At 44.6% G+C, this 246339-nt stretch overlaps 6 protein-coding genes across 8 annotated transcripts; 4 read left to right on the top strand and 2 right to left on the bottom strand.

The window, feature by feature from the left end:
- The first annotated feature begins 12397 nt into the window (after window positions 1-12397).
- Window positions 12398-173369, top strand: gse1b (Gse1 coiled-coil protein b). Of its 2 annotated transcripts, none has more exons than XM_053866779.1 (17): window positions 12398-14909; window positions 59774-59891; window positions 151856-152053; window positions 159284-159492; window positions 163470-163636; window positions 163912-164115; window positions 164756-164923; window positions 165000-165358; window positions 165431-165761; window positions 167574-168196; window positions 168259-168371; window positions 168451-168715; window positions 169079-169192; window positions 169339-169713; window positions 170002-170328; window positions 170420-170523; window positions 171715-173369. In XM_053866779.1, exons 1-17 carry the CDS (start codon window positions 12624-12626, stop codon window positions 171856-171858), a joined length of 6105 nt encoding a protein of 2034 aa, XP_053722754.1. In that variant the 5' UTR covers window positions 12398-12623; the 3' UTR covers window positions 171859-173369. The 2 variants fall into 2 exon arrangements, with proteins under 2 accessions (XP_053722754.1, XP_053722752.1); XM_053866777.1 differs by having other exon boundaries at window positions 59774-59909.
- Window positions 173370-174251: 882 nt separating this feature from the next.
- On the bottom strand, window positions 174252-177160 carry gins2 (GINS complex subunit 2). Its single transcript, XM_053865934.1, has 5 exons — window positions 176994-177160; window positions 176774-176888; window positions 175605-175704; window positions 175269-175395; window positions 174252-175190 (listed from the first exon to the last, which is right to left on the bottom strand). Exons 1-5 carry the CDS (start codon window positions 177081-177083, stop codon window positions 175062-175064), a joined length of 561 nt encoding a protein of 186 aa, XP_053721909.1. The 5' UTR covers window positions 177084-177160; the 3' UTR covers window positions 174252-175061.
- A 712-nt stretch (window positions 177161-177872) lies between these two features.
- Window positions 177873-183280, bottom strand: emc8 (ER membrane protein complex subunit 8). Its single transcript, XM_053866361.1, has 5 exons — window positions 181402-183280; window positions 181162-181238; window positions 181012-181081; window positions 179669-179763; window positions 177873-178778 (listed from the first exon to the last, which is right to left on the bottom strand). Exons 1-5 carry the CDS (start codon window positions 181615-181617, stop codon window positions 178619-178621), a joined length of 618 nt encoding a protein of 205 aa, XP_053722336.1. The 5' UTR covers window positions 181618-183280; the 3' UTR covers window positions 177873-178618.
- On the top strand, window positions 182122-184382 carry LOC128759429 (cytochrome c oxidase subunit 4 isoform 1, mitochondrial). Its single transcript, XM_053866362.1, has 5 exons — window positions 182122-182194; window positions 182804-182877; window positions 183672-183836; window positions 183902-184033; window positions 184107-184382. The coding sequence occupies exons 2-5, from the start codon at window positions 182805-182807 to the stop codon at window positions 184241-184243; spliced, it is 507 nt and encodes a 168-aa protein (XP_053722337.1). The 5' UTR covers window positions 182122-182194; window position 182804; the 3' UTR covers window positions 184244-184382.
- Window positions 184383-185128: 746 nt separating this feature from the next.
- Window positions 185129-201156, top strand: dusp22a (dual specificity phosphatase 22a). Of its 2 annotated transcripts, XM_053865165.1 has the most exons (7): window positions 185129-185363; window positions 186714-186747; window positions 187482-187564; window positions 188133-188182; window positions 196849-196923; window positions 197031-197202; window positions 200321-201154. In XM_053865165.1, the coding sequence occupies exons 1-7, from the start codon at window positions 185343-185345 to the stop codon at window positions 200450-200452; spliced, it is 567 nt and encodes a 188-aa protein (XP_053721140.1). In that variant the 5' UTR covers window positions 185129-185342; the 3' UTR covers window positions 200453-201154. The 2 variants fall into 2 exon arrangements, with proteins under 2 accessions (XP_053721140.1, XP_053721139.1); XM_053865164.1 differs by lacking the exon at window positions 185129-185363 and having other exon boundaries at window positions 186564-186747; window positions 200321-201156.
- A 1301-nt stretch (window positions 201157-202457) lies between these two features.
- On the top strand, window positions 202458-207584 carry irf8 (interferon regulatory factor 8). The gene is made up of 8 exons (XM_053865007.1): window positions 202458-202691; window positions 203506-203689; window positions 204164-204261; window positions 204427-204484; window positions 205436-205483; window positions 205725-206114; window positions 206185-206300; window positions 207065-207584. The coding sequence occupies exons 1-8, from the start codon at window positions 202521-202523 to the stop codon at window positions 207248-207250; spliced, it is 1251 nt and encodes a 416-aa protein (XP_053720982.1). The 5' UTR covers window positions 202458-202520; the 3' UTR covers window positions 207251-207584.
- Window positions 207585-246339: the final 38755 nt, after the last annotated feature.

Raw genomic sequence — 246339 nt, 5'->3', positions numbered from 1 at the left:
CTGCTGAAAACAGCAACAGATCGGTTCATGTGTAGGTCATTTTTGGTGGTGCCAACGCAGCTTTGTGCTGCCTGCTCTCTCAGTGAGCCTCTTTTGCCCAGATGCTACGCAGGTTTCACACATCAAAGCGAAGAAAAAAAAAGGAGGCCGGGAACATGTCTGCTGGCAGGAGAGGAGCTCAGACAACTGCTCCTGTCTCGGAGGCCCAGTCCTCAGAACCTGCTTCACTGCCTCCATCTGCCTTCAGGAGAGCTCTCTGCATCCCCTCACACTCTCTAGATGCCATCTGGTCTCTTTTGTGGGTGAGTGTGTGTATGTGGAACCAAGTTTTTTTGTTTAATCCAAGTGTGCTGTGTCTGAAAACATCACATTTTCATTGAATTAGGGGGCATAAAGTCAGCCTGGGTCACCTGAAGTCACACAAGCTTGACCTCTGTCCTGAGGAGCAACAACACTGGTTACATATAATACCGGTAACAACAAGCACGTTTAGATGTTGTTGCTCTCCTTAACTTCTATATTGAATAAAAACAATATCGTATAATAAGTGTGTCAAGCGAAGGTTCCGATCTAGGGACGTCCCTGAGTGCGCGCGTGAGTATTGGGAAGGGTTCAGAGAAGAGACTGGAAAATAAACGGCTTAACACGGAAAGACCTGACCATTCATTTATCAAGAACAACTTTTGCAAAGTGATATTTTACGAAGAAATATGTGTTGTATTGAAGAAATTGAATGTGATCGAGAAACAACGTAAATAAACAGTGTAAAACACACTAAAAAGTGACTGCAATTGCAAAATAAAATGAGAAACATTCAAATTATTAATACAATGAATTGCCCTTTAGTCAGAAAAAGCATTAAATATTAGTGATGGGACTTTAACAGGTTTATTACAATTAGTTAATTACAACATATACAAATATACAAAATATTTTAATCGTTTTAATTTAATTGAATGTCACAGTTTTCTCTCCAGACAACAGGGAAACTTTGTCAGTGCATGAGTTCCTGCTCCACTGATCACACTGATGCACAAGACACGTGGCAGCTAGGATGATAACAACAACAACAAACATGGAGGAATCCCTGAACAAAAGCAAACAAAAGCATCTGTTTGCTTTGGTTCAGGGAGGTTTTTCACTACACAATGTCCAGGGTTTCCACTCCTCTGAATGGACTTGAAATTCTTATACAATTGAAAGTCTTATATTTTTATAGATATTTTTTTTTAGATATTTTTATATTTTCAAGACATTAAAAGAGCTATAGTTTAAATAAGGTGATATAAAAACTTGAATATAGCCACCATCGTGATTTATTGCGCTATTGTCAAACTGATGCAAAGTAAACAATATTTGGTTGTTTAAATGTATGTATGGTTCCATCATCTGATTCAGTCATATACCCAATACATTCAAATTGAAAAATGTTGTATATTGTCAAATATTCTAATACCATTAAATTGCGATTATTTGAGATGAATTAATCACAAATTCTCTAATTATTATTATTATTTTTTAATCGAATCCCACCCCTATTAAATATATCTCACCATGAAAACTCAAATCTCGTCACCGTCTTCTCCACCTCACGATGGCAGCAAAGCTCCGCGCATGACTTTCTTCAGCTTTTTCCTGGGGAATAAAAGTCACCTCATCCTCCGAGCCTTGGAGGAGTCGAGTAAAAAAAGCTGTTTAAAAACTTCCCCCACGCCCGTCTGCCCCTCTCTCTCCCCCCTGCTGCCTATTAAAGCGAGCCTGTGAGAGGGACGTGTTGACACGCAGCCAGCTCCGCTCAGCTCTCAATCTGAAGAATGTGTTGGCATATACAAGGGGCGCCACTCAAATGGGACTTTAATTCATTTACACAAAACCCTGCGCAATAAAAAGGAGCCCTCACCTCGGAAATAACTGCGGCGGTGTTCACTCCAACACCCCTGATATGAGTGAAGACAGCTGACGTGGTGGAGTGTGGAAACGTCTTTGAGACATGCCAAGTTCGGCCTGTGGACCACAGGTCTAGTGGCCACACACCCCCTCAGGAAGGTCCCTTCGGAGTTCGTCTTTCTGCTCCCTAGACAGGGTTCAGTGGGCGGGAACTGGAAACAATGGAGCATCTACATGGCTGCCAGCCGAACACTAAGTCAGAGAGCAGGAGAAAGAGTGAGTGTTTGGCCAAAACACAGCCCAGACTGTTGCATATAAGAGGCTTCAAATGGAGATTGATGAGAGTGTGGACCACATTACCAGTGTAAGGGACGCACAAAAGAGTCATTTGAGTCAATCCGTTCCACTTACTGTTGGCAAGGATTGACCGCAACATCTCGACCACCTAACCATGGCACAGACTTGTGGCTTGTGTTCGCGATGTGTCGCGGGACAAAGGTGGTCCAGGTACTTCAACCATCGAGCCAAAGTCTTGGACAAACCAAACCTGTGAGTGACATTCAGGTTTGAAGGACGGCTTTACTTTGCATTCACCATGACTCGTGGTCCACTCTTAGAGCTCCGACTCTTAAGAACTGAACTCCCAAACAAAGAACTTCACCACACAAGGTCAAGTTCTGGGAGTCCATACAGTTAGTTTGAAGTTGGAGGAACCAAAAAATCGAAGGTGCTGATTCAAGTCCCCGATGCATTCGTTCATCCACTGTTTCGCCTTGAGGTTCTTCTTCTCATTTGTCTTCCTGCATTTCCTGTCAGCAGTTGCCCCGCTACTCCCCTCCTCCCGTCCTCACCCTGCCTTCATCTGCTCATTTATCATACCCATGAACCACAATCCCCCTCTTCTTCGCTCTCCTCATTCCCTCTCCAAACCATCTCAGTTTTCCTCGGCAACTTCACCAAGCGCTTGCTTTACAGTTGGGGTGGAAGCGACACATTCAGCTGGTCCACACTGCTTCTTGAAGAAGTACGCAGTGATGATTCAACGCGCTTACTCACACACTCCCCCGTCCGAATGCGTCGCCGATCCACGCGATCTTATCAAGTGACGTCAATTTTTTGTGTGTGTTTCCGTGATGTTTGACTCTTCATGGTAATGCCCACATTGTTGAGTGCTGAAGGACACACACACACACACACACACTCATGTGGTCAAGGCAGACCCAAACCGCAGGCTCCCATGTGGAACGAGTCAGTGAACAGACCTTTATTCCTGCTCTGAGAAGAGACGCTTTATGAGTCAACTGACTCTCTCAGACTTTCTTTTCTTTCCTACCTCACGTGGAGTCTAAAGTTCTCCCTCCATGTTTGTCCATTTATCTGAACAACTTCACCGTGTTTCCATTCAGCTGGAGTCCAAACCTTCAGCAGGACGATTGGATTTAAGTCAGTGTCAAAGTGATGTGGTGTTTCCAGCATCGGCCCTGTATGACAAAAGTGCCCCTTATGAAGCCCAATATCTTTGGGGATTTTGATTGGTTGTTGTCCTTATTAAGTGGTTTGATATTTGTAAGTGGCTCACAGTTATAATACATTACATCTAAAAGACTTACAGCAGAACCGAACCAGGCAGCCTTATGCTCCCCCCCACTACTTCTTTCTCGTGGTATGAACTCTGCGGCTTATACAACCACGCGGCTAATATATGGATTTTTACAGGCTAAAGAGCTTCATGCGGCCAAAATACTGAGCCGTGTCACATCAAACCGATGAAATCAGACACGTTTTATTGACCTTAAAGCGTTCAAAATGCGCTGTTTTGGCCCACGCAGCAGATGAGACCGGCTGTGGTGTCGGACCTTCGGACACGTGGGCGAAAAAAAGCACATTTTGAGAGCTTTAATGTCAATAAAAGATGTGCGGAGTTCATGATTCAAGTTCAGATCATTGCTGAGTCTGTTTCTTGAGTCAGTATCCTCAGTCAAAACTAGTTTAGAAGTGATCCTCATGCATTTTTAAGCACCACTGCACCCGTGGTTTATAGACCGCTGCGGCTTATGTATGAACAAGATCTAGTTTCCTTCTTAAATTTAGTGGGTGTGGCTTATATTCCGCTGCGCTCTATAGTCTGGATAGTATGGTAGGGAGGAGAAGAGGAAAGTGCAGGTGGGGTGGAAAGGCCTCAGAAAACAGTAGAAGCTAAGGAGAGGCTAAGGAGGTGTTTGGGACACATGGAGGTCAATGGATACAGTACAGGAAGACATGAAGAGAATAAGAGTGGACCGGGATCATGGATAATGTGTGGGTGGAAGATTGACTGTGGCAACCTCTATTCAGAAATGCAAAAAAGACTAAAAAGATGCAATTCCTGCTGGTATTATATGTATATATTAAGACTCTCGGATCCAGTTACCAACTTTCCAAGTAGTCAAACAACACTACTTTCAATTAAACTAAACATGTGCATGAATGCCACATGAAAATGCACATGGTTTCTAATTCTACAGTCCACTGAAAAGGGATATTTGTGTTGCCGAAACCTCTTTCTCGATGGTTAGCAACTGCTGGAAGGGAAGCACGTGAGACCTGAAAAAAATGACATGTTTCCTTGAAGTCTATTCTCAGTGTGGAACAGGTGCTTTTCTTGCCAGGACAAACATCAACTCATGACAAATATCTGAGAGATATTCCAGCGCTTCGTCCTTCAATACGGAGAACATGAAATCCAGTACCTCACAGTCCGCCTTCCTCTCTCAGCAAGCTTCAATAAGGAAGTAGATCCATCATGAGGCGGTTCCGTTGATAGCTCCGTAGAGATGAAGAGGAAAGCTGGGATGGATGTGTGTCAAAAATCAGAGGAAAGAAGGGGAGGGGAGTGGAGGTCTGATCATGATGATGGATGAGGTAGAGGATGTTGGTTTATGCCTTTGGATACCACATCGAAGTGAACTCAAGCAGGAAAAACGTCTGCAGGGGAACACTGGCCGTTTGAGACGGCGGAGTCAGGTTGAGGTCATGTTGGGGTGAGCCCTGCAGGGCAACGTGACCTTTGCATTTATCTCAAATTTGTTTTTCTTTGGACGATAAATAAGTGCTGAGGCTCCTGAGAACGAGCGGGCAGCTATAACTCAGCCATCGGCTTCTGGCAGCGAGGACCTTCGAAAACTCGCTGACGGATTCAAGCTGGTCTGAAATCAGTGGAAGGAGCCGCAGTGTCGTCATGAGCTGAAGAACCTGAGGATGATTAGCTCCATAAATCTGATACATTGGTTTGATAGTAAATTATTTCTGACACGTTGAACCACAACTGAACCACTGCTGTGTATCACCCGAGGAGTTCAAAGCAACTCCAAAGCCGCACGACGTGGTTTTATATTCTTTTGTATCACTCATTGTTTTGTTATTTTCCAGTGATTCCATATTCTGTATTGCAAAAATACTGAGTGATGTTCTTATTTGTGACGCTATGAAGTGACTGCGATCAAGAAGTCAAACTCGAGGCCCAGGGGCCAAATCCAGCCCACTAAAGTTGCGGTCTCTGTGGTGATAGTGTGACCCTCAAAAAACACAGTACTTAATCTTTGCCCAAAGAAAGGCTGTTTCTAGCATGCAGAGATCCTGAATGTCCACAAGTAATCCAGAAACAAAACAAAACCAAAAGATATATGAAGGGAGTTTAACAAAAGAGAAGGTTTATGAAGGTGAAAGTCTCTTGTGCCAGGACTAGGGCTGTGTTCCAGTTACATCACCTGAGGTAGGTTTTCCAAGTCACAATCTGTAGCAACCGCACCAGCTCAGATGGCTTCCGCGAACGTAAATAGGAAGTTTTGAATCAGGAAATAAGCCAAAACAAACACATTCAACAAATTCCCTGGTTTTGCAGTTGTCACATAGCTTTGAAGAAACTGTTTTCCGACATAGTTCCAAGCTCCGACCTCCCACGACCGCATTAAAACACAGGTTGCTTTCTGAGGAAATTCACCTTCAATTATTGAAAGAGAGACAATGTTTTGAGTGAAAAGCCTCGCGTAATTTCCCCTTGTTTAGTGGACATCACCCCTATCCGCCCCTTCTCCTGGTGGTCTCTTTCTGGAAAAGCTAAACATATCTATTTGTGGCCTGAACTTTGAGCCTACAGGGAGAATTATCGATAGACAGTCGTAACATTGTATGTTCTACTTGAGCGCCGTATGTTTGTCCAGCTAGCGCCGTCTCACACTAATGTTCAGCTGATGTACTAATGAATAAAAGTCAACTCAACTCTACACATTCTGTACAGAATTAAGAGACAACCTTGTCTTAGCATTGTCTTGGGTCGGACCTGAGGTGGCTGAATGAAGTTTCGCACTGAATCACAACCCAAAACATTTGAATCACCTCTGATCATGAAAGAATCTTTAAGTGTTGAATTATCTCATCTAAGGCCGTGTCCCATTTCTCCCCCTAACACTAGCACTTAACACGAGCACTTTGGTTCTGAGTGCCCTCCACTATGAAGTGCCCTCCGATGACCAAGTGAAGTGACTGACGTCGTGAAGTGTTGGGACACGTAAAGACAGCGTGTCATTGGCTGCCGTGGTGTGTTTTGTTCCCAGCATATCCAGGGTTAGAGACGTTTTGGAAATGCCATCTTCAACGTTTTTGCAACCTCTTGCATCGGCACTGATCATCTCACTTGGTTTGGCGAACCAACGGAGAGTAAATGGGCGGAGCTAAAGTGGCGTTGTAACTGTTCATGTTGTCAGACGCAGTAGACCATTTGGGTCGGTAATGATATGAGAGAAAGTAAGCACACAGAAGCGTAGTCCACGTTACTAAAATGTTCCTGCTGTCCTATCCAACTTTGTTTTTAAATAAAGTACTTTGGTATCCTGGAAATCTATCCACACTTCATATTCCCACTTGGTTTCAAGTCAGCTCCGGAGCTTCCTTGGTTTGAAGGGATCATTTCAAGTGGTGAACGGCGCGTGGAGTATTTTAGGACTATTGGGACACAGTACACTGACACGTAAACGCATGGGACACAGCCTGAGCCTCATCATCTCAAGCCTCACAAACATCTGGGCAGCTTTTTAAAAACACAAATTCAGGTGATAAAAGTGTATGAGTCAAGCTCAGCTGAGAAAACCTCAGTATATTGACATTTTTGTGGGAGGTTGCTGTGACTAGCGAGAAACCCTGCGCTGGAAAAGCATGTCAGTCACCATGATCAGTCGCTGACTCGAACGTGACGAAGCCGCTGCACCTCGCCAGATAGCGAATAAAGGAAGAAAGCGAGGGGTGAAGAGAAGCGATCGAGGAGCCGAGCCAAGGAAGTTGAAAGCAGTGGAAAAAGGGAGAGAGGTTTCCCAGGCAGGCCTGTGTGGCTGGCTGTGTGCTCCTGTACAGCCGTGGCTGGCTAAATAAACAGCCCTAATTGGCTGTGGAGCCCCACTAGTCTGGGGTTTCACTCGCTTTCATCCTCAGGAAACTGCTGGGAAGCTGTGGGAGAGCTGAGGTGAGGCATCATGATCAACACACATGTGCTCAATCACTCTGAGGAGAAGCCTCCAAATACAAGTGTACGTTAGAAACCCGATCGGACGCTTCCCTTTCAACAGCGCGCCAGGTAAAAAGGTCACTCGCCAGGTCCGCCGCGTAAATCACCGGCCAGTCCCTTCTTTAAGTGCTGTTTAGTTTACAGGCGTCTTGTGGCTCTGCTGACTTTTAGGAGCAGCACCACACGCATTTGCTCGCACACAACTGGAGAGTCTTGTCGACGCGGTGCAAACACTGGAGTGACGGAGGAACACGAGCCAGCATTACATCACCGGTGTTGGAAGGAACGCGGAGCCGAAGATTTAGTCTGAGTCTCGGAGGTGTTGTTAAGCTAGGATTTATTTGAAACAAGCCGTTCTACCAAGCATTGTGTGAGCGCCACCTAGAGGGCCACTACAAGTTTTTTTGTTTTCCACCTCTGGGCTGTGAGACGCTCAGCTTGAATACATTTGACACATATGGTGCCAGCAGTGTGTCATTATATTTACTTGACTGCTGCAACTTTATGATAGTTAGATGGAGAAGTTTTGAAATGATAAAGTGATGCCACTTACACAAGTGTAAAAACTGTTCATGAAAGCAACTGTCAAAGCAGTTTTTGAAATTAATTCAAAACTTTTATGGCCATACTTTTATTTACACTTTACTAATATCTTCTGTCGAGTTTATTTTGGCATTATTTTATTACTTTAATTGTTTTCAGAATTGTATTCATAACGTACAATTTTCTCAACAGTTTGCGTCATTTTTTTTGTTGTCCTCCGATTGGCTAGAATGACTCTCCTCCGATTGGCTATTTCATTTGGCGACGAAAACTTCCTCTTCACGTTGACCACCTGATAGCAGAACCGTCATGTCCCAAGTAGATGGACACTGAATAACAGTGCGCAGCTCAGTTTCTGCGTGATTCTGTGACCCTATTGTAAGAAATGGATACAAACAAGTCTAAATGCTATGAGGTGAAATCAGATGAAGAATGAATTTGTAGCTTAAGATTGCAACAAGGGATTAAAATGATGCTGTGGTGGCTGTGTGTAGCATCAAGCTCGCCTCTACATGACGTGTCAATGAAGCCCGGTGAAAGGAGGAGTGTGGGTTTGCAGATTACCAATGACAGGGATGAGGATGAGGGGGGGTGTTTCACTCGTTCTCCAGTGACCTCTCTGGAGATGTCATGTCATCAGCGTTTCCCCTGGCAGCTCACATGCAGTGTGCGAGCGGGAAGGAAGCTCTGAAGAGAGGGAAAGAAGGGAGAGGCGCACTTCTTACGAAAGAGGCAAGCAGCCAACAACAACAGTCGACTCCAGTAGGTCGGCACAGGAAGGGGGGGGCGGGGAGGGGGTTGTGAAGGCCCTCCGGTGGGTGTGAGTGTGTGTGTGTGTGCGCGCACCCGGTGATCCTCAAACGTTCCAGTTTGTTGTAGCAGAGCCAGAGGGTCCTTTTTTTCCCGAGGAGTCCCAGAGGAGTCGTTACACTACATTCCTTTCCCATTATTCCCGGGGTCTCTGCATGAGCGGCAACATCCCCGGATTCCAGCGGCTTTTGAAGTTTTGGTCCCTGTACGATGCACCGCTACTGCAAAGGTGTTGAAGCATCAGAGGGAGGAGAGAAATTGGCTACATTTGTTCTTGAAAGTGAAAGTGTCTGCTCAAAAGGAGCCTCAACAATTGTCTCTAAATGTAAGCAGAAAGCCCAAATTGGTTGGTTCTGGCCAGTGATGTCAGTATTGTAAAATCTCTCCCACAAGCTTCGCATGATCTGCTATCGTAGTTTGGAGGGATAAAAAAAAAAAATCAGTAATATTAATTATGATTTGATTACGTTCATGTAGTTTTAAGATGGACAAAGTATTGAAAAAATAAATTTTTTCAATTTTTTTCCGACAAGCGATGACAATCGTGTCATCAGAAATGTAACACCAATCCCTCTACAAGCCGTAAAGAGGACTCAGGATTTCAAATCCCAGTGCTATAACCAGCGCAGCTGGTCAGTTTGCCAACATCTGCTTTGGACAACAGGTGTCTGAGGCCGGGAGAGGAATGTGGAGGCCGCACGTCAGCCGCTTTAACAGTCTCGTCAAATGCCCTGTCTTCTCTTTGCATGATCTCTTCATCCCCTTCGCTCCTCCATTTCTCCATGACCTGGAAAAAAAGAGGAATTTCAGTAGCGCTCCAGTGGTAAGCGTGTGTGTGCAGCCTCGGGCCTGGGCGGAGCTTCTTCATGACTGACAAGTACAGGTGAGAGTGGATTGGGTCGAACTTGTGACACTGATGACTCACGTTTATGCACTAACTGGCTCCAGTCAGACTGTGACTGTAAGGGGGGGGAGGAGGAGGTCAAGCACAGCTGTGCTGTGGTTCTCCACAAGGGAAAGTGAAGGCTCCTGACCCTGGCTTCGACCAAGCGTGGCAAAGGTCATCACAAATGGGGACAGGAGCGTCTCCTGGTAGCAGCAAGCTTCAGTTGAAGATCGAGGAGGCAGTCCTGCACGTGACACGCGTCCTTTAATCCAGTGCAGAATGAGCCGTCTGATTTGGCTGCGTCATGTTTCCTGGTTCTGAGGAAACGCATTCCTCCGTGTCCACTCTGACCTCAGAAAGAGATCCCACAGAAATACATGAATAAATAAACCATGAGACAGAGAGCCGGAGGACAGCGCTCTCCCTCCCCATCCACCCTTTCAGTCAGGTTTTCAGCACCTTATATCGCTTTATTCACCAAGAATGTTTCAGAAGTGTTCAAACTGTTGCCGGTCCAGCAGCTCTGCCCTCTGGAAACTGAATGACACCGTCTTGATTTACTTCTGTGTGTCACCGTCTTACGATCATACACCAATATAGCCTCATTTCCTGCCGACTGGACGCAGACTGAGACTCAGAACAAAGCAAACTGCTATTTCAGACCTACACAACAGGACAACCAGGCGAAGGTGCAACAATAGAGCCATTGTTAGAAACGTGCTTTCTCTTTTCTAATTTTGACATTTAACGGATTTTTCAATCACATGTGTGTGATGCGCAGATTTTTTTTTGTCAAATTACAATGTTTTAGTACCGTTATGAATATGTGACTTGATGTTTATTGCAATTTTTGCCACTGGAGGGCAGTAAAACTCATTTCGACGTACAGTGAGTGAGCTACACCTGAGTTGCCTGAACGCTGGTCACATTCCATATCATATTTACTTTTACTGATGTAACTTAGTAAATCTATCTATCTATCTGTCTGTCAGTCTGTCTGTCAATCTATCTACCTGTCTGTCTGTCTGTCTGTCTGTCTGTCATCTATCTGTCTCTCTGTCTGTCTGTCTGTCTGTCTATCTATCATCTATCAGTCTGTCTGTCAATCTATCTGTCTGTCAGTCTGTCTATCTATCTATCATCTATCTGTCTGTCTCTCTGTCTATCTATCTATCATCTATCTGTCTGTCGATCTATCTATCTATCAGCTATCTGTCTGTCTGTCAATCTATCTACCTGTCTGTCTGTCTGTCAATCTATCTATCTGTCTGTCTGTCAATCTATCTACCTGTCTGTCTGTCTGTCAATCTATCTATCTGTCTGTCTGTCTATCTATCTCCTATCATCTATCTGTCTGTCTGTCAATCTATCTATCTATCTATCTATCTATCTATCTATCCATCTATCTATCTATCTATCTATCTATCTATCTATCTATCTATCTATCTATCTATCTATCTATCTATCTATCTATCTATCTATCTATCTATCTATCTATCTATCTATCATCTATCTATCTGTCTGTCTGTCAATCTATCTGTCTTCTGTCTGTCTATCTATCTATCTATCTATCTGTCTGTCTGTCTGTCTGTCTATCTATCTATCTGTCTTCTGTCTGTCTGTCTATCTATCTATCTGTCTGTCTGTCTGTCTGTCTGTCAGTCTATCTATCTATCTATCGATCCATCTATCTGTCCATCCATTTAACTTTCTATCTGTCTGTCTGTCTGCCTGTCCAGGAGTACAACTTTAGTAGTCTTTGTAAATGCGTATCAACGAGTTGATGAAACACCTCCCACTTCAGCTTGCCAGAGGAGTTTTTTCCCCAGTTACCATGGTGATTAGGAATCACAATTACTAATGAACAGCTCATGTGTTTCAGCAGCAAGATATTTCATAAATGTGTGTACAGAACATACTGCAAGCACGATGTGAAACGTACAGTTCTTTTAGCAACAAAGCAGGCCATGCTTGTCCAAGTGTGGATTTATCGTAGACTTGAGCTCCTCTCAAAACAATGGACCCGACATCAATCAGCCTTTGTGTGAGTGGCACAAAGTTGGTACCAAGCGATTAACCCTCCAACGCTAGGCCTTTGAATGTGGGTCACAATGAGAGGTCAAAACTCTAATTTTATTTCTCTCCTTAAAGTGACAGAGAAGAGCCATAAACAGAGGTGGAGAAAAGATAAAGTGATGATTTGGCCTGTCATTTGTTGACTTTAATGCAGACAATGTTGAAAACTGACATATTGAAACTGTCAATTAATTGAGTTTTGTTATTATTATTATTTATTCTAGTCGGTGAACTGCCACTGTATGATGTCGAAGTCCTCATCTAACTGCCTGGCTGTTGGGGTCATTGCACCCTGGACAGGTTGATTCATCCCCAGAGAGAAATAGTCCTTAATGTCTAGACAATTAAGATTACATTTCTAACATCAACCAAAGACTCAAAAGACATGATTTGCTTCAGGTACTGGCCACTGCAGGACATGGTATCAATATTTTTGATGGCAAAACACCATATATATATATATATATATATATATATATATATATATAAAATAACGTGAAATAACGGCACCACACTGCAGTTAGCAGGGATTTCTCCTGAGATACATGGGCAGCTACTGGCCCCAGCACAGACCAGGGAAGGGGGGTCTCGGGGGGAGGGGGTTGCCTTGGGGGTGTCGGAAGCGTGGTCCACTCCGGGGATGGCGCTGCGTACAGTCGGAGAGTTCGCAGTCAAACTTTGTGAGGCAAGTTCCCGGGTTTCTGTGTCCCACCGTGGACTCCCACCGTGAACATGCGGACGGCTCGCAGCCTGGAAGTGGAGAACCGGAGCCGCTTTCTGCGCCTTTTCAGCGGACTTTTGCTGGGACTTGTGAATTAAACGCACCTGGGGATCCGTGACGACACCCGTCAAGGCATGTAGTCCGCGCTCGCGTGTTCTGCGACCATGAATTCCGCGTGTGACAAGGACCTTCTGTCGCGGAAGCACCGACTCATGGCAGCGGCTGTGGCCGGCGAGCAGAGCCCCCTGCCCGGCCAAACTTCCCGGAGCGACCGCAACGGACTGGCGGGGCTGGTTCACTGTTTCATCTGCGGGAGCGGGGTGACAGCGGGGAAGGAGCTGCGATTACAGGTCACTTATCAGAGAGAGAGGTTCCCCTTCTTCCCGTTTTTACAGAACCAAGAGGCAGCGCCGGGGGCGAGCGAGGTGAGCGCCGACGGCCACGCGCTGGTGTGCGCCGTGTGCCACTGCTTCCTCACCGAGCAGTGGAACTGCTTCGAGAGGAGCAGGACGCCCGTGGAGAAGCGCATGTACTGGCTCAAACGGCCGCACCAGTGCGACTCCCGCCGGGTCCCGCAGGAGTGGAACATCTCCTATGACCTGGAGAGAAGGATCCGAATCGACGGAGGCGCCGAGTCGGATTCCTCCTCCTACTCGGACAACATGTCAGAGCCCGAGATGGATGTGGTGGGGAAGTGTGTGAAAGCGCCTGGGAAGAGAGACAGTAGCCGGAAAAACAATGTCATCAGTGTTAAAAACAGCCCAGACTCCCAGGGGGCCATCCGCTACCCGGGGGGCGTCTATGGAACTCAGGGGTCGCCGAAGGCGGACAAACGTGGTGCTAAACTGATGAATAACGTCTGTCAAACATCGGAACCTCTGGCGAAGAACCAGGAGCGAGTCCTCCAGGGATGTGATGACAGTCCCCTCGCTGACGCACCTGCGCGGGACAATGGAGTTACGGTGCGCAACAGGCGGTGGGCGGAGGAGGGTCCAGTCAGCTGTGGCTCCTCCAGGCAGGCGCCACCTTTCCACAGAGAGGGCGAGCGCCACCCCAACCCTGCGTTGTCATCCTCAGCCAGCCGTCAGAGGGAAACCCACTCTGATGAAGAGGAGGTGAACAGCACTGGTGTAGATCCATCATCTGTCACTCAGCAGCGTCTCAACTCCAGCGCTGAGAGTTGCGTCTGCTTCATCTGCGGATCCAGCCTCAGACATGACGGAGGCTATAAAGTCAGTGTTCAGAAGCAAGAAAGAGCGCAGGGGGAGCCCTTCTTCCCCTTCCTGTGGCTTCACTCCCCTCCCCCCGGCGCCATGCCCATCAGCCCGGCAGGTACCACCCTGGTGTGTGGCAGCTGTCACACCTCTCTGCTGCAGCAGTGGCAGAGCTTCCAGCTCGCGGACGTGCCAGTTCTCCAGCGTCTGTATGTGGTCCCCCTGAACCAGTCTCCTGCGGCGTTACGTCCGTCACAGGAGGGGAAACCTCCGGAGCAGATGCAGCGCGTGCCTGTCAATGACCACGAAGCCTGTTTCCTCTGTGGCCAGGACTGTGCTGGAGACGTCAAGGTGGCATATGCCGAGGCTGGGGTCGGCAAGTCGCGCGGTGCCATGTACTTTCCCTTCATCAACATGCTACCTTGCCCACCTCAGGCCCAGGGCTTGAAGAACGGACGCGTACACTGCTGCAGCAAGTGCCATTCGATCCTTGAGGAGATCTGGAGTGCGTATCGCCTCTGCCTCAGCGAAGATCTGATCACTTCTATTAGCTCCTTTCTGATCAGGTACCACGCCGTGACCGCCCTGGAGGGGTCCCGGCAAGGCCACTCCCAGGCAGGTGTCTCCTCGCGGCCTGGTGGGTCCACGTCCGTGTGCTACTTGTGTGGAGCTGACCTTAGTGCTGGAGGAGAGTGTCAGCTTCATGTCAATCCACCAGGCCGCTGCGGGGAGAGGGAGCCCTTCTTCCCCTTTCTGACAATCCACCCACCTGCTCCCGGTGCTAAGCCAGTTGATGCGACTGGCTTGGTGTCGGCCTGCACGCTCTGTTATCACGACCTGCTCTCTCAGTGGGCGCAGCATCAAAGCAGAGGCGTCATCTCCTCAGCACCTTCTGCAGCGGGCTCGCTCAGCTCCAACCCCCAGCTGCCGAGTTCCCCATGGGCCAGGCAGTACAACTGCGAGGGGTTTGCGTGCTTCTTCTGCAGGCAGGAGCAGCGCAGGCTGGGTCGGCTGTGCTCAGTCACTGTGGCCCGGTTACCCGTCTTCCTCTACGCCCCTCGCAGCTCGCGCACGCTCATGGTGGATGATGGACGGAAGCTGGTCATCGGTTCATGTATGGAATGTAAAGCCATGGTGCAGGTGGGACAGAACATGCAGCAGGACAATCCCACACGATTTGTTTCATCGGACCTGGAGAGAAAAGAACATCACAAGGACTCATCTCAGCAGAGAAAGGTAAGAGCTGATCCAACAGTTCCATCACAGTCATCGGAGTGATGTGTCTGCTGAGGTTTGCGTCAGATCTTGTTTTCAAACTAGCGTTCATGAGTGAGTGAGGGAGGGAAACTGTTGTCTTCTCAAGGCCAGGCCAGCCTCCAGTTCGCCGCTGTTTATTTGAGTAAGCATGACTGAGTATGTCTCACCATGTGCAGCACAGTTTGTTTGGATTCCTCAAGAGTTTTGTCCAAGGAAAGTTGTGTTTAAGGACAGAGCATTTAGCCAACTGTATCATTATCTTTGCAAAGTAAATCATCTCCTGACTCGCGGGTGTTGGAGCGGTGTTGTCTGGTACAATAATTGTGGAGTGTTGCTGTTTGTTTATATGATAAACCCAAGATGACTGTTGTTAATGCTGAGTGTGCAAAAAGAATGAGTAAGTAAATCAAGCAGGCGCTTTGAAGTTCGATTCAAACTTGGGCTTCTGAGAACGAATGATCGGGAGCTGTTTAGACACGACCTTTTCTCTCTATAGCTATTTGAACCAAGAGAATAGCTTGGAATTAACGTTTTTTACGTCTTCATCTCCCTTTAATCCTGCTGGGATGACTGTTGCGTTGAATCTGTCTAAAGGTGAGTGTCATGTCTCCTCCCAAGTCATGTCTGGGATGCTTTATTTCCGCCCTCTGCTGAGGCCAGACTCCCACTTGTGAGTCTGCCACATCTCTTCACCTGTAGTCTTTGAGCTTTTGCTTTCCTTTTTGTGAGCACCTTTTTTGCTGACCCCCCCCGAAGGGAGCGTTCACACTACGGATTCTGCTGTTGATCAACATCCGTTCTGAGATGTGAGATTGAAGGACCCAGGTTTTGGCCCTGAACTTCATTCCGCTCATAGAGGTAAATTTTGGCCTGGATTTTTCCTGCGACTGCACAGAAGGAGCCGTGAAAATGCACCTGAGGGAGCTCAACTCACAGTGTAGGAAATGATGTGAGTGGCTGAAACAGTCTGCTGCGATTGAAAAAGTTGTCAAGTTGGTCTGTGGGACGAAAACAACTCAACAAAAGACGTTGGAACGAGCGCGGCTTCCACTGAACAACAGAGTCAGTCACTGGTGACGGCTGGGACGTCACATTGAAACAACAGTTCTGCCTCCCAACAGATTTTAGAGCCCTAACCCAAACCCCAAGCCTGGCCTGATAAGGTAGATGAACTTAGATCTGAAACAGAGGTTGTTCAGAGGTCAATGAAGACCAAGTGATGCTCTTCTATCTGGTTTTGTTTATCAGTTGTTTACAGACATTTAGGTCTCTGTCTCAGAACTGCCTATTGGTTATGTTTAGGGCTGCACCGATCGATCGACTGGCCGATATATCGGCGCCGTTATGGGCATTCATGATCAATGATCAGATGACAAATGTAAGCCATTTTTTAAAATAATGAATTATTAATTCATTTCGATAAGATGCTATAGACATTGCTCTGATGGAATTACATTTAAAAATAGGAGGGTTTCTCGGCTCTACCAGTCAAAAAGATTCCCAAACCCTGGCTTACAGTATAAAGCAACATCCCTGTGTTTAGCAAGTGAAGTCTACATTGAGGGACACATCGGTTCCTTATTCATTGAAAAGGGAATAAAGAATATGTATTTTAAATTAAGCACCTTTTTTGTTGTTTGTAATTTATCTGCTTTAAAAGTTGTGTTTTCGATTCGCTGTGCACTGTGTCCTGAAAGTGACTTTTGCATGTGATTTAAGAAAAAAACTATCGCTTTCGGCCAAAGAAATGGCACCTCTAGTTGTGTCATGACTCTTCATCTGCTATGACTCTTCTTCTCTTCTGCATGAGGTACTTTCAAGTAATGAATGAAGGTTGCAGTCTCTGACTACTTCAGAGCAAGGGTTCTTCACCTTTTTGATCTTGGGGGCCCACCTTTCTTAGAATAAATGGGCCCGGGGCCCATTCAATAGAACTGATTCATCACTCTTGATTTCATTTGTGATCAACAACCAAACACACCAAACACGCCAACACACCAAAACCTTGTGAAATGACATGAAACCATATGATCATTGCAAAGATATTTATTTGTCATCAAAAAGTCCAACCAGCATCAGAACCAGGTGCAAGTCATGTTCATCTAATTTACTGAGATACAAGATGACAACTGAAATTTGAAAAACTGAATGAAATTCTGAATAAAATAAATATCATAAAATGTCTAAATATCATAAAATAAAAATAATATATTTAATTTATACTCCAATAAGTTAACTGTAATTGAAAGTATTGCCATAAAATGTTCGAATTAATTTTTAAAACTGCTTCAACTGATGCTTTCATGAACAGTTTTTACTGTTGGAGTGACAACATCCCTTTCTTTATCATTTTTTTTTCCATGAACTTCTCCATAGTTGTTAAGTATCACAGATTTGCAGCTGTCAAGTCAATTCAGTGACACACTACTGCCACCATACGTGTCCCGCAGCGGTGTAAGAGTTTTTTTGTAAAACAAAAAACTCTTAGTGGCCCTCAAGCAGGCGCTCGCGGCCCAACCCTGGGCCTCAGACCGATGGTTAACAACCACTTTAGATTTATCAGCATTACAAGTGTGTAAACCTTTGATCGGGTGTCTGTTGGTGTATCACTGACATGAAATTGGTGTCCATCATGTCGAGTTGGTCAGATGCAGTTGAGCGCAGAGGAGAAGAACAAGTGAAGCGGATGATTTATATTCATAATGTGCTTGTCTCATGCTGGGAGATGAATTCAATACTTTGCAGGGAGAATGATAACCACATTGAGGTGTTCGCAGCCAAGACCAAGTAATCTGTTACAAACCATCAGTCTTCTGAGAGAGCAGAGATGGATGTCTTTTTTAACATGTGCGGATGAGATTCAGTTATCTTACCTACATTATAAACTGCTTTCTTAAAGATAGTGGTTATTTGGTATATATAAAAGTCATATAAAATATAAAAGTATACATATAAAAGTCATCCTCGAGATAAAAAAAAAACAGTTTACATGATGACACATGTTGGCTCCAGCCTCTGTTACCGAAGTGAACTGGGAACAAGTTGAAGAAAATAGAAGGACGAATGGTGAGGTTGATGTACGACTCACTGGAACTCCAACAATGTGTCTGAGAGCCATTTAGCGCAGCTCTTTTTCAGATCACTGAGGGTAAAAGAAGAGATTTGGGGAATAGGAGCGAGCAAGCCTTCAAGGCAGAGGTGTCACACAGGATTACAGAGAGAGCCTAAAGGATTAACATGCATTTGAATATTTTGAAACTGTCCGTGTTCAGTCAGGAATTTGGCTGGAAGACTTCCACTGTTGTCATGCGTTGTGCAATTTGTTGTTGTCACCAGTGGTACATGGGACCGCTCCCTGTCGAGCAGGTGTGGATGAGATTGTATTGATCGTCTCCGTCCCATCCCAGCGTTTACAGAGCTATGCTGATGCTCTGTCACAGAAGAAACGGTGCACCGTCTTCCCCGACACTGTCGGAGCGGAGAAAAAGCACCGCTACAAGTTGCTTACAAACCTGACGCAGCTCGAACTTTACCTCACGGCGTCATTGCTGAATGATGGGAGAGTTTCTTGTCTGACCTGAAGGAGAACTCTGTCTGCATCACAAAGCTAAACAGAGCCAACATCAAACCTTTGTTTGCACTAAATCTTAAAGGTTTTCCTTGTTGTTTCACAGTCGGCTACAAAATGAAAGTGACAGAGCCTGTTTGACTTCACAGAAATATTTGCGTTGTAGCATTAAACAGTAAGAACAGAAACTAGACAAGACACTTCCAGCCGGTGGAAAGTCGCCAACATGTGCGATCGACTTAAAGAAGCGATGAAGGACACTGTCCGTACTCATTTCACTCCTCTTTGAAACTATCCTGCATATTAATGTTGTTGGTCTGTTCTTGGTCAAGATGGGTGGTCTTGCTGTTTCGGCTTCAGCAACACTTCATCAGACATTTCTCTTGTGTTTTCGGCGTTTTATCGCCGACTCCCCAACACAGCTGAACTCTGAATGATCAGTTACAGTTTGAAAAGAGGCGGGGTCCTCAGAGGGCAGGAGAATAAAGCGCTGAGAGAGACAGGCCGTTTGACCGGTTATGTCATGCAACAGGCCACTGACCGTCACATGAAAAACATCTGCGGATGCCATCGACAACACAGCCCAGCTGTGCAGCGCCGTCCACTTCACTCCTTCAGGGATGGTGTTTTGACAGTCTAAATAGGGAGCAACATGCAACACATGTCGGAATCAAACAGCTGACACCCCCATTAAGCAGCAGCATCTTAACCGCCGTTTGCGCCGGCCAAATCTGCTGCTCTGAGTGGTCACATGAGCGGATGAGATCACATGTGAGGATACAGGGTGTAATTGTGGAAGGTGTCGGGGTGCAAGCGTGTGGGATGAAAGAAGTGTCGGCTGCAGGTGTCGTGTCCGGTTTTGGCCGGAGTGAGTTCGTGACCTCCGTGTTGTGAAAGTGTCTGTGTTTATATATGTGGCTCTGCTGGGGAAGGGGGGGCGGGCCGGGGCTGCAGGGAACAGGTGCTTTGTCCCCTGCTGGTTGCTGTTCTGCTTGAGAGGGTCTGTCATCACAGGGGTTTGTGCTGAACCATCTGGTTCACTTCAGCCCTGCGTGAGCCCCGAGGAGGCTCATAACACACTTTTGAGACTTTTTTTTTTTTATTTCCGGACTTGGCTTCCATGACCTTAAATATGACGGCAGGTCACAAATATGTACGGCGGCGTCGGCTTGAACTACACAAGTCGAGTCGCCTGTGAAAAACCAACGGCAAAAATTGACCACCATTATTGGATCTTTCTTGACCTCTTCAGATCACTGTACTATATTAAAATACTCTCAAAATCAACACTCATACTTCACAAAATTTTTCCTATTTTCTTGTCTCCTAACAGTTGTCTAATTATAGACAACCAGTCACCGTGTTCATCGCCGCCTCTTGACATGTTAACCCTTTGCACTTAGCGAAAACAGCTGTCATCTAACATATAATTATAAAATGACCAACTAAATCAGGCGTCTGCCTCGCTGGTGACTCTAAACCAGACGTGGACAGTGTTTATGTTAGAAAGATTTAACGCTCAGTTATGTTAAAGGCCTTTCAGAGGACAAACACCTGTATCGGTTTTATGTCTGGAACAGTTGCTGGAATTCTGTTCTTGGAATATTATCTAGTCTGCTTCAGTCTCTTCACTTTCAATCTGCTCCATTATTTAGTTGCTTTTCTCATGGAGACATTCTACTGTTTTCCCACCGTGTTTATTTTTGTTTGGAGGTTTGCTCTCTCCCTGTGAAAATTCAGTTTCATTTAGTGGAGACTGAAGTGTTCAAGCCATGGTTCTTCCCTGCTTTTTGGGCTGTTCCGAAAAAATCGAAATTGAAAAACAGTTCATTCAGAATGATGTCCTTTGCAGGGATCAGAGAGCAAGTCATTGAAGAAGGGTCAGATATTGTTTTTGGATGTGTGTTTAGACACGTTTGTTTTGGAATGTAATGATTTTGTTCGGTTGAATTTTGACTTTTTCTTTTACGTTAACAGTGAAAGCTCAGATCTTGATCTTGAAATAAAAGCAAGGAACTCTGACTGCGTAGCCAAGAAAGATTAATTGGGTATTGATAGACAAGGCCTGATACTCATGAAACAATGAAAACAAGGGGTAAAGACTGAAAGTTTTTACTTCAAATGTACTGTCAGTTGGACAAAGGCTGTAGGTTCCATGTAACATTATGAGAACATTTGTGACCTTTTCGATTGGTCGCTGGAATGGTTCACACAGGAAAAGCCTCTTTAAACTAGGTTGCTGCCCCCTCGACCCACCTTGAGTAAGCAGCGCACGATGAGCATAGTTCCATAACGGCCCAGATTTATTGCGTTACTCCGGCTAAGTTCGGACTTTTAAAATGCATCTGAACAACTTAGTCTGAGAGAGAATTTGAATTCCTCTTAGTCAGATTACACGACCTGAACAATGCAGGTAGTAGCTGGATGTAGCCGTTCAGCTCTGACTAAGATCAGACTGGCTGATGTGCAGCAACGCAGCGCTATTCAGACGTGAAGAAAAACAACCGAGAAGTGTGTGTAACGGCCTCGGTCTTTGTCGATGTCTGCAGTGAATTTAAAACTATATAGTCACTCGCAACAATGCTGAGCTCTACATGCGTAGAATTGTCTTCAACCTTCCCTCAGGTCAGTACTCGCGAGAAGTGCCACGTTAGCAACTGTTAGCATGGTTGCTAATTTTATTCTCTTCTTCTTGTGAGCGTCACGTCAGTAATGAATCTTATCATTCCAGGGAGATTCATCACCCGGAGATTGGGAGTGTCATCTTTCCTTCTGGTCCTGCTTCATGGACCTTCAGAGAAACTTGTCATCGTGTCATTCTCGGATGATATTTAAGATATCGCGACTCATTCAATTCCCAAGACAAGGAGAGACTCCGAACAGTTTGGTCGTGATAGATACTAAGTTTCTCCAGGTAAAAATAAGGGACTGTTTTCTAGGTTAGAACTTGGTCTTGGTGGGAACTGTTTAAAACTCTGTGTCTTAACTAAGTGAGCAGAAAAAAACCTTTTAAAATCCTTTTGAGAAAGATGGCTTCATAGATGTCCAATAAGACACTTAAAGGTTGGGTGTTTTTAAACAGCAAAAAGAAGGTGTCCAATTCGCTTAAAAAACGTCTCGAAGCCTTCCACAAGTTACGACGAGCTGCTGCAAACCCTGCTAGAGTCAAGTTAGCGTGATGTTCTTGCTGCTACATTTCACTCTCCTTGGCGCAGCCTGACAGAAAGCCTCGCGTTTCACGGGCAATCCTGGGGTTTTTGAGGGCTTAATATCAAAGCTGGCGAAAGGTGGGTTTCCATGCAGACACTGAACCTTAATCACTCCCTTCCTGCTCACGTCAATCCCCACATTCCTGGTGTTATCGGAATGAAGTGATCGCTTCCCGCGGGGATCGACATTTAACTCTGCGTTTGATGATCCGTGCTGGAAAGGACTGGACGTTTATAAAAGATCTGACTGGCAAATAATGTGTTTGCATCTCCCCAACACCGTTTTTTTTTCTGATTTAAAGATCACTAAATGATCACGCCGACATTTAACTAATCCTACATTTCCCTGTCTCTCACTCATCTGCCGACGCCGTTTTCAAAAGTTCTCTTAGTGAAGTCAGAGTCCAAGTACAGATGGTGGCGAGTTAAGTTTGGTCTGAACTGGCTGACAACCATTTATTAAAGCGGTAAAACTGTCCACTCGCCACAATTCAGTCGTGTTCAATTATTACTTCAAACAAGCAAAAGAATGTTTTCTTTTTTCTTCCTCTACGACTTTGACCCTTGTTATGAAGGTGAAATTGTTGTGGAGACTCATACACAACTTACAATATTTGGAGCTGCAGTTGTGGTAATTTGTTCTTTGAACTCACAACCTCTGCCAAGGAGGTTATGTTTTCAACAATTTGGTTTGTTTGTCTGTGTACAAAATGGACGTTACGGATTGGATGACATTGGACAAGGAACCAATGATTCAATTTTGGGAGTGATTTTAAAGGAAGGACACTTTGTCAATGGGAGATAGTGTTGGGCGTGAAGTGAAGCAGCTTGGCGGAGTTATGCAGTTTCTGAGCGCGTTTCTTATGAGACAAGGAAAACTTTCCAGCGTACACAGGGAACTCCTGTTGTACGGATGTCCCACATTTCATTCACGTCTCTGTCCACCAACAAACCCACGGGTTTTTACTGTTGAACTGTTGTGTGTGTGACTGGACTGTAAAACCGTGGACGTAGCAATTTCCTCAGTGGATTCTGGAGAGATTTCAACGATTACGGTTGAGAAAAATCCAAACGTCAGTTTGCCAAGTGGCTGTGAATGTGATATTCCCAGCAGGTTCGAATACTGCTGTGTGAAAATGTATTGTGGATAATGAGGGGGATCGGTTGATGATTTGTGCAGATATCACCAAGGTTCTCTGCATTGTTTCCCTCCAACTAGCTTCTAGCTTCCAAAGAAGCAGGTTTGTGCTTAAGTCAGGTTTACAATTTACGGCACAGAAGTACACTACGGAGATGGTACTGGGGGAGAAAAACTGACTAGCAAAGTACATTCATACTTCTTTTTCGGACAAACTTCATCACACCATATCTGACACCTTTTAAGTGATCTTTAATGGCAAACAGTTCTCACGATAATTTTTGTCATTGAAGTCTGGAGCACACAGTAATTTGAATATGAATACATTTCCATCCTCTGGTGAGTATGAAGAAGTAGAGCGACATGTGAAATGACCCTTTATTGCCGTGGCTCTGGGCTCCTGAGACTCTCTGCCGTGTGGACGTTACAGCAGGGAAGCAGCTTTGAGTACAACTGTAGTGAAACTATACGCTGAGTTTTCTCCGCCAGCTGCCGCAGACTCAAATGCTACATGCTTCGATCAACATCTCCATGCTTAGCAGCTGCGAGCGAGCGTGTGTTTTGTGCACGCGTGTCAGCCAGGTGGCGGAGAGCTTTGACAGGTGTTTGCTCTGGAGCTGGCAACTGCAGCTGGATCTTGCCACAGCTGTGAGTGTGTGAGTGTGTTCAGCTACTATATGGGGCAGCACGGTAGCTGTTGGGCCATTTTGCAGGTATTTACCTTGTAACTTATGATTTCCGCCTGCACATGGGCCCATTTATTAAGTGTGCGAGGTGATGGAGCCACTCACACACGGTGGGGATTTTCTTTCTGAATTTATTTTGCTGCTGACCCGTATTTAACAGGGTTTTGGCCTCATGATATGATACACATTGCGATACGTTAAGAACAAATATAACATTCATTTAAAAAAATCTATCATAATACTCAAAATTGAAAGTATAGTAAGTCTACACTATTGAAAGAAAACATATTTCCCTTTTTTGTTTATTATTATTTATTTGTTTTTATCAGTATTATTATTAACAATAATAATAATCATTTTTGTTTTTTATCTACTATATTATTGCGCTACTGGAGTTGAGTTTGAAGTGTAAATTTAGTGACTGACAAACTTAATTGCAAAAAAACTTGCTTTTCATTCAGTAGCACACTGAAAGCAACTGAACTTCGAAGCCTTCAGTGAGAATCTGCAATGTAAATAGTCATGAAAATAAAGAAGACGCATTGAATGAGAAGGTCCAATCTTTTGGCCTGTACTATATATTTAAAGTGAAAGTTATGTCAATGTATTGCAATGTACTTCTGTGCCAGTAGTTTTACATTAGTATGGCCCCTGTTTTTCCTGTATTGTAATTGTTTTTAGGTAGAGCTGCGCAGTGTCCGTCTGGTGATAATCTCATATCAATGGATGCTTCAGTTCCACCAGCATTTCGAGGCTGGTGCAGTCGGGTGCCGGCAGCTATAAGGACAAGTGAAGGTGTTGGGCTCCAAATAGCCCCACATAGTGGACTAAATATATTGGGTCACACTAGACTCGGCGCACTGGCTCCAGCCAACCAGCTGCTGGATCGCTTTGCGCTCCCTCGGTCGGCCAACCAGAAGAGAGATGATGATTAGCATTAGCAGTGATCAGCGCAGACCTTTTGGCTGAGGGAGACTTTCCCCTTCCCGTCTTGGATTACTTCCTTCACTCCATTAGTATCTCCTCTTGGCGCTGACCCCGCAGCCCCCTCATGAAGTCCAGCCACCTGGTCTCCGACAGCTTGACTTGCCAGCTCCAGGACAGCTGGTATGACAGAAAGAGCGTCTTGGAATGAGCCTCCCATGAAGCTGCCGACGGGAGGGGAATACAGATTTCACATGATACAGTTCGCTCACATGATCTTCTGATCTGCGCGGACACGGTCGCTAATATTCTGATGTCCAGCAGAAAAGGTTACGGGGCCGTGAGTGTGCCAGGTGGTTTATAAATCTATAGAGATCAAGTGGACATGCATGAGCTCAGGCAAACACATAAATATAGTCTAGAGTTACTAAGACTTTGTGAATAGTTTCCACTGGTCACCGTCTCCCCACACACTAGCATGTCGCTGCTATGAGTCAGAATTATACTGAGACAGATCCTGCATCTGCTAACTATAAATGCTTGTTGTCACACCCATCAATTAGAAGTCATGTCCTCGACGATAACAAACACTATGAAGGGTAAATGGGGTTCAAGACTTTCCGTTGCCACACTGGCGGAACGTGAGAACCACTCCAATCCGGAGTCCATATATTCTGCCTTCATCTTCTTCTGTACATTCCGGAATAGATGATTAAAAAAAAAAAAAAAAAAAAACCTTAACACCTCAGCTGATAAGCCCCTTTTGTCCAGAGTGAAGTATAGACTTTCCAACGGACAGGAAGCGGCGCATCAAGCTGGATAAACGCTGACTCCTGGACTCCCCTCAAGGTTATGTTCTCACTCCTCTGCTCTCCACTCTGACTCCTCTGGTTTAAACCTTGACTGAAGAAGTCACTGGAGACTTTGTGGAGTTCACCTGCCAGCTGGGAACCTGCTGGGTGCAGGACAGGCTTTTAGCTAGGAGGATGTCCTCTTGACGCCCTGAACTACAAAACATGAAAAAACGGACGCCCGTTTTTTTCTCAGCAGGAGGCCCTGAATGTCTGATAGTCGGTCGCCATATTTGTTAACTGGTGTGTCTCGCAGTTATCCACATCCACATGAACAAAACTGTAGACACTTTGCTTGTAATAAGGAAACGACTCATTCTAAAAAAATGGCTTTGAACGTCCTCTTTCAAAATCCCAACTAAAAGCCTGGTGTTGAAGGTCATAAAATAATCCCCCCATCACTGTCTGGTCACTTATCAGTGACAGGTTGGTGGCGAGGCATAAGACAGGGCCTTCTAAATCCCAATAAAGCGCATCACTACAATGACTTTCATAGCTCCCCATGTGAGAGACTGACTGCCAAGTCCCCATCTTTGTGGGTGGTGTCCAACCGAGATGCAAGAGGGAGTGTAACTGGTCAGGTGGCCCGGCAGCCACAGGCATATAGACAGTTTATAACCAACTCATACGCGACAGGAGAGTTGCAATTGTACCTGAATATCTGGCTCATCTGAAACCCAGCTACCTGGATCTTGACAACATGTATCTGTGCGAAATTTGTTACAAACCATGACTCAGTCTGACATGACACTACAGTTACTGTATCGTCACGGAGCGAATGATGTTTTGGGGCCTGTCAGACTCCCTGAGGGTCCGAGTCCTGGGGCACCCCTCAAAAGAAATGTACCATCAACATATCTGACTGCGAGTGACTCCAACAGTTCAAATTTAAAAATATCTTCTTTCACTTGGATTGTTTATTTTATTTTATTTTATTTTATTTTCTAAAGCACTTTCCTAGTTGGTGGGATCCCCACTGACCATGGCTATAAATTTGATTCTGATTCTGTGCTTAAGTTGCCCACCACAGCGGAAACTCTTTCACTAGCATCAGCGTATGGCACTAAATCATTTTCTGATTCCATTACACAGGAAAGTCCTGCAAATAATGGGACGAATGAAGAATGTTTGGATGCACCATAAGTCTCCAAACAGCGAGGCAAGCACAGCCCTGCTCTGACTGTGCATCCGCGGATTTGACTGACTCCGGCAGTGTGTAAAAGTGAGAGGGCTGCGGAGGGTTCAGGCTGGTTGCCAGATAGAAGAAGTGGTTCCCCATGAACTGACATTTAACCCCGCTGCAGCGTTAATGAGGCCACATGACAATAACGTGGCGCGGTAGCAAGATTCATTGGCAACATCACAGAGACGCTTTATGTCTTAACCAGAGCGGTGACATGGTGAAGAGAGAGTAAAAGGAAGGTTATAGAGAGTTGATGAGGAGATCAAAAACCTGGAGGAATGAAAGACTGTGATGGAGTTCAAGATGTTTAACTGTAAAAATAGATCTTGGCTCATGCTCGGTGTCAGAGGTCTTCATTCTTTCGGTCTCTGTCTTCAGTCCGATCCTCTTAAATCGACCGGCTGCTTCTCCTTTGCTTGTTCTCCCCCCCCTCCCCTCTTCCCCTCTTCATCTCTCCCTGTGGTATTAGCGGGGCCACATGTTGCCGGCCTCTCCTGGTGGTGTGAGCCCCATGGCAGGACTGGCTCCAGGCTGACGCGTAGCTCTGTGTGTGTGTGTGCCTGCATGCCGAAGAAAGACCATGCTCTGTGTGTGTGTGTGTGTGTGTGTGTGCGTGTGTGAGCCGCTAACACGGTAACCTGATCGTGGTGCGGCTGAGCCGTACAGAGCGAAGCGGCGCTGTGATTTATCCCGCGGGCCCAGCAGATGGCTGCAACAGGAGTTTGTTTAAGTTTGCTTCAGAGCCGGGCGAGCGGCCAGAAGCATAGAGAGGTCCTGCCAGAAAAATGTTCACTGACTCTGGATGCCTAACCACAGCACTCCCCCTCTCCTCTCCCTCGCTGCCTCCCCTAACCCCTCACAGCCCCTTTAGTCCAACACACTCTCTCGCAGACTTACTGTCGCTATTCTCCATTTACCACTTTCTTATTCCTCTCTTTCCGCTCATCTGCTTCTCACACACACACAGTCTCATGTATACACACTTGCTTGTTTGCGTGAGTGTGTTTGCTTCAGCGATAGCTCTGGTGCAGACATGACCTCACACCTCAGGAGGGGGTTTCGATACTGTGGTGGTTTCTGCTGGAGAGATACTAAACCCAACCACATGACACAGAGTGGTAAAACGCTCCGATTGTTCGTAAATCTTGTTGTTTTTAAAGTTGATGACTTTCAAATATTTTCCGTTTCTTTTTTTTTAACTCAACGTGGTTGAACTGTTGCAGAGGTGCTTTTTTATGAAGCAATAATACGTTTATTAAAGTACTTTACCATGTCCGGTCCCGGTCTCCAAAAGAGTATTTTTATGGCACCTGCTGGCACAGTAATACCTTTATTTATTTAGCCTTCATACCTTGCTCGCATGACTGAAGTAATCCACTTTGAGTGGAGAGGAAAAAAAGAACATTAGACAAGGTGCCCGACTAGTTTCTGAGGTTGGGTTCCGACGGATATTCGGAATAAACTCTTCAATGTACGTCAAGTATTCCAGTTTGACAAAGTACTGTCATGATGGGGCAATTTTACAATGATTTAAAAAAAACAACAAAGAGATAACAACCAAGAGTTGTGGTCCACATCAGTCATTTATACGGTATATAGGTGTTGGAAAGAGAAACAAAAAGTGAAAATAAAAAAGCAACAACCCCAGACAGAGAATAAACAAACTCCATTCATTGGCACATGTTCATATCGGTAAGTGCCATGTGTGCACACAGATAGTCAGCTCTAGTAAATAGTCTGGAACATCACTGGGTCAAATTTTTGTCTATGATGTGCTAGAAATGTTCAAAAAGGGACCCCATGTAAAAGTTATTTTTAATGACCAACGCTAGTAAAGAAGACGTACGTCATTTTGTATTATTTTTTATTTTACAAGAACAGAACATTCTTCATTTTATTTTGTTCACATTGCGTAATGTGTGTGGAGATTTAAAGTGAGTGGAACTGATCTCAGTGGCCTCAAGTTGCTCTCTGCTCTTACACTCTCACTTACAGAAGAGCGAGAGCGAATGAGAAGCTAGAACAGCTTCCACAGATCCCAGTGACATAGATGAAGATGCTCAGGTTTTCATTGGTACTGACTGAGAAAGACATGCTCATAAATGAGTATTTCAGAGGTAAGTCATAGATTGTTTGGATTAGTCAGCTGCCGACAAGAGTGAAAGCTCCTTTTAAATCATTTTAGATCTTATTGTGAGATGGGACTGAACTCCCTCTTCTCCAGTGTGGGAATCCAATACTCTAATCTTCATTGGTTTCATTCATGTCTTTCAGACAGGAACTCTAGAAGGGAAATAGTGGTCTTTTGATATCAAAAACCAAACCTATACACTCACATGGCGACTGGGAAAACATAATTCATCAGTCATATTCTCCCACCTGCATGACTGTCCCCCCCCCTCGCTGGCATCAACAAGAATTCTCTCTCACGCCTCTGGTTCACAGCTCAACAGTGAGGCTTGTGACTGGCTGTAACAGACAGCAGCGCATCACCACAGAGTGAGCTTCACTTGGTCCACCTGAGAATTGGCTTCAATATTTTATTGATAACTTATAAAGCCTCCGATTACACTGTAGAAATGCTGCTCCCCGTCGAGCCAGCCTGGACACTCAGATCTAAATCTGGGGCTCCTTGACTTTCCAGTACACATCATGCTCCTTCACCTTTAAATGACTTAAGAAAACAGAATTTATGTAGCTGCTTACTTCTGCTTTCCATTAGATGATTCTCATTCATGTCACATTCATTCATGTGCAGGTGTAGACACTTGTTTCTTAGAAAGTTCTGCTTTGTCTGGACATAAACTTTGTTCTCTGCTCTGAAAGGTTTGTTATTAATAAGTTATATTAGCCTTTCATTTGTGAATTGGAGAAGAATGATGGAGATAACAGGGGAAGGAAGTGGAGGAAGGCAACCAATGTGGTTCATGTGATAAAAGAGGACCTGAGAAGGGGTGACCTCAGGGTGAATTAGGTCCAGGTGGAGGAGAGTGACTGCTGACTGCTCATGGGAAAAAAAAGCAGATAGAATGTTGGGTATTAAATAATGATGATAAAATTCTGCGGATAAAAATGTATGAGCACCTGTGGGATGGGATTCAATTCAGTGAGGGAGGGGTTCAACGGCAGATGATGGAGAAACCATGGTGAGCTACAGTGTGTGACGCCTTGGAAGTCGCAGTGGAGGAAAGCGTCAGCAGCACAACACTTTAACTCAAGTTCAATTTAGTGTGGAATGTGATGAAGGTGAGGATCATATACTGACTCTTAAGAATGAGCGACCAATAATTCACACACCATTGAGGCTAATATTTGATTCTCTTTATTACAAGAGACATAAAAAGAGGATCCTAATTCGTCCTCAAGACACTGACATTGCTCTGTTTTTTTTTTTAATCTTTATATCATGTAAAAGTTTTCCAAGTCTGCACACATTCTTCCCCTGACAGTGACAACTTATTTGTTCGTGAACATGCTTATTGTTTCTCAGAGATCCACATGATGCTCAGCCAACTTGTCCGACGGTGACCAACAAATGGTTTGCGTCCATGAACACAATAGTCTTTCAGCTCAACACTGTTGTGAGAAAGGCACCTGCCGCTTTTCTCATGACTCTGATTTATGCATCTTTTATGATCAGAGAATGTCATTTTATCATGAATATCCCAGTTCTCTATCCTCGGTAGCCTCTGGGGAGTAACAACCCAAAGACACCGGAAGGGTCTTTATATACTGTACGTCATCTATGTACAGTAAATGGGGCCCACGGCATGTTAATGCTGAATTCCTGTGAACCATGTCATCAAAGCAAGTATTCAAATACATATTCAAGCACTGACGACAAGCTTTTGAGTTGTATTTGGCCAACACATTTTCTTGAAGCAAGTTCGTGAAAAGCTACTTCAAATCTGTTGTCCAGCTGGTTTGGGCTGCAGCTCATATGATGATGTTTTTTATTTTGCTGACTGTTTTTCTCCTGTGCATCCTAGTGTAAAACTCATTTAAATATGTCTATTGAAAACCAGGTGTCAGAAGACTCCACGAGCCATTTCTTCTATTAACACTGTTAAAGACAGGAAGTGTGAGTGGGAGGTCAGGCGGTTTAGCATCCCACTAATGAATATTATTTTTCTCCGACTCTCTCTCTCTCTGCTTACACAGATGTTCTTCCCTCGATGAATTACATGCTTCGGTGGTTCGGCTCAACGTTGAGATAAAAAAAGGGTCTTGAAGAAGGCAACGTTTGTAGTCATGCAAATATGATGACATTTTGACACAAAAGTGACGTCAGATGAAAGGTGCAGTCTTTGTCCTCTGATGAGGGCTGTTTGATGAAATGATCTCTGGTCGAGCTGCAGCCTGAGACTAAACAGCGAGAAGCTCATTTTCTCCATCCCCGGGCTTCAGACAGGCTGACGCTGACTTGCAAATGATTGGACGTTGTTTGACACTCACTCAATGCGGAACATGTGTCTCCAGCGCCGGGCTGATAGCAGGCTTTGGACCGGCTCCCACACCGCGCGGCCCCACAGGTGTCGGAGCCGCTCAGGATTGTGTACAGTTGTGCGACTGTCTGAGACGTGCCGACAGTGTGAGCTTTCATGCTTGTGCGTACACATATGAGAACGTTTGGAGCGGCGGCGCGTCCCGACCGTGGATATCGACCAGCGCAGATCAAAGCCTGTTGTTTCCTTGTACTTGGCTGAGTCATTGTGCGCTGAGCAAGCGGGTTTTATGGAGTGTTGCTGAGCCGGTTAGTGGTCTAAATCCTGCATGCGGGGCTGTGGTCCTGTTGGATCTCTGTGATCGGCCGTTAAAACTGACTGACAGCTTGCTTTACAAGCTGCTATACATCAAACCGGAGACCTGCTGCAACCGTGGGAACACAGACACATTTGGTGGTGTGTGTGAGTCAGCAAGTAGTGGAGGTCAGTCTGGAGTAGATCAGGGCTAACTGCGGAACGATAAGGCCTGACGACCCGGTGAACTCGCGCCGAGGAGGTCATCTCAAATTACGCTACGCCAAATGTTCGTGTCTGCTCATATTAAAGCAGGAAGTAGTTGCCTTTGGAAGCCGACTCTTTTCCTCTGACATGTACATCAAGAGAGCGGGTGTTTATGGGTCTTAAAATCCTCAAAATAAAAAAGGATTTTATCGTCGTACTTCATTATTATCAGGTTAGAAAGATAGATTGTTGTTTAAACCAGCACAAAATGAAACAAAATAAGGTCCATATGTGGCTTCAGACATGTATGCATGTCAGAAATGGGACGCAGTGAGGAAACAAACTAGTTCTCACTTCTGAAGCAAATGATGACTAAAAACGCTTTGTGAAATTTGACTGTTAAAATGGTTTTCTCAGTGGTTCATGTTCAAGTTCATGAGCATCAGAGACTATATTTAAGATCCACAGCGAGTCTGAGGAGAATCTTTGGATGTGATTCTCTCTTCATACCTCTTGATCATCTATGCGGCCTGTGTAAACCTCCCTCAAACCTGCCAAAGATCTCCTTTGATCCGGCCCTATTTGTCTTTTCCACCTTCTGTCTCGCAGCTTCTTAACTCCAAATCTCCCCATTCTCCTCATTCACTGCCTCATCTCGCCGATCTCACTGGCGCCGGCGCCGCTTCTTTATTTTCCTCTCTGGAGAACTTAGACTTAATATTCCAGGGTTTATTTTTTACAACCAAATTTCTTATTTTTTTTTCTCTCTCTCAACTTGTCTATTACAACATGAGCTGCTCAGGTAAGAACTACAGTGAGTTGCTGGACCATCACTGCAGGCGTTAGAAGCGTGCGTGAACAACCCCTGCACAGATGTTCTCTGAGGCTCCAGCTTTCATGCAGTAGTCCTCCCTCTCCCCGCGCTGAAAAAAGGGAAGTGTCTAATAAAAGGCGGGTGTATGAGACGAAGTGAGTCATACACACAAACACACACACTGAACAAGAGTCGGCCTCCCTGGATCTTGTGAGAGAGAGCGAGAGAGAGAGTGGAGCAGGAAGCAGGGAGGGAGGCCGTGCCAAGCTGGAGCTGAATTCCTGCCAAGAGTCTACTTGTTTGCTCGTCTGGCTGGAGCCAGAGGCTGACCTTATTAGCTCGGAGGGCAGCCGTCTTATTAAAACACATCTGGCGCTCAGGGAGCCCAAATAGTCCTCATATTGTCTTCCTGCTTGCTCCTGACCTTGCGTTACCTAGCAGGAATGCTGACAAGGGCTTCACGCATCTGTTGAGAGTTTCACCAGGGTCCCTCTCTCTCTCCCCCCCTCCCCTCCCCTCCCCTTCCCTTCCACCCTTGCTGTCTATGCTGGCGCCTGCACGGTAGCTCTGTGGGACCTGTTTTTTTTTTCCTCCTCCCCCATTTTTCCTCTTTCCTCCCACCTCTCCGACGCTGCCAACACCCTTCTGTGGAGCATCGCCCCGGCCCCCCACAGAGGAAGAGTTGTTTTCCTGCCAGCCTGTGTGGACACAATTATTCCTGGGAGCATTTGCTTTATGAGCCGCTGTAACCTGGTTGTGTTTACGCCCTTCTTTGATGGATTTTTTAGGGTGTGAATTGTGCCGCTTGCCACTCTTTATTGTCTTTTGGGAGTGAAGTGCGTTTTATAGTTGGTACTGTACACGACAGTTGCATGTATGAGACACATATAATGGGTCTCAAATCTAACCCGAGCTTTACTGGAATTCTAGAGTGTTACGTTTAGGTCAGCAGTTTTTATGTGGCGGCTATTGTCGAGTCAACCTGCGAACCGTTATGAAAGTTTTAATAAAACTGGTGCAAATCTGGACCAGCCAGCTTTATTTGCTGCAGACCTGTGGAATTGGCATCTTTAATCATTCATTTTCATGCCATGATAGTGAGCTTTCAAGTCTATAAATGTGCCCAGGCAATGAGAGTGGAAGCCAGCTGGATAGTAACATGCAGGCGACCATGATGGACGAAGGAGGGTCAAACTGAATCCCTGAAGGCTCGTGTGAGTGCAGGTTTGTGTTCCAACCAAACACGCTGCAACAGACTCCCACCCCTCAAAAAAACAAACAAACAAAAAACATTATCAATTGGTGACAATGAAACGCTAGTTTTTGAGAAGTAAATCTCTCTCCATTCTGCAGCCGTCCTCACACGGTCCGTCTCTTCATTTGTCATTCGCGACTTGAGTTCCGCAAGCAACAGATTATGACGTTTCTTTCTGGATTTTTTTCCATGAAAAACAAAAAAACCCATCATCTTCATCTCCGCCTCCATGATACGTTATGTCTCATCCGTTTGTTTTGATCTTATCCCTTTTAATACGTTTGATCATGTGAGAGTTCATCTTTAAAAGAGGTTATTTTTCTGAAAGCGCAGCAGCTCTCATTTAAGCCGTGGTGTTCCTGAATATAATGTTGTGCCATATGAGCCTAACAGTAGCCATATTTGTCATTCTGGCATTTCACATTAGAACTATTTTGATGCTCGATTAGTCACAGACTGTCTTCATGAGTAGTTGACAAGTCGGCCTTGTCATGTATGTGATGCGTTTGGTTGTATTGTTGTAAAATGAAGAAATGGAAATGTACATTGTCTATTGCAAGATTGCAAACCAGTAGCTCCGCCTACTTCTGGCTCTACTGCAGCGGCACTGACACTGCAGCTCTGATATAATATAATTACATAATCCACTGCAATTATTTTCTACTTCAGATGATCAGAGAAAACAAATAAACCTCTTCACATTGTCTTGGCTGTGTTTTCAAGGCTTGGAAACAAGGCCTTGCTCGGTGCGAGGGTGGGGCTAGAGGCTGGCAGAACCTGCACCCTGTGTGCTGGAAGGGTCACTTGTCGTCTCGCTTTCCTGCCCATTTTGAATCACAAGGAGGAACTTTGAGCCCATCATTCATCCCAGCTGTGGTTGCATGATGTGCCAAGGAAGAAAGAAATGTCAGCGAGCACATTCTGACAGTACAACACCATGTTTCTGTCACTCTCTTCATCACACTTATTATAAATCTGCCCAGAATTGGTAACTGTATCTCTCTGCTGGGGTTTGCCCTTTGACCCCGGGGCATCCTCCAATTTCACTGTGTATCCCGACTGCGTGATCCCATTGACCCTGGCCCCTTTTCCCCTCCACCAAGCCCAGTAAAGTCCGGCGCTGTGAGGGCCACACTTTCCTCTCTGGCTCAGTGGACATCAGGGGAATGGTGAGGACTGTGTGGCCTTCAACCGATAAACATGACCGATATCATATTAATGAGCTCACAACTTGTGTATATAATGACGGGGTCGGCCTCCACATATTGCGCTGAACATCTGTTTGCAGATGGAGCCTGGATTCACTCAGCTCACTCATAACATCACTCATCCTCTTCCCCTCCTCTCTTTCTGTGGCTGCGCTGGACATCTTGCTTTCTTTTCAATCCATCTGGTGTTTGTGTGTGAATGATAATGTGGCTCTGCTCAGTCTCCACACACTTTGTGTACGTCTCGATTTTTCTCACACTCAAGCCCTTTTTTTTCGGTTTCACCCGGGGCTGGCGACGCGTCTCCAGAGGACACGGATCCTCCGTCAGCACGGATTTGGCCGTATCCAGTCAATTATTTAAAACACACTGTGTTGAAACCTTTCCAGTGTCTTCAGCTCTGTGCGTGAATCATCCAGCGCCCCCTCGGGTGTTAGTGTGAGACAAAAGAGAGTGCGTGAGGGAGTGTTGACCAGATAGATTCGGAGGAGATTCCGGACATTCCTTCACTTCCCTGCCCACTTCAAAGACCCCGGTCCTCCAGGGGACATCACAGCTCAGCATTGTTACGCTGGACATCTGAGGATACACATGATGCAACCCTCTGCCATGGACGGAATCCATCAGTCAAGTGAAATAATGGTCGGGGGAGAGGGTGTTATGCTTCCTTCCTTCATTGATAGAATAAATGGCACCGCTTCCTCTCGACTCTCCGACTCTTCCTGTTGTTCCACTGGTGTGAAGGGACACTGTAGTGTTGCTGCATCTTCCCAGTAAAGGGATAAAACAATCGGAAAAGATTCGGTTTTCAGATTGATCCTGTACAACTCACATATTGTAAGGGGGTTTGTGTGAGTATGGATTTGTAATTATTGTAAAATGATCGTACCTGAAATGCACTGCGCGCGTGTGTGTGTGTGTGTGTGTGTGTGTGTGTGTGTGTGTGTGTGTGTGTGTGTGTGTGTGTGTGTGTGTGTGTGTGTGTGTGTGTGTGTGTGTGTGTGTGTGTGTGTGTGTGTGTTCCCCAGCATGGGAACAGCTGTTCAGAGCAGCGCTGGCCACACACACACACATGGTTCTGATTAGCACTTGGTGACTCCCTCCCTCCTGCCCTCCCTGCTCACCTCCCTCACATTGCAGCGGGGGCCGCGGCACGCTGGCGGCACCAATAATTTTAATGCCTAGTCTGAGACTGCCAGGAGCACGAGCACGCGCTCGCGCTGCCGCACACACACACACACACACTCGCAGACTCTTGCCCAGAGAGGGAGCACAGAGCTCTCATTCCTTGATCTGCTTCATCCCTTTTTTTCTCCTCCTTGTTCCGTCTTTCTCTGGCTCCCTCTTTCTCCCTGACCTTTTCCTCTCTCCCCTCCCTCTCTCTCTCTGTCTGTGGCGCTGGTTTTCTAACCCTCACAGGTTCAAAGGTGTCTTGGTGGGTTGTGCTAGCTACACTAATTCCCTGGTAAATGTTGCAGGTTCCCGTTACATTGCCCTCCCTATTTCATGGCTGAATCATTCGGTAATTGAGGCAGACAGATATATTTCAACAGTAATTGTTTGATAGTGCAAAACCAATCTTCAGTCATCTAACTGAGCGACGATGAGTGTTAATTCATTACGTTATTACACATGATTTTAGCTTGATCTAACAATCGTATTGTTCCATTTCAAAGTCTTCACAAGCTCCGGTGACACTTCAGTTACTATTAGCGCATAAACGTTGACTCTTCATTTCTGTTTTTGCGTGTTTTAGTATAGATTTTAATAAAAATCTAACATTAAGAACTGGTTCGAATGAGGTTTTTTGACGTCAGCCAGCTGACTGTTTTGTTAGTGAGATTTAGAAAGTTTATTTTCTAGCTTTAAAGAGATTAAAAACATAGGTTTATAGGGTTTTTAGGTCACATTTTCAGACCTGCTCTGGGTACCTTTGAAGTGTGATGATGTGAATGAATCAGAGCAGTAGCAAGTATTTTCTAGTAAAGTCAACATTGGAATCATTAGAAAAGTGGTTTGCGCCGATGTCTCACAGCAAGATGGTTGCAGGTACGGGTCAGTCTTGGGGAAACCACATTCCTTTTGTGTGTGCTGCCTGCCCAAGTTTGAGTACTGTAAATTGTCCTTAGGTGTGAGTGGCTGTTTGTCTCTGTGATTGGTTGCCAACCTGTTCAGAGTTCACCACCTCCCACTCAAGGGGTAGGCCCCAGCCCCCCACATCCTTCCTCCACCAGGGGATAAGCGGTACAAGATGAATGACTGAATACATGTAAAGCCCAACACTTTTAGAGTTGGGATTTAGCTACAAGTGCAGCCATGTTTGTGTGCATCGGCTCTTTGACTGTTGAGTAAAGACTCGTTCGACCACATTGGTCACCCTCGATACACCGATATTAAAAATCTTAACTATTAATGATAGACGAATGTTTATTTGTACATCTTCTTGACTAGTATTTATCTAATATTTATTTATTTTTGGACGTATAGTTTTGTTTTTGGAAACCGGAGGCCTCAGACTGAAATTTCATTGCCATAATATAGTGATATGTTTTTGTGCAATGACAATAAAGAAAGTCTAAGTCTAAGTTCTCATCAAAAACGTCATCTTTAATGTCGTGTTCTGTTCTGAACTGAGAATATTTTAGGTCATACCTGGGCAAGGTGCGGCCCGGGGGCCATATGCGGCCCGATGCCTGTGTTTTCATGGCCCGTTTGATGTCAACTACAGTATAGCTAATGTATCCTAATTTTTCTGCCTTTTTTTTTGTTCTTTCTCTTATAGTCACCATCACCTCTTCAGCAGTCAATATAGCTTGTTCTTGTTTTATTCATTGGCCATTTTGTGTTTTTCTTGGTCTTCAAAAGACATTGAAGGAATATTGAAAATATATTTGGAAATAAATAGCCTTTTTATCTTGATCGTCGAGTCCATAGTTGATTTATATTCAAATTAAGTGCATATAAAATGAAATATTTCAATAGGTCTCATAGCATATTTACACTTCTTAATATCCTTAGTTACATTTAATTTTTTTTAGGTTCATTTTGTCCTGGTTACTTAAGTATATATTTTGGACATTTTTCCATCACGTTTCGTAGTCATTGTTGTTTTTATTTTGATGGTGGCCCCTCACAACCGTTACAGTTGTGGCCCTTTCCCCCACCTCTATTTTAGATGGATCTTTTAGTGTAGCGAAGGCTGTATTAACAGCCGCCACTAGGGGGAGTCAGAACCCCACTCATGCTTGGGAAGACACACAGCCAGGGGACCATCAGTCAATAGACTCGACAGCATCTGAAGTGCAGGATGCGCGAGTCGACCTGTTGTGCTGCTGCAGGATTTCTCAGCGCCGATCAATGATAGCTGTCGGGGCTTTGCTTTGTGTTTGCTGCGTGCATTTGTGAAATGGATAATCTGACTTGTGCAGCAGCGGCTGGGTGGCTGCATGGTTGTGTGTCTGTGTGGTTTTGGAGAATGGGGATATGGACCAGCTGTTGAAGTGCTTTGTACAGTAATTGCTGCTGGTGTGTGTGTGCGCGCGCACATGTGTGTGCGGTGTATGGTGTCATCACTGGGGCTGTGTTGTGGTAGACTCTCGGCTCCACACACCAGCCGGGCCTGTAATTACTCAAGCCAGCGCTCACACACACACACACACACACACACTGGCTCTGTCTCTCCACCAAAGTCTTCCTATGGGATTGTCAGTGTGGTCCCGGCTCTGGTTTGGCCTTGACATCCGTCTCCTGTGTTTTGGAATGTGTCGGCAGCTCTTGCCAACCCACCCTCATGCAACACGCTTGACTGGCGGCGCACACACACACACCAGAACCTGTACATTCTCAGCAGATCATAATAAAGCGTGTGACCCAGCCAGCCAGCCGGGGCGACACTCATGACACCGGCAGCCGGTTTACACAGCCGGCCGACAGGTTTTGAAGTAGAGCCGTCAGCAGCGTTTCGCATCTTTGACACACCTGTTAGGCCCGGTTATCGCTGCACACCTCTTTGACCTGGACCTCTTTTTTACTCCACACAAACAGATGGCAAAGGTCAGACAAAGCAGTTTGCTGTAGTGATGCTGACATGTTTCTCTTTTCACAAGCAAGTCTTCCTTTCACCGCTTCCCTGCAGGTGAAGACCAAGTCCAGGTTTCCGCTGAACAAAAGAAATCCATCAGTTCCTTCCAGCCATATGATGCACGTTTTGTCCTCACAACCTGGGTCGAGTACGGAACTCCAGCAGACAAACACACACAGATTGACCCTCCCAGTGCGGCCAAACTAGATTAGGCAGTATAAAGGCTGATAATCCCTGCTGCCTCGCCGGCAGGCAGAGAGGAGCCGCTCCTCCGAGTGAGGCCGGCCTCTCTGTGCGATGAGTGGCTGCCAGCGTGTGTGACAGAGGTCCAGCTGTTTTAATTGTCCACTTGACCACCAACCAAATGTGGAGCGCAGGAGTGAAAGGCACAGGCTGCCCGCTGCATCACTCTGTTTCCACCAAGGAGTTTACTCTTGAGGTTGTGATCTGATGAAAATTGAACTTTTGATTTTTAAATACACTTTGCTCCTCATGTCCATCAAGTCACACATTTGATGCACTCGCCCTACTATAAGTATGTAACATGGATTTTTCCACCACATAGTTATGGCTTAATTTCTCTTTTTTGATTTCAAATAATATTGTGTTGCATGGTTTACTGTGTAGACTATGGCAATATCAAACCACTGTGTTTTTCAAAAACATTGTGATACTATCGTCTCATGACCCAGGTGTCGTGCATCGCATCGTAAGGTCCTTGTCAATAGTCACCCCGACTATATACCAGTCATTATATTGTTACATGTTTAAAAAACCCAGCTGATATCAACTAATTTGCTGTGACAGTATTTAAAGTATTATTACATTATTTTGGCTTTTTTTTAAATATTGTATTTACAGTATAATGTAGCCCATGTTTCTTTTCCCACAGATATTTTTTTCTGATTTCACATATAAAATCTTCTTTTTCTTTTGGCTTCTCCCTTCAGAGGTGGCCACAGCGGATCATCTTCCTCCATCTCACCCTGTCCTCTGCTTCCTCTTCTCTCAAACCTACAAACCTCATGTCCTCCTTCACCACCTCCATCAATCTCCTCTTTGTCCTTCCTCTCCACCTTCTGCCTGGCAGTTCCAGCCTCAACATCTTCATCTACCAATGTACTGGCTCTCTCTCTCCTCTGTACATGTCCAAACCATCTCCATCTAGCCTCTCTGACTTGGTCTCCTAAACACCTGAGCACATGTGCTGTCCCTCTGATCCTATCATCATCCTGCTCACTCCCAGAGAGAAGCTCAGCATCTTCATCTCTGCTACCTCCAGCTCTGCCTCCTGTCTTTTCCTCAGTGCCACTGTTTCCAAACCATCCAACATTGCTGGCCTCACCACCCTTTTGGACACTTTCCCTTTCATCCTTTTGTCACACATCACACCTGACACTGTTCTCCACTTCACATATAACAATAATAATTGTTTCACATATAAAATACACTTCCCACATTAAAGATGAACTTCCACAGTTGATGTTCTCTGTAGTTCCCTCTTCAAAGGACTAAACTGGTTATGTAATCATCTGCAATTAACAGTCAAATTAACAGAATAAATACATAAAAAGAAGAAGAAGCTAATTTCACATGTGATATTGAGACAAAGAACTCCATTTTATTGATGTTCCTAACTACCATCTGGATCCACAAATCCTTTCAATGTTCTGTCTCTGTGGTGCTGCGGAGTCCCTGCCACTCTTCTTCACTCATGTCATGCGAATGAGTTCTGTGACACTACTGCCACCTGCTGTCCAGTTAGGACTGGTGCTAAAAATTATATTTCAAATTCCAAAAAAATACTCACTTATATAGGAGAAATATGGTTTCTATTAACGAGTAAATACATGTTGGCTTCTAATATTGAGTACAAAACAAACACAATATGAATAGAAGTGAGGTTTGCCCGAGTATTTTGCATTTGATTTCTCACATGTTCACTTATATAGCTTGTGGTATAATGGATAAGAAACAGTTTCACAACAAAAAATAGACTACAGAATGTCTTCTAATACTCTGATTTACTTTTCAGATTTACCTTCTGTGATTGTGTTAAAAAGCAGTGGGTGTTTGGCGCGTTAACTCACCATTAATGTTCCTCTTCCATTATTATGAAGTGTAATTCGACACAGTTGCTGGTGCTGTCTTCCAAACACCACAGTTCATCGGGCTGCTATTCGCTGAGGGGCGACGCTCTTCGGGGTCTTCCAGAGAAAAGGTCTGCTGGGAGGCCGACTAATTGGTCTTTATTTATGTTGAGTGGAGGATATGATTAAGTAGTATCACCCCTCAGAGTATACACACGCACACACGACCACGCGTGTGAATCTCTTCGACATGCGGTGAGATTGAGCGGAGAATTGACTGAGTCCCATGTGACAGCCGCCGGGCGGAGACAGAAAAAGCCTGTTGGATTTGTCAGAGCAGCGACGCCGAATGAATTGATCCTTGATCATTCAAAGTAACAGGAGGATGTGAGGAGATGTGCTTCAGGAGGAGGAGCAGCGTTTGGGTCGCACGTATTCAATCAAGTTTTAATAAACCTGTTGTTGTGTTCCTCCACTTTTAATAAGCGGAGGGCAGGAAGGTGGTGCTTTATCTTGGTAATGAGGCAGACGGCGAGCGGGGAAAGTGGATGCAGTTGAGCTACGGCCTCCTAGACTTACCCTGTGATCCGTTCACGGCACTAGCATGCACCTGCACGTGTGTGTGTGTGTGTGTGTGTGGTCAAAGCCCCGCATCGGCGTTGTTCTCGTTTGTTTACTCCCAGCGTAGAAACTGAACACCGGACTGTAATCAGAGCTGCAGTGAGAGGATCACAACAACAGAGCTCCCCTCATTACGGGTGCAGGAGCTCACCTTTAGAGAGCGTGTGCTCCTCCTGTTGTGGGGTTTGCACTGTTTGGACAGTTTAGTCGAAGACTCTTGTGTGTTTACTGTCAAACCTGTTGCTGCTCTTTCCAAGATTTAAAGCATGAATATATTCACCAGCAGTGTCGGGCGAGTTACTTTAAGGTAGTAACTTAAAGTTACAGTTACTAGTTGTTGCGTTCAAAAGTAACTTTGTGACTTCAAGTTACTCATTACTTTCAAAGTAACTTGTTACAAGCGAATGCAACTTTTTAAAAACTGCACCGCGATTGTGTGGCCTGCTAAACTTCAGGTAATAAAGGCTGTCGATCTATAAGCCCTCACCCACTTCAAGTGCAATCCTACTGCAAGGTCGCCACTTAGTGACCTATAGGTGCGGTGTGACTGAATGAATGACAATAGTGAAACTTTTGCATATTTATTGGAATCATTTAGATTAGAAACTACTCGAAAGTGGAATCTATTCTGTTGCAGAACAAACAGCAGCAGGAACAACCAACAGAGCAGTGGTGCACTAGTGCAATGCTGAGGATAACTTCAACAGCAACACAACCAAACCACACTGGAAAATGAACCGCAGTGACAATGCTTCACCTTCTTTTTCATGGTTATGGATTAGGCCAGAAGATGTGTAAGCAATGGTGTTAATGACGCTCAATATTATGACCGAATGTGTCAGATTCGACTTCACCTTTGTGTGTCCATTACTTCCCCCCCAAAATGCTCATCTGAAATGGAGATTAGCTTCGAGACCTTTATGGGGGGGGGGTAAAATAACCTGACCCAGCTGTATCCAGCCCTTCCTCACTCTCTGGGTTTGTATGTTATTGTATTATCTCCCTGCCCCCCACCCCTCGCTGCTCTGTGAAGCCTCGCAATGAGACAGTGACAAATTACTGTAAAACTCAACCTGTTTTATCTCCAACCTTCACCTCGCTCTCCCGAAGTTATTGACTAAGTGGAGCGATTTATAAGCTCAGGTGACAGAGCTGTGATGCGCGTCATGTGATCCAGATTCTTTTTCTAATCCCATGTGAATCATTTAGTTCCAATTTGTACAGGAAGTGAAAGTTAGCATCAGTTTAGCATTAGCAAAACAAACTGCGTACATGACGTTTACTTCAGTCTTTTGTTAGTTGACTTTAACGTGAAAAAGTCCCGTATTTTATCAAGTTCAGGTCCTATTGGTGGATGGATAATCATGTGACCGAACTTGACTTTAGCCTCACTAGCATCACATTCTTTCATTTCAAAAAGCCCAAACCTTTTCCAGAGGAACACATCAGCTCCAACTCGTTCCATGTGTTGAGCAGGCTTTTGTAGCTTTCAATAATTCATGTACAAAATAAATAGTGAATGCTTGCGTCGGTCGATCAACGTTGTTACTAGATAACTCAATTGTACTTGAGTAAATATGAATGAGGGACGCAGAAACACGCGAGTGTTCAAATAGATCGACCTCAGCAGCTGTGTCTTCTGAAACGTCTTCTATAATTAAAACGCTTTTACACCCTGCTGGATTAGACCCGCACATGTGTCCGGTTTGATTTAACCAAAGATGTAGCTCCACACACCACCATTGGTTCACACTGCATCCTGGTGGGAAGCTTGGAAACTGATACAGGAGCCCAGTTTCTCACAGATTTCGTCAATAAATGGTTGAAATTACTCAGGAGGGGTTGGAGTGGAGGTGAGTTGTCGGAAATCTCAACCCGCTTTAGAAATATTTTTCTTCATGCGTGACTTAACTGTATTGACACTTTTACTAAGTATGTTGAAGGGCAGCTTGCTGGTGTTTCTGCTGCCTCACAGGAAGCACGGCATAGGTTCAAGTCTCGCTTGAGTCAGGTTCAAATGAAACCTGTGACTTGTTTGGTCTTGCTGTCCACTGAAGAACAGTGGTGAATTTCTGTGCACCGGTGTAGGCTGTACAGTACGTATCTGCCCTCACTGTCCCCCGTCTTACCCCTTTGTGAGCCCCGGCGTTTCACAGAAAACGTGACCAAATCTTCATGAATAAAAGGACTTGTTGGGTCACTACTGTGGAGAGTGTTTACATGTGCTAAGCCTCGTGTTTGCGTGCGACTGCGAGCATGTGTCAGACTGTACAGTGGAGGAGAGCGTCAGTAATCCCGCAGACAGCAACGCAGCTTTGCCTCAGCCTCGGTGGCAGCTGGCCAGTTTTGAGTGGGTGAGGTTCCGTTCCCTCGAGCGGCGGGAGGTTTGGGGTCACCGACGTGCCGCAGCGCCTCGTGTCCACCCGGGTCACTGTTTTTTTTGAAGACATATTCGTCATCTACATTATGTACTGCGTCAATATCAGTGCTGCACCTCAGTTTTCGTCCCACCGCCCTCCCAAACTGGTCTCACTGTGGTCCGCTCCGCCCTCGGCTCAGTGCTGTCTCAGAGCACACATTCATTATCTAATCTTCCTCTATGTTTAATTTACAGCCTCAGCGACTGCTGCCATATGTTCCTTTTGTCTCTCCACACCAGCACACACACACACACACACACTCATATGCATGCTGACACACACACGCTTACAAACATGCACACTTCATTGGCGTCAGGGGGGAAAAAATGGCAAAACAAAAACAAACATGCCAATGAGAGCTCCCACCCACCACCCTTTAGCAGCAGCCCTCCTCCTCCTCCTCCTCCCCACAAGCTTGTGTTGACACAGACAGAGGTGTGTGTGTGTCTGATTATGTTTGGGTGTGTGTTCATATTGTCTGCCGACAGGACTCTCAGGCAGAGGTGCTTTGAGGACTGACCAGTGTGAGGTGAGAGATCTTCATCTGGGCTGCAACTCTTTCGCTTGAGAAACCAAAGTAGTTTGAAATCTCTTTGACTGCTTGTCTTTTGTTTCTACAGCAGCACTGGCTGTATGCATCTATAGCTGCTTTGTGTTTTCCAATTTCCTTCCTGTCATCTTTATTCATACCGCCATTGTGCACCGTACTGGTTTGGTGCATCAAAGAGAGGGTGATACATCGCAGATCTTGCAGGCTGCGACCGTCCAGGGGCGACTAATGTGGTGTCGCCGTGAAATATAAATGGGCTAAGAGCGGGAGATGAACACCTGCAGGCCTTTTTTTTTTTAACACAAGAGCCCGCGTCCTTAGCCATTTTCACGGCTGTGCAGCTCCGCTATTGACTTAAAGTGCAGCCATGCAAACACCTACTCCAGTGCATTTGGGAAATATAATGAGCTGCAGTGACAGGAATTTAAATACGGCAAAGTGGCGAGGGCAGAGGATGAGAGGAGGTGGAACGTGAGAACGCTTCTTATTTGCCTTGCTCAGGATGAGTGAATTGCGCCGTTGTTCTGCGGCACTTTTCCTTCCTCTGCTCTCTCTCTCTCTTTTCCCATGCTGCTCCTCTTGGGCAGCAACACGTTCTGAAATGACGTATTCACACAGTGAGACACTTTGAATGAGGGTGTGCGTATGAGTGAGACACACACAGAGAGAGCAGTTTGTGGTTAGCAGGGCTTTCTCTCTGGCTCCAGAGGCCCTGGCCAAGTCAGCGGTGAGGTTTGGCTCCCTGCTCCCGACACGGCACACACAGCTTCACTGAGGCAAACACTCTCTCGCTATCGCTTACCCCTCGCTCCGCCTTGCTGCCCCCACTCTGGAGTTACCTACCTGTGCTCCCCCTGCCTCACATTTTAATTGTCAGCCTCAGCCTCAGGACTTCACAGCGAGACCGGCTCTCTGTATTAAACTGCTAAACTCTTCTGTTCCGTCTCCCTTTCTTTCATTACTCATGCACACAGCTTAAAGAGACAAAGAGCCATTGATTTAGTGGCGGGTACAAGGAGTTTGGAGCGATTGATCTTGTTAAGCCCGCAGACACGCTCGCGCAGGAGTTGGATGACAAGGAATTGAAAATGAATGCGGCGATAAAGTAAAGGGGAAACATAAGAATGGGTTGGGAGGTATGATTGTGAAATGGATTCTCCTAATGTGGTCTCAGTGCCACGCTGGGCCCCATTATTGCTGCTTTAAAACACAGTCGGGGACCAGAACCAGGTGGGGGCAGCACTGAAGACAGTGGGGAGGATGATGGATCTGGCTCTCAGCAGAACCAAAGAGTCTGAAGACACTAGGTCGATTCTTCCCCTTCGTCCCCTCACACCACCAACCCCTTGTTGTTCAGAGACAGGTGGCACCTCTGGGCTTTTATACACTGTTTCAATAATTGAAATATCTTGGCTGCATTTTTGAGTGAACTAGGTCATTAACTGAGACCATTTGCTCCGGGGCGCAAACAAGTCGCTGGTAGCTCCAACACTCTACTCTGAGCAAGAAGAGAAACGGCGGATGTTCCGACGCTCGCTCCAGACCGGTTGTTAGTCGTAATGGACCAATCTGTTGTTTGCCGACAGCAGCTGCTCATCTACCACTAAATTGATACACCAGGTAAATTTGGAATCACAGATGTTCCAACTTAAAACAACGGCGTTCCCACTCTTCCTTAACTGGAAGAGATGACAGTGGGTTGATTCTGACTGACAGGGTTCTCTGACTTTCACTCAGGTTAAATGCTATACTGTTAAGATATAGAGGAGCGCTATTGTGTTTCCCCCCTGCAATTCAATCTCACCTGCTTATAGAGTAGCTTGGCCTTAAAAATACATGAATGAAAATGAAACATTTGTATTTACTGGGGCTGGGGCGAAATCCATCTCACGTGATTCGATGTTTTCCCGATACTTAGGTGTGATACGATTTATTTGGTCAAAGTAGTGACCGAGGATGTATTTGTGTTTTTATAAAGAGTATTATTCTATTCTATTCTTCATAAATGAAACCACACCTTCTTGGTCATGTTTACATAACGTTATTTGTTAGTGAATGTTTCATTTCCCAGTGATGAATTAACGTTGTTCATTCACACTTCAACTTAGTAATGAAGTAGCTTCCTGACGGCAAGTTAGAGTTTCAGCTGAATTTCTATCAAGGTGATGATCTTGTACTGCTGATGGCCAAAGCCAGGCATGTGGCCCACAGTCACTATCGTAAAGTGGAAAAAAAGTATAAATGCTGCATTTCATACAGTCGGTGACTTTGTACTTATAGAAACATTATTTCAAATGTAGTGTTTGTCCAAACCTTCTTCTGAACTGTTTTCTGCCTGATGTTATTCAGCTTGCTTTTAAGTTATTCTCCTAAGAAATCAGGTTTTGCTGTGGGTTCTATTCATGCCTGCCTTTTCGATAGTGGAGAAAAGGTTTGGACTCGCCAATAGCAGTGGTAGGGTGATGCTAGGTCTGTGTGGTATCTGTGCAGTAGACCAACACCAGGAGCAGTATTAGCTCGGGTGGATGAGGTTGAGCAAATGTGTCACTTGTGTGCTTCCTCTGATACCGTCCACATCTTGAGGTACAAATGAAACATCTTTTCTTGATAAACTCTAAAAGTTGGAATGTTTTTCGGCCCGCTCTGCCTCTGAGTCTCAGCCAGAATTAATTGTGGATTCGGGATTCCCCGATGAGCTAACTGGGAATGTGCGCTAGATAAGAAGCTGAATAAATAGAGAGCATGTGTTGGTTTCTGGAAATGAAACAGTGTTGCTGTTTCATGTGTGGTAAACCGTTCAGTCGGTGCAACATCAAGACGTCACAGAAGATTTAAAAGATTTTTCCTGAAGCACGGTTAAGCTCAGGAGGGGGGTGAAAGTCACACAGAGTTGAGATATAAAAGAAAAAGGTAGGCGTCTAAACTAAGTGAAAATCTGTCAAAGTAAAAGAGGGGAACACAGAAGGCACTGCAATGTTCACCAGAACTGCAACCAAAGAGAAGAGATGGCTAAACAGATCCGTCCTTTCTCTGTGACACAAGGTGAGCACCTGACCTGCCATTGGTGGGTTGAATCCCTCAAAGAAAGCTAGGCACGTGGAGCTGTTTAAAAGCAGCTCAGACTCACTAAAGGTTTGAAGGATGAAGCTGGAGCACAGACACACAAAAACACCAACGCTGATCATCTTTTTCTGCGGTTTGTTCTGAAATGCTCGGCTTTCTAGCTACATATATGCTTCATTTTGTTTCTGAATAAGATCGAGCGAAAGTGGAGGAATTAAAAGAGCCGCTGAAGGTTGATGAACTGGAATGAATGAAATGGCTGTGAAAAGGAGAAGTGAAAAAAAGAGCAGCCGGAGTTTTATGTAATGGCAGTCTTGTAAAAATTTGAAAACGTGTTGCCACCAGAGTCTGAGGCTGCTGAGTCGGATCCGCGTTACACTGTTTTGGCGAGAGAATATGGACGGTTTCCCGGATTAAGTGGAACTAAAACCTACTTTTTATTCAGAAGTACATGGTTTTTACATGGCTTATTTGTTAAAGACACCTTTTTGTGGGCATTTTTTGTTCAACTTAAATACAAGAAAAGTCATTTCACCTTTGGGATGAATAAAGAAACGGTCTCTTCTGACATTCAGCTACTGGGTTTTGGATAAATAGATGGTGCACAGAAGGTTTTCTGAACCATACACTTCATTCATCATGCGTGAGTTGATATTTCAGAATTGTGAGTCGGATCCAAGGCGGCCTTTGGCCCCTGTGACTGGGTCAACAATTTCGGGTGCCACGGTGCTTAGACAAGCGACATGTCCTTTATGCTGAGATGGATCCATTTTAAACCTGTTGTCACTTGCTAACTCATCCCCGCATTCTAAAAAAACAAAATGTAATTTCATTTCGAACACTGACAAATGATAATGACTCTCCGAGGTCCGTTTCTTCCGTGGAAACTAATTATACATCCGTGATGGATGGCGATCACGTGACGCTGCATCCCCGGCTCTTGCTCGTCCGCTGTCGTCTGCCAGTTCGCTGGCTTGACAAAGTGATGAGTGTTTAAACATCAAACATGCATGGGTGCATATGATGTGCGCACATGCGCCCAAATCTCACACAGCTGTTCAGTGTATCACACACACACATGCACTGTAAAAAAAAAAAAAAAAAAAAATCCATCATGGCCTTGGTGTCCCATTCTGCCAGCTGCTCACTGCACAGCTACTACGCCTGTCTGGTTGCTAGGATACACACACACACACTCTCTCTCTCTCTCACACACACACACACACACACAGAGGGAGTAACTTGTCATCCACGTTCTGTTTGTGCATGTATGTTGCATCACAGTAGACGCATACCAGCACACAAATACTGACCAACTTTGGTGCACTATTTATATTTATATTTATTTGTTTTTTATTCAATGGTTCATGGACATGTTTCAGGAAGAAAGTAAATCAAGCCATTTGAATGTTTTTTCTGCTGGAAATGTCTGAAAAAAACCCAAACATATATACCAACATATAACATATATATATATATATATATATATATATATATATATATATATATATATATATATATATATATATATATATATATATATCAGAAACAGAGAGAGAGAGAGATTATTGTCATGAATCTCTGAAGAGGCGGCAGGCGGCAGGAGGGTGTGCTGTTAAGGGTGTATCTGCCGTTAGAGGGCGCTATTTATCTATTTACCCCTGTGTTGCGCTGCCTTCCCAGCAGTGGGGATACCTCAGTGGCAGCTCCCTCCCCTCCGTGCACAGCCTTCTCTGTTGTCTCTTTATCTCTCCAAGCCTGCTTGCACAATCCCTGCTCATCCCTCACCCCTCCACTTCCTGCCCGCTTCCTTCCCTCTTTCATCCCTACCTGCTTCCCAATGGTTCCCCTCGTCCTTCCGTCCTCTCCCGCCTCAGAGCCCTTCTCTTTCACCTTCCCACAGCAACAGTGGATGAGAATCCCTATTAGGGAGCCCCCCCCCTCCTCTCCTCTGTCTCTCCCCCCTCTCTCTATCACTCTGCACATTCATCCCTCGCTCCCCTCTGGGCTTTGTTATGCCTTAATCAGGAGCTTAAGTGTTGCATTTTCACCCAGACAATTCCTGCCATTCAGCCTGTGCCTGTGTAAATAGGTGTGTCCTGTTGGAGTGCCAGTGGGCAAGGCATGCCAGCCACACTGCAGCGGTGGGGATGAGCCACAGCCTCCAGTTACACTCACAAACACAAGCTGCAGGAGACGCAGAACACGCTCACTTTGATGTCGCTCCACACGCAGACACCCGTGCACACACACTGATAAGCACGGTCACGTGGCACAAACAACCCGTTTGAAATGACCTTTTCTTCCAATCCCTGCTTTTCTAAATTGTGGTCTTGAATTGAGTTCTTTGTCATGAAATCTAAGCACTGTTGCGATACAGTGTATACACTGGTCAGTGAGTCAAGGCCGCTGTCAACCTGGGAGGTTTTGCAGGTTTCATTTTACCAGTTATTTTTCAAATTCACCACAAGACTAAAGAATTAGATATGTGCAATATAACTCTTTCATCTTTGAGTTCATTCAAATATGGTTTGGAAACTGTTGGGGACCATAGTGAGTTTGTTAATTTTTGAAAACACATTTGAATTAAAAGGAGAGGTATGCTGACATTAAATGTGATGCTGCTGTCTTCAGCTAATGGCTACATAAAAAGCTTTTTTGCTGGTTTGCAAAGGCACTTGATTTTGCAGTGCATTGTGGGACTACAGCTCTTCTAAAGCCCTGCTACATCATTGTCTGAGGAGCTTCTCACGGATTGGGTCCCGGGTGGCCTGAGTCCGATTCGCCCCCTGCTGTGCAGCCTCAGGCGATGTCCTTTTATTTCTTCTCAGCTGGGGGCGCTACGTGCAAAATAGCTGCTTTGTGACTCACGAAGAAAGACGTTTCCAGGAAGTCATCACTAGGGTTGCGAGCCTGAACCTATTTACGACCATCAGCTCAACCGCCTTACTTAGCGTCTTCCGAGGTCCTCAGTATTGCGTCCATTTTGGAAATGAGGAAAATCTAAACCCATGCAGGAAGCTGGCAACGGTCTAAAGAAACGTTTCACTCAGTGACATTGCTTCGATGAATGATTTCACTTTCTGAAATACTTAGTAAACAGACCAAACCCCATCGGAAAGCATCCGTTTAGTATTCCAGAACGATGAGAATAATTTAGAATTTCTGCTACGGTAAGCCACATATCCTCTATATAAGGTTTGTGGCCCATGGTTTTAGCGGGGGTGAAGTTTGAGGAGAAGAGCATGTAAGCCACCCTGAGGTTCATGGCTAGAAAAGAGGGAGCGCTGACACTCGCCCGTGCGATGGAGTCCCCTCAGATGGCCATGCTAATCTATCGCCTGGTAACAGAGACAGCCTATCACCGACAGCCACACCCCTCCGCACATGCTCATGGACCCTTTTGGATCTTTGATGGGGGGGGAAAACGCGCGCACGCCACACAAACATACGTGCGCGCCCATAGAAACATAGCCCACAAATCCAGGCCTGTCATTGCTCTCCATTGTCTGGCTGCGGTTGCTTTCTCCTGGTGTGACTGCCAGCAGATGGCCGGCACCGAGCTGTCAGAGTCGGCCTGGGGCCCACACACAGACACACGCACACACACACGCTTCTACAAAGAGTGTCTTATTGCACACTGAACATATGTGCAGCGTCCAGCCAATCCAGTTAGGGTCTACTCCAGTTAGTGCATTACATTTTTCACTCTAGGTAATTCAGTTAGATTCCCTCTTTGTTTTCGGACGTGCGGATCTCTGGAGCAGCCACAGGTGCCCCTCGCGACCCCCTCCCTGTAATGACTGTGTAATCTCATAAAAGAGCCGACTGCACATTAGCATGTGTAAAGGCCATTGTGTTTGCGCTTGTGTGTGTGAGTCAGTAACAGGTCTCTCTTTCAGCATCGCCACTGCCGCCATCTTTTGCGTCTTTGTGAAAGTGCCGTTTCCACGGGCAGTGATTCGCAGAAACAGGTGACGTGCCTAATGGAGCGTGCCGACGCAGTGTAAAAGCAGCTGCGGGTCGGCCGGGGTCAGCCAGGGGTGGGAGGTCAGCGCCGGGGTGAGCAGTTGGCTGTAGCTACATGACATTCCGGCACTTGCTAATCATAGTGCTGATGAATGGAGGCGGGGAAGCAGCTGGTAAACAGGAGGCCTCTTGTGAGCGCGTGTGGCAGCTTGAAGAGGAAGATGCTTCACAATGGCTGGAAAGAAAGCAGCAACACACTTCATATCCCCCGGCTGAAGCCCTCCTCATGCACCTGAAGGGCGCTGACGCGCAGCTGGTGTGATGCTGTCGTGTCTGCAGAACACGGGGCTAATGACAGTGTTGCGTTTGCTCGCTCAGCTGCCTCCAGGACTCCACCAGCAAAAGCCCTGCCTTTGTGGTTCCCTTTCTCTCTCCACCCGCATCAATGGATCTCTGCGCCTTGTTCTTGCTGTCTCCCCACTTTCCACTGCCCCGGGAGGTTAGAGCTGTTCCGCTGTGTTCGCTCTATACATTACTCACTGTATTTATTTTCCCGGGGCCTGACAACAGATACACAAGCAGGTCAGTGTTTTTGGCTGACACTAGCCTTTCACATTGGCCCAGCAGTAAACCCTGGACGTGAACGTTTCAAAGCGCTGATTTTGAAGTTAATCGTAAATGAATATTTCTGTTTCTCCGAAGTCAGAAGTGGAACCCAAAATTATTTTAGATTGACCCACATTTGGTCGTGAATTTGTCTTTAATACAGACTCTTTTTTTTTTTTTTTTTTTTTTTTTTTTGTGAGGATGATGATTGACCTGCGAACAATGGACCTTTATATTTCAAGTGTTGTGAGTACGTGTATGCCTCTTTGTAAAGCAGCTGTTGCTCTGATGAGCTGGCAGTCAAACAGTCGTCTTGTTTTCACTCTGACAGCCAGACTAAGCAGGAAGAAGACAATCGATAACACTTAGCCTTTTCCTGTTCGCGGTCCTGCTGGACCCAGGAGGCTCACCGCATGTCCTTGTGTGTACTCTCGCTGTACAGAGGCGCGATTCTGTTGACGTTTGCATCGCACTCTGCTGGTCAAAGAATAGCACGTGAATTTGTTTGCAATTCAGAGAATTTCTCATGCTGATAGATCAGAACACTGTGGTGCGTATTGGCGATATGATACGCATCAAGATACTTGGGTCACAATGCAATGGTATCACAATATATCACTATATCACTTTTTAAAAATTCTAAACAGTTATTTAAAAAAAAGTATAAAGTAAAAAGTAAGTGCTTCGAAAGTCCCATACCATAGTATAATACCATAGTATAATAACATCCAACTTGTATTTCTATTGTCACAAAAAAATGAGATGAAGTAACATATCGGTGGTTAAAGTAGCCACCGATAATTTGGCGCCAAACTTGACACAACTTATTTTAGCTTCTCCACATTTAACTGTTCTCCATAAGCAGAAGATATTGTTATTGTCACCACTGGATGTGACATATTATCTTGACTTTCCTTGCAATGAGCAGGAGAAGGGCTGAATGAAATGCTACACCCGCAGCTGACGTCCTAAACTTGTTCCGTCTTCCCTCCCCTGACCTCTGGACTGTGATTCAAGAGCCTTTCAAGACGATCAATAAGGTTTCATCATTAAAGTGAGCGTATCTGAAAGACAAACTGTGCTCTTTAAAAACAGAGTTCTTCTTCCATGTCACGACGCAGATACAATATTAATGGTCAGTCAGATAGTTGGACTCACTGACCTCTTCATCTGCATATCTAGCTTATATCCGCGGATTCACTCTGGTTCATCAGCTGAATGTTGAAGTAATCCATTCAATAAAGTCAATGGAGCCATAACAAAATATGCTCAATGGTAATATGGGGTTACATGAGAAGATGAACTTGACTGATGAATATGTATAGCCACATCTACTGAGCAAAGACCGCAGTTTGAGTTGCTATTGGGTTGTTAAACACCAGCTTTTGCCCCAAGCTACATGGGCCAGAGGTGGGGGAAACACTGGCCATTATATGATATGATATGATATGATATGATATGATATTATTTGTCATGTATATTATGTTGTGTTGTGTTGTGTTGTGGAGTGTCTACACTGAAATTGACCTCACATTGTATACTGCAGTGCACCTGGAATGATAAATGTTCCCTTCATACGCATGTTATTTTGGATCAATTCATTAATATGTTCTGCAAGTGATGACAAATGAATGTATTACAGTCCAAGCTCTGGTTTGCCTACATTATTTTACATGATATCCCGTTGTCATTAATAGGATTTTCTTGTTGAATATAAACTAAAAGTAAATCAATCATGAAAGTCCTTTGCCCTCGGTTTCTGATTTAGAATCCATAAATGCTGTCTGTCTTTGCACCCCTAAAGTCAGAAAAACATCTTTCTGGGCGCTGTGCTATCATGTATATCGAGCTGACCTTGAGCCTCAGCGAGGGTGCCTCTGTTGGGCTTCCTGTCCTTTTGACCCCGCGCTGACCTGTGTTTAAGCTCCTGGCTATTATACAGCTACTATGGGATAATATGTGTGAGTGTGTGTGTGTGTGTGTGAATGTATGTCCATGTCCTGCTCGTGGAGTATGGTGGGGTGTAATCTTAGCCTTGGGCAGGAGTGGGACTGCTGCCCATCCAGGCAGAAAACACAAGACACTGGAGCCGCAGGAAAAGAGAGAGGGGAGAGGAGGAGTACGAAGGAAGGTTAGCGAAGGAGACGATATTGGACAACAAGTAGCCAGGCTCTTTTTTTTTAACTTGTTTTGTGGAAGAGAGTTGTCAGTCTGTGTCAGTTCGCTTCACTAACCGGCCTTTAGCTGAAGAAACATATCTCTCCTTCCTCCAGTCTCCACACGGAGAATGTGAAGGAGTTTATTAAAGACAAACCTCTGTAAACAAAGCGGCAGTAAACCAGAGAGGCATGAGTTCCAAGGCAAAGGTCTCCTCCGGATCTCACCGTGGGTGAGTGAGAACTTTGGAAGAAGGGCCTGGAGCCAGCTTCTCTGAGGTTAGGAAGAGGCAGCATGCAATGCTTGAACAAAAAAAAAAAAAAAACACCGACGGGATCAAATCTGTAAATCCCCAGGAAATGTCAAGCATATTGGAGGAAATGTCACCAGAGACGAGGACCGTACGCAAACATGCACCAACGTCGTGGCCAAAGTGATGTAGGGCAGCTGCTTCCCGTGGGCGAAACCAGCTTCATCTCATTTTCACGAATCTTACGACCTAACCTCCTTAAGCCTGAGGTTGCATTCACTTCCAAGACCAGCTAATCAGTGACATTTTCAGATCAATGAACACCTGGTTTAAAGATCAGCTGATGTAAGGATGTGATGTGGAGCTGTTTATGATCCAGTTTGGAGTCCAACTTCATTGGGATGTATCCACAGAGACGGGGAGAAAGTGATAGTAATGTCTTCTGCTCTCAGTGAATTTCTAATCCTACCTGAAAACTCCAGTGGCCCACTGTGGGAAACACATGAGGGAGCTCACTGAACTGTTTGCCCTCTGGAAAAATGCTAAAAAAAAAAAAAATTGAATGAAATTTTAGTTTCTGACTGATCAGTCCTTTATTCGAGTCAGAAAATGTATGTGTATTTGCGGCATATTAGCCTGTAATTAATGACCATAAAGTAAAAGGATTTAATAGTCACTTCACCTTCTTCTGCCGCTTATTCTGGGTTGGGTCGCGGAGGCAGCATTCGGAGCTGGGAAGCCCAAACTTCCCGATCCGCACAAACCTCCTCCAGCTCTTCCCGGGGGATCCTGAGGCGTTCCCAGGCCAGACCGGAGACATCATCTCTCCAGCGAGTCCTGGGTCTTCCCCGGGGTCTCCTCCCTGTAGGACATGCCCGGAACACCTCCCCAGGGAGGCGTCTGGATCAGATGCCCGAGCCACCTCAGCTGGTTCAACTTGATGTGGAGGAGCAGTGGCTCCACCCCGAGCTCCTCCCGGATGACCGAACTCCTCACCCTATCTCTAAGGGTGCGCCCAGCCACCCTGCGGAGGAAACTCATCTCAGCCGCTTGTATCCGCGATCTCATCCTTTCGGTCATTACTCAATGCTGGTGACCATAGGTGAGGATGGGAACGTAGATCGATCAGTAAATCCAGAGCTTTGTCTTATGATTTAGTTGTCAAATTGATTTATTGGCAAATGTATTGATTGATTTCCAAGGTACGTGAAACCTTGCCTCCAGTGTGTCAGAGGATTAGGACTGTATTACTATGTAGTGACTTGTCAGTATTTTGTGGCTGTGGAGATGGAGGTGTACATACCTTGCTGTGTAATGAACATTGTTTTTATTTTGTGGTAAATTCTCTCTATTTCCAACAGAAAACTATTATTATTATTATTTAATGAAATAATTTAATTCATTAATTTTGCCTCCTATGTTTACCCGATCAAATGATTTGTCAGTTAATGCTACTAACCTGTCTGACCAGAGTGGAGCCACATGCTAATGCCACTACTTCTGTGATGTTATTTCAGATTGTAACTCCTCCATTCAGTGTCTTCCATGTTAACTAGACATCTTTTGCTACCAAGATAAGTGTTGCATGAAGGACTTGTTTTCTTAAACTGACTATTTGCTGCTTGTTTTTCTTCCCTCCCCGCTGCTAAACTTTTCCTCAGCCTTGACAGACACCAGTCTGAATGAGTTTCAGTGGTACAACATTGCCTTCAAAGTGACTGCTTTGAAGCAGTTCCCTCCATGATTTCAGTTGAGTCTTGTTTTAAGGTGATCGTATTTCACCATATTTTATGTGGCAGACCTGATTTCATCCCCATTTTTCAAATGTGGCTCTGTGATCTCATGTGCTGCACTGACATCATCCTGTGCTGCCATTGATCTTTCCTCTCTCCTGCTGAGTAACTTATCGACATCCTCAAGTGTATTTCCTGTCTGGACCGTCAGCAGTGTTTATGGATGGCGCTGTCCCCCGCTGCCACACACACACACACACACACACACGCAGCCTCTGTACTTATCGATATATCCGTTTGCTTTATCGTCCGTCCTCCTCCTTAATGAATGTGGTAGGTGCTGAACTGCAAATGTTGTCCAGGGTTCAAGTATCGACCAGTGTGGCTGTGATGAAAGCACCTGTCCCGAGAGAGAGACAAAGGTCAGGTCCTCCTGAGAGTGTGCGAGACAAAGAGGCTGTGTGACCGATGTGGGAGTCTATCGGTGACATTAGGTCCGGCCTCACCGCGTGTTTCACTTAATCACCACGGAGACCCGCGGAGACCATCAGCTGATGGATGGTGAGTCCGACATGACTGACAGCCTCCGAGTCAGTCGTCCACACGTCGGCCCTCTCAGCTGTTTATCTGCAGCATGCGCTCTGGATCTGCCCGGGGAGCCTGTGAGATAGTCCTCAGTGATGCTGTGTGATCTCTAGCCGGGAGGCTTGCAGCGTCTCCCATTACAGACTCCTCTGTGATTAGAGGAGATAAAACTTAACTCCAGAATTAACCTCAATTAGCAAAGCCCCTGTTGATCGCGCTCGCGTTTCACCCCGACTGCACTAATGCGTCTTCCACTTCTTCCAACTGTGATACCACGGAAGCAAATACTAACACGTATCGCAGTGGAGTGAGGGTGTGTTTTACAGGACGGGATCTGGAGGGTTATTCATTTAAAATGCTGTGTGTTTGGACCGAGGTTTGTTCAGTTCAATGTATCGTCACAGTCTCTAATCTGTATCTGTTTCCCCACTAGAATAGCTGGTTTGCTTAGAGCAAGAGTCAATGAATAAAACAATTTCCGGTCTATGTCCATGAGATGCAGGGTATTACGCCCTAAACGGCAAAACATGAAAAAATGGAAGGAAAAAATGCCCTGTTTCCTCAGCAGGACGCCCTATATGTATTATTAGTGCCTGTATAATGCCCAACTCGTGGTGTCACCTCACTGGTTTACGTCAAATTGTGTTTCCGCCCGGTAATTTCGCTGAATATGATCCAAATCCGCAGATTCTCGAACCATACGCAACCGAATTTTGGACATCGCGGTCGCCGTATTTTTTTACCGCCATAATATCGCCGTAATCTCGCGGTAAGTCGCGGCACAAAGCGCGCTACTATTGATGGGATGATGGGATGACTGGAGGAAACCACAGATAAGTTCCAAACTTTAAACAATCGTTCACCAAACTAACTCATTGCTTTATAATCGGAGGAATATTTAGCGCATCCCAGCGGCAAGCGGACAAACACACAGCCCTTTCAAAATGAGAGCAAAATAGCTGAACAGGCATCAGAATCAAGCAACAAGCCTTTATATATGTATTGTTTGAATGAATGAAGGTTGTGGTTGTGAAAGTTTTGAAAACCATCACAGCTGATACAACTACATCCTTATCTTGCATAAATATAGGAAACAAGATGTAGACACAAGGCTGTACACACGATGGCTTGTAGTCAGGGAACAAATCATTATAAAAATGTTATTATTATTGTTATTATTTTTTTAAATGAATCAGCGTCAGCCAAGTTAAACAATTGCCCCTGCATCTCGAAGTGTTACTGTGGCAACAGTTACTGAGACCATGCCTGTTCACGTTTGTTATTTGACTCAGATGCTTGTTTATTTGTTTTTTTATCAAGTTATTTTGGTACAAACAGATGTTTACAGCTGTGGTTTTTTTTTACAAAGCAAAGAAAGTTGTTAGTTGTCAGTTGTTGACATGGTGTGTCGGGAGGGGATGGCGATGTTTTGGACGCCCTGTTTCAAAAACCTAGCGAAAAGGCTGATGCGATGAGACTGATCATAGCAGCAGCATATAGCGTGTGCCATTAAACTTTGGCATCTGCGCTTGGTCTTGAAGGCCCGTGTGTTTATGGTTACATGCCATCTTTCATGCTGAACTCAAAGAGTTCATTTAGAGTACAGTTCTTTAGACGTCTCCTGGATGTGCATCACAGATTTCTCATGAGATACACACAACCATATCCGATGAGATGAAGGCGGGATTATAGCATGACGACAAATCCCATAGCGCACTGCAACACTTGCAGAGAAAAAGAGTTATATTTCTCTCTCAGCTGGAAGCCTTCTGCGTTACCTTTGTTTCAGCTTGATGTAAACACAAACAAACAGAGGCGCACACCAAGTGAGAAAAAGCCCAGCCGCTTCCCCTCCGAGTCCCGATCGGAAGTCATTAGCGCAGTGTGTTGTATTTTTAGCTGTGTGTGCGCGCTTGTGTTTTGGAGGGCAAAAGTCCCGTCAGTCTTTGTGGGCCTCCTTTGCTGTGCAGCACTAGCTCCAACTGAGAGCCATGTATTTTTCATAAGCCCAGGGTGCCTTTTTGTCGAAGGATGCAGTGCACCTCCTCGACTTGTCTCTCTGCTACTCGTCAATGGAGGAAGCGATCACAGCCTCTTTTAAACTCCTCTCCCTCTCCTCTCTGACAGCCACCCTCTGCTTCTTTCTCTCGGCTTTTCATGGTCGGATTGTCGTCCTCCTGAAGGCTCATCCCTCTTTCCTCTCTTAGCTGAGGACGAGAGCCGACTAGAGCTGTCAAGAGAAGTCATTCTCTTTCGCTTTGATTCGCTCTGTCTGTCCTGTTCTGTGTCTCTGTAACTTCATGGCTGGGACACTTCTTCACCCACTGCTGGATTCTCTTCACTTGTTTTCAGAGATAAAATATCCATGCTGTGACGGCAGCCAAAATAGACCCATTGTCTGACTGCTATTTCATGGCAATATTGTGTTTGATACAGTCAGGTTTAGTATGAGTTACAGCCTGGAAATATGGATTAAGTTGACTTTAGAGGCTGGAACACAAAGCTAGATGAAGGGACCAAGTTCAGAACAATAGACGATGGTGAAGTACAGTCGATACGTCTACTGCAGCTGAGAGGGAGGACTCACAAGGAGGTGAGCTTCATGACATCAAGCTGTATATTTGCGTTTGAGCCTGTCCCACTGTACTTGCTCACGTGTGGATCATGATCTAATATATAATGTAAATATAAATTACACCTTTCTTTGTTGAAACTTAAGATGGGATCTTTCATATACATTTGAGGAGATGCATCAAGTTCACTGTGACTGAAGCGCTTGACAGAATAAAAGCAAAAATGCAACATTTTCAGACAGTCTTGACAGTCCGACAACCTACTTCACTTGAAACTAAACTGTATAAATAATGGAATATGGAGTTGTTTCTGTATTCTTTTACGAACTTGTGTATCTGACGTTCTCCGTGGTCTGTTTTCAGGCTGCTGTGGTTGAAGGTTCGTCTCCCGTCAGCCAAGAAGTGAAAGGTGCTCCAGCCGCTTTGCAACCTGCAGCGGAACCAATTCCATCTCAGCCTTTGACCTCAGACGCAGAGAAAGGTGATCACCCATGTGCCAGTGAGTAACACCAAAGTGGATCTTTTTTTTTGCCCACAAGGAAAAATCTTTCCACTGGACGGTTTTTGATTCTCCCGGTGATGACATCACATTTGAATGAGCCGAGCGGCTTTGATGCTTGATCATGGAATAGAAACACCACAGTTAAATATTAGTTGTTGCATCTATATTTGAGACCAAGGTGAACGCAGGGGAGGATGGTTTGATGATGACGCAGGAATGGCCCTATAAAAGGGGAAAGCGAAACTCCCTCCCAGAGTGTTTGCCCAGAGGGAGACTATCACCATGTTTTGTAGCTCAGTGCGTTTATGTGGAAAGTGCTGCTGTCTCCTCTCATCAGCGAACATGCGCTCTGGTGTCCGACCACCCCACTTTCCTGTTATTTTTTCATGCAACGCTTTGGCATTCAATCGAGTAAAACCTATTCTCCCACCACTTCCTCTCTCCAGATCTTTGGGAGCTTTTGATCGGTGCCTCATCCTCACCCGCTCCCCTCGTGCTCAGATCTCTCTTCTCTCCCAGGCTATTTCTGTTTCGCCGTGAGGGCCCCACTGTCGCGAACAGACGCTCATCTCAGGCTCGGAGGATGCTTGAACACTCGCGTGCACATAGGATCTCCACCACAACTTGCTTACCAACCGCGACTAAAGGGGGGGCACCGCGTTTACACACTCTGGTCTGTCCACGGTCCCTCCCTATCGTCTGCTGCGGGTTGAGATCCGGGTTTTCATGAGATATTTAGGTGCCCTCTGTCAGCACGCTTTACATGACACGACCCATTTTCTCTGCTCTGTCTAAGGCTGTCACACCGCAGACACAAACCATGTTCTCACAGAATAGGTTTGTACTTTCATGCAATATTCAAATGAACTCAGTTTGTGAGTTTCTGTGTGTATATTTTTGTTACAAGGCGGTGCTGTTGGTGGACAACTCTCATGGACCGAGATAAGCCTTTCAAGTCGCCTCCTAGAAACGACAACTCGCTCATTTTCATGATGTTTTCTTCCACATTTCTCGTTTGAGAGTTCGGGAAATGATGATGTGGTTTGAATGGGCAACGCTAACAGGGAAACCCACGTCAGTAGAGCGGTTGTGACATCGGATCTGATGACAGTTCGCTGGGAAAAAAAAACGTGTGAACACATTCGCCTCGCCATTCACACACACAAGCTGTCACTCAAGTGACCACGGAGATGATCAATCGCTTTCTGTGGTTTGGACGTAAAAGACCTTTCACTGCCGGAGAATCTTGGAGAGGATGAGGTGGAGTCACCAAAAATGGTTCTCACCTCTCTGTCTATATGGTCTTATTGCAGCCTGTGACGCTGGGCAAACGTGGAGGTGTGTGTTTTGGCACGTTTGGTCTCATAATACTGAAGATGTGATTGTCATGAAAGAGGCCGTGAGTGCGTTTTAATTGCGACGGCACAGCTGGACTTGGCAGACGTTGGTGTCTGGCTTCTGGCCAGACCGGCACAATTACGACCATGAGATCACACGGCGGCGGAGGACAGGTTGGGAGGGAGGAGGAGTAGGTTCAGAATGAGCATCGCTTCTTTTACCGTGAGAAAAGGCGGCCAGTCTGCCGTGCATTGTCCAAGCGTCCTGCTCCACATCAATAGTACGGAACACCTTGTCCTGCTCAAAGTGTAATTACAGGTGTATTCCACACTTTTTGTTCTGAGCGATGGGGATGTAAGAGGAGCTTCAACAGCCAGACCTCATCTTTGTTTGGTGAGAAAATGGTCAGAATATTGAGCAGAAATAGCAAATAACACGTTTCATTAGCTCATTTTCAGTTTGCTGAACGAGGCAGACAAACTGGGTGTCAGAATACTGGCTGTAGAAAGAAGGCTTCGCTCGAAGAGAGAGCACTGCCTGTATTTCTTTCCTCTGTTCTCGCTGTCCTCAGCTCAGTTGGCAGCAAGGTGGGCTAAGTGAAGGTGACAGTGACAAGTGCGCTGCAGTCCCACCGGGGAGGGCATGGTGTGTGTAAATGTGTGATTAAAATGCCACTGGAGGCCAAAGTAGTCTGAGTCTCCAGGCAGTGCAATGTTTGGCACAATCTTTGTGCGTGTGTGTGTGTGTGTGTGAGAGTGTGTGCCTGCTCAACGGTGCACTTCCTTTCACGGGGTTCTCAGGACTGAGCAGCCTGGATACAATTCCCAGCAACCCTGTTTGTGCTGTGTGCTGTATTTCACATTTACAGGCCTCAGATTGTCTAGGACGGGCCTGGGCAAAGTGTGGCCCGGGGGCCACATGTGGCCCTTTGCCTGTGTTCTTGTGGCCCTCCTGAGGTCAGACAAAAAATTATACAACTGAAACGTCGTCACTTTTCTCTGGCTTCCGTTTTAACCAGTACTGGTTCAAGAGTAAATACAACACATTCATGACTAAATTTTGTTTCTTCTTTTCACTTATCAATAAGTATTTTGTAGTTTTTTTTATGATTCATATTCAAATAAGATGCATGTAAAACCTTTTTTAATAGGTTTCATGTCATATTTACACTTCATAATATCCTTGCTTCCATTGAATATTTAGTGGTTCATTCCATCCACGTCACTTAAGATTTTTTTTTTCGTCACTTTTCGTAGCCATCGCTGCCTTTCTTTCGGCATGATGGCCCCGCACAACAGTCACAGTTCAAAATGTGGCCCTTTAGGAACTTTAGGATGAGGATCAGCAATTCTGAATTACCCTGTATCTTTAAAAGGTAAACTTGTTATTGCCATCTACAGGTCAGAAAACGGAGTTTCCCCCGGGAAACACCATTAAATATTATTATTTTTGATCCATTTAAATGTCATTTTTCACTGGACCTCCAAACTAACTTATTAAATAGAATGTTGACATGATGGAGTTTGCCCCTAAAGTCGAGCTGATAAAGAGTTCATAGTTGTAGTTTTTGGCATGTCAGTAAATAACAGGACACACAAAAATGGCAGGTATGGAAAAGGCAGGGGCAAAAAGCTATGGATCTGGGTGATCATGATGCAGCAGATCTTTGTATCCTGCAAGAGGATGGCTGTTTGCTGTGGTGGGGCACAGGTTTGGTGTCACTCTGTAGAATCCTCTACAGTCTATTGTCTGCAACACATAACTGTGGCAGAGAAATGTCACTGCTCCAGCAGAGGCTGGACTTCCTCCAGCACAGGTAGTGTGCCATCACTGGAGAGTTCCTCTCCCACCTGTCACATGAATCCCACAGCAGAGATGCTCCGTTTGATGGAGGTGGCTGGTGTCCAAAGTCCAAAATCATCTCCAGTCTTTTGCGTGCTGAGCTCCAGGTGGATCTATCCTTCTCTCACCAGACGCTGGCCTGATCTCTCCTGTGATAAGTCCAGTCATGGAGAACTTAAGAAGGATGGCTTTTAAAGCAGGAGTGCAGCGCTATGAGTTGGTCAAAGTGGCAAAGACCAGCTCATAGCGCTGCTTCCTGTCTGACAGGAAGTGTGTCCACACATGCGTGGCGTCAGGCATGTCTGCTTGTGCTGAGGAAAAGCTACCGTCCTGCCATCAGGCCTGGAGGGTGGGCGGTCTAACAGACAACATCAAGCTGTCAATGACCCTCACGGCACGACTTTTACAATGTGGAGTTTAAAATGAACCGATTCTATTTACATTTCCGCGTCTGCTGGCTTCAGTTTGACGCTTGCTTCTCAGCACATTCAGTGACGCTCACACACCCATTTCCATGAATCGGCGGCACCAACTTCTGCCTCGGAGGCTCAACATACCAATACGATTACAAAGTGTTCCTATTCTGCTCCATTGTCGCGTTTCATCCGAGGGCAAACGCTCTGAATGGGCTTTTTTTTTTTTTTTTTTTTTTTTTTCGAAACCCATCTACTTGTGTAATTCGGTAATGCCATGATCACAGGATCTTTGGAAACAGAGGTCTGTTCTGCAGTGCGGCGCCAGTCCTGGCGGGCACGGGGGGAAACAGTCAGGAGACAGTGGGTTTGGCGCATCGCCACGCTTATTAGCCACACGCAGGGTGGGCACCCGGGTATGGCCTGACCTCATCATACGTGTGTGCTAGTCTGTTTGTGTGCACGGGAGTTGGTGTGTGTTCAGACTCTCATCTGGTCACACTGACCTTATTGTGCAGTCACTGCTGGTTGATTTGTAGCCTTTTCCAACACATTCCTCTCTCCATATCCCTGAGAAACGGACCGTTAAACGCCTCACCCCCCACCCCCCCTCTCGCTCCCCCCTCTGCTCCTCGCCTTCCCTGCATGGGTTTGATTTAGTAAGTGTGTTTTTTCATGGGAAGGCAGGCAGCCAGGAAGGGGAGACTTGGGAAAAGACCTACACATTCACGGCCAGTAGAGCAAGTCATTACTCAGTTATAGCTCCTCAACAGATACATCAGCAGGCTGCGGCGCTAATAGACGTGAGATGTCGCTGTTTAGTAGATAATAAACCTTTTTCCATCCCCCCGCCCTTAATTATATCCCTCTCACAGATGGCAAGAGCTGATCACTGTCATAGACATGTGCGACGTGATGATGAGAGGAATGATAATGGTCTGGATCTAACGTTCAATATAAACCTAAAAGGCTTCACGTGTCGCTTCCCAAGGGTCTTCAGGTACAATATATCAAGGCAGGTAAGGTCGGATGAAGCCCTTGTTGTTTCTGGGTTACTTATTTATTAGTTACTTGTTTTTTTGATTGGTTTTTTATTTTATTTTTTGGTTTATTTATTATTGTTATTATGATGGTCATGAGCTCATGACCGAAAGAATGAGATCACAGATACTAGCGGCTGAATTGAGTTTTCTCCGACGAGTGGTGGGCGTCTCCCTTAGAGATAGGGGATAGGAGTTCTGTCACTTGGGAGAGACTCGGAGTAGAGCCGCCGCTTCCCCATGTTGAGAGGAGTCCCTGCCTCCCCACGTTGAGAGGAGTCAGTTGAGGTGAAACGCCTCCCTTTGGAGGTGTCTCAGGCAGGGCCAGCTGGGAGGAGACAGAAGGGTTGGCCGAGGACCAGGTGGAGGGATTATATCTCTCCACTGGCCTGGGAGCGTCTCGGAATCCCTCAGTCGGAGCTGGTGGATGTTTCCCGGGAGAAGGGCGTTTGGCGTGGCCTTCTGAAGCTGCTGCCCACGCGACCGGCAATGGATAAGCAGATGAGGATGGATGGATAATAATAATAACAATATAATAATAATAATAATGATAACAACAATATTATTATTATTATGTTTGTTGGTGGGATCCTCACTGGCGTGATTCTGATATCTCTGTGAACCCCTTGATACTTGCAATGTATTTGTGTCATTCAAATAACCGGATGGTGTGATGGCCAGCACGAAGAGCGCTGAGCAGGTGAACCCAGTCTTGTTTGAGCGAAGGCAATTGGTGGTGTGTGCACGTGGTGCGAGGTCAAGTATCAAGCAGAAAGGTCAGGTTACCGCAGCAGCTGCGGAGAAACGACCACCTATAGCGACTAGAGGGACTCCAAGTCTGCGCCCTTTGACCCCAGTCTGAAGAAGTGACTTCTGCTGCTCTGTCAAATGAGACTAAGAAAGGAGTTATATTTATGTAGCATTTACAAATGCTTCTTCGTATTTCCCATCCTGATCTCTTCAATGAGGCTTTTGTTTACTCAGCCCTCTTGTCAGAACAAAATGATATTCTGACTTCTCTTCCTCCGTTTCCTTCCTTGGCTTCTCCCCCTCCCACAACTTCAGTGGCTGAGGCTAAGTGCGTTTTGCTGTTTCGCTGCAGGTGGCAGTGTAATAAAGCGTGTCAGTGGGAGGTTTGGGTCGCTCTGTCACATGCGCTTGTTAACTCCCTCTATTTCCCTTCGAGGCACAGCTTCCATCTCTCATCATATCTCTCTTGTCTCTCCCTCCTGTCGGCCATGTCTTTTCACCTTTGGGTCGTCTCACTAGTGGAGCTCTTTAAGGCGAAGAGATGGCTTGAAACCACGACCGGCCTGATGGTCCTGTTGGTACATTTAGTTGTTTGCAAATGAAGATATTCGACAGCAGGAGTCGGATCGAGCCACTTTCTTCACTAAAAGGTTTTTGGCGTCTGTGTCACGACCGTGGGGAGGATCGAGGTTGTGATCAGTGGAGTCTTGAATTGTAAAAGTCTGAGTGGACGTGGGCTTTATGAAACAAGAACAACCGACTGATTCACTCGATACTGCTCACGACCCTTCGTGTTGATGTGGCCACTAAATATATTGAATATATATATATATATATAGATATATATATATATATATATAACATCTATTGTGTATTACATTAATATATTTAATATAATTTCATATGTTTTCATCTTGTTTCCACAAGATGGCAACACTGAGCCCCCTCTTTAAACCGTCCCTGCCTCCTCCTCCTCCTCCTCTCTCATGTGCCATTCATTCACATGCACGCTGGCACACATGGGCCTCTTTAGTCTGAGCACGCTGGGCCTGTGTAGGGTGACAGGTTGCCGTGAATAATTCAGTCCCGGCCATGTTAATGGCTGACAGCGAACACGGCCTTTCGACTGTTCTGTTGGGCCATTACTACTTTATTCTGTTTCACTCTCGCTTTTTCTTTCTCTCTGTTTTGTCTTTTGCACACTTGTTTACCTTTAGATCCTTTCGCTGCACCATGTTAGCAACCAACATTGAATCTGCACTTTTTATCTATATTTATAATGGGAGTTAAAGGGAATGTAATGAAAAATGATGACTAGAAAATCTATTAGAAATGTACTCCATCGCTGTTGCCTTGTAGACATTGCTTTGTTGTGGAGGCGTCGCCTTAGAATAGTGAATAAAAGAGTAGCTTTGCAAGGATTGCAAGGTGTCTCGGGACTGGGAAATGGCTGGAGCTGCAGCCCAACTGAAGTCTGACAGAAGAAATGTGTTGTGGTGGAAGTGCTGGAACGCCACACATGAATTGCAGGCATTTTTATTATGGTACTCAACTGCCATAAATGTAACAATATGGGACAAATGAATTCATCTAATGCACAGCCTCCAACTGCTGCTACTGCTGAAGTTTCCCCATGTGGTCTTTAAGCAGGTACCATCCCCATTATAGGTGTAATAAATAAGAACTGCTTTCATTATTGGTTTGTCTACGGGGGTGGGAGTACTCTGCCTGGTATAGATTTTTAATGTCAGCTCATGATCACATTAATACAAACATTTGCCTCCCATTGATTTTCCTGTTTGTGATTTTATATCCTCAAACTTACTTCATACTTTTCTCTTCCACTCTGATGATGGTCGCAGTCGTGTGGGATCTGTGTGCGCTTGAGTGTGGGCGTGTGAGTCTGTCTGTGTTTGTGTGTGTGATGACTCAGTCAAGCTCCATGAATGATATGAATGCCACGCCGGGGCCTTGGTTTTCTCTGTGTGGGCTGTCGATTAAGAATTCCATGACCCTAACGCTAATGTAATCACCACTAAACCAATAACAGGATGACGGATCTTTCTATTCAGCCGTCATGTTTCAAGCCCTGTTTTTGCAGCTGCCTGTGCGGCCTGCAGGGGGAGCTAGACCTGGCCAGGGTCAGAGCACTTTAAAAAGACAGTTAAAAAGGCATGAGTTTGTGATGACCTTTTGACCAACTCTTTATCGCCCCCGACTGCTTCATCATTACAGTGACAATTCTAGTCTTACTGCATTCAGTTGTTTCATATTATCATATTTTTTAAAACCAACGGTTGGTGTAATTGCTGTTAAAAATCCCTGCCAGCTTCCTCAGGTAGGCGAAATCCTTTCATGCGAAATCTGGGCGCTATTGATAATCGAAGCGTGTACTTGATGTCTGAGACACAGAGGAGTGAATATGACGCGTCAGTCGTCTTCGCTGAATAGCTGGGCTTCTTTCACAGTCTCTTTGGCTCCAGCTCGGCTGATAAAGGGCAGCGTGGTGAAGAGACGAGATGCTTCTTCTATCTCCTGGACTGCTCTTTTCCGTTCTCCTCTCTGTCGCATCAAAGCCCTCGCCTCATTCCCGCGTTCCTCTTTATTGCCTCCTCTTGTTGGTGGTCTGTACGTTTCAGTCTTTCCGTCCCACTTCCTCTTTATCCTCCAGTCTGTTTCTGTATTTTCATTCCCTCTCACTTTCCGACGCTGGAGCACAAACACATCGCGAGCCCTTGAAGTGAGGTCAGGATTGAGGCGCGCCGTTAATTAGCTGTTGCAGCCATGTGATGGTTGGGTGTAATTAATTAGGTGGCGTGCACAGTGGGAGAAAACAGAGGAGAGCTGGAGTGAGCGAGAGATATTCCGACTATCAGTCCCACTTTTATCCTCTGAACTCAGATGAGTTTCTCTAATGAGAAAAAATGAGATGTTCCCAACAAGGGAAGAAAGCGTTTTGTCTTTTACATGTTCTTCCTGCCTTCTCCTCGGCTTGTCGTTCTGTCACTGCCTTGTTCTCCTTTCATCTGCCTATCACACCCAGGCTATTGCTAGCAGGGTGCCAGCCAGTCGGAGTCACCGTTTATATATCTCACACGCAGCACAATGAGCATGCAGCCTCGGGGACGTGTCCTGACAAACCCAAACTGTGCTGACAGCTACACAGCACATGAGAAACGGTGCACTATACAGCTGTGCGGTGACAACTTGCAAAAAATAAAATAAAAAAAAAATGGCTGAGGGCAACGAGCATCACCGAGCCGTAATTGCTGCTGGTTTTCCGACTGCTGCCGGTGGATTTGTTTATGCCAAAAGCAAGGCTTGAAAAGAGAGAAGGATTCTCAAAGCAGCCATGTTGGATGTGGGTGGGAAAGGCAAGAGGTGCGCTCACACTCATCGCTCTATTGATCCTCTTCTCAGTTCAACACTGACTCCTTGACCTCACTCAAGCGTATGCGTGTCTGTGTCAACATCAGTGTGGGCCCAACTATCGCTGTATCTGTGTGTGTGTGTGTGTCAGAAGCCTGACCACAGTGATCTGATTACAATGACGGCAGGAAACCCTAATAGGTGTAAACCTGTCTGAGCTTGTTAACACTGTGTGGTTTTAAATAATTGACACCTCTACAGCACTGTAGTTTCATAACTGTCGTGTATGAAGGGAGTGGGGGAGTGGGAAGGATGGAGGAAGGTAAAGGAGAGCAGACACTGGCAGGCAAGAAAGCAATGAAGGTTTCTGACTTCAGATCATTCTTGCACTGAAAGTTATAGGGGAAGGTGGGTGTATGGTGGGTGGGGAGGAAGAGAGGATGGTGTTCAGGAGATAGGTAGGTGGGTTGACTGGCAGGATGGAAAGGAGGGGGAAGGAAGGGGGGGAGCAAGAAAGGAAGGAACACACAAGTTCGTAGTTGTTAGGCAGGCAGGCCTTAAGGAGGGAAGGATGGGAGTGAGGAAGGAAGGAAGGAGCAAATGCGCGACCAGAAGAAGGAATGTATGCTCTCAATAGGTAGGTGTGCAGGTTGGCAGGAAGGAAAGAATGAAAGAAGGAAGGAGCAAACTAAGATAGGTAAGTGAAGAGGGAAGGATGGGAGTGAGGAAGGAAGGAAGGAAGGAACAAATGCATGACCAGAAGAAGGAATGTATGCTCTCAATAGGTAGGTGTGCAGGTTGGCAGGAAGGAAAGAAAGAATGAAGGAAGGAAGGAGCAAACTCAGATAGGTAGGTAGTTGGTAGGCAGGGGGGCCATCAGGAGGGAAGGATGGGAACAGATGAAGGTTGGCAGGAAGGAAAAAAATGGAGGAAGGAGGGAGCAAACTAAAATAGGTAAGTCAAGAGGGAAGGATGGGATTGAGGAAGGAAGGAAGTAATGAACAAACAAATGTTGCTTGAATGGTAGGTAGGTAGGTAGGTATGCAGGTTGACAGGAAGGAAAGAACGAAAGAAGGAAGGAGCAAAGGGGGGGGAGAAGGGGAGGAACAAACAAGGATAGCTAGTTAGCTCTTAGGCAAGTAGGTAGGCAGGCAGGCCATAAGGAGGGAAGGAAGGACGCAAAGAGCAAATGACTAAAGGAAAGATGCAGGTTGGTAGGAAGGAAGGAAGTAAGGAAGGTAGATAGATAGAAAGTAAAGAAGTAGAAGGGAAGGAATGAAGGCTGTCAGGCAAGGAGTGAGTTCACTCATTATGTGTGTTTGGTAGTTTGATGATACTGTAGGTAGGCAGTCAGATACAGGGTGGATGGGTTCGGAGCTGAAGGGTTTTGAACAGTGGATTTTACTAGAAAATGCACATTGAAAGAGAGACAGACATTGTAACCAGGACAGCAGCATATGTGTGTGGCAGTGAGGTACGTTGGTTGACAGACCTTTGGAAGAGAGAACTTTAGGGGAGGGAATGAAGAAGCATGGGCATGTGTTGATATGTTGGTATGATGAGTGAGTGTAGGTAGGGCGAACAGAAGGTGTGAATGAGTTGAGGTTCCTTGGTCCGTAGTTGAAGAGGGTTGTGACCAGGTTAGGTTACAGGTTTGGTTGGTTACAAGTTAGCTAGGTTACAAGTTTGGTTGATTAGATTCTCTGTTTTCTCTGAAGAAGTATATTGGCACATGCACTTGCATTGAGTCGGCATCTTCCCTGCAGCTGTTTGAGTGTTAGTTGCTGGTAAACACGTGAGTGTTTTGCTTAAATGACAGTTATGCCGCTGTGATAGGGCAAATACGTTCTTGGCAGGTAACTGGACTGGCACTTTATGTGACAGACTCTCTGGCCCCGCATCACCTTGTATGTTTGCACAGGAACACGTCACTTCATTGTAATTGTCAACACTTAAACCGTCTCAGTCTTATTTACTGTTTGGTAGCGTCAGCACGGATGGACGCGCGTTCACAACAACGTGTCAGACCTTTCAAACAGCCGGCAGTTTTCATAAATCCATGACTAGCAGCCGTCAGTTTTTGGCCCCGCAGATGTAAATCATCAGATGCGAAAACAAACGCTGGAACTGAACAAACCGTGGTCTCTCAACAGTCAGCATTACCTCACAGGCAAACGTTCAAGCTGTAGATCTGTGTCTGGGTTATTTATGACCCTCTGCCATCACGTTAACTACCTGCTCTCACTTTTCCTCCCTCCGTCTCTGTTTCCCAGCCTTCCTTTACGCCTCTCTTTCCCTTCAACTATCATTTAGCTTTTACGAGGTGTCCTAAAAGAAGCTTGTGGGGGGGGGGTTGAGCACCCTGCTTTTCCTGCATGTCAGTGATATTGATATGCTCCCGCAGTCAAACACGCTGAGGTCCGTTACTGAGCAGGAATTGATGACAGAAGGATGAGACAGGAGGAGAGTGGAACTGGCGAGGACTGAGTTTGGCTGTGTTTGAGAGTTTGGGGTTCTATGGGACCGGGCTGTTAGTATGCATGAAAACAAACGCTTGAAGGGACGAAGGCAGCCGGAGGAAGGTTAGGGAAACAATGCATGAAACAAAGGAAGATGAGGTTTAGGTCTGTGAGAGAAACAACAAATAAAAATTGGGGAAAACATGTATAAAAAAACTGCTTAATATTGTTACAACATTCCTAACAAGTATTTTAATATGTCAGAAATGTGAATATTTACTGTGGATGCATTTATTTTCCGTTAGATTTAATATAAACTGGCAAGGGAGGGTTGTGGCGTTTGTGCTGTCACACCCCTCTAAAAACTCGACAATGTCATTTTGGTGAAACATGATGATTCAGCAATAATTTTATTGTTCCACGTAAGTATCAAAACTGTGCCTTTACCTGAATGTTCATGATCAAAATGATCAACGGCCATATTTGCAAGTTACTATTTAAGGACTTCTTGTTTATCAAACACTGACTGGAAATGAGAAAAAAACGATGTTAGTGAAGACATCGCAAAACCAAAGCCGATCCGAAGAACCTTGTACAGCAGACCGGAATCAGGTCGCGTGTGTCTCGTGAAGGAGACGGTCTGAGTGTTATGTTCGTAGTGACCGATATTGTTGCATTCGAACTGGCCAATAGGGGACGCATCATAGTAGTTGCATTAAGCAAAATGGTCCATTTATAATCGGAATAAGAAAACTTAATCCTGAAGGAAATTCTGTTCGTAACATGCTCTGTACACAACATATAACTATAACAGGAAATCAAATAAATATCTATAAAATAAATGCCTAAAATAAAATAACTATAAAATGAAAAAAAATATATATAAAGTGCTAAAAGCGATACAAAAGATAAACAATGTGCAAGAAAATGCAGATTCAAGAACAGAATGAACACAATATCGTGCCAAAGAATCCTTCACTGTATTTATTTATTCTAAAAGAACATTTTTTTAATCATTTTTAAATATTCATCATTAACCTTTTGTGTTTTCAGTCATGGAGTGTTGCGCTACAGCACGTCATCTATTTTTGACCGTTTGCTTGCTGTGTCGTGGAGGAAAAGGCGTCCTGTTCATTATATACTGCTTATGTGGCATTGGAGAAAAGGCCCCAAAAAAAAGAAAACATAGCAATAGCTTCACACTAAGAGCAAATAGATTTAGGTACAGAAAATATTTAAATCATTCATACATTGCTCTTTAGTTTCCCTCTCGTCTGAATTACACTCCATCTTCTCAACAACTCTCCATTTGTTCAAGTGAGTGGCATCAAGAACTAGTTCTATATCTTCAAAACAACAAGGCAACATTCTGTCCTTGTGAAGACAGGAAGTCTCGAATCAATGCAAAGTTCCCGGTCATTCGATGAGACAGAGGACTGTGGCTCAGTCACCTTCAGCGTGCGCGTGATCCAAGGTCGAGCCTTTGCAACCGTTTTGGAGGTTTTCAAACCGGTGCCATGAGCAAACATGTTTGCCGGTGTGATTTTACGCATACTTGTTTGCCTTTACTTCAGTGTGTGCGTGTGTGTCTACGTGTGTGTTCTTATCCCTGTGGGGACGTAGAAAAGGTTTGTTTGATTAATTAATGCTTTTAGACGTGAATGTAAATGATCAAAGGAGCACATTTGCATCTGCTGTTTAATTATTCATGAGCGGCAATGGCTCATGAATTAGGACACCTGTGAGGGCCACTGCCTCACTCGCTCACACACTCACGCACGGACCCCTGCTCTCATCCTGAGACGTGACCCGCTGTGTTTAACCAGGTCTGATCAGCGCCGCCCGAGCGCTGGGATGATGCAGGTCACTGCAGGTTCATGTGGGTGTTTTATTAGGTTACGCCGCCGCTCTGACGGAGGTTCAAACATTCTGATCAGGTTACGCCGCGGCACCGCAGCTTCCACTGTCACCCTGACTGTATGATTCATCTCCATAGAGACGCGAGAGGAGCAGTGATGATCTCATTAGCCTCGCTGCTGCCATCTTAGACTTGAGGCGGCTGGTTGGCGCTGGAGGAGCTTCAGGAGGAGGTGGCAGCAGAAGGATATGATCTGGTTCTTATTATAAGGAACACCTTCGACACTCCTGCAAGGAGGAGAGAAGGAGCCGCTGCACGGATGGGCCCCTGTTGCCATGGATATGAGCAACGGTTCTCCTGTTTTGCTGGATGGGGCTCGGTGATAAATCGTGAAGGAAGTTAATAATTTATCCCGGGGAGGGAGCGACTGTTCTGGGGCACGTTACCTCGCATAATGGGTTAAGTGCAGCGATTTCTGCGTGCCGAGCCGCAGACCGGTAAGAGGTGATATATAAAAAAATGAATAAAGAATGAGCAGATCCTGCTGGGAGGGAATTGTCAGGGGAGGGTGCCGGTGTGTTCGAGCGTGGGGGATGTGTTGGGAAGGAGGCTTTGTCATTTTTTTTCTCCCTCTCTTGAAGTTATCAGATTGTCAGGTAAAGAACAGGAGAGACTTAATTGAGCTCCCCCCAGGCTTTCAGTGAAGCTCTCTCCGCTCTGTTTTCACTTGAAAAGGAAAACAGCTCCATATGATTTCGTCTTTGAAGAGTGACGGCGGCGTGACAGGCGAAGCTGCCACAGAAGAAAGGTGGAGGGTCTTGATATGGATACGGCGCTGTCATAATCAATATCTCATGATTGTGAACAGGCTGGTGGAGGGATGTTTTCATTATTGATGGCTAATCCATAAGCAGGGAACTGATGTTGAGAACTGCCTCGTGTTTACAAAGACTTCTGAATCCTTCATTAGTATCGCAGAAGATCATCTGAATGAAAGAATGACTGATGGTGCTGCTGAAAGGAAGACTTTGTCTTTCCACGGCCACTGGAGGAGCTGCTGAGTCTTCTTCTTCGTCGTCTTCTTCTTCTTTTTCTTCCTCTTATTTCTCTTTCAGCTTCTCCCTTCAGAGGTGGCCACAGCGGATCATCTTCCTCCATCTCACCCTGTCCTCTGCTTCCTCTTCTCTCAAACCTACAAACCTCATGTCCTCCTTCACCACCTCCATCAATCTCCTCTTTGGACTTCCTCTCCACCTTCTGCCTGGCAGTTCCAAACTCCTTCTCCTTCTCACCCTTCTTCTTCTTGTTCTACTTTTTCTTCTTCTTCTTCTACTTCTTCTCTTTCTCCATCTCCTCCTTCTTGTTTTTCTTCTTCTCTTTCTCCTTCTCCTCCTTCTTCTTTTTCTTCTTCTTTCTCTTTCAGCTTCTCCCTTCAGAGGTGGCCACAGCGGATCATCTTCCTCCATCTCACCCTGTCCTCTGCTTCCTCTTCACCAACTCCATCAATCTCCTCTTTGGCCTTCCTCTCCACCTTCTGCCTGGCAGTTCCAACCTCAACATCTTCATCTACCAATGTACTGGCTCTCTCTCCTCTGTCCATGTCCAAACCATCTCCATCTAGCCTCTCTGACTTGGTCTCCTAAACACCTGAGCACACGTGCTGTCCCTCTGATCCTATCATCATCCTGCTCACTCCCAGAGAGAAGCTCAGCATCTTCATCTCTGCTACCTCCAGCTCTGCCTCCTGTTTTCTCCTCAGTGCCACTGTTTCCAAACCATACAACATTGCTGGCCTCACCACCCTTTTGGACACTTTCCCTTTCATCCTTGCCGACACCCTTTTGTCACACATCACACCTGACACTTTTCTCCAATGATTCCATCCTGCCTGCACCCGCTTCTTCACCTCTTTCTCACACTCTCCATTGCCCTGGACAGTTGAGCCTCAGTACTTCAAACCCCCCACCTTCTTTATCTCTGCATCCTGTAACTTCACCTGTCCACTTGGCTCCCTCTTATTCACACACATGTATTCCCTCTTACTGCGGCTAACCTTCATTCCTCTCCTTTCGAAGGCAAACCTCCACCTCTCTAGCTTATCTTCCACTTGCTCCCTGCTCTCACCACAGATCACAAAGTCGTACTTTCTTTTTTTTTTACGTGACACACTACCTACCGCATCAGCATATGCTGCAGAATGCAGAGCATCTGCTTCAATTGAAAGCCTAATGCGTCAACACGCAAAGCTGAAGGCTGCCTCCGGCGTCATCATAGGACACAAAAGTCCACTTTCCCTCACGTCAATACATTACGCCATGGACGTGACCACGGGTTTCACTAACAAGACGGAGGCACCTGAACTGTCACACTTGAGGAAGAATATCATTCCCAGCCCGGGCCGGACATTCCACCCCATTCCAACTGACAGTCTTGGTTTAAGGCTACATCCACATGGAAACAGGCCTTTTCCTGTCCGTTCAGCTTCAATAAAGCGTACTGTCAAGACTGAGCTGTTTCCTCTGATTATAAAATGGAGACCATATGTCAGACATGTAGCCGGCGCTGTTTTGCTGTGTGCATGGCGCATGCACACATGATGTTTTTGATAGTAGAGAAGTACCTATGTACTATCACTATGTACCAAGAAAAGAATAGTGTGGCAAAGGGAAAGGAAAGTTTGGTATGTTGGTTTGGTTTCTCGGCATAGGCAACACAGTGAGCTGGCATCCCTCAGCTGTCCTGACGTCCACATGTGCTTTGGCTTCTCAATGAACTGTCGTTGTCCTCATCAGACCTCAGTGAGGGAAGACAGATGTTGAAACGGCAGCGACGCATCACACAGTAAACCCAGATGAGCGTTTCACATGAGGCCGCGATGCCAAAGCCCCTGCGGCCGTGGAACTGTAGTGCGGTGCACTGACAGCTTCATCCAATCCCCCCGTCCCCCGTGCGTCCGTACACGTCCACGTGCGCGTACTCACGGCGCCCCCTAGGTTGCCTTTGTTCACAGCACGGATAAGGATGGAGAGGGAGTGATGTCAGCAGGGAGGGGCGTCAAGAGGAGGCTTCTTAGCTCTGACGTAGGAGATGGAGTGTGAAGAGAAAGAAGGGAGGGCTGGTAGTGAAAGCTCGGGCCACAGAGCGACACCACGGGGGACTGATTAAATATGGAAATTCTAATTGCTAATTGACCTTTATTAATCAGAGCAGCGAGGAGGGGAGTGTTTGTGTCACTCTTTCTCAGTCGGCTGCTTTATGTGTGTGTGCGTGTGTGGCACTTGACATTGTTTGTGAATCTGTGGTTGTTTGATCCCCTCTCGCAGCCCCCGCTTCTCTCACCAGCCTCTCATGTTTAAACACAGCGTAATTGACACACACTCTTGTTGTAACGGCGGAGTGAGGATACTGGAGGGAGAGCGGTCACCGCCGAGTCGCCAGATGTGCCATCGTGAACGCATGCATGCGCTTTCACACACGCCAGCGAAACCAACCGCTTCATCCTTTTTAAATGTCGTTTTCCGTCGAACCTCACCGTGTCATTCATCTCCATAGTCGCACACACCAACCGTACACAGTATGATGTCAGTCGCCAGATCACACAGATTGGATTACATGACTCTTAAATGAATTAAGCCTCTGCGTCATTAGCGGCACATGCTAACTGGACCGGTCAAGTGTATTCATTTTACTGTCAATTTGCCGGACAGAAGAGCTGAATTCAGAAATCCCTCAAGTTTAAAACGTTATAAATCTGGATGCTTTTTTATTATATTGATGCATAATATTCTGGATGGATTCACGCTGAGCTCAGTCCAGTGTTTCACTTTGTCCAACCATTTCTTTAATGTTATTAGGCGATACTATTGGGTTCTACGTTAATTTATGGCTTTTCACTTTGGTCAGTTCCCCTTTCCTGTGCGTGTTTTTTGAATTTTCTGGATAATCGGTGACATCAATATCGGTGCTTGGGAGAACACCTACTGAGTGATGAAGATTGAATTGTATTGGATTTAAAGTATTGGTATTTCAGGCTCTTGTTGGGTTGGGTTTAACACCTGTTGTGAGTTGCATTATAAATTTTTGGAACTTAAATATTTATTATATGTCTTCAAAGATTGGTTATTGATGTATTTGTTCTTCTTTTTTAAATGACTAGGGGCAATTGTAACATGCCCATTTAACCTAATGCCTAAATGTTTTTGGGCTGTGGGAGGAAACCGGAGTACCCGGAGAAAACCCACATGCACACAAGGAGAACTGGCAAACTCCACCCAGAGAGGTCCAGAGGTGGATTCTTGAGCCTTATGTAGAGAGGCAGCAGTGCTAACCGTTGCGCCACTGTGCCGCCAGAAAACGAAAACATCCCGCTGAAAACATGTTTTCCATTCCATTGATGGCCACGGTCTCATGTGCAGATCGAACCGACTTGCTGTTACCCAACAAGCCTCCTAATCACTCGGTTCTCTGCAGCTCTGTAAGGGAGCATCAGCATCTGCCGAAGCTGAATGTCAATTGTGATCCCCTAGAGACGGCGATGTGGGGGGAGTCCGCCCCTCTTTAGCGCTGGCTTCTCTAATCCTGTTAGCTCGGCTCAGGATCAGACTGCTGTGACTGCTGTGCCGCAGCCACACACAAGCACGCTGCCCTTTAAGGGTGCTGGGGGACCCTGGTCAATCAAAGGGACAATTGTTGCCGAGTCCAGAGGTGACGGTGGGGGTTAAAGGTCAACCATCAGAGGGACTGGAATGGGGCACCGCTCTCTGAGACATCGACAGTCTACAGTAGAGCGGTGGAGAACGGAAATGCTGTCCACTAAACCAACCTCGGCCTGAACCGCTCATTGACCTACTTTGCTCTTTAAGGTCAACCAAGCCAACCAGTTTAGACTGTTCAATTTCCTCAGTAATTGCTGAGGCTGCAGACCTCCCAGTGTGAAGCGGCGTGCAATTCCTCATGTAGCCAGCAGATGGTGCAAAGCATCGCCACCGGCTGTTGTCCAGAGTTCTGCGCTCCTTATTTCTGGGTCTATTAATTCAAAGTCTGTTAGGTTGACAACACATTACAACCGAGCCTCTCTGTTGAGGGAGAGTCAAACAAGATTCACACGCAGGCGAATGTGTTGGTGTGTGTTGAGGTTGTGTGTGTGTGTGTAAACACTTACCTTAGTGGGCCGTCGAGTCTGTATGAAAGAGCAATTGCTGCGTGAGGAGAGGCGTTTCGTTTGAGCTTTGCACTGTAAAGCTGTCTGTTCATCAGGCGGTTGGTCTCGGAGCCAAGACTTTGCAGTGACACATGATTGTGTGTCACAAGGCTGCGCCATTCTCGATTTGTCTGACTAGCAGCCGCCCAGACTGGCCCGAGCCGACCCCACACCTCACAAATGTAGAAGAGCTATCGCTTCTTGCACGTCCCCTTTGGGAAACGCAGCACCTTGCCGTGTCTTCTGTTGCCGTTTCATTTGCCGATTTTGATCCTGTGTGTTGTGTTTGAGTGCGTGTGTGGGCTGACTAATGCTATTCTGCCAAGACCGAGAGGGAAATGTCACCGACCTCTGACCTCAGGGCTCATTAATGAGAGGGGTGTGCGTGATGATGTAGCGCTAACATAATGGGTGTGTGAGTGTGTGTGTGTGTGTCAGGACAGACGTGATTTATCACGTATTAGTCGGCGGAGGGGAGGAGAGCAGACCCCTCAAAAGCCTGAGGTTACAAGGTCGGGTCAAGGGCCACAGGGGTCGGAGTTCTGAGTGCTAAAAAAGAGCAACCTGGCAGCAGGATGTCTGAGCGGGGCCAGATAGGTTTCCAGAGACGGACAATAGAATGTAAATACACAGACACAGTCGCATTCCTTCGCTCGTGTTGTTGCAGCGTGTAAGTCTGAGGTCACTCGAGTGGTTCGGAGGTCAAAGGAAACGGCCTCACGATCAGACTGGATTTGCTCGCTGACGTGTCTGAAGCGCTTCCTGTCCACTCCGCTCGCTCCTTGACTGAATCTTAAAAACGCATCGGAACTGAGCGCCGGCACAGCGAGCGCACGCACAGTCAGACAAAGCCCCACAAAAGCAGCTAATTTCACAGCAACTCTGCTGGGGCCCGGGTTTGGGCACGGCTGTGAAGCACAGACAGAGAGACAGATGGTGCAGGGCTGGCAGGAGGAGTTTTCAGCCGTGCACGGATGTGTGCGTCGACGTATGCGCCGGTGGACTGATTGTTTATGTGCATGCGAGCTCTCCTGTGTCTTTGTGCGTTTTCAAACATCATTTTATACTCCACACCCCAGCAGGGTTGACGCTTTAGGCTATTGTTGCTCCGCTTCCTGCGAGGGCGTCTTGTTGCCAAGCGAGGTGTCGGAAAGCTCTAGCCCCGACACAACCTCTCCGTCCTCATAGACGACGGTTTTCAATCCCATCTCAGTGTCTCCCAGTCACTTTTGGCTGAGCACAGGCTGTGCTTATTAATATGAAGAGCCTAAATCGAGCTGCTCGCAAATGAAACAGGCTTCTGCATCCATCTTTTTGGTTGCTGTATACATGTGTGCGTTCTGGGGATCTCAAGTGGTGATATGAATATTTCAATGCATCCAAAATATCCAGCCACTGTTGAGAAGACGTGTCATATCTGCATCTCTTCTGTTTTGCAAATTCAATGGCGAGGTGTTTGATAGCGGATGGATCACCTCCCATCCGACCTTTTCCCTCGCACCTTTTTAGCAGCAGCAGCCGTGATCCCTGTTGCCATGTCATCTCAGGTCACTGGAGTGTCTGCAAATGCTTGCGAGCATTCCTGCTTCTAAACCACGTGGAAATGAAAGAAAGCAGTGAGCCGGCCTTGTGGTCATGGGCAGATAAAGAGGCATCTATTAGCTGTGACGCGCGTGATCAGCAAGCTCAGTAGTTTGCTAAGCAGCCGCTGCCTGAAACGGCAGAAGCGGTGTGATCTTCCAGCGGCTCTCCTGCAGCAGTGTGGAGACTGAGAACCGCAGCCTCTGAAGGCGTCCACTTCCCTGGTGAGGATGAAAAAGTGAGGCGGGCAAAAGTCAGCATGCAGTCCATTGGAAGGAACATTTGTCCGGCCCTTTCCCGGGAACCGGTGATCCCGTCTGTGGACTCATCGGTCAGGGCTGCTCTGGAGGCTGGACCCCACCTGCGCTGGTGACCCATTACCACCGCTGAGACCCTCACAGGCAGGAGTTTAACAACGCAAATAGACCCCTTCAAAAATTAAAATCCCACCACTCTCACGGTATAATGAAAACATTTGGTGAAACAGGTATTAAAAACCACACTCACAGTCACAGGCTCACACACAAAGACACACTGCCACATGCTGCCAAGAGAATGTCCCACTTTAGAGCAGGAGTGTTCCATTTGGCGAACACCCACTCTGCTCTCTCCTTGTTTTTGATCCTAATGTTAGCGTCGTGTTCCCCCGATACGTCAGGGAGGACAATGGCACCGATATCCGAGCCTTTTCCCGCTCACTAGTCAAACTCATTTCTCATTAGAGTAAAGTAAAAACACAGAAATAATGTTGTTAACTGTTTCACAATGATTCACCAGTTGTAATAACCTGGTGACAGGCTGTCTCTCCAACCAAGTGTGGAATCACAAGAGTGCAAGAAAAGGAAGTGCAATTTTGAGTAAAATATTTGGGAATTTTAGAGGAGTGTAAGAAGCTGCATGTGGAAATAGAGTGCGGATGGCTGGAGGAAAGGTGAGTTCAGGTGTGAGGGAGGTGAAGAAGAGAGTGCAGGAGGGGTGAAGACGACTGGCGGGTGCAGGAGTGGATGCTCAAGGGATTGTTTTCTCAGCGGAGTTGTCAGTAACATGCAGAGAAAAGGCGAAGCGAAGGAACTTCAGAATAATCGTTTGAGGTTATGAAGAGTTTGTGTCTGTGATGGAGAATATTCTAGACATATTTGAAGCAGAGGAGACGGTGACAGAAGTGGTCTCTAAGAGCTGTGACTGTTTCCTAAAGTGATTTGAGGCCCGGCCCTCTCAGACCTGCGCAGCGCCGAGCTGCCACGGGGAGTTGTCCCGTAATCTTCTGTTCCAGGTAAAAAGCTTTCTTCTCACCAAAGCCCGTACCCGTCTCCTGCTCAGACCTTCTCCTGTTAAGAGCGTGCCTCATAAGCCCCTCCCTGCTTTAAGCTCGCGCTGGCTTATCTGAAGTGCAACTCAGTGAAGCACAAATGATTCTCTGTAATTGATGCGAATTAGCTCCGTGTTTGTTGATTCGTTGCTGATGGAGTGTTAAACAAGCATCAGCTTTCGCTGGCTCCAGTCCCGACGCACCATTTTGCTCCATATTCTGTGTCGATCCTGGTTTTAGTTTGTGGCCAAGAAAATGTTTCAGCAATATAAACACATTAATGGGGCAAAGTAATACCTCAGTTGTTGACAGTTTTACCACCGTTTTTACTGACGTGTGTGACAATGGTGCGAGTCACATGGGTGACGTGCGCGGGTGCCAACACAGAACTTGGTGTCCAATAATTCACTTTCAATAGACATTGATTTATCAGCCAGTCCTCACAGTCCCACTTACACACTTTCCAGGGTTAAATATCCTGAGATTAGGATGTTAAATCCTTGGTTATACATGAAGGTAATATCATTAGTCATGGTGGGACTTTTACAAGTTCATTACAATATCATTAATTAATTACAACAATAACAGTAATAAACAATAATAATTGTTTAATTTAATTTAATTTAATTTAATTTAATTTAATTTAATTTACACACTGAAGCACGAGACACGTGGCAGCTAGGATGATAACAACAACAACAAACATGGAGGAATCCCTGAACAAAAGCAAACAAAAGCATCTGTTTGCTTTGGTTCAGGGAGGTTTTTCACTATGGACTTGAAATTCTTATAACATTAAAAGTCTTATCCAAATATTTTCAAGACATGAAAAGAGCTTTAGTTTAAATCAGGTGATATAAAAACTTGAATATAGCCACCATCGTGACTTATTGTGCTATTGTCAAACTGATGCAAAATAAACAATATAACCGTATAAATGCACCTGTTGCCAATGATCCTAAATGGCCTATTCAACTTTATGAGAGAGATTTCATCGTAAAGATCTGGTATTTTAATGTATTAACCAATGTATATCATTGTTGTCTGTGTGCGCAAGATTGTTCTTTGTAAAAAGGAATGAAAAAATATATTTAAATCAATATCCATATTGCTCCAATCTAAACTCTGTATATCTCTTGTTCTCTTCACAAGCTACTTTTAGACTTGCTGGAGCGGGAATCATGGAATGTTTATATATATATATATATATATATATATATATATATATAAACAAGTAACATCCGACTTAGGACCGGGTTTGGTTCTAAGCGGTCGTAAGTCCGCTTGGATGTAAATCGAATGCCATTCAAAATAGCCGAGGCAAGGGTTATAGGTGCTACTATAGTGGTAGATGGCTGTGTGAGAGTGAGATGCTGGGATACTGTGCTGCCGTAACTGTCGTACTGGATGCCAGTCTGCTACGTGCAGCATTGGCTGGCTGTGGTTGTAAGTACGTGTGGAGGCAAGTCGAGCAGGTTGTAAGTCGAATGTTTGTGTATAAGATCAGTTATTCATTTCTCATGTTTAAAACACATGTGAAGTGGGTCACGCTGTGCGAATGAATGGATAGATCAGTGAAGTAGGACCAATTATAATGATGCTCTGGCCCAGATAATGAACCAAGTCTTGGCACGGTTCCTCATTTAAGACCCATTTGGACACAATCATCCAGCGAAACCTAAGCTCAAAAAGCCAGCTAATTCGCTGTTTTGCCATTGTGGTGAAGCACCTTCTGCATAGCCGGACAAGATTTGCATGGCCCCTCCCGTTCTGAGTTAAACAACGTCCTCACATGCAGAGAAACTCCCATTTACACTCCATCACAGGTCCTTAAACGCGCCACCGTTGCCATGGCCTTCTATCCTCTGTTTAATCTGGCGCTCCTCGCTTTTCTTTCCTCCCTCCACTCCATTAGTCATTAAGGTCTGCTCTCATCTGCATAAGCCGCAGTTGTAGAACTCCATCGGCGGAGCTCATGTTTATTAAATAAGCCTTCTTGTTGTGTCAGCTCGCCTTGCTTTATGCCTTGTCCTGCTATTTCCGTTCACTTCTCTCCTCTCGCCATCTCCCTTCATTGATGCGTGCGCCGGCTTCTCCTCCCTTCCCCCTTGCCTCTTACTCCTCTGTGGGGGTATTAAAGGCTGTTTCTGTTGGCTGTCACTCTTCATAAGTGGTGTCTTGCTCAATGTGTTCGCCCTGTTCCCAGTGTGAGTGCACCTCAATGCCCCGGTGTGCGCTCTCTCTACATGCCCCACTCAGAATGGAAATGAAGGGAGTCTGTAATGAGTTCCACTCAGTCAGGGTCCCCGACCCCATCGCCATCAGCCAGCTTAGAGGAGAGAATCAGAGAGACAGAGAGAGGCGAGTGGGACGGGGGTCAGGGATGGAGGGAAGAAGAGGCTCCAGGGAAAACACAGAGCTTTTTTATTTTTGCACAGCCCCCTCACGCCCCCCTCGTCGGTGCCTGGTTGCCAAGCTGCTACAATGTTAAGCTGGCCTTTCTTTCCATCTTTTGGGAATAGCGCAAGGCTGTCACATGAGTGGGGAGGGAATTTTTTTTTTTTTTTTTGAGGGATGGGCATTTGGCGGAGGGGGGCGGGAGGGGGGGCGGATGACTGTACAGCTGGAGACAGGAGCCAGATAACGGAGAGAGGAGTTTTAAGAACACCGGAGTGCTGCCAGCGCACCACGGAGTGAATCACTGGCTCTCATCAGGACGCCGCACTGTGCTTAATTGGTTTTAAGTCTCGTAGGCTTAATAGCCATCGTTTTTGGCCATAATCATTAACCCCGAAACCCAACAAGCCGTATCAGCCTAATTGTCTGGTCTGCAGCACAGAGTGTCGGGGACTGAGTGAAATTCAGCCATTTTGAGTCCAGAGTTTACTCTTCCAGTTCAGTCGTGAGGGCGAACGGCTGCGAAACAAAAACACGGCCGCATCAACGGCAGGCTGCAGCCCTGCTAGATAACACTCTCTGGGACGCTATAGTGCTCAAATATACTCTAAAGCAGGGCGCATTCAATAGAGCTGATTCACTACTCTTGATATGGAAAGTGATCAACAACCATATTTAATCTACTTACATATAAACAAACCGAAATTGAAAAGTCATTGAGAAGTCCAACCAGCAGCAGAACCAGGTGATATGCGTCAAATTTATGAAAGAAAAAAAGAAAAAAAATACACTTGATACAAACTGTTGAAAAACTGTTGTTTTGAAAAACTGAACAAAATTCTGAATAAAATAAATATAATAAAACCATGTCTAAATATCATAAAATAAAAATAATATATTTTATTTCAACTCCAAAGGAGATATAAGTAAAGTGTAAATTAATCTTCACAACTGCTTCAACAGGTGAACAGTTTTTACTGTTGACGGCACCATCACTTTCTGTATCATTTTTTCTTGTCAAGAACTTCTCTATAGTTGTTAACTCTCACAGATTTGCAGTTGTCAAGTCAATTCAGTGACTCACTACTGCCACCATACGTGGCTAATGTATGAGAACTGAGCGTCTCGCGGCCCAGAGGTGTAAAACAAAAAAGACTTTTAGTGGCCCTCAAGGGGGCGCTCGCAGTCCTGGCCCTATGGTGAAGAATCACTGCTCTAAGCCACATTCTCTGAAAATATTTAATAACTAAAATCAGTGGTGAATTACTTCAGTGTAAAACAGAATTTTCTGAAACAGGTGGATGTGATGATCAATTCAACGGCTGCAGTGCATTGTGGGTATTAATTGCACCGCCTGTGTTAGTAGTGTGTTTACTTTGATCTGCTGTAGCTGGAAAAGCTCTGCCAAGGAGCTCATGACTTCAAAGGAAGACGTTCCATGAGTCGACAGCAGTTTGCTTGCTGCAAAAGGAGAGTTGCCCAAAGCCTCGGGGTCAAGGTAACTACCAGGCCACAGTCGCGGTGTCCAGCCATCAGCACCGACACTGTCGTCCATATCTGGAGATGCAGTTGCTTCTGACCCACTGCGCCCGCCTGGCTCCCAGTGCATGCTGGGATAGAGTAGATAGAGACGCCTGACTGGCTCTGAAGTTCTTCAACAGCTTGTTTAAAAACAGTTATGTCCCCGCCACATGAACATTGTCCGACACACTCAATGGAATGCATTCTGTTTTCATAACATCCTCTATCAGCCACCGTTTCCAACTCTGATTTCAATTACTAGCTCTGTTTTTTTTTTTAATTTTTTATTGAAGTTCATTGGCGTCGATCCACAACTTGGAACATAAATCAGAGGAGACGCATTTGTGAGAATAAACTTATTATTAGTGACAGTTAAGGCAGTAAAGGCCTGGTTTCTATTAGACTAGTGTCTTTGTCATCAGTTTCAGTGTCAGAGTCTCGACGATCTCAGTGATTTGATCACTGTTTTTCACAAGGTTTTCAATTTCACTGAACACAGCTGGGTATGTATCTCCTAGTGCCACAATTTTTTAAATAAAATGGAATAATTTTTTAATTGAATCCCACCCCTAGTGATTATTATTATTTTGCTAAGAGATAGACAGATTAACTGGCTGGGTGAGACAGACCATGGGTCAGCTCCAGCACCAGACCGATCCACAAATCCAGAATCCCTTAGAATGGGGTTCACTGTTTGAGAAAAGGAAGCATTTTGTTGTGGAGCTGAAGTTGTTTATGGAGCAGAAAACCACTTGCTGCTTTGGATTCCTCTCAAGATGTGTGCACATATCCTCTGGATGATCTCTGTACAAGTGGGTGAGTCATAATAGGTGCTATTTGCTCAAGCTTCCTCCTCTGCTCGCTAAGACAACCATGTCAACGCCAGCAGACATGTTTTCTACGGGGACGGTGTGTGTGTGTGTGTGCGTGGGCTTGTTTATCCTACTTTGTGGGGAGCAATTCCTGACAAAACGCTATCCTTCTGAGGACTATATGACATTGTGGGGACATTTGGCTGGACCGCACGAGGTTGTGCCTCAATTTGAGGATGAAGACTTCAAAATGACTGGGTTATTAAAACCACCGGGTGTAAGTTTGCTGGTTAAGGTGAGCCATGGGTTTAGGGTGAGAGGCCGGGGAAAGGGTTATAGCAATGAGAAACCTCACCGTGTCCCCACATGGGTAGAAAAAAAAGTGTGCGAGTGTGCAGATGCGGTCAATAAAAGATGGCGGATAGGAGTTAGGAGTCATGTCTTATATTTTGTCTTCACAGATTCAGACTTGCTAGGGTTCTTCTGACTCACCCAGATTGGTTGGACTCAGCGAAGTGATGGATGCATTTCCTGAAACAGCGTATGGACTTGTGAGTTTGAAGCATAGCAACAGTGCTAGGTAGAGTGTGAAGACGCAGATGCGTCACTGGGCGTGAAGCCCTGGAATTGTGTGTATGTGTCTTGTTGTAAGAGGGTAATGGCTGACTCTACACGGCCCCTGACCCTGCTGGGCAGAACAAGTCCTCTTCTGTTTCTCCTCACCCAGATTAGAGGGTCAGAGCAGCATCAGAAGCAGGAGAATCACACACCCGTGGACCCGCTCCTTTGCCTCTGCTGTCAGCACAATGGAGAAGGAGAAAGAGGACATTCAGTGGTGCCGAGAGCGAGAGGTGATGTCAAACAGAGAAGAGGGGAAGGCCGAGATGTGAAGTCAGGCACATGAGAGAACTGCAGCACAACATGGATTTGCGGAGATAAGACGGACAAAAAATAGGAAAGACGGGATATCGGCCGGGAAGAGGAAGATATGCTCCTGCGTAGATAAAAGAGCGGCAGGCTGGGAGCGATATACCTGGTTATTAGACGCAGTAAGAGCAAAGGATAAAAAGCGAAGATGGGCGGAGTAAATGTAATAGAGAAACGGGTGCTGTGGGCAACGCTGGCTCTCCCACTGCGTTGTCCTTCCTCTGCTCACACTGCTGCCTTTATGGATGAATCATTGAGCAATTATTTACCATCCAGCCTGATTTGAAGCTGCTCACCCTCGTGATGAACACTGGTGTCTGAGGGAGCGGGGAAGGAAGCGCGAGGGGAACAGCACACGAAGGTGTCTGTGCGTTTCTGCCTGCGCGCCTCTGAGACAAGGCTCTAGCACTCGAAGCAGCTCGGGTGTCTGCAGGCGTCTTTGTGTTTGCATTTTTATGCGTGTGTGCATGTGTGTGCGCTCGTGGCACTGACCCATGTAAAGAGACGGTGTGTGGGGCATGCATAATGGAAGCAGCGCCTGCTGCACACAGGAGTGCACAGAATTCCCAGATTAACAAGCCTGCGTGTGTGTGTGTGTGTGTGTGTGTGTTTGATCGTGAGGGTGGGTGTGTATCGGGGGAAGAAGAGTAGCCATAAAGATATGGAGGAAGACAGCGCTGATTCCAGAGACACCAACATTCCTGTCACTTTTTGACAAACGTCTCGGCATCACCGCTTCACTCCCAGGTTGGCGTTAACCATTCCACTTGAGAGAAGCCAGTCATGTTGTAACCCAAGCCCATCTGGCCAAAGTCTCACGGCTCGTGAACAGGAAACAGAAAAGTATTATCTCTACTTTTCGTGAGCATTTTAAGGTCTTGACTTTTTAAAATTCACTCTTGAATTGTGTTGTCTAGTTCACCTTGACCCTTTGAGTGGCATTGGTTTTCGACCACCTCAGATCAGGTGTGTGACTCGTCCTCCTTGCACAGCATAGTGTGGTAGTTGAGACTAACTCAGCTGACACGCAGTCAAGACCCAGGCTGAGGAGGGGCTGAACCAAGTCCAAGACACTCACCCGAATACTGAACACAAAAGGGTTCAGCTGTCTGGGATATTCAGAAATGCATTGTTTACATCGATTGACGACCAAATTTTGAAACTACTACATGTGAAATGCGTTTTTGAGACACCGTGCTGCCATCAAGAACTGAAATGTTTTTATTCACAATGTGATGAAATATTTACAACGGATGCAGACAACAGAGAAATGAAACAAGTTATGGTTTACATTAATGGTGCATTTTGGATTTGGAATATTGGAATTTGATATTTTGTGATTTTGAAAGAGAGCGTGGCTCGACCCAGACAAGATCAAGTCTGAATGTATATCTCTGAAACCTTGTTGTGGTGGATTGGTTTCTGTTCACTCTCCTCACCACACGTCTCTGACAGTTTGTCAACTAGGCACCAGTCATCTTTGCTCCTGGTAAACCACACCAGGTCAGGTATTCAAGTGGACCTCAGCGTTCCAGACTTCACATATATCCCTGTGACATAAAGCCTGCTAAAGAATGAGTGGTCTGAGGTAAAAAGCATCCCATGATGTTCAACAACAGTGGAGGCCATTACAGAAGGTGTTTGGTAAAAGGGTATTTTCAACATCGCCCCCTATGATTTTGTGGATGGAGAGTAAAAAGCAAACAATTGTTTCAGTCTAAACTCTTTGTAGTCCTTGGTGTGACTTGCCAGCATTCTACTATCAGAGGGGTCTGAAGTGATCACAGTAAATCTCTGTGGCCATTTTCACTGCCACCAACGAGACCATAGGTTTATTGAGAGAACAAGCGCTTCCCTCAATGTAAATACTAAGTAGCCGATGTTGGCAACAGTGTTTACTGAAATGCTTTAGTCCTGTTTCTGAGGTGATGTGAGCGAAGATAAGGTCAGAGATCAGGGCTGAAGTCCTGGCCTCAGGTCCACATTGTCTTTTCCTCCTCCAAAATGTGTGGAGGACAAAGCAAGCCATTTTGAGGGTCTTGACAGAAGGGCAGGTGGTATTTTCATGGGTCAGAGGGATTCAAGAAAAAGGCGCTCACTAGTCATCCTCGGTGAACAAGCAATGTGGAGGAGTGAGTGGACATTTTTAAAGACAATTGACTGTATATACTGACTCATGAAAGCTCGCGTAACATGTTACTGTGACTGGTCGGAACTTCACATGACGTGTGTGAAGTCCTCTCTCTATGTTCAAAATATTTTTATTGGGTATATATAATAATATATAATAATATAAAATACAGAAAGTAATGACACAATTGTTTTGTGTATACATTATACAATGCAGTCAGAATGATGACTTGCATAGTGAAATGTGAAAGTCTTTTTTTTACAACTCAAAGTAAACTCGTCGGTACTTGAACCGTCACCATGGAGCTGTAATTAGCGAGCAGGGGTGAGAGGTCGACCACAAATCCGCCGGCCCGGGACAGGACCTCTCTCAAGTGTAGAGGGGGTCGGAGGTAGCCGAGGAGAAAAGGGGAAAGAGTGTTTTACAGAGCCTCGACTAAGCACCCGTTTAAAAGGAGGCTCCTGACTGAAGCAGGAGAGAAAAGAAAGCCATTAAGCAGTGTTGGTTTTGTAACGGCTATCTTGGTCGCTCTGCCTCCGCCGGCGTATGTCGACATGTTTACAGCTGGGTAAAGTGTGTGAGCGGGACGTGTAAGTCGGCCACTTAAAGCGTCGGCTATAAATGTAAATGTCGTTTTCAGTTTGTCAGCTCGAGACACTTAATCTTGAAGTGCCTTTTAATCTTTGGAAAGGGAAAGTGAGGGTAGAGCTGAGAAAGTATGCTGCGAGCTGTGACTGTGGAAGACAAAGGCGTGAAGAAAGACGCGAGAGAATGATGGCGAAATCTGAGGAGGGACCGAGGAGTGCCTTCATCTAAGCTGTTGTGATAGATAAAAAGGCAATTTAACACACAACGGTAATGTAAAACCTCCCTGTCTGCCTGCTTGAATGTGTGTGTACAGCTGTCTGCGGTCCGTTGGTGTGTGTCACGGCGAGTCTGAAAGAACAGTGCGTCTGGCGCCGCCTGCTTTCACTGAAAAACACCTGCACGGCAGATTCTGCTGCGACGTGGAAGTGCCGTATAAATTAGTAAAGAGACAAAACAAGTTCTCTCCATCGACTCCAACCTGCCACGGATGTCCTGTCACATCCGAGAAACGGTGTCATGGCACTGGTGAACGGCCATCTTTGTCAGGATAACTTGCCGCCGCTCTCTTCTAACCAATAGAATAAGAAGCTTCGTCAGGTGGAGGAACTTATACTACCACAGTGTGTGGGTGTGTACCACACAGACAGTCTGTTGTTGAATATGAGGTGAGTTGGCATATGGTGATGAGCACACATGCTGTAAAATCTGCCACCAACATGTGTGTGTGTGGGGACGCGTGTGCGTGTGAAAACTTCTGTGTGTTTCAGGAGTTTAACTAGCGGCAGTGCATTTCAGCGTGAGTGGTACGTGACATATATCAAATTGTGTTGGTCAGGAGAGGTGGTGTTTGACCTCTGAGGCCTCACTCATGGTCACTGCCCAAGATGCATGTGTCAAACTCGAGGCCTGAGGGCCAAATCTGACTTGTCCAGTTAGTTCATGTGGCCTGAAAGAGATTTGAATAGGTTGACTGGAACTTCAATCCATTGTTTTGAAGTGTGTCAATACCCAGAAAGGTAACAATAGTGAGCTTTGCCCCTGAATTGGATGTGCAGTTTGTCTGGAAGCTTTCAAAAACAGAAGGCAGATGATAAGAGTGGTGGGGAGGCTAAGTATCTGCTTGAAGAAGAAAGACCAGACTTTCTCTTATTGTGTGATGAGGCACAATCGGTGGAGAACCGACATGCTTTACTGCAAAGTTAGCCTCAAATAAGCAGAAGGGAGACTGATAGCACATTCTGTTTTGGCTCTTATTTCCCACCAACTGTAGAGAGTTCAGTCATTGGAGCGAATGCATCTACAGTAAGAGTCCAATACTGCATTAATGGCTTGTGGAAAAAATATATTCATGCGATTAGGAATGGATATTCACCAGATCTTTTTCGAACCATTGACTCCAACTTGGGCTGTCAATAGAGTCAAAATTTGATTTTTGTTATCACACTAAAGTAGAGTTAACTCATGACTAAATCAGATAAAAGCTTGTGTTAACACAATCTTCATTTAATTTACATGTAGAACGGATAAAGAAAATGTGATAAATTTGCTAGTTAACTCTGCTGTGCGATTAAATGAGATTTAAAATTGGAAACTATTGACAGCCCAACTCCCAACGGTGCACGTCCGAACAGGGTTGATACCCAGCCAGTCCCCGCCAGATGGTATCTGATTTATCTCTGCAACATATCAGACTGGTCAGATTCTGGACCTGTTTAGTTAAACTAGTTGACCTTTCAGCAAGACAGTGTCTTTTGAGTAGTTGTCTGAAAACATCTCCTCGTGAGGTGTCAGCTCTGTGTTGCTACTTTATTGACGGTTGAACCGGAACACAGTAGAGCTCACGGTGCCACCCCTCGGTTTATTCTCCACTCAACCAGGAGAACCCGCGGCACTCTGACTTGGTGGCTTAACTGAACTGTGCTACTCTGTGCATGTAACTGTGGTCACCGTTTATCAGACAAGGGAAGTCTTGGCCTCTGCCAGTATTTCACTCTTAACTTTGCCAAAGCACAATTCAGCTTCCGGTTTGTGTTGAACGTTTGGTTTATTATTTATTTAAGGAATTCTTTTACATTAATGTTCAACACTAAATGGTGATAGTCACTGATAAAGGAATGTTAATAAATTATCTAGGTTTATTTATATGATTATTTTTTTTCATGAGTCCAAAAGATGATTAAATTCATAGATGCAGTCCAGATTATGAATAATACTGTCAGACATGTGGGAGTGGAGGGTGAACTGCAGATATCTGTGGAGTTGAAGTCTTTTACTGGAGAGCTGAAGATGACCTCAGACTCCACTGACCAGTCTTGACTCCTGGAGTGTTTGCGGTCTCAAGTGAAGTCGAGATTGGGTGATAAAGGTACTTCAAGTGCTTCAAAACAAGTGTGTATGTGTGTGTGTGGAGGCTTGTTATCTCCTTGTGCACTCTGCGCTGTACAGCAAGGGAGACCGCCTGTTAAGTGTGTGCCAGCTGGCAGCGAGCCCTTGGCGGGGGGCTGGTATTCACGTGCCCGATCTTCTCCCACCACCTGTCGGGTCCCTGGAAGAGTCACAGAGCTCCTGCTGAGAGGGGCTCCTCAATGGATGGGGGGGTGTTTGGTTGGCGATTGTTTCAACGCCCAGGAGAGTATTGGGCAGGTTGAGACCTTGGGTCTACAGGTCCTCACAACTGGATGCACTTTCTACTCCCGGCACCAGTTGAAAACCTCAGTCAATCTGTCCATCTGAGTCCTGCTTCCCCTCCCTCCTTCTCCGAAAAATCTGTTTCTGCGATATGTAACACACAAGTTAGTTAACCCACGGCCTCCTAATTGTGTTTGTTGTGTTTGTGAATACATTACTCAAGGGAGCTGGAGGAGATGGAAAGACGCAAAAGAAAGAAGACAAATAAAGGCTCTGCTGCTGTGTGTGGGAGGACTGGGTTTTCAGAAAAGCCTTGTACTACCTTTCACCGAGGGATTGTGTGAACACAGACTTGATCAATAATGTAAAAGCTGCAAAGAGTGCTGGTGATTAAATAATGAAGAAGCTTGGCACTGATGATCAAGATCATGTGCCGCTCTGTGTGGGCTTGTTCCGAGGTGACTGTTTATCTGTAGTTTCACAAGGCCGGTGAACTTCCCGGTCATCGTTGCAAGTTCAGCCCTGACATCTGACCTTTGCATGGCAACACATTGGTAACTGTTGGTACGATGAGGGAAGTGGAGTCGTCAGTCGGTGTATTTGGACCTTGGCGTTCAACAGAGACTAATCGGTGTCACGCGTTGAGCAGGGAATATAGCTGCATAAGAAAATTAAGTAAAAAGATTGAATAAATAAAATGTAAATCGGTTTATATTCCGGGTCAGGAAAAGTTTTCCTTCCCTCCCGCTGCTATCTTTAATCTGTCTATCTCTCTGTCCAGTCAAACTAACATTATACTGCAAAAAAAAACAATGTAGTAGTTATATAGTAATAAGAGTCAATTTAATTTTAAATTTGAGCACAAAAATATAGGCGCTATAATATGAAGAACTAACTTTGTTCAACCCGTCTAGGCAGCAGTGATGCGGTCGCTGTATCGGACCGTTGTGGTGAAGAGGGAGCTGAGTCACAAGACAAAGCTCTGGATTTACCGATCGATCTACGTTCCCATCCTCACCTATGGTCACCAGCTTTGGGTCATGACCGAAAGGATGAGATCGCGGATACAAGCGGCTGAGATGAGTTTCCTCCGCAGGGTGGCTGGGCGCACCCTTAGAGATAGGGTGAGGAGTTCGGTCATCCGGGAGGAGCTCGGGGTGGAGCCACTGCTCCTCCACATGGAGAGGAACCAGCTGAGGTGGCTCGGGCATCTGATCCGGATGCCCCCTGGACGCCTCCCTGGGGAGGTGTTCCGGGCATGTCCTACCGGGAGGAGACCCCGCGAAAGACCCAGGACTCGCAGGAGAGATGATGTCTCCGGTCTGGCCTGGGAACGCCTCGGGATCCCCCGGGAAGAGCTGGAGGAGGTTTGTGCGGACCAGGAAGTTTGGGCTTCCCAGCTCCGAATGCTGCCTCCGTGACCCGACCCCGGATAAGCGGTAGAAGAAGGTGAAGGTGATGGTGAACTTTGTTCATCCATCCATCAGCTTACAAACGTAGACTATAAAATAAAATAAAATAAAATAAAATAAAATAAAGCAGCGACACATTACTATTTCATTTTACAAATTAATAAATATATAATAACTGGTAATGCAATAGTAGAAATGTTTGATGAATATAATAATACACAATAAATCATAACTGTCAGTTATTTATTGTAGTCCGTGCACTGGCCCCCCACTAAGTGTGACCTGCTCGTTCGCTTCATTCCTCCCTTCAAGATACAAGACTGCAAATTTCCTGCAGAAAATGGCTGACTTCTGTGTTTTTGGTGAGTTCTCGTTTCGCTCCCTGGCTTTCTTTCGTATCATCATTCAGGAGAAAGGAAGGATTTCCATGACAGCGGGGTGAAAGGTCATCGGCTATTAAACCTAGTGGCTGTCGTCATGCCCCACATTGTTACTGCTGACCCCAGACCACATGGTCAGAGGCTGCACGTTGACCTGTGACCGTTGCTGACCGGTCAGGTTCTGGTAGAAGGCCACAGGCAGCCCTCAGAGTCAGACCTTTGACCCCGTAGCAACACGGGTCAAAACAGCACGTCCTCGGTTGTACTGCCGTTGTGTTGAAATGCGCGAATCAAAACTGGCACAGAAAGCTTGTACATGCTCACACAACTCATTTAATTTACGTCTTAGTGTTTGACAGATTTTCTTTTGGCACGGAAGTGCAGTCTCCAGCTCCACAAATAGATGCAGATTATTGTATCCGCCGAGAAGCAGAGCCCTCTAACTTTGCGGTAATAAAAGGTTAATTCAGCTACCTGCTGTCTCGCTCAGCACTCGGAATCGTCCTCCATCGCCCGCTCTATTTCTCCATGCAGTTACCCGTGCGGCGGAGAGACAAAGCGGAGGACTTGTTTCAGCTGAGCAGTGCTCAACCCTCTGCCCTGTTAATTAGCTCCGTAAATGCTGTTGAGATTACAGCCGGGAAGTGAAGCATGTAAGTCACTAAGGGATGGAGAGGATGAGAGAGAAAGGAGGGCGGGAGGTGCAGGAGGAGTCTGAGAACACGCTGAAGGTTTGTCATGTCTGTTGGCTTGTGTGAGGACCATATCGTAGAAACCTGCTGAGAAAGCGGGACTCTTGCTCGGAACAGGGAGCAGTGCACAACAATGTGTTGAATATTACAGTGCGGCCATTAAATGTTAAAGCCTAGGCCACGTGCAGTTTAACCTATGCGATATTTTTATCTATGTCCCGGAAAGGCTGCAGCACATGTCTATTTTCCTGTTGGCTGCTAGTTCCCGATTGAATCCGTGTCCTCCTGTACTCTTCCTCCTCCAGCTGAGCTTCCACTGCGCCTCTCTGCACTCCCTGTTATTATGTGTAGGTGAAGGTGCTCTAATGGCCTGTGGTTCGCCTTCTCTCCACCTCTCCCCTTTCATTTTCTCATAACAAGCCCCCTGCCGTCTCCCGCTGCAGCTCAGACAAGATTATCCCTCCCCTATACCACCTCTGTTCTATTCTGAACTTTCGAGCAGCTCTCAGACGTGACCCTGTGGCGGCAGGAAATGTGAATTTGCGACAGTCATTTCTCTTCGCTGCCCTCTCGCAGCTCTCACACCCGGCGGGTCCTGGCCCTCCGTTCAAGCCGGAGCACTCAGGACAGGTCATTTCGAGCACCTTGAGCGCGGTGAGGTGATTGCTCTCACTTCTGGTCACGCCCCCACGAGCTCGCTACTGCCCCCTGCTCTCGACATGAGGCGCTCCCTGCTCTGTTATCATCAGGAGTGTGTAGCTGCAGCTGACAGTTGTGCTGCTGCAGCAGCATCTAAAACCACAACATTGTTGATTCTCCATCACAGAGGAGGAGACGGGAAGGTGCAGTGGCTCTGTGAATGAGTGGGGCCATCCGTCAGCCGTCAGCCTGCTGACTTCCCATCCATCGATATCTTTCACAAATTAAACATGAGCCAGCAGCGTTGTGCATCTGTTGAGCTGTTTTGTGTCCTTGATTTACGACGTGTGGTTTTGAGCAGAGTTGTATATTTAGTGACGTTACCTGGAGCCTCTTATCCTGCTCTTCTCTTGGACACACTCAGCTTTGCTAATTGAACTTGTCAACGACGAGATAGTAAATCCAGCTGCTGTGCTCCCTGATAAATGTTCAGCTCTGTCTTTGGATGAATTCAGCCTTTTTCTTTACACAGTCAGGAAATCCATCACACAAATTTCCCAAATGACCTTCCCGCAAATTCCTTGAGGCAAATTGTTCGCACATAGCGTCAACACAATTTGGTGTCGTCACAGTGAGGACGTCCGTACTACGGTAACCTGTTCCGGATTCTATTAAGGCCCATTTATGCTCAACGTTACGTACAGATCCCGATACGGATGGAGCTTTCTATCTGTGCTCGACTTCTGTATTTCTGCACGTTTCCAAAAAGCTTACGGATAAGGACCATTAATGTGGGGCCAGTATTGCGGTTACTATCCAACACATAGGTCAAATGAGACATGAAGAAGACATAACAATGACGGAAAGTCTGGCGATGTATATAATGGCCCCACCAACCACCACCTCCTACAACACTCCCTCCACTCTCCACTTTTGCGCAAGAGATGCGTTATCAAAACGTCTTCAACAGTCGCCATGTTGGCGATTGTTGTTGTCATAAACCTTTTACTGTGGGCTGCTCCCCCTGGTGGATACGCAAAGAACACATGGAAGTCTGGTAGCATCGTTTGAATCGGACAATTTCGTACATAAAGGGAGCATAAATGGGCCTTTAATCTGCCTTACATCTGAGCATTAAACCTGTCAGAGGTGAGTCACTTTAAAAACCTGACGTCTTTGTGTCATGAGTGAAATGCTTCTCATCTTGTCCTGAGTGGTTCCATGGTATCAGCCGTACCCTTGAGCAGCCATCCACTCTATATTTCTAACTCCCGCCAAGGAGGTTGCATTTACGCCATCTCCTAGCAAAGTATGGATAATCAGTCAGTCAAGCTCAGCAACCATCAGAATCAGAGAAAACGTTATTAATCCCAAGGGAAATTATGTTCGTAACATGCTCTGTACACAACATATCACAATAAATTAAAAAGAAATAATATTATATAGTGCAAAAAAGCTATACTAAAGAGCTTAGAAACCATGTGAACAATGTGCAAGAAAATGCAGTTCAAGAAGAATCCTTCATTGTGACTTTTTTCAGAGATGAATTGTATGTTTTTATTGCCACAGGGAGAAAGGACCTCCTGTGGCGCTCAGTATTTGAGATGGCTAGTCTCAGTCTGTTGGTCCATGTGCTTCTGTATTAGACCAGGAGCGGATGGAGGGGGTGGGTGATGTTGTCCAGCATGCTCCTAAGTTTCAGGAGCATCCTTCTCTCCATAACCGTCTCCAAGGAGTCCAGTTTCACCCCAACCACATCACCAGCTTTGCGGATGAGCAAAGCACCCCAGCGCTGATTCTGAGTTCAATAGACACCTACAAGCTACCTCTCAGTTGTGCGTGTCTTTTTCTGTGGAAGTGGAACTACAGGGGAGCTCATGGCGCTGACTTTTCAAAATTTGGTCACATCCGTCTGGGACGAATTTTTGTGCTTGGTTTTAGCTGTGTTTTGCCAGTAAGATCCAGAACGCTATGGGCACCTGCAGTCCCACTGAGATCATGAGACCACAGATTACATTTTTGCTTTCAGTATTTACACAGAGTGCACTTTCATTCGTGGCTCTCAAGAGGTTAATGATAACAGTGATATTTCAAATCCTGAAAAAAATCTGATTTCAGGGTAGAATAAATGCAGGATAATTCTATGTCTATCACAACATGGGTGGAAATGAGCTGCTCGGCGGAGACCTGTTCCTTCTGAATGCTCTTCTACTTTAGTCGTTTCATTTTCTGTTGCTCTCAACCTCCTCACGAGTTCTGGAAGAGATGCTCAAGATGTGACAACAAAACACTCTAGACACATTAAACATCAGTGAAATCAAAAGCACCAATTGCTCAGAAAACAGCTAAATTTAATGCCAGATCACTTCAACGTTCAGTCCAATTTGGACGTGATTCTCTTTTGTTGCTGACTGCTACATTCTCCAAGAGGTTTACTGAGGTTTATCCTGTATTCATGTTGTAGACAAACCATTTCCTTACAGCGTTTCTCCACCATGATTTGGGACGGATTAATCGACACAGAAAATACAAGGAGCGCAGAGAAAGGGAGGATTCTTGGAAGGCGAGTTCTCTCCTCACCATGGTGGACAACATAATGTCTGTGCTCGGTGAATAGCTGTGATGTCGAGAGATTGCCTCTGTATTTTTAGCCCTCTTTCTTCCCGATCCTGACTTCAAACAGAGCAAATGTCCTTAAATAACCAAATCAGAACCAATTTGTTTATTCAAAGACACAATTTTCTCTCAAAGCATCAGTCAGTGTGTGCAGAGCGCTCGTGTGAACGCACCAGTCAGCTCTATTTACGTTTCTTAATGTCGTACTTTTCCTGCCGAGTTGTGGCCCTGACGCCGTCCCATGCAGCGTCCTGGAAGTGCCATGGCAAGGCGCGTCAATCTGGAGTGCGGAGCATCCTTCATGCTGGTAGTCAGTCCATGAAACATGGATCCGGTAGCTTTTCAAAGTAAAACTTTGATTCACATTTTACTCTGAAGGGTCAACATGACAACGTAGCTGGCACCACCAGCCACTTGATACCTGACACGGTGGATAGCGATGGCGGACAAATAATGTTTGGCTGATATTGAACCTCTTTCGTGAGACATGGAGATGATGAAGCGGTGCACGGATGCTGTTGTGGGGTGTCATACGTTTGATAGACACAAGCTATTGAGAGGATAGTCGATACTAGACCTGAGAAAAGTGCGACCCGTGGCCCAAACGCGGCCCTTTGACTGTATTTATGTGGCCCTCCTGGAGTAAAACTATAAAAGTGACATTGTTGGTTTTTTTTGTTCCTTATGATGCAACTGAAACATAACTTTCTTGTTTGATTACTAACTACTTTAGGAGTATTTCTTGTCCATTAAAATACATCAGAATTGAATGCATGAGACACATCAAGAATCTTGAAATGGTATGTGGTTTAAATGAAATAAAACACAACAAACCAACATTTTCTGTGGATTTTAAAATGTAATTTCACAATCACGCGTGATGTCAACACTTGATTTTTATTTTCAATGTTCTCTTGTTGACGGCCCCTCTTGACGGTCACAAGATGTAAACTGGCTATACTTAACTTTAGCAGCTGTAATCTTTCTTTAAAATGCATATGGTGCCCCAAGTGGCCATGGCCAATGTTGTGGCTTCTGTTTAAACCAGGGCAGTGAGTTTCAGGATTCAATGCTAGGTACTAGCTAGCATTTTTATGCAAACTATCAGTACACTGGAATAAACAGCTATATGTTTATCAATAAGGTGAGACCTGTGAAATGACAGGAAGATTTGAATAATAACTTAGATTTTTTGCTCTGGATGGAATGAGACATACGTCTTGTGATCAGTAAAAACAAACGTGTTAAAGGAAAGCCTGTATCCGGCAAACGCGCCGCCTTCTTCATCGTAATTGTGTACAATCGAGGTACTAATTGCCTGACTTTCAAAAAGACAACATCCTTTTTGTCTTCCCTTCATCTTCCTTCGCGTTTCCTGCCCTCAGCCGCCCCCCTGCCCTTGTTGTCAACCCAATTTCTGTACTGTGAACACAAGAGCACCGCACAAGTGCCACCGTGTAAATAACTTTCACACTAAAGACACCAGCAAGAGACAGTCATTTGCTTTTATCTCCGCGGCGGCAGAATAAAAAGCGTCAGAGTGGAACAGAGACAAGAGTGGAAGGGAGACATAAGGAGCGGATAATACATTCAAAATCAAGCCACAGATATCTCATCTTGAACAGACTGGTGTGTGCGGTACACTCGCCTGTGTGTGTGTGTGTGTGTGTGTGTGTGTGTGTGTGTGTGTGTGTGAATACATAAAGGAGCATCCTTCTGCTTTGGCAGCCGATCACAGGCCGCTAATTCAGTTGTTATCCATGTTTGAAAATGGAGTTGGTCGCAGTGTTTGAATGAGCTGCGTTCGTGACTCTGTGTGTTTGTGTGCTGCAGGCTGTGCGTGCATGAGGGGGTTTGGCATCGGACGGGTGGGTTGCTGTGGGTCCACACTGGCATCGCTGGGTCTGAAGAGGGATTGCGGAGACATCAGGCCAAGTGCTGCACAGGCTAGTGGCCGCCACTTGGTCCACTGCCCCAAACTAAACACTGGCCAAATCTGCAGATTCACCCCTGACTCTCCAGCGCTGCTGGAAAAGAAACAACTTCAGATTATTTACACCCAAATCTGACCTCATCGTTTCCCCTTTGGTCCGTTTTTTTTTCCTCCGTCCATGCACGGTGTTTGAGATCCAGAAGTCCAGCTGCCTTATTGTGATGATCCTCTGTAGAAAGAGCTCATCTTTCTTCTTCCACATACAAATTCCCTTTGCATTTGTACTATGCAGGGTAATTTAAATATACGTTTGTAGTCATTTCTACTTCACACAGTCATTCTTTTTTGTACCTTCAAGCACCTTCATTTACTGCTTGATTGTTGTTCAGTCTGCAACATGCGGATTACAACGTGGCGTCGCCAAAGAGAGGAGACGGAAGCAGAGGAGAAGATATTTTTAAAAAATTACCGGAAACAAAGATGAGAAATCCTATCAAGCCTCTTAGAGTTTCATCAATAGCCATTGTTCTAAGATGGCTCCCTCTCCCCGGCTCAGGCAGTGGTCGAACACGCAGGCTAATCCCAGAATAATACGGAGATGAGGGCAATGTTGAGGACGAGGGCTGTGCCAACAGATTAGCGGGAGCAGGCTTCTCTCACTCTAACGCACACAGGCACACCGGGCGTGGACGGGGTGGAGAGGGAGCGACAGAGTGAGTGAGGTGCCTATTGGATTGCACAGCTTTATGCTTTTATCCTGTGTGGATGTGTGTTTCTGAGCTGAACTGAGCTGTTGAGGATTCTCAAGAGTCGACTAAAGCCAGAGGTCACGCCTGCGTGAATTTGTCATGCGACGTGTTTCGCCCGGTTACTCTGACTATGGATTATAGTTTTGGTCTTGTTTGGACCAGACGGTGGACCTTACTAGTCTGTTTCAACGCTCCACATCGCGATACGTGGGACGGTCCATCTATTGAGACGTAACGGTCCATCGTCTTTTATGTTTTTGTTTCACCGCCGCATCACCGCACCACGAATATTGCCTTTCACAATTTGCCCCCATGTGATCTAGCTCTCGCTGTCACTCTCCCTCACCCAGCCCCCTCCTCCCTGCAGCGTTTTCTACGATGACAAGGGGGGGGGGTTTGCCTTTGTTGGGGAGCTGCTCACACATTCTCTCCTCTGTTGACAGGTAAAATACATGAAAGATACTAAGCATGATGGCGTCCCATGGGGAAGGGAAGGAGGGGTAGAGGAATTCAAGGAAAGCAACTGAGAGACAGAGAGTTGAACCTTGGCTAAAGGTAAAGCGTGAAGGGAAAAGACTAAGTGCCGGAAGGTGTGGGAGAAGGTGAAAAGGAGGAGGTCACCTCAAGGAAGTGTTTTCCACCCCCTGTGGGGACCTAAACTCATGGATCCATTCCGACGTAAACCTTTTGGTACGGAGACTCAGCATCATCGCAGAGTGGTGTGTTAAATCCAGAAGCATCTGGAGGTCAACCCAGGCCATCCAGCGCACCTCGGGGTGATGGTGCTCTGCTGCCCCTTCAGCTGCTGGCGGCGGCTACTGTGCATGCTCCACTTGTATATTTGCTTGGCGCCGGCCCAGCCCTTGTTTGTGGCCTCACACACAGTTGTGTGATTCACAACATGCCTGAGGCCAGTCGTACTGTAATCCAGCTCTCTCCCGCCGCCTTCGCTCACTCTCCGCTCCCGTGTGCCAGTTAATGGGTTAACCATCTCTGTCCAATAAGCAGAGATAATTGAGACAAACAAGCCAATGAGGAAATGTCACAGGAGAGCACAAGTCAAGTGAAAAACGCAGCCCGCAGGTCTTTGTGTGAGTGCGCTGGTATCACTTACGCAGCGCGTGCGTGCATGCAGTACAGTCTTATGGAGAGTCGCCGGTCCTGTTCGAGTGACGTCTTAGCATGTTTTGGACTCAAGTCTCTATATAGGAACTGTGCACTTGGTCTTTGTCATGAGCATTACATCTATTGTTTTATATTTTTCTTAATACAAGCTGAATGAGAAAGACCTGAGTAGTTACTCAAGCGTTGAAACTTTACATTCATATGTAAAGAACTATTACAAGTCAGAATTTCTCTTTAGATTTGTCTGAAAATATTTCCCCCTAACTTTTTTTCTTCATAATATTAGTTCTCAGAGAGTTTATTATATTTACACATACCATCTTAATAATTCCTTTATATCTAAATCAGCTTATTTAGCTTAAATTTGATGAACTCTTCTTTTATTCTTTATTTGGTGTGTCTGTTTGTTTTTGGTCTTTATCGTACTTTTGCTGTCACATCATGGTTTCCAAAGAAACACGGAGTGGAACGAGCCAGTCAAGTGGCGATATAAAAACACAAAAGCAGATGGGTACGTTTTGACATTTCCTGAATTGGTGACAATAAAAAGTCTAGTTTTTAATAGTGATCAACGTCTTCATATCTTTGGCAAGAATGTGTGACGTGCGTTCCGCGAGCCATTATGAGGTTTCTTTTGGGATTTTTCCATGAAAAACATGGCGAAAACCATTATGTTCATGTCCACCTCCATGATGTATTATGTGTTATTCGTTTGTTTTGATGTTTCCACTTCATTTAAATACGTTTGATCAGGTGGTATTTCACCTTTAAGAAGAGATCATTTATCTGAAGGCGTGGTCATTTAAGCCAAGGTTTCTGCTACAGAAATCCTCCATATTATGCCTTAATTTTATACTTCTTTACACTTACTAGTACAAGTAACATTCAACTTACGATCTGCTCGACTTACGTCCACCCGTACTTACGACCACGGCCAACAGACACCTTTTTTTTTTATTCAATGTCTGGCACGTAGCAGCCTGGCAATGCATACAACAGTTATTCCAGCATCTCACTCTTGCACAGCGATCTGCCACTACAGTAGTACCTATCACCCTCGCGTCGGCTATTTTGAATGGCATTTGACTTGCGTCCAATCCGACTTAGTCTAAGTCTTAGACTAAGTCGGGTGTTACTTGCTTCTTGACAAGTTATGGTATACACTTAAGTCCATAATTGTGTGCTATTACAGATAATAGGGATGACATTTACTCACTTTGTGACACTGCAATCCCTTCTTCTTTCTGCAATGTATTTCAGTTGTCTTTTTTGTACAGTACTTGCACATCGAGAAAGGGAGGTCACTTTTCTGTCACAATAAAATAGTCTGTCTCAGTGTCTCAGCTAAGTCAGAGAGACCGACCCAAGGTGCCAAGTCATCCAGGGGCAAATAAGTATTTTGGATGCAGCCACACAGATTGATGCAATGACAGAGGCAAATTTCTGAGAAATGCTCATGGAGAAAGCCCAAACTGGTCGTGCCACTCGTGTAAACTGCAGTGTGATTATCATCCAGTCGTCAAGCTCGGTTTCACATGAAACAGTGATAACTGGAACATCACTTCATGACTGGTACGTTGGCATGAGTCACACACACTAGTCAGTCAGTCAACCGACGCCACGAAGGCCGAAGTCTCTTGCTTTCCCCAGGATCTCTCACCAGCCGTTGCCCTCTGGGTGGTGACACACACCTGATCCACCTATCGCACACGCTCGCGCACGCACATATTTGTTAATCAAATGAGCAGCACTTTTAAAGACACCTCCTTTCCTCTGGTTCTTCTGATAACAAGAGGAATCAGTGAGAGGCGGCGGATCTGTCGTTTGATATTGAGACAACTGAAGGGGAAACAGGTAAGAGAGCTCAGCGACGATAAAAAAAAAAAAAAAGAGCAGAGCAGAGACGTGTGGCACGACGCGTTCCCTCGAAACAGAAACTCGCCTGTGTTTGAAAGCAGGTGCGCCACAAGGCATTGTGGGAGGGAGGGTATGTGACGGCGTATCAGTTTGTCAGCTCTGGCCTGCTCCCCCCCCCCCACCACCACCCCCACTACAGCTCCCTAAAGTGTTCCTGTGTGTGCGTCAGTTACAATGAGGGCCGGGAGCTATTTAAAAGGGAAATCCACGTTGAATCAGGCGTGACAGCGTTGTGGTGAGCGTCAGACGTGCACGCACGAATATGAAAATGGGACTGGAAGAAAGAAGAAGTGCAGAGAGACTCAGACTCACATGTCATCGAGAGAGATTGTGAATAATCTTCACAGGATCATTTATGCTCCTGGAATCATCCATATTAATGAGATACTCTGATGTGAAGATGCTGATATCGTCAAAGTGATAGTGTGCATTAATCTCACACACATATACGCACACGTATTTAAAATACAATCGAAACACCTCTGCAGGACTAGTACACGAAGAGACTGGTCACCAGGAAGGTTTTTTCAAAACTAGTTTGGACAGGAAATCCTTCAAAAGCATCATTTCTCTAGCACTTTTCTGACTGAAAGAGCATGAAATGGGGTGAAACTTGCAGCAGAACATACAGGACTTTTTGGGTCTGCAGTAAATAAGCCTTCCAAACCCCGCTCACAGAACTACTGTATGTTCATTTAATGGCGCACTGCGACCTCAGAAAGATGTCGTCTTTGTGATGCTTGCTACTTTCTCCTTCGTACAAAGGTCGAATGTATCTTTGCTACCACTTAGTGAACTGTAGCAATATTTGCTTTTCTATCTCAGGACCTTCATGCTTGTGTATCTGCATCCTCTGAACCGTGCTGTTTGACCCCAAAATGCCCTTTCCATCTAACTTCATGATCCACAACAACATTTATTATTGAACCTTCAGACACAATTTGACTATCTAGTTTCCTAAGCAGTGAATCACTATCAGAAATTCGGATTCTGATTTTATTCCACTTTAAAAGCCCCTCCTTCCCGTCTCCTTAGCTCCTGGAGAGATAAAACACACTTTTTGTGTCGCCTCTGTTGGTGCATATCGCTCCTAAATATTTCAAGCTGTTCAATTAGATTGCAATCTGGAGACTGCTGAGGCTGTACCAGTCACATTATTTTTATCGTCATAAGCTTCTTAGCGCCCGTATGGCTTCCAGGGAAACATCTGTATATGACACAATATCATGTATTTGTTTACACAGCGCATTTATTTACCTCTCCTTGCGTTTTCTTTTGTTCGACCCGTGTATTTGTTTGATATCAACAACACTGCTTTGTCCAACATCATCATGAGGTTGCACAGCAACGTGGAGGTTTTCAGTTGTGACCCACTCCGGGCATTTCCGCACCATTAATTTGATCAGTCCATCACAGTGCACTTAAATTCATTAAAGGGGAGCGGAGATTGGAGCATGTGTGGAATTATCTGGTCATTAGCACAAGTGTTTTTGGGTGACGGTATTCGCTAATGCTGTGAAACACAATTTCTGTTGAAGAAAGAACACAAAAATAAATGTAGTTTCTGAGTTCATCTCTTTTTTTCGCCCTGGATAAACTTTTATTTTTAGGTTGATAGTACATAACTCTCTTGTGTGTCGTAGGGTTACGTTCAAAAAGACTCTGTTACGGCATGTTAAAAATTGATATTGGCATCTGTACTGGTCCGATACCAGGCTTGCGTACTCGTACTTGTTGTTATAGAATGGCCACGTAAGAGATACCACTTTACGTCAGTGGGCCCTTTTTGATTGTCAAAGTTTTGTTAATTGTGTTTGTACTGCTGTGAAACATGTACAGTACTAGAAAAACATACTGACTACCGTTGTTCTAATCACGATTATATATGAAAAAAAAAAAATTCAAAGTAACTTCATGTGTAATGCTGTAAGTACTCAATATCGGTATCGGTGAGTACGCAAATGCAAGTACTCGTACACACGTTTCGGAAAAAACTGCCATCAGTGAGTTCCTATGAAAAATGTAGTGATATTAATATAGTCTGTGGTTATAGATAGAAACTTGATGCATATAAATCTACTAGCATTATTACCAATTATTACATATTGCAGTACCATGCTGCAGATGTATCCACACAAGTCCAGCATGTTAACAACTATCTCTGTATTTTTAGTCAGAATTCATGTCCTACATATATGATTACAGACATTTTAAGTTTCTATTTGCATTTGGAAAGAGGTTTAAGAAGGGTTTCAGTTTGCTGAGGGGAAGACTGTTTTGGTCAAATACGTGTGGGACATTCTCCAATAATATTTAATCCTAGAATGCGTCGCTTCAGTTTTCCAATCCCTACGTCTTCGCCGAGGTTTGTAGCCAATAGTGAAGCCTGTTAGAGGGCAGAGCACGAGTGACATAGAAATGTTAAGTTACCTAATGTAACTTTAGTTCTATGAATACGTGCTACGCCCTTGAAGTATCAAACCAGAAAGGCCCTGTTCGATGGCTGTCGCAGAAAGGCGAACCGAGGGTCTTATGGGGAGAGGTGGAGACTTCCTGGGTGGAGAGCCAATCAATCGCTCTCAGCCACGAGGCGGGGCCTCGGAGTGGAGGTAACCAATAGTGAAGCCTGTTAGAGTGTTGCACGTATTCATCGAACTGAAGTTACATTCACTAACTTAACACTTTTCCCTCCACAGTGTAAGTAGAAATATCATATTCACCCATGAGTTTGTCCTTTTGTTTTGAACCTCCAAACTCCGTAAGAAACTGTCAACAAACATCAAATGGGTCGAATGGCGACTATATATATATATATATATATATATATATATATATATATATATATATATATATATATTTATATATATATATATATATATATATATATATATATATATATTTATATATATATATTTGTTATATGGCTCTGATGTCAATAATTTCCCTTTTTGCCGTTTTCCATTGTACAGAATGTCTGCTCCTTTGAACCGTTGAACATGAATAAATTTTTCTTCTCTTTTTGCTCTTTTCTATGTGTCTCCTTCACGCCGATCCTGACCCCTCACCTTTCAGGTAAGAGCTTTACACTTGCTACACACACACACACACAGGTCTCTCTCATCGAACGCCTTTGAATAATGTTGCTTAGAAACCGAGTGTAACCGTGTGACCTCGGTGGCTCTTGACACTGAGCAGAGGAGCCGTGACTACACCGTCAATGCTCTCAACTGTTTGCTGTTGTTTTTGCTGTTTGTTGCTCAACAGTCCAGGGTTTGTGATGCAACTGATTCAAGGCCGCCTCGATAGTGGCTGCAGGTGCGGGCAAACGCGGCGTGTGCCTGGTGCTCAGCTGGCCAGGCGAGGGTTGTATAATTACAGGGTTATTGCTGCTGAGCCTGATGGGTAATGACACATTTGCAAATTAATTCTCATCACTAGGCTGTGATTAGCATACGGAGTGAAGGATCTCGCCCGCTCGACATGACGCGCTCGCACACACTTTGCAGGATTCTAATCACCAGTGAGAGGTCAGGCTGAAAAGGTGTGTGTCCCGCTGGAGAGGGCGTGTTGGAGGTGATGAGGCTTTTCTTGTTGAATGTGATAGTTGGCGCCATTCCGCTAACCAGAGTGCGCAACCTTCGCGCAGATAAATGTTTCATTACAACCCTTTTGTGCTGGAGGTCTGACATTGACGAAGGACGAGTCCCAGGTCTGAGCGTGAAGTGGGGAGGATGAGGACCCGCACTTTTATGCTTCAGACCATGTGCTGGAGCAAGATAATCACACAGGGCTTTTAGGGATTGTTAGTGAATGTACACCGCAGACCTGACATCATATCAGGGCTGCAACGATTAGTTGACGTCAAAATCTGTGCGTCGATGCGTCGTGTTGCTGTTGGTGTAAACACACACACACAGCTGGTTGTTATTGGTTGTTATTGAGAAGCAGTGACAACATACCACATTCTCTGGAATCATGAAGATATGTTAATTCCTGTTCCTTTCATTGGTTCCCAACTGAGCTCCAACTCCAATTGGCCACCGTCGCTGCGCACCCCAGGCACCGTATCACCACCTCTGACTGACCGCCTCCGTTACAGTCACGCAGGAGTTTGAGCGGCGAAGTGTGGCTTCGTTTTGTTTTGCAAACCCCTTAGACACCATGGTAGAATGATGAAAGTGTGCTCCGTGCTTGGTCTGTGTCGCCGCACACCCTCAAGCTAACAGCTAGCATGTCGGTTAGCAGGAAGCTAACTTGTAAGATGCTTCACAGGGTTATGTGTAATTATTTTAATATACTTGTTTAATAATGTATGGTGTCAGAGTATCACAGTGAGATGATTTAAGCAACTTCAGTTGAACAGAAATCCAGAATTGATCCAAACAAAGGTAATTACGATTAGTCGATTCATTGAAAAAATAATGAATAGATTAGTCGACAACGAAAATAATCGTTAGCTGCAGCCCTAGATCAAATACGATGTTAATTCAAATCTTGTGATTTATGTGCATTCTGAAGTGTGACCTGAATTTATACTATATGAGGGTGTGTTAACTGTGAGGCGCCGTGTTGGATCCTTGTTTTCTGCACAGCTGCAAAGAGAGGTCCACACCATCCGGACCCATCTGTCTGCATGACGTGGATATTTGCGAAGACCAGTGGAGTTTAACCACGGCTTACTCTGCTATGAGCTGGTTAGCTTTGTTCGGGTGAGGATTTTCATTTAAGACCCAAGTTCCAGTCACATTCAGAGTATCAGAATCACAATGGCAATGTCGTAAATGCTCCCTAGTCTAGGTCTGTAGTAGTTTCTGAGCCAACATTCCAAGAATAGTGGACCAGAAACCTACAATACCCTTGCGTAAGGTCCGGAAATTCCGGTGCTGGAACTGAAAGTTTTTTTGTTAAAATGGTCCACATTTAACAATTTTATCTGGAAATTGTTTCTTATATTTTGTTTTTTTTTTTAAATCAAGCATCACTGAATCAATAATCTTTTCAAGCTCCTCCTACACATTTGACTTGTAAAAGTCAGTTGGTAGAACATTACTAACTTCCAGTTCCAGCAACAGAATTTCACATTGTGCAAGTGGACCACAACAGGTAGTGACATCTTGCACCTCAAGTTGTCTTTGGTGCAGACCGTGAACATGTGTGTACATATGCTTCATCGTGAAGAAACATGTTTTGGTAATGTGCAGAAACAGGCTGGCATCGTTGTATTTCTTGCCTCTTGGTGTGGACATGGTACCAAAGTATTGGTTCTTGTGACTGTTGGAATAATGAGGCACTCGCATCCTGGGTCTGCCCCTGGGTCTCCTCCCAGTAAGACATGTACAGAAACTCCCATCCATCCAGCCTAGATATTTTGTACCTTTACCATTGTAATGGAGCTGATGGAAAATAAGACGTCTGTCTCTCCATGTCCACGACATTAAGACCTTTCTTCTCGTGGCAGAACAGCACTTAAAAAGAGATGGCTGCGGTGCTTCACGTCCTGGATGTTGCCATTCTTTGTTTTGTCGTTCCGCCGTGTTGTGTCTTCAACACCCCGCTACAATCCAGCAACTCATCTGTGTGCGTGTGCCTTTTGAGCCATTTCAAAGGGAGGCGTTTTAAATGTTTGTGTTGGTTATATCTGATGAACCTCCAGCCGCCAGGTTTCCTGGGTAAAGATTAAAAACCATTTCTTATCTGCGTGGAAGAGGACGGGCCATCTTTCAACCTTTTCCAAAACTCTCCCTCAGCACGCACTCTCACACTACAACACACACAGGTGGGCCCCTCTCCGGCTTGTTTGTCAGCTGAGAGCAGCCACTTTCACGTATCTGGTTTTCACTTTCCACCATTTCTCTTCACCCCTCCATCTCTTTCTCACTCCTCGATCACAGAGCGTTTTCTGCCATCGTCTCCTGGGAGCTTTTATTGCCTCTTCGTCGTGCGCGTGTTTTTGTGTGTGTGTGTGAGGGCTCATGTTGTTGTCAAACGTGACTCATAGCACTCTTTTAAATAACAGGGGAGGAAGGAGGTGACTGTTCTCCAGCAGTACCTGCTGCTTAATGAGGATTAACAGAAGTGAACAGATGATGCATTGCACTGCTCTCAAATCCATCCTCCCCGTGTTGCACCCAGTGAATCGTATTAGACTGTGGGCTTATTATGATAGGCCTTTAAATTATTACTCGCTCTTAATCATCAATACATTCTTGAACAAATACACAATACTAGGGTTTATGAGGAGGCTTTTATGTGATATATGGACTCAGGTGTGCGCCGCAGTTTCCAGGTGCTGCTGTCAAGTAAAGTACAGTTAAGGAGCTTGCGAACATATATTTAGCACACACATTTTTTTAAATCATAATTGCAATATCTGCAACTGTAACACATGATTGTTTTTTGTTTGGGTCATCTGAGTCAGGCAGGCCTGCGGCTCTTTCCCCAGTGTCATGTGGCTCTTCACCAAATGAGCCGCCGAACTGGCTGCGGCTTTGGTCAAGTTGCTGTTGAGATTTGTATTGTCAGTAAATGTCAAAACATTCCCTATGATTCATTGTTAGTCCATTACTTTTTTTTTGCTGCTCTGCCACTGTTTCAAAAAATCACGGAGACCCTGGAAAGACACCAATTACTAACATGTCACCTTTCACAGAAAAATGAAAATGTCCAACAGAAGAAACAAACAAGGTCCAGATGTTTCAATAAACGTAAACATAAAACAACGAAGCATGGTCTTGGAAAGCAAGCGCCATAGCTATTTCTTCTCGGCACTGCCAGTTGTGTTCGATCTGTCTTGCTTGTGTCTGTCCATCAATACATCCTGATTTCATAATATCGCCGCCATCCGCGCAATTCCACGCATCTGCTTTGGCGTCGCAGCAATCCAACATGCACGCCGCGCATATCTTCATCAAACATTTCCTGATTTCACGCCTTTGTGTTCATCACGACTCTTTGTTCCTGTAATAATAGCCCGACTCTTTCAAGCCCCTCCGTATCTCAGGTCTGCGTCTCGCCTTTTCTCTTAATTATCAGCTCAAATAAGTGATTATTTGCCTTTCGTGCTGCTGCTCTTTCAGCGTGCCGCTTCAGCTTTTGTGTGTGATATGAACTTCTTTTTCTTTCTGAAAGGCACTGGTCCTCTAAAGTCGGCCTCCTTCCTGTTAAAACCCTGCCAATTCTCCCCCACTGTGCATTTTAAAGAGCGGGTTTGAGAGCAGGTCGGCCTCCAGGGCAGGCTGTCCTGCTAGTCCATTTCCTCATCATCTCTTTCTTTCTTCACTGACCCCCCCACCTCTCTTTTGGGTTTTTCTTTTTTTGGGGGTTTGCTTTGGCTGCTGAACAGCAGAGAGTTAACTTGTCGCCCCCAGTGTCACCGTCACAGTCAGGTTTGGGTGGAGAGCAGTGCGCGTTTGTCTCTGTGATGAGGAGAGAGGCTGGTGGTGGTGGGCTTGTCTGCTGTCGTCCCAGCATGGTGAACAGTCTGTGCACAAGGCTGCACCAGCCAAGTTCCCCAAACACAAGCGCACCCACACACTCACAGACAGACACCAGAAGTCTCATTTTCACCGAAGAGAACGGAGGCGGGGGATCTTCCTTTTATGTTCATCCTCCAAACGCGTCGCTGTCCTATTGTGAGCCTCTCTCTCCCTCCGCGACCCTCCGTGCTGCGCTCACTCCGGCTCCATTCATCCTGCCGTCGGATACAGTGAGAACAGATGCTCCCTTGATACTCATTGCCCTCTCGCTGTCGCCGGGCAGGTCCAGTCAGCCGTCACACTGACTTCAAACTGAACCATGACCACACACGTCTCCCAGTCAGGCGTCAGTTGGGGTGTGAATCACAGGCCGAGTCAATTGTCTATTTAGTTTTTATAATATAACAAACACTTGCCACGACTAGTCAGCCTCTTTCACCGTGCTATTTTGGTCATCACACCTGTCCTCTTCACTTTTCATGTCCTCCATCTATCCTCGTCAGTTATCCTTCGACTGAACGGTCTTGAACAGTCTTCATCCGTGGGTAGATAGATAGTCTTGGGAACCCCTCAGTGTCCCCCCAGAAAAGCTGGAGGAGGAAAACTCTACTTGCTGCCTCAGCAACCCATGCTTGGCTCGGTGATGGAAGACTGTGGAATAGATGGATAGTTCCTTTTAATAACACTTTCTTTATTCACAGAGAAATAGGCAAAACTGCCAATAGAAGTAACATCCGACTTACGACCAGGATCGGTTCCGAACCAACCGGTCGTAAGTCGAATGGCATTCAAAATAGAGGTAGATGGCTGTGCAAGAGTGAGATGCTGGGATACTGTGCTGCCGTAACATGCTGCGGTACCAGCATTGAATGAAAGAAATAAGCATCTGCTGGCTGTCCTTGTAAGTATGGGTGGACATAAGTCGAGCAGGTCGTAAGTCGGATGTTACTTGTAGTCAGTTGGCAACAGAGTTTGGCGGCAAATGTCATAAACCTAGGGTCAGTAGACCGTATAAGCCTGGGTGACCTGGTTGCCCAGTAATTCATTCTGATTCATGCACAAGGTTCATCATTTTGAGGCTATAAATCCTCCTTCTGTAGGGAAAAAGTGCTTTTAAAATGTTCATTGAAGTGCCATTTAGTGATGACAATGTAGCTTATGGCTACATAAATTAAAACGGCAGCATGATACTGAGGTTTCACAGCACTGCGGTAAACAAAAGTATTCAAAATTGAGTCATGAATATGACTCAAACTGAGTCACCCTCAAGTGCCACCTCTTACCTTTGATTTAAAAACAAAGTCAGTGTTAAGTTGATGTGGAAACCTAATTGTGTTGGACTGTAAATATATGTGTGTGCGCATTACAGCTTTTAAGGCTTGGAAGAAAAGACGAAACCCAAACCCAAAATTAGAAAGTGCGAGGTGTGGCTAACTGATGACGTGGCTTAATGAAAGACGACATGAAATCCTCTTTCCAGGATCTATTGTTGCTGATATTTGACCCGTGTTTGTCCTCTTCTCTCTGTTTTCTCTGAGGATGTCAGACAGCAGTCTCTGTGTAACTCCAGGTATTAAACATGTCCTTTTCATTTGTCGAATTTGTTTGTCAGAAGATTCACCATCATATTTAGCTGGGATAAATTGTCCATTTTGATGGACTCACAGTGAACTAGTGAAGCCGGCGAGAATGAACTATGCAAAGAAATATTGTTATAAATCTCCTTGTTATAACTGGATTTTCTGCCACACTTTCTTGACTATATTCATATATGATCCAGTCCTAATCAGCGCCAGCCAACACTTTCCTCCCATCTGGAAATATTTTCCCCCTAACATCACTTGAACATACCCCATATCTCTCTCCCATGTACACACATGGATGGACACACACACTCCCCTTTCCACTATCTGACTGCGTTGTTGCCTTAAGGGAGTTCATTCTGCCCTCCTTCTCTCCACCTCTCCTCCACCTCCTCCTAGTATCAGCAGTATGAGAGAGAGAGAGAGCGCGCGAGAGAGAGGGGGTGAGAAAATGGGAGAGTGAGAAAGAGAGAGTGGCAGCAGTAGCGGTGGAAGCAGCGACGTCTCCTCTCATCATCATTCTTGGATGGAAGGATAAAGGGAATCAATCACTCGTCTTCAGGATTATCGGCAAATGTCTCGCTCCACCTCCGGCGTCTCTTCACTTCCTGTCAGCTCTGGACTCTTTGCTTTGGCATCTTTTCGGCCGTCCCGGCTGTGTTTGTGAAAGAAAGACGCTTTTCCGACTGCTGCTTGGAAGCAAGCGTGTGACCCCTCGCCCAGGGGATCTGGAGCAAGAGTGAGAGGGTTCAAAGCCGTGGTGAGCTCAGAGGTTGACCCTTGCTCCGCTCTCTCTCAGCGCATCAGTCGTGCGTGCGTGCGTGCGTGCGTGTGTGTGTGTGTGGATGTGTGTGTCCTAGCCGGCTGGGCGGTCCCAGCCTCACGCTTGGTTAGCGAGGACCAGAGAGCAGGGATGACAGGCTGAGTTCCAGCCCAGCCTCCCCACACACAGAGCCTTGTTTCTGGGTGGCTGCGAGGGCACGGCCCCTCTCGAGCTCAGTCATCCAGGACAGGACGTCTGTCTGCACATTTGAGACAAGTTCCTCTCTCTTCATGACACTCTAGTGCACACCATGTTTGGACTAAAAGCTCCACTCTACTACCTACCAGGTAAGAACACAGTCATGCATTTGTGGTGTGATTTTGACTTCAGTGTCAAAGAGCTCTTGTTTGTTGTGATCTTTGTGCTGCTGGTGCTGAAGTTGCGGTCTGCGCTTTGCTTCACTCGACACTTCCAACTCTTCATCAGTTTGAAGATAAACACTGTCGTGTTAAAGTCACCTGAAGATAATGTGTTTATGCAGGTTGTCATCCTGCTTGACGCGTGCACACGCCTCTGTAGTGTCACGCACCAGCATGAGGGTGCGTGTGTGTGTGTGTGTGTGTGTGTGTGTGTGTGTGTGTGTGTGAGAACGAGCCAGGGTGGCGTGAGGTTACCGCCGGTCGGTGCTTAAGTGCGTCTCACGGCTCACTGGCTACTGATTGTGCAGAGGATAACCGAGGGAGGCAGAGCGAGCCAGCGAGACGGGGGAGAGATAGTCCAGAGCGCGGCTGATTGACAGGAGTCAAAATGGCAAATTAGAGTAGAAATTTAACTCCAGTGCCGTCCAGCCTTCCTTTTAATGACAGTGAATGCCAGCTGACAGGTGCATTGGTTTGTATCAGTTTTCTTTCTCCTAAATAATTTGCTTAAGTCAGTGAATGAATGAACAATCTGTTTGGGAAAGGTGTGTTGTTTTTAACCACAAATAACAAAAGTTTTTTTTTGTTATTTTTTGGCATTTATTTAACAACAAAGTTAGCAGCTGTCTGCCCGTGGGTTTCTCTGTCCCTGAACTTTTGGGTCATCAGATTTATATCTATTGATTTAACATCCATTTAGTGTGAATTATTTTGCCTGTAAGACAAGCAACTGCAAATCATCTACGTCATAAAAAAAAAATCAGTGTTCTATTGGGTTGAGTCATCCACACTGTTATGAAAGGTACACAACAACGTCAGCTTTTATTTTACGCTAAATTCCCCCCCAAAAAATCAACTCTTTCATCTTTCTTTTTTCCTCCATGTTTAAACAATTTTAAGTTATCCATCAGAATGGATCGCATGGAATGATCTGTCTGAGAAAAAAGATTTTTTTTTTTTTTTTTATCTCTTCGCTCTAATACATAATTGATGTGCTTCACTCAGCAAGCTCAGAGTTCAATTGAGCCATAAACAGCCTCTCACATTGTTCTAATATTAGCCGGTCAGCACGACTAGCTGTCAAAGACTCTGGCACCTCTAGATGGACTAACTATTCATCTTATGTGACCCATTGTTAATTTTTTTTATATTGTTTTTATTCAACTTCCATTTCACATTATAAAAAAAGATGGTCTGTGTCGCTCATTCTGCCCTCTGTCCCCTACATTAAACCTGGCTCTGGTCTTGTTCTGTGTGGACTTGATGATGTTGAGTCTTCTGTTGCTTATAGAAACCACTTCAATTTACTCTCATCTGATAACTTCATCCTATTTATCTCCAGGGTTGGTGAAGTTGGTGAAGTGAAGTCAAAAACTGTCAATCCAAGATTCCATTTTTTTACATTTGTATTTTATTTTATTTTTATTATATGTTTTATTTTATTTTTAACACTATTTTAGCACTATATATATTATATATATTATATATATATATATATATATATATATATATATATATATATATATATATATATAATGCTAATGTTCCTCTGCGTGCGCTGACATGCTTGATTCCTCAGCACCTAGTTTCTCATGTGACCCTTCAGGGAAACTGCATCCCCCCTGCTGGTGCTGGGGGAATATCACCTGCTTGTCTGCGTCCCCTCCAGCCATCTCGCTCCACCTTCATCTCTTCCTTCACTTATTTGCCCGGTGGTACCTGAGCCTACGTCTGCGCACCCCCACCGAGGGTCCGTGAGCACACGGTAGCGCTCCCCCAACATCCCTCATTAGCCTGCTTTGTGTTCCCGCCGTCATGACCTCCTGCACCGACCTTAGCCACAGCAGGGGAGCCACACAGATTAGGGCGGGAGAGAAAAGGGTCTTGGTCGTGACAGTGGCCACATTTGAAAAGGTTTGCTGTGTGCATGTGAGTGTGCATGCATGTTGTGTGTGCCCAGCGCTGCAGGTCGCCTCTTCCCCCCTCCCCCCTTCATTCATCCGCTGAAAGAGCCCCTGCCTGCCTTCCCGTCTTAACCGCCGTTGCCTTGGAGACCATGTCAGACACATGCTAGTTCTCCATGATTATTTGACAACAAAAAAAGGTTGGGTTAAATAAAGAAGAGTGGGATAGTGGGTGTGTTGGAGGGTTCGCGAGGAGAAAGCAAAGAATGAGAGTGATTAAAAGAGCATAACAGCGCGGGTCGTGGAGATAAAGCTGGAGTGAAGAAGCCCTTGAACCTGTGTCGCTTGTGGCTGAGCCAGGTAGCGAGTGCTTGAGCACAGACAGTTGCTCACCTTTTCCTTTCTCTGTCTTTGTGTTCTACTGGCTGCTGTCTTCTTCCACACTTCTCTTGTTCATGATCACTGTCATGCTCAAGTGTCATCCATGCACACGTTCATAAGAACGTAACCATAACAATGACTATAACAATGTCAGTCAAATGTGTGAGGCATGGGCAAAACATCCCACGGCATAGCTGCCAGCCAGCGTCAACCTAAAGTGACTTCCAGTGCCAGTACCAGACTAACTCGGCTGGTCCGATCCACTCTTGGCGACATCAAACTAGGACTCTTGGGAGATGTGCACACGCTTCACATATCAAGTCAAACCTTGAAAAGTTTTTTCTCTCAGTGGCCCCTTTGGAAACTCACCTGCCCATTGGGTCTCATTTCATTTTAGAATTGACCCACCACCTGGGTCATATGTTGCAGGTACAATCTCAACTACTGTACAGAAATTCCAGTGCAGTAGCTACACATGTACTGATACTAGTGTGCGCCACATGCTGTTGTAGCAATCGCTGCATGATGTAATTGATGGACTGTAACTGCACAGCTTCATGCTTGGGTTCAGATCTTTATGAGCGCTTGTTGGCCCTGGACAAACCTACTCTATTCTCAAAAGTGCTTTGATGCCGTGTGTTTTGAGCCGTTCAAGCATTAAAGAAATGCATAGGCTTGTCTGTACACCAACTCTGAGGTTTGGAAAGTTGTGAGCGCTTCCTTCAGGTTAGGGTGATGGTATACTGTGTCAAATACTTCCCATGTCCCAGCTTCCAGTCTCACATGGAGCCACAGAACTTGTGGCTTTGCTCTCCGTGGATATCTTTTAGAATCGATTCCTAAAGAACCCAGCTACTGTCTGCTCTAACTCGCTCATCAATACCCAAGCTGGTGAAACGTCGATGAGCCCAGTGTAAAAATAAGGAGACAGAATTGCGCATGGAGGAGTGTGTTAAAGCCTCGCTGCAATTGCGTTATCATGATCCTCAATTAAGGACATCATGCCTCCCTTTCTTAACTGGTCACCTTTAGTCTCTGACGCTGCCTCCCTCGATCAATTGCAACAAATCTCTCCCGGGCCTCTCTCTCTCTCCTTCTGCCACTAAGTGTCACCCATCTCTTCTAGCCATCCTCCTTTGCTCTTTATGCTTTTATCCTCCAGTTCACTCTATCATTGTATCCATTTATCTATTTTACTCCCCCTTCACTCCATCCCAGCGTCCCTCCTCCTCCATGTGCTCTGACAGCTCTGTCATTAGATGGCAGTAGCGGCAGTAAAGCAGTCACAATGATGGACTACCGGCTCCCTCGCCCTTTTCTCACTCCCTCTCTCCCGTTTCGGCTCTTGCTATAAAAGCGCTGACCTCTCCGCGGCGTGGCATCTGTTTCCGCGCCAGTCCGCAGGTGGCACTGCCCCAGTCGTGACCATAAAGGTCGGTGGTGGCGCGTCTAACCGGCTGCCCTGTTAGCCCGCTCGTAAACCCGAGGCTGTTAAACCCTGACCTTGCACACCTGTGGCCTGCACTCTTCTCTGGATGGAAGCCACCGGCAACAGTGCTGAGGGAGCTTTACTGACTCACACACTCTTCCACACACACACACACACACAGTTACGACTGAGCCTTTTAGTGAGCTGGACCGGCTTTCACCTCATCAATATGCTAATGTCTTCACTTAAAGGTCACTCTCCAACAGCCCTGCCCAGGCTGATTTAGTTTCAAGTGCCTTATAATAAACTGCAATTGAAGATGTTTTAATTTGACTGCTAATATAATTGCATATGTTCAGTTTTTATAATCAGCACTCCAAGGTTCGAAGTAGCGGTTTTGGGACCTCACGTGACTGAGATTGGGGTCTGTTGGTTAGGACGTGCTGAAAGTTAGATTTTATGAGATATTATGATTTTATTTTTAGGACAAATCATGTAATAAAATGGATCCAAAATATACTCCACATTTATATCAGTTATATCCCAACAAGCCACCCACCACACCAGCCTCTCAGGTGTGGTTCATAGTGCAACATGTTTTGTCTTTTTGTATTCTATTTTTTTTTTCTGTTGACGGGGGGGTTGACATTTATTGAAATGGCGACAATAAATACGCTGCTTTTTAATCATGAGAAATAAATCTCTCTCCAATCTGCAGCTGTCCTCACCTGATCTGTCTCTTCATACATGCTGGATATGGAGTTTCTATCAGGATTCTTCCGCCAAAATAATGTCTGTTGCTGTGACTTCTTGTTCTATGTGTCCTACCTTACTCATAAGAACGTAACCATAACAATGACTATAACAAAGTCAGTCAAATGTGTGAGGCATGGGCAAAACATCCCACGGCATAGCTGCCAGCCAGCGTCAACCTAAAGTGACTTCCAGTGCCAGTACCAGACTAACTCGGCTGGTCCGATCCACTCTTGGCATCATCAAACTAGGACTCTTGGAACGGGCAGAATTTCACGTCTTGGGAGATGTGCACACGCTTCACATATCAAGTCAAACCTTGAAACGTTTTTTCTCTCAGTGGCCCCTTTGGAAACTCACCTGCCCTTTGGGTCTCATTTCATTCTTGTTCTATGTGTCCTACCTTACTGTTTTGAGTAAGCATTTCTCAGTTTCTTAACCTCAAACTTTGGGTTTCTGACCATCTTACTTTTAGCCATATTTTTCAATCCGCTCATCTAATACTTTGGCTGACCATCTAAATACCAGTCTATGATTTAATAGCAATATTCTTTTACAAAAACGAAATATTTGTCCTAATATTATTGTTGATAATGTTTGGATTCCCTCTCTCGACCTGCTTATGACACAAGGCTTCACTGCTCAGCTCACTGACCACCACTAACCGTACACACACAAACACCAAGCCTCTTCATAGGTATTGATCCCAAAATCATTCCTGTCCTCTTAATGGCACCACAAATGTTGGAGGAGAAACTAGCAGAAAATAGATGAGGTTAGTGCCGGGGAAACGGTAATCCGCCTGCACTTCCGTGGCTAATTAGGAGGCAAAGATTTACGAGGAAGAGGAGGGGAAGCAGAGTGTGGTACCACCCTGAGAGGGGTAATGGAGATTTGAATGCTGCACTTCTTCTATTTCTGCTCTCTGTAGACACATGGATGAGTGTTCGCTTTTGTGTGTATTTGTAGTTAAGATGAAAGGTTTCCAGTCGTGGATTACTGGGCTTCAGGATTGAGGTGTCAACAAAAGCCATAAAGGAACTGTCAACTTTTTGTTATTGTCTCGTGTCATCTGCCGCCTTATGCTTAAAAATTCAGGTGGTAATCTGAGGACATGGTGAACCTGGATATAAATGAGATATGATGTTAGGACTAAGGCGCATAAACATAACTAAATTATGTATTTAAGTGCTTCACAATTTGGTCTAACTCATGCTTTTAGGTCTCATTTATCGGTGCAATATCGGCCTGTTTACTGTCATTTGGTCCAACTTAATACACCTTCTTTTGCATCTGTTATCAATGTCTCACTTGGTGGCTCATAAATAAGTTCAGAATATTAGGTACTGAGCTGCACCATTAGATGTTTACACACAGAACGGAACTCAATTTTCCATGAGCCTTAAGTGTCAACAGGGAACTCCACTCATGGTTGCATCCTCTGCTGCTCTGAATTCTGTTCCCTGATACATCCACCCGTTCGCATACTAAAAGCAGCACACCCACAAGTAAAAACCAACCTGGCCAAGTCCCTCCTCTCAACCTAAAAAACTCTATGCTTCTGAAACTCGTCCTCACATGCCTTTCTCCCAACTGCATGATGGTCCTCCCCCTGCTAAATTCAATGAACAGCAACTAAATAATGCCTTTATAATCTGAGGTGAAAATGGGAGGAGGAATGAAAGGATGAAGCTTCAATTCTTGCAGAGTTTGGTGTCTCTATTTAAACAAAATAATTTCTGTCATTTCGGCAACTTTTTGGTGTTAAAAGTGAATTATACTAGCGCACTGTGACCTGTCAACAGTTAAGACTCAATTTTTTTGTCAGACTACATTCCAGACCTTTCAACTTAAGAGAACTTAAGAGAAATGAGATGTGGGCCTTTAAATATTAAGTTAGAAAACTACGTATACTGCTCTGGCTCTCTGTTTGTGGCACCCACTTGACTGTGTGGCCTTAAAATTAACTGGCACGTAACGTGACGTTGCGTTTCTCATGGCCTCTGACCTGTCCTCAAAGCTCAGCAGAGGAATGCCCAGAGTAGCAGACGAGGTTGTAAATACCTACGTCACCAGGGGTCTCTCTCTCTTCTCTGTATGAAAGTGTTAGTGGGGTTAAAGATGAGAGACGTGTTGCCCCAGGTGCTGGTATCAATGCTGCCCTTTGACTCTACTTTATCAGTGGTTGGGAGACGGCGCCTCAGCAGGGACAAACCATCCTCAGTCCTCGTCTTTGTTGTGCTGTGACTTTGTATGCGTGTGATATTGTTGTGATCCGTCAGGAGCTCCAGGCTGTCCGCACACAGGAAATGAAGATGAATCATGCGAGATAGATGATTGAACTGTGAGCGTCCGTGGCTTCCCGTTGAAGACACGAGAAAAGATCCCGAACGTTCTCATTCAGATATTTTCCTCCTGCCTCTGCTCGTGTCCTTGACTCTGGCTAAGCCTCCCCAAGTGTCCTGTTCGCCACTGATCTCTCGCCTCGTGCCAACGTCGAAAACGTCCAATTAAAATCGGTGTCCGTGTGCGATGGCAGGGCAGCTGGAGGCTTGGTGATGGATGTTTGATGATGTTTATGACCTGAATAGCTGGCTCGGGGCCGGTCACATGACTTCCTGAGGAGCAGTAATGAGGAGAGGGCGCTGGATTACAGCTCCATCACTCTCTGTAATCAAAGCCTCACTGTCGACACAAAAACAAATGGCACCAAAGCCTGAGAGTGTCTTGACTTAGCGTGTATGGAAGGCTGTACCTTTCACCTAATATAACACAATGCTTTTAGTAGAAGATGACCCAGATCTGGCTGAGTATCTTGCCAGGCGTGAGAGATCTGTAAACAAGGTTGGATCAAAGAGATGGTGGGCGGTTGAATAAATACTAGTATAATGAGTTAATACTGCGAATAAATCATACATGATTTCCTTTCAAAACAAGTTCAAATATCTCTAAAGTTATGGGGACTTAGCTCTTAAACAAGAGGACGATGTCTGCAGTTTATCACATTTTGCACCACACATCTGAAAATGGGCTCCCACTAAATCCCAAAGTGCAACCAGTTGAAGGATGATGCATTGATCTGACACACTGCCGTCATGCTCACCGGTGCTGATTGATGCGGCCTGGCTCCTGGCTCTAAGTGTCTGCTCCAGTCTCTCGGCATCATGTCAAGAGAGGGTTGAGGGAAAGAAAAGGGGGGTGAGGGGGTGCAGATGAGGGTGGAGAGCAGCAGATGAAGGTCAGAGGAGAGAAGAGTGTAAGGTGAGAGAAGGGCTAAAGGGATGAACGACTAGACAAGCGCTTTACCATGTTGTCAGAGAGAAGAGGGGAGTTGGCACCAACAGCGTGAGGTTATACTGGTGTGTCTGCGAGAGTGGCGAGGGAAAACGGGGGGGACGTTGATGAGTGTGGAGGAGGACGGCTGGTGGGAAGCAGGAACAGATTTGGGTAAGACCGGCCAGCTGAATCCTGGTGGGGAGTGGCAGGAATAAGCTGGCAATGTGCAGGCGGCCATATGGGGGGCAGGTTGGCACTTTGGCTGCCACGGTAGTGTGCACCTGCCGATAGGGGGAGACGGCCAAGAGCAAAGGAGAAAGACTCAGGGTGGCGGGGTCATGGACGTGGCGCTCGGTTGAATTGGAATGGTAACAGAAATGATACTTTTCAGGCAGCAGCAGTAGGGATATGAAGATTATCTTATAGTTTAACAACTTACTTACAGCACAGTCCATATCCAATAAAGAGTGGCGGGGTCTTAAGGGCCTGTTTGTAAAAGCTCCTGGACCACAATTAGATGTAAAAAATGTACTTTATGAGTGGGTCACAGAAGTATCTCAAGAAAGACTTCTAACTAGGGCTGAACTGATCGATCGGCCATATGTTTTATCGCGCCGATATAACAAATATAAATAGATTATGTTTTATTATTTATTGTAACAAGAGATTATATATATGACCATCGAAATGTATTTCGTGACGGGTGCACCCACAGACTCAGACGAAGTATCAAAACAGGTAGCTTAGCCTCAATTCATTGTGCTGAATTAAAGCGCTACCAAGCCAACGATTTCTGTTGTTGAAGACCGGAGGTGTGCTATCAGCAGCTAATAGCATGCCTGGACTGGACTGGAAAAGAGGATTAGGTCAGGTTATATGGCAACATCCCGATATTTAACAAGTGAATTTTCCATTGTTGGTTTGATCTGTTCATTGTTCGTTGAAAAAGGAATAAATTATTCCATATTAAGCAGCTTTGCCTTTTGTATTGTTTGTTATTTATTTGCTTTAAAAGTTACTATACAGTGTTTTCTATAGAGTGTTCTTTAATATTATTATAATTTATTAGGTTTGTGTAATTAATCTCAAAAAATCTCCAAATAAACAGGTGACTATTGTGAGTGATTTAGTTGAGGAAAAAAAGAGAAAAAAATAGTTTGCCCTTTCAAAAACATCGGCAATCGGTATCGGCCACAAGAATGGCGATCGGTGCACCCCAACTTCTAACCTTCCTGATCTAACAACAGACTCACGGGGCGAAACTGCCATCTGCATACTGGTGCATAGTGGTGCCTATTTTTCCATGGAGACAGGAGAACTTGACTCAACGACCCTATTGTTCTACTTTTGGTATCAATCCGTTAAGCTCCGTCCAGGAAAGCGCAAACAATACATGAGCTATGCTCTCATGCATTGATAAGGTTTGGTAATGGTAATGTTTCATGTGTTGTAAGAAATTCTTTCAAAACATTAATGTGATGTGTTAATGAATAATAAAAATGTTTTTAAAAGACCCTGTGCGAAACCTTGGGTGGTTCTGCTACTACATCGAGTAAAACGCAGCCCAATTACCATGACTGTATTGCACAGTAAAATGCTCAGTAGGGATTTGAGCTTTTAGCTTCATGCTGTTATGGATTGTCTTGACATATCCCAGGGCTGTTGAATGATCTTCACGTTCAGAAGGTTCTCAATAAATGGTTTGCAAAACAGCCCAAGGATGTTCTGCAGTACTGTGCTTGCTTCAACAACAAAAATAAACAATAGTCTTGGATGATTCACAGGACAAACAGGCAAACGTTTAGATATTTATTCATTTAAATATGTGATGTAATATAATACTTTTAGATCATTTCTGCACATTATGGCAACTTTTATCAAAGCTGAAAAAAATAATCACTTACTGAACCACATAATCATGTCTTATCTCATTTCGGTTTCACAGCTGTGTCTAATGACAGGTCAAAGGGGAAGGAAATTAGATTTCTGCCTGTATTTTGTCTATATTATGGCCTCCTAAAAGGATCTATTTATTAAACCCTACTCATTTTCTCACGTCAGCAATTTGGCTCTGCTGCACTAATTGTCTCTCGATCAACCAATTTGCAAAGACAGCCGAAACATTCTGTTGTCATGTCACTTGACATTTAACTGAGTCGATTACAAAACACTCCAATTTGCACCAATGTGCGTTTTGCACAGGCTGAAACTCTTACTAATCAGCATGTTTATGTGTTTTGGCTGCTCCACACCAACACAGATGCTGAAGCCAAAGGCCAATGCTCTTGTTAAGCCGTTGTCAGAGAGCGTTTGTAACAGCCCACTGGAGCCCATCTGTATTCACTCACACACAAACGAGGATAGAAATATCTCATGTACTTCTCAATTATGTATCTCGAACACCGGCAAACTGTTGGTGAGTGTGGATGGCTGGGTGTCCGCGGCTTGAGTTGTAGCTGATGGGTAAAGGGCAGTGACTCGGTGCTCTTGTTTTAGCCTTGGCTCCGGATCCAAGTCTTTGGGCTGCCATGTTTCCCTCTGATCTGTCTCCTCTCTTTCATCATGAAAACCACAGAGAGCAAGGCAGAGGGAGATGAAGAGGTTTAAAGGCTGGCAGAAACACCGTAGCCTTGAGGTGTTATCTCTGACCCTCACTGTGTTGCTGCGAGGGCTGAGGGGGTGCAGGGCAGGAGTAGGGGTGTGCTGTGGGAGTGATTGAAAAACAGCCTACTTGTCTTTTTCCCTCCCTGCGTTGAGCAGGATGAATAGCAGATGGTCTTGTTACCAGCGAAAAAGAAAAGGAACACAGTTGAATTTTGCTTGTGTTAATTTCCTGTCCCTAAGGTGACACCTCACACGCACACACGCGTGCAGACACATATTACACATATGAACGTGTGCACATTTTACAGTGTTTAGTTCTGCTCTGCTGGCGTCAAACACACTCCATCTGTACGCGGAGAAAGTGTGTCGGAGGAGTGAGAAACATGTGCTTGGCTTCAGGAACGTGTCTCTAATGTTCGTAGCAAGCTTATGTCGCTTTAGAATCGAAGAGCATTGCGGAACTGTTCTTGGATCAGTCGTCGGTACGCCGACTGTCCAAAGACAGCGTGTGCTTCAAGGACTAACAAGGGCTGCGCAGAGGGCTGCATTGGCAAGTAAAGGTACAGAGAAGCTGAGATGCATGTGCAGATGGGGAGGAGACCACGCATGCTCATCCCGGGATGAGGCCTAAATCCTTCCATTCTCCAGATCGTCTCTGCCTTCTTCCCCTGCTTGCTTAGCGTCGGAACGAGAGCTTCTGCTTTGTGGCGTTCACTTTTCAGCGCTTGTGTGTTTGGAGGATCCGGACTAGTCCTAGCTTATCCCTCGAAGTGCGTGTGTTCTGCCAGGATAGAAGCGCCTTAGCCTTCCTTATCGTCTTAGCTGGGTGCTTGCTACAGTTATTTAAACCCCAAGAGGAAAGAATGTGATGTGGAAAAGCACTCGCTCTTAGCTTTATTATTTTAGAGGAGTTTGCAGACTCTATTTGTTAAGTGAATTTACAGCATCATGAGAACTCCCTCCTGACATAAAATACTTTTACCTATATCGTGCTGCCTTGTGGAGCAAATTATTTAAAGCCACCCAAAGCCATTGCCTCCACCTTTCATCACAAATTGCATTATATTGGAGGGATTGTTTGGAATTTTGCTTTTGATTGAAGGTCAGATTCAAGGTGAAATCTCGACGCCTCTCTTGAAGGCTCTGAACAACATGTCTGAGTGTGATTCACTGTGTCATCATTTTGAGTCCATTGCCTATCGGGGGTCTTCATGGATGGTGACGTTTGCAGATCATCTAGTGATTTCTACTGAGAGTGAGGTGGAGGTTTGGGCTCGGGAGAAGCAGAAGCAAGATAGAATACACGCATGAGAGAGGGAGACTGTGATGTCAGACAGGCAGCTGGAGCTAACTGGAAGCTTCATAGGATACTAGCAGGCTGTGATGTATAATTTGAAATTGAGTATAGAAGTGGTAGATTTAAGATGCTGAGGTCGTCATTAGTAGGATGTAAGAAGGACGAGACATGTTTTATCATCTGGAGAAATTTGGAGACAAGGTTAGGAAGGTAGTCTGGATACAAGTTGGACATTTTGAATGAGAAACCTGGATAAGGAGAAGAGCCAGTGAGGTTCATGGATGTGGCATGAAGAGGATAGTTAAGGTCGAGATGTGGTTGAAGTGGAGGAGGCAGAAGAGGACGAAGATGTCTCCTCACTAAACTAGCCTTCTAATGGTGTCCACTTCTTTATCAGCAGAAATTCTAAAAAATCTATACTAAAATCTCATGTTGGAGGAGAGAGTCATCAGACCCTGGAGTTTAGAGAAATGAGCATGTTTTGTAATGGAATCATTTGCTATGCCGCAGACAAATACAATTTCATATGCAGCCTTGAAGAAATGTGCGAAAACATATATGCTAATAGATATTCATTGTGTGCGTCATTGAAAAAAAAATGTCTCATCGACCTTTTGTCAGTCATATTCTGACGGAAATCTGCATTGTGAAAAGTACTCGCCACGTTTTTTACCAGTCAAGTTCATTCACTGGTTCAAAATACAGAAAGGATGCTGGCAGATGTAATTGATGGCTGAAGGTTTCGAGACCGTTTTTCTTCGCTGACAGGCCTTCAGCTTTCAATCGAACTATTCTAAAGCATGTATGAAAGAGATCTCTACCATGAACTCAAGTGTGTTGTGAAAAGACTGTCACAGAAAGCGAGTCTCACGCATAAGAACATATCTCGCCGACGATCCAAGATTCCACTTGCTTGTCAAAGACAGGAAAAAGGGAATTTATTTCAGACTTGAGTTGTGTTTTTATATTTCTCGCAGACACTAATGAGGGCTGGGCCTACAGTAATTTGCACATTCGATATCTGCGTATGCAGCTCGGCTTTGATCGCCTTGTTTACCTTTAATTCCAACGGGGCCTGGTTACCTTTTCCTCCGTCACACAAACCTGGTGATTCTCTCTGCCACATGCTGAAACACAGAGCCAGATTCAGGTGGTATGACAGTGGCAACCAGAACTGTCTCCCATATTAATATCATAACTGCCAGTGACTTACGCCAACAACTGCGGGTCTGTTACTTCCTTCTGCTGCTCTTGCAAAACAGAAAGAACCCGAGGCTGCCTCGGCTGATCACATGCCAATCGAATGGCCACCAGGAAACATCCTCAGATATTCTACTTGTACTCACTTCCCTAATTCTGCTGCTCATCAATTTCAAGAAATACTTTTTTCTTCCACTGCACCGTTCCAGGAGAAATTCTTACGGGCCTTCCTGAGTTCTGATCTTCATTGTTATGAATACACGCATGTGCCTCTAAATATAGTTTTGCTGCCCAGACCTCTTTGTGATTACCGCAGCAGGCCCAAGCTAAAGCTCGCAGACACAGATGGCACAGCTCTGAATAAACCCCGTCGGCATATGTTTCAGTCATATGTATGCACAACGCACACAGTTTCACCCACTTGTCTCCCCGGTGTTTACAGCAGGCCACTGTACCACCCACACAGCCCTTGGATGAGAATGAATTGAGTTACAGGCAAACGCGTTCTTCATAGAAAAATCACCTAAATATATGTTTCTTTTGAAGCGAGGAAGCATTCTGTGCTGCGCTGCTAACCGACGGAGGTGTGGTGCGTCTCACCAGCAGGCTGTCTCCGTACGTGACTGGAAGCAGCATCTCCTGTTGCTCTTTAACTCCTGCGGTGGGCTTCGGGTCTTGCCAGAGTCTCTGATCTGAGCACAAGAGTGATGATGAGCTTGATGCAGTCTGCCGGTGTCCTGGACGTGACCACCACATTAATATAGCACTAATGCAACACTCAGTGTGCTGCATACTAATGACGCTGTCTCTCTCTGATGTTGTCTATTGTTGTCAGACTCAAGCTCGGATTCTTCTGAACCTCTTTGCACGGCTCTTTCACTATGGAACATAAACTGTGGACACTTGTGTGTGGAAGTTATTTAAGTTATTTTTACTCACATGTTTGCAATTTATCAATTCTTCAGCATTGGAGGTGAAAGTAAACCTCCTGAGACCTTCAACATTTGCCTTCCAGCACCATCCAGCATCATGCTTCATTTTCTTCAGAGAGCAACTGTTATTATATTGCATTAGCTCCACCCACCGTTTTCCGTGAGCTGCGATCTTGTTCTCCCCAGCCATGCCCACTCTGCTGTGATTGGTCGCGATGAAGCAGCCCGTCTGTCGGACGGCTGCCATCCGTAACACCTCACATTTGAAGCAGGAGCTTGTTGCTTCACTGTAAAGCCCAATTGAATGGCAAACTAAAATCACTCGCAGCCAAAGCTCCACTTCCTGGTCAGTCCAAACTAGCAGACGTGCGCCGTCCTGTCTTGGTTGTTTAGAGACAAATATACGCGCTGATCCTGCTTTGGTGGACCGGAGAACGGAGTGTCTTTGGAATCAGTTTGAAGACCATGAGCACGGGAGGAGACAACGGCGTTGATGCTGGGAAGCTGCTTTTGTGTTTAATACTGGTGAAATGACTTGAGACTTGGCTCAGTTCTGTGTGTCTCTTTCTCTCACCTCCGCCTCTGATATGGCTGACACATCACTTTGGAGTAAGTCAGAGGTCATTTCTCTGACGTGGGAGTGTGTTCGTGTGTACATACAAGATGTGTTAGTTAAGATCATAACAGACTCTTCATCTGACTAAGCTCTAATAAGGAAGTGGGCAGGTTCAGAGCAGTGCTGGAGGCTGGGTCGAGCCCAGTGTGACGTAACAATGGGCTTCAAACTCGTAACCTCTTGTTCGCCGAGATTTCAAACTGGGGAGAACTTTATAATGCATAATTCATGATGACAGACTTATTGCATCATGGAGGGGAGGACTTTTGAAACATAACTGTGAGTCAGGAAAGTTGGATTTGGACATTACTTGCTGTGATATGGCAATGTCTATTTACGTGAAAACAACAAGCTCAAAGGAGGTCTACTGCAGGGAGCAACCAAAAGTTATATTATCTTGAGGAAAAAAAATGATGAATGATGAAAAATGATAGGGGATCAAAATCCATGTAATGTAACTAAGGAATACTACTATATACTTACTATAAATTTCCTTTTCGATAATGGTGTCACCTAAACCAAGTGATGCTCCCTGTAGAGGCATAATTCCAGAACACAGATGTCTTTGAGGCAGTTCTCATTACACAAGGTCAAAATGGCAGTTTAAATTTGTGGAGTTACACTTTGCCACATTTAATTTGATGTCACTTAACGGCAGTCTATTTTAGGCTCATATAAATCTCGAGCTGACACACAGAGAACAGAACAGCAGGCAAGTCATTGCAGCCAATTAAGTGGGAAAGGCCAAAAACAACAAGATGCCTATTGTTTTTACTGTCGGTTTACAAAGTCCTCGACCCCTTCACCCTCTGACTTAAACATGTAACGGCTCCTCTGGAAGTGACAACCCTTGGGGATTATGGATGCGAGCGCGACTCCACAACCAAATATTGTATGCGACTTCTTGGCCATTGGGGGCTGAGGGAGTGGACGGAGAATGTGGCGAGATTTCGTGTCACAGTTGGTTAAAATCAAGCCTATAGAGGTGAGATTAGCCTTGTTTATTGGCCTAAATGCTGTAAATAACATCAGGGAGTGCAGCTAAATGGAAATCAATGCAATTACCCTGTTAGCAAGGGCTTGATCTCGCACTGGCGGCTGTTTCTTGCTCTTCATCTGAAGCGCCTTTGTGCTTTCACCACATCGTGGCGTACAGTTGTTTTGGTTCTCGTCAACAGCCTTGAAATATCTGACGGAGCGTAATGTAAACGCTGAGTGAGGATTAATTGAGTGGGTTGATACGACTGCAGGCGTAATGATTGTGTTCAGATTTGCATAAACCCACTTATCACCTTCATTTGAATACCTAACAATCATAGGGGGGGGATTGGCTGTTTTAGTAGTTTGTTGTGATTAGATAAATAACCAGTTTGGATTTCACCCTCAGGTGCCATCTGTTGAATAATGTGCCTGGGGTTTCCAGGGTTTTCTGTCTGTATATGAGTCTGTGTGTAAGAGCGTGCTCTGTGAACCTTCATGTTTTATTTATCACTTAAATGTTTGGTGGGAAAACGCAGTGTTGACTGCAGGCTGCCTTACCTGCTTCGCCCGGTGTTTTATTTATTGATATTGGCTTTGAAAATATAAGAACTCGTGTGAAGATTTAAATGGCGGGAGGTTTAAATCGTCTGGCTCTTGAAATAAAGACACCAATAAATTGCTGCGTCAAAACTAACTTTATTATTACATTTCTTAATTGTTTAATCGTACACAAATAATATATAAAATAAATAGTGAATCAAAATGTAGTTATAGTCAGTCTAACCAAGTTCATGTCAAACACAGTTATGTTTAAAAGTCACAAATAAAAATAACATTTTATTGTAGAGAGGAATTCCATCCATCACTATCTGATCTGAGGGTCTAGAGCCCACCTGCTTGGAGCAAGAGTTGGCGTGCACCTCACATGACTCATTCGTACAAAACATTTAAAAAGCCATAAAAAATGCTGGTTTATTAGAGACATGGCTCAATTACTCAAACAGAATAATGAAAAAGCAAAAGAATTTATATTGAACAGTTGTGAAATTAATATTATATATGCTGAACAACGCCCAGGTCCGTCCACCCGTGCAATGCCACACGCGCAGCTGGGGAAGTTGTTGGTATGTAACAGGCGACTTTCCACACAGTCAGAAACCAACCAGATACTGATTTGTGTGAAGATTGTGTTGTGACCTCATCAAATGCCATTTTTGATGTTACACAGTGTATTGTTTGCATTTTTGTTTCAGAATTTGATCACTTGTTGTTGCTGTAAGTTTTGAACAAGAATTTATAAAAACATTTGAGCATTGCACATGTTGCCTTTAGAATTTTATTCAGTATATTTTGATTCGATAACACCTGGATGTAACTCCAGTTCTGTGAGTCCATGTGACGCCCCCTATTGGACATTGTTATGGGTTTATCCCAATAGCGAAGTCTGTTATGGAGAATGTTAGGAAACCCTTGAAGCTCGAAAGCCAGACTTAAACAAATATGGAGTCTGGAATCTGGCTCTGTCTTTGAATGGAGGGCGTCCCTTTGTCATTAGTTTGGCTGGTTATCCACCATTGCGCACCTCAATCTGAGGATTTTATAATAACTATAGGTGTTCTATAATGAAAAATCCTCCAAAACAGCCCATCTTAATATACATATTGTGTGATCAACAATCTCCTTCTAATCCAGTCAACACTCATTTGTGTCCTCCCTTGGATCTGGGCAACATTTTTTTTTTTAATTTTGGCAACCTTCCATTGTGCTCTTTCCTCCCTCTGTTCTCTCCTCCGCTGGTGCTTCGTGAAGAAAAGACTGAGGCTTCATCGCTTGGGAGGTGTGAATAATTCGAAGTAATTAGTATTTTCAGTACGTTTGTATTCGTAATGAACTCGTGCAACATGGCCGCTGTTGCGTGTTTGTGTAGACGAGAGGTTGCAGGGGTTAAGGGTTTCACTTGGCTCAGAACATTCGCACTGACAGCTCACATTTAGCTGCTAATGGAGGAGTGTACACTGTTAATAATGTCACAGCAGAGAGGTGGAATACATTTGAATAACAGATGACAGCGGGTTTAACATTCCTGTGTCCTTTTGTGTGTTTAATGAGCGGGAGTGTGTGCACGTGATCTCGAAGGAGGGGTCCTCATATCAGTTATACGGCGGCACTAAATAGCTGCGAACGCTTCCATGTACACGTTGTCAAAAGAACCATGTGGTTCATTACAAACATTATCCAGCATTAACCTCGTGCAGTAGAATTCATTTGACAGAAAAAGGGCATTTTATGAAAAAAAAAATCTTCTAGCAAAGTTTAAAATTACAAAACACATTTGCATACTGTTATAACACACTTTAATCTGCACCACACTGTTACATACACAATCATAACTGTACACATACACTAACATACAGTCATGGACTCTCACGTTTACGCGCCTACATATAGACAAATGTCATCTGAGTGTACACAAACAATACATACCCAGTCCTTATACGCAACCACACACCCCAAGGTCCTCACGCAAACACACACACCCACCCACACAGTATTAGATCTTATTGTCTTAAGTGGTGTGCTCGTGCCTGGTTTTCCAGATCAATGATGTGCGGCGGGTGATCGATGTGAGGGCTTAGCGGAGTGGAGAGAGCTAATGGGCAGGTCAGTGGCTCAGACACATCCTGGCTCCCCCCTCCTATTACCACTCCGCCTGTGAATAGCCCTCGCCACACTCCCCTGTTGCACACGCACACACCCTCACACACCAGCACAGAAACACAGCCAACCATGTTCAATCAATAGACCTCCTCCCTACTTCATTTCTTAACCACGTCTCTCTCCTCCTCCTCTGCTATTAGCTGCTGCTGTTTCCTTTTACACAAACATAGAAAGAATATACTTTATTTACCGTCATAAAAAGGAGTAATTATATAATATTATGAATTATTACAATGAGCATCTGCAAAAAATAACTCATTTTAATTTAAAAGAATGACATGCATCTACTCTGGAAATAATTCATACTTTCACGTGGACCTAAGCGAGGATCCTAGTTTTAATCCTCCCATCCATATTTCATTCTTTGTTGAACCTGTCACTTCGCATCACCTCCACTGGTTTCCATTTGACACCTGATCTGCATGTTAACCACCTCCATCGCAGAGATTTAATATCTGACAGGGAATAAATCTGCGACGACACACAGCCCAGACCTCCGCACCAATAATGCATGCACATATAAAGATGCCCAATCATGCGCACACATTGCTGGATTGGTTTTCTTTTTCTCTCTGTTTACGATCCTCTCCTTCGCTGTGGTGTGCGACCACGTTGGTGTGGAAGACAAAACGTGTTGGGATAGTTCTGATATGAGCTCAATGCCAAAGGAGGCCCTGGCAGGACATCCACAAAGGGGGGTTAAACTCCATCCTTTCTTTCGTGTGTGTCCCCACGGGGAGAGCTAAAAGAGCTGCCACTTGTCATCCGCATAATGGAGCCGAAGCAGGAGGTTGGGGGAGTCCTTGCCATTTGTCTTAGGGAAAAAAACAAGAATTTGTTGAGAGGTGCCATAGCATGAATGTTTGCAGTGCAGGGCCATTCACAAGCCAGACTCCAAGCGCTTCTTCATGAAGCATTGCATGCAGCAGGGTTTGATTAAGACATGGAAATATATTTCCCACCCTCAGCTTCCACAAACATGATAATCACAGATTGTGTTTTTAATATAAAGGGTCCATCACTGTTCCTTTTAATTTTCTGCATGGCTAGACAGAGAACATCGCTGTTGGTTTAGGCAGTTGTCTTATTTGGACAAGGCTCCGTCTTCTCCTGGGTCTGGGCTACACGTTCCTCCAAATGCTGGATTCTACAGCCCAGATGATCATGCTCTCTCTATGCTGGACATACATCCCATCTGTCTGACCTTCTGCGGTTCTGTGGTGAGCAGTATTTGGTAGCTACAGTGAGGTTGGTGGGCTAAAATAAACGCTTGTAAAGAGGGGTATGAGTCCAGGTTGTTGTCTGTTAATGAGTCATGTTTAGGTGATTCATGGTTTCACCATAACGCCAGACTACTTGCTGTGTGCTCTTATTTCAGTTATGATCCATGTGTGGCTGGAATGGATCTAGAGTGAGGCAGTTATGTCCATCCATCCTCAACCGCTTATCCATTGTCGGACCATGGGAACAGCCGCTTCCAAAGGTCGCCCTTCTCTGGGGCAACATCCACCAGCTCTGACTGGGGGATTCCAAGACGCTCCCAGTCCAGTGTACAGTAGAGATACGATCTGGTCCTGGGTCGACCCCTGAATCTCCTCTCAGCTGCCTCAAACACCTCCAAAGGGAGGCACCCAGGGGGCATCTTCATGAGAACCTCCTCAACTGACTGTCAACGCTGAGGAGCAGTGGCTCTACTCCAAGTCTCTCCCGAGTGACAGAACTTCTCACCTCATCGCTAAGGGAAATGCCTGCCACCCGTCGGAGGAAAGTCATTTCAGCCACTTGGATCTGGGATCTCCTCCTTTCGGTCATGACCCACAGCTCATGTCCATAGATGGGGGTTGGGATAAGGTTGATGGGTAAATAGAGAACTTTGCGTTTTGGCTCAGCTCTCTCACACACAACAGTGTGGTGGAACGACTGCAATACAATTTGCCGACCAATCTCCAACTCTGTTATCCCCTCACTCAAGAACAAGAACTCTAAACTCCTCCATTTGAGGAATGATTCATTCCTCACCCGGAGAGAGCAAACCATCCTTTTCCAGTCTAAATTTCTAAACACATGTTTCTCTGTCAGTGAGAAAATGACCCATTGTCTTGAGTTTTCATTTAGACAGTCCTGTATGAATAGCCGCTAATGTTTGACATAAACTTTGCCAACATCTCAGGATGTCACAGAACGCGGTAAAGAAAACGAATCTGACTTGGTTTTGAATAAAGCCAGAATAATTAGAGCCAATCTTATGACAAAACTCGCTCCCATGCGCCGTCTCTCATTCCTCTCTCGCTCTCTCATACAACAAGGCGGTGTCTCCGGTGGCTGATAGATTGTAATGAATGTAACAGCAGTCAGATCCTTCAAAAGCCTCTCAAAAGCTTAAGCCCCTTTATTAAATTAAGCTAACGATGCCTTAGGCCAGGTCTGCTGAAGAGACAGAGAGAGAGAGTAGAAGGGGGTGGGGGGCGGAGGAGGAGCAGAGCATGTTAAATGGCAAGTAGTCGAATCACTGAGCGATGGTTGAGTGAAGGCCAGGATGTGTTATAAGTAAAGAGGAGCTGAAGAGAAGGAGGGATGAGAGGAAAGATATATTCCAGAGGGGATTGTAAAGCAGAACTTCAGTGTCTGATTCCACATGTTTGTTTGTTTTTTTTGTGCGGGAAATGTGTTCTCCACCAGCTAGGACTGTTAAACAAACCGAACGTTTGCTCAGTCAAACTGTTCTAACAAGACAAGAGTTTTAAAGCGCTGTACTTGCTGAAAAGCTTGGTTTAAGATGATGGTATTGATATAGTACTTTCTAAATTTGTACATCAATTCCACTTTACTTTAAAGTTATAAGTCAAAGCATATCTTCTTCAGATGAATGATAAGTGTGTCAGCTCTCATGCTGTGTTTGCTTACAGGAAAATAAAGAGCATCAGTTCATAATAGAAGTTCCCCCTCGAGGCATTTCACTGTCTGAGGTCAGATTTTTTTGGGAGGGATTGGGGACAGGTTTGGGGGTGGGGGTAGGGAGAATGGGAGAAACGGTAGTGAACATAGATGAGTTGAGAAATACAAGGGGGTGTTTGCAGGGTCAGATAAATGAAAGAAATTATTAGCATCAGGCGCGGAGAAATAAGCTCAACATTGGGAGGGACAAATTCGTGCGTGGTTTCAAATATGAGTGACACTTACTTCGATTGACTTTTTAAGTAAAAGCTAGTGAAATAAGTACAGCATATCAGAAATATATGTTTTGTCGGACAAATACAGCTCCTCAATATTAAAATTTGAAATGTAGATCATTTTTTATTGACACTAGTCAATAACATGGACTGCAGATCGCATTATGACCAGTGAAGTCATGAAACTATCATGCTGTTTACTGTCAGCCACAGGTCAAACAAAGGTGAGGGGAAGACAACAGCGACCACGATGACTGTTTTCGTCCCCGCTCCGGTCCTTCATTAGACAAGTTGTTTGCGTGGCGCCGTGGGCTGAGACAGGAGACCTCTGCTATTCATAATTGGGTTGCTTTTGATCCAAAGCAATTAGCCGGGTGCAACACAAGGTGAAGAAAGCCTCATCCCGCTTCCTCCCCAGCCATCACCTGCCTAATCCTCATTTTCATCCGTGGCTTTGACAGAACACCCGTCTTTACTGCTTACAAGAGGGGCTTTGATTTTATACTCCGTGCACTCGCTGCTTTCTAATCCACAGTAAAACCATTGATAAGCCAGTCAGAGGGAGGAGGTGGGTGTCAGCTGAGGCGGCTTTTGGTGGTGGGCTGACCCCTGCTGGAGCCTTGGAGGAATTACCGAAAGTTGTGGAGCTCCTTCAAAACAAAGGGAGGGCTCTTCAAATATAAATGAATGAATCTTCGAAGTTGTTTCCTTATTTCATTAAATGCACGACACAGGACAACATGTTTTTAACTTATAAATAAGCAAGTTTGGTCCGTCCATTAGGAAGGAAAGCCAAACCCATGACAAAATATTACCACAAAAATAGCGACTGAAGGACGGTGTATTGTTCACTGGTGAACCCGGAAATATTCGCGTCAGACGGTGGTAAAAAAAGGTGTTGAACTTTACTTAGTGTCGCGCAGTTGAACTTGAGTGTGTTGGCATTTTGAAGAGGAGGGAAGTGACCCTGGCTGCTGGACTGGAACGATGGATGTTCCATCCTTCACCCCGCTGCGGGGAGGACAATGCGGGGTCAGCCCTTTGCTCTGGGGGCGTAACTTGGAGGGGTAGCAGGTGCTTCTGTCCGCCGCCGCCTCCCCTTTCTCCCGCCGGCCCCCCGCTCTTGACGAAGCTCCACCTCCCCGGCTCCCAGCAGCAGCAGCAGCAGCAGCCGGCCGCCTCTCCCCTCCTGTCGCCGGCGTCGAAGCTCCGCTGCTGTGGTCGCCCTCGGAGCTTTCCGCGTCAAAGAAAGTGGCTGGAGGGATGGATTCAAGCCTTCACCGCTGATCGCAGGGGCCACGGTTTTCCGACGCTTTAACGCTGGAATATCCATTCACTTGTTTGCGGTGAGTGATTGTGTGTGAATCAGTTTGTGAAGCCGGCGGTTGTTTGTTTAGCGAGCGAACATACGGCGTGTTGAGGAAGTCTTGACGGTATCAAGGAAGCGGCTGCTCGGGCTTTGCCTTTGTAAACCTGCTGCCCCGCAAAGCTAGAAACACGCCGCTTTATGTGCCTCACCAACCGTGTAAATGTTCGTTTTTTTCTTCTTCTCATGTTGCTTTGTGGCGGATTTTAAGTGTAAAAAGCCCGAGTTTGACCCCCGCGGTTCCGACGCTATGAACCCCGTTCACGGGGTCCCGGGCTCGGGTTACGTTGTCTGGCAGACACGTCCTCCGTGGCTGCGCTTTTATGTGAAATAGTAGCGTCGGTAGTTAATGGTAGTCACCAGACACACTGGCTCCGTGTGGACTGCTGCTGTGTGGCTGATCTCAGAGCAGCCTGCGCGCGCGTGTTGGTGTGAGTGACACTCTGACACATGGTGACCATTTGGTGCCCCCGCGTGACCTGGCGTGCGCGCGCGGCAGGTGGACACTCGCAGAAGTAGTTACTCCGTTTTATAAAACACAAAAAGAACAACTATCTCAATGGGGTTATGCCTCGCTAAAGTACTGTTTAACCTTCATGCAGCGGGTGCTGGCAGAAGTTCATTGTTGTTGATACAGTTAAAGCAGGACAAAGTGTTTGGATGCTGACATAACAATGTATAGAACGTTCAGAACGTGCCCTTTAGAAAGGTTCCGTTGTCTGGTCCGTCCTCACGGCAAGAAGGTGGTATGAAGGTTGCCTTAGTGGTGCAAGTGTGTCGGTACTACTAAAGATGTGGCCCCACCCCAGGGCCCTGAAAAGTTGAGCAGTTCAAAGTTCATCATGTTTTAACAGTCCAGTTGAATCTATTTGACCTTTAAAAAACGCCCGACAGCGTGTCACACCCAATTTAATTAAATGCTAATATTGTTGTCAGTCGACTTAAATCTCAGGTTGTACTTACGGATTAGAGTTGAATGTAAACAGCGAGAGGTTCTTCCTGCCTATTAAAACAGAAATAGTTCTCTACACCTGACACCGCTCTGCGAAGCAGCAGCACTGGGTTGTCATTTTTTTATTTTTTGTTATTTTTGATGGCCTGACGACTTGTCCTGGGGAAACCCCCTGCTGCGTTCACATGTCAGCGATGACTGGCTCCTGTGAGCGGTTCCTCACATGGCTAGGAAAGTCATTAGCAAAAGAGTTAACGTAATAAGTGAAGGTTCCCATGATGGATCGGCGAGTTAGAGCTTCTGTGATCTCAGACTGATGGATAGGATCCTCCATTGATCCTCACTGGCCTCAGGCATTAAAAAGCATTTTTTTTCAATCGAACATTCTCTATTTAAATGACTTATTTCATTAGTGCAAAGCAGAGCAGTGATAGAAACCTCAAGTCTGACATGTAACTTCATCTAATGGATACTACTAATTCGCCAGATAAAGTAAAAAAAAAAAAAAAACGCTAATCTGATTACGAATGGACGTTCAGCCTTGACTCATGTTTTCTGCGTCCCCATGAATCAGCCACCAATACAGAGCCCTGTTGCTCCCATTCAGACTAATGCGTCACGTGACTGCCGTCTGACTGAGAACATGTTTTGTTACTTCTCTAAATTTAATTTCTTTGTTTGGGGGCACTTCAGCTCAAGGTCCGCATCCGTCTTTGATGACACATGTACTCCATTTTAATAGCAAGACTGACTATCTGAGATGGTGCTAGTGCTTCTTCTAGCTCCAACACCCTGTTTCTTGAAGAGTTGTGATCTCAGTCGTCGTGGAAAATCTTGCTAGCAAATCTAAATATCACTCAAAAAATAAATATCATCAAGCAGACTGGGAGATTTGTACCTGTTTAGTGACCCTGTTAAACACATATTATACTGACAGTCCGACGAGTGACGTTGACCTCTGTCCCACTGCTGGTTTTTGTGGAGCCCAGGGTGGCCATCATGCAGATCCCAAGCTACTGGAAGATCGTGATGAGCACAGCAATGATCTGGCTGTATTAGTTAGATTTTGCTCCTTTTCAACCAAGGATGGACAACACCTGCTTATTGTAGCTCTTATAAGATTATATGATCTTAAATTGTTTGGTGAGAGCCAAGCGTTCCCTACCCGAACTGCAACGTTGTGACTGAGAAACATGGAAGCTAAGAAAGACCTTTTGAGATTTATTGGCAATAAAAACATTATTTCTTAGTTGGACTAAACCTCAGAAAAAAAGTTCTGCAAGGAGCGAACATGATCTTGTAATTCAGTTTCTAAACACATAAAACCGCCATCACCAGATGCACTTTCATGTTGTGTTGTGTCGCAATATTTCTGGCTGGGAAGATGTGAATCTTGAGGCAGAATCTTTATGTGTGTGCTATGCGGCGTCTCTGTGTGGGGTCTCTAACAGATAAACAAAAAATCTTTCTCGATTTTGAAATTCTTTATGTTTGTGGCCCCCTTAAGATGGAGTCAAGCAACTGCAACAGCACAGCTCCCTGTTCAGACAGTTATGAGAAGAAATGTAGTTGTGTCCCTCTTTTGTTTTATTATTTGTCAAAAATAGCTCTGGTTTATTTAAGTTTTGTTGGTCTGATTTTTTTTTTCAATGTTTTACAGCAGTCTTTTTCTGTAGCTTCTGCAGAGAGAGAAAGAATAACAAACAAGAAGAATACAGAATATATTTATCAATAAGTATATGATTTGCATTTGCGTGGTAGGTAGATCATTGTGACTTGGTCATTCATAAATACACCCCCTGGTGTAGCGAATAAAAGGGAGACACTGGTAGAAGGAAATATTTCCAAACAAAGTCTAAACTCTTCACTGTATAAAGAGCATTCTATTGACTTAACTGCTTTACAGGCAACCTGCTTGAGGTGTTTTTGCTTTCCAAGAAAAGCAAAACACAGTTAAGTAGTTTAAAGAAGTTTTCATTAGAATTAGACAATGGTGCTCTGTTCAGTTTCACGATGCTGATCCTTTTTTTTGCCTTGAATTCAAGACACGCAACATTCATGGATGAACTGAGCCGGATCATCTGAGCGCAAACCTGTCGAGAAGCCGTAAAGCCGAGCCAATCACTCTCCTTGTTGACCCGGTCTTTTTTTTCTTCCTAAGAGTGTAAGAGGATGTTTGCGCGTGAAGCTTTGGAAAACAGTCGCCTGTGATGTGCCATTTAAAAGTGGTTGGACTCGTATGCAGCGAGAGCATCTTCAGAGGTGGTGCTAGCCTGCAGTGCTGCGAGTGTCGCGCGGCGAGACAGCAGCTGTGTGAATCTGTGTGCCGGTGACAGTTTGTCTGTGGCAGCGGCACCTGGTTCTGTTTAGAGAGTGATTAGGAGAGTCCCAAGCAGCTCCTCATGCTGTTTACACAGGGAGCCGGGAGTTAAAGGTGACCCACTTTGCATTTCCTTATCAACAGACAGCACAGATAGCTTTGAATAGCAAAGACAGCCGAGAGAGACCTTTGCATGGGTTTACATAGATCACCAGCAGGGAGAATAGGCTGGGCCTCTTGTGGGGCTTGAGTTGACTGGCATGACAACCGCGTCCTGAGGTGACATGAATATTTTCTTTTGTACGTGCTGATTGAGAATCAACTTTCTCGCTGATGAACAGGATCTGAGCTGAGATTAAGTGTCAAAGTCTTGTGTCAAAACGTTATTACCGTGGTGTTAGCTTAACTCCCGGGCCTGGGGCGACTTTCAAAATAATGCTCTCCATACTAGCCTGACTTTCACACAGACCTACGTTTCGAGCAGTAAAATGCCGTTATTGAATGATGTTAGTGATTGTCTTGTGAGCTTCCTCAGCTACTGTCGTAATCGACCTCAAGATCACTGTCTACCTAATGGCCACCTCTAGCACTGGCACAGGAGATAGAAATCGTAGCTTACCACACTTCTGCATCGACACAGAAAACAAGTAGTACACATACCTGTCCTGTAAGTGCCTCGGTAATGTTGTCGCAAAGAATTAAGAAGAAGGCGTCTGACTTGAGAAGCTCGTTGAACTTGGAACATCACGAACTGTGTTCTGTCAGTTTCATTTATGGGTAAAATTAGGGCAGAGTGAAAATAAGAACATGCCTGAGTGATGCGATGAGGTCTTTGTAGCTTTGTCTTAGCTTCGCCGTAATTAGCAGACGGTGCTAACGGTGCTAGCAGCGACTCGTGCCAAAGACACCGCCAGTAATCGGCACTCAGTAGAATTTAAATTCTTGTTTAATTCTGTCTTGGAAATAATAGTTTGGCCTTATATATAAGTTTGATTCACTGAAGAGCGTGTTGCTCTGTGATGTTTTCAATTTTAGTATTTTATTAAAGATTGTTGGGAAAGAGGTGCAGACGATGATGTCATTTCCCAAAACTAACCAACTTGTAGTTGACTAGTCACCAAATATCTTCAGTATTACTGAAGATGTTGTTGTATGACGTGTACGGGTTGGCGAGAACACAAGCTTGTGTGAACGTTGTGTTGTAAATAGTCATTACAAAACTGAAATCTGTATGTGACTTGTCGTTAACGTATTACATTATAGCTATATTAATAGTCGACAACTATCATAACAATTTGTCTACTTGTCACTGTATGATGTATATGGGTTGACAAATTGCTCAAAATGCGCTTTGTGTGAATAGTTTGTTGTCTTAGAGCCTGAGCAGTTGGCGACCAATCGATTTGCAGGTTGTTGTCGACTAGTCGTTTCATCCCTACAACTGTTGCAGATTTTTTTTTTTTTTTCAGTGGGACGAAGCAGCAGTTGTTGGTTCTACTGAACGTGTCAGCCACACTTTGGTACAGTCCGAAAGGCGGCTTGGTTCCTTTTGAGATCCAAATACTTCATGTTTAGACTCTAGTTAGAGACAAGAAGAACAGGTTGAAAGCTCTCAAAGGACCAGCCGTCTCTTTCTGGCTCAGGAGCAATTATTTGAATATTCATGATGTAGAATGAAGAATGAAGAATCTTGGTACCAAATGGATCAATTAAAATGTTGATTTAACTTTTTGTGTTACTAAGCTTCTACCTGTCTGCTGTATTTACTCGCCAAACATTCGTGGAATGGCTCTGGAGTGTCCAGGCGTCTCTTACGAGGCGCAAAAACCTTTAAATGCCTGTTAACTGTTCGTGGTCACACTAGTGAAGACAGCTGAGCAAACAAACCGTAAAACCTTATCTGAGGGAAGAGATGCGAGGTGGGCTGAGCAGAGTTTGCTTGTAAACCCGAAAGACTCTCAATAGAGGGAGCAGGAGATTCAAAAACTTCCTGTGGCTTGTGATTTATTTTTACCATGCATACTGATTCCTGCTCCACATTTCACTGCCAAATCTGCTTATCAGTCTGTCACCAAGCTGAGCAATATTTAATTTTCCCCACCAGGTATTCTGTGTGTTTGTGTCCTTGTGTATGTTTTGTGTGTGTGTGTTCAAGTGTGAAAGGGCATGGAAAATAATAGATAAGAGTTTAGGGTAGCAGACATCCATTTTTTAGCATCATTTTGGAGTCAACACTTTACACGTGGGCTGCGTTGAGACGTGACCACGAACTGGACATGGTGACGCTGGTGCTCGGAAGCTCACCGCTCCCAAGTCAGTGACCGTGGTTATCAGTCGTAAAGTTTGGAATGCCCTCTTTAGGTTGCTACTGAGGTGATGAAGTTGCTGAAGCATGATAGATAGATAAGGAGTGAGATCAAGTCTTTCGTCAAGGTTAGCCAGGGGGCTCAATCAGCCTTTTTGATCTTCAGCGTAACCGCAAGTGTGGTTGATTGCATGATTGTCAATGTGGGTTGATGCCTCAGACCTGGTGATATGGGCGTCTTGACTTGGTCTGAACAGTATATGGGTAATTGTTTCCCATTTTGTGAGTGAGGTAACTTGCAAGGATGCCTTTGAACAAAACTGTATTGAACTTGTTTTTCTCTGGGGTTCCTCTGTGTTTTTTTATTTGAGTGTTTTATTCTCATTCTTACTGAAGTAGATCTCTATATTACTCTGCTTGCACATACAGTAACAGTCCTAAAAGACAGTTGACCGACCATGTCCTCCATCAGGAGCTTACTTTGAAAAACTCTGGCTCCAGTGAGTAAGTCCCGCCATAAATTTGGATCAGCCTTTGGATTAACTTTTTTTTTGTCAAAAAACCTGTGGCTATATTTCATTCTGCACGCGTTTTGAATCCTGAAAGTAGCTGAACTTTCCAGTTAAATGACGCCTGAAAGGCATCAATGGCTCATTACAAGCTGATTTAAAAAACAAAGACACTACATTTAATCTGGATTGTATCATTTAAAACAGTAGCTTCTATCCCAGTAAACAAAAAAGTATTTGAGAATTGCCCAATTATAAGTTAGGATCTCGCCTACTACGATATGTATTCATGACTTTGATCAGAAAATCATCATCAACGGACACATTTCCAGCATTCCAAAGAAGCACATGCTGGTACTCTTTTCTCCCGCTGCTGCAGTGGTCATGCCACCTGGCCTGATAAGCAGTGACCAAACAAACGTCAACATGAGGGCAGTTGATAAGAGTGTGACACACACTCCATTCTAACCACACTTGACCACTGCCTGCACCAAATACAACCTCTTTCATTCAAGTTTTTTTCTTCCTGCTCCGCTGCCGAGTGTGTGTGTGCGTCTATCTGTCTCTGCTTTGTGCATTCTGCAGTCACACTCTCGCCGTACAGCCCGACATTGTTGCCACAGGCTACTCTATAACAAAGCCCCTTTCTGTGGCTATCACATTATAATCTCTCATTTTGCCTCTATGTGCGTCTGCTCCTATCGCTCTCGAACGTGTCTGTCTATTTGCCTCGCTGACTTCCTCTCTTTCACTGTCTCCAAGATATCTCTTCGATCAGCTGACTGTCATGTTGCGTGCGTCTGTTTGTTAACATGGCTGCTTGTGCTTGTTTGCGAGGCCTGAGATACGAGTCTGGGAAAGTGAAGTGGGTTTGTGGTTTTGAGGAAGATCCTCATTCTGGTGTCACAATAAAAAAAATGTGCCAGTTTACCTCTTTTTTTATTCAACTTAAATTCTCATCAGAGCCCAAGTAGTAAATTAAAGGGTATTTGACTCATCATGTATGTTGCATGTTTATTTTAAAGTTCACGGCTTAAAGGAAAAGGAAGAGAGCTGCGTCATCCGCCGCAGTTGATAAGTTTAACCTGCTTATCAGCGTGTCATTTTAATGACCTTCATGCATATGCTTGTCAGTATCTTCATCAGATCAGTCTGTTAACATAGAAAATGCATCTGTCTGTGGCTTCTTTACTCTTCCCTAGATTTGTTGCCTCGATGATGTATAGATAAGCCCGACAGAAGTTGTGTCCCTGACAGTTGGTGAGTTCTGGCGCCAGGTGAAACAACCTCACTCCTGGTGATCTACTGGATGATACCTCCTGAGTATGGACCTCTTCATTTCACTCAGCTCTTTACTGCGATTCTTAGCGCAGCTAGGAGGAGGTTGAGGTCAGCTATCTGTTTTACAAAAAAAAAAAAAAAACCCTGTAAAATAAGAAATTTGAATGTATTTATTGAACAGTTTATGGCGAAACAGTTTTCAGCTGGACGCCCCAAATTTCTGATCATTAGCGCCTGTATAGTTCCCTTATTGTAGTGCCACCATACTGGTTTCCATGGAAATGGTGATTCTCACCAGTAATTTTGCTGAGTTGGATCTACTGATTCTCTTGCCTTCGTGGACTCACGGCTTTGCAAGCACAGGCGCCCTATTTGTTTTGGGCAAACTTTCGCAGCTATCCACATCTCGCGAGACTCTCATCCGATTAATGGAAGAGCGCTGTTGCTCATTTTTATCCAGACTTCAAAGTGAAGAAGTTTCCACAAAATTTGGTCCTGAAAGTACAGGAGATAGAGTTTCAGAAATTTCTAGGGGGCCATGCACCCGGTCTCCCCCTAGAGCAGTGGTCCCCAACCTTATTATCACCGCGGACCAGTCTATGTTGACCATTTGAACGTGGCCCGGGGGCCATTTTGAACCGTCAGATAAGGTCTCTGCATGACTCACCCACCATGATAAATCCATATTTCAAGTACAACTCCCATTGACTGTTAAAAACGTTCTTCCTCATGGAAGTCGTGGGCTCTTCCCCTGACTCTTCACTGAGCTTTTTCCTCTTCGCAAAGAAACTTTCTAAAGACGGCTGTTTCTGACTCATTTTGCGAGCTTGTGGGTTACATTTTGGCTCTCAAGTGACAGAGGCTTAACCAAGAGAATCCGGTCATTTTTCAAAATAAAAGGTCAAACTCAGATAATACATAAAACGGAAATAATTATTTCTCGTGCTGCCCGGTACCAATTGACCCACGGACCTGTACCGGTCCCCGGCCCAGGGTTTGGGGACCACTGCCCTTGAGGGCTCACACCTTGTGGTGTTTGTTGGTGGCCTATTCTGGTGAACTGTCCTCCCCTGGGGTCAAGATGTCTATGTTGACGTTTTTGAGCCTACTTTATATATAAAGGCTGTTTCTCCTCATGTCTAGCGACATCACAGGGATTGTCTTTGGAATTGTCCCAGTTTATTCTATCCGGAGTTCCAAAGCGAAAATTCAAAGTCAAAAGTGTGGTCGTGTGTGGCAACCATGAAACGCCTTTTCTCATCAGCCTCTGGTGAGCGAGCAGCGACCCACAGCAATTACAGCAATTAGAAGTACCGCAGGGTGATTCTCTGCTACTGGACCCGTTTACAGAAAGTCAAGTGGGAGCTGTGTGTGTTTGTGTGTGCGCGCCTTTTTGCAGTGGAACTGCGTGAAGGAGGGACTCGTGCGGGGCACTTGTGCTGCTAATTAAGCTTCCACCAGCCGACTGGGAACATCACATGGAAAGAAAGCGAGGAGATGTATGAAAGAAGGAGTGCAGATCAACCCACAGTTCACCGTCTGTCAATCATTTTCTCTGAGGACTGGGGATGAGCGCGGGGAGGTCGCTGATGGAGCTGGTTACGTGTTGATAAGCGTCTGGTTGTGGCTTGTTTCAAGTCTTCATCAGTTGCTACCAAGCTTGGCAGCAAGCACCGTCTCTTTCTTTCGTGGGTCTCCCCTTTAACACTCCAGTTTCCTCTCCTAGTTGAAATACAGTTTGAAAGCACAACAAAGGTGAAATAAATCTGATTTAATTGGTCCTGCAGTCGGATGACTGGTCGGATTGAACCGATTAAACCTGCACTTTGCCTGTCCCTGCTTATGACCTATGCAGCTGGGTTTGATCCGGAGCCCTTAACCCCGACTAGCTTGGACCAAGAGGTTAAATAAATGAATGAGTTTAATGGAAATGGAGCACTTATCTTTTCCTAAACCTTGACCTCACTAGTCAGAGGTAACAGCTGAGTCAGAGAGAACTTCCTGTCTCCTCCTCGCCTCTGCTGTCTAGAACAGCTGGGTGGGTTCAAGGGAGCGGCAAGTCCACGTCCTCCCCCCGCTCCCCCCAACCCTCCCACTGCGAGGGGCTACCAAAGGCCAGCGCCACACACACAGCGGCTTTGACTCACGGACCATAATAAGACAGAGGGCTGTTGTGTGTGTTTGTGCGACTCTTGCATGTGTGTTTCGCTCTCTAAGCAGTGTTGTGAAGCGTAACCAGACTGTTCTGTCATGCGCCCACGCTGGTGTCTCCGAGCACACACTCTCCAGCTGACACACACACATTTTCTACTGTCGCTGTGTAATTAACAGACGGAGGAGATGGTGGAGTCACATGTGGGGAGGAGAGGGAATCATCTGAGCTTGCGCCTACATTACACACACACACACACACACACGCACCTTCGCTGGCTGTGTGCGCGTGGCGGGGAATAAAAGAGAGAAAGGTGAGGAGAGAGACGAGATGCCGGCTGGTCTTTTGAAATCTGTGTTTTTGTTGTGAGCTGCTGGCAGGCAGGTTGGAGGTGGAGAGGAGAGAGGAGGGGGTGAGCGGAGGAGAGTAAGGGAGATGGCTGGAATGAATAATAAGATGTGTGTAGTCCCATATGTGCACAAGAAAATCTATGGTCATTTAAAGCCACAGGTGAGTCTCTTGGCATGGAGGTGCGTGATCTGACGGTAGCGAGGGCGAGTTGGGTCATTGAACAATAAATTCTCCTCTCCACTGTTGCTTTAATGGACCTGTTTTGATTCATTAGAATAATTTAGATTCTTGATCTCCGCTCTCTGACCCATCCTTTCTTCTCTTTTTAATAGAGATGGTCTTTCGTCTGATTCACCCGTGAGATGAATCACCTCGGTACCGTGGTACCGCTGTGGCACTTATGTTTGTCTTTGGTATGAACTAAAGGTGCCGCTGTTTTGCACCGGAGATGTGCATGTGTGTGTAAACACGCTGCAGGGCCTGTGGGAAGACGGCTCTGAAGTCAAACAGACGCGGAACTTCCAGAGCAGGTTTATCCTGTTGTTCTCCTAAAATTCTCAAGTTTGTTTGCATTTATATACACAGTTGTGCTGGTGTGCCTTTGAAATTGCTCCCATCCAGACAAACCTAAACTGTGTTGTCTGCATCATCCAGTAGTTTAAACTAGTCTAAGCCAGTCTGACCAAAGAGTGGTGCAGCCTGGTGGCGGTGGAGTGTTTCAAGCATCATTGGAGAAGTGAAGAACTAGATCTGCAAATCCTAACTTTACTAGCTATTTGTTGTGTGCAGTGAAATGTTATTGGATTATCTTTCATTCTATAGATAATGAACGTGTTGTCTAGTCCGTACTGTCCATCACTTGCAGCTTCGCCTGGTGACGCCCGTTTAGTTTATTGACAAATTCTAAATCATAAATTGTGTTGAAGAGAATGTGACCATCACAGTGAGGCAATGATTGTTTTATATATATATATCTATATATATATGGATATATATAGATATATATGAAATTTTTATACAAATATTTTCAAAACATTAAAAGAGCTTTAATTTAGATAAGGTTATATAAAAACTTATTTATTTTGCTATTGTCAAACTGATGCAAAATAACAATGTAGTGAGTAAAATGTTGTGGTTGGAGTGGACTTTGAAAAACTTTTCTGCTGAGACTTGAGTGTTTTTTTTATCCATTTTTTTGAGTGTGTTATGGTCTGCCCATCTCAGTGTCGTGCTGCAGGGTTAAGGCTGCAGTGTGTTTAGCTTTGACACTTTCAAATAAGCATCCCAGCGTTAGAGGGGACTACAGAAGGGCTGCTGCGCTTCATCTCTTTCCAGCATCTCTCCCTCGAACTTGGCATGAACAGACCGGTGGCTGGATCTGATACATGGGCCGGCAGCAAAGCGCTGCTAGTTTTAACAAGCTGATAGGCAAATCCCTTCCTGGTTAAAGATTAACCACTTGCCAGGGCTGCCTTTGCATTATCTCCCCACTAGCCGGGGCAAACAGGAGCCAAGAGGATTTACTTCATGTGTGTGCGTGTGTGTGTCGAGGGAGAGGAGAAGTGGAGTAATCTACATTCCATCCAGAAAATGGGAGGAACTGTTTGTGTGTCACTGTTTGTTTGACTACAGGAGTTAGTGATCAGCTCTATTCCCACTAAGGTCTTCAGCATGTTTACTGTACGCCATTAAACAGTCCGTCGTGTGTGTGTGTGTGTGTGTGTGTGTGTGTGTGTTGACACCAGCCTTGTGTGTAGGTTGGTCTAATCTGCATTCCCTTTTCTCAGGGCTTTGTTTTGTTTTCCCCCAGGGCGTAACGGCATGAATGAGTTCCTTGCTCTAGGAAGCTTGGCGTGTAACAGATTCCTTCAACCTTAACATCTGTCTGAACTGGGGGTTTGATCTAAAGATGATTTTCTTTCCCCCTGCTTCTTAGTGGTTTTTAGATTACTATACAGTATCTCCTGGTTCCTGCCACCGTCTGTATGAATGTACATTTGCTGCTTAAAAACAATTTTATGATTGGCATTTGCTCGAGCTCAGATTATGTAGGAGGCAGCGCCATCTGCTGGATGAACGTCGTACTGTCACCTAATAAAGTCCTTGGTATTTAAAGAGAGGCAGGTTCACCCTTGTGGAAATTCGGATGTCCTGTTTGTCCTCTGTAATTTTTGTTTTTAAACATATGAATGTTTGTTGATTTGATTGACTCAAAGTCCATTCTGAAAGCCTGTGACCCTGAACTTTTATTTTGGCTTCTTTCTGAAGCCGTATAAATCATTTAGTTTATTTATATTCCATTCTGAGATACATGTTACGGGTCACCTGTTAAGGTCAGATAGTATCAGAGGACATGCGTTCTGAAGGATCATGAGGCCTCTGTTGGCAGTCCTGACTATGTCAAGTATTACGTTTGATCTAATCCACTGGAGACATCTGATAAATGAGGCTTAAAAAGAACACAGATGACGTGCATCGATTAGAAATGGTTTCAGCCCGGGGCCCCCGCAGAGTGAGGCAAGGACACAGAAGACAAGAGCGAAATTCTGACATAGACTTGGTGCTGTGTTTTCACCGAGCGCGAACTGATGAATAGAGGAGCTTTGTGGAGCGCTGGCCTTTGGCACAACGCTGGCCGCCGTGTAACTGTGCCTGAGCGATCATCCCTCTCCGCCATCTCGCTCGCTGGTTCGCTTACCCCCTCGCAGTTCTGAGAAAAGTGGAGAGTGACGCCGGGGAGGAAGTGACTCAAACTCGTATGACAGCAGGAAAGACAGAAGTCAAACCAAACAGTTCTGCTTGTTTCCTCAGCACGACACCCCCAGACCACAATCACACTTGAGTCTCCCACACCCTGATAGTGAAGATTTGTCTGTGCATGGGAGATAGCACGTCCACGTCTTTCAAAAACTGCTGATTGCTTCTGTTTTTTTTTTATGTTGCCCATCATGTCAGATGCTAATTCAGTATTGTATATACCACATTGTGGCCCTCTCATAATGTATGAAAAGCTTTAGTTCAGCTGAAACCAGTTCTATATATGCAAATTAACTTGAGGTTATGCAATTTAAGACATACTTGCACCACTTTAAACCTAATATAGGAATAATTATTGACAAGTCATCAGGGTATATTTATTATTAAAGCAGAGTTGAGGAAGTAAACTGGCTGGATGTGTCTTTCCTGAATTACTCAGATTCTCAATGCCCGCTAATTTTGTGTAGGACTCATATGCATGATGATGAATCATGAACCAACTATTTGGGTTATTTTTAGTAAAGCTTGACAGAAAGTGATGTATGGAAGTCAACCAGCAACCCTACAGTTGTCAGGCAAACTAGACATGCTATAGCAGCTTGGGTGGCGTTGAATGAAGTGGGAGTGTTTTTGGCATCTCTTGTGCAATTGTAAAGCCAGTGCCTTGCTCAAGGGCACGTTAAGCAGTGATAAGACAACGTTAATACAACTGTTGCTGACTCATGAAACTGATTTGGGTCCATGTTTCGTCGGCGATGTCTTCCCAGGTGGTCGCTGGACCCGGTGACCTGAGATTGTTTCCAGCTACTGTGGGTTTCTTATGGACAGTAAATGATGACAGTCGAGATGGAGGGTGTTTGTCTCCTGACGAAATCAAGTTGACGATTGAAGGTGTCTTAACCTCACATGGCTAATACACGTGTCTGCTTTTATATCCAAGTGGAAGGGTGCTTCGTGTGTTTAACCCATCCTTCTCCCTCAATACATTAATACCTTCACTCTCCTCTCGGCAACAGGGTCAGATGTGGTGACCGACCGAGCCCCAGGCCCCTCCTCCTTCTCTCTCTTTTACCCTCCCCCTCCCCCCGCTCGCCTTGGCAGGGCATGCATGCCTGTGTGTGTTATCTACAAATGGCTAAGGAATTATAGGTTGAGAGGAGAAGAGAGGAGGAGGAGGCGGCAGGGAGGGAGAGAGTGTGAGGAAGGAGGGTTGGGGCAGGTGGGGGGGGGGGGGTTTGGGGTCATGTGACATCGCAGCAGCTGCTAGCCTAAGAATTTCTGTTTTCTCACTTAGAGAGGGAGCGAGCCGGCGAGAGCAGGGGAGAGATAGGCAGCGTGTGTGGTGTGTTGCTTTGTTAGATAAGCTCTAAACGGTCTTTGTGAGCGCCAGTGCGAGAGACAGGAAGGCAAGCAGGCAGGCAGGGAGGGATATAGGGTGGATGGGTGAGAGGAGATAGATAGACTGAGCCGGAGAGGAGCAGGAAGATGGTGTGTTTCCTGTCAGTAGCTGCCTGTGTGTGCTGGGCTGGGCTCAACGTGAAGATGCAGCCATGGGGGATCCAGGCTGTTCCTCTCCTTTGTGCAGTAAGGAGCTACCAAACCGCTTTTTTTTGTTTTTTTTTCCAAATCCATGGTGGCGGGGGGGGTGGCCGGTCATGAACTACTGCCAGACCTCCGGATGTGTGTCTCTGTCTATTTGTCAAGGGTATCTCTGCTTCCACTCGGCGGTTTTCTGTGTGATGTTGCACTTTAAAGCAGAGCGTTGTGTCTCCATAGTGAGTTTGCTCAGACTTTTTTTTTGTTGAACAAGCGTCTGACAGTGTGTGTGTGTCATCTAACATGTTGGCTCTTCAGCACGGTGTGCATTGTTCAGTGAGTAGTCGCTGTTGATTCCATTATTAATTGTGTGCCGGGTTCACTGGGAGTGCAGCTGGGGGGTTACAGGCAGGACGAGGCGAGAGGCTCAGGGAATGTTCTCCCTCTCTCGTGTCTGACTCGCGTCTCCTCATGTCTGCATGGGGTCCCGTGCCTCTGACCCCCCCCTCTCAGGAGGGAGCATGCTCTTTTCACAGTCTCACATTAACAAGTTTTTCCTCATGTCATATGAAACACAAATTTGCTTTATGTCGTGGAATGATCACGCACAGCTCTGGTATTTAGGGATTCCTCTGGCAGTGTGGTGTCACCTTTCATCACACTCAGAGGGTGGAATGGAACACGTTTCACCTTTAATTGTCGCAGTTTATCAGAGGTCTAACAACCCTCCGCCTTTTCTCTTCCTTTTAACCACTTGATGGAGAGAGTTTATCACACATTTGAGTCGCCGTGTTCCCCCACTGTCCTGATTTGAGGAGGTTAAGTCCCCCAGCAGCTTTAATTGGATGAAGCGCCATCTGTAGTTTTTTTTTTTTTTTTTTTAAGCTTCGGTGAAAAGTGTCTCCCTCTATGAAGTAGAGATAGAAACAGCGGGTTCTGTTGCAATGATGATATTAGTGAGTAGTTGCTGCTCGCTTTGTAGTGTAATCTTTGACCGCAGACCCGAGGCAGACGCTCTGCCAGACGAGCAGAGGAAGGGTGACCTGCCCTCCGACCTTTTACCTCTGACCCTCCGCCATACAACGACAGGCCCTCTGCTCCACACACCACAAATCCCCGTCCACACCAGCTGTCACAAACACTTACTCACCACCAGGATGCGGACTGTGTCCTGCTCCGAAAGCATAGCATTGACATTTACTGCTCAAGGCTTCAGTCAGGATGATTCTTATTGACTTCACTTTTCTTCATCTGATCTCCAACTGAATCGCCTCTGTCTGTTTGTAGGCATGAGCCATGAGCCAAAGTCACCATCCCTAGGAATGATCTCGACAGCGACACGGACCACGGCGACGGTCAGCCCTCTCACTCCATCACCGCTCAACGGCTCAATCGTAGCCAATGGAAGTCCGGCAAACCAGTCGGCTCACTCTGGATTCGCCGCTGCTCTACGTAAACTGGCAAAGCAGGCAGAAGAACCGCGAGGTAAAGCATCTGTAGTAGGAACTTGTTGGATAATGGTATGTGTGTAGGAGTGTCGTTGTGGTTTCACTCTTTACGCCATGGTTACACATGAACAACCATTGAACTCTAGTCCAGTAAGTGACACTTTGTTCTTGCATTATTAATCCAAACACAATGACTCCGTCTTTCGGCGGAGGGGTTGAAGACTGAAGAGGTGCGTCCTCATACTTGATGGTTTGATGATGGCCAACGAAATAGCCGCATCCTTGCGTCACTTAAACCTGACACGTGAGCAACTCTAACATTATGAAATGAGCACCTTTCCTGGTTTCTAATGAACCATTGAATCTGTCTGCTGTTGTTTACTCCTTTCCGTAGATAGGAAGCAAAATTCTGTCCGTCTATAACGTGGCGGAGTTGCTGTCAACTTCACTCGTCAACTTCAAATAGTCATTAGTTCAGACCTCATTTTTAAACATTGTAAAAACAGTCATTGTACGCATTATTTTCCCGTCCATCTGCGACCACTGTTTTCGTGTCACTGTGCCGTACATGCAGTTGATTATCACCGTGCTAATATGTAGCTTGTTAATCTTGTTGTCTGTGTGCCTTTAAGATTACACTTCCAATTATGGTTTAAAACGTGAATATTCCTCTTTCACATATTCATGCAAATGAAAGTGCAACTCAAATAGCTCGAGGGTGCGCGTTCCCAGAGGTGGCTCTGTTCTTCAAAGCTGATCCCTGAAAGCAAATGCACCGTAAACGTGCACAACACAAGAAATTAGCTCGTAATGAGGATCCATTTGTTTCCAGAAAGCCTGTGTGTGTGTGTGGGAAAATTCATGTGTCGCCGTGAGCCTGCACTCTGGTGATCAGAGAGTTGCAGCGACCTCAGCTGCTCACCCTTTGAGCCTTGCTCCTAAATCAGATGGTCCCCTACTTCCTGGCTGTGTCTGCCCACAATGCCCCTCAGCACTCTGGAGTCCTGAATCCTGAGAATGATTTATTGCTCAGACACACAGAGGCTGGCCCAACCCCAGCCTCTTCTCACCTCTCTCTCCGTCCTCTTCCCGTGTCCCAACGTTGTTTGTCAGCTTTCTGGCTATAGGATTCAGTGAGAGGCTGATCTGTCACTCTGTTTTGGGGTGCATCGATCAACCATTTCCAAAATGGTCTCATCTGAATTGGGAACCTATTATTATTATTATTATGAATATTACTATTAATAAATTGTGACTATTTACTCAACTTCAACCACAAATGAAGTCTTATGTTCTTGGTTTCTTTTTAGTACAAGAAATTATTGCAATATGTAGTAGATTTATGGCCATTTACCTGCTGAAATATTATTTTAAAATGCAACCACCGTCTTACAGTCAATGAGCAAGATGTTGAGTGAACGCCCCAAAGCCCTTTATTGTTTGAGAGGCCAGTTTTCCATGCAGGAAGTGACGGTGAGTCAGCCACAGGGCACACGTTTCTGTCCAGCCTCCGAGTCTGACTCCAAGGGCTCACACACCTTTCTGTCTGCTGAGCCTGTATTTATAGGCAACACACACTCCAACACGCCCACACATGCAAGCAGTTGTCTTTGCAACTGCGTAAGACAACATGATTCCTCAGCATGCTGCAGCCTGCTTTCTTTTCATTAGCTGGCTTTGATGCAAGCTCCCAGCCCTTGCTATCATCTCGGTGAGCTGCTCTGTGAGACATCATGACTCAGTCTCCCTGCCTGCAGCAAACGTCTGAGCTCCGGTGTTGCTGGCAGAGTGGTGAACACACTCTGGTACCTTTACCTGCTGAATGTAAATCGCTGCGAGAGGCGTGATGGATAATGAGCATCAGACCCATGATCCTGTGCTTGCTGGCCTGCGCACACAAACACACGGCGTGGACAAAGAGATAACACAGCCACTGTCACACAACGCGTGCCTGCTGATATCTGATTAATTAGGCAGATCTGGTTTAATCCGCTCTGTTGTGTCTCCTCACACTTGTGGACTCGCACATGCCTCCAGAATCCCAGCGCCGGTTTGATACCAGCTGTGGGGGCATTTTTTTCCGGTGTGAGAAAAGGTGCGCCAGAGCTGGTGAAAGAGGTTCCGAAGTAATTAACAGATTTGCAGGCACCTGAGGTGTTGGTGTGGCTGGAGGCTCTGCTTGTTCCTGGGAGCCCGGAGCATGCTGGGACAGCGAGGCGGCGTGTCCGTGACCTCTCCATCTGGAGCTCGCCTGGAGCTCTCGTACACAGAGTTGTTGCCTTGCTTTTCTTCAAGGCAAAAGCCTTGAGGCGGTGACTGTTCCTGAAACACCCACAAACAAGCTCATTTGCCCCTCGACAAGCCAAAACCACACACTTTCCCTCCCTGTGGACCTGCAGCTCCGAAGCATCATGTACAGTAGGTACAGTCAGCAGAAGGCGCTGAGAATTGCTCCCCTTGTTTCAGTTCATCCGCCATCTTGCACTGGCTTCCTTTCCCTTGCTGGCACAGCAACACATACACACACGCGCGCACACATGCACACTGTGCGTGTCTCCCCTCCCCCCGCACAGTGATGCAGATTACAGGCTTTGTGTTGTCAGTGCGTGGCCAAGACTGTAGTAGCAGTAGCAGGTGTGTGCAGTGTTCATCTGCATCACTGGCTGTGTGCGTGCGCGTGGCGATGCTCGCGCGTTATGGTGGTGTGGCATATGGATGCTGGGTTGGCTGGGCACCGCTACGCACACCAGGTGTGAAATGGACTGTTTAATTAAGTGCTGATGTTGTTGTAATGCATGCTGGGAGGACGGAGGAGGCAGTGGGGCGGGCGTGTTGGCGGGTGGAGAGGAGCACCTTCTGCCTGGGATGGCTGGGGCTGCCAGTGCTCGGCTGCTTGGCAGGGATGATTTTGCGAACCCCAAATTATATTGGACTGTGTTCCCCTGTCAAGACTGGATGGTCCGGCAGGCTGCTGATGAAATGGGATGGAGGATGTGGCAGGAATTCCACTGTTATTGATGAGCTCACTCTATTAAAAATGGAGGCGTTCACTCATGACTCTACTTTGGCTGTAGGGCTAAGTGTGCGTTGTTATCAGTTTAATATTTTTAATTTATTTTAATTTTTTCCCCCCACACGTTGTCATTCCTCTGGCGGGGCCACCCACGGCTGCACTGGGTTATCCTTCCCCTGGCGGGGAAATCTGAAGCCGAGCCTTGCTGGATTCTGTGCTTCTGGCTTGGGTCCTGTTGTGGGCGGTCCTGCTTCATCTGTGCCTAATTTGTGGTTGTGATTTTGAAACCATTTTCACTTTATTGAAACACAAAACAAACACAACCAACTCTAATTCTGAAATTCTCCAACTGCTGTAATTTACTATACTTCAGTGCAGTGATTCTTAACCATAGGGCCGGCGCCCATGGTTTGGCCGGGAGCGCCTCCTAGACGGCCGCCAAAAGCTTTTTGTTATACACCTTTGGGTCGTGAGGGCCATGTGACGCTCAGTTCTCATATATTAGCCACATATGGAGGCAGTAGTGAGTCACTGAATTGACTTGACAGCTGCAAATCTGTGATAGTTAACAACTTGTTGAAAAGAAAAAAAGATAAAGAAAGTGATTTTGCCCCCCCAAACAGTAAAAACTGTTGATGGAAGCACCTGTTGAAGAAGCCTTGAAAATTAATTAAAACATTTTATTGTAGTATTTTCATTAAAATTTTACTTAGATCTTATTTGGAGTTCAAATAAAAATGAGTGTTTTGATTTTGTGATAATTGGACCTGGTTTTATTGTATTCATTTTTTTTTCAATTTTCTCAATAGTTTGCATTAAGTGTATTATTTTTTCTTTTTAGTGAATTTCATGAATATGACTTGCACCTGTTTTTGCTGCAATCACATGGTGTCATGTGATTTCACAAGGTTTTGGTTTGTTTACTTGTAAGTAGATTCGATATGGTTATTGATCACAAATGAAATCAAGAGCAATGAATCAGTTCTATTACTTGAATGGAACCCATGCCCATTGGTTCTGGGAAAGGTGGGCCCCGAGATCAGAAAGGTTGCGAACCCCTGCTTTAGTGCACTGCACCTTTAGTGTCCTCCCAGTTGGAGCTGCAGGTTGTGACTGAAGCAGCTGTCGTCAGTCTTCCGGCGTTTGATTCCGATCACTGGTTGTTTTCTGTTTGTGCGACTCCTCTGTCTTTGGCGTGCGCATGTGTGGCTCAGCTTGAGCGGTCAAGTGTGGAGGCAGCCTGGGAGAGTGGAGTCTGGTAATAGAGGAGGCGATGGAGAAAAAAAGAGCCTCACATTAATCACACGCAGCTTGAGAGGGAGACAGCGTGCTCTCCTCTTTTATATCACCTCTTCCATTTTATATTTCCCTCTGCGTCTATCCCTCTCTGCCAGTGGCTCCCCTCAACGCCGCCTGCTCACGGGGAGAGTGACAATCAGTGCAGCTAATGAAGTGCAGGTCAGGAGCTGATGAGCCTATTTTGGAGGGAGGACGGAGAGTCTCCTCTCCTCCTGCTGCAGATCCCCTGCAGGGCAAGCATGTGTGCCTGTCGCCTTTGTATGAAGGAGGTGGCAGCTCACGCTAAAATGACGGTGACAGCCATTCCTTTCTACGGCGTGTTGGAAAAGGCGCTAGTGATATACATCTGGAGACTGTTGCACTGAACTCGAGTAAATATGACAAGGGCTTGTCGTGTGGTTGGATTCTGTTTCAAGAAACGTCCCTTTGATGAAGTGGTGGGTGTGTGGTGGCGGCGCCTCGGTGAGAGGAATAATGCCTCTCATTTGTGTGCAGAGGTGTCTAAGAAATGCGACCGCTAAAGGAGCTGTTTTCGGCCTTTTAATGTTCCTTTTCTTCCCCTCACCTGCTTCTTTTTTTGCTTTCTTAATTATTTAGTCTGCCCTGCCTCAACATGGAGAAGGAGGAGAAAGCCGGGGGAGGGGGGGGTTGGAAGGAGATTGAGAAGAGGTCTGTTGCTTAGCAGTTCAGAGTCACTGTGATCCCCCTCCTCTCATCTTTTCACGCACTCCTCCCTCCATCCCTCCCGCCTTATTTGTTCCCCGCAGTCGTCTATATGCACACAGCGTGTGTGTGTGTCTGTCTGTGTGTGTGCATGTGGTGAGTGAATAGGTTGTGACACTAGAGCTGTATTAAGTGTAGCTCCATTCCCCAGGCTGAGTGGGCTGCTATTGATTGGCCTAGTCTTGCAGGGGAGAGTAATGGCTCTCTGAGGTGAGGGGGGAGAATTAAGCCACTAATTGCCATTGTGAAGACAAGATATGCCCCCCCCCTCGCCCACCGCCGCCTCCTCGCCCTCCCTCCCACCCTTATCAGTCTACTCTACTCTCAACTCACACTTCTTACGCACTCTCACTTATTTCCTTCCTCCAATCTCCACTCATCACCTTTCATTTTTCATTCTCACATCTCACCTCACATGCATCATCACTATCTTATCGTCACATATCTTGGCCCACGGCTCCTGTCGCCACTGCTGCTTTCACCCACACATGTGATTGGGGCTTCCTTTTCAATTCTGCGCCGACTGATGGGACTGTGAATCTATGTTGTTAATATTAAAAGATATCTCAGTCCACCTCTTTTTTTAATCTTCTTTTGTTTCACTTGACCTAACATCGGATTTGTAGGAACAACACCACTCATTTGGTGAATGCTTTCCTGTAATGCAGAGACTCTATAGTGGTCAGAAATATAACTGGGTTTTGTGCATCCAACCCACCTTTTCTCATTCACCTATTGATGCTAAGAGATGGGTTGACCTCATCTCTCTAGACCAGAGGTGAGCAATTGGATTTCCTACGGGGCCAAGTTATATATGGTGACCATTAACAGGGGCCATCAAACCCAAAGAAAGGCGAGTAGGAGAAATTTGAAAATAGAAATCAAGTGATGACATCATGCATGATTTTGAAATTACACTCTAAAATGCACAGAAACTTTGGTTCTTTAATTGAAACCACATGCTATTTAAAGATTCTCAATGTGTCTCATACATTTCAAAATCTACTTTTAATTATGATGCATTGAAAGGGACAAGAAATACTACTAAAATAGTCAAAAGAAAAGCACATATAATTAAGACAAATAATTATGAAAAAAAAAAATCAACTGTGAAAGTTAGGTTTCAGTTGCATCATAATGAACAAAAAACAATGCACAAGACAAAAGTGTCAGTTGTATAGTTTTACTCTGACTCCAGGAGGGCCACATAAATACAGTTAAAGGGCCGCATTTGGTCCCCGGGCCGCACTTTGCCCACGTCGTCTCTAGACTAACCTTTAATGTGGTCCTTTTGAGGTGTGAAGATAGCGTCACTTTAATGCGAAATAATCACTGGTATTCAGTCCATAGAGTCATTCTTTCCCCTCCACACCTTCCTCTAGAACATTTAGGTGTTAAAAATCATACTTAAAATGCTTACCACAGCAGCCCGTGGGGTTTGTTTCATTGTTGTCATGGAAGCCAGATTCTGTCAAATAAGGACTGACATTTGTTGTCGATGGTAAACACCACTGAAGTAAGTATAGATCTGAAACCGGTATGAGGTTTTTGCTTTGTTTCCGTCACAAACGGCTTTGAAGCACGTAGATGCAAGCCGACCTGCGCAAGGACGCAGTGCTACTGTCCTTGCGGCAGCACGGCGTCCCACAGAGATGATTGTGACCCAGATCACTGCGTTTCAGGAGACGGACTGCTCTGCGTGCGTTCAGCAGAGCCGGTGATCTGAAAGTAGAGGGAGAGGAAGCTATAGTGGACGAGGGAGTGTGAGAAAATAATAGCCACAATGTTTTAAAGAGAGTGGAGATATTAAGAAACACATCACTACATACTACAATATTTTTAATATCTGCATAGGAAATGAGTTCCACTGTTGATGATATCACATCTGAAATGAGTTAAAGTAGACATGTATGTTGGGGAAGTGTTTCAGTGTGTGCCCTGATTGTCGTAGACTTTCTTTTTGCCGCTCAGAGTCGAGATTTATGTGTGTTGTTGAGCCGTATTTTTAGTTGGTCTGATTTATGGTGCGACCTTCCCGTCAAGGCTGTGTGCCTCCTGATCCATGTCAGGAGACACGAGAGGGTTAAGGCTTTTAATCTCGCCCTGTACATCAAATGCTGTAAATCTCAGCGCACTCTCATACGGCTCCATCGATTATCGGCATATTTGTCTTTATTGATCTGAAGCTCGCGGTCCTATTTGGGAGCTAATTCTCTCTCGCTCTCCTTGCAGCTGCGTCCTCCATCAGCAGTGAATCTTCTCCCGTGTCTTCGCCAGCCACCAACCACAGCTCTCCGGTCAGCACACCCAAGAGAGGTCCACTTGGTCCGGGGTCTGTCCTGGTTCCCCCGGTGGGCCACAGCGTGCCAAACACTCCACCGGTAGTCACCATTGCTCCCACCAAGACCAGCAACGGCCTGTGGAGGACAGAGGGACGCCAGGTGAGGACGGATCACTTGCCTGTCGAAGCTAAGCAGACACGCCATCAGGCAGGATTATTGGCGTGTAGCGCTCTCATCTCTGTCGGTCCGTGACGTTGGCATCTACCAGAGTGTGATGTGAAGTCGGTTCTTGAGATCGGCAGCTTGCACAAACACACTGATGGGCTCTGAAGAGGGATTATTGGATTTCCTGACCGCCCTCTAACCCTCACTATTGCAGCGTGCGCTTGACATATGTACGTTTGACATAGCTGGCGGGTCAGTGAGTGTCTGCCCAAGCCCTCTCATCCCCCCCCCCCAACCAAGTAGCTTCATGCGTTAAACAATGCCAGCTGCCACTGGGACATTGGGTGACAGGCTCAACGGCAGCTAACATCTGTGCCCCTCCGGAGCCCCTCCTTTTGTGCCCTATTGGCCTTGGACTGTCCCCTCCCAAGTCCCCAGGCTTTGCCCTCCTAACCCTCTCAACCTCATGTCCAGCAGTCAAGTGCGTCCGCCGCACTGTCGGCCTAACACCTTCCCTGTGGTTTGGAGCGCAAGCCGGCGAGTGCTGCTTGCTTTGATAAGGAGTGGATTATGGATTATGGTCTTGCTTTAAGCCTTCTTATCGCAGCTCAGGGCTAATGGTGGAGGCCAAGCACATGGTTATGAACAGCACTTGGCATCATGTGGAAGCTCTCTGGAGCACTTGAATCGATCTCAGGGGAAAGCAGGAAGCGCTGTCGGGAAGGGTGAGCGAGGAGGTCAGCAACTCTGCGACGTGAGGGTTCATCCATTCCATTGTCCCCTCCTCGTGACCTCCCCATGACCCTGACTCTGCGTCGTGGCAAACAACCGTTGTCACACTCTCAGGACGGCAGAAGAACCCCCAACCCCCCACGTTTGTTCAGACCAGTGGATGACACTCCAGGAAGTAAGCTGAGGGTTCAGTTTGGATCTCTGCCACCGTTCGTGCTGTCTGCTTTTAGTCTTATATATGTGTTCAAGTTTGAGCCTGGATTAAGAAGGTCATGGCCTTGGGGGTGAAATATGGGTGGCTCTGTGGACTGGATGTGGTCAAAAGCTGGTGTGGTGGGGGGGTTTGTGAAGCTTCTACTGGTGCCATAAAAGTTGGCGCCATCTTGTTTTTCTATTTTTCTGTCACTCAAACATAAGGATGTGTGGGACCAAGGCATACAGCAGTTCCATCGTAAACGATAAATACCAGTGAGGTATCAAACACATAAATAATGGCAACAGCAATGGCCACTACGTTAGCGCTGCACCCATGTGGAAGTTGTGTTGTAAACATTTTCCACCATCTTCAGAGAGAGCCGACAACAGTGTTTGATCCCTGTCGAACATCTGGCCTGTTGCTGTGTCTGTCTGTGTTGCAAGCTTTGATTTGTCTACGTCTTGCGGGGTCGGGGGGGGGGCGCCCCCTAAAGGAGGGAGGGGTTTCGTGCGTTGGCATTTTGCTTTAATGACTGCATGGAGTCTGCTCCCGCTGCTGCCTGTAATTGCTTTTTAATTGGCAATTTGGATTCATGGCTCCATCTGAGAGACGTAAACGAGCATTCGACAATGCATGGGGTCTCCCACCCTCTCGGGAGGTTAGCAGGCCCCCACTCTCACAGGGGAAGATGGAGGGAAATGGATGAGTCTTTGAGTCTGAGTGCTTGTGTGTGTGTGTGGCGGTGTGTATATGCCATGTTGCTGTTCTATTGTGTCCCTTTTGAGAATAGAGCGAGTTGTTTTTTGGGCAAGGTGACAGGTCAGAACTGGATGTGGGAGTGCACGAGTTGCTTTGAGCGTATGGTGGATATTTTGCTTGTGATCTCCCTTCCGTGAAAGGGTTTCTATAGTCTCTCCTGGTGATGTAAAAAAAATAAATAAAGATTTATGAAGTTTTTTTTTTTTTAATGTGGCATGAGGGTGGAGCTTATCGCAGGTGAAAACAAGTCATCAATTTGGAATGTGGGACCACATTTTCAGTCCATAATACTGAGGGTTTTCTTTTTTGTTTGTGTAATGACAAAATATGGAAACAAAATAAAATAATTATTTAAAAAATGAGCAAGTTATTTTGAAAAACCGATGAGAAAGGTCACGATAGTAATGAATTTAAGATGCGTTATTATGGCAAAAACAAACTAAATGAGGTGATCTAAACTTATAGAGGCTATATTCTTTCTTCTGTTTTAACTATCTCATACTAATGCAAAAAAATGCATAAAAAATGTTCAGAAGTAGGATTATTTATACGGCTGGCAAACAAGTGCACTGTCAGTTAAATTATACAAAGAAATAATTGACAGCTAGCTGTGTATATTATTTGTAAGAAACCTATATACAAGATTATTTTTAAAGGGGTTATATCAGAAGTATTTTAAAAGTAAAAGGCATGTCAACTTCCTCTGTGCCGGATGGCTGCTGATGGGAAGGGGCTGCCCTGGTCTCCCTCTGCTCGTAAAGCTGGGGAGTAAATGGGAGAAGAGGTGGGCTGTAATGAGGGCAGGAGGTTTGAGAGAATGGAGCCACTCACTGTGAACTGAAGCGTCACAAACAACTAGAGAAAACGGTAAAATTAAACTCCGAAGCTCGTCTGTAGGGGTGGGAGTCCAATAACACCAAACGGTTGTATGGAGTCTAAACATTATTTTGGAAAAGATGTGAGGGAATCGGTGTCGGCTCGGGTCATCGGCAGCGGAGCGGGAGGTAATGGCTCGGTAAAATGGGATTTGTTTTATTAGCAGTGTTGTTTATCTGAAGGAGCAGAAGCTGCCGCCACTGCTGAAAGGTCTCTCTCAAGTCCCAGGGAGCCTGAGGTTAATTCACTGGACCCAGAACTGACTTCTCCCTGCTGCTTTTTCTGCCATCCTCATTTAAACAATTCCTTGCATAACTCGGCAAGTTTCTCTGTTCCGCCACTGCATCTGCTGGCAGACGGATATCAAAATGTTCTCGCACTCCCACAGTAGGAAGTTGTTCTGAGACGGTGTGCTCTGTGTGTGCACATATATATATGTGTGTGTGTGTGTGTGTCTTCTGGGAGTGAATAAGTGAGAGCGGGCACGTTGCCAGAGGGAGAGCAGGAGGTGAGAGAGATGAGGCGTGGACTGGAATGGAGGTAGAAGGATCTTGCTTTATGGACTTCCCTCTAGCTTTTACAATGTGCAACTTGTTTGCGCGCACACACTCATCCAGGATCCAAGAAATGGCTTCACACTATGGTGCAAGTGGTGGGGGCTCTGCTGGTGTTAAGCATATTTAATTACAATGTAATTAGAAGGCAGTGCAGCCGTGAACCCTGAAAAAACTGGGGCTCTGCAGCATGAGTGAATCTGTAAAATGTTTAACAATAGTAGCTAGCGAAAAGTGCTTCTTGTGTTGCAAAAATTTGCTGTCAAAATGGGAAACAACAGCATCATTTAATAATGAGAACTGTAAAAATGTACTTTAGCACCTGTGTCTGTAAATAAATATCATTGTTGAAATGATAAAATAATTGTGGAAATACCACCCAAAAGAAGAGGGTGTGGTTTTGAGGTGGTTGCTGAATAAGTTATCTTGGATTTTAAGGTTACAAATTTATCATCTTCCAGGTGCAACGGTCATGCGAATGAGAACTCTCTGAGCTCAAGTCTGGTCCAGAAGCTTCATTGTTGCCTTCTATAATCTCTTCATCCAGGACAAGAGGGAGATCTTGCCCTGCAAATGAAAACTGGGAATATGTGACTGCAGTCTTTGTGCATCTCTAACTCCCGAGAGACGACGGTGTTGCGTCCATGCAGCCGTCGGAATGTGTGAGAAAGCGCATTAAAGCGCCTGAGGTTTTGGGTGCGAGTGAGGGAAGCAGAAGAAACATAAACAGGCCTCTTTTTTTTCTCTCCGGTCTCCTCCAGCTCAGAGAAGCTTCCATGCACAGTGACAGGCGTGACGGTCACAGGTTCTCCTGAACAATGACTGAGACTCTCTCTCTCTCTCCATCTCTCCAGGCTGACTCAGGGCCTCGAGGGGCCAGCAGGGAACGTCTGGGTGGAGAGGGGACCCTCCCACAGGAGAAGGGTGGCCCCTCTGTCCCTGCTCATCTCCTGGGAAACCCCTATGCCTTCGGTCTCGCCCCCAGTGCTGTCATGCAGGATTCACGATTCCAGCATCTCAAGTGAGTCTTTTTATTCAAGTGGAAACTCTGTGTTTGATCTGATGCCCGAGCCAAAACTCCTACGGGCATATGTTTCATGTGATTCATAAAATGCACTTATGCAGACACTTTTCCTGCTGTCAGTGTCGACTGAGGCTTTCTAGAAGATAAAAAGATGATGTGCTGATATGCTTGTGATATTATGAACGATGTGCATGGTGGGCAAGGTTGTTGGTTCAAATCTCCTTGTGGTGACTGTGTTTATAGTGCTGTTATGCTGACCTTTCCTCCATCAGTCTCTCCAGACAGTTGCCGGGCGCTGTCCCGCCGGGCCACGTGCCAGAAGAGTACCTCCGTGGGTTCAGGCCTTACGCCACGACCGAGGATGCCCTGCGGATGCCCTCCTTGCCGCTGGGCCTTGATCCGGCCACAGCAGCTGCAGCAGCCGCGGCGTACTACCATCCCAGCTATCTGCCGCACCCGTCCTTCACGCCGTACAGGTACGAGTCCGACATAAAATTCACACACTGATCCGATTCAAGTCGTTTTAGAAAGGTGTGCAATGCAACGATGTGACACATTAAGCGACGTTTCTGTGTTGGTGGAGGAGAGACTCACTGCCTGTGAACATTGGCAGCGATTTCAAAACACCACTGTGTTTGATTTGTCACCTGATTTGGCGGTTATGATTCGTGATGATGCCATTTCAAGTTGCATTTCAGTGTAGCCATCATAAAATTATGGACTTCAAACCTCACAGTAAGACTGTATCCAGCTCAGCTGAACCATTCAGCCTCCCATGAGACAAATCTTCTTCCAAAAAAGTTTCCAAAAAAAGAAGGCTCCTAAATGAACCGCGCAGTTTTCGCAGTAGGTCTCCGTTTGACTGCAGCCTGTTGGTATTTAAAAGGCGTCCTGGCTCAGACGGTCCTCCTGCCCCTGAGTCTGTGGGCCCAGTGAGATCAGAAGACGACTGCATCCATCACGTGGGGTAGTGAAATGGATTTAATGAGTAGTGGATGTCACAAACTACAACCACAATCATATTTTCGTGCAGTGAAGGAGCAGTTCAAAAAATGAAATCACGTAATGTCACAGAAGGCTAACCTTGTTTCTCTCTCTTTTGTCCTCATCCTGCAGGATGGATGATCCGTTCTGCCTCTCTGCCATGAGGTCACCTTTCTATCCGCTGCCAGGAGGGGGAGCTTTACCTCCCATTCACCCCTCTGCAGTCCACATGCACCTACCAGGTGTCCGCTTTCCTGGCGACTTCACGCACCCGTCTTTGTCCGCTCTGCAGTCTGAAAGGTAACACGCATTTTTATTTCAAAGCTAAATCTCTGTGTGTCTCTTGTTTTCTGATGTTTTCTTTTGCCGTTCCCAGGCTCCAGCTGGAGGATGAGCTGCGGCAGCGTGAGAGGGAGCGAGAGCGAGAACGGGAGCGGGAAAAGGAAAGGGAGCGCGAGGCTGAGAGAGAAAAAGAAAGGGAGCGTGAACGAGAGAGAGAAAGAGAGCGCGAGAGGGAGCTTGAGAGGGAGCGAGAGCGGGAAAGAGAACGGGAGAGAGAACGGGAGAAGGAGAGAGAAAGAGAGAAGGAGCTGGAGAGGCAGAAGGAGCGAGCTCAGAGGGAGAAAGAGTTGCAGGCATCCAAGGCCATGGAGAGCCTCTATCTGGCTGAGCTCCATGCCATGAGGGGTCAGGAGGACCGGAACAAGCCTGAGAGACTCACACCAAACCGGGCTGGTAGGTTCCTCCTCCGCAGCCTCCAAAGCATGTGCTAGCGTTGCACCGTCAACACTGACGTCTCTTCCACAGATAAGACCAAAGAGCCCGCCCTCCCTGCTCCCAAACCTGTCCCACCCGGACACCACTCCGCCATTGTACAATCGCACCACGCGATCCCGGGTCTGATCTCGGGCCACGGCCTTTACATGGGACCCAGCACTGTTGGCGCCGGTCTCCCGTCGTCGCTGTTGGCTCAGAGGGCCAACGAGGAGGAGAGATGGTTGGCACGGCAAAGGAAGCTGCGTCAAGAGAAAGAAGACCGTCAGTACCAGGTGTCGGAATTCCGCCAGCAGGTTCTGGAGCAGCACCTGGATTTAGGACGGAGCTCTGACGTGCCCGATCACAGGACGGACTCCAACAGGTAAGGTTTCTTTCTGACAACTTCAATCTGTTCCTGGCTTTCATTTTCTGGCGCCTTTAGTGGGCCACTGCTAGGAGGAAAGGTCTTGAGACTTGACCTGCCAGCAAGATCTAGAAGTTACTTCTGGTCCTGATAGGAAGCTTCAGAGGGAAACGGTGCTCCACAGCTTGTAGGAGGAAGAATCGTATCTCAGTGGAGGTGGTCATAATGTTTTCTGTCTGGATTCATTTATTTATTCTGTGTTTACCCGATGAGTTGCACCTGGTTCCACACATTTGAAAATGTCATTTTATTCCCGTAATGAAATGTATTTGTTGCAACATGGCCTCACTTCTCTAGCACCCAGTCCCAGTCGGTGCTTGATGAAGACCGTCTTTATTTAGAAGTCTTGACAGCAGCTGAGCTGTTGACTTTGGTCTCAGAGACAGGACTACTTGTTAGACGGGGTCAACACCCAGCTATGACGTCGAAGTCCCGAAACAAAGTCCTCCTGACGACTGCTATTTTCTGTTGGAGGAGGCAGGCGGCGGGCGGGATGACTGAGATACACACCAGCTAATACCCTGCTAATCCTCTCAACCTTGCACAGCATAAGTCGCTGACTTAGCCTCCTTTGTGACCGAGTTTGTGTCATGTGTGATTCAGGAGCGGAGGTTGGGGTAGAGCTGAACTGTGGGATGGCAGAGATACACGCGTCTGCTCCGGCAGCTCTGTCATCACCTCTCCAGGCCTGCAGATTGTAGATAAAACGCAAATGGACTCGCTACAACACAGACATGGCAAATATGAGGCCGAGGTCTTTTGGCTGCTGAATGACGCTCCGTGTTGTAAGCTGGAACCAGTTGAAGATATGGTGCTGTGGTGGGGTTGACTGTCAGAATTGTCAACTAGGGAGGCTCCGATCAGGGTTTTTGCTGCCAATCGCCACCGATCACATGGATTGACAAAATGATGAGCGCTTCTGTGTACATGATATGAAAACATTTTTATGTACCTCTTCAAGAAGGCAAAAATAGAAAAAAACTTGCAGAATGCAGCAACTGTTCTGTCAAAAGGACGACTGAAAAACATTTAATTGGATGTGAGACGTCACAGTTTGGTGAATCTCTTGACACTTTGCTGTGTCCGTGAAATATTTACATCCGAGACAGAGAGCACGGCAGTCGGTGTTGCTGAGCTAAGGAACCAGCGGTCTCACTTTCATGAGCCCAGAAAACTCTGTGCGTGTTTATTTTGAAGGCGCTTCCCTGCGCAGCATTTTCCCGTGCATGTGCTGCAGGATGCAAACTTGACCTGACAGATTGAAAGAACCTCCACGGCAGACATGCTGATGCTTAGTAGGGGGGTGTGGACGCGTCACAACCAGGAGGGCTTGATCAGAGCGCCAGCTGTTACACGTGATTGGTTATTGCGGTCACGATCGGTGACCGCTCAATCGATCGGAGCATTCCTATTGCCAACTGTTCATTTTAACCATGAAAGCAGGAAGCGGGTGGTGAATTTCAAGGTTGAATTACTACCCAGTCGTGTAAAGAAGCTGGGATGACCTTTGACCAGCGTCAGTCTAAATCCATTATTTCTCACTGTGTATGCATGTTGTTAATCCCATAATCTCTGTCTAATAATCAATTGACCTACTTCCCTCTCTACAGTAAGTCACTAACAGTACTGTTGCTGGACTTATATGTTGAAGTTCCCAGGAATAGAACCATCCTTTTTTTCATCTCTGCTTGTCTGGCCTGAAAAGCTCACTGATTTCCGGTGGCTCACTTTTGTCCTCAACCTTTTCCTCTTGTCTTCTGTTCTCCTCAGGCAAAACCATCATGATCCAGGCAGTCGTGACGTCCATCCTCACCTGGGGGCCCCGCCCCCACTCATTTCCCCGAAACCTCAGCAGCCACAACGCGATCACCACCACCCGCCTCCGCCCACCACCCTCTGGAACCCTGCGTCCCTCATCGAAACCACCTCCGAGTCCAAGCGCAACCACGAGCCCTCAGGGATGGGACACTACGAGCTGAGTCGGCTGGCCATGGGCCCCTCCAAGTTCGAGGATGGGCTCAGGAGGAGGGAGGGGGCCCTGTTGGAGAAGTTCCCCCAGCAGAGAGGACCTGCGGGCATCTCCGAATCCAGCACGTTCCTGGCTGACCTGGAGAAGTCCACTCACTCCTTCTTCAACCAGCACAGGTCGTCACTGTCTCTTAGCAGCCAGTACGAGCTGGACGGCGCCATGAAGAGCAACTCGGGACTGAAGAGCCACAGCCGGCACGCACAAGGGGGCGGGGTCGTTCTGGGGTCGGGGATGGGACAGGTGGCCTCACTGGGAACGGCTCCAGACACGACCTTGATCTATGACGAAGTCCTACAGCAGCACCGAAGGCCGGTCAGCAAGCTGGACCTGGAGGAGAAGAGGAAGCGGGAGGCCCGGGAGAAAGGTAAGTCTCTGTGTCCTGTAGGTGGCGCTACCGTCACTTTCAACCTTCACTTCTGTCTGCAGGTTACTACTACGAGCTGGACGACTCGTATGATGAAAGCGACGAGGAAGAAGTGCGGGCACATCTCAGGAGAGTGGCAGAGCAGCCGCCCCTCAAGCTGGACGAGTCCACCGAGGTAACACCTGCACACAGACAAACGGCCGGCTTCAGTAAGCTGCAGCTTCACACTCCCTCTCTCTCACCTGTCGGGGCAGAAACTGGACTTCCTGGGTATGTTTGGCTTGACCACTGTCAGTCGACGGGATGAGCTGGTGCAGCAGAAGAGAAGGAAGCGGAGGAGGCTGCTGCGAGAGCGCAGCCCGTCGCCGTCTTCCTCCCAATCCAAACGCACACCTCCCCCTCCTCAACTGAGCACCCGCTTTACTCCTGAAGAGATGGACCGAGCGCCCGAGCTGGAGGACAAGAAGCGCTTCCTCACCACTTTCAGGCTGTCACACGTCAGTCTGCAGCAGCGGAGAGGTACGACCTGCACAGAGATGAATCTATCTATCTATCTCTCCATCCATCCATCCATCTGTCCATCCATCCATCTAAAAATCTATGAACTATCCATCCATCCATCTATCCATCCAACTATCTATGAACTATCATCCATCCATCCATCCATCATCCATCTATCGTCTATCTATGAACTAGCTATGAACTATCCATTCATCATCCATCCATCCTTCCTTCCTTCCTTCCAGCCGTCTATCATCTATCCATCCATCCACCCACTATCTATCTAGCCGACTCTCCATCTATATCAAGTACCGTTAGCTGCCAGCAGGTGGGGGTGTTTCTTCTCCCTCGCCTCTGAATCTGCTTCTCATTTATTTATAGATAATGAGCGGGTGGTGGAGCTGCTGCAGGCCATCAAAGAGAAGAGCGTAACCTTGGATACCATCAGACATGCCCCTCATCCGCTGTGTAAAACCCCTCCGGCGCAGATCACTGGTGAGAAATATGTTAATGGACTCAACCATACATTGTCGCTCGCCGCCACGGCGCTCTCACATGTAACGTCAAGTGACGGCACATTAAAACATTCTCTGTTTGGCAACTTTGACCTCCACCTGACTCACGCGCCCCAATCGTTGCAGATTCAGCGTTATCCCAGCCTCCCTCCGAAACCGAAGATCACCCCGGTGTCAGACCACAGAGCCCCTCCTCACGCCGCTCGTCGTCCCCCATTGGCCATCACAAACCCCTCGGGGAGACATTAAGACCAAAGGAACCCCCATCACCAGCTGTCCACCCAGACAAGGCCCGGGGGCCCGGTGAGGGACACGTCTCCAAGAGGAGCTCCAGCCTGCTGAACAGCTTGCGGCCCCCGCTCCCTCTACCGGCTAAAGAGGGTCCTCACAGCGTGAACGGACGCACCAAAGCTTGGGACAGTTTCACCCCGGAGGAATTCGCCCAGCAGTTCCACGAGTCTGTGCTGCAGTCCACCCAGAAGGCTCTGCAGAAACACAAAGGTCTCAGAATTACTTTGTTTATCATGGGGAAATGGCTTTTCGTTGCAACTCCCACTCCAAATAAAAAAGGAATAAAGAAATAGAGAATGCAGTGTTCCTCAAAAAACATGTAAAATAAATGATAAACATCTTAATATACACTAAGAGCTACAATATATACTGTGTATACACATTATAAGGAATTCCAGGCTATAATACAATGTTGTTGTCAGTATTATTATTAAACTAAAAGAGCCATTGCACAGCCAGTTCAGCTGCACTTCAACTCAGACTTGTCTTTCTCTTCAGGTGGAGCCTCGGGCATGTCGGAGACTCCACAGGAGTCCTCTGTCCACTACAACATTCCAGAGCTCCAGAGCGCCCCCGGGAGGCCGCCACACTCCCAGTCCCAGTTGAACACACACACTTTCCCTGCTCCACTCACACACACACATCCTCAGCCCAACGGGCAGCACTTCCCTGTTCCGCCACACCGGGAAGCCTCAGGGACGAGGGACGACCTGTCGGGTCCAGATGGGGACGAAGACGAAGAGGAGGATGAGGAAGAGGAGACCCCCAGTTCCAAGTGGCAGGGGATCGAATCAATATTTGAAGCTTATCAGGAATTTGTGGAAGGTGAGCTGCGTCGCGTACAAAGTTGTAGTTATTGTTCTTCGCCACTAGATGGTGGTATTTAGCGTTGACCGTGTTTATTTGTCCACTGCAGAGCAAAGTTTGGAGCGACAAGTGTTGCAGAGTCAATGTCGAAGACTAGAAGCTCAAAACTACAACCTCAGTTTGACCGCGGAGCAGCTGTCACACAACATGGGGGTAAGACGGGTTCAATCGCAAACATTTAAGCCCAACTCGGGCAGCCACACCACCTGAAACAGCGGTTTTCGAGTTCTGCTTTGGAATGAAAATTTTCAAAAAGGATATACATTTCAATATTTTTTTCTTCAATTTTCCCTGAAAAAATATAGCTCCATGTATTTTAAGGAATTCGAAATTTAGAGGAATCATCTTTTATATTTTAACAAATCTGTAGTGGAAATAAGAACAATTTCAGCAAATAGTTGTTGAAAATAATACACACTTTTGAGTTTTTATGTGTGAAACTTTCACCTGTCGTGGTCAGCACTGAAGCAACTGCACAGATGAAGACTGCAATTGCTGCCATCTTTTAGTTTAGTTTAACTTTGTAACAAAACGTTTTGATACATCTATGCAATCTGAAAACAGACGCTCAATGTGTTGTTTCAAGTGCAGGCCCTCCATGTGTACTACGTCATTTTACTCCATTTTTACTGAAAGCATAGGAAAAGATCTGTTTTGATGTGGAAGAGGCAAAATGTGATTTTGGAAACAGAAGGGAAGGAATTGGAAGTGAGAACGCCTTACAAACTACCGTCATTTCCAGTACTATAGACTATAGGCCGCTACTTTTTTCTCATGGTCTCTGTGGCTTAAACATTGACGCGGCTAATATATGTATTTTCTTCAGGCTAAGGAGCGTCATGCTGCTAAATATTGAGCCACACTAATATTGAGGTCACATCAAACCAATCAATATTGACCTTAAAGTGCCCAAAATGCGCTGTTTTCGCCCACGTTTCAGGAGCTCCGCCCACAGAGCCGTTCTCTCGGAGGAGCAGCAGCTGAGAGACCGGCTGTGGTGTTGGAACTTTGGACACACGGGTGAAAACAGAACGTTTTGAGCACTTTAATGTCAATAAAAGATGTGAGGAGTTCATGATTCAGGTTCAGAACATTGCAGAGTTTGTTTCATGAGTCAGTCTCCATTCTGGATCCTGTTCTCAAAACTAGTTTAGAAGTGATCCTCATGCGTTTTAAGCACCACTGACCTTTCTACGGCGCAGACAGCACCTCTGCTGTCCTCTAAAGTCCGGACTTTACGGTAATATTCTGACACGTTGATGACGTGGGTATAACCGAAATTGTCAGCAGGTGGTCATAATGTTTTGGACTTCCTGTTTAACCTCGTCCTTGTCCCTCGTGCAGGAGCTGATGTCGCAGAGACAGAAACTGGCAGCGGAGAGAGAGAAGCTCCAGGCGGAGCTGGAGCACTTCAGGAAATGCTTGACGCTGCCCCAGGCGCACTGGCCCAGAGGCACTGGCCACTACAAGGGCTACCCCCCCAGGTGACCGAGGACACCCGTCTGACCGCCCCGCCGCCACTCATCCTTCCAGACTGAGCCGGGCTGCCAGCGCAGGACTAGTGAGTGAGACTGAATGGTGAAGGACACTGTGGCATCAAGGGGCCTCCGGCGTGAGCCAAGGCAGCCGGCGAGCGTGGAGCAGGAGAAGCTGAAGAAGAGCAACACGCCCCGCACAGACCCGCTTCAGTCTCTGCTGCTGCGCCGTCCCTCGCCGCCACAGACAATCCTGCCAATGAGGGACGGGCGCCGCCACCGTGACGCTCCAGACGCTCCGGGCCCGTCCCCAACTTTTGGACTGGAAATGCACTTAAGAAGCTGAAGAACTACACAGTGGTACGATGTTACAACAAAGAACTCTTTAAATGAGGAGCAAATGCACAGGAATAAGGAAATGTTTTATTTCAAAAATTTAAAAAAAATGAAAGAATTTAAAAAAGGTGCTTCTGCCTTGTATTGTACATAATATGAAGACTTAAAAAAGAATTTTGTATGTTTTTATGACTTCAATCATTGTTCTTTAAGAAGAAAAAAAAAGCCTGCCATTTTTATATGTTTTTGCTTTCGGGTTGGAAGAGAAATCCTGGCTTCATGTGTTCGTACTGCTGCTGGCCAGAACAGCTGGAGATGAGACACTGAAGAGTCCGGTGGAGGCGCTCTTCATCCTGCAGCTCATACCCAGCCATCATCATCATCATCATCATCATCATCATCATCATCATCCTCGCCCATCGAGGATCGTTTCAAAACAGTTGGCTTGCAATTTTTTTTAACTTTTATTTTTTAACACTTGACATTTTTATTTTCCACTTTGTTTACTTGACTGTTTTATACAGACATGAAGAGTCTTTCAATGCAGCTTTTTTTTTTTTGTAACCGCCGAAACATCTCGTCCTTCATCCAACATCGCCCCGCATCCGTCAGCAGTCATCATCGTGCCAAAATGAAACACAAACTGTAGCGTTTTTTTTTTTGTTTTTTTTTTTAGGCCCAGTGAGCCAAAAAGCATGACACCGTTCAAGGCCATCTCTGAACAAACACCTGACCTATTGGCGTCCGCTCATTCGAAACATCACTTGTTGCCAAAATGTCAAAGAGTCGTGCAGGACTGAAAGGCATCTTTCTGTGCCTCGATCGTAAAAGCTCTGAGGCGGAAGCTGCTCCTCGCGCGCGAAAACAAGTGCCTCAATTGTCTTTTTGGAGCATGTTCACGCCCCCCACCAAACCACAGAATTCAGCTCCGAGTCCCAGTGACTCTAAATCAACTGCTCTAAATGAAGGATGTTCGTGCTGAGAGCGCACCCTGCTGGTCAGACGAGAGCTGCCAACAAGCCCCCGTGTCTCCACCCCGCACACGCCTGCGATAGCCTCAGTGGATGATGTTTAGATGCTGTGAATCCTGTTTTTTATGTACTTGTTTGAATTCATTGTAATGTAATATATTCTTTGTTGAATGTAGTAATTAGGTATTTATGAATATATGGCTGTGATTTCAGACAAAAAAAGGAAATAAAATATTTCAAAAAATATTCATTGAATTTGTCGTCTTCTCTGAGATTTTTTTTTTTTTTTATCTGGACCATGCACTGAATTCCTACCTTCACTGCTGACAATGGTGTAAATGGGTCATGAGTAAAGGGAAATAAGTAAATCAAATAAATGTGAAAAATAAAATAAATGAATAAAAATAAACAAACATTAGCAAATGTTTTATGTTATGTTATTGCTATTTTCTTCGATTCATTTATTCTTGTAAAAAATAAATATTGCTAGCTGTCTTGCGAGCTCACCAAATTTAAAACTCTGAAAAGTGATTTTAACTGAAAAAAAAATTGTACTATTAAAATGTTGTTTTTTTTAACAATTCAATGACATGTTATCAGCATTTGTTTTAAATCACATCACAACAAATGTGCTAATTAAAATAAAATAAAATATATATTAAATTATTTTTATTATTATTCAATTTCGGCAATGATTTTAATTTATTTGATTTAATTATTAAACGTAAATTTTCATTGTTTTTTGTTTTTTTGTTTTTTTTAAGATTACCTTGTTATGTTTACTTTATTGGAATTTCATATTATACATTTACAAGAGCAAAAAAGTAAAATCAACAGCAAAGTCCTGAACTTGTTAAGGAATTATTCTAATTTAGAATAAGTCATTTTTTAAATAACATAATGACATTAATAAATAATAGAGAACAAATAAAATATCAAAAATCAAACTTTCAAAATTTCAATTTATCAATAAATAAAATCAAGAATTTCTTCAATGAAATGAAATTTATTATTGTAAATTATAAATATTACATAACTCGAGAAACAAATTCTATTGAATTAACATATTTATATAAAATACATAAGTAAAACTGCAAAACATGTTACAGATATTTTTGCATACTTATGTTGAACTAATACAAATTAGAACTGAACAAAAGAAATAACACACACATTTACACATTTAACACGTAACGTTAAAGGCGAGATTAAATGGGAATCTTAAATTCAGAACATTATAACAGAGACAATGGCCAAAAAAAAATTATCTCAAGAAAAACAAGTGTTTGTAAAATAAAAATAAATAAAAAATCTGTATTCTTTATAAATTGATAAGTAATAACGATAATTTCATTTTAAATTCTTATTTTTCTCTTTTCCGTTTCCTTCCACAATATATTGCCTGGTGTTAGATTTCAATTTCTTTAGTCCCCATTTTTATCTCTATGAATTATTTAATTATTTTTACCTGGTTCAATATGTTTTACCCCTGTTTTTGTTGTTATCAATCCCACCACTCTGCCACCAATCCTGGACCAAAGACAAGGACAGGGACCAAAATGGTCTCTGTCATGAAAAGACAAGACATAAACGCTGGGATCCTCCACCGTCCTGGTCACTGGCCTCACTTCCATCAGATCATGAGCCAAAACCGAACACACATGTCCACAAACAGCAAATGATAGTGGACTGCGAGACTTTGACCAGGGGGAACCAGCGAGTTTGAAAACCTGAGCCGCCCGTATGAAGACAACACTCCAGTTGGAGACTCATTTAATACATTTCACACACACAAAAAAACCCAACATTTTTACAGTGTACAACTGTATGTCCAGTCAGGTCCACACGTATGTTGAGCCCAGCAGGTCTGAGCGAGACAGCAGGTCCATGATGCCCGGGGCAATCGCCCTCACAAGTCTGTGAACTGTCCCTTGCTCGACGTCGGCTGGAGGTTTGTCCGCAGTTTGGACATACAGTTGAGCGAATCCAGGAGAAACGATCGGATGGTGTTGATCTCCATCAGAGTCAAGTTGTCCAGCTGCAGGAGAGAAGCACTTCCACTCACGACAAACTTTTCACTTGGTCAAAGACAAACACGAACTGGATGGCGACCCACCTTGGCGTACGCCTCCTGCTGGCTGATGAAGCGGTCAGCTGAGAGGCGGAGCTTGGCGATGCGCGTGTCCCAGATGTCCTTGACCAGCGTGCGGATCTCATCTGCTTTGGGAATGTTGTCAGACGCGCTGGAAACACACACAGGTCACAGTCAGATCACAGACACACACAGACGTCACAGTCGGAGCCTATTGGACGCTGCTGACAACAGACACAGGCGCACGCACACGTGCGCGCACACACACAGACAGACAGACAGACAGACAGACAGACAGACAGACAGACAGACAGACAGACAGACAGACAGACAGACAGACAGACAGACAGACAGACTCACTGGTTCAGCAGCAGCTTGGTCAACTCCATGTAGTACGGACTGGGGACAGGGGTGAAGGTGTCTTCTCTCCTCTCCAGCTCTCGCATCTCCTCCAGCTTCTCTGCAGGGCAGGATGACGCACAGACATTCAGATGAGCTGCTGCTGATGGAAGTGGGTTGTTTGAACAAAGAGATAAAAGAAGTGACTCTAAAATTAAAACTAAACTAAAAAATTAAAAACTATGATAATGTCTCGATTTCAATGTTGCAGGAGTTCGGATCCAGATTACCACCTGTGATCAGGGAAGATTGTTACCTCCACCGAGGAGGTTATGTTACAGATGCCGTTGTTTGTCTGTGTTCAAAATAACTTGAAAAGTTATGGAGGCATTTGGATGAAATTTTCAGAAAATATGTGAAATGGGACAAAGAGCAAATGATTGACATTTGGGGGTGATCTGGACCACCTTATGGATCCAGGACTTTAAAAAAATTTTAAATATGTATATATATATATATTTCATCTACATAACACAAAAGTTCAGCGATCACATGTGAATATAACTCAACAAGGTGAGGAGATGATGATGATGATGACGCAGAGGCAGCTCAGGCCACTCGGCTCAGCAGGTTTTAGGCTTATAAACAATACATGTTTGTGAAGAAGATTCCCACAATACACTGAAAAAAAAACGGTGTTCAACTCCACAATGTGATATATGGAGTGTGTGTAATGTGAACAGATGAGGTACATGCAGTAATAATAAATACAAAACGGTGTGTTATACACTTATGTCAATAAAAATAAGTGTTTTAAAAAGCAAGTATTTCAAAAGCCAAATGTTTAAAAGGTGAATTAAGAAATGTATTTTGAAAATATTTAGTGTTGAAAAATGAACTGACTCCAAACACAAATCGTAAATAATAATAATAATAATAAATTCAGTGATTTCATTTAGGTAATGCTTCGATTTCTATATTAATATTATTTTTGATCATGTAAGATTTAAATAATTTCGTTATTGATTTTTTTTATTTATGTTATTTTTATGAATCAGTTTTAGTCTTATTCTCTTGCATTGGTCAGTAAAAATCAACACAGGACCAGGAAGTTCCAGACTAACGCGTCACTCCACCCGGCACCAGAGACGTTCTTCCTTCCAGACCACTTTGACTTGTATGATTCCTACCGACATCCATCCAGTCCGGGGGAATGACGCGACACTTCTGCCTCTGCTTCAGGTTGAGGGCCAGCCACACCGGGACATCCACCGGCAGTCCGGGGTTGAAAGGCCCCAGATCTCCCTGAAGACACAGCATCCTCCGTTAACACTAGAACCTCCACCTCACGCGACCAAAACAATGGCGATCCTGATCCGAGCTGACGCCTCGCTTCAGTGACGCACTCACCCCGATCAAAAATATTCTGTCCAAACTGAAGTTTGGGATTATTTTCACCATTTCCTTCTCAGCCAGAAACTCGCCCTCCGCGGGATCCATGTTCAGTGTCGCTCTGTCAGAACCTTACACACAAGTCCACATCGTCGTCGACATCAACGTTCCCGCGCAGCAGCAGCGTCACTGCGCACAACAGGATGTGACGACAGAAGTGTAGCGTCATCGGAGTGAAGGGCGGGGGAAGTTCGTCCCTTCTTTGCTCTGTTTGAAACGGAATTTGTGAATTACCTTGCGTGGATGAAAGTTACCGAGAAGAAGAAATGTGTGCATACTGTAAATATAATTCAAGAATTATTCAGAGAAATGTGATATGCCATGTCCGTTTTCTCCTTCTTTTTAAAAATTATTTATGTATTATTATTTTCTGTTTCCTTTTTCGTCAATATTATTGTCTTATTAAGTTAACTTCGTATTTGTACCGACCTACTCTATATTCACTATTATCTATATGGTTATAAGAATATTCTTATTTAAGGTTTGATGATCATGTCAATCTTGTTATGTTTGTATCATGTTCAATCCCTTGTTTTGTAAATGAAACATTGTTAATATAAGAAAAAAAAAAGGGCATGGGAAGTAAATCTTCAGCAGGGTTCTAGATCCATAATTAAAATTACTGTTATTGTTTGCCTAACATCGAACGAGGACCAATAACTAATAATATGAAAATATCTTTCATATTACGCGCATAAAAAAACAGTTACAAACCGGTTTAACGGTTCATGGGGGTCGTGAGAAATAAATAGCCAAATAACGGTAATAAAATAAAAATAAAAAATATAATTAAAACAATGCAACTTCACATTAAAGTAAATAGACAACATATCAGTGTTAAATCATTTTTTATTTTTAAAAAGAAAGCCGGCATAAAATGCCTTTTCACAAAGTCAGCTCATTTTGAAAGGCTGGTTTTCTCATACAATCTGCCTCAAACATCTGTAAAATGATACTCAGAAACTGGCTTTTCCTTTTGAAAAATCATGTTGAGCAAATCTCTATTTATATTAATCGCTTTACTTTAAATAACATAAATCATCAAGCATTTCAAATTTCAGACGTGTGAGGATAGACATAGATAAAAAAAAAGTTATAGTTAAAGTAGTCATGGCATGGTTTGCAGTAGCAAAATAATCTCAGATGGAGTTGTGCAGCAGTCTTGACTGAACAGGGAAAGTGGGACATGTGCGGCAGAACAGCTTCTGTATTGCAGCTTGTACGAAACAACTCAACAGAATATTTTCAAGGATGATGTATAAAAATGATCCGAGCAGCAACACATTATTGTTAGGTCGCTCAAAAACTAAAGCAGTAAGATGAAAAAGTATTTTCTAACGCACACACTTGATTAACACGCCTCTCAAAAACTAGTCATCAAAACATCTCTATCAGCTCAGCATCACCTTGGAAAGGTGGACAACAGAAGATATGGCTCTCAGCCGAGACAGACTTGGGCCAGGAGGGTCATCAGTGCTCTGATCCTCATAGGAGGTTTCTCTGAGGTGTCCCTCACCAAGCATCACACGGACTAAAGGCTGTGGTGGCCGAGTGTTTGCTGGAGTCTCCGGAAACTCCGCGGCTCAACAGAGGTCCAGGACAGACTTGTTGATGACAGGATTCGTCCAGTCGTTGCGCAGGTCGTCCAGGTGATTGTCAAAGTCAACCAAGTTCTCGTAGGACCGTCCCTCCAACAGAGCCGAGGTGATCTTCTGGGCTTCGCTCCAGTCCTCGAAACAATCGCTGCAAAACAACAAGGACATTTCTCTAGTCTTTCCTCAGGTAGAGCTACTTGCTATTGAAAGTATCGTGACGTGAAGAGTACACTGACTTTAGTGAGTGAACAACACCTTCTCTTGTTTGATTTAAAAAAAGTAGGGGGGGATTCCATTAAAATAAATAATCTAATTAATTAGAAAATTTGTGATTGAATAATCTCAATTAATCACAGTTTAATGGTGTAAGAATATTCGCCACATGAAGCCACATTTTTCAATGTGAATGAATTTGGTGTATTACTGAATCAAATTATGGAACCATACATACATATAAACAACCAAATATTGTTTATTTTGCATCAGTTTGACAATAGCACAATAAGTCACGATGGTGACTATATTCAAGTTTTTATATCACCTTATTTAAACTAAAGCTCTTTTCATGTCTTGAAAATATTTGGATAAGAATTTCAAGTCCATTCAGAGTAGTGGAAACCCTGGCCATTGTGTAGTGAAAAACCTCCCTGAACCAAAGCAAACAGATGCTTTTGTTCAGAGATTCCTCCGTGTTTGTTGTTGTTGTTATCATCCTAGCTGCCACGTGTCTTGTGCATCAGTGTGATCAGTGGACCAGGAACTCCTTCACTTACAAAGGTTCCCTGTTGTCTGGAGAGCAAACTGTTACATTAAATTAAATAATTTTTTGTTGTAATTGATTCACCGTAATTAACTTGTTAAAGTCCCACCACTACTAAAAATTAATAAACTAAATGAGTCACCAGAAAGTCGCTGTACTGAAACAGCGGTTGGATAAAGTGCAGAAGGCCTGTATGTTGGTTTCATGTAAACAGCTTCCTGTAGTCGCAGGGTGCGCAATATTCTGCAATTAGACCAGGTGATGTAGGCAACACTTACTAAGAGACGTCTCTGCTTTTCCATTTATTTTCATGATGATCATAAATAATGACAATTGGCTCACTGCAGCTCATTTTTAGCCGACTGCTGTCCACCTGCAAGAAAATGACACAATTCTACATGAGCCTGCGCTGAGCAGATACGAGAGTCCATGATGAAACCAGAAACGGACGTCGGCGTACCTGAAAAAATATCAACTTACAAAGGAAACTGACACATTCAGTTGGTTAACTTACGATGTGATTGTACTGTAGGTGGCTTTCAGCTAGGAGGGCGTCTCCACAGCCAGATTCTCGACCGTAGCTTTGCCGCCAGATGCCACCACATACCAGCGTAATCTGGCGGCCAAGCTACAGTCGAGAATCTGCGTCCATTTTTTCATGTTTTGCAGACACCCAGACGCCCTCCCAACTAAAAGCCTGTGCAGCAGACCTGGGCAAAGTGCGGCCCGATGCCTGTAAGACGTCAGACTAAAACCATAATTAATATGTCCTAATTTTTCTGCCTTTTTTTGTTCTTTTTTTTAATCACCACCACCACTTCAGCAGTAGACATAGCATGTTCTTGTTTTAAGACTAAAATTTTCTTCTTTTCATTGTCCGTTTGTGTTTTTCTTGTTCCGCAAAATACACTGAAGGAATACTGAAAATATATTTTGAAATAAATTGCCGTTTGAACGCCATGTCCATAGCTGATTTATATTCAAATTAAGTGCATATAAAATGAAATATTTCAATAGGTTGAATGGCATATTTACACTTCTTAATATCTTTAATTACATTTCATCTTCTTAGGTTCATTTTGTCCTTGTTACTTAAGTATATTTTGTATATTTTTCCATCATGTTTTGTAGTCATCGCTGTCTTTCTTTTGATGGTGGCCCCCTCACAACCGTTAGTTTGTAATGTGGCCCTTTAGGACATTTAACTGCCCACCTCTGCTGTACACCGTCGGTGAAAGAAAAAGCTTCACATCATGTGACACATACAGAATACAAACAGTGAGGGGGGAGAAAAAAGTCGCGATTACCATTTGTTACGATACAGAATAGATTTGAAATGTTCTAAAATCTATTTTTTTTTCCCCAAAATAAAAACATTCGCTGGCTGGTCCACCATCTTGTATTTGTCTGCAACACAGAAGTTTAAGGCAACTGAACTACTTTTTTTTTTTTTTTTTATTAAAAGCCACATTTCCCTTTTCCTTGAAAATATTTTGAATGCAATGTTATGGAGAATAAATTCATATAAATTTCTGTGTTGGACATAAATGACTGTTTTTACTCCAAAATGCATGAAAAAATATGTAAATGTTTATAGACAAACAAGAAGGGAGTAACAAACCATGACTATTGCAGCTTCACTGAAATTCTCAGAAACTCTTGCGGCCACCTTCTCTGCAACCTGGTTGGGTCTGGAACAGAGTAGAGGAAACGGGTCGGGTCAGTCGGAGAGTCGTCCGGTTCTGACTCAGCTGAGCTCGTGTCTGCATACCGTGAATCTTTCGTGCGTTCGTTGGCTTGATAATAGGCAGCGATGATATACTTGTTTTCTTTGCACCAAGTGTCAATCTAGGTTTCAAGCAGACAACATGGCAGTCAGGAAAACACAAGAATTCACAGTATTTATTTGCATCTTCCAGTTTGGCACAGAGTTCATGTCTTCCCGTTACAAGTTCAAGGAAAACCTGAACCCAGAAAAACTCACAGTAAAAAGCCACGAGCGGCTACTCACCAGCGACAGTGCCACTTCCAGCATCGGAGCCAGGGCTAAAGTACCGTGGAACAGGGGGACACAGTCCACACACAGGACCGGGTCGAGGTGGTGTCCGTCCTTCTTCTTGTCTTTGGTCCTTTCCGCCACCAGGAGTCCGTTCACCGCACTGTGCGGGTACTTGGCCGCGTGCAGCAGCATCTTGCAGTAGGCTTGACTGGTCAGTTGAACAGGCATGTTCGGAGGACACTTGACAGGTGCAGCGGAAACGACTTCAGCTAAGCTAACGCTAGCTAATATTAGATACCATGCCGGGGCAAAAAAATATATATCAGCCTGTCTTGGATCAAAGTAGATGGCAGACGACGGATTCTCTGCTCAGTGTATTTACCATTTTATATCGCAGATAGTTTTAAAATGCAACATGGAACAAGTCGGCAACTGCAAGCTAATCCTGCCGCACGCACGACTCTTCTTCTCTTGTTGAACGATGAACAGCGACGAGCTTCAACAACTACACCGCCACCTACTGTCCAGACATTTTTCATTGTTTTTCGAAATAAATAATGTATATATTTTATCCACCCTTTGGCCACGCAGAAGAAAATAGATAAACAACAGATGGGATATCAACGTGACAATCAGTGTGTAATTTAGGTGAAATAATAACTCCCTAAAGTACAGTACGTCTGAGTTTCCCTTCGTGACGTAAGGCCCCATATGTCGCCGAGTAAGTCCGACGGTGACGTACTTCCGCTCTGTTTTTCGTTTCCTTTCTGACCACCGGCGGACCGGAGAACGGAGCGGAGAGCAGGTTCGTTTCTAACACGCTTGTGAAGGACAATAAACGCTGCTGTATTGCTGTATCGATTTATACGACATGCATGCAACAATCTCAGCTTTCTAACATGCCGATATTGCTCCGTTAAACGTCTCGAATGTTGAAGTGCGAGTGACTTTGCCGTGTGTGCTAGGACAAGCTAGCACTCATGGCTAGTTGTCGTTAGCATCAATGGGCGCCGATGATAAACATGCTAACTTTCATCATATTGAGCTTCAGCAAGATGAATGACTCGGAATTTAGGTATCAAACAGTGAAGTGGGATTATACAATGTTGCGCGTTTACGTGTCCATTGGCGTTCTCCGGAACTGCATTTGCTCGGGCGGTGTGACCTTGTGTTGGGTCGAGTGCTAACGACAGCTTAGCATTTCCGGATGACACAAATAGAGGACTGTAGGCGCATCCTCTCAGGATTTATGGTCTTATGTTGTTATATTGACCTACGGAGAACTAGTGAATTACCAAGAATTTGATTATTACGTGGGGATGCTGTTTATAACCCGCTGAATCGATCGGGATGTCGAGGCAACAGCAGCGACTTGTTTATGGTGCATCATAATCTCCAAATGTTTGTTTTTCAGAATGCTGGCCACCAGAGCACTTAGCCTTATTGGCAAGCGCGCCATCTCCACATCAGTCTGTGTACGAGGACATGGTGAGTTGAACACCTCTCCTTCCATCTAAGCCTCCATTTGAAGTTATTTCATTCACACTTTAACTTGTTGTAATTGTGACTATATTGGGGTAGGTTTCAATTCATGAAATGTCTTTGCTCAGAGGACAATGGATTTTACTTTTAATTCAAATCTTTCAGTTGAATTTGGCCAAGCTATAAAATGACATGCAAATTAAATGTGTATTTAAGTATTTTTTTATGACTTGACTAAATCTACTATGCAAGTAGGGGTACTATTTGATCCAAAGTTATGGAGCATTGACAGTGAGTGTCTTAATGAGAATATATGCATTGCTTTGTCCTTTGTTTCCTTTCATTTCTGGTCTGGTTCATACAAAGAACAGGTTATAAAGAAGTGTCCCTCTTAACTAAGACCAAAAATGATGACAAAAATATAACACATTTAAATCCCAATTTACATTTCCTTAAGATACCCATGTTATTGTACTAAAACAAACATATTTCTATTTTCAAATAGTAAATACTGAAATATATTGATTTAATATTTCACTGAGAGCCATTACTATTCTACCACTGGTCGGTGCAAATGTGAAACCAGAAGTAAGGTTTCTTGGAATCTGGACAGATGAATGCTATTATAGTTTGCTTGCCAAATATCATGTATGACAACAGTAAAGTTGTGAGCAAATGTTGAGATGCATTTTGATTCAAGTGAGAATAAACTAACAGGTGTACAAAGTTTAAATGTGGAACATATGAGCAAATCTGGGCTTGTGGGGAAAAGTGAAGTCATTTTTCTATTGCCTCGTCAGGTGTCGCTAAGGTGGAGGACTACACTCTTCCCGCCTACAACGACCGGAGGGAGAACCCACTCCCTGATATCCGCTTTGTGCAGAACCTCAGCCCTGAGCAGAAGTCCCTAAAAGAAAAGGAGAAGGGCTCCTGGGCTGCTCTGTCCAATGAAGAGAAGATTGCATGTATGACTTTGTTCATGTCCACTGTTTGACTTTGTGTTTTTAAAATGGTACTTCATTGTTCTCAGTGTACCGCATCAGCTTTAACCAGAGCTTTGCTGAGATGAACCAGGGCACATCAGATTGGAAGTCCGTTGTCGGAGGCATCTTTTTCTTTTTTGGATTAACTGGCCTGGTTGTCCTCTGGCAGAGGAAGTATGGTAAGAGCTGCAGTCTGATGCTGGTTGCTTTTAAAACGTTGGTCTTCTTGAATCAAATGTTTTCTCTCCACAGTGTACGGACCAGTTCCCCACACATTCGATCCCGAGTACAAAGCGAAGGAGCTTCAGAGGGCGCTGGACATGAGAATGAACCCAGTTGAGGGCTTTGCCTCTCAGTGGGACTATGAGAACAAGAAGTGGAAGAAGTAAATGCCTCAGCGGACCATGACCAGTTTGATTTTCTGTAATTATCAGGTGTCCATGTCCTTCAGTCTGAGCATTTTGGAAGATCCCTTCCTCCTATGGTCGTTGTGTATTATATAATTGAAAATAAAAATATTGAACCCTCTGTTTTTTTCTGTTTCAATTACAGAAATGAAAATGTTTCATTATTCATTTGCTCAATATTTAAAAGCTACAACTGAAGTCTCTGGGGAAATAAGTAATTAAAAGTGGAGTAAAGTATGGTGAAAAAAGTAACTTCATTTTGACAACGCTCACTCATGGACCATCCTGGTGCAGGAAGTAGAAATTTTGACTGCAGGTGATCATGTCGACATATTTGAAATGTCCTTGCAAGGGTCGAAAAACAATGCTGCTTCATACTGGTAGTAACAAATAAAATGGGTGATATTTCCGTGTGTTAATGCATTGTTTGTCACTAATATTAGCAAATTGTGTCAAATAGCCATTTGATCTGCGAGTCCCCTACTAGTGTTGTTATAACATTTTCTGCAGGAGATTGAGGAGCTTGCTGCTAAAAGTCTAGGAAAGGGAAGTATGTTCATGGCAGACGACGTGGAGAAATGAAGTACTGTCATGCAGAGTAAAATACTGACTAGGCAAGTTCACTTGCATATTATTATATTTGAAAGTGGGTGTTCCGGTGTGCAGCTAATCAAGGCTAGAATTTGATGTGTTTGTAACGGCGCTTGGGTTAACAACCATCACATGTTTAAGAAACCAACGAGGGCGTTTAAACCGTTTAAAATCCAATTCTGCCGTTTTGTTTTCTGACAGAAATAATTCGAGTCAAACTTCGACGTTATGACTGTATGACGTCACCAACCGGATGAGCCAGCAGCTGCACTTGAAATCCACGTCAAAACAATCCGGAAGAGACACAACATGATCCAAGTGTCGCACTTTGGAGCAAGTTACACGGATAAAAACAGCATGGTGGGCATGCCCGCTTGTTGATGCTAGCGAGGGCGATGAGCTGACAAACTCATCCAGTAAGTTTTGTTATCGTCGTTAGTTTCTTCACTTCAACATTCTGCTAACGTAAACTAGCAGTGTCGCTGTCGCCATGGGGAACGGGATGAACAAGGTGAGTGTTAAAACCAGTCCTCAATGTGGCAAGATGTAATCGTCTATGAAGGAGATGTAGCAGTGCTTGAATACAATATATTTCAGTGCAACTGGGGGCAAAACAAGCATACTGAACTGAAAAACACTATCAACGAGCTTCCAGAACCTATGAATGTTCAAATGAACTGTGTTTTTGTTTTCCACAAAATAAAATTTAGCTAATTTAACCTGTAAAAGAATAATAAAAATAGTGAAATAAGTTTATAGATCTGAAATAATTCATGTTTTATGTGGAGCCAGAGCAAAGAATGCTGCTTCAATAAGCTTTAGATTAGATATCTTGGACCCACAGTGGGGAACAGGGGGAAAAAACAATCGTACTATTGATGGCTGTAGACCTAAACCAAGGTCCACACCAGGTGGTTACACACCAGTGACCGTGCTTGCCAGCCCATTTTTCTGATGATAAAATGCTTTCAATAATGTCCAATACTGACCCATAGCTGTGATCCACTTGTGCTTGTGTCCAAGTACTACATTTATGAGAGGGAATTGTGTAGTTGAACTTCATCAAAACAATAGATTCAATCATCTCATCTTTGTGTACAGGCCTTTTATGAGGTGAGTGTCTTCAAGGTTGGTTTCCTTAGGTGTGTGGGCGCATCATCTAGAGGGACAGTTGTGGAGCTGAAGCCTCCATACATTGACAGTCATAACACCTCCTTACTATAGTCCTTTGTTTTGTTTTGTTTTCACTCCCCATGCACCACACCTCCCTCTGTAGAATGGAATGCTCAGCATTTGCATCTGGCATCTTTTCAAATGAAAAAAATTGAGAACCATGACTGATGTTGAACTATGGTTTCTGAGTAACATTGAAGGGACGTAACACTTGATTGATATGGACGTGAAGCATGTATTGCACCTCCAGAATATACCTTATGTAGGTATAATGCTTCAGACGTGGTACCACCTGAAGTACTACTCTCTCCGGCTCAAACAGTTTAACTAAACCCACCATTTGCAAATCACTCCTGCAGTCGTGATCGATCCAAGTATTGTGAAGCCCATATCTACCTGTGGAGGCGGAGATGACTTGACTCTATATCAATATATTTGTTCAATCACTGTTTCTTGTGTCAGTTTTAAATGCAGCAGGACTCATTGACCGCTCAGTGTCAAGAACCTTTCCCTCAAAATCACGCATCAGTGCTCCAAGCCTTGTATGGCAGGGAGCAGTGCTGCTTCTCAGCTTAAGCTTTAAATCCAATCGCACTGTGAAGGAGGACGTTTGCTCCCTTCCACTGACGTTCTTGAGTCTGGAGGACCATGAATTGAGTGTAACATGTCGTCGAACTCTGCTTCCCAGGTCGTTGACGGGCTCTACCTGGGGAATATCAGAGGTGAGATCAACACACTGTAAATACCAACATCACTTTAGATGGAAATACAGGTAGCTGTGATGTAAACATTTCTCTTTCATCTCAATATCCTGCTAAATTATTTCAGTCGACACGATAAAAAGCGTTAAGTTAACAAACAATATATGGTAAAAACTATTTCAGCGTTCTTTTTCTAAAAATGCTCACCGGATCAGAGGAGAGACGATGAACTATGTGTGGATATATTTATTTTACTTCACTGTCGGCTACTGTTGTTAAACTTTTCCTTGATATTATGATGCTTTTTTATATTCAAATTTGGCTTTGTACTTGCTGCATTTGAAATACCACTTTTGTTTTTTTATTTACCTTAAACAAGTCAGTTTTTCATTCAAGCCCCCCTGTGAAATCAAAGTATTTTTGACTCCCGTCATCGTTTACCATTACATTCCCGTCACCATTGCTCCGATCAGCTCCCCATCACTGACTTGCCATTCAGAGCCTTCTAAGAATAGCTGCTTAGATGATGCACCACGTGGTGCCTGGGGCAGAGCAGCTAAAGTTAGCGCAGGAAGGCTGAGACGATGACCTCAGCGACCCTGGTGCACCATGGACAAATGCTGCCTGTCAAAAGAACAGCCTCTGCTGTGTCTAATAATGATTATGTGGTAACCGAAAGCACGCCGAGTCGCTCTGCAGCAGCCAGTTTTGGTTGCTAAAATGACTAACTCTCCATCCCTTTTTGGTTCTCCCAGATTCAGAGAACAGAGAGAGCCTCTCTCAGAACGGAATCACTCACATCCTGTCCGTGTACAACAACGCCAAGCCGGTGTACGAGGTCCGTGAGTTGAGGTGCCACTCTGCTATTGTAATGTGACTGTTTGGCCAGGTGGGGGTAGTAATGAATCGTCTTAACAGTTGCAGCGCTTCGTTCCATCGTGGCTTTCGGCTTTTAAAATGTCATGCATATCTTGTCCTGTTTTTGAAGATTCACTTGTATTATTTATATATCTAATTTAGTTTTCTATTGAGTATTTTATGAAGATAAAGATATTAGAGAAGTGATGAGATCAATGTTTTAGTGAATATTGGTAGCATGTTTTTTGTAAGAAACATTTCTACAGAGGAATTAACAACATTAATATTGTTTTGCCTATTTACGTTATCAGGTTATGTTGACTTAAGAGAGCCTGAAGTGGTTTATCTTTCAAAAAATAAATCAATGCAGTCAAGCAGAAAGTCAAAAATTATGTTTGTTATAGTTATGTTTTGCTATCTAATTTAAAGTATCTGATTTTTAACACCCCTGTATATATATTGTATAAACATATAGCCTTCCCTCCAACATATTTGCCTGCTGAAATATTTTCATGAGCGTTCTCACACTTTGCATCTTTGTTTGGCAGGACATGACCTACCTGTGCATTCATGCAGCAGATGCCTCCAGCCAAAACCTGTGAGTGTGTCCGAGCAGTGCACGTGTCAAGACGTGCTGATACGATACCTGGTCACATGTGCATGAGTAACACTTCTTTAAAAACAGTTTTAAAATCTCATTTGTGGATCTACATGTCTAGAACACCGATGAGTCACGCAGCCCAATTTCAACAGTTTGTGGTCCCCGGGTGTGTAGGAAACAGATGTATGATTCATGAAGCATTGTTGTTGTGGAGCTGATATAAACAAACCAGGCTTGAAACGGTGCCTTAAGTCACATAAGTACGCCGAACCCTGACGTGATTTTGTACCTGTTAAACAGAAACATGTCTCTGTTTGGTGAGGAGTTGCAGAATAATCGAAGACCATGAGGTCGAGGTCATATCTAGTTTGGGGATTGACTCTGGCAGTCTGTCAGGCTGTATTTTAGGAAGAATTATGCCAAGTATGACTTATTCAGGGAACCATTTCCAGTGAGTCCGACAGCACAGTGGACCACTCTCACTTCTTACTGAAATAGTTCTCTTATTAAACTTGTGTTTTTCTTACACATTTTTTGCTTTATTCCCTGTCATCGCCACTTGTTTCTTGTTTTTCTTCTGATCAATAATTTATAATAGGCATGTTTCAAATACTGTGGAATCCAAAAATATAGCTGATATCTAAACCAAATAGCACCATCCAATAAAAAAAAAATCGAACTTATTTCAACTTGAACATCATTTATCAGTTTTATTATATAACCAGTACATGGAGTCTTCAAGATGTCTAGTGCCTAATTAAGATGTGTCAGTTGATTATATGTGGTTTTATAAGAGGTCAACATGATACTGGCCCCTGACCTTGTTTCCTGTTTTTTTTTTTTTTTATATTTTAAATCTATTTTTAATCTAATTTAATTTACATTTATTTTTAATCTCTCTCTCTCTCTCTCTCTCTCTCTCTCTCTCTCTCTCTCTCTATATATATATATATATATATATATATATATATATATATATATATATATATATATATATATCTCTTTTCCGGTGGGTTGTTTAGTCTGGCTAATACACCGCCTTCTTTCTGCCTTAAAGAGGTGGATTTCCATTGAAGCCACCTGCTGGTGAAGGGACGCTGAAGCTGCTGCCTTAGTAGCAATAAACAGTGATCCGAAAACATTTATTAAGTTTGTGGAAAGTGCTCACGTGAACGTATGAGGTAAATCTAAAATAGCACTCCGCCTCATTTGCATTCACATTCATTTTCAGATCCGTTTTATCTTCATATTTCATGGAAAGTATTTCAAGTGTAATGAGCTCAAACGGACAGCAGATGTCAGTAGTGCTTCAGAGTTCCTATTGGACATAAGAAGACGGTGGTCAGCAATTCTACATTTTGTTCCGATACTTGAACACTACAGTTGAATTTAGTGTTTCAGAATATCAAATACCCTCTGTCTGCGTGTGTTAACCGTGGATGGTCATGTGATTTGTCGCCCTGAGTATTAAAAGTCACATAAACCTACAGAACTCCATTAAATCAAGTCATCTCTCGCCCAACACACTTTGAAAAAGGTATTGAAATGTGTCCGTCCTTTCTGGAGTTACCGAGCCCTGACACATCCAACCATGGAGGTCATCAAATCATTATTAGTGCTAATAGTGCTTAAGCTTGCTAAATGTATTTGTGTTGAAAAAGCATGGATGGAGGGAGAATGTGTCATCTGGCAGATTGAGTGTTGAAAGAAACATAAGCTCTTCTGCAACAGCGATCAGTGTCACATTAGTCACAGCCCGTGAGTTGTCTTCTTCTTTTCATGTCCGACGCTCCAAAATGATTTGGACATTAAGATGATGTGACCCGTGCAGGAAGATCCCGCTACAGAGGAGTCAATCTGGCTGGATTCCCTGTTATGTTCCTGAAATATTTTACAGTACATTTTCTGCGTCTGGTGATATAGTGTGACAAAACTTTGTATTGCTCAACAGTGGAGCTGACCTGTTTGTAGTGGACTTTTGGGGGAGTCAGGTACAAGGGTAGAGAGGAACCCTGAGCTGCTTGTTTTCAAGAAACTACTCGGCAGAATTTGTTCCCAAATAAAGCAAATCGCCGCCGAGCTTTACAAGTGAGTGTAATGAAGGCGAGCAGAAAAGAAAAGCGTTCCAGTCGGGGCTGCTGATTATTTTTGGTTTGCGATGTCTGACCTCTGATGTTGCAATCAGGCAGCAGAGGAAGGAAACCTCAGTGTGACATCTGGCTGTTGCTTCGACCACCCGCGGCTTCGACAAACCCCTTCTGTCACAATCAGCAGTCTGACTGGTGGGAGGATAACTGCCGCCTGCACTGACTCAACACCAGCCCTGCCGCCTCTTTTCACGCCACCTCGCTTCGGCAAAGGCCGTCCTGGTCACAGCTTTTTCCACCGCAAATGTGTTCCTTGCAGACTGAAATCACTTTGTCACACGCTCATGTTGTTAAAACATCAGTCCCTGTGATCAAGCAGGGGAGCGCAGGGGTTAAAGGTTATACAGCACATCCATAGGGAGCAAAGACCCTCTGCCCTGGATGGACCCCCTCTAGAAGGGCAGGGTTTGAGACCAGTGCCTGGGTCTGAGTGAAAACATTTTAGAGAGACTTAGAGGCGAAGACTTGAGACTAGGGTTGGGTGATACGGACAAAAAAGGCTATCGCGATAAATGTTGTAATTTCAGCGATAATGATAATTATCACAATAAATACATTTTCATTCTATTCCATTTGTTGGACACTTCAGTCTCTCTTGAAACTGTTTCATGATGAAACTTATTAGTGGAGTTTGTCTCCAACATCATTATTTGTTTACCTTCACCTTCACCTTCACCTTCTTCTGCCGCTTATCCGGGGTCGGGTCGCGGAGGCAGCATTCGGAGCAAGGAAGCCCAAACTTCCCGGTCCGCACAAACCTCCTCCAGCTCCTCCCGGGGGATCCCGAGGCGTTCCCAGGCCAGACCGGAGACATAATCTCTCCAGCGAGTCCTGGGTCTTCCCCGGGGTCTCCTCCCGGTAGGACATGCCCGGAACACCTCCCCAGGGAGGCGTCCAGGGGGCATCCGGATCAGATGCCCGAGCCACCTCAGCTGGTTCCTCTCGATGTGGAGGAGCAGCGGCTCCACCCCGAGCTCCTCCCGGATGACCGAGCTCCTCACCCTATCTCTAAGGGTGCGCCCAGCCACCCTGCGGAGGAAACTCATCTCAGCCGCTTGTATCCGCGATCTCATCCTTTCGGTCACTACCCAAAGCTCGTGACCATAGGTGAGGGTGGGAACGTAGATCGATCGGTAAATCGAGAGCTTCGTCTTGTGACTCAGCTCTCTCTTCACCACGACGGTCCGATACAGCGACCGCATCACTGCCGCCGCTGCACCAACCCGTCTATCAATCTCACGCTCCCTTTTTCCCTCACTCGAGAACAAGACCCCGAGATACTTAAACTCCGCCACTTGAGGCAAGACCTCTCCACCAACCTGGAGAGAGCAAACCACCGTGTTCCGGTCGAGAACCATGGCCTCAGACTTGGAGGTGCTGATCCTCATCCCGGCCGCTTCACACTCGGCTGCAAACCGACCCAGCGCATGCTGAAGGTCCCGGTCCGATGAGGCCAGCAGAACAACATCGTCCGCAAATAGCAGAGATGAAATTCTGTGGTTCCCGAACCGGATCCCCTCCGCCCCCTGGCTACGCCTAGAAATTCTGTCCATAAAAGTGATGAACAGAACCGGTGACAAAGGGCAGCCCTGGCGGAGACCAACATGCACCGGGAACAGGTCTGATTTCCTGCCGGCAATGCGAACCATGCTCCTGCTCCGGTCATACAAGGAGCGGACAGCCCCTAGCAGAGGGTCCCGCACCCCATATTCCCGGAGCACCCCCCACAGGACATCGCGAGGGACACGGTCGAACGCCTTCTCCAAATCCACAAAGCACATGTGGACTGGTTGGGCGAACTCCCATGAACCCTCGAGCACCCGGTGGAGGGTATAGAGCTGGTCCAGTGTTCCACGACCGGGACGAAAACCACACTGTTCCTCCTGGATCAGAGGTTCGACTATTGGCCGAAGTCTCCTCTCTAGTACCCTGGAATAGACTTTTCCAGGGAGGCTGAGGAGTGTGATCCCCCTATAGTTGGAACACACCCTCCGGTCCCCTTTCTTAAACAGGGGGACCACCACCCCGGTCTGCCAATCCAGAGGCACTGTCCTCGACTGCCACGCGATGTTGCAGAGACGTGTCAGCCACGACAGCCCTACGACATCCAGGGATTTCAGATACTCCGGACGGATCTCATCCACTCCCGGGGCCCTACCACCGAGGAGCTTACGAACAACCTCGGTGACTTCGGCCCGGGTGATGAGAGAGCCATCCGAGTCCTCAGTCCCCGCTTCCTGAGTGGAAGACGTGACGACGGGATTGAGGAGACCCTCGAAGTATTCTTTCCACCGCCCGACAACATCACCAGTCGAGGTCAGCAGTCTCCCACCCTCGCTGTAAACAGCACTGGTGAGGCACTGCTTCCCCCTTCTGAGTCGACGGACGGTTTGCCAGAACTTCTTCGAGGCCGACCAATAGTCCTCCTCCATGACCTCTCCGAACTACTCCCAGACCCGAGTTTTTGCCTCCAAGACTGCACGGGAAGCGGCACGCCTGGCCTGCCGGTACACGTCAGCTGCCTCAGGAGTCCCACAGGCCATCAAGACCCGATAGGACTCCTTCTTCAGCCTGACGGCATCCCTTACTTTCGGTGTCCACCACCGGGTTCGGGGATTGCCGCCGCGACAGGCACCGGAGACCTTGCGACCACAACTGCGTGCAGCCGCACTGACAATGGAGGAGGAGAACATGGACCACTCAGACTCCATGTCACCTACCTCCCTCGGGATCTGGGAGAAACTCTCCCGAAGGTGGGAGTTAAAGACCCCACTGACAGTGGGTTCCGCCAGGCGTTCCCAGCAGACCCTCACAATACGTTTGGGCCTGCCCGGTCTGACCGGCTTCCTCCCCTGCCAGCGGATCGCACTCACCACCAGGTGGTGATCGGTTGACAGCTCTGCCCCTCTCTTCACCCGAGTGTCCGAGACACGTGGCCGAAGGTCAGATGACACGATCACAAAGTCTATCATAGACCTCCGGCCAAGGGTGTCCTGGTGCCATGAGCACTTATGGACACCCTTGTGCTCAAACATGGTGTTCGTTATGGACAAACTGTGGGTGGCACAGAAGTCCAGTAATAGAACACCGCTCGGGTTCAGATCGGGTAGGCCGTTCTTCCCAATCACGCCCCTCCAGGTCTTGCTGTCATTGCCCACGTGGGCGTTGAAGTCTCCCAGTAGAACAATGGAGTCCCCGGTTGGGGCACTGTCGAGTACCCCTCCCAGTGACTCCAAGAAAGCCGGGTAGTCTACACTGCTGTTCGGCCCGTAAGCCGCAACCGCTGTGAGACACCTGTCCCCAACCCGTAGGCGTAGGGACGCGACCCTCTCGTTCACCGGGGTAAACCCCAACACGAAGCTGCAGAGCTGCGGGGCTATGAGCAGGCCTACGCCAGCCCGCCGCCTCTCCCCGCGGACAACTCCAGAAAAGTAGAGGGTCCAGCCTTTCTCAAGGAGTTGGGTTCCAGAGCCCAGGCTGTGCGTGGAGGAGAGCCCGACTATATCTAGCCGGTACCTCTCAACCTCCTGCACAAGCTCAGGCTCTTTCCCCCCCAGCGAAGTGACATTCCATGTCCCAAGAGCCAGAGAATGTCCACACGAACCAGGTCGTCGGGCCCCCCGGCCTCGACTGCTACCTAGTTCTCTATGCACCCGACCCCTATGACTCCCTCTGTGGGTGGTGGGTCCGCAGGAGGGACGGCCCATGTCATTCGTTCGGGCTTGGCCCGGCCGGGCCCCATGGGCAGAGGCCCGGCCACCAGGCGCTCGCATTCGAGCCCCAACCCCAGGCCTGGCTCCAGGGTGGGGCCCCGGCTGCGCCATGCCGGGCTACGTCACGGTCCTTGATGTTTTTGGTTTTGTCATCGGGGCTTCTGAACTATTTGTTTACCTTTAAATGCAATAGTTAACTCAGTGTAGAGATGAGAAATTCAATGTTTCATGTCTCTGGTAGAAGCCGCTCGAGTCTGACTGACTGCTCTGCCAGCTTTATTTAGGGGTTAAATTGAGCCATCTGTCTGCTGTATCTCATGTCTCTTTACAGTTGACTTTAACTATGGAGCAGTCTGGACACATTTCCTCGATGCTATTGAAGAAATGTTAGAAATAATGTGAATAAATTAGTCATATTCTCCAAATCAGTATACAAACAGTCAGTCCTTTGTCTTGAGTGATGAAAAACCTTTTCACAATTACGTCACCTAAAATGGTTGTTTTCCATTGCCTTATTGAAGATGTCACTATTACTTTGACCGCTATAGAATTTGTTGATGGTCCCGAACTGATGCAGGGTCGTAGCATTAGCGCTGCCTGTGAGAGTGTGTCAGCGATCAGTGAACCCTAATGGGGACGCGGAAGAGGACGCCGCCGTCACAGATATCTGTCCAATATCCAACTATTTTCACCACAGTGTTTTGCCGAGGCACCAGCGCAGCAGGAGACCTGCATGTGTTGATGTGAACTAAGGCAGACGACCGCGTCAGGGAACCTATGAGGACCACTCCATCGAATAAAACAAACACAGATCCAGAGACTCAGAGTCGAGTCATTATCAAAGGTTCCCTGGATTAAAAATAAGTTTAAAACTACGATTGTGAACCAAAGTTCACCACACTCTTTACAGCTGTCACACGCCGGTGTCTGCAGTCAAACACCTCAGAGCTGGAGAGCATGGCACGCCATCGCGGTCTCGTCATGTTCACATGTGCAGGTCCAATGCAGCTAGTGAGCCGCGTGTTTATCGAACTGTGATTGTGAGATGCAGAATTGTCATCATGGAGATTGTTTTTGGTGGTATATCGTGAAGGATAAGTGATCGCCCATCGCTGCTTGAGAGCCATGTGAAGATTGTCTCTTCCTCAGTGACATTCTGGCAGTTGACGCCTCATTAGACTTGTATCATTGGAACCCAAAAATCCATTAGGAATCACAAACGTGATGACACTCACATTACATGTCCCTCACATCTCACTGCCCTCCACCAAATACACCTGAAATCACAATTTTGGCTCCTGAATAATCCTCTTCTTGTTCTTCTTTTGCTCCAGACTAGAGAAGACTAGAAGATGCACTGTTTTATGCAGCTAATAAGAGGTTAAGCTAGTTGACTGTGACAGTTGGGTCCTACACGACAGCTAAATGCAATCTGCGCCACATTTGTTTTGGGTCTGTTGGTCAGAAGAGATGAGGTCAAGACAAGTTTCGAGAGAGACGAGAGTCGTCATGTTGATACAGTATAGCAGGTAACAAAGCTTCTGTCTCGGATCCTGTCGTTATTCCTTGTCAACGATGCTCTCGCAGCCAACGTTTTACATTTCAAATGACAGAAACTCCACAAAGGTTTTCGCAGATGTAGGAAATGCAAACATTTGAACTGCAGAACTGTTTCATTTACTGTAGATGATCCATGGGCATATTTTCAATAAGAAAATAGAGTTTAAAAAATAATCAAAAAAGAATAATATAAATAAAAGTATGCAGCTGTAACACTCCCTCCAGAAAACAGACAATGCTCTTATCAATTGGCTCTAATATGGAATAATAAAAGTTGAGGAGTGGATAGAATAGTTTAGAATTAGTCATGATTTTTATGTCTGTTTTTTCCAATGAGACTGTGGTTACAGTCAAAAAATTTTTGTTGAGTAATGCGGAGAACTGTAACTTCTCCTGGAAGACACGCAACCTCTGTGTGTTGACCTTGACGGGACACACAAGTCGGGGCAGAGTTTGCTGAGGTCCTCTTGTTATTGACAAATTGTTGACACAAAGACATTTTTCTGCATATTAAACAAGATGACAGGAAACCTCTGTGCTGGGAAGACGAACCAAAGTGCTGAAGAGCCATCTTTCAGAGAGTGCATGGAAGGAGGAGAAAATAAGGGGCAGCTATTTTTTTTTTTTGCGGCAGTCTGTTATTTCATTCACGATTGAGTAAGTGACAGGTGCTGCGGCGGGAGACTGAGATCAGCCGGCAGCACACCACTTCCACTGCGCCTTTGTCGTTCAGCCCTGAGCTTAAGGGTCTTGGCTAAGTCACATGACCACACTCGATAGAGGGCTAGCAGCTACCGCAATAGCTGTTTTTTTTTTTTATTTAATGCTTGGAACGGACAAAATTTACTGGAAGTGGTTTTGTTGCCGCCTCAGCTCTTTTCAGCAAGATCTTGTGAATCAAAGGCAAATGCCACAAAGTTGGGCGCCGATGTGGCGACATGATGCTTCAAGCTGCGCGGTGCTTCCTGTCTCTCCTCTGAACTGCTCTGACCCTCTGACTGAGATAGCTCTGGATGTCAGCCGAGACACTTATTTTCGCTCGCAGTTTTTCCTTCATGACTTATTTTAGGCCGAAATATTTTGGTTTGGTTCTGTTTCAGATTTGCTACTTTTGGAAGCGTTCAGTTACAAGTTTGTTTAAATAAACAAATTTATTTTTATGTTACTTTTCTGTGAATAAAGAACTGTTGTTGTGCTTAAAAATTGGAGTGTTTGTTTCGACAAAACATTTGTTTCTTCCTAGACTGCAGCATTTTAAAGAGTGCATCAGCTTCATCCACGAGTGTCGCCTGAACGGAGGCTCCTGCCTGGTGCACTGGTAGGGTTTTCTTGCATCCTTAAACTAAAGTCTCCTTAGAGGTTTGGATCTGTGCAGCCTCCATTCATTTAACTGAGCTACTGTGTGTGTGTTTTTCCGACCCCCAGCCTGGCCGGAGTGTCCCGCAGCACCACCATGGTGGTGGCCTACCTCATGACTGTCACGGACTACACCTGGGAGGAGTGTCTGTCTGCGGTCAAGGCCGTGCGCTCTTTTGTCGGCCCAAACTACGGCTTCCAAGGGCAGCTGCAGGAGTACCAGATCACCCAGGTGGCAGAGGTATGTCAGTGAAGGATCAGGACAAGATTTCCAGCCCTGGAAGCAAATAAATCCCGGTTTGATCGATGGTATGCTCACAGGCAGAGTGACAGTCCAGAGACTCCCAAACTAACTCCTACAGACTGAACTGTAGCACTGAAGCAAACACACAAACGCTTGAAACACAATACTGATACTATTCACTCATTCATAACAAGAGCTAGTACACACTTCTTTATACTTCAGAAAACATGGACTGTTGGAATAGCAGAAAACTGAATGATACTAAGTTGATTTTTTGGGGTAAAGAAAACATTTCTGATCATTTTCAATCTCAGTCTTTCAATCTCTTTACTACCTAAAGTACATTGAAATATACTTTACCTTTAAACTACTTATTCATGTGACTACTCGCTGTAAATAATTATAATAATTATTATTATCATTGTAAGTAATTGTAAATAATCATTATAAAGTATTGATCAGTGTCTTGCTAAGACTAGATTTTTCCATGGAAAGTTCCCTCTAAACAACACCATATTTACCTGGTATTAACAGTAAACAAACAAGTAATGCGTTTGTTTGTAGTAAAGGTGAAGTGAAATGACTATTAATAGTGCAAGTCATTATTCTATCAAAAACGTTTTTGTGTGTAAAATACTTTGCGGGGACAAGACTGGGGAGGTCAGTGAGACAGCAATGGACATGTATGAGTGGATGGATGAGAAGTGTTGGAAGAGGAAGACAAGCATGAAGGTTTATGGATGTGAGGACTTGAAGAGGACAAGTGTGACTACAGAGGATGATCAAGCAAGTTAAAGCTGACTTGCAACACCAGGTGGAAATGCAGAAAGACGTAGAAGTATTGAAACTAAAATTGAAAACTCTACACTTCATCATTTCCAGATGACATCACACTTCTGTGCGTGAGAACTATACGTTACCATGCATCTGCCTTTTCTTCCCTAAAATAAAAAACGCTGAACCACCCAGGTTCACTGACCCATCTTATAGAAAATGATGTTTTTTTGAAACTTTGAAGTCTGCTAAGCGAGTCGCCGCCGTGAGTCACAGATGTGCTCGCACACCACTCCCACATTTCAGATGGATGAGCTGAATGAAGCCTGTAACTAAGATGGGCAGCCGGTGGCCTGCGAAGGGGAACTGAGAGGTTTTGCTGACGTTGCGTTTGCGCGTCACGTGTTGTGTATTACTGTCAGCATGTTGCAACAACACCGAAGAAGAAAAAAAAAGCCTCATTGTTTGTAAAGCTTGCACTGATTTTTGAGGATTTAAAGGAAATGAGCTTTCTTTGTTCGGGATTTTCCTACGTTTGCCTGTGATAGAAAGTGAAGTGAATCATGACGGTGCTGTTCTGCAACCTCCTTAACTGTTGCTAGAGAAGTTTCCCAGGCTGTGATTTGGCACGTTTTTACACGGAACTTTTGCTCAGACTGTTGAACCTGCAGTTATTTTTCTCTCAAGGCCATCAAAGACCTGATTCAGTCTGCTGTCCATCCAAAGTAACTCCGGTTTATTTGGTTTTATCCGAGAGACCAGGACAATTCTCCAACTGTGGAGCGAGAACAGCTGTAGAGCATCATCATGATCATTATTACTATTATTATTATAAACAAATAAGTGTGGAGCATTTTTTGTGTCATCAGGAAAATCTTGTTATGATGGAGAAAAAAAGCGACAGTGTAAGTTCAAAAGAAATTGTCGAAGATTATCATGAGAAACTGGCTGTTGATACATTGTATAAAAAGCAGCCAAATTCATGAAGTAGTGGAGAATAATGGGTGAAGGAGGTGAAAGAAAAAGTGATAAAAAGAAAAGTGATAAAATGAAATGAGGGTTGGGTGATGTAGGAAAAACACTTTTTAAGCAATAAATGAAACTATTGTTATAAAAAGACAGAATTTATGAAGGTTTGATATCATTTTGTGTTTTGACGTTGGTCTTATCTGGACCAGACTTTGTGCGTGGACCCAACTGGTTTACGAAAACCTAAATAATCACTTGTGTTTTGAAGCTGAATAATGTGACATTAACGTTGTTGTCTTTGTCCTCGGTACAAAAAAATAAAATTAAATAGATACAAATACATTATTGTTTAATTCAATAACAGTCCAAATACAAATACATTATTATTTAATTCAATAACAGTCCAAAACTTACTTAAAGGTGCCCAATTTGTGTTTCAGAAAGCTTATGTAGACCAAAGATGACATCATCGATATTGAGGAGAGCTTGGTTGAACCCGTCTTGGAAACTGTTACCTGCAGATGAACAAAATCACATTTTCACTGGCTGTAAAATAGCTATGAAGAGACACGTATAAAATATTGTGTTGCCTTGAACAAGCCTTTGGTTTTATTGCTCTTTTTTTTTTTTTTTTTTTTTTTTAAATAAAAGGTAAAGTTAGTTTTTCTAAAATTTTAAGACTCATTCTGTACATAGCTGTCTCCACACTTGAACAATATTGAAGCGCAACATCAGGTGACAAAGTAACGGGACTGGCGCAGCAAATATCAAGAGATGTCTTCTGAGGACGGAGAGGAGGCCCAAAGGTCGAGTGGTCAGACTTGATCGCTTCGCGAGCAGGAATCGTCTCTTTTCTGGGAAATGCTTTGTTTTTTTGATCTTGTACCGCCCTTGTTGTGCCTCTGCCAAGTTCCATTTCACATTTGAGCTTGACGTGCTGCCAAAATGACTTAACTCATGGTGCTCAAACAATCTGGACTTGTGTGTCCGTCTGCGAATTCGACAAAGATCAAACCACCGTAGCCTTTTCAAAGTCCTCCGACAAAACTCAGGGTCAAAGGGACGTCCGCTGGGATGAGATGCTGAAGTCTGAGTATGATAAAGTACTCAACACTTGGATGATTAAACAGCCTTGAGAACAGGATCTGGCCTTGTACAGAAGATCCATGAGGATGGATAAAGTTATAAAGTCTATGTATAGTTACATATGTTTTCTGCACTGAAGCGTATTGATATTCATTTAGACTTGTTTTTGTTTTTTTTTCTCTTAAATGTGAATAGAAGTACGCGGCACGGCGATACTGCAGTACAGAGGGTGCATTGAGATGAGAGCAAAGTATCACAGGATTAATGATTTTATTCTCTCCCTCAGTACAAAGAATGGCTGCAGTCCAATTTCCGTCGCAGTCCCTTTAACGACCAGGAGCAGGTGGGGGCGCTGCTGAGGCAGTACACCGAACAGCAGGAGAGGCCAGCGGAGAGGATCGGGAGCTGGGTGGCTTGATCCAGATCTGGCACTGAGATGGAATGGTCACCTTTTTTTTTTATTTGGATTTTCTGTCATTTGAGGTTCCGTCTTCATTTACCTCAAGAGTGTTTGGCTTTCTTGGCTCAGTTCTGTTGTCACCGAGGCCTTAACCCTGTTCACCTCAGCACCTTAGCAGTTGTGATTTAAACTTCAACAGGCTGCGTCATATAAATCAACCATCGGAGGCCACTACTTTATGTTTCTCTGACGCTCGTAAAAGGTGGACAGTGTCGCTGTACTGTGTCGAATGTGCGTTAGAATGCTTCATGAAGAGACTGCGGCACATCAATTCACCTACAGCCGACTGTTCAGTTCCCTCTTATCTCCCTCAGAGGGATAAACAGACTCCTTTGTCGTGGAACAGTTAGCAGTGGGAAGATAAGCCAAGCGCGTGTTGGGAACAGCCACTGAAGCCTCGTTTCAGAAGGACTTATTCTTAGAAATAATAATAAAAATAACCGCCGCAGCTTTGACTTCCTGATCCTAAGAAATGAAGCGAGTGAAATCTTGTCCTTTGTGGTGTACATGTACATGTCAAATCCAATGATATGATTGCACAATAAGCGTTTTGTTTGTTCTTTATGACACAATTGAAGCAGCCATGCACTGATGACATGAGTGAATAAAGATTTATGACCAATAATCTGTGTCTTTGCTCTACTTCAGACTGAAAGTAACACAACACTGATAAGCACCTCAATTGAAGAGTATTATTTTGCTTTCGCTTTATGTGCAATGGCTCACATGATTAAGTAAAAAAAAAAAAAATCTTTAAGTTCCTGAGAGCGTGAGTGAGTCGTATGTTTGACGGCCCTCACGCTCAACATGATGTTTCCAAAGAATAAAAGATGTTTTGCCATGATTTGTAAATAAGGAAGGCTGTTCTTGTGTGACACACTGATATGTGTTGCCGTCTTCATTTGCAATTCCACGCCACATTTTATTAACAAATGAATACTACGAACTAAAACACCAAGGGCTGTGTACCGCGTTTATGTCGTGGTACTAAAGAAGAAAGAAGAGTATTGACGAGAAGAAGGAGACATGTTGGACGAAGAGAGGAGTGAGGAGCAAGAGGGGCTCAGCACTGAATAGATGCAACAAGTTGCGATGGGAAATGCTGAAGGAAGAAAGTGTGAGGGGTAATTCAAAGTTCGAGCTCAGTTGAAATGGCAACCCTCCAAATAAGACTGGGGAGAAGAAAGCACAGCTTGCAGTGATCGATCGGTTGCAGCCTGCCACATCTTCATGACCTGCATGTCTCCAGGACCCAGAGAGGTGCAGGTCGGATCAGAGCCGACCCTTCTCACCCTGGTCATGGACTGTTTGTTCCTCTTCCCTCTGGCAGGAGGCTGCGGTCCATCCAGACCAGAACCTCCCGTCACAGGAACAGCTTCTTCTTTTATTTTATTTTCTGTCAGCACTTTATTCCAGAACACTTTCCTAGTTGGTGGGCTCCCCACTGACCATGGCAATAAATTGGATTCTGATTCTGATGCTGCGCAATACTGAGTAAACAAATGTAGAAATAAAAGCTGCATTTCAGATGAGGTGAAATTACAGTAAATAATAAAATACAAAGCTTAGATTGTAAAAGATTCAGGTGTATGTTGACTGCAATAACCTTGAAAACACATGAACACGTTCATCGACGCACTTCCGTCAAACTAAACATGACAGAGGCGACCACATGATTTAATACTTTCTCTCTCAAGTGCCGGGGAGGGACGTGAAGTCCCCGCCAAGGTAGCGTAACTTGTGACTCCCCAGGTTGATACGTCGTCTTTTAATGCGTGGGTTCCACGTGTCTCGTGGTATTTCTTGTAAATGCTGGGACTTAAGAGAACTAGCACTTCCGTTATAGGCGGGGCTATCGAGCATCCTAAGCAGCCATTGGCCGAGCCGGCACACGCGCACCCTGAAGTCTCATTCATAAGAAGACACTTGAAGAGGAGCAGGCACTTCATCTCTGTCCGGCCAATAACGGCGCTGTATCTTTTAAACGGACAGCGACGTCTCCTCCTGACAGATAACCCACACAGAGATGTCCAACACGGGGGGTCGGAGGCTGAAGCAGTGGCTGATGGAGCAGCTCCAGAGCGGCCAGTATCCCGGGCTGCTGTGGGAGGACGAGACTCGAACTATGTTCCGAATCCCGTGGAAACACGCGGGGAAACAGGATTACAACCAAGAGGTGGACGCATCCATTTTTAAGGTTTGGCTTTTTTTTGTTTTGTTTAAACAACAATGTCATTGAATGACCTGAACAAGTGATGCAAAACTGAGAACTATATTGGTGTTATATTATAATTTCAAAGTGATTATACTGAATGCAAGTGCATAATAATGACACATATATTTATATACAGATGGTTTTCAAGGCTCTAAAAACCAAATAACTTGGAATTACATGTATTAAAGGAAACTACACAGATAGCCACAGAATATAAATACATTACATAAATTAAAAGTATCTCTGTATCATATAATATGCTTTCAAATGCATGTGAGAGCTTCAGTGAAGTGACAAGAAGCCACATAATGCTCTTATTTTAACTCTTAATAGGCTCCAAATATGTTTACTAATATGCAGCTCATGGCTTCACCTGAGATACATATACAAACCAAATCCTTGTCATGAGCCATTTCTGAACGTAAAACCACATGACATGCAACGAGTAAAACTAATAAATAAAATAGAATGATAACGTATAGAATGTGAAGTATTTACATTAATAGATGCGTAATAAACACTCCATGAAGCTGTGTTTTGGTTGCAGATGATTCTGAAATCTCTCCATGGATCCACACAATACATCTAGTTTAAGTGTTATTACCTCCAGGTCATGATGATTATAAAATAAATATATTAACAGAAGACATTAGAGAATTATCCCCTGACAGACTCCACTTATTTTCACGACAGTGTTTCCAACACTGGTGCTTCTTCCGATGTTTTTGATACCACAATAACAACTAGTGCTGCCACAGAACGGCGGAGCCTCATCCATGGTCTGTTGTGTCCGCAGGCCTGGGCGGTGTTTAAGGGCAAGTTTAAGGAAGGGGACAAGGCCGAGCCAGCGACTTGGAAGACTCGGCTCCGCTGTGCTCTGAACAAGAGTCCGGACTTTGAGGAGGTGACGGAAAGGTCCCAGCTGGACATCTCTGAGCCATACAAAGTCTACCGGATTGTACCTGAGGACGAGCAGAAGCGTGAGTCTCGACCCTAACTCACAGAGCTCTCACATGAATTTTACAGTCGCACACCCTTGACGTTTTTGGAGAAATGTTGCTGATGTGTTTTTCATTTTTTCAATTGAGTGAAATCCTCAATTTAATCTATATTTTCCTCAATTGTTGTTGTAAACAAAACTTATTTCACACTTGAACCTCAAAGATGCATTTGTGTATTTGTCCACTTTTGTGAAAAAGTAAGGATGTTAAAATAAATATTAAAGTGAAAAACATTTTTAAAATTAAAACTTTATTTTACATTATCCTCGTGTCTGTTAATCGTTGACTTTTACTTCTAGCTTCATTGCTGCAGTAATCGTGAACACATTACCTGTTCATAGCACCTAATATTTATTTCTTGCTGCTGCTTTGATCATTCATTCCTTAAATATCTGGAATATATTCCCAGAATGCCAGGGACTAAAAAAAAATGTTGTTTTCTATGGACTTCAGATGGTAAAAGCTCGGTGACAGTGATGACGACTGCTTCCAGCTCTGCTGACATGTGCGCAGACTACAGTCCTGGTGATGCCGACGGACTTGATCGAGATGTAAATATCATCTTTGACCCAGCTTTTATTTACCTTTTATTAAATTTTAACAATTTTTGTAATATATTTCGCAATGCTTTACATCTAACAGTAGTGAACATGACTGCACTTCCGAAAACAATAACTCAGGAGCTGCTTTAGTGACACACTTTTCTCTTCATCCAGGAAGATTTCAAAAACATCCAGACCAGTCCTGAGTACTGGCCCCAGACCACTTTCAACGGTAGGTCAACCATCCACCAGATAACAGGTTCCTGTACTGTTCAGCACTCGTTGTACTCTACAGATAAAATTTAAATAAAGGTTATCTATCAGAAGAAAGAAAGTGAAAGTTGAGTTTGGGCGGGGAACAAAGGCGGAGGTGGACAGGTGTCACGATAAGAAGCCAGGTGATCCAGTCCAGATTTTCAACCGGCTTCAAAGGAGCCCGACTAACTGCGGGGCCACATGTAGCCATTTGCTTTGGCTTGTCCGGCCCTCATGAGATCAGTGTAAAACTATGAAATATTCTTTTATATTCTGTGATATTTAAACAGTCGCCCATTCCTTTAGTTACAAGATATACGTTTCATCTAGGGCAGTGTGTGTGTGAGTGTGTGTGACTGTAGATGTGAAGAGCCTCTAGCCTCTGACCCCCTTGACCCTGTGGAGGGAACAATGTCTCCCACATATTTATGAATTCATAATCTTTATGAAAAAAAATAGTATTTTTGTCGTCACATAAATACACTAAACATATTTATTTATTATATTTTTTCCCCTTTTATGTTTGGTTTTCTGTTCACTTTAATGCTTCTTTTTCTCTATTTTTATCATCAAAATTCACCTTGAACAAAACCAAAAAAAGGCAGTTATAAAGCAGCATTTTTGTGTGCAGCGTTGCGTGGCGGAGTCCCGCAGCAGTGGCTGTTAACACTGGCAAATTCTGATTGCAGCCACACTCCACCGCTGACTCATACCCAAACTCCATCTGTTCCACCTCTGCGTGACATGACATTTGTCCGACCAATATTAAGTGGTGACATGTGTGTGAATGGCTGTTCTCTGCTGGAAGAATTGACTAATATCCTGTAGAAGCTTGTGCTGACTCAGCTGATGTTTTCTGAGCTCTAGAGATGAGCACAACAGTCCTGTTAAACATGACTATATATCTGTCTGTTCCTCCGCTCTACAGCTTTTCCACAACACCAGGAACCGCTACCTTCCAGTCCTCTAAACTCAGGTACTTCCCAACCAACCGTTGAGCTACGATCTCCACTCTGTCACTGGTTTCTCTGTTCCGTCCTTTAAGCTCTTCTCAGTGGCTTCCAGAGTTTTTTTTTTTTATGTTTTTTTGTTTTTAGTTTAAAATAATTGGGGCACTATTTGCGACTGAACTCATCCTGTTCCATCTCAATAAAAGTGGTCTTTCTCAGCTGATATTCTTCTGAAGTTTAAAAGGAGTCCTCTCTCTCTCTCTCCAGCTTCCTCCCCGATGATGATCAGCTTCTACTACGGCGGCAAGCTGATGGGCAACGCACTGGTAACTCATCCTGAAGGATGCCGGATCTCCCCGGCCCACCTGGGTCGCAGCACCCTTTATGGCTCCGACAGCATGCAGAGCGTCCACTTCCCCCCGGCAGAGTACATCGAGTACGAGTGGCAGCGACACATCACACAGAAGCTCCTGGGTCACTTGGAAAGGGGCGTCCTGCTGCGAGCCAACCAGGAGGGCATTTTCATCAAGAGGCTGTGCCAGAGCCGGGTGTACTGCAGCGGCACCAGCGAGGAAGGAACGCAGTTCAGCCCGGCGCCGTGTAAACTGGAGCGGGATGCTGTGGTGAAGATCTTCGACACCGGAAGGTTCCGTCAAGGTGAGCCATGTCGCATCGAGGACGCACGCTTCAGTGGGAAGGTCCAAAGTTTCACACGTCTGTCTTTCAGCTCTGCAGCTCTACCAGGACGGACAGTTTCCGGCACCGGACCCGACCGTATCTCTGTGTTTTGGTGAGGAGCTGCAAGATCCCAGCGCTGCCAAGAGCAAGCTGATCATCGTGCAGGTGAGATGAGCTCTCTCCTTTCCACGCATGAGAAAGGCATGGGAAACACACGCTTCCACTGGAAGCCCAGCACTTCACTTGAAACACCCTCAACGTTAACTCCACAGTTGCAATGGCACCAATAGATGACATGACGGCACATGAAATGGGACAGTACCAGTGAAAACAAGATGGCTGCCAATGAGTTCCAATGCTCCTACAATATTCCATCACTAAACCATCACTGTACGTTCAGGACAATAATAGTGAGCACTGCAGTGGTACGTACGTAGTAGTTATCTTTTCATCTGGAAAACGACTCTCTATATCCAGTAATGTAAAGTCCTTCTCATCCCAAATAGCACTGAGATAGTAGGTCGACACTGCTCTAACAGAACTGTCCAAATTCAGTCCAAAGTTTGTTTGTCTCTGTGGGGAATACAAAGATATCATCATCATGATCACCATCATCTTCATCATCATCATCATCATGGGTGGGGGTGAATGGAGCCAGATGTAACCAGCGAGTCTAATAGTGTTGTGGTACGACATAGTGTAAACATGTGTGTTTAACCAGGCCACTGCAGTTTTATAACTAAGGAAACAATCTGAGCTTCAACATTTAAACTCGTAGAACAACAGCTAACAAAGGTAGCAGGTGTTACGGTGGCTCGGGTAGTCGGGTCAAGTTCACCAGAAGTTCACCCATTTGTCCTTCCAAAACCTGCCGACTGTTCTCACAGTATCTAACTGGCTAACAACAAATCCTCCGTCCTGTCGCACAGATCACGATGGTCAACTGTCAGAACCTGCTGGAGTCAGTCAACACCCGCCGGCCTCAGCCTTACAGCAGCTCCGGCATGGACATGAGCGACGACGCAGCCTCCGACCAGGTGGCTCGCATCTACCTGGACTTGTGCAGCTACAGTGGTCCACAGAGACCGGCCTGCTACATGCCCATCACTGCCTGAGCTCCTGGTGCTGTCATGAAGAACAGTCAGTCCCATGTACAGAAGCCTCTTTTGTAACTTTTTTTCTCATTAACATCGCCATAGTAATACATTATTACTAATGGTCAAAGTTTCTCTTTAATGTTTTTGATACACATACATTGTCTTCAAACCTGATAGTACTTTTTTTTTACTACCATTGCTATTATTGTTTCAGCCGTCTATTGTCAATCCGTGTTGACTAGTTCTGATCAGGAAGGTGGGTCAGTACAGATGGGTTTTACTATCTGTCACATGACCTTTTTTTATGGGTTTTTTTAAAAATGATTTTCAATAAAGATGCTTTTTCACTTTAGCGCCCTGTTATTGTTGTCTGTCCAACACATGCATGAGACAGTCGTTCTCAGCTGTACAACTGAAACAAGAAGAAAACAGAGAATAAACGTGTTCATAATAAATAATCAACTGTGAAAACCCTGCAGTCACGCTAGCACACGTGCAGCAGATGGAAACCCCTTAATGTGTGTTTGTGGTTGTGAGTGCTCATCTATTTGGGGGGAGTTTTTTTTTTGTGAATTTCCAAAGAACAGGAGCACAGTTAAAAATTGCCACAGGAAGTGAGCTTGCTGCTGCTACACCGCCCACGTAATACATTACATATCAAGAGAGCCTTTAAAACACCAAATCTAACAGTGAGCTGCAACTGCAAATGCATCTCCACTGTATATTCATTTATGTCTACATTTCTGCACATCAACATTGCTGATTTCAGTTTCTCTCTGGATGACTAGGGCAGCAGATTGAATCATTTCAGACTCTATATTCCTATTATGCTCTGTAACTGCCGAGGAAACTCGAGGGGACTCTGGGAAACGGACCTAGTGCTTGAGTCAGAAGCTGACTTGCATGTCAGAGACCCTCTGTTCAATGGTACCAAGCAAGTTCCTGATATGAATGTAGACTCATCAGCCAATCGGCAAACACAGTGCTATGTTTTTTCCAGACGGTAGAGGACAAGTCATAGGTTCATGTCATGAGGGGAAAGAAGCTGAGCCAGAGGGCAAATTTGCCCGTTTCCCATGCTTGAAGTGTAGCCTTTAAGCAAAGGTCACTGTGGCCTAGGAACACACCTGATGACTCAGTAAACAGATCAAATAAGTGGCATAAAAACGCCGCCTGTCTCATGACTTTCAGTCCAGTTGTTCATATGGGTTATGTTCACCTGAGTCAGCCAGGTAAAGCAGGAACCAGCAGGAAATTCAAGTCAGTCACAACAACACAATCAATCCAGGTGCACACACACAAGGGCTTGAGAGTCTTGTTTCCGCTGGTGGGAAATTCCTACAGGGTTACATTGTAAACTGTCTTGTGAGGGCCATCATGCCGTAAGAAAGACAGCAATGACTAAGAAACATGAAAACAGAAATCTGAATTATATATTTAAGTAATAAGGAAAAAATGGACCGAAAAATAAGGCAGTCAAGAAGTGTAATTATGCCATGAAACCTATAAAACATTTCATTTTATGTGCATTATATTATGAATCTAAATCAAAATAAAACTATGGACAATGCAGCTAAGAAAGATAGAAAGGCAATTTACTTCAAAATATATTTTTTCTTTTTTTTTTTGAGAGCAAAGAAATACACACAAAAATGGAAAATGGAAAGAAAATAAAGAAGACAAAAAAAACCCTACATATCAGTTGTATAGTCTTTCCTCATGAGGGATGATACAGGCACATAGAGCTCCTGAGCCGCACTGTTGTAACTGAACCCAACGCTTCACAGTTGAAGCAACATGATGGAGCGAATGACCAAGAGCTACTTGGATACTTTAACACTTCAAAAATACAAATATAAGTACATATTTCTGTATAGTTTTCTATACAGTTTCCTTCGACGTATTTTGAGGATCAAGAAATACGCACAAAAATGGCAAATAAAAAGAAAATTCTGAAAACAAGAGCGTGTTATTCTTACAGCAGAACTAAATGGCTAAAAAAAGAACAACATAAAAAAAATGTACAAAACAGTACTTCATAGCAGTTGTATGGTCTTTCTTTATGAGAGCAACGAAAACACGCACTTTGCTCAGGTCTGTTGTAACTGAACCCACTGCTTGACAATTGAAACAACATGATGGAGAGAATGACCAAGAGCTACCTAAATACACACATAAATCACAGTGCCAAAGTACCTCTTTGGCTCTAAACTCAGATGACCGAGTGATCAAAATAGCCTTCTGAGTTAGTGCAATGGCTTGACGTTTGCTTCATGACACAAAACCTAGTAAATTCCAGCAAAGAGTTAAAACCCTTTATTTGTGTTTCAAGAGAAAACCTGCGCTCACAAACCCAGCTTCCACTTTCAGTTATGACTTGTTTGGAAATTCGCAGCCCTAACTACAATCTTCCCTTTCAAAACATTTTCTCACATAAAGAAGAGGAAGAGTGTGATTGTTTTCATGTTTGTTTAGCGTTTTGCTTACAAGCTAACTTTTCTTGACGATTTCCAAGCGTCTGCAATGTGGTTCACAGTGGATTGCAACATTTTCTTGTGGCGTCTGAGGCTTCCCACAAAAACTATTGCAGACAATTGACTAACACCCGTGAGGTGTAGCCTTCGTTGGGAAGGTGCTGAGGCCACCGAATCATCAGACACGAGGAGAACACAATAAAAGAAATGAAAACTAACTTGACACCTGCAAAACTGAATTTAAAAAAAAGTAAAGAGAGACAAAACATAAAGTCTAGATCACGGTACGATTACCACAAAATTAATTATCAATGAAAAGGATATTAACACTATGGGAATATCACAAAAAAGAAAGAAAAATATGGGTTAAAAAAAAGAAATGTTAAATTTTGAAAATATAAAAAGAATAATTTAAATATGATGTCCAAGTAAACAATGTAGTAAAATTAAGAAAACACTAATACACATGAAATGTATTTCAATATTAATAAAATCTGGAAAAAATTTTGAAAACATTTATTATTGTACAATAAAAATGTAGTTTATGTAGCTAAGCAGCTATAGAAGTTGTATGGTTGAAGTATGAGTGGTGGCATAAAAGTATGTGAGGAAAAAAACATGGAAGTAACATAAATAATATGAATATCAATAACATAGTGGTATTTATTTATATATATATATATATATATATATATATATATATATATATATATATATATATATATATATATATATATATTAAAAAGGTAGAGACTGTGATTTGAATGAGGATATATAGTCTGATGAAAAAGAAAATAAAAATACATTATATCAGTAGTTGAAACAATAAATAAAAAACAAAAGTAAAACATGAAACTTAATAGCATAAAAAAAATTACATCCCAGATGTAAATAGAACTTTAATTACAATACAAAAAAAAAGAGTGAATACAATTTGGTGATTCTAAAGAAAAGGTTATTAATTTATAGCAAAAATTGTAAAACCATAGTTAATATGAAAACAAAGAGGAATCAGATCGGGAAAAAAATGTTTGCGAAAAGGAATCCACTTTTGCAGAATTTGTTTTGAATTAAAAGATTATGGGTCGACTGTAATCTACTCTAACGTAAGGGAGGACGTACTATGAACAATTAATAACTTTATAATTCAGAACATTTCACGACCATTAAATAATAACCTTGCATCATAATATTATCTAATGTTATTCTCTGTTTTTAACTTCTTCTTCCATCAGGCCCGTCAGACAATAATACATCAATGTAATATTACTGCATTATTTATATTACCATATCATAATTCATATTATCCAACAGTAATATCTTGTGCGAGCCGAATCTTATCACGGCCGCACCTTCGCTCAGCCTCCCGTGAGAAGGGCTGACCATGACGTGGCGGCGGGGCTGGAGGTGTGGGTGGTGTCACCAGGGGACAGAGCGGTGGAAAGAAGCCAAAAGCCCCAGAGAGGAACTGGACACTTTCAGAGCAGAGACAGGTGGTCAGGCAGCACACGTTCTGGGACGCAGGGAGAAAGTCACACACGTTACCGACACATACAACTACACCACTGCGGCCGCTGATCCAGGTTCACATCCTCTTCTTAGTATCACTTCAACCTTTAAGCCAAAGCATATCTTGCACCTAAAACGCCACACACAAGATGCTGTAGCAGCAGCAGGACTGATGCAGGGACACGCTCCCTGTCATTCCAAAATAAACGGAACAGATTGTTGGAGTGGCGACGACTGTACACCACACTGAGCCCGGGGAACGACGGCATGAGCTAAGCATGTGTTCTGACCTGGTGGCTCAGTCATCGCAACCTCACCAGTCATGAGGCACCTGCTGAGGAACATCACACGCCAGAGCAGTGTCAGATAAACAATGATTCTGTCTGATCAAATCCATCCTCTGCTTACTCTCTTTCTAACAGTCACTGACTCCAGCTGCCTGAGTAAGAACCCATCAGCAGCTTCCACCTGTGGGTGATTAAACAGTAGCTTCACAGGAGACGTTGAAGCTACCTACTGTTGAGACGTACTTGGTTCGTAGGATTAGTCAGGGGAACATGCTCAGTTCAGTTGATGGATCTGCTTCACGGAAAAGAGAGGAAGTAACTTCAGGCCTGGTCAAACGGACTGTAACTGGGTGAAGGTATGTCCGGCGGTTGCGTCACTTCGTCCTCTGAGATGTCAGATCCTTGACCGCCTGATCTCTCTCTCTCTCTCTCTCTCTGGACAGGAAACAGGACGATGATCCAGCACACAGCTTCTCCCCTGAAAAGAGGAACATACAGTCTTCACTGCTCACTATTTGCAAACTTCACTGTCGTGAAAAAGGAATGGGATTTCATTTTAAATGGTCAGCGATACGACCTGTCAGCTCAAGCGAACACATTCAGACTTCAGAGTTTCAAAGGCAGGCAAAGTTCCGCATTATACACACAATACCCAAGAAACAAAACTTAAAGAATTTGATCAGGTTGAAGGGGAAGGCCAGGGTGGGGTGTCAGTCCCCTGGGGAGGCCGACCCAGAGGAGCATGAGGGTACGGTGCGGATCACACCTCAGTGATCACTGCAAGTGTGTCTGTGCCTCAGGATGTGGCTAAGAGGCTGACAGCTATGAGGTCATGATCACACGTCTGTGATGTTCTCACGTAACAATGTTTCACAAAGTCGAATACAAAATTCCAGTATATATTTGAACAAAAACAGGAAATCGTCATCTGTTTTCAGGCGGTTAAATCGATGGGTATGTGGGTGTTTGGCAGTTGATAATGTTCAGAAACTTAAAAAAAATAAACTGGACCAGTAGATGGAACGTCTTCCGTCGGAAAACTAGCAAAAATCTAAATTTTAAAAGAAGAGCAGCGAGAAATGACTCCTCAATTTAGAGGTTAGTGGTGGAGAAAAGTTGAAAAGACACAATCAAAGACAGATTTCATGAAATGTACTGTACAGTTTTGCCTCTTCCGGACACTTTTTGCTTTGTTCTGTTTGCCACAGGTGAGTGACTGGTTAAATGAAGACAATGCAAGTTGAAGCACATTCACACCAGCTTCGCCAAGTTCTCCAAGATGTTTTTTTCTTTATCAGCTCACATTTTTATTTAAACTCACTTGTTCTGATTTATACACTTCATCAGACAGTGGTTAAACATAGTCAGTGACCAACCAAAACTGTATTAATGATTTGTTGTTATCATAAAAGGTGCAACGTTTACATCTTTTTCATAGACATGTACATTTCCTACTGAACACCATGATGGTCCGCTCTGCCGGCTTGTGGTTTAGAGCCTGTTTTGATCTCGGGGCCTTTCCTTTCCCACAACAAATGGACCCGGGGTGCATTTAAATAATAGAACGGATTCATTACTCTGGATTTCATTTGTGTTCAATAACCATAGTTAATCTACTTACATGTAAACCTTGTGAAATGACATGAAACCATGTGATCATTGCAAAGACATTTATCATTATCAAAGCAGAACCAGGTGCAAAGTCATATACATCACACTTACTAAAGAAAAAAGGGAAAAAATACCGTGGATGCAAACTGTTGAGAAAATTGGAAAAACTGAATAAAATTCTGAATAACATAAAATAAAATAAAAAATCTATTTTATTTAAACTCCAAAGGAGATATAAGTGAAGTGTCAATAAAAGTATCGCCATTTCAAAACTGTTTATGAAAGCAGGTAACAGTTTTTACTGTTCGGGGCGACATCACTTTCTTTATCATTTTTTTCTTTTCAAGAACTTCTCCATAGTTGTTAACTATCACAGATTTGCAGCTGTCAAGTCAATTCAGTGACACACTACTGCCACCATACGCGGCTAATGTATTAAAACTGAGCGTCTTGCGGCCCAAAAGTATAAAATAAAAGACTTTTAGTGGCCCTCAAGGAAGCACTCGTGGCTCAACCATGGGCCTATGGTTAAGAATCACTGGTTTAGAGGGTTAAAACCTCAGTCAAAGCAGTTTACAATAATTGTGTGCTAGCTTGGTTCCGAGTCCTGGTTAAGGTGAGCCATGTGTTTTGGACAGTAAAGTTAAGGGTGAGAGGCTGGGGAAAGGGTGATGTCAATGAGGGGTCCTCACAAAACGTTTGTGTTAATGTCAATCTCTTTTTTGTTATGATAGATACATAGATATTTAACTGATCTCACAGGCACAAAATCATTCATAACAACAACAACAACAATATTAATAATATTAATATTAATATTAATAATAATGAGGGCAGCATGGTGGACAGGGGTTCGTGTTGCAGCATCAAACTATCATCTCTGGGTTTGGAGAAAACTAATAATAATAATGGTTGTTCAATCATTACATTCTTCCCATATTCTAAACAGGGTTTCAGGGACCATGATCAGCTACACGAAAAGCAGGAGACACCCTGGAAAGCTGACCAGTATATTGCAGGGACATATAGACCCCATCACATGCGTACACCAGTGCATAATTCAGAGTCATCCTTCAGCCTCTGAAAAGACCAAGGCGCCTCCAAACTAAAGCTTAAGTCAAACAAGTGGCCTTCATTTTGAGAGGCTGCAGCACCTACAGTACCACGACCCACCTGTTGAGGAAGTAGTTTGTGTTCTGCAATATATGGCTACATGGCAACACATTCCTTTCAAAGTCCTCATGACCGTGTATCTTTCCTTAAACGTACAACTCCAGATTTAAGTTTGTCACAAGTGAGGAGATGTTATTTTCCTTGGTTCAACTTTCCATCCAGCAGAAGTAACAAAGTGCAGTCAAGACAGTAGCAAAACTGGGAGAGTAAAAGATAAAAGTCACATTCTTGACATCCAAATCATGTCCTTCTTGTGTGTGCTTTGTTCTTTCCTTCTCTTGTGGTTGTGTGGAAATCTGTTATTGATTGAGGAACAAGACCTTTGTGGTATCAAACTGTGCTTCTAACTTTAACATGAGAACAACCATCTCTCACTGGCATCGATTACACAAGACTCTGGTCTGGTAGCAGGTGCTGCAGGGATGCTGTTTATTTAAAGTTGGTCTGAATGGCTTCCAGTACAGCTGAGGAGGCCAGCTCGACCACACGCAGGCCGAGAAAGTACAGTGACACTACACACTTCCCCCTTTAAAATCCAAACATGACAATCACATGACTGGAATTACCTTCGAAAAAAGCACCAAAATAATGCACAATGAAACTAAGAGTGACCATTTTTATCATTGTGGAAACTTCGGCGGATCAGGTGGGTTCCATTGATCTCAAGATTAGATCTTTGCAGGGTTGAGGGCGAAACTCAGTGTACAGCACATGACATTGTTTCGAAGTGAACAATCTGCATTTTAAAAACGTGACACCAGACAGACGCTCGGGGATAAATTTGACGCCATATTTACATTTAACACTTCATAGAAGACTCAGTGAAGCAGGTTAGCTGACTAGTCAGCCGTGAAATCACAGCAGCTCAAGGATGACATCAATAATAAAAAAAAAGTTGTGAACATGTTTAGACATGAGCCCACCAAAACGGAACATTATATTGACTGTTTTTCAGTGAATATAAGTTAAAATAAATTAAATCATCTGTATGAATATGTTTCTGAAACTTTTTTAGGATATTCATTTTAAAAAATCAAAAAGGAAGAAACACACAGTTTGCATTGGAAGTGAATCTATATAACTGTATTGTCTGTGTGACAGATGGACACTGAAGGGAAAAGGACAGCGGTGGTGTCAACACAACATCAGAGAGCCCCCAAGTTATGGCCTCCAAGTGCCCTCATAACACTGCACGATACTCTGTATGGATCAAGTCAATGCTCTTCAGAAAAATAGAATGGAGTGAAGGAGTGAAGTAGGAGGTGCTCCAAGCTCAAGGGTTGTAAATCGGAAAGCACATGATTCACAGCGCAACACTGAGTTAGACAAACATATGACTTCCAAAGTGTTTATTTATGGCCCGCTGCTGTGATGTGCTGCGAGGGTCGCGTGGTGCAGCTGCAGGACACCCGAAGCCAACTGACTTGAACTTGGGTTTAAAAAGATCACAAACTAGTTTCTCAACCTCAACGCAAAGGACTTGAAATGGAATGTTATGTCCACCTCTTCAACCAGCTGGGAAGGTCTGGCACTGAGGTCAGGGCCCAGTTCCACAGGCCCACGTCAAGATACTGCAGGAGGCATTGATCAAGTCGGATGAAAGCTACACAACATCTCACAACTGAAAAAGTCGTGTCTTGTCTTGATCTGCGCTCGTTCTGTTTTGTTTAGTTCTGATTTACCTTGCCTCCTGGTCCGGTTGCAAAGGAACCTTTGGATTATACTGTCCTCTACTGGAGAAAAGGTAGCGTCACATCGCTTCAAAGTGCCTACCACAGGTTAAAAAAACCTTTCACCGCATGTTGACCCGGATGAAAAAATAAAAATAAAAAAACTCACACACGAACACCATTAGTTTTTAAAGATTTGTACAACTTAGGATCCGCCATTATTATCTGTTAGATAATAATCTGCGTTATTAAAGTCTCGAGTCTTAAGCGTCTCTCAAGGAAAATTAATAGGTTTGATCCGATTCTTAATAGTACCGGAAGATGGCCGGTCGAGTTTGAATGAGATTGACTTGTTCATAATCTAGATTATAATAATATTGCTACTGCAATGGACAATTCAAATCCAGAAAATCAGATTATGGCTCCTGTGTGTATGCACTTCCATATACTATACATTGTATTTTTACATGGATTATAGGTAACATACAACAACAACAACAACAACAACAACAACAACAACAACAACAACAACAACAACAACAACTACTACTACTACTACTACTACTACTACTACTACTACTACTACTACTAATAATAATAATAATAATAATAATAATAATAATAGTAATAATAATAATAATAATAATAGTGTTAAGTGTTAAGCAGTAACTAAGAAACCTTAAAATATGAAGGAACGATCATGGCGCTTTTTTCAGTCGTCAGTTACAGAAAAGAACAAAGGGAAAGCAAACAGGAAGAAAGATAAAGAGTCAGATTGTTGCCGTCACAACATGCGTGAGAGTCTCTGTGGAAGTCATCGGGAAGGAATACACATTAGCTAAAGCCCAGTGGACGGTATTAAGGGCAGATCGTATCAAAGACACGTCATGCAATAAAAGTACCACACGCTGATATCATCGGGACTCAACGGTGCATGCAGTACAACTGCTTTAGCAGTCACAGCAGCGGCAGTAGTACATTACTGTTAGGATGTCCCAGTTTCATGTCGCTCTCACAGCATCAGTGGGAAAGTAGAAACAGTTTGCTACAACCTATTATTTTCTTTTGCAGCTATAGGGTTTGATGGAATAAAGTACCATTAAATAAGAATACCCAGCCACATTTGCCACAGTGCCACACAGATGTTAGACATATTATGGCTGCTCTACAAGGAAAATATTTCTGCTGTTTCAATTAGCAAAGACATTTTAGAGGCCGTATCAAGACAAGGTAAAACCAATTCATCCTCTCATGGAGCCACACACACACAGACACTTCACACGTCCTGGTAATGACCACCTCTTTTTCTTCTACACCCTCTTACCCACTGACACTAATTGAATATTTGGCAGAGACTGAAGGCAGAGACGGCGCCAACTGAGCTCGGCAGTCATCCGTCTCGGTCATGTGACTCCCTTACATCGCCTGAAAAGTCAGTGATGCACCTTTTATCTAATCATAGTGATTAATGACAGTCGGCCAGCTTCAGTTATTGCGCCACATGACGCAAATGTTTCAGACAAAAAAAAACAAAAAAAAGAGAAGCAGTTTAGTAAAACACCCGCTGACACACCAGGTGTGGTCCGAGCAACAGTGTGGATTCTAACCCAACTCCAGTGTGGTCATGCTAGCGTTTGTTCTTTGCTAAACGCAGTAAAAAAGTACAAGTGAACAAAGCAGTTCTCTGACTGAAACTGAATTGAATCAATAGAAATTCACGCATCACATCCAGGTTCATTCAACCAGAGTTTAGTTAAGCCAACCAAAATCATTTCTAGCTACTGTATGGCAGCATAACATCAGAGCCTGCTTTACAGATGATGCATGACCACATTCTGCAGCTGAACAACCTGATCTCACAGGTGAATTACGATTTCCTGGGAAGAACTAAATGAAGGGAAACGCTGTGATCGACCATCCATCAGCCTGGGTGTCTGCATCCTCCTGAACAATGTACAGCCTCTTGGCCCAAAGAGGGTCACGCAGGGGCTGACTTCCACCTCCAGCCACATTTAGATGCTCTCATACACCTCCTCCAGCCCTCTGAGGAATACGCAGTATATGACTGTACAAATATATATAAGGTTTGCTGGGCATGTAAATAGGTCATTTCATGAATAAATAAGGTGAAGAGTAGTGGGCATTTAACATAAATAATATTTATATTGGGGCAAAAAGAAAATGTTGAGTAAGTGTTGGGATTACGATTACGATTAATTACTTACAACATTATTACGATTAATTAATTACTACAAAAAATAATTTAATTTAATGTAACAGTTTTCTCTCTAGACAACACGGAACCTTTGGAAGTGCACATGTTCCTGGTCCACTGATCCCACTGATGCACAAGACACGTGGCAGCTAGGATGAGAACAACAACAACAAACATGGAGGAATCCCTGAACAAAAGCAAACAAAAGCATCTGTTTGTTTTTGTTCAGGGATGTTTTTCTCTACACAATGGCCAGGGTTTCCACTACTCTGAATGGACTTGAAATTCTTATAAACTGCAATTCTTATACAAATATTTTCAAGACATTAAAAGAGCTTTAGTTTAAATACGGTGATATAAAAACTTGGATATAGACCACCATCGTGATTTATTGTGTTGTTGTCAAACTGATGCAAAAGAAATGTTGCTTCTTGTGGCAAATATTCATTTATCAATGGATTTGCCTTAGAGACATGGTTCTGGCGTAACGTTAGGTTTCTCATGTTGGATGGTGACAATACAGACAGCAGCAGTCGATACACAGAGTGTACTGAAGGAGGAAGGTTACTTAGCAACCAAACTGTTGCTTTTAGGAACTTAAAACAAATGAAAAATATGATTTACACTCCTATTAATACACTCATGGTGTTCTACCAAACCACCAGCTTCTCATTCTGGTCAGTTGCTGACTGAAAGAAAGTACTGAGTGATTTATGCTGTGTGTTAAAGCCACTCACCAGGATTTGTCCTGGTGCCTGTGGGGTTTGCTGATGACCCCAGCATCTCACTGCTGCTGAGGTTTATGACGGGGCAAAGACCAAGTTTGTGGAGGGATGGGATTTGCCTCTATCTCTGTCTGGACCATTGACAGCTCTGGCTTTGGTCTGCACTTAGACCTCCTACATGCAAGACTCTGTATTTATGGGCGAACACCCCCCTGCCGTCGCACATCTATCACTTCAGCAGACGCACATGCAGCAACACACGCTGCAGCTACTAGCTCTGATTTCACGTGAAATAATTTCAATGGAGTGTCACTTTCACAATCTGAGCTCAGCTAAAGGTGTTGAGTGTCAACATAACACAGCACAACATAAACCACATTCAAATTATATTGAGAAAAAGGTTACGTTTTAAGCTAAGCAGCAACATCAAATATGAATTTGAATATGAAGCGACAAAAAACCTGACATAAACAGTAATAAGATTAATTTCGACTAATAATATGCTCAATAACAATAAAAGAAACTGTGACTAAACTGTAAATAAGATTTAAGAACTTCATAATAGCAGCAGAGTGAAAGCAAGTGTTAAACATGGCAGAGTCACTGATCAAATCAATTTAGAACTAAATGATAAACTGCATTATTTTGTTCATTGTTTCCTTCATAAATTCCTCTGTGACGCTGCAAAAGTAAAGTTCTTAAATAACTTTGGGATGTGATTTGAGTTCTCCAGTGTCTTCAGAAGACAGACTGCCTCCCACTACACGCCATTTCCTGCAATAAAAGATCATTTGTCGATGATGTTCTGTGATGCCAGTGGCTGATACCTGCACGCTGGACAGTTCTCTATCTGGTCATGACCCACTGCTCCTCAAGGCACTCGCCACCTTTCTTCAGGCCTTCAGAACTCGGGGTGTCAAAAGAGGGAATTCTGGTTCACGACTGAGCGACCGTCTATTGCATGGACGTTGCTAAAGTCGACTTTCGGGGACAGCGACCCCCAGCTACCTCGCTCTGACTCATCCATCATAAGCCCGACTGACAGCAGCCCCAGACCCCGACTCACTGGCCATAACTCTCCCTGTAACCTCTGGACCCAGCATGCCTTCTTCTCTCACCTTTCCCACATTAGCAGACTTCCTGGGAGAGCAGGAGCTTCTTCTCTCAAGTGCTTTCTCAGGAAGTGAGCGCTATCTCGGGCTGCATGCAAACTTGCATGAGGCTTCCTTTCTCATCACCGTTGTGAAAACATCCATCTGCTGGGTGGAGAAATGCTGAGCGGTTTTAAACCTTCTAATTCACTGGAAGCATGTGAGACAGTGGAGGCTGGACCTTTTGAAGGAAATCGGCAACGTCAACAATGTCAACGTAACACCATTTCATAGGTTACGCTTCATGTGGGTAAGTCGAAAATAAAACCAATATCAAGTGCTAGATGTGGCAGAGTCAGGCTCATCTCACCTGAAGTTAAATCATGTGATGAGCCACCCAATAATATGGTTAGTCCGATCATAATAGTTTTTTGAGCAGATGAGTAGCCCTGCTCATTCCTGACCAACCAACCAGGCCTTGTTGATCCTCACTCCTTCCATTGGCTGGTGCTTGTCCAGTGAAAGCAGCTCCTAGCTGGGCCCAGGACTGGAGGTCCTCTGGTTCCGTGCTACAATACTGTCGCAGGATGACAGACGACGGCGCTGAGCAGCTCTAAGTTTAGCTCTGAATATGGACTCCTTCTGGACTACAGCCTTTTGTTGGCTCTGAAGGGAAGGACGGAAAGACGGAAGAGCTTGAGTGAAAATAGGCAGCAGCAGCAAGGGAAAAAGCCACCTGCTGCCAACTGAGCAGGGTTGCTATGACAAAAATAAGAATCAGAATTACAACAGGTAAATGCAACAGGGTGAGACAGCTAGTAAGCTTCAAGTCAAGGTCAGATTTTTGTCAAGGTTCATCCTGTGAGGTGATGAGTCAAAAGCCAAAAGAGTCAAAAGACAATACTTTGACAGATGTAAATATATAAAAACATATAGCTGAGATTCCAGCAATATAAACAATACTTGTGAAAGCTCGCCACAACAACAAAGAAAAGCTGTGAAAGTAAAGCAGAGAGATGACGTATGCGCTCCGTCACACGTACAAAGAAAGATATTCCTGTTTATTTCATCCTGATCAATTCAAACAAGTATTGCAAGCAGTTTGATCAATGGTGGCCTGAAGTGGAGAAAAAGTAAGTCTCACTGAAGAGGGATTCATGGGAATGGAAAAATATTTATAGAAGTAAAAAATACTAAATAGAAAAAAAAAATAAAAATAAAAATACTGATAGAAAATCGAAGTTACAGCCCAGCCCGGAGCTCTGTAGATATGTGATTGACAGCTGGTGGGACAAATAAAAAAGTACAGGACGGCTGTTTAAGAAAAGAACAGGAAAACCAAGTGTACTTTTACTCGACAAAATGGATGAAATGGTTGAGGCGAAAAGAGTGTCAATGTTGAGTAATGCCTCTGTGCCTTCACTCCCTGTTGTTGACACTGTCAGTAAAGAAGACAGAGCAGCATTGACTGCTGCCTCCTTGTGTGTGTGTGTGTGTGTGTGTGTGTGTGTGTGTGTGTGTGTGTGTGTGTGTGTGTGTGTGTGTGTGTCCGCCGCCTCCTCTCAGGCTCTGTTGGTTTAACCCTGGTGGGCAGCAGGCCTCTCTGACAGCAGCCAGACACTCTTCGTGATTTATGTCGACGCTCTTAGAGAGCAGAGAAGATGACCACTCACATTTGACCCCTGCTGCCTTATCACACAGTCATCAAGACGTTGAGACAGTTGGGTAAAACGCTGTTTTACGTGTCTCCATTAAACTTTGAGATATCGCAGACAACGCTGTGAGTCATACAGAAACATTAAGATGAGGATTAGTAAAATGTTCATGTTTGTGAAGGTTAAGTATTTGTCAAATACGTATTGCACATAGTCAACGTAAATAAATGATCCGCTTTTCTTCAGTGTCTAATAAATACAATAAATAAGACCCCAAAACAGATGTAAGACCATTGACAATTCATTAATTTCCCCACTCAGCGTGCACAAAGAAAACACTTATTTCCCCCACAATATTAGAATCCATTTCTTCACTTTTCACAAGTGAATAATTTGATTTTCTTGACTAGAATTAGCTATATCAAATTACACTAACTGCTGCTTTAGTTTGTTCAATGTCATGGTCTCTTCACACGGTAGATAATCATAAGGAGTTGCTTTTGTTCACGTATTTTCCCGAATGTTCTATCAACTTATCGTCAACATTTACCAAAGGTGTGGACGACGTGTTTAAGTCATTGCGGAGTTTGATATTGCAGTATACCTTACTTCCTATAGAGGGAGCTCGACGCTCTGAAATAGCCCGGCAATGGCCGTGTTGACGCAAACCCGCGGGGGTACAGAGGTTAATTCCGTATTTACGAAAGCAATCCTTATACAGCTGAGCAATGGATCTGGACTCATTTTATTTGAATTTTACTATATAATTTTTTGTGCGTGTGACTCCCGCCAATCCACTCAGCAGATATGGCATAAGAATCTAGTGATTTTCTTCCCAACCAGAAGAAAAAAAAACATTTTTCCAGGGTTGACCACAGAACATCTTTGAAAACAAGCCCTCGGCTGGGTTTAAGGTGATGTAAACAAACTTCTATTTTTGTGGCTGTGACACACAGTGGTTTCCCTGGAACTGGACCAGCAGCCTACAAAGAGGGCCACACAGACAGTCGCGATCAGAGCATCTCTCTGGACCAAGACGTGCACAGACAGACGGATAAAAGCCACGGATGGAAGGATGGTTGTTTCAAAGCAGAGAAACACGACAGCCTCCCTTCACGTGTTTACACAATGAGCCACTGTGAGTGAGCAGACACACAGCTACATACCGATAACAGGACTTTATTGTATATTTACTTTCAAAATAATGTCCGTGATAAAGAATACAAGAATGAAAATGAAATATTGGTCACCAATGACTGTGACAGGGATTTGTATTTGCTTTGGATTTGCAAGAGTTACACAAAATGAGGGCTCACAATTCCACAAAACAAACCCATCACCAGCCTGAAGTGGTACTATGGACCGACCAGTGATTCTCAACCCTAGGGCCGGGGCCCATGGTTGGGCCACGGGCGTCAACTTGAGGGCTGCTAATTTTTTGTTTTTGTTTTACACCATTGGGCTGCGAGGGCCGTGAGATGCTCTGTTCTCATCCATTAGCCACGTATGGTGGCAATAGTGAGTCACTGAATTGACCTGACAGCTGCAAATCTGTGACAGTCAACAACTATGAAGAAGTTCTTGAAAATAAAAAATGCTATAAACTATACTATACTACTACGATACTTTCTTTTGCACTTTACTATACATATTTTATTTTATGATATTCAGACATGGTTTTATTATATTTATTTTATTCCGAATTGTATTCAGTTTTTTCAATTTTCTCAACAGTTTGCATCAAGTGTACTTTTTTTTTCTTTAGTAAGTTTGATGCATATCACCTGGTTCTGCTGCTGGACGGACTTTTCGATGACAAATAAATATCTTTCACAAGGTTTTGGTTTGTTTACGTGTGAGTAGATTAAATATGGTTGTTGATCACAAATGAAATCAGGAGGATCTATTGAGTGGGAACCGGGCCTATTGGTTCTGGGAAAGGTGGGAGATCAAAAAGGTTAAGAACCCCTGCTCTCGACACTGGATGCTGAACCCGACGTATTAATTGCAAAACGCAGAGATAAAAGTGACCAAAAACAAAACACTCCAATGCTTCTCATTGAGTATAGAATGTCTGAAATCAGGCTTTTGTAAAACGTGTGCGCATGAGAATCTGTGTATTCAAGTATATTTCTAAAGAGAAATATAGAATATGCCTTCAGGATGTGACGGCAGGCTTTTTAAGGGGAAGCTGAAGCAGCGTTAAGCGTCTGTGACCAGTGGATGAGAAATGAACCAGATCACTGTGGTAAAGTCACTGTGACACACAGACACACAACAGACAAAACCTGCCTCTCATAAAGCAGCAGTGAGGCTTCAGCCGTCTGGCAAACACAGTGACACGCTACAAGTTAGGAAATGTGGATATTTTATCACACTTGGGAATGTTGGATCCTGCAGGGGAAGGTTAGTATGTGCGGTAACTTTGCGTGAGAGATTTATTTATTTTGATTTTTATTTTTTTTTTATCAGTGGAAAGTTTCTCTATCTACCTCGGATTTGAGATTGATCAAACAAGAGACAGCTGATGGCGCAAACGTCAGATCTCCCTCCCCATGCCGGTGAGTGTCAGCCCACCCACATTTTCCAGCACCTCCCCGATCCAACAAGTTCCCCACCGAGCCAAAACACATCAACAAAACATGAGTTCAGATCTCAACTGTTGTTAATCTTCATGTTACTGGGAGCAGTGGTTGCGCTTTGATAGCAGTTCTTCAGTTTTGCATTCAATGACACAATAGCAACAATCACAGGTTACAACTACTGCAGTATCCGAATAAAATTCACGGTAATATGTCAAGAAGACACACAAGGACGACACAAAAGCTCGATCAATATTGTAGCTCGTGAGTAACAAAAGGCTGAAACATGGAATATGGGTTGAAAGTCAGTGCCAAAGAGAACAAAAGACGTGGATCCTCCCAGTCAAACCACCGTGTGGCTGCCTAGGTTTCCCACTGCAACCTAAATCAGACAAAAAACAACAAAGCCACAGACATTTGTTCAGACAAAAATAACAAAAGCCAGAATGCTGCAACGATGAGGGCAAAAATAAGCAATAAAACCAACCAAACAAGAGTGTGTTGTCTAGCAAGTCAGCAAATCTCCATTGTTCTACTTCAGTTGAAGGCTCACAGGTGATGAGCTACCATCTCAGCCTACTGTCAATAGACGTACCTCTCAACAACATCACGCCTTTGATGTTCACCAGGACCTGCTTATTATGTCCCTCACCTACATTCATGCACTGTTCATACCAGGGTCAATGGTCAAACAGAAATACTTCACAGAAACACTGGCAGCTGCGTGAATTCCTCTTCATTCAACGTGAATGGTCTGTAAACCATCACCTAATTTCTGTGCTTCTTGCTAGCACGATCACTTTTGTCGCACAGTTGAATACGTTTTCTCTTTTCAGTGCTTTGAAACACACGCAAATGTTTTCGCCCCAAGAATGAGCACTTATTAAAATTGCGAAGTAATGAATGAAAACGGACGGCAAGGTGGAGCAACGGTGAGCACTGTTGCTCGAGTTTGCATGTCCTCCTTGTGTCTGTCTGGTTTTTCTCCAGGTGCTCTGCTTTCCTCCCTCAGTCCAAAGACATGCTCACTGACAATCTGTCCGTGCACGTATGAATCAAAATGTTCTCGGACATGAATGTCCAGAGTTGACATATTAAACCATGTCAACAGAACAATGAAAAAAAAACAGCTTGACTAACAAATCTATTTCTCAAGAACTCAACAATATATTCATAAAACATATTTTAGTTTGCACTAGCTCAGTGTGTTGAGTCCAATGATAGATTGAATTTTAATAAAAATTCGTCTGAGGAGGGAGATTAACACCTGATAATATTTTGCATTGGAAAAGCTCCGAAGCTTAAACTCTATGAAATCTCTCGCCTGTAAGACTAAGAAAGTATTTTCATGCCTTAACACTACACTCTCAAAGCTCTTCAAACTTCTCACACAAGAGCTGCAATCACTACACAACCGCCATTTTGATGTGAGAAACTGATTTTCCATTTCAAAAACCAAAACCAACGAAGTCATGACACTGCTCTGTGGCCAGGAGCAACTCTGTATGAGAACAATGGAGGAAAGAGGGAAAACAATGTGGATATGATTTTTGAAGTGGTCCAAGTCAAATTCAGCCAAACCTAATTTACAATGTGCACAACACAACTAAACAGAGATAACAATCAGAAGCACCTGTTGCTGCTCCCACAGCAGATGGTGGACATCAGCCTTTCTTCAGTATGTATCTGCTCATAACTGCAGCAATCCATCAAATTTACTATCTCTTTTGTCCATATTTTTAAAAAAAACATGTGTTTTATTTACAGCCTGTGGAGTGTTTTATGAAGGGCCATTAAACGTTAGAAATAGAAGTTTGGTTTTGACAGGTCAGGACATGTTTGTGTCTGTTTTTTGAGGGTACACCCAATCCTGGATCCCACGTGATGAAGGCTGCCAGCAATGACATCGTCCAAATGAGTGGATGTGACTAGAAGCATCTTTGTGGTTTCCCTCCCAGCTGTATCAAGGCCACTGTGATCCACTTCACAGGTGATTCTCTTCATCGCCCACGTGAGGATGTGGGAGAAAGAAGATAAGCGATGATGCAAAACGATATGAGCGTATCTCAGTGTTTCCTAAGTCGAGGAACGTACTGCGTTTGATTCTGTTGCCGAGGTTAAAGGACATGACGTGGGCTGATGTTCTAGAAGATCTACTTTCCGATGAGTCAAACAGGACCACACTTCTCCTGCGTGGGAGTGGGTTTCATACACATGCAGTGAGCTTCAAGGCGAGACAGGGTGGTCAAGCTCTTCATGAATGATCAAAACGCAGCGGCACCTTCACATTTATCGGACGGTGTTTTGCAGAAGAATGGCGGACCGCTTCTTTTATTGTTGTAGAAATGGGTCAAGAGTAATCTGAGTAATTTCCTGTCGAATTCCACCAGGTTCCTAAGTGTTTCCTATCATTACCTAGTTCTCTGTGAGTCACCATGGTGACATCCTGAGATGAACTTCAGTCTTCCTGAGGAAGCGGTTTCTGTAAGTCTCCAACAGATGCAAAACCTTTTAATATCTGATCTGTCCGTCATGAATGCTACTATTTGAGTGTATTTATACTTCAGTAATGCTGAGTGATCACTGCGCAGCCAGGTCCATGACAGGAAATGTGCCTATAGGCGACCTCTGGGGCTACTTGAAGACACTGCAGGGGGGAAGTGAGCTTAAAAAACCAACTATCTAACTGACAGCATTTCTCTTTAAAATGCAAAACCAAGCTAAGCCTTTATTGGATGCCTCATCCACGACAGACATCAGCTGGACTGTGGTAAATTCTATTGAACGCACATACTTTCCTGCCCTCCTACATGAAATTCCACCTTCTGGTTTCTGTCCACACGTTTGGTGTGACGCACATGTGAGACAGTAGGAAAATAATCACATACTTTTTATTGCTGTGGTGTCATCCCAAGACTGGAAGAACATCGTCCAAGTGACTATTCCTGTCCACCGACCACCGCGTTGGTTGTGGAACCTGTTTCAGTGGGAGGACATGAAAGCAAGCCTCAGATGGAATAATCCAAACACAAATGCGTTTGTCAAGGGTCAAGGTCATTCCCCAAGTTAACTACAAACTGAGTAGCGTTTCGATGATCCTCATGTCAGATCAAGCTGGTGTACGTGCTGACTTGTCATGACCCATGTTGACTGGCCAAAGACAAGATTGTTTTCTGTTTTAAGAACAGAAGGAGTGGAGCCATTATGAGGAGGGTGTTGAGCTTAGGAGTCTGCAAAGTCTTCTGTCTACTTGTTATAGCCGGTTGGGATGGGTCACAGTGGAGTATAGAGCAGCTTGGACGAAGTCTGAGAAAATGTGAAGACTGTGAGAGAAGTTTAAAATCAAAGAGTCTGGTTCAAGAGTGAGGGGAGGATGGAGTTCGCGTAACAGAAAGATGAGTCCAGAGGAAATGGTATACGTCTGAGCGGGTAAAGAAATTGAAGAGCCAAAAGGAAAAAGTAAGTCGCGATATCCACATATGGCCATGGAGTTTGGAAGTGAGCAAGGGACTAGATGACTGGGCAATTTTTTTTTTTTTTCTTTCCCTGATGGTGTGTAGACTCTCAGGGTGAGAAACTCTGTAATCTGGGAGAGATTCAGGGCAGACCCAGGACACGCTGAGGAGATATTGGAAACACAGAGGCACTCTTCAAGGTGGCCGGGCGGATGAGTAGGGATGGCCCGATACCAATATCAGGATCAGTACTTGGACCAACACTGACTTATTTTGCTCTACTTGTACTTGTCAAATACGCGCTCATGACAGCACCTGATACCTACTACAATGTTCCCTCACAATATCGCATTTCATTTTCCACGGACTCAGTGCAACGTAGAGTTTTAGCGCTCACACAAATGAGGGCCGTTGCAGGTATGTATGGTAGGCAGTTGGGACTTTTTTGACTGAAGCGTGTTTAATTCAAGAAAACGCTCAACAATGACATTATTATTTACAGAGTCTCTGACTTTATTTGATGATCTGTTCTAACCCAGGTTACATTATGGTGTTTTAATCATGTGTGGTCCTGAGGCTGTATACGTAAACCAGTACCAAGATCTTATATATAATATATCAGCACAGGCTAAACCTGAAATGTTAAAAGTGAAATCTGTGTCAGTGCTGTCATGTTTGTCCAGGGAACAATCATTCAATATGGTTGCTATGGTATTATTAATTACTCATATTGGTAATCAGTATCCGCAAATACATAAATGTTAGTACTCATACTTGGTCGGCGATGACTACACGTCATAGTAGCCATTTTTCTGAAGATGTATATACTACTGTACATACCACGTTAACAAGGAAGAATCTTCTTTCACAATGTGAAGCAAGAATCAAGGAAGACTGGCATGAATAGTTCCTTTCCAAGTCTAGACTTGACCTTAACATTGTACATGAAAGAGTTGTGTACTGATTAGAATACAGTTGGTAATACTGATCAGAAATGGAGAGTCAAAAAAGGCAAATCATTTTGAACTTCCAATTGAAATTTACCCTCTTTAGCTCTTAATTCTAAATGAGGTGTGAGTCATTCGCTAGAATTTTTCAAGTTCAAATTTTTCAAAGGGAGAACCCCTGGTTAGCCCAAGAGCCGGGAGTGAATCCAACACTTTACCGGGCTCGTTGGGAGAAGATTTTGGGGCGAAACACAGCTGAATAAATGATCAATGCATTGCATTGCATGAAGCTTCAAAACAAAACTATGTTTCAAAACTATCTATGTTTCTGAAACAGCCAAAAGTTTCTCTGAATATTAAGTCTCTTGTAATCAAGTTGAGGCAAACCGAGAGTGGTGTGGATGATGTCATGAAAGAAAAACAGAATGATGGAATAGAGTGGCGTCATATTGTTTTCAGTTAGTTGTTGCTGGTGACTTTTGCACCAGCACATATGTGTAGCGAAGCCACCACTTGCTGCCTGAGTTTCGCCCTGCAGGGACGCAGATAGTCCTTCAGATAAGCTCCATCTCCATTTACAATCACAGCTCCTGCAATTGACTCTTTTTTCTTTAATAAGTAAATGACCTCTAATTCCTTCTGTGTAGGAGTTGGCTTCTCTTGGCCTCATGGAAACCAGATGTTTCATCCGCCGGTCGGCGCATGCACATGCAGGCTGGCGTGACGCGCGGAGAGGTGCCGACGCTCTCACAGATCCTCTGTGTATATCACAGGTAGCAGGTCACCCTGTATCCATCTCTTCTGCAGGCCAGCTCCAAGCTCACTTTTCTCTTATCTCGGCCGCCACTTGTGTCACGCTCTCCACCGTGAAATCCCCACTGGGCTCATTTGTTTCACGCAATAACAAACACATTTGGATGAGGTTATGGGACAAATCCACTCGACTAATGAGGGTATCAATCGATCTTGAGGTGAAGCGACGCTAGCAGAGGTGATCAATAGCACCACCTGGAAGACGTATTTATTCACGCGGCTTGTTTGACGTAGCTCAAGAGTTGTGTATCGGTGACGTAAACACAGTCAGGCTGTTAACCTTTGCTAATGATATAACCTCAGTTTACAGAGGTATCTGTCAGTAGCTGATTATCAACCGCTGGTTTGGTGGTAAAAGAGGGTTCAAACTGATACCATATGCAGCGCTCGGCCTGTGATTGCAGCCTGTGTGTGGTAGCCAGAGGAAAAATTGTGTGTAACATACGTGTGTGTGTGCCTGGTGGGTGGGTGTGAGCTTAGGGGATGCTCACACTAACTGATCATCTCGAGTGTTGGGGCTTGTAGACGTGCGGCGACGCACCATATGTTTTCTAAAAATACAGAGGGTACCCTCCCCATGTCCACCCACACAGCCGCGGCTCCCAGATGCAGCGAGTGAGTCGAGCCTGACCCTGCATGGATGCTGCTGTCTGTGACCCGTACCTGTTTCTGTGGCTTTTACAGGCGGCTTCACACGGCCTCGTCACACATCGTCTCACAGAAGGACACTGAACACTAAGGCTTTGTACAACCACAGAGGCCGGTGGGAAGAACCTCCCTCGCACCACTCGTCTTGTCTGTGGGTGATTTTAGCGCCACAGTTTCCAATGATCGTTTCTACAGTGTGTTTGGAAATGTTTGTCGGCCATCTTCATATGATACGGGAAGTACGGGCACAAACTCCTCTGGAGCCGGGTGCACACATAAAGATTTTCAAAATCCTAAAAGATTATTTATAGATTAAAATTTTGATCTCAGTTAATCGCACTAAAGAGGAGTTAACATGCGATTAAGTGTTGAGACACAAACATTACAACAACCCAACTGACTTGGAGGACAAGATAAGATGCAAAGTGTTGAGATTATCGCGACTTAACACAAACATTACTATCCTCGCCATTTTTTTTAACTTCATGTGTGGGGTCTCCAACAGATAAAAAAAAAAAGTTTGGTTTGTCAATAGATTTTTTAATCTCAATTAATCACATTAAAGCTGAGTTAACTCGCGATTAATGGCAAATTAATCGCACAGCTTCTACAGGAGGAGTTTATCAACACCAGAACAGTAAAAAAAATCCTCTCCCCATGCTAACATTTGTTTAGTACAACAACCCAACTGACTTGGAGGACAAGATAAGATGCAAAGTGTTGAGATTATCGCGACTTAACACAAACATTACTATCCTCGCCATTTTTTTTAACTTCATGTGTGGGGTCTCCAACAGATAAAAAAAAAAAGTTTGGTTTGTCAATAGATTTTTTAATCTCAATTAATCACATTAAAGCTGAGTTAACTCGCGATTAATGGCAAATTAATCGCACAGCTTCTACAGGAGGAGTTTATCAACACCAGAACAGTAAAAAAAATCCTCTCCCCATGCTAACATTTGTTTAGTACAACAACCCAACTGACTTGGAGGACAAGATAAGATGCCAAATGTTGAGATTCCTGTGACGCAACACAGACATTACTGTACTATCTGTACAGTTCAAACCTCTTATTCCTTAGCAACAGTCCAAGCTAACCTGAGGGAATACAAGGGTGTCCCTAAGACAACTGTTTCACAGGAAGCCATTCAGAAAAAATTGCCAAGCAACTTCTACTGCCGTTTTGCCCTGTGGAGGAGCAATGGTTCCAATGTGAGCCTCTCTTGGATGAGGACTGGAATGGTGTGAAAAAGCAAGAGTCCAGGAGAACAGATGAAGCTCATGCCTATAGATAACATCAGGAATGTAGATTGAGGCAGAGGATCATGGTCTTTAATTCTAAGACCATGGTTCTTCAGGGGGGTTGTAGAAAGCAGGTGTCTAAATTGCTGGCTTCATTGTTCAGTGACGCCACAACATTTCAGGTATCAGAAATGTAGAGGTCGGTGAGTGTTTGCAGCTTTATTATACTTGTGGTGGAGGACAGGGATGCGTGCACTGGAGCATCTCAGGGCAAATGGGTCCCATCTGGAAACTATCGACTGGAGCGGAGACCCTGCAGCGAGAGGAGCCGCCGGCCTCCGTCTGTGTCGCTCACTCTCCGTCTCTGTCCTCTCCTCTGTCACTCTCACGGGCCCAGGCAAGTCCTAATACAACACTGTGCTCAGTCTACACTGACCAACTCTCACGTGAACACAAATACACACAGGCATGCGCGATGATTGACACGCACGTACACTATAACTGGCAGCATCTCTGTCATTCTGACCCCAGAGGGAAGTGGTGGACTCGGCTGGAGATCTCTATCATGGCATCCCCAGAGACCCCGGCCTGATTTCCAGTGTGTGCGAGCTTGCATGTGTGTGTGGAAGAGAAGCTCGGTCCCTGGAGAGCGGTGAATGTGGAGGAACCCTGAGGCCACAGGAAATCCACAGAGACAGACAGGCTGAGAGAGTGAAGCCTGTCAGACACGAGAGGGAGGAGAACACCGAGCAGAAATTGAGACTAATGCAAGAGAAGGTCGTGTGTCCGTCTGCCGTCTGCTAATTTGATCAACGATGAAACAGCTATTGTGAAAGTGATCTATCCAAATGCCAGAGGATGTGAGTGAAGTTTGTTGGACCGCTAGCTTGAGACGTCACCAGAGACATTTTAGATGAAACACAAGTCAAAATATTTAAAAAGAAAATGAGATATTTACGTGAAAAGTTTCATGCTTTGTATTGTAGTATTTCATCAAACTCTTATTTCACTTTTGTGATTTCATCTGATTGGAAAAATGTTTTTTGATACTGTATATAAATATTTACTATATTGCCATATAAGAGATTACACTCTTATATACTCATAATAATCCATCATACGGTTGATATTTAGTTCTTTATTTTCCTGTTATCAGCATTGTTTGTTCCTATTATCTAACAACGTTACTTTGTTTTTCACGACCTTTCTTTTCATTGCTTCTTTGGTAATATAATTTTTGTTTAGAGCAGTGATTCTCAACCATAGGGCCGGGGCCCATGGTTTGGCCGCGAGCGCCTTCTTGAGGGCCGCTAAAAGTTTTTTTGTTTCACACCTTTGGGTCGTGAGATGCTCCATTTTAATACATTAGCCATGTATGGTGGCGATAGTGAGCCACTGAATTGACTTGACAGCTGCAAATCTGTGATAGTTAACAACTATGGAGAAGTTATTGAAACGTAACAATGATAAAGAAAGTGATGTCGCCCCCAAAGGTAAAAACTGTTCAACTGTTGAAGCAGTTTTGAAATGCCAATACTTTTATTTACACTTCACTTATATCTTCTTTGGAGTTTAGATAAAATATATTATTATTATTTTATGATATTTAGACATGGTTTTATTATGTTTATTTTATTCTGAATTTGATTCCGTTTTTACAAATTTCTCAACAGTTTGCATCAAGTGTATTTTTTCTTTTTTATTTAGTAAATTTGATGAATCTGACTTGCACCTGGTTCTGCTGCTGGTTGGACATGGTTTCATGTCATTCCACAAGGTTTTGGTTTGTTTGGGCTGTCAATTTGTTTGTTTGTTTGTTTGTTGGTTCGTTTGTAAGTAGATTCGATATGGTTATTGATCACAAGTGAAATCAAGAGCAATGAATCAGCTCTATTACTTGAATGGGCCCCGGGTCCATTGGTTCAGGGAAAGGTGGGCCCCGAGATCAAAAAGGTTAAGAACCCCTGGTTTAGATTATTATCATTACAACAAAGCTTTTCTTTCTTTCTTTCTACTTTATTTATAAACCTAGAAATTACTGTCTCTATTTCAGACAAAGAACTGTGACTTCTCAGTTTTACCATTTTTTTAACTTGACACTTTTAAGCAATTAACAGAGGTTGTTGAGTTGCATCTGCAAACGTAACCAAATGCCACTCAATCTGGGCTCACATCGAGCTCAAGCTCATTTCACTGAATTGGCTTCCTGTCAGTGGAAGCCCCTCCTTGGTAATGATTTATTCCCCTCAGAGGCTCCGATTCTATCGTTGAAAGCAGCCTTCAGTGACTGAGCATCTCACCTGCAGAACAAACTCCCAGAACATGAATCAAAACGTGCGGTCACGGTTATATCTAGCTAGTTATGTCATTCTACCATTGAAATATTACACTAATGGTATCAGTGTTATCAACTTAAATACTACAGTACAAGTCAAGGGTTGACGTCTGTCACATGAAATATCGGGCCACAACACTGTACGGCAACACAAAAGCTCACATGTTTCACTTTGGCTAACAATATCCTTGCAAACCAACATTGAATTTTTGGGTCCAATAAAAGTCACATTCCATCTATGTAGACATCCGAGAACAATTGCAGAATAAAATGCGTCCATCAGATGTTTCTCTTGTGAATTTGGATTTAGGAAACCACAGGCGGATCAGTGGCAGGAGGCTGAGTTTCATGACTCAAGAGCGTCTGCTCCTCCGTGGCAGGACCCAACTTCGGCCACGCTGCTATTTAAATCTATTGAAACTTTATTGGCCGAAACAGCCGACCCATGTATGTTTCCCCTTGTGAAAGAGCTGCTTTGTGGTTAGGCTCATCCACGGCCCCTCAGCGGGTCTCGGCGGGACCCGTCTTCGCCGTCGACTCTCCCCATTTAGCTTTCTTCGCGCGGGTATGTTGTGATTTCATTCAGGCTGCTCCTGCTGCTCTTTTAACAGTTGACTTCCAGCCTCGGTGGAGAACCTCCATGTCCAAGCGACCTCTTGTTGTACCAGACCACCCACATACACTCACACACTCACTCACTCTCCTGGTGTCTCATGCTCCTTTTTCCATTTTCCGACATAGATACGCACGCAGATTGCTCAACAACGGCATCTTTATGCTTCTGTCGCAGGGTTGCAGAGAAGTTATTGGGGTTAAAATAAAGTAACGCGACAAAGCTTCTTGACAGTTTATACATGAATATTCATCATTGTGTTGTTTATCTATTTAATGTTGCTGCAGCATTTGGGTAACACTTTAGTTTGGGGAACAAATATTAACTATTAATAACGTAATTACTTGCTCATTTTTGCTAAATACTTTGTAATTATTGTGTTGTTCAGAGTGAACATTTTTGGATTAGATTTTGATTTGATTTCAGGGTAAAATCTGATCAGTCCTTCGTAACACACTAATCTATACTTTATTGTCTTTTTACTGGCTAAGATGCTGCACATATGGTGAAGTATTTTGTCTAGGTTAATAAATGTTCCCTGTATTTATATTAAATTTAAATCCGTCCTTCTGAATATATTCATGTATTGACTGAAAATAAATAAAAACATTAGTTATAACCAGCTACTTTTGCTACTTTACTTTCAGTATTGTTTTCACTCTAAATACTGGCGTCAATTTATGTATACGGTCATATTAAATATGCCAAAATTAAAGCCATTTTCCTCATTCATTTATACATTTCTGTCTGACAAATCCAGGAACGAGGCTTTCGTCTTATTCCCTATTTTTATTTTTAAGTTTTCCTTAATTGAAATGAGGTCAAACCGGATCACGCAAGAGTTCACCAGTTCAAACACCAAGGCCAAAAATAAATACATTTCTTTTTTATGTTTTTCAGTCCTTGCAGGCCACATGACATTTCATGGCAGGTCAGATTTGACCCCAAGGCTCGGATTTGACAAGAACATTTCAAACCATCTTCTAAAAACCAAAGCTGGTTGGTTGATGAGTTTAAAAGTTGCTCTAGATACTTGCTTTACAAGCATATTGCTTTACACGTCCCTATTGTGAATCCATCTAACGTATAGGGGCAACTTCATCATGACAAATTCTATTTTTTTATTGTTTTTGTAGCACAACTGATTTCAGATATTGGAGCCAATCTTCCCTGCACATCAATTAACAGTGACAATTGCTTCTAAATCAGACATTGAGCTCATAATCCATGAAATGACCTGAAATTTGGGGATTTTCCTTAATTCTCATCGACATGCTGAATTCCCCAGACTATATCATTGTAAGGGTTGTATTTTTCAAATAATACATGATCCGAATCTATAATTTCAGCCTCTCTCGCGCGTGTCCAGACGCATGCGGTCTGGTCCAGACGTGGAGCCACCCACTGCGCCTGGAGAAGCCCGGGCAGATATCAGATAGATGGCAGATCCTCTAAAGCTCTAAAACTGAGCTTGCAAATTACCATCACCTCCTCCAGCCTCTCACATGCATACCTCCTCTGCATCCACCCCCATCCCCTCCGCTCACATCCCCTCTCTCACGTTACATTGTGGAGCTTGTGCGTGGTTTACAAGGCGGTTGAGAACGTCGTGAAATTAAGACGAGAACACTGAGGCTGTTTGGGGGGGGACAACGCTTCCTTGCAAACTGATCATTCTATAGTGTTAGCGTGCATATATTTTTAGCCACCGCTGGCGGAAAAAAAAAAAAAATTGTTCACGCACACTTTCAGAGGAAATCCCTAACCCATGTGACCACTGTTGCGGAAAAAATGTTTCTCTATAGAGTGGCAGAATTTGGGTTTCTGTACATCCGAAAGTGTCTGTGTGTGTGTGTGTGTTCATGTGAGCATGCGACAGAAAGAAGACAGAGAGTGCCTTGTTAGGTAAACTGTTTGACATTCACATTGAGGATGTGATAAACAGGAAGCAGGGAGACCCCCCGCGCTGTCCCATAGCCACACGCCAGGGTTACGCCAAACATCCCCAACGTAAACATCCCGGATACGCCAACATTTATAGTTATCAAACGTGTCAAAACATTGGAGTGATGCAAGAACGTCGTCCCGCTGCCTGATGGGACGTCTCATGTGATATTGTCCTACTGGAAAACCACTTATCTCACCGGAGTTCGATTAGCTGCATGATGAATGCATTGAGATGATAGCGGGGCGAAGGGAAGACGTTTATATGTGGAGAGAGTCATCCAAATGCAGAAAGTGAAAAGGCCCTCAACAGTGAAAGAATTTCTAGGGGTCAGCAATGGACCTCCCGCGACCCCCAGCTCCAAAAAAAGAATGAAAATAAGAATTTAAAAAAGTAGAAGACATGAAAAAAGAAAAATATAAATAAAAAAAATGAAAAGTGCTCAATGAGATGCCAATAACGTGAGAATTAAAAGCTCAGTTTGTATTAACAAATCAGAGGATTATAACACCAGTAATACATTAAGTAATGTTTTTGTTTAAAGATTATATTTTTAATCCTGCATCATAAAACCGCAAGCATCAGGGTGAAAGAAAGGCACAAAGGAAGCGTTTCTGTGTGTGGTCATGTGGTAAATATTGTGTTTCCTGTCTCCTCCCTAACTGTTTTGGTAATTGGCTTGTGTTAACCCTGTGACCCAGTGACTGCAGGCAGGAGCCAGGACTGGCAGCGTGGCCGCGCTGGTCAGTGAAGACCATTACGGATCTGAAGTCTCACATTGTGCCACTCTTCTTTTTCTATATTTAAATTCTTCTCTCTTCTTCGCTTAGCTGCAGTTGCGTGACATCCTCCCTATCTACCATGGAACCATGACAACAGGTTTTTCTTGATGGCTTCAGTTCACATCTATCGGATTAAGTAATATTGTTTCAGAATAATTATATAAATATGTACACTTGAAATTCCTTTGGCTGCGTTCACGGCTAAATAATGGTAATACCGCGAGGCTCCTGCGGGGGTCAGTAATGAGCTCGATGGACATCAGGGCTGCCTGACGTAAGGATTCATGTCGTTCAGACTTGGGCAAAGTGTGGTCCGGGGGGCATATGGGGCCCTTTACCTGTGTTTTTGTGGCCCTCATCAGGTCTGACTAAAACTCTACAACTGACAAGTTGTCATTTTCTGTCATTTTTTTGTCCTGTTTCTGTTTTAGTCAGTCCTGGTTCAACAGTAAATACAGCACATTCATGACAAAATGTTTTATTTTTCTTTTCATTTTGTCATTTTAGTATTTTACATTTCATAGTCGCCGCCTTTCTTTTGGCATGATGGCCCCTCACAACAGTCACAGTTTATAATGTGGCCCTTTAGGAAATTTAAATGCCCACCTCTGATGTAGTTGATGTCAAAATGTACATGAAACTCAGTTAAATTATTTGGAACAAAAACATATATTAACCTTCCTATCCTCATCCTGCATTATTTCACTGTGGACAATTCAATTCAAGGGCCACCTAAAGACATGGAGAGGAGCCAGATTTGGCCCTCGAGTTTGAACTCATGTTACATGAGGACACATACAGCTAAAATCTTCAATATTAATCTGAGAAGGACTGTTTAGTGTTAAGGATTGAAATTGCGGTTATTCAAGTTGATAAAATCCCGTGGATCTGTGACACAGGGTTTCAAAAGATTTGCCTGCTAGCGTTTTCGCGACGGACACTTTTATTCCGGGCCTCATCAGTTCCGCCCTGCAGAGACGTCCTCACCGTCTCGATCAGGCTGAATCAACTACTGCGGTGAAACAGCTTCACACTCTCCTGCTGGTTTCAATGAGAAGCGAATGAGGTCAGCCCACCTGCTCCGTCTCCGAGCAACAATGGCGGCCTGACGCATACTTGTAACTCTATAACCCGCACAGCAAATGTGAACTTGGCTCCAAGGTCCTGGGTCTGCAGTGATGTGTGTTTTCCATGTCTCGTACACGAGGAAATAAATTATTGTAACTAAATGCCATGATTACAAGTAAACATCTACTGTGTGGGCAAGTGTGTGTGTGTGTGTGCGCGGAGCCTGGGAAAGCTTTTGGGGGTGGGAGCGCGGTGGGGGTCTGAGACTGGGGCCAGTTAGCGCTGCTGAGTGGTTGGAGATACAGAACAAATGGGCAATTACAGAGTTCCTCTGTGGCGCTTTTGTCCTGAGAGGCTGATTAGATTGGCTGTGACGTGTTAACATGCAGCCAGATTACATAAAGGAAAAAAAAAAAAGAAATCGCCCTCATCCCACTTCCTCTTTGGTTCACCCGCCTATCAGGGTGTGGAGAAAAGCCAAGCGAGAACGTTAAGGTAAATTCCAATCTCTACTTTCAGATCAAGAGAAGAGTGAAGATCTGACGGTAAACAATGTGAACAAGACGATTCTGCCACACCAGAACAGCAGAGAGCTGCTCAGATCGCATCATGCAAATGGGCTTTGTTTATGTATTATTTCATACATTTATACATATTGTTGATATATATTTATTGCATTATTTTATATATATTTTCCAATAAAGAAACCTGAGAGTTTTCCATCGCGAATGCACTTCTGCAGACGTGTGTGTTCTTCTTTAAAATCTCAAATGAATCAGGAAATAAATAGTGAATGAAACAATTGTTTTTCCACAGCGGAGCGTTTCCTCTGGAGTGTGTGGAAGCAAATCTGTCTCAGACTCCGAAATCATTTCTACAATTGAATATTTTAAGTGAAATAATTGGCTATGAATTTTGAGCTGTGTAAAGTTATTCATAAAATGTTATGCTATACATTTTTTGTAAAAAAAAAAAAATCAGTTGTGAAATCCAGGACTCAAATGAAAAGCAAATGAACTCAAAGCACAATTCAGCCAATGAGATTACAGCCAGCACTCGACTAACATGAGATATTTCAGGTGCTAGTGAGAGACAAAGACAAATCCATATTCATGTTTATTATATACAACTTGGTTTGGGGGGCATTGCTAACTCTTGTGGAACTAAGCTCCGGCACACGACCGACCGGCTATCATCTCACTGCTTCAACTTTGACTGCTATTCTATGTTGCAAGTGACCGAGTTGTACTACATTAGTTATAGTGATATTTTATTTTTTTTATTTCATCAAAATCCCAAAATGTTTTGCAGATAAGTGCAAGTGCACTCCATATTCAATCTTTAAATGGACATTTGGATTCAGGCTGACGATGACAGCAGATACATGCATGGGTATATAAAAGAGAAAATGATTTGCTGTTATATCACAGATAATGTATTTTACTATTTAGTGCTAATGAGAATACAGTGTGGAAGATCAAAGAGAAGAAAAAAAATTTTTATTAATGTATTTAAATATATAAATGAGGCAAAAAAGAGGACTGACTCTGGAGAGATGTTAAATATGAAGAACGATTAATAAAATAATAATAATAATAATTCATTCATTACATTGAAAAACAGCCTTTGAGTCACTGAGCTACTGGTCAAGAGAACATGACATGGCAAATTGTAGGAGATTGATCTGGGAACTATTTGTTGTATGCAATAATATTTTGAGTGAAAAAATACTGTTCAGTGGCAAATATGTGATACTTGAAGTTTGGAAGATTGGCATCTTGTGCAGATTTTATTTTAGCTGTTACAGCTATTTCAGCTGTATATATATATACATATATTTGTATTTTTTTTTAAATTAGTATTATGTTCTGTGAGTGAAATGAAAGACTAAAACAATTCCATGCGTTTAAATCATCGGGGAAAAATAATCAAAATTAAAAGATAAAAAATTAAGAAACTGTAACTGATGGCAATTAATTTCAGCTTCATGAAATTAATACTTTGACATTTACTGACGAATGACAAATCACATTTCATGACATCAGCAGGCAACACTGCAGCAACACACAGGTTGAAAATCATGCTGTGGGATGTGGCAACGAAAAACAGAAATATCGCACATCACTGGGAGAAAAAAAAAATCCCCAGCCTGCAGCACAATTTCATCAACAACGCCGCAATCTTCCCTCCAAACAAGTTCCAGAATCGAAACTTTCGTGCCATGTATGGCATTACCTTGGCAGTGGAGAGGATGGCTATTATGGTCTGTCCCTGGGGAGAAAGACAGGACAGAGAGATACGAGCGTATCTGCAGTTACAGAGTCCATGACCCCCGAATGTAAACACTGCCGGAGTGTGAAGACGAGAGAGGACAGGACGGGACCCTGTGCTGACGCCAAACTCTCTAAGTCTGCCATTAAGCATCCTACGCTCTGTGTGTCAGCGGGTGACAAGGTGGCTGTGAGTCTTGCTGGAATGTACCTTTTTTTTTTTTTTATAGACAAGACTATGTCATCCATGGTCAATTTAAGTGTAAAATAAATGTGCTAGTGAACAAAAACATAACATGAGTGACTGGAAATAAGCAAGAATAAAATAATAAAAAATACAATATTTAAAAAAAATTACAAGACACATTCTTCTTCTTATTATTATTATTACTGTAATTATGTCTGAAATGTAAGTTAAGTATAATATTGAAAAGCAATATTGAATATTGAATAGCTAAGACATCTGCATGAATGAAATTACGTTATCATTAGATTTAACATTTTTTATTATACATTAATTTATTAAACAAAAAAAAATGCTGTCTCCGGAAATCCAAACACAAAGGGTCAAACGCATCATGAAATGTTCTGAGTCCAATATATTGTGTGCACCGTGTCCTGGTCTGCATCAGAATATCGTGTTTACGGCACAATCCTTTTTTGTTACTTCACACAAGTGGGACTTTCCAGCAGGAGGAACAAAAACTTGGACAAAGACAAGGCAAGAAAGCTCCACCGCTGGACTCTGGGTCTTCTGGGTGGTCCCAGGAGGAGCGTACAGGACAGGAGAACAGGCAGATGTAAACTATGAAGCGGCTCCACTTGCCAAAATGCTGCTAGCACCGGCCAACGAATCAACATCAGACGACTGACATCCAGGAAAACACACAACAGCTCTGTCATAGCTCGAAAACACAAACCCAAAATGCCGAATGACAATCGGACAATGCAAAACAAACTCATGTAGCCGGGTACGAAAAGATGTAATTTAGGTGAATATTCCCGTGGAAAATAAACAAATACAATGGTACGTAGCCATTGAAAATTTCAAAAACACACACACACTCAAACAGCAGTAGGAAATGACACAATTTGCTGGCGATTTGGACTGTCAAACACGAGGACGGTGACCCCGACTGAATGGGAGCAGTCTAATCTCAGTCCAATCAAGTGAACGCCACAGCCATTCCAAGACTTTCAGCTTCGATGTGTCTGCTCAGAGGCACGCGGGGAGGGCGGTCCACCAGCTGAGGCTGAGAACCAGAGTCGCTGAACAACCGTCAAATGGTCACACTGCATCTGTGTATTCGCGCTCAGCAACAGGGGCGTCCATATTTCTACTCCGTCTCATATTCTGTGGCCATTAGACGCTTCAGTTGGCCAGTCAGATTCAAACCATCGATACTCTTGACGGACCGATCCTGCTGTCGAACACGCTGCGCCGCTGAGTCAGCAGAGGCTGGTTTATTTTTCCGAGGAGACAAACAAGAAACAGAGACCGGTGGCGCAAAGCAGCAGCATGAAACTGACCACTAAACATGCATCACATATGTACTGAGGCTTTTTTATGTGGATTTATTTAGTATTTTTGACTGAAATACCAAAAAAAACCAAACATTTTTATTGAGTATTCTTTCTGAATTTCGTTTAGATGATTCAAGCTCGACTGAAGACTGTGTTCCATGAGAGCTGAAGACGATAAGCACTCTTTCAAGAGGATCCAGGTCATCACTTCAAAAGTACAGGCATCTAAAATGAAGCAGCAAGCATGTGCTGATTAATGTAGAAAACGTGTTCCACATCATGTTTATTTAAGCAGCGAGTTCTGATGAAAATGTGGTGAGCTGATGGAGCGACCATATTGGTCGCAGTCGAGACCAAGATCGATCAACGATACACTTTCTTGCCAGAAGGGCGAACAGGGAAAACAATCGGTGGTGCAGCGTGAGAAGATCGGCCCTGCGCAGCACATCAAAGCGTGTGTCGCTGGATGCTGTCATCCAACTTTAGTGGAACATATGTGACAGTTGAAGGTGAGAGACACGACACAAAGGATGAGGGGGAGGCCGTCGCCCCATTGGTTGCTAATAGGTGACTTCAGGCCCAAGCTAAATATTTAGCCATGGAGACGCCATATTGCGAGGGGGCGATGTAGTGTTTCGGGGCTTGGTGATAGGAGTTTTGTGATACTTTTAGATTGTGAGTTTGTTTCATGTTTCACTTGTGAAGGATATTAAAAAAAAAAAACACAGCTTCCTTGCTATTTTGATATGGTAAAATGGCTCTTACTTACTGTATATAGAGTTTTAAAGCGTTGTGTATCATGTAAAGCGTTTTGGTTATGCAGTAGTGCAGACATCTATCTATCTATCTATCTATCTTTCTATCTATATATATATATATATATATATATATACATATATATACGTATATAGATATATATATATAGCTGCATAGATAGATATCCATCTATATATACTATATATGTATATAAATAAATATATAGATGGATGTATGGATGGATGTTTCATAGATATCTATACATCTATATCTATATCTATATCTAGATAGATAGATAGATAGATAGATAGATAGATAGATAGATAGATAGATAGATAGATAGATAGATAGATAGATAGATAGATAGATAGATAGATAGATAGCACCACACTGTATGGGAGCTATGGGTCTTCAGGTGATCACTGGAGTATCTTAAATATTCCCAATGCCGGACTGGGCCACTCCTTTTATTCTAATCCTGCTGCTTCCTCCCTCTCCCTCCTGTCTTCCTCCCCCGCCTCCCCCATCAGCCCTTCTCGGGTTACCACGCGTCACTGATCCAGACAAGCTGCAGATTCTTTCAACAAGCAAATTACAGGCAATTAGGTCCCTAAAGGACAACATTTAGTGTGCAGGGGAATGCCAACGCTCAGAAAGAGTCGTGTTGTGGAGGAAGAACGTTTCTGTTATTTTGATGCATCAACATGACTGATATGAAAAGCCATGAAGAGAATAGCACTTGCGAAGTCACCCAGGTTGACTGACGTTGATGGTTTTGACTCAGAGCTCTGCCACTGACATATGTCTGACTCTGTGTGTGTGTGAGTCAGAGTGTAACAAAGAGTGAGTGTTAGTGTCTGAATCCCTGCCGCCATCATGCATTTGCCGCTCCAGACCAACAGCAAGAGAACACTGGGGAGATTAGATCTGAATTGGATGAATAAGGAGGAATGGAAAAATGTATCTCAGCATCTCCACATGATGGGTTCTGATTTCTCCGAGCATCTTAAATGAGTCCAATTTATGCTGGGGGGAGCTTTACGCTAAATTCACATTTGGTTTGTGTTGTGTCTGAGAGGAGTTCAGGAGGTCAACTTCATCTGGCTGCTCTGCGTTAATAAGATGATGACGTTAAAGACGGAATTCCAAGGCCATTCCAGATGCATTTTGGATTTTATCGTGCAGGGAAACTAAAGTATCTCAACATTATCTACTTTGTGTTACATTGTGTGTCTTTACAAATCCAACACTTGCGGAGTTTTCTCTGCCGGTGTCCACTTATAGTCACTTCTCCTTAGTCAGTCCAAAAAAATTCAGGACGGAAGGAAGATGTTGGTTTTCAGTCAAATGCAAAACTTAGAAAATAGCCAGTCATTTTTCAAAAAAATTATCATGATCATTGATCATTTTATTCCTTTAAAATATTAGGTTTTAGACATCATAACACTAAAGAGTTGTTTATTTCGAATATGACATGCATTTCACATGCAACTAGAAAGGCACTCAGAGAGGGCAAACCTCCGCCGAGCAGCTTCAGTCCACCCCCCACACAATCTCCCTATGACTGTAGTATCATTAAAAAATAAACTCCTGGGTATAAATACCAACCTGGTGCAAAAGCTGACGTTACAGAATTCCTGGATCCAGACGGTGATCCTTATCCCTCCCAAAATGTCAGTAATTTGTTCCCATTTCTCTTTCTGAAAATTTCATCCAAAGCCGTCTATAACTTTTGAACTTCCACCACATGTTGTTAAATCATGGCGCTACATCAATTATCGTTGGGTCAATTTGCAGTTAAACTACTGAAGCTGCAAATAATTTTGGCCTTTGTTTTTCCATGAAATATGTTCCCTAAATCCCTGCAAATGTTGTACAACAGAGTGTGCTGGAATATGAGCTGCACCCACATAATTTAAGGAGGAAAATAGATCAGGTTCATACAGGAGCCGCACCGGTCTATAAGCCGCAGGTGCAGTGGTGCTGTCTGCACCGTAGAAAGGTCAGCGGTGCCAGAGTCCAGCATCGTGACTGATTCAGCCGCGTGTCCAAAGTTCCGCCGCCACAGCCGCTCTCAGCCTTTTGTCGAGTCCACCAGCTGAAACGGTGCATTTGAAAACAGCACATTTGCAGCACTTCAGGGGAAAAAAAAACGCCTACGATTTCATCGGCTTGATGTGAGTAGCCTAAATATGTTAGTGGCATAGCAGAGTTTGTTGTCAAATCAGATGTCGATGCTGGACCCCTTTTTAAAAACTAGTTCAGAAGTGATGTTAAGTATCCTGCCTCAATTTCAAATCACTGACCTTTCGACAACGTATTGCATTGTGTTATGAAAAGACCAGTGTGGCTCATTTATGTACAAAATCTATTTTCTTTTTAAATGAAATGGGTGCAGCTTATATTCAGGGGCACTCTATAGTCGGAAAATTACGGTATGTAACTCGTTGCATGCCTCCAGTAGTAGTTCCACCAACTGCAAGACATAAATCTCACAACAATAATAATCATTATTTGAATTTTTAAAAGGCTATTTTGTTGCATTTGTGTTGATACACTGTATGTGACGCTGTGTTAAATGAGAACAATGCCAGTGAGTGGTTGCTGTAGTTGTGGAGTCGGTTACAAAAGCCAGTCTCTTGGTATATTTAGCTGCAGAGTGAACACAGGGGACACACAGCGTGGCCACCACGCTCTACAGCTGTGAAGCAACTGGGAGCCAAAATCATAATTCCAGACCTATCATCGTAATCACAGCTCCATCACAAAATGGATTTTGTCAGGGCACGCCAAGTCCACTAAGAGCTGCTCCGGTTAAACATTAAGCAGCTGGCCTCTTTTCTTTCCCTGACACACACACACACACACACCGCGACATGAAAAATGCACACAACTACATTACATGGCTTTGTGAGCGTCTTTGTGCGGGATAAGAATCTCTCGCAGCATGAGTGTACCTGTGTGTTTAAGTGAAACTGGTTTGGATTAACTCTGTGTCTTGTTAAATCTGACATGAGTGACGTGCGCCGCTGCGGCCTGCTCTGTTGCACCGCGACGTCGGCACAGATGCCGCCTCGCCGTTGGCTGAGAATGCAGAGAATGCCACTGACGCAGACCCCACCCCGCTCAGCCAGGCCTGCCCACTCCTGGGGGACGTTGATGGGGAGTGATGGGGGCACTCCTGAGAGGCAGAGGTGGGGGGGGGAGTTAGTGACAGTTCAGTAACACTCACCAGAGCCCCCCGTCCCCTGCTGCAGAGTGGCATCGCCCACCCTCAGTGCCAGAAGGGAGAGTTTATTTTTTTAGCTCCTGCTCTCCTGAACACGGGCTGCAAGAGGACCACCGAGCGCGGGGTCTCTCGCCTCGTGCACCTAAGCCTCTTCTCCGCCGGCCGGAAAGAGATTTATTGGGGAGGGGAACGAGAGAAAATAATGCTTGTGACCTCCACTTAACAAGAGGTAAACAAACCACTGCAGGAGTTGAATCAAAAGCGTGCACTGTCCGATTCAACTTCTATTTATAAAGTCATTTCCTCACGCGAGCCAGGACCTGGACGTTGCGGCGTTGAAAAACGCTTCAGTGACGAGTGCACGTCGCGCACATTCACGTCTATGTGCTTGTCACATCTGGTTCAAATCCTGCAGCTCAGCTTCCAGACTGACTGAAAAAGTTTTAAGATGCGATAGAACGTCATATCAGCGTCCAAGCGCGTCTCAT

Source organism: Synchiropus splendidus, chromosome 5 (assembly GCF_027744825.2).
Source record: "Synchiropus splendidus isolate RoL2022-P1 chromosome 5, RoL_Sspl_1.0, whole genome shotgun sequence".
Lineage (NCBI taxonomy): Eukaryota > Metazoa > Chordata > Actinopteri > Syngnathiformes > Callionymidae > Synchiropus > Synchiropus splendidus.
This window is presented reverse-complemented; position numbering and strand designations above follow the sequence as displayed.

Bases quoted from the DNA above. Each gene is read 5' to 3' on its own strand.
- gins2 (XM_053865934.1), bottom strand. From the start codon at position 177,083: ATGGATCCCGCGGAGGGCGAGTTTCTGGCTGAGAAGGAAATGGTGAAA. The intron at 176,889-176,993 runs GTGAGTGCGTCA...CTGTGTCTTCAG, and splicing joins ACAGAATATTTTTGATCGGG to GGAGATCTGGGGCCTTTCAA. The intron at 175,396-175,604 runs GTGAGTCTGTCT...GTGTGTTTCCAG, and splicing joins ACCAAGCTGCTGCTGAACCA to CGCGTCTGACAACATTCCCA.
- emc8 (XM_053866361.1), bottom strand. From the start codon at position 181,617: ATGCCTGTTCAACTGACCAGTCAAGCCTACTGCAAGATGCTGCTGCAC. The intron at 181,082-181,161 runs GTATGCAGACAC...ACTCTGTTCCAG, and splicing joins GAACGCACGAAAGATTCACG to ACCCAACCAGGTTGCAGAGA. The intron at 178,779-179,668 runs GTAAGTGTTGCC...GTTGTTTTGCAG, and splicing joins AAAAGCAGAGACGTCTCTTA to CGATTGTTTCGAGGACTGGA.
- dusp22a (XM_053865164.1), top strand. From the start codon at position 186,690: ATGTCGTCGAACTCTGCTTCCCAGGTCGTTGACGGGCTCTACCTGGGG. The intron at 186,748-187,481 runs GTGAGATCAACA...TGGTTCTCCCAG, and splicing joins CTACCTGGGGAATATCAGAG to ATTCAGAGAACAGAGAGAGC. The intron at 187,565-188,132 runs GTCCGTGAGTTG...TTTGTTTGGCAG, and splicing joins ACGCCAAGCCGGTGTACGAG to GACATGACCTACCTGTGCAT.
- irf8 (XM_053865007.1), top strand. From the start codon at position 202,521: ATGTCCAACACGGGGGGTCGGAGGCTGAAGCAGTGGCTGATGGAGCAG. The intron at 202,692-203,505 runs GTTTGGCTTTTT...TTGTGTCCGCAG, and splicing joins TGGACGCATCCATTTTTAAG to GCCTGGGCGGTGTTTAAGGG. The intron at 203,690-204,163 runs GTGAGTCTCGAC...TATGGACTTCAG, and splicing joins ACCTGAGGACGAGCAGAAGC to ATGGTAAAAGCTCGGTGACA.
- LOC128759429 (XM_053866362.1), top strand. From the start codon at position 182,805: ATGCTGGCCACCAGAGCACTTAGCCTTATTGGCAAGCGCGCCATCTCC. The intron at 183,837-183,901 runs GTATGACTTTGT...CATTGTTCTCAG, and splicing joins CAATGAAGAGAAGATTGCAT to TGTACCGCATCAGCTTTAAC. The intron at 184,034-184,106 runs GTAAGAGCTGCA...TTCTCTCCACAG, and splicing joins CCTCTGGCAGAGGAAGTATG to TGTACGGACCAGTTCCCCAC.
- gse1b (XM_053866777.1), top strand. From the start codon at position 12,624: ATGAATTCCGCGTGTGACAAGGACCTTCTGTCGCGGAAGCACCGACTC. The intron at 59,910-151,855 runs GTGAGTAACACC...GTCTGTTTGTAG, and splicing joins AGGTGATCACCCATGTGCCA to GCATGAGCCATGAGCCAAAG. The intron at 164,924-164,999 runs GTAACACGCATT...TGCCGTTCCCAG, and splicing joins TCCGCTCTGCAGTCTGAAAG to GCTCCAGCTGGAGGATGAGC.